A 288,358-nucleotide genomic window follows, 5' to 3' on the forward strand; every position below is an offset into this window, starting at 1 on the left:
CGGGGAAAGAAGAATTTCATTCCTACTTCTTTTTCCGATTTAAGCACATGATTTGTAAGGGTTATACATGTCAGGGAATACTTTAAAAACAAAATTCAGTATCTCCTCCTGCCAGCCGCGTGCTTTGTGTTTTCCTCTCTATGGTGATTTCTCTGCAACCGGAAAGGCAAAGTGTGACCCCAGTGATTTTGCCGTTGAAAATGAGCGCCAACTCCACCTACCCAGTGCGCCGCCGGTGGATTTGGCATTCAAAAAGAGTGCAGCCACTGTCACCATTAACTACATTGGTTTAGGTGATGTGTGTTGATAATGCAGTCCACTTTTAATACCATCTGAAACGTTCACTCTGCACAGAGTGGTGGCTGGCAGGCTGACTTGTTCCCAAACAACTACACAAATGGATGGCTAAAGCAAATAAAACCAGATAAAATAAAACAAATGAATGAGCTGAGATTTCATAACGAGTGCAGATGCTGGTGCACAAATGTGGGTTCAAATGGCATGTCAGTATCACAAAAACAATGTCAGTGCCATTACAAACACAGCTTGGAATGTAGTGAGATGTGCATACAGTTTCAGGATTAAAAATAACTTGCATGAACCACAGCATTACAACGAGCTAAGCAATTAAAACAATAAAAACAGATACTCAGATGTTTTTGTGTGTGTGTGTGTGTGTTTGTTTTCATTAGGCATTTTAAAAAATATTTTAGGTCACATCTCTTGTCTGGTACATTAAAGCCTACGGTGTGTAGGCTGAAATACCTTGCATTACCTGCAGCTCCACAGCCCTGACACCTGATTGGCTCGCTGACTCCAAGGGTGCCCTCATCCTCGCACTCTGCACATTGACTTCCACTTTTGCAATTGTTGATAGTCAGACTCCATTGTGAAAACATAGTTGGCATGACATTTGGGTAGCTGGACGGAGTGTGGGAGTGCAGCGTAGTAAACATGCAAAGCTTTTTAATACTAGGGTGTGTTGACACATCTATTGCTTCTTGGAAAACATCTAACGGTTACTGCATTATGGTTATCACTGTATCTCTGTAGCCAAATGTTTGACTAACGCAGTACACACACACACACACACACACACACACACACAGCCTCATATTCAAAAGGTACGTTAAAGCCAAGTGACCAATGGCATATTTCATAGGATGTTTAGTTTGTTGCTGTGCATCTGCCTCCATATTTTCCACTCAAAACTGTTCAGATTCAGCTTTTTAACACTTTCAAAGGCTCTTCAATGACCTTACACTAAGCACCGACTATGTAGTTCAGATGTAAGTGTGCAACAGTGCTGCACTTCCTCCTTTAGACAGTGAGAAGTAGGCAGCCCATGGATATTATGACTCAGTCTCTATGCAGGGTGAGGTCAAAGGCCTACCACATACAGTTAAAAAAAAAAAAAAGTAAATGCATGATACTTTCAAAATGTTATACAGTGTATCTTGTATGTGTGATAATGGTGGTGGTGGTGGTGTGTGTGTGTGTGTGTGTGTACTCACTAATGAACAGTTCACCATAGAAACTGAGCACTTGACCACATGTTCCCCATGTGTGGAGAGGAAAGGTCTCAACTTTGCTCCCATGGAAATATCACCCCCTGCTGTTCACAACAAATCATCCAATTGAACTGGTTTGCACATTTCATTCATTCATTCATTCATTCATTCATTCATTCATTCATCTTCTAAACCGCTTATCCTCACTAGGGTCGCGGAGGGGAGCGGAGGGCTCATAGTGCAAAGGCAAGGAAACACCCTGGACAGGTCGCCAGTCCATCACAGGGCTGGTTTGCACATTTCCTGTCAGAGATTTTGCTATCAGCACCAGTGTTACTGCCACAGTCTATTCCAGTCATCCAGCTTGCCAGCATGCAAAGCCGTGGTTTAGCTCTTTTGTGCAAGTAGCCTGTTATACCCAGTTGATCAAAATGTGGGTTTAATTTCATCATAGCTGGTGAACCTTAGTGACAAGAAATGACATGTCAAACTTCAAGGTATTACTGAATTAGACTCTGTAAAAATTATCCCAATGAGCTTTTTTTCTTCAAATGCAACCAGAGGATGGTATTAGTTGACATGATGAGCTTATTTTATTTTAGAGTCCCGAAACCTTGATTTTGCTTATAGGCAAAATCCCCCTTTTTCCAACTTACCCAGACTGAGACAAGATGCTCAATACCATTTCCCTCTCTGTACGTCCAGTGGTTCAGTTCCTTTGGGTAGCATTTCATGTTAGCTTAGCACAAAGACTTATAGTCTATAGGAGTCGTTAGCCCAGCTCTGTTGAAGTGAACAAAGAAGCCTTACAGCAACTCTGAAGCTGTCTTATTTACACAATGTATCATTAGTCAAAAGTATATTTTGCCCAAAACATTGGGGTATTTGTTTAAAGGTGCACTATGCAAAATTGAAGACTGACTGAGTTAAGGCCCAGCTGACCAAAGATCTAAATGAAGGAAATTTAATAAATTGTGCTTATGCATGTATGTTTTTGTCAGCTGAGTCTAAAAGGCCCCAACTTAAATGCAATCTTACATAGTGCTACCTAACACTTTAGGTTCATATAAACCACATTATCTACTGCATGTTAATACCACTATAGTGATGAACTATTTTCTAATGACTCCATTAATTAGCATAATGACATCAGCTTATGTGGATATGTTTGATAAATCAGTGATACTGGCAGGAGAGCAGGCAGCTCGAGTCCCTCTTTATTCAAATTGTATAGATCCAACTACCAGGCTTTTTCCCACTCATTTGAAGCAGGAACCATAGTCCAATTTTAATATGTGCCATCTCATTAAATCTCCTGGCATATCCAGGCATCATGTGGCTGCCCGGGCAGCCTCAAACTCTGCAGGAGAGTACGGATGAAGCTGTCAGTGTTTGCATAATTTCAATAAATATAGAATAAAGCTTTCATGTGAAGATGGTTAATAGATGATGATGTGAGTCTGGGACACAGCCAGTTTAGTCAAGCAGTTGCCTGGACGACCAGTAGATCAGGATGCTGGTCTCTGATCGATGGAACATTGGTGGCAAATTGGGAGGGCTTTGTTTACATATAACCCAAAGAGCATACCAATTTATCAATTTCTGTTTAACAACCATTTGATTACTTACACCAGTTGTTTGCCTACCGAAATTTGTTGTATGGTTATAACTGAACACTTTTATTGATGTGTACCCTGTACACATATGCATTACAGTGAACATCATCAAAGCTGTCATTTTGCAATTGTGGGAGTGCACCATACTCTGGTGGCCAGTCCGCTGCGTAGAGCCATTAACAAAACACAATAAAATTCATAAACCAAGACAAGCAATGTGCCTGTACAAGGAAACACTCAAGGGCGTGAATTCCCTTAGCTCTGTTTTTGTTTTTTTGTTTTTTTAATATTTTGTTGTATATATAGATGGTTCATCCATACACCAACCAAAAGCTTGAGACCTTCACGATTAAGTCCAATTGTACATGCTTCAATGAAGTATCCAATTGTACTTTCAGTGCTCACAAACACGTCCTGTACCCATACTGAACACCAAGAGCATTCTCTTTTTTCGTAAATCAAGAATGTTTCCGAGCTGGCAAGTTGTGTTGCCTATTGTTCCACACCGTAACCAAATACATGTGACAACCAGCCATTACAGGAGAAGTCGCTTGCAAAGTAACAAAGTTACAGCTGTTTTCATTTTAAATAGTCATCAGCGGTTTAAAAAATTTGCAGTCTGATACAGAAGGCTAGGAGACCTGAACAATATGAAAGTGCTAGTCATTAATTTACAGAGATCAGGCATCACATAGTGCTATGAAGTATCCAATATGCTACATATGAATACAGCTGTTGACACCTTAACAAATGCCTCTGGTTGTTTTTCAAGGCTACTTGAAAAATCAATAACCTTGGCTTGTATGTACATAACAAACATGAGAATTTGTTTATGCAGAAACTAACGTAGATATCACTACAGCCAGAGGTATAATCTTATGGCCATTTGGCCTCAACGGTGATAATGAAATATTAAGTCCCATTATCAATTTCAAATTGTTAAGCCCCCAATTTTGTTGAAGTGGGAAAAAAGAGTTGCCGTCATGGTTTCCCCTCCACATTGGACTCCAGAAGACAACGTTGTTCAGAGCTTCTTCTCTTGCATCGTGCTCAAGTTCTTGGTTTGTTTTCCCCAGCCATTGGTTGCATTTGGTTGCTTTCCCACGTCTTCTGGTGCTATTTCCAATTTGACAGATTGAAGAATGACTGAGAAGAACCAGTTCTGGAACCACTACTTAAGGGAACAACACAAGCTTTTTTTTCACTTCACTACAATCAGTCACAGAGTAATAAAAAGTAGAACAGATGACTCAATTCATTCCTGGAGCACTGCCTCCGAAGTTGAAATTAGTTGGCACCACTGGCACTGTGAACTTGTATCCGCCATGCCTCTCGATCATCTTGGATTCTGCAAGCAGATGATAAGCGGTGGTATTTCAGACAGAATCAAACATCAGTCAAACACATTTGTTTGCTTGAGCTCACAGAGCTCATTGTTCGCTCTACGACTGGGACTTACCATGTGCTGCCCGTCTCTGGTCTGCGAGTGTGCCAATGTCATGAAGCTGTTTGCCCTGCTCCTCATCAAGGGCTTGTGTGAGTGCCTGGTACCATGCTGGGTCACGGGTCTGGATATCTGGAATAGAGCAAAGCCACATCAGTTCTCTGCTTGCAGTCATAGAGACTGTGCAGCACGTTTCTAATTATTTTACTGAAAATGGCAAATCAAGCGATTTGATCCAAAAGTGAGTCACAAATTGATCAACTAGCTTTTCAGTGGATTTTACTCCTTCATTCACTAGGACAAGCTTCTGATTTCAACAGACTGTCGCCTTACTCTGTAGTATGGTTTTGAAGATCTGATACTCGTCCACCAAGTTGTCTTCATCATCCACAGCGGTAGTGTAGCCTTCTAGTGCCGTCTCCTCAGCGTCGTCCTCCTCCCAGTCTTCATCGTCTCCATCCTCTCCTGCCTGCTTTGCCAGCATCTCCAAGTACTCCTGGCCCTCCTCGTCGATGTCATCCTCATCGCTGCCCAGCTCGGCTGCAAATACAGAAAATTAAAAAGGTAGATTTCTTTTTAACACCATTTACGACACTCCAATTAAGATTTTCCCAATGTAACGCCGACTAAATCCAAATGCTACCGTCATACCATTCTCATCCTCATCTTCGCCGTCTTCATCATCATCCTCTTCCTCATTCTCATGCTCAGCTCGACAAGCGTAGGCCCTCTTGAGGCCACTGAAGAGTAGGATGGCTGCAGGGAGAAGCTGGCCTGCCACCTGGTTGACGGCCTGGGGCCTTTGATCAAGGTCAATCAGAGCACACAGACCAAGAATGCACATCTTCCTGTCGTGCAGGCTGTTTTTAAAAAAACACAAGGAGAAGGAGCTATGTTAGAAATACAGCCGGGTTGGTAATTTATACATGTTATCATTCTGGAAGTGCACAACTGAATAATACATCAATGCCCAAGTTTATTTTTAGCTTTTAAAAGGTGTAGTTGGTCAATGATGCAATCAATCATTCACAATGCTGGAGACAACTTTTGAAACAGGTCTTACCCGAGGAAGCAATCGACATCTTTGAGCCACTGGGTTATGAAGTGGTTAGTGATTGGCTCAGTGTTATTGGGAAAGCGCAGGTTCTCCAAGGTGTTGAGGAGCAGAGGGGGGCTGTAGTAAAGTGCAGCGATGGCCACCTGCAGGCACATGGTCCTCAGCTCACTCGTCTTCACCTCTCGTGTCAAACGCTCCAGTGCAGCAGCCACAAACAAGGGAACAACCTGCAATGACAGCAATTTATTTGTTTTTAAATTACAATAAATTATGATTATGATCATAATTAATCAAACAATTATGATTAAAAGGCTGCACATAGAATCCACACTCTGCTCAAGAGGAGGAAAAAAAAAAAAAGATTATGATCACTGGTGTATAGGAAGAACTTTTTTCACTGTGGAGCTCAAATATGTCAAGTGCTCCAGTAACAAGTGCTACACAAGTTTGTGTCACTACATGATAAATATCCAAGTATGAGCTATTTGTAAAACTCAAACCCTACTGAACCTGACCCTTCAATAAGTTCAGCAGCTAATATGGGAGCCAAAACTCCTAAAACAAAAATAAATAATACTGTTTTTATAATTGCACTTTTCAAAACAGCAGTTAGTGCTTTACAGCAATACAAAAAAATAGTAAAATAGTAACTATTCAACAAATAATGACACCTTTATTACAATATCAAACATTACAAGAAGCACTTAGTTTCCATAGGTACATTGTGGTGCTCTCATCAGCACCACAAAAAATTGTGATCAACAACACTGAAAGAGGGGCCTTTGGCAGCTACTGACCTGATCGATGCCCCGGCCTTTGCACTGCAGAATGATCACCTCCAGTAGCTTTGCTGCATGACACTCTGGGTCCTCACCTGGATCCCCTGTCAGGACCTGTGTGACACGAATAGCTATGTTAAACTTGCTGGTGCACGACAACTATTACACATAATAGACATAATCAAAACCGTCCCACTTTAAGACTGCACTGTTTTACCTTCTTGCACATGCTATAGATGATCTCAAGGTATTTGGTGTCAGATAAGAGGGTGTCTGTATCCACTGTGACGTAATTGTGGAGGAGAGGCATCATATCTGAAACAGAAACCCGTTCATCAATTACACAGCTTTGCAGCGAGACTGGAAACTAAACAGAGGCAAATATTAAGCAACCTTAGCATTGCATACGAGATTTGTGGAATTACTTATTCATGCATGTGTGGGTAGTGCCCTTAGCCAAGTATGTACCTGTAAAGTAGTCAAATCCATCCTGCTGGAAGACTTCGAACACCAGTGGAAGTAGCTGCCACATCTGTGGCGACACCTGCTGGCAAGTCAGGCTGTGGGCCAGTGACAGGATCTCCTCATAGAACTCTGCATAAGGCAAGGCAAGGCAATTTTAGAAGCTCAATTTTAGAAGCTCAATGTGCTTAACATTAAAAAGACTAGTGAAAAAAAAAACAAAAAAAACACCAGCAACATGCAGGCAAGAGGGTGTCACTGCTGGAGCTTATTTATCATCAACTGCCCATCAGTTACGTGGTCAAACAATGTTTTGAAACACCTAGAGCAACGCCCAGGTGGAATGTGGTGGGACAGGAAACCCTGGTGCTGCTTACCCAGAACGTGCTGCTGCAGTACGGTACCAATCACCTGCAGACAGATGCCTTCCAGCTGCTGGGTGATCTGGAAAACAAAACAAAACAATACAATCCAATCAACACAAGTGAGAACCTAAAGCTGTCATTATCAAGGCTACAAGATTGGAACATGTCACACTGCTGGTGACTGTACAATCTCATTTTATGGTGTGTCGTCAGAACCAGTTTGAGAAAATTCCAATTCCAACAAACCCAAAATAGAAAAGACAAGAAGCACCTCTTCATGATTCTGTGGTTATACAATCTCTCATCTGTGTTACATGCTCTTTACATTTTGTCATGTACCGTGTTGAACACCTGTCTTGTAATGTTTCTGTATCAAGGTCCTTGTGTACCCATTGGACATATAAACAAACAAACAAACAAAAAAACCTCCAATTCAGTTTTGCACAAGAAGTATATCAATGATAGCTGAAACTAAAACTACTGAATGCAGGGGTTGTGCAATCAAGGGCTGCCCCTGAGAAGCGGTGCTTGGTCAAATTTGCTGGCTTACTCGGCTGCAGGCATCAGCGGGCCTGTGTTTCGGCAGACGTACTGGCAGAGAGCCATGGCACTATTTCTAGCGTCTGCCTCAGCCTCTGAGGCATTCTGAACATGGTGAGAACAGAGCGTGTTCCCAGGAGTTGGTGGGAGGCTGAAGTGTGTTGGCAGGAACATTATGCCGGGCCAGAGCGGCTTCTGCAGAGGAAGTGGCGCTGAGATGAGTGATCAGCCGTGAGCCGGAGAGTGTGTTGTGTGTGTGTGGGCAGCGGGCTCAATGGCTGCACTGCCTGCTAACCTCTTTATGGTCCTCCACCACACTCAGCAATGTGTCAATGGTGTTGAGGATGCCCATGGCTGTTACAGCCTTGTCATCTCCTCCCTCTTCATCAGGCCCCGTCTGGATCACCTGGTTGAACGTCATGGCCTGTCATGGGGAGCACAGAGGGTCAGCTGTTAAGTGTGGGTTTGTAAGTGGATTTTGAATACCTTCACACCTCACCTTTGGACAGGAGGTTTGACTCATTTCCCATCTCCACATTTAACTATGTGGCAGCCGCTGATTAAATCCAACTCGACTTGAACTTAGCTGTCTTTTAAATGAGTCAGGCTCTATACTGAGTGCACTTACCAAGTGCTGTGTCATCTCCACTGCAATTGGAGTGACCTCCTCGCTGTATTCACAGATCATCTTCTGTATGACATTGGTGAGGTCATCATTCTCTGTCTCCCTGACAATGTGCAGGAGTGCCTGCATCACTGGCCGGATGAAGGGGGTGATGTATTCTTTGGCTGAAGAACAAAATCCAGATGTGATGTTAGCGAAGAAGATGACAACATTTAGTGTTTCTACAAAGAAAAATCATTTAGATCATTTCCCTCATTGCATGTGTGCTCTGTATTATTCACAGGCTAATGAGTTCTTTTTAATGATGGCCAGTGTTCCTCTGATGTAGGTGAACCCAAGTGTTGCTGCTTCCTCGTGGGTTAAAAAAAAAGTTGGCATCGATTCAATGTAAATTTATATTCCTCTAGACAAACCACTTTGATCCATCCAATCATTTGACCTTCAAACAAAAGGGTGAAATGCGTAGCTGAAGCTAATGGTGTTTTTAACTGGATCACGACAAGGTACAAACTGAGCAGTTTAGGAGAGATTAAGGCGGAGAAACACAGAAACGATCAAATGAGTTTCTCAAGTTGCTTGCCTTTCTCCTGGTTGCTGATGAGGACCTGCAGGGCGATGGCAGCCTCTACCTTGACGGGCATCTCGTTGTCGTTGATGAGGCAGAGGCGGGTCAGCTCAAGAGCTGTCTGCAGGTTCTGGTCACTCTTGAACTTCACCTCGCAGAAGTAATGCAGCACCCAGCAGGCCTACGCGAAAACAGAGTGGCGTTGACAAACTGTGGCCTGACAAATTCAAACGCCTAAACACAAGTAAGGTGCCGTAACAGTGACAGGATAACATGCTTTTCAAACCCACGATATTCAGTATTGTGCAAGTGCAACTGTTAAACATTATCACTTACTCTGGCTCTCATATAGCCCAGTTCACTGCGGAACAGGGGGAAGACATGATTCTGCAGCATGAACTCCATCTGGTCCTTATAAATCTTTTTCTGTGGAGAGGAAGGAAGTGAATAGTCAGCAACACAAGGTAGTTACCACATGACAACACTTAGAGGATTTTTTTTTTTTGGGGGGGGGTTTGGTTTTTACAAGTTATGGATAAACAAGCTGAAGCCTGTAAAACCACATATGCTGCTTTTAAATCGAAAAAGAACCGCTTGTTACTCTCTAGAAAAAGGGTTCTCATTTTTTTTCCCCAATCGGTTTTGGAAAATAAAAACATCAACAGCGCTACACTGTCGGTGCTTGACTGCATGTGATTTGCACATCATAGTGTTCCCTCGGACTAAAAGCATATGAATTATTTTCATGTTTATAAAAAGCAGATAAAGTTCCTGGACAAGGAGACATATGGTAAAATGGGACAGACTCAAGCAGAATTACAGAAATGTACTATCACAGAAGGTGGTATGAACACAGTCGGCATTTTATGATTCGGACACAGTTCAGTCATCTTCATGGTTGCTGGTCTATTGCTGTCTGTGCTATGCAAGTTTTCTAAAGCGCTACTTTTTATAAGTCTGTTTTTTCAGTGGAGTAACAGATCACCAGCTTTAATTTATTGTCACTTATTGGCACAGAGTAACACATCTTTAGTCCACACTCTGGGCATGATGTTACTCAGAAGAATCCCTGCTACAATCAATAACCCAATTAACAGAATACTGAGTTCCAGCTGACTTGCTGACAATTTTTTGTTCTCAAAAAATTACCCAAAAACCCTGTGTACAGTTGGCCAAAGTCAGAAAATAATTAACAACCATAAAGGAGGAAAATGTTCACATGTAAACCTTAACTACAGTAACCTGTTTAATATTTAAATAGGCTCGACATGTAAACCAGGTTTTCGGATATCAAAAGTTCATCGAGGTCATTCTTTAATGACCTGTCATTGAGTGAACAAAAATCCATCTTCATGTAAATGTAGCTAATATGATTATTATTGTGTTTGTCTTCCTTACAAAATGAGGAAGACAAAATGAGAAAAAGTGCCCCAGTAATGAACAAAAAATAAAAACAAACAAACAAAAAAACCCATCAAAGACACTCTTGCTTGCTGCATCAGGTCACATACACTGAAAAACTGCTTGCTCAAGGAGAAAGGAATGACAGGATTTTTTGTAGTAAGAGTGTAGAAAAGTGGGATTGTGGAGGAAGTGGCACTAGAGCTCACCTTGAGCAGTATCTCAGCCAAGGAGCCGATCATGTGAAGGGCTCCGTCCTTTTTCCTGGGGTCAGATGTGGGATCAGTGAGGATCTGGTAACAGAAGCCCATCGTCTTTTGCAGTACCTAAACAGAACGTGAACAACATATTGGATTATACCGACTTTGACAATGACGCAGGACAAACTCGGGCACACGGATTGTTCCATACAGAGTGGGTAATGACGGCCTGATTCCAGTTATCATCCTTCCATTAGTGCTACATCAAAACACTTCAAAGTTATTAACAGCAGAGGGTTTTGAAACTCACCTCTTTCCTCTTGTTGCAGGAGGTAAAGAGGAGCGTCTGTGCTGCTGTGGTGGGGGAGATGAAGTCCTCAAACACATCTAAAAAGGGAGATGAGAAATCAGCTTCAAAAAAAAAATTCATGCTCAATCATAGTTGGATCACTATTAATCATCATGTACACACAGAATTCACATTCAAAATGGCTGTCCCCGTGGATCACAGCCACCTGACTTTCTCAGCTTACCAAACTTCATGCGGATGTACTCATATGGATCCTCCTGCCATAGTTCCTCATCACTGTCCGTATAACACATGAGGGGGAAAACAACATCCTGAATGATGCCCTGGAATTAAGAATACATAAATAAATAAAAAAATAATAAAAAGTCCAATTCAGGAACACACACTAAAGTAGAAGTTGATCTGCTGCCAGTTTTGCCATAAATACAAACAGTGAATCCTGATCCCCTTCCAGTACCAGGTAATGAGCTGCATGTTTTGATTTTTTTTTTTTTTTTTGGTAAGCGTATTAGCCATTTAAAATCAAAAGGTAACCTCCCTCTGGTTGTGTACTATAATTAACAACAGGAAAAAAATGGATAGATGAAGTCTTTGTAGGTGTTTTTTTTTGTTTGTTTGTTTTTGTATTGTACATGTTTTTGCTTTTTAACAAGGATATGTTTTTATGTATTTGTAAACATGTGCATAATTTTATTAATGTTGTTGGCTTAAATAGAAGTGACTCAGAGTAACCAATCAATCCACCCATCTGTCAAAACAATGGCATATAAAAGAATGTTTGACGCCATGCTGGCACTGTATAACTAGCTCCAGCAAGTCAGGCATGTGCTATATTGTGGTCAAAGCATTCACAGACTTGTTCCATTCATACCTGAATGTGTGGTTTGAGGTTCTTCCAGGTAAGAGCATGAGCGATGCCCTGGTTGATATAGTTGAGGGTCTGCTGCAGTACTCTGGGGGCCACGTATTGCTTTTCCTTGTACTGATATAAGACTTTCAGCAGCACCTAGACAGATGCAAGAAGAATTCATTTTTTTCCCTGTGATGCTCACTTCAAAAAAGACACACAGCTCAAGCAATCTGGCCAGCCTGACTGGACAGCTGCTGCTTTACATCTTTCTGTAGTGTTTACCTGTTGTGCAGCCACTGCATATCCCTTAAGGAAAAGTTCAGCAAACTCTGCATACTCTTTGGTTGTGTTGCCAGGGCTGCCGTACCTGGTAACAGTTAAGCATTTCATGTAGTAAATGTTCCTGATAAGTGCGGCTGATGGATTTGAAAAAAAAAAAAACAACAACAACTGAGAACGACCTTTTCTGGATCTTTACCTCTCAAATAGCCGAGCCAAGATGTGAAGGGCCCACTTCTTACACTTCCACCAGGGCAGCTCAGGCCTCTCATCTTCATCCACCTGCATGGTCTCCTGTAGTGACCCAAAACAAGAGCAGCAATCAGCCTGTGGAAAACTTGACTGAGCAGACACAGAAATCACAACCATTTGAAAAACCCTGATTTGCAATATTATGTGTGTATTCTGTATCCTCACCGGAGGCACATCTCTATCCACTACGGTCTTCAGGATCTCCATCCATTCTGTCAGGTTTTGTCTGTTGATGAGCTCCAGAGGAAGGTTGTACTGTGGAGACAAAACCGCCGTGTTGTCAAACGCTACATCTCACTCTGATGGGACCATATTTATTAACAATATTTATGAGTTTTAAAATGCACATTTGCTGTACAGGGGTGTGAGAATACAGGAAAATCTATTATAAAAAAGGATATGCCAAAATGTCAACCAACAAAAAGGATCATGACTACATCACAAAAATAGATCAGTCAGCAGGCATGGGATATTGCCAACATTACTCTATGTAAATATTATTACAGGACACAAATCATGTATTGGTCTTAACTTGCAGACAAGTGGTGTTCTGCAGACAAAACAAAATCCACATTTCCTAAAAAAACACTCCCTTGGTGGTTTGCAGTCCAAAAGCCAAACAAGAGGGAGCCCAAAACAGAAACCTTCCAAGAAAACCTCAAGACAGAAACAAGAAGAGCAACTTTGCCTGAGGAAAGCAGATACATGCGACTCTGTTCTCTTTCTCCAGTAACACCAGACAAAAATAGATACGTGCCGTGCCATTACCTGGAACAAGGCGAAGAGGATTTTGAAGATCTGTTTCTGTACCAGGACAGACTCACTGGAGGGATCAGGGAGCAGCTGGATGAAGCGGTCTTTCAGCATGGGCATGAAGATATGCATGGCGGCCACCAGGGGCTGGCGCTCATCTGGTTTCTTATACCTGTTTCACACACACACACAAATACATTACCAGCTACAAAAGCAACTAAATGTTTACATGACATATGCATTTTTAACAAGTCCTGTGACAGGGGTCCAACACTGTCAAATGTAAAATTCCCTGACTTTTTGCTAACTAAAATATTGAATTTCCATGAATATGTAAATTAAATATGATGTTTTTTTTCCATGAATAAAATTTTTAACACCTTCTGCTTTATTCTGCGGGCCAAGTGCACAAAACGTGGACACAATGAAAAATAAATATGATGCTTAGCAGATAACTAGCTCTCTTGAATAGACAAAACTACATGATCTTCCATGACTTGTACAAAGAATTTATAAATTCCCAGAATAGAACACACTTTTCAAAATTTCATGAAATTATAGAAATCCCATTACCCAAAACAGGCACTCAAAACACCTTGTGTACGTCTGACAACCTTCAGCTTTAATGCCGTGTTCATGTTGTATAGAAAGAAAAGGTAGATAGGTTCCCTATCATCTATCATCTCATGATAGGTTCCCATTGATGGAACCTGCATGTGTCCATGTCAGCTGGGGAGTTGAACAGTAAAGTAAGCTGATGTTACTGTTCTTCAAGTGTAGTTCAAAAATATAGACACTATTTAAAACTGGATGTCAAAAATATCTTCAGCGTTATAACAGACATTCAGTTTGTGCTTTTAAAAAAGCACGATTACAAGTAGCATTACATTAGGATTTATTTACTTTTAATGGAGGGGTGCAACTGATATGAGAACACCCTTTCCAGATAACTGTCATTTACTGCCTTGTCTGATGCATTTTGTCGTATCTTTCAGAAAGATTACCAGTTGGACGTTAATGAAAACATGATTTTCAAGTCAAAGTGGATACATGCGAAAAATTCATGAAGTGAACACTGCATAATGCTTCAATTTAAAAAAAAAAAAAAAACAACCAACCAAACTTCTACTTAACAAAAAACAATAGGCTTGACTCACTCGTAGTTCTTAACCAGCTGGTAGAGACAGAGCAAGATGCCGAGCCACCCAGCACTGTTGTCTGACTGCAGATAGAAGCCTATCTTGTCCACAATGGTTGTCCACTTGCCAGGATAGTCATGCTTGATCATGTGGTGGATGCATGTTGTCAGCTGGACCCTGAGTTCAAAGCGAAGGGAGAGAAGAACAGCGATGAATGAGTGAGCAAAGTTGGAGGACAAATCTCCCGAGCTCGCCTCGCTCTAAGCAGCTACTGAGGCAAGTGGCATTACCTGATGCGGTCGGGTGAGTGGATGATGGCCTCCACTATGTTGTCTCGAATGAACTGCCTGTCTTCCTCCGGGATGTTATTGACGGGTGTCTCAGTGCCTGAGCCGTCCCCCTCGCTCCAGTGCTGGGTTATCATGTTCTTAAGGTAAATGACACCTAGACAGGAAAAACAAGACCCAGACGATGACATGACCCTACTGAAACAAAAATACACACAAAATGCATTTTAATGATTACTATATTAATCATGCATCATACACTTTGTTTTAACAAGTGTCTCGGGGTGATCCAATCACAAGCAAGCAGCACATGGCACAGGTGTGATAAGGGGGCTTGGAGATGCATTATGATCCCAAACTGCCTTCGAAGGCAGCCAGGGATGCACTGGTACTAGACAGCATTTGAAGTGTTAACACTAGTGCGTCCCGATGCGGCCAAACAGCATCAAAGCACTGCCTTGTCACTTTGTGTAAGGAGAGGAGGAAGAGTGTTTGAGTGAGCGATTGGTATGAAAATCAAACTTGCAGGAGGCTTGTTTTCACAGTGAGGTGGCAGCGTCTTTGTCAGGTAATCCAAAAAAATAAAGAGTGTTTGGGCACAGCTGCTCCAGAGATAAGGAACAGGATGGGTGGAGAATATTAGGAACACAGTGAAGCCATGGAATACAAGAGTGATGAGTACGATGGGATGGGAGGGATCTGTCTCAGCTGTGCACCTGTGATCGCATCAGCTGACATGGATGTTAACGTCTGAGCTGAAACTGAGCGGGACAGAAGGACCTCTAGACCAGTCAAGTGGCAAAACATCCAAAACCACTGACATGTAGGGTTGACTGTGCTTGAGACTCTACAGTCATTCTATTTAGTCAGATGGTTTAATGCATAAAATCATCTGCCATAACAGCAGGAGACCATGCCATGACCACACAGCAGTTTGTGGGCCTTTACTTGGACAGTTGAAAGGAAATACCAAGACCCCGAGAGAAGCAGTGGCAGCAGCTGCCAGGGCAGAAGAATGAGTGGCCACTTAAGGGCCTTTTTTCCAGTAGATCTGCCCTGTTCTTTAGTGCTCCTAAAAGGGCGCACTCCCACTATTCTGCTTTTTCAAACTGCCAGTGCATTTTTTTTTAAATCACTGATGTAAAATTGGTGTTTTCATAAGGCAGATTTAATGGGGTTTTTGCCAAAAAAAAAAAAAAAAAAAAAAAAAAAAAAAAAGTTCAGCAAAATCTGAACACCCAATGCCAAATTAGTTCATGCAAAAAGTGAGAAGTGGGACTTTTTGTGGGGAAAAAAGTGACATGCATAAGCAATGTGTTGGTGGGGGGATAGTTTTCAGCACAAAATTGGCTTTCTTTTCAGGCAATCCTGCTGCCATGACAATGAAATATTGAAAGAACTGGTCAAGAATTGTAGCCTTTGGAGGATTCACAAGAAAATCTATGGACATGGCAGTGGACGTGTGACAATCGCAAATCTATAGTATCCATCAGACTTGGTCCAGGGGATACAAAAAAAAAAAAAAAAAACAGAAAGTGAGCAAAACATTTCTCTCTACAATGACAATTCAGTGCTTTCTAGAAGTTGAGAAATGGTTGTTTTTTTTTAAGACGTGTAAATAATTTAGAAGGCTTTGTTTGTGTGCCAACTAATCATAAGGAAGAAGAGGCAATATTTCACAGCCAATAGTTTACATCAAACAGAATGACAGAAAAAAATCTAAATACTAACTTCTAAGCACAAATGTGTCACAATGATAGCAGTCATTCTGCTGAAGAGTGAATAGGCTTTGAAAGTATTCTCCATGTGTCTGACAGGACAGTCAGTTTGCGGATAATCAGAGCTACCACAGCTGTCCGATGGCCAAATAAAGTGCATGTTGCATGCTCTATTTTTTTAATTTCCTAACATCAACATCTAATGACCTTTTCCTACAGTCATCCAAACACATTCCTGGTTCACCAGAATCAGCCAGTGGTTATTGTTCCTGATATACAGAGGAGCATTTAAACAACTGCAGAGCCATCTGTGCTGTTTCAAATTTTCAGGTTGGGTGGTACACAACTCCCAAATGTGGCCAATGCACCCAGTGGTTCTGACGCAGACAATGCCATAATTTTGACCATGTGTACTATATTGTGTTGGTTTCTGTGTGACGCATGAACCAGGTGCAAGCTGCTGTACTTTTAAGCTGGAACTGCTGGTCCAAAAGCATCTGACTTGCAGATACAGAGGTTTGCAACAACCACTTTAAATCTGAGCAACAGAAATGGAAAACTTCTGTCTGTAGTTCAGTAGGTTTGAATGTGGCACAAGGGTGTCAACTGGGTTCACATCCACAATGGGGGGCCCCAGTCTGAGGTCTGTGGCTCACAGGGAGGGGCATCTGACGGGGCAAGGGAGGAGTGAGAGGGCTCAGAGGCAGACGTCAGACTGCTGACACATGTGTCTATGCTGCTAGCGAGGCAGTCATAATCCAGCCTATCAATGCTGACAGAGCATAAAGCCCCTACACTGCCCTGCCTGTAAGACCACCAAACTATACTACTGTCCAGCACTGCCAAGCCCATTACCTAAACGCTTTCAGACAATATATCAGAATCACAAACAGGAAAAGAAATGACTTCCTGCCAAGTTTCCAGCTGAATGAAATGGCTGCGTGGTCGACAAATTAAACAATATACCAACTCTGAGGGTCATGAATGCATTGACAGGAAGACTTAAGGTCAATGCATATAGAAAGCATTTTTAGATGCATTTTTGAAATCTTTCACTCTTGCGTCTCATGGATCCTATATGCTTCCATTTTATTAAATATATCAATCCACACTGAGGGGAGTTTCTGTGAGACCCACTGTGTGTGTGTTTTGAGCTTATTAACTGCAGCTACATCAAGATCAAGGCTTCCAGTCTGTCTGTGAGGTCCAGTGTTCCACTACACGCAGATTCCCCTCACTCGCCACAATGAGTGCTGGACAAAAATCAATACATGCAAACACTTTATTTCTTCCCATGGAACCAATAAGAGAACTTTTGCTTCTGAAAATTTCTGCTGTCGCTCAGCCTTGTGAGAGCAGGTTAGGCGGCGGCTGTCCACTCAGCTCCCCAGGAGCTGCTGCTGACAGACAGCTGAGACGGACAGAGACATCCAAACAGAACATGGAGTCAGTGTAGACTGGATGACAGAGCGTTCACATCTCGCTTCCATTGGGGATTCTCAGTAAGATACCCATTTTTGTTATGACAGCAGTGGTGCTCCTGCAACACCAAGGGCACCACAGTTTGCTATTCCTTTAATTTACCATGGGGCTGGGCAATATCAATTTTATATCAATATCAGTTTTCTGAACTTAGACTGTCCAAGCTGTGCCATTATCATAATACTAATGACTGTTATCACAAATCTTGCCTTTAAATCTTAAGAAAGCACAAATAATCATCCTCACATTGTCACATATTGAAAGATGTAATCAGTCAAAGACATCATGCTATTAGATTTTGTTCATATGGCCTAGCCCTAGTTTAATCATTAGTCTGCAGCCTTACTCAATTCTTTTTAAATGCTTCAACTTGCAGTTTATAAACTTGATTATTGAACCACATAGCGAGATCCTGCTGCAGCACATCAAGAACACACTATGCACTTGTGGAAGAGGTGAGGAGTTGGTCTCTAAGCCTCTGTTACCAAGGTATGCCAGGTATCCTGTTAACCACCACGGACCTCACTGCCATTGTTGCTGGTACTGCAGCTCAAGACCAAATGAGAATCACGATGATGTTAAAATAATCTTCCTGAGCTTCCTGCCTCCATCCTCAATTTCATCAACGAAATGTCCACTTAAAATAATATAACGAAGGGCAATAAAAGTTTGCTAATTTTGTCCCTGTAATGGATTTATATCTACAATTGTATACTTTTTTCTGCTTGCAAATGCAGAAAAAGTACAGAAAAAACCATATGTGCAAATGATAGATGTACCTTCCAGATATGTTGGTTAACCAGAAATTAATGGATTAGCAAAAGTGCATCAATATCAACTTTTCACTATATTTGATCAAAAAATGCACTGGAAATTGTGTAGCAATGCTCAAACAAACAGATCAATCGATAGGGCGGCTTCTGCACACTGGTTTGCCTGTCAGTGTCAAGCTGGAAAGAATAAAAAAAAAAAAAAAAAAGAAAGAAAGAAAAAAGAAAAATTTCATTAAAAATCTGTGATTAATTAATGAATATGTTGCCTGAAGTAATACACACAGATTGGGAAATAAGTACCTGTGACCAATGCCCAGTAAATTTACTGGGTATTGAGGCCAGGAGCATCCTGGATTTTTAATCCTCTCTCAGACCTAACAGACTTTGAACTTTAAGTATATATGCAAGGCTTTTGTGTGTTCCCTCTTATTAGGACATATGTTCTGTCATAATCAGGGTGTGTCTGTTTTTTTAAAATCTGTAACTGTATTTGTTTAGATTTGTATGTCTTTAACAACTCTGTCACTGCATACTGAACAAAGCCATTTAGCTCTAATGTATTTTCTCATTTGCAGTACACTATTATTGTACCTGTCTTTGTCCACTGTTGATGTGTGATAGTTATTCTTAGGATTATCTTGCCAGATTATGCTTAAGAGAGAAACATGCAGCAAACATCACATGTGTGCATTTTCAAACACATGCAATTGATTTCAGTGGCCACCGTGTACTCAAGGCATCCTGTGGAGCAGCAAACCAAACCTGGTTTGATTTTAGGTGTCAAAAGAGGAAAATGCATGTTCATGTCATAATGCATACTTTTTGGATTGCCATCATATTACAGGATGTTTTTGGATTTTGTTAATTAGTAGCTAAAAGACAGCTGATTAAGTCATATGGTTTGTAAAGTTTAAAAAACAGAGACGATATACCAGATTGTAGACTGTTACACTTCAGTACACTTCATCCGACTAGGCGTGTCAAATGACACCTGTCTGAAGTCTCGCCCAGTGCATTTGTCCCTTTATGGTTACCACTGAAGGTTTCCTGCACTACAAATATCACTCTTAATCAGTTAATGTGCAAATTCTCTCATAAAGATTGTTATGACCATACTTATCACGTGACAAAGGTAACTGGCGTCATCTGCGCAAGCTTATTTTTATTCCCATGACCGCTCCCAGGACCATGGTACCTGGGATGTGCCTGGGATGTGGTGGCAGGAATGTGGCTCCTCAACAACTTGTTTTGATATTAAATCTTATTAACAAAAAGTTAAATAGGGCAGGCTCACACCCACATTGGCAGTTGAGCTTGTCTACCCTGAGGGTAGGTATGACTGTCAAACTGGAAACAATATTGGGACATATTGTTGAGAGTTAAAATGCAGCAGACATAGTTAAGAGGCTGTAAGAGGAGTAATCAGGGTCAAAGAAAAAGGTAGTGACATTCCAATGACAAGAGGCCATATGAAATGCAAGACAGCTTTATCATTATTATTACTATTATAATTTTAATTTGTAAAGTAAATAAAACCTTAAAAACATCCTGTTCACACCATGTATTTTTACCCCCACCACTAAGAAACTGTGACAAATTTCTTATTTAATTATTTATTACAATTATTATTTGAAAGGCAGATCGACTCGCTGATTGCCTTTGGCTGGCTCGGGGGAACTGCTTCACCTCACCATCCACTCTCAACTCTGCCAGGCACCTTAGGTTGACACAGCTGGCACTTTGCTTTACTGAGATCAAAGAATCGCCACACTGCAGACATTTTTCTCTCCCGCTGGAAAAGTTATTTTCTGCACCAAAGCACAGCTCCTTTAAGTATACAGACAGATTCATTTACTGATCTGAGTACGACTACTTGGAGCTGGTTGGGCACCAATTCCAATGGCAGAGACAGGCTACTGTTGGGTCACCTGAAGCAAAACTGATGGTTGCCCTTTATTCCAAACATTTACTATTTATTAATTATTATTATTATAATCAAAGCCCTGATTTTTTTTTCCAGCTTTAAAGTTTGACTAAAGTAAAAGAAGATATTTCAATGGGGCAGTTTAGCTCCAAAAAAGCTAAAGGGCAGGAGAAAAAATTGCATCAGTTACTCATCATCCATTTGTTAAAATCATTACATAAGTGACCCATTTTAACATGGGATCATGGAGAATATCTAGCCAATCACTAATCTAATGGAGTCTGACAAACCCGGAGTTAGATGCAGGATAAAGAGGATGTCACCCGGCAGGAGGGTGATTCAGTAACTCCATGTGGTTTCTAGGGATACAAGCCTTGAACGAAAGCCAGTCTGACCATTTAGCAATGGTCACACGAGGCTAATCATCACTGTAGCGGTAACAGCATGAGCTACTCTCTTTAATGTACGTATCCATGAGGATTTCTGTTAGAACAATGTAGATGGCAAAAGATTATTGGGAAAGGCTGCATACGTGATGCTCATATCCACAATGCCAACACTGCAACCGCTACTACTGTAAACACTAGGCTGTTCTGTCATTTCCATTAGTCTGTCAGTGATTACCCTGATAACACTGCACATGAAAAATGACATCTCGGGTGACTGTTTACAAAAAATGGTAACGTGACTGTAATAATCCTAAACACTGATGCGTCATCAAGATGTCACTGATGGAAAACTGCAGTGACAACGAATGAACAGCCTCTCACATGTAGCAACACAGACACGTGCTGAAGACACATTGCCACAGAAAGCAGCTGCACCATCTAGTATTTTTAATGGCAGAGGTGAATGCAGGTCGCAGTCTCTTTGCAAAGAAATGCCAGGGTGTGTGTCAGAGGGTATCTAAAAATCAAGTTAGCTGAAAGGAGACTACAGAATACCAGTGGTTAAATAAGTAAATTATTGCATTTAATCATTCTGCAGTAAGAACAAGTAAACTTAACTATTCTTATTATGGAATCCAATTAAATGGCAATTATGGAAGATGTTTGACATTTAAAGGTATCAGGTTTGATTAAATGTTCATGTAGCACAGATCCAACATACTACATGGCACCAACTGAAAAAAAAAAAAATATTTCCAACGAAATCAGGCAAATTAGGGCTCACCTGCTTGCCTCACAGGCAAATCCAGCTGGTCAGACATGGTGACGCGCAGTAGAGTGGACACAAAGTTTACCTGGGTGTGACCCTGTAAACAAAACATAAAAACATAAATGTAAACCAGTTGGGCCACATATGGTTTAGACTGTAGCGATTCCGGTTACAATTCTGGTTCTGGTTATCGACTCTGGTTCTTATCGATTTCTGATTCTTTTCTTATTAGAGCACAAATGAAATCAAATTGAACTGAACACGAAACCAGTTTAGTGTTGTGGGAACAACAGTTGGATGCTAAAATACAGAATCAGTCAAACTCAAAAACGAAAAAATAAATAAAAATCAGCAGACACAGCATACATTTTCCCTACCGAAATGGAGATTCAACTGTTTAAAATGAATCTAATATCTTCACAATAAACCTTGCCAGAGTTTCAACTTTGATCCATCTTTTGATGTAATGAGCAACACTTTACTATCATCATTATAATAATGATTATTGCTATTATTAATTCATCATTGCCCAGTGCAAACGACATCAAAAGAGTGGATGGTCACATCACCAAAAAAAATTGGCAAGGATAGGAACAGTCAATTAAACGCACCCTTCCCAACAGCTGTGTATTTATGAAGTTAACTAGGGGTGTAATGATTCTCTAGATCCACAGTTTCGGTTCAGACCTTGATTTTTGGATATATCTCGGTTCCGGTCTCGGTTTCGGAGCCTTTACACCCCGAGACGTTTGGCAGCATCATGCAGACACAACAACCGCGGGTTATATATTAATGCTTGTTTAGCCTGCTGTGACCATGACTTATTTTGTCTGTTACTTTGAAGATCTCTTGCAAGAAAAGGCTGCCTGCCAAAACCCACAGCATTTGGCAGCAGACAGTAGTAAAAGGCCACCTAAGTTACCCTTAACATTAACCATCATTAGCATTAGCTCAATACAGTCACCGAGCAGCGGAGCAGCTGCGACAAAACATTTTGGAAAGGCAGCTGCGTTTTCTCCAGCACAGATTAAAAGCCCACAGGTCGGTGTCTGGGCACAAACACACTGGCACCAAGGGTAAGACATTCATAAGCAGCCTAACTTACTAACTGTTGACTTTGTTGATCTAGTAGATGTAGCCTATATTCTTGCTGGAAATGCAAGAATATGTAGTGGGTACAGTGGACTGTTGGCAGGCAGCTGATTCCCCCTGTTCCTGACACTGTGAACCTGCACTGAAGCATTTACTGCCAGAAAGTACCAGGCAGTACCAGCCTACTTTCACCTCTGATTACCTGAGTTTTAAGCACAAACAGTACTAGGTGATACTGTGACAGCTTTTGCTTTGCATGCCTACACAGTGCAAGTACATGTCCCATACACAGAAATAGTATTTATAGCAATAATAATAAATAGTATATTTTGTAAGAGTAAAAGTCACTTTTTTTTTATTTTAGTAAAAAAAAAAAAAAAGTGCACACCCCAGTTGAAATTAAGCTCTCCATCTGTTGTCCTCCACTGACCTGACAACCAGAGGAAAGTAATTGTGCATGAAAAATAAAATCAGGTTGTTACTATTTTTCTATTGTAGAGAGAAGACCACGACCCTAAAACCAAAATCTCTGGGGCATGATAGCAAACACTCCTACATTTGCTTGGTATGAGGCTGAGAGGAAAAAAACGATCTGCACTCACGAATGTATCAAAAATATTAACTAGTCAAATGTTACATAGATTCACCACCTATATAAAATCCTAATGACATCCAACCCTTGGAATAACAGCATTTATGCATATCAAACTGAATGGCTTATTAGCAGTGCTCCCTTTAAATGGCCATGGTCCAGAGTGGCCTATTTTCATTTTGCGCTATTAGGTCAGTGGCCGCAAAAATGGCAGGTCGGAGGAGTTAGAACGAAATAAAAAAACATGAATCCAATTTCTCTGCGTGTGACAGAAGTCTGGAATATGTTGAAGCGGTTGCTAAGTAACTGAGGTCAAGTTTACATCCCGTGGCATTCTGGGTAGTGATAGTGGCAACTTTGAGCCTCAGAGTGAGGACTGATGCTGCATGTGTGGTCTTCTGCCACCAAGTGAATTAATGCCAAGTCAATCCATTCTTTCACAAATGGCTTACACTCAAGTTGAACAGCTTAATTACTCACCAGCAAAAACCATGTCATTTTTCACACCTACACTTAACAGTTGCATTCTAACACCAATCTGTTGTAGGCAGTTCTGATTACAACAAATTGGTTCACAAAATCCATATGGGAGAATCCCTACTGTCTTGTGAACATAATTGTAGCATGTAGGCCTATATATTTCTATTCCTCTCTGACAATAAAAACATTAATTGTCGGGTCAAGTGTGATGTATTTACAGCTTCATAATTTACCTTAAGCTTCCTGCACAACTAAGATTTTGGGATTTTTTCTTTTTTTTGGCGGGAATTGGGCTGTATAGATCAGGATCAATTTCTCCTATGTTTATGGAAGATGCTATATGATTTAAAACACCAACATTCACTGTAAACTATGCACTCCTGACAGAAGTCCTGCTCAACCTGAATAAATCCAGCCAGCTGTGTGCAAACTGTCACTCAGTCACTGAATTGCCATTACCGGGCCTCTCATCAAGCCAACACATAGCTGATTCATCATGGCACTGTATTATGACAAAAAAGCTGATAATATGATTTGATTTGATGGTCCACAATAATTTATCTCACATAAAAGGCACATTAGGGTTCAATTTCGTATTGACCTCTGTCTGTGCAAATTTGATCCCAACAACTGGTATAGGTCCTTTAACCATGTTCACTGAGCTTCACAGCATGAGGGGAATTGTATCAGTGTGACTGCTGAAAAGCAACATTGTTTTACATGAGAGACTTTCTAATATGCTTCCTGATATAACATTTTCACACCTTGGGGAAAATTCAAACTGTTTATTTCCACTAAATATAATGAAGCATACATATTCTTATTTTTCATTCTTATTACTCAGTAATAACTCATTCTTATTTCTCTATTGTTGTAATATTTTGTAGGATTAATACACATGTTTAGACATGATGCATGGACACTTTTTTTTAGAACTACAATTAATGCACAAATGTATACATAATGCATACACTTTTTATACAGATTCCAAAGGCACATATTTTTTACATTTCATATTTCTTTTTCTATTTATTATTTATATTCATCTCTTGAGAATGTGAGCAACTTCAACTTACCCAATTTCCCCTTGGGGATCCAGGTATTTCTGATTCTGATATAGTACATATATACATACACGCACATTATAGAAAGATAAATAATTCTATGTATACCTAAAAGTTGAATTATATATTATATAAAATGTTTTCCATAAGGCTGTACCAAGTCTACATTCTCTGCCACCCAGTACCATGCATCAAGGAATTCCACATGGAAATTACACTAACAAATTATACATTGAGTATAAATCTATTTTATATCTATATTTATATATAGATATGCATACAAAAAGGTGAATGGTCTATGGATATATTTTTGTTCTTACTACTCTTGTGGGGTATGCACAGGTTTTCTGTTTTCTTATATATTTTTTTTGTACTGATCCACTGTATTATTTTTGGTGCTTGTGGTTCATTATTTCTCTAAAGATATGTAGTTCCAATAATATTTAGGTGTATTTTGTGTAGTCCACTATTGTCCTGCGCAATGCCTGGATAACCTGCTGCTGTGACTCAAGAACTTCCCAATTTGGGATCAGTCCGTCCGTCCATCCATCCATCCATCCACCCACACACATGGTGGGCAGAATATTCACTGTGATCCAACTTTTCTGCTCATTATCTTTTAATATGAATCATGCGTGCGTGGATATGACGGTGACAGAGATGCAGCTGACTCCACGGGGTTGTAACGCTAGTGAATCCAACTCAACCAGCCTGTGCTTGAGCTGTGAGCTCTGTGGCCACCCAGCCAAAATCTGGTGAACACCCTATTAATAGTGGTTAGCCAGCACCCCAAAAGGTAAAAGCAAACTGGGCAACTGGGACAATCTAAACTAACAGGACAAAAAATCTAGCATGAAAGGCACAACAGAGTCCGATTTCTGCTACTACAGTGACATTGATGCCAACTTTTTAACGCTGCTGGCTGCCTCGTCTAACATAGCGTCAACGTAAAATTGAACAATATCCTGAAATACCACGCGGTATGTGCGTCATTAAGACATTTAACTGTTGTGCCAGCCAACAACACCCAAGGTTAGCCAACGTTAGCCTTATTCCGTGGTGAAAATGAATGTCATCATTGCTAGGCTTGTCACAGTGACACGTGAGCAGCAGCTATGTAGCAGGGTTATGGCAGTTTTTCCAACAAGTAGCTAACGTTAGCCACTTTGCTATAGCCGTCATTACCCTGCTGTTATGCGCGCTAGCTCAATTACTTCGCTAACTAGCACATACCCCACACTCCACAATGTCGCCCACATTCACTCGCCGCGTAACGCCCCGGTGGTATCGTTTTGATATTGTGTCATTTCCCAAATGGGCCATGTTTTCGTAAGAGGGACCTGCACTACAACTGTGTTTAGCGAGCTAACAGTTAACCGTTAGGCGAAGCAAATAGCGGTAGCTGGTTAGCATTAGCAAGGCAGCTGGCTCAAGCTGAGGCTAACGTTGTCGTTGGTTACTGGCAACCGAGTTTGTCATCATTTTCGATAAACACTATCGGATTCACGGTGATGTATGTGTACGTGTGATGCGAGCCGCGGTGGCAGGTGAAGGAGATGAGTGTGGCCGACGGGATTTAACACTTGATCTGTCAAAGTTAACGACAGCAGATCCAGTCTGCGTGATCACACCATCTTGATGTTGTGAGCGAACGAGGCCCGATGCGAGACCGCGCCACAACTACCATCATGAGCACAAGTCAAACTTTTACCTCATTCAGCTGTCTCTCCGCGGCCTCACGCAGGTTGGGGTCCATGGTGCCCCGCAGGGCCTCGACCAAAGACTCTGGATCCATGGTGAAAACTGTGTTGTGGCTCGGATTTAATATTTCAGCAGTCTATCAATTCCCAGTCACTGCGCACATGGACGCACGGCTCTCCAGTTACCGGCGCGAAAGGAAGAAGTGAATGAAGTACCCGGATAGATCAGCGCCAAATTTGTGCAACACGAACATCCGCCTGACCGCTGCATTGTAGGATTTGTAGTTTTCCAACCCAATTTCAGAATCAGAAATACTTTATTGAAGATGGATGGATGGATGGATGGATGGATGGATGGATGGATGGATGGATGGATGATCCCCGAGGGGAAACTGAGTCAGCTGCAGTTACTAAAATTCTCAGTATAAGAATTGAAATATAAGAAGTAAAAAATAAGTAATATAAAAAAATGTGTCTTAGGAATGTGTAAAAAAGTATGTGCATTATGTCTGAGTATGTGCATTAATCCTACAAAATATTACAACAATAAATACAGAAATATGAAAATTGAGCAAGCATAAAAAAGTATACCTAAGTACATAATATATACACAGGGATATTGCACTGTTGAATTGATGTCAGGTCCTATTGGTATAAATTACTGCACAGTTAAATGGTTGAAAAAGTCATTTCATTTTTTTTTTTTTTTTGTAACAGATTTTATTTACGACCAGTTGAGGGCGACGTGATCCCTTCAAATGAGCGGCCTGGTCACTTCCAAAACCCTTAAAATGTGGTAGCCTGTCACAGCACCTGAGCATTAAGTTGCTTCAGCAAAAGGATTTCTGCAAGAGTTCATCTTGGATGGAAGTTAACATTAAAAATCAATGCCATTCAGATTCTAAAGTCACTTTTATTCACCTTTATTTATCCCATTTACCTGGCCATAATGTTTGGGCCCTTTTAATGTTTAATTTGTTCAATTTGTCTCTAAATACATGATTAACATTGTTTTTTTCTTTGTTTGTTTGTTTTTTGGCTTAATATTTAATGATTTTTCCCAATTTAATGGGATATTTTAAGTGGGTAAACTTCAAATTCAAATGATGATATGTTTTCAGTGTCCTTTACACATTTTGTATCAGTGTCTCTTTGGAGTCAATTTGACCCCAAGCCCCTTTAGCTGTACAAAATGTAAGAAATACCAATATTTTTTCACACATTAGTTTTAGTTGCTGTGGATGACACTCAGGAACTCTAACATGCCATTTATAATCTTCACAAAACTTCTCTCTGTTTTAGGGCTGTAACCTCACCAAACATAACCACACCTGCAGTAATTCTAGAACTACCGAAAGTTGGGTAACTATTTTTATTTTAATAATTTTCTGGAGGTTTAAATTACTGGAGTCAAACTGACCCCAACTGATAAAAATGATCATAAATTTGAAGGTAACAGGAGGGTTAATTTAACTGAGCTCTTTCACACCACCACCCATGCCTCACATTCACAAAGTCCCACCTGCCCACACTACAGCTGCACTCCTCTGCTCATCGGCCAGTGGGCAGCTTTGTAGCAGCAACAGGTAAATCCTTTGCTCAAGGGCACTTCAGTAGGGACGATTTACCAAAGCAATGGAAGACTGTATGGAAGAATACTGCTTTGAGGAAAAAAATGTTCATGGTAAGATTCCCACACCATTAGTTACTGTCACATAGGCAAACTTACATCACAAAATATGGAAATCATAAAATATTTATCAAACATGAAAGTCATACAATATTTGTTGTCCCTTGCAAATACTGAAGGAAGTCCTTGAGGGAATTCCCGAGGAGTCCCTTTGTGAAAGATATCAGCACAAGGTTGTTTCACTTTCACTTAGCAGAATATGAATATGTAAGCATAGCTATTTAGTACCTCTCCTCTTCCTATGACCTACCTAAGCCTACACAGTTATGTAATTATGTATCAAGTCACAACAATCCACTCAATGTAAGCTTTAAAGCAGGCCCGGACTGTACATCGGGAAAACCGGGAGATTTCCCGAAGCGCCGGCCTGTCACTGGCCCGGTGGCCTGCCCGTCTTTTTTTTTTTTTTTTTTTTTTTTTTAAACAGGTCGCCGGCCAGGCCAATCAGCTGTCGGTCCGGTCCGGCTGGCCTCACCAGTCTGATCTTTTTTTTTTTTTTTTTTAAGTCAGAGAGACAGGCCAGGCCAATCAGAGGCCAGCAACCTGTGAGGAGGTCAAGACATGATTGGTTTGTTTTGATTAACACCCGCCCCAACAGTCTGAGTCCGTTGTAAACAGGCAGCGCATGTTGAGGAGGGGGTGTCGCGACTCGTGTGTGTGTGTCTGACTGTTGAGGAGAGGAGAGGAGGCGGAAGCAGTGGCGGTTCTGCCTTTGTTGCCGCCTTAGGCAAAATTACTGGCTTGCGCCCTTCATGTTACTACTCCGTGACGCAGCACCGGCCAGCATCAGGCCGCTCACCTGTCAGATCCGGCAGATCTGACTGGGTGGACAGCAAGACACCAGCAAGACGCAGTCCTGCAGTGCCCCCCCCCCCCACCGCATTACCCCCCCCCCCCGCCCACGCTCTGGCCTGATACCTCACTGATTCGTGGCCTGAAAAAGTCTCCCAGTCCGGCCCTGCTTTAAAGTAAGGCATTTCTACACCAATACATTTGTTATAGACATAGCTAACATTCATCATTGCAAATGAAATGTAAATATGGGAATAGCATTTAGTATTATCATTTACAGTATATAGTAAACATGTACAGTACATTCCTCTTACACTCTTGTATGCATTATCTACCTCTGTATCCTCATTTACAAAATAAAAATTCTTATTTATATGTGGTATACCATAAAGTTGATTTGGATGCAGAAGCTAAGAAAAATTTCTATACAGCCAATAGAGTTGCTCTGCCCTTTCACTGTCAAGTGAAGGACCTGTATAATACCATAAATCAAGCTCGGGTCTTGGATTTATTGCTTTGGGAAATATTTGTCCATGTTATGAATGTTGAGGGTTAGGAATGAGATGACTATTATTACTCCCCTATTTTCAGAAAAATATGTGAGCTACTGCTTGCCCAAATTTGGAAGATCAAGACTGCTATGAGTTGCAAGAGTTAAAGTGAATATTTGGGAATTTAGAATTGATTCTGGTCCCAAAAGACATGCACCAATCATCCAAACCCCCTTACCTCAATGTGAAACCATACCACTGTCATGGGTCAGACCTTTACTGTTTGCTTTTCCCACCAGGGATCTCACATGTGACTGGTGTGTGTGGCCAAGTGTCTATCAGAAGAGTTCACGTGCTGCATGATGCTGCAAGTGTAAATAAACACTGCAGCAGGCCTGCACCATATTTATCTACACTTTATCTGTATTATTCCTCTACAACAGCTGTCAAACAGCTGTTTATCTATCACCTACAGATGATTCTACTTCCAATCAATATCATCCAGCCAGGTAGCAACTAACAAGAGATAACTGAAACAACAGTGTCCTTGTTGCTGACAACAGCTACACTATATTACCAAAAGTATTCGCTCACCTGCCTTTACTCATACTATGAACTGAAGTGCCATCCCATTCCTAACCCATAGAGTTCAATATGATGTCGGTCCACCTTTTGCAGCTATTACAGCTTCAACTCTTCTGGGAAGACTGTCCACAAGGTTGAGGAGAGTGTTTATAGGAATTTTTGACCATTCTTCCAAAAGCACATTGGTGAGGTCACACACTGATGTTGGTCGAGAAGGCCTGGCTCTCAGTCTCCGCTCTAATTCATCCCAAAGGTGTTCTATCGGGTTCAGGTCAGGACTCTGTGCAGGCCAGTCAAGTTCATCCACACCAGACTCTGTCATCCATGTCTTTATGGACCTTGCTTTGTGCACTGGTGCACAGTCATGTTGGAAGAGGAAGGGGCCCGCTCCAAACTGTTCCCACAAGGTTGGGAGCATGGAATTGTCCAAAATGTTTTGGTATCCTGAAGCATTCAAAGTTCCTTTCACTGGAACTAAGGGGCCAAGCCCAGCTCCTGAAAAACAACCCCACACCATAATTCCTCCTCCACCAAATTTCACAGTCGGCACAATGCAGTCTGAAATGTACCGTTCTCCTGGCAATCTCCAAACCCAGACTCGTCCATCAGATTGCCAGATGGAAAAGCGTGATTCATCACTCCAGAGAACGCGTCTCCACTGCTCTAGAGGCCAGTGGCGGCGTGCTTTACACCATTGCATCCGACGCTTTGCATTGCACTTGGTGATGTGTGGCTTGGCTGCAGCTGCTCGGCCATGGAAACCCATTCCATGAAGCTCTCTGCGTACTGTACTTGGGCTAATCTGAAGGTCACATGAAGTTTGTAGCTCTGTAGCAATTGACTGTGCAGAAAGTCGGCGACCTCTTTGCACTATGCGCTTCGGCATCCGCTGACCCCTCTCCGTCACTTTACGTGGCCTACCACTTCGTGGCTGAGTTGCTGTTGTTCCCAAACGCTTCCATTTTGTTATAATAGAGCTGACAGTTGACTGTGGAATATTTAGGAGCGAGGAAATTTCACGACTGGATTTGTTGCACAGGTGGCATCCTATGACAGTTCCACGCTGGAATTCACTGAGCTCCTGAGAGCGGCCCATTCTTTCACAAATGTCTTGTTTCACAGTCTGCATGCCTGAGTGCTTGATTTTATACACCTGTGGCCAGGCCAAGTGATTAGGACACCTGATTCTGATCATTTGAATGGGTGAGCGAATACTTTTGGTAATATAGTGTATGTTTCCAAATATATATTTTGGGTTTAGATTATGGGTTAGAAGAAGAAAATGAGACCAAGACAATTGTTACTCTTTGACACATTGCAGAAGATGAGTTGAACAAACTGGAGGAGAAATGAGATACAAGACATTTGTTATGGGCCCTCACCTTTTTTAACTGTTGGCGAGAAAGTAAGAGAACGTGGGCTAACACTGCATGTATAGGGAGGAGATGATGCGTTTGGTCTGGTGCACATATGTGTGTGTGTGTGTGTGTGTGTGTGTGTGTGTGTGTTTGTGTGGCTACTGAGACTCTACCAAATTTTGCACAGCACATAGGGTAGCCTATAGTCTGGAAGAGGGGAGATGGGCCAACGCCTGGTGGAGATGTGGACTCCACTCAGTGTTCTCTTCTAGTATGAGATGAAAATAGTAACCTGCTGTTGTTATAACACTGTAAAAGTAATAGAACACTTGAGAACTGTGTGTTATAGTGAACATCATGGCAATGATTTTATGAGCCAAAACACACAGCTTCTTCTGTTCTATTGCTTAATAAAGTTATGTTCACTTCATCACGATGTGGGTCGAACGACATTGTGGTTATCTTGTGTGTTCTTAATGAAGTCTGGTTTACCATCTGAATACCATCTGAAACGCTCACACTGTGCACAGAGTGGTTAGTTGCTCCCAGATGGGTAAAAAAAAGAAAAAAGAAAAAGAGTAAATGAGTAGGCTAGATATTGATGAGTATAGATGTTTCCATACAAGTGTACTGCATAATACAATAAAATAATAAACATCTTTTAAGCTCTGTTGCATGTATAAAAATACTGAGCAGGCTGCACTGAAGTGAATTTTGCATCAAGATGGCAAAAGATCTAGTTGACTCAGGCAGGAGCGTCAGCCACAAAGACTTCTCAGCTGGCTAAAGGAACGCTGACTAAAGTGACATCTGCAGTAAGGTCTATGGGAAAAACATGTCAATATGGTCAGAAGTTGTGGTTTCAAGTGTACATTTGATGACTGATGCTCATGCATTAGTTCCCCTCATCTAAGAATGTCAGTACAGGACAGGATGAGACTCTCGGCAAGAACAGCCCATCAACACCTGGCATATGATTAAAAAAATAACTTGCATGAGCCACAAGCCAGTGCTGCAGATAGATAGATGTTTTATAATTTATTATCCTGTGTTTTTTTATTAGCCATTTATACATTTATTTATTTTATTTCGTCATTAATATTATTTTTTTTAATTTTATTTTTATGTTTCCAATATACACTACTCACAAAAAGTTAGGGATATTCGGCTTTCGGGTTAAATTTCAGGATGAACCTAAAATGCATTATAACCTTTACAGGTGAACTTAATGTGACCTTCTGTAAACTTTTGAATGCACATGTCCAACTGTTCAATGTTTCAGTACTTTTTGCACAAGTTGCTGTTCTCTAACAAGGAGTTTAACGGCAAAATTCACATCAGGTGTTTGATGCTCCAGCTCATCGAGGTCGTATCATTAGGGAACGGCTGCTGGAGACTGGGGTACCTCAAATGGAGTGGCCTGCACTTTCTCCAGACCTGAATCCCATAGAAAACCTATGGGATCAGCTGAGTCACCGTGTAGAGGCTCGGAGCTCTGTACCCCAGAAGCTCAATGTCCTGAGGGCCGCCCTTCAAGAAGAGTGGGATGCCATGCCTCAGCAGACAATAAGTCGACTTGTGAACAGCATGAGACGTCGTTGTCAAGCTGTAATTGATGCTCAAGCGCACATGACAAGTTATTGACACTGACATTTTTTGTTGTGGTATATCCACCACTGTTGTTGGCTTTTGTTTCAAGAAACTGTTTGAGATGAGGAAATCACCAGTGTATGCTTCTACTTAAATGCCCTACTTTCATGATATAATATCACTGTAGCGTGAACATTTTACATTTTCCATAAATTTCACCCAAAAGCCAAATATCCCTAACTTTTTGTGAGTAGTGTATGTAATAGTGTGGTAATGGTGCTGTCTCCTCTGTATTTACTGCAGCTCCACAGCTGGGGAAACTGTGCGCATTTTGCCGCTGGGGGCGCTGTTGTGAAAAGGACGCACTTGACGCTTGACGTAAAGGTAAAAGGTCAGCCCGTGTCGCGTCAGTCTTCCTGCTGTGTCAAGCAGACGGTTGCCGGTGCCAGCCGAACAAACACTACAGTCAAACAGCGGTGCTCGGGCACAGCAAACTGAGAAAATGGCCAAGAAACGGAGAGACAGAAGAGAGGCGGACGGTCTGACTTCAGCCCAGGAGGAGCCGAAGGCAGGTCCCGACGACCCGCAGGTGCTGAAAGGTAAGGCTGGGTCACCTGAGCGCCGAGCACAGGCAGCCCCCATCGAGGCGGCGTAGATAACTAATAACCCCATGATAACGTCATTTCTGGTTTGAGGTCGGTGTGGCTGGCATTATAACCAGGGGGTTCATAGTACACCGGCTGGCTAAAATTAGCTGACATGGCTAGCTAAGTTAAGCCCAGTGCAGCAGGGGTTTCCGTGGGCGTTTTAGTCTCCATTAGCCAAGACAAGACGGCTGAGTTAAATCTTAAACGTGTGTGAATGATTGAAACACGGTTTAATGTGTTGCTCCCAATGACCGACGGCTTCTGTAACCAGGAGGTCATTCGCAGGAAGCTACACAGCTCGGTCTTTGTATATTAGTGGTTCACACAGCAGATGTCGAAAAGATGAAGGCTTTGTCTGGTTCCCAGTTTTCTGAGACAGTTGATAACCCCGACAGATATGTATTGAACTGGCTGATGAAACACTAAGTGAGATGTAAATTCTGTGGCAGGGTTGGGAGAACAGTCGTCCTCATTTGGTTGGAATAGTTCAAATTTCATTTATTTTCATTTCATTGTTGTCATCCAGGAAAAGGATTAACAGTAACACCACAGATGTCAAAATGGCCTTCAAAACTGCTTCAGCTTACGTGCATTATGTCTTGGGGGAAGTCTTTGAAATACCAGACATTTCCTTTTTTCTCTTGCATAGATTTTTAGGCTTCCTATTCATAATTGATCCATTATTTGAACATTTTTAATCAGCCGAACGCATAGATTGTAAAGCAGTCCAAGAAAACACACAGCAAATAGAGTCCTGATTCTTCTGTTTATCTGTAAATCAAAGTAGTTTGAATTTGTCTTGTGTAATTTCCTGTATTATGCAGCAGCTCAAAGTTTTATTTTCCTCTGTTGCATCTCTTGAGTGTCTTAACTGATCTTATTCTGGCTGTTCATGTTCAGATCAAAGCAGAACTGCCCAAAAGGGAATTTACCATTTCATATGACATCTAAACTTGTAACAGATCATTTTACATGAACAGGTTTAACAAATCATCCCTCTGTAAATAAAGTATGATTGAATGGACTGGCTCAACAACAGCATGAATGCCATGGGGCAGATTCAATTCCCTGCTGGGCTTTGAACAAGTGATGCAAAACTCATAAGCAAATTACACAAGACTTTCTCTGGCTGGCAGCCAACACATTTCGCTCTGTTCTGCCGTGAAACTATGTGCAATCTAGATAGGCAAATTACTCAGTTTATTTTCTTCACAGAAGTGCACCATACTGAAGGGGGCTCGGCACGCATGTCTCTCCTCATTCTGCTGTCCATCTTTACCTGCTCTGCCTCAGTCATGTACCTGGTCTACAGGAACTTCCCAGAGCTTAATGAGTAAGTCTCTTTGTGGATTCATGGAAACTGTCTAAATGCTATGGGTGACAATGGCCCTCATGCAAGAACATTTCCATATTTTTTAAAATCTTAACTTTGTTGTATGTTTTTTCATGAGGTGCGCTCATATGTGTCGGTCATGTCAGATTCAGCAAATGGTCTTAACTTCAGGAAACAATCCTAAATGACCCTTGTAAATATGATGAAAACCTGGTTGTAAAAGAGTTCATGTGCATTAGGCTTTTGAATCAGCATAGCAGATACTCCAAAAATGCCACATAGAAAGCAGACATCAAGCTGGAAATTTTCATTCAAAGAAATGACACTAAGAAAAGTTTCTTGTTCTGTGCACCTTTATGTTAATAAACTAATCTGTGAGTGAATCAGTCAAGTCATTTATCCCTTTGAGGAGCTGATAGGAATTGAAATTATTAACGATGATAAAAAAATATATATATTATTGTCTGAATAGGAAATATTTATTTGGACTCAAATGTCAGTGCATTACAATGAGTCATCATACACATAAATACAAGTAGCCTGACAAACGGTACAATAAACAAAACATACGTTAGCCTACATATCTCACCAGTGTGATCAATGAAAACCTCCAACAGCATATAAATCCTCATCCCAGTTTGTTTCTCCACCCTTATCCTACTGTGTTACAACCCGGCATCATAAAGCTATCAGATATCTGTAGCTTGTCATAGATTGCATATCCCTGCATTGTAGAACCACTGTTTACTACATTGTACCTGTACCATTGTAGGGGTGTGTAACGATTCATTCATTGTCTTGATGAATCGATTTTAAAGTATTGATTCAAATGAATCAATTTGCTTAAAGAAACTGATAGAGTGAATAGTGTCACTGGTTGGGGTTCGTCATTGCTGCACGACCAAGCTTTGTTCAGACCAACAGAACTTCAGTTGAAATTCTAGTAGATAAACCAAAGTTTACAAATAATCCAAGTCCCACTGAATTACAGGAAAATGTGTATGAAATGATACCACAAACGGGGACATTTAAGGGAAAACCAGAGTTTAAGGGGTTTTGTGATTTTTACTATGTTGCAGTATTAACAGCAAAATTGTGATTGTTCATTAAGATCAGCTTGATGAGATTTCCACCATTTGTCAGTTTGAAAGAACAAAGAAGATGTTTGGATTCAGGATTGATCACCACAGTTTGTAATTTCTTCCTTCTTTCAGTGATGAAATGGAAAAAATCAAGATCCCTAAAGACATGGATGATGCCAAAGCTCTGGGCACTGTGCTGTCCAAATACAAGGACACCTACTACACCCAAGTGTTGATGGCCTACTTCACAACATATGTTTTGTATCCTTTGAACAAATGTATGCACCAGTTGGAGAAGTTTTTTTTTCTTTGACAGGATATTTCCTGTTGAATATTTGTGGGCTGCTATGTGGCTGAAATGTTGAGCTGTTTGGCCACTTGGTTCATTCTGAAACTTTCTATGATGGCGATCTGTGAACACCAGCTAACATGTACACAGGTTATTGAATATGTCCTTGAAAAATCCTGGAAAATTATTTCCTTAAAAGAGTGGGAACTCTCTGTTAAACAAGAAACCCATTAGATTGGTGAACTGTCCTGAATTCATTCTGTTGTCTCCTAGCCTTCCCTCGCCTCATGGAAAGAAGTTTACATGGCAGATATTCAAGACCTGAATTAGTTAATCAGATTCCAGCCACGAGTTATCCTATGAGTCCAGCTGGCCTTTGCCTCATGGTTGACAATGTGTAGTAAAAGCCGATGGAGAACTAACTATGTCAGGGAAAGGTAACACTCATAGATTTTTTGAATTCTTTTACTTAATGTCTTCTTTACTTTGTTTGGACAGTAGTGAGGTAAATGTTCCCCAGAGGACCATGGTCAGACCAGATGTTTAACCCCTGAACACACTTTTACTGAGAAATATGCCTTTGATGTATTTCTTAAGCCTAAAATATGTGTACCTGTGTGGTATTTTGTGTGTTTTTGAACAAAGCTGTTGACCTTGACACTATTTCCAGCCTTCAGACATTTGCGATCCCTGGATCTATCTTCCTCAGCATCCTGTCTGGATATCTCTACCCTTTCCCTCTGGCACTTTTCTTAGTCTGCTTGGTAAGTCCAGCTCTATGAAAACCCATGGTATGATTATTTTATGATTGTTTTATATACAATACACTTGAGATCTCTAATGGTTCTTGCTGCTTTTACTCTTTGAGCTAAACAGAACTCCTCCATTTCATAGTTATGAAAAAAACAAAATTAGTGAGTTTTTTTAATCCATTGGAATTTTTTTCCATGTAATACTCTTAATTTCCTAATTAAACTAATTTCTTAATTAGTTTTTGTAATTACAACATAGTTTTAAAAGGGCACCACTATATAATGGGTCTTTTTCACATTAGCCATTTTGACCTTAAATTGGTTAAACCCAGGCGTTACTAAAGACATTACGACATTCCATTTAGGTCTGACAGATTCAGGGTCCTGTATTTGTTCATGTTGGCTCACTGGAAACACTCGGCCAATGCTTAAAGGGAACAGAACACTAATTTATGTTTTTTGTGTATATTGTGGTTACAAGCACTCACGGGATGCCTTGTCCTCCACCACAGTGTGTTGGTAGTGCTTTTCTCTTAATGTGAACTTTGTACTGTGGGTATGAGCTCATGGTTGAATTTTATGTTTTGTGTCTTTTGTTAGTGCTCTGGCCTCGGTGCCTCCTTCTGCTATATGCTCTCTTACCTGGTGGGGAGACCCGTGGTCTACAGATATCTCACAGAGAGAGCACAGAAATGGTCTCAGCAGGTAAAGGCTCTAATACAAAATACATAATTTGAAGCTATACTGGTAACAACAATTTTCTGTAATGTTGGAGAAATTTGTTTTGGATGGTCTTTGTTAATCTTAATACTTTTCATATAGACTACTTATCCCAGGTTATGACTTAAAACAAATCTCTATATGTCTTTTCACTGGCAGGTTGACAAACATAGAGACCATTTAATCAATTACATCATTTTCCTGAGGATAACCCCTTTTCTTCCCAACTGGTTCATCAACATCACCTCACCTGTCATCAACGTGCCTTTGGGGGTTTTCTTCCTTGGTACCTTTCTTGGTAAGGCCAAGATCTGCTTTTAGCTTAGCTGTTAGCTATTATTTGCCATTAGTTTTGTGGTCGTTTTTGCTATTTACTCACCTTTGTTCTACTTGTCTTTTTTACAGGAGTGGCCCCACCATCCTTTGTGGCAATCAACGCAGGTACAACACTATACAAACTGACCACAGCAGGCGAGGCAGTGTCCTGGAACTCTCTGGCGGTGCTCGGGGTGCTCGCCGTGCTCTCGATCTTGCCTGTCTGCTTCCAGAAAAAGCTGCAGCAGAAACTAGAATAGAACATAAAACACCTCAGCAACTCATCTACCGGCTGATCCCACATCCCCTTCCCATGGCTCAGGAACAGCACACGCAGCTGTCACTCAAGTTGCTCTGCCTCAGTCTCATACACAGCTGCTCATGCTGCAGGGGGTTGAATCCTTGACCACTGGCACGGTTAACACTCCTTGTCCACAAGATGCATGCAGTGGTGGGTTCCCTGTGACTTAATCTGGTTGTTTGGTTATTATCTGTTGTTAATTGTGGCACATCATGTGAATAGAAAAAAATATGCAGTTTAAAAAATCAGGCACCGTTAGCTGTAGGATGGTTAAAATCATGTCCCACAGTTAAAGGTGCTATTTGTAGGATTTGAAAGTGACACGAGTCTTGGATTTGCTTTTCAAAAATGGAAGTGCCAGTGGCTTCTTGGGAACATCGTATTTCTGTCTGCCAGGAAAGAGACTATGGTTTACTGTCCACTAGTGTGAAATTTACATAATTCACAGAAAACCTGATTTGAAACTTCATTGATTATTAGCAGTATCCCTTTTGAGCTGGATATATGTTATTCTTAGAATATGTTTTGCTGCTGTGGTAGCAACCTGTCAGTGTGTGAATCCTATAATTAGTATGTTGAGGTTCTCTCCCTTTTAGATATTTGTTCTAACAGGCTTGTATTAAGTCACGCCTTGAAACCACAAACCACAAAAGCAACAAGTGTCCCACCAGTATGTTGAAAGTGGATTTTATCTCTTAAAAAATGTTTTAAAAAATTGATGCTAGCCTTGGTAAATTTATGCAGTAGATAAAAACAGACTTTTTTCACAGCAGTCATTTTGACATGAAATAGCAGGTAAATACAGGTGTTACTACTGACATTAAGTAAAGTTCTGTTGCATTAAAGTGTAGCAGAGTCTTTCCAGTGAACCAATATGAACAACAGAAGGACCCAGGCCCTTTTAGACCGAAATGGACAGAACCTTACTTAATGCCAGTAGCAACACCTGTGTTTACCTGCTATTTCATGTTAAAATGGCTACTGTGAAGAAGGTCTGTTGCTGTTATAGTGGTGGAGAAAAGTGACATGATTGACCGAAATGAGTACACCTTTTTGTTGACACAATAGTTTTACATCAGCACTCCTAGACAGGTGCCTGGATCCACCATCATGCGTCAGTAATTTTTGTTTTCACAGGTTTATTTACTTGTTAACTACATACCCTTTGAATTTTGTGTCTTCTCTTAGGAGGCAGATAGCTTCAGACATTTGGCACTCTAATTGAATTTACCAGTTTACGGGCAGGGACGACATGAGCATGCTATGTTTGCATATAATCACCTGGGTAAATCATCTCTTTGCCTCTGTAACTGCTAAAAAAAAAAAAAAACAGGCCAGGCTGAGGAGTTAAACATTACTCATGCAGAGATTCATCAAACCACAGTGGGCTGGACTCCAGACATCTGAATTCAAAATGGCATCCACAGTTAACAAGTGAATATACGAGGTACAGGCAACTGAAATGGGGCAGAATCATTCTGTTAAGTGAACTTGACAAATCCAAGGCTAACCTTTTAGTAGCCTCGGCGCTCTACGTTTGATCATGTGACTGCACTTCTGGATTTGTGCTGAAATGACATGCATCCAGCTCTGGCCTTTGCTTTTGTACGCTACGCCAGTATGGACGTGCAGGTGGTGTCCATGCCACGGATGACGTGCCAGTGCCCTTGAAAAGACTGCCAATGGACTGTGAAGTATAAAAGCCTTGCCTTGCTTTTACTACTTTAGTTTTCTGAGTAATTTATGAAGATAATTATTATATGAATCTAACCAGGAGACATGATGCCTGACTTATCTTATTGAATCTTGCTTTACTGATAAATTTTGTCCTGTCTTAAAAAAGCTTGCTGTTTTTTTTTTGTTTGTTTTTTAAATGTAAGGTATTTTGTTGCTGCTGCTTAAAAAAACTTTCTGGAAGGTACCAGGGAGATTTATGCAGTGAATGTACACATAGGTAACAATTCTTACTGCTTATTGTTTCTTCGTAGTAGATGGCTGGGCTTTCTCTAATCACATAAATTTTCACCTATTTTTGAGCAATCTGTTGGGTGTATTTTCAGGTTCTCTGTTTTAGGCTGTTTGTAAAGTCAATATAATGTCTTAAAACTGAACAGATTCACTGTCCTACTGTAAAATTGTATTAACCTCTCAGAACTTGATGCAATATGATTACTCAAACATCGAGTTATTGTAAATTTGAAGTGAGCAGTAGTGAGGGTTTTCAACCTTGCACATTTTATAGTTGCAAATAATGCTCATTTGTATGGGTGTTGGATTGTTTTTATGGTTGTTACTAAGTTATAAAGCTCAGTTTGTGCACCTGTGATACAACATTTTCTGGGAAAAATGCATCTTTAGTCGCTATTTCAGTGGTAAAGGGTATCCAACAAGCTATTACTTCTCATCCCTATGAATACTTTCAATATATTTTAGTTATTAATGTTCCAGCTTCTTACAAAAAGGACTATAATATTCTAAAACTTCAGTGACATGAAGGAGGGTAGATGTTCATTGGTTTCACTGTTTCCTATTTATTCAAAGAGCAAAAATTGTGTTAAAACTAGTATTAGAATCTGAAACTCCATTTTGCTCAAATAAGATACACGTTAATGCCAAAGTGTTTTTTTTTTTCTTTTAATCTGTCCCACCCCCACTGAGGATGTTGCAAATTGCTGTGAGATAATTCTTGTTTTATTGTCTGTTGATGTTTCAAAACAGTATTAAGTTGTTCAAAGTAGTGATGTATTGCAGTATGACATGTTTACAGCTACTGTTTATTGTAATTTTCTGTCCTATCTAATCACACTTATGTTTATTTTTTATATTTATTAAATCATTAAAATAATCTCAATATGGCTGACTTGTGAGAATTATCTACAGAGGTCTGATCCACCCTCCTACTTCCCCAAATATATAGTTGGAAGTGCAGTAGCGAGCTGTCAACAAAATAAAGGTACACAATGTGAGAGCCTTTTCTAATAACCAGTAGTCTCTATGGAAACTCTCAGAGCTCATTTTAACAGACTTGGACTTATTTTCTTTCATTTTGTGAGTCTGCTGAATACAAAATACATATATATATATATATATATATATATATATTTTTTTTTTTTTTTCCAAACTTGATTTAGACAAAAATGGAATCCTATGTGGTTATTTAGTGTGCCAGAGAACACGCAGTTATCATGTTATAAATATTATGTTGTTACTACTATATCTGTAAATGTAAACATGGAAAAAAAGAGCTTCTCAGGCAGAGTTAGACATCATTATGTTTAGTTCACCAGGAACAAATGGCTGTCAAACGGGAACCCCATCCTGAGAAGTTAATGAATCCACGCCTAAGTCCACCAGCTGAGAGCCGGGGTGCAGTGCCACCTGGTGGTGATGCTGTGAAATGACTTGTACTGAGCGGTCATTTACAAGGGTAACATGACACAGGAACACACTGAACATATTGATTTGTACACTAATATGAATGCACGGCACAGTTCATTTACATTTTCATTGGCATCTTAACATTTAGCTCAAAACTCCAAATGCACTTCTGTAAAACATCTTATCAATAAAACCTGAACATGAAGTTAATGGTCCACAGTAAGATGTTGGTGACCATTTTTGGTGTATATTTATTGAAAAAAGTAACAAAATTAAAGCAGTTGTTGAATGTTGACATACTGCTAACCTTCTGCATCAGTGAGTGTGAAATGAGAGAAATTCAGTTATTACATTTACAAAAACCAGACTCCACCTTTCTGTGCGCTTTCATAGTGATCCTAATATAGTTACATGTATGTAGCAGTGAGAGCCCACCACGCAGTGAGGGAAATACAATATAAAGTAAAAACTCTTGCTCATTACTAACAAACATAATTATAATGCATGATCCACTCAAAAAGTAACAGAAAGAGCTTTTGAACCTTAACAGAAAAAAACAAGTTCAAGTTTTGATAGTGCACTCACACCTCAAGTGAAACTGTCTTGAGTGACTGGATAACCCCGACAGTTTCTGTTGGCCAGAGACTACCAGGTAATAAAAGATTACACCCATGTCATGCATGGGTCATAATGTTACTCAATATTTACAGTTCAGAATCAGAAATACTTTACTGATCCCTAAGAGGGAACTGGATCAATTGCAGTTGCTCACATTCTAAAGAGAATAATTAAGTTACAAAAAAAAATAAATAATAATAATAAAAAAAAAAAAAAATAGAAAAAGAAATAAGAAATAGAAAAATATGGTCATAGGAAATCTGTTTTAAAAAGCATGTTTATTATGTATAAAGTTGATGCCTAAACATGTGCATGAATCCACAAAATATTACAGCAGTAAATACATAAATAAGAAACTGAGCATATGTTAAGAAGTTGACACAGGGATGTCGCACTGCTGACTTGTCGTCAAGTCCTATAGGTATAAATTATAAAAAAAAATAACAGCAACAACAGCAGTCTAGACAGTGGGTCAGAAAGTGGTGAATAGAATAGAAGAGAAGAGAAGAGAAGAGAAGAGAAGAGAAGAGAAGAGAAGAGAAGAGAAGAGAAGAGAACAGTTATCCTAATTATTTTACCTGTACATCTCACAATGTGGCTCTGTAAGTAGAGAAAACAGCTGGATGGTGAAGAGTTAAGGGCATAACGTAATCTCTGTGAGCAGACTGCGCATGCTCGGTGCTGCCCTTAGCTGTGTGAGGAGAGTTCAGGCAGATGAAACAGCTGTAGTGCTCGCTTGAGGACCACAATGCATTTCGACTGCAATACTCTGATTTTTTTGTAGATGCGCCAAGCCACACATAAACACCCAGAATAAACATGGAAGTGAAAGTGGTTTTCTTTCAAAATAAAGCACACATAATTGTAAACGTTAAGTCAGGGAGAACTATCATTGCGATATACATGACAAAAAACGCACCACAGTACTTGGTGACATTATTAGAGCAACTGGCATTTGAAAATGACATTCAAGCAAGAGTGCGGCACCAAAAACACCAGCGTCTCAATAGGGTGTGTTAGGGTGTTTATTTTGAAAGTTGTAACCGGAAGTTTGTGTTTCTGGCTCGCTCGGTATCGGTGGAGATTTCCAGGCTTCGCAGTAACGTAGCATCCGTGATGGCAGAGAGAAATCACTTCTTCCAGCTCCTCTAATATGCTCCCCGTCGGGAGCGCAGGGATAAGGGTGCCACCGGTCCAGTCTCAAAATGACCACCGGCTTCAGCTCCGGTTCCTGCCGGTTCGCAGACTACTTCGTGATCTGCGGACTCGACACCGAAAGCGGACTGGAACCTGACGAACTGTCCGGTAAGCACATTAGCCTCCGAGCAATGTCGAGCTGATGCTGTAGCATGTAAGGACGAGGTATTAGCTACAGGACGGCGTTATTATTCAGTGTTTACCTCCACTTAAGGTCTCTGTCCTGTATTTATTCACATTCATACGAAATAATAAACACAACACGCCGCGAAAACAGGCCTAGCCCATGTTTTTTTTTCCCTTTCCAGCCCAGTTGTTTTAAATGCTCGGTGAGGGTCGAGGGGATTACTGCCTTGTTATGTGTCGTACCCACGGGCGAGGATTTTAAATTAACGTCGTCCATGAGTTCGCTTCATTTTCTCCAGACTACTCGCCACCAAAATGTGTCAACTTTGAAATGGCATAAAAGTAAATTTTGATAGTGTGCAGTCCTTTAACCGGTGTTATTTCAGGCCTTGGCGTGTTGACTGTTGGTGCGAGTAGCTGTAAATGTATAATATCACACTGATATCTGACATCTTTGAATAACGGTTGAAAACGTCAATCCAACACAAGTGTGATGTTGTCATGAGCTGTCAGTACGGCATTTCTTTACGAAGTAGCCTCACTGGTGTTTTTCTCCCATTTAATAATGTGCCCTATATGAATTTGTGTGATTTTTGAACGAAATAACGTGTTTTAGATGTATAGAAACTCTATTTCAGTGCCTCCGCTCTTCGGGAGTGCTGCGATGAAACAATTAAGGTGTAATTAATCTGACGTAAACAGATGGCTTTAGATCTCACAGCTATTTAAAGCAACTGTTCTCAGCTACATTTACACTGACACCCAAATTTGCCCTTGTTGAAGAAATAGCAGTCCATTGTAGGTTTGGCTGTACATGATTTTTGGCTTTTACCTCATGTGTATTACAAAAAGAGGAGATAGTGTATATATTTGTTTTGGTGGATCTCAGGATCCAAATTCACTGACCTTCCCACAGAGTACATGGACATCCTATTCCTGAAAGCATCCAGCTTTTGTAATTATAAGTGGCTGGCAATTTGTAAGAGAAAGAGACTGAGCCCAAATCCAGGCGTTAAAAATTCTTCATACACAACAAAGAGAAAATGTCCTCAAGCTTGTTCAGCCTGGTTCCTGTTTTTCCCTCTTTTATCCTTAATACACCCAGAAACAGAATGATATGGAGTTCTCAATTAAATAATTAATTTTGTGAAAAACATTTTTCCAGTCATAAATGGCTGTATTTTCTGTTTTAACCAAAAAAAGAAAAAATCTTATTATTTGACCTTCACTCTGATCACTGCAGCATAACACCCAATCAGCATAGATCTTTTTCAGTCAAATGGCTGAAATGTAGTAATGGATGGCCACCTCTGCGGAAAGCGTGTAGGTGCCTCTAACCAGCATTATTGAACACTTGCTGATTGCAAGTGATACATTAAATCGGGTATTGAACTTACGTCTAAATAGACATGGCAAGAAAAAAGAGGGTGCTGGAGTTACTGGGGTTGTCTGATCATAATAGGTTGTCCCAGGAGTCATTCCACTTTGGAAAAAAAGATGATGTAATTATTAATAGTCTTGAGTCCGCGCGACCTTAGGGAGTCAGTGAGAACACAAGATAAGAGTGGATGTGGGAGTCATGCTTTCTAAATGCTTTTAGGTGAGGTGAGAACATAGGATGAATTGTGTTGTTGAGGGTGGAGATGGAGATTGGGCCGCTGGAAGTCTCCCTCAACAAATCCTGTTCAAGACAACAAACAGGACTAACAACATATTTCTTTGTGTAAGTCAGGTGCTCCACTTGCTACTGCATTCACATTCAAATATTTATTATTTTCTCATACTGTGCCTTGGAGAAGTCATTTCACAGTTTCCTGTAGAAGTCACGGTGTTAACAAACATCACTAATGTAAAAATTGAGTGTTTCACTCAAGCAGCTCTGGATTTAATTTAGTCTGCGCAACTAATATTGCTGTTGTCAACTAGTGTATGACCATTGCAGAATGAGGATATGGTTGTATTTTTTTTTCTTTATTTCTGCCAGTGGAGTTGTACAGGATTACAGTATATTCTCACGTATAGTCTCCTTCCGTTCTTTTTTTTTTTGGCAGTGTTTCTCACAAAGTTAGGAATGAATTTGCACTGAACTTTTTGGAAAGGTTGGTCACATGGCAAGTAAGAAATTCTCAATTTTTTATACCAGTTGGCCAAATGGTGCACAGTAGACTTTTCACTGAAAGGGACATAATGCATAATCTGAGTGGGTTCACAGAGCACCGTCAAACTCTGTGTCAGCATGCATAAGAAAAGAAAAGGCAAACCTTACTTCACAAACCAAACACTGAGCAATTCTGCTTCAGACATAACTGCCTTGCCAGTGTTTTTTTCTAAAATTTGGTACAGTTGTGGAAGGTAAGCCCTAATGACCACTGAACAAATATGTTTTCTTACTGGCCATGGGATGTTGCAATAATTGTCAGAATTGCTAAATTGCCTAAATTTCAACACAATGTCATGTCACATTTCAGACACAACAATGTGTGCAGCTCCTAAAACACATTGGCAAAGCATGGAAGAGATGGTTAACTTTTGGTGAAAATTTGTTATGTGGAACTGGCAGACCGTGACAGTTGCATAGTGCTGGTGGAAGTTATTCATTCCACCGAGTGCCAGCCAGCTTTCAAAGAGCCAATCATCTATATCTGCATTTTTTTTAATTTTATTTTTTGTTTGTTTGTTTTTTAAACCACTATACTTCTGTATATGCCAGCATTGCTCTTATGTGAACCAGTACCATTTATTGAATGTACCTGATATTTGTACTGGATGGGTAGAAAAAAAAAATGTGGATGAAGCTGCTTGGATCTTGGCCATGGAAGGCAGTTCACACTGATTGGTCTTGAGATAATGTTTGCTGTCTTCTCAGGAAGATGTGTACAGAAGCCAACAGGGCAAAGATGGGCCGTCATGCACATGAAGTTATGGGGTCACCCATGCAAAGATGTTATTTTATTTATCCAGAACAGTTCACTGTAAATACAGTTACAAAATCAGTTTTTTACATCATGGCACAGAAGCTACTATTTACACTAACATTACAAATGTATTTTGAAACGAGAACATTTATGATTGAAAGTTTTTTTCAATACCTCTTTCATTTGGTTTATAATCGTCTACATACTTGTTGGCATTTAGTGAGATTTATTCCTCTAAATAAAATAGTATAGCGACGTATTAAGAGTGCCCCAAGTTGAGTTGCTAATCTTTATGACATAAAGTATTTACTTGCCCCTTGAGCTTAATTCCTATTGGCAGTTCACTCTCAGATTTCTGTCTTGGAGGATCTTGGACTGCTTCTAACCATATACGCCTGAAAAGACCGGGCTGGATGAAATCAAACATGTTAAAGAAAATCGTGTCAGGACTGCTCTGGAGTCTCCATGAGGGCCAGCGTTTTCAGTGTTGAGCCTTCTCACACTGCAGAATCGTCTTTACTGATAGGTCACCCAGTCCAGACTCTCCCTGAAGGTCAGAAAGGCCGATTTGGGCTTACACTCATCATGCAAATGTGACCCAGCCATAAGCCTGTTGCAAATAACTGTGTTAAAGTGTCTAAGCTGCTGTAGCCCTGGTGTCTGCTCCAATCTTGGTCTGGCTACCGCGCTAGCTGATTAGACAAGCCATTTTTAGACATTCTCAGTCTTGAGAAAACATTCAAGATTGTTTCTGGGTCTGCTACTCATGACATGGTGAGTCATAAAGACTTATTTCAGGGGACGCTTTCTGCTTTACTTCTATCACCTGCCTCCTCCCCCAGTGGATTGCTGTTCAGCGGTTAGATGTTTACTTGCACTCAGAGCTTGGAGCACAGGCTACTCTAGCTGACCAATTGGAGAAGACTACCTCTGTCACACTCAGCATACTTAAAACTGTAGTGTGTGTTCTGTGGCAGTGATGATATCACTCAGTGGTGTGAAAGTGCATGCAACCTTCAGGATACTTTGTAGCTTTGTAGGGTTTCATTTCCAGTTTACTGAGTCTATTAAATGCCAGCTGGCCCACATCTGTTAATTTCCTCCACCTGGCTGAGATACTGACTGTTTAAAAATAACTAAATATGTAAATGAATGAATGAATGAATGAATGGATGAATGAATGAATAAATAAATTAATGAACAAATGAATAAACTAACATTACTAATGTGGCATGGATTCACTGTCCATTTTATTGTTGAACTGAAAAACCTAATTAGATATACTGCCATTTTGTCGTGGTGTTTGTGATAGAATGTTTTTTGTTTTTGTTACCATGATGCCATAAATTTGCTATTGGTCATGTGCTAGGTTACCTTTGCTGGCATTTGCATCTTGTCTAGAAATTTGAAAGCCTGCATAGAAATACAGTCTGGGGCTCTACACATGACTTATGCTGTTCTACTTACTACAATTTGTTTCTGTTTACTGCAAGAGGTTAGGGGTTTACCGGTATTGACTGTGGTGTTTCAGTTCTTAGATGAGGAGCGGAAACAGTGCTGCAGTTCCTCCTAGCTAGACATGGTGGTATTATAATCCATGGTTAGCTTTTTTACATATTGATTTACAAAAGAAAGAATAAAGCATGTTTTTGTCTGTTGTGACAAGTAAAACCGGCAAGATAAGTGGATTAATGGATTTTTAAACTTTCCCATGTTTCTTACTATATCAGTTTTTCATCTCCTAATGGAACGAAAGTGATCTTTCTGACTCCTCACATGCAGCTCCTATCCCATTTCTACAAGAAAGCAAAATACTCCATATATCCGGCAATCTGTGATCGTTATGATATCATACTCTTGTACTTCCAGACTGGTAGCAGGGTAATTATTGCGATTTGTTTAAATCAGATTATAATTATAATAAAAGGCATGTCTAAAGACAGTGTTGCTACCTTCATTCTTTTTTCAGGTATTAACAAAAGAAAAAAATATATATATACGTGTGTGTGTGTGTGTGTGTGTGTGTGTGTGTATATATATATGGAGAGAGAGAGAGCGAGAGCGAGAGAGAGAGAGGAACACACAAGAATAGTGATGTGTGAGCCTTTCTCACATTGAAATTCATAGCTGTAAGCTTTTAGCAGGCAGATCACTCAATTAGCATGTACACACTTATATGTGTATCGACACTGACTTTAGCAGGAAGGAACAATTTTTAAGAAATGTCCAAATTAATTTAATGGGCCCTGCCTAACTATATTGCAAAACCAGTTTGTGGACTATAGATAATGTAAAATATTTGCCATTATGGAAATGAAACAAAAGAGACATCTTCAGCATTTTTCCTCATCCCGTCTTCAGCACCATATTGACATTATATTGATTTTTAATGTGTAAAACTGCTGATACAATTACAGTCAGACATGCATATCACAAAGCTAATGACCAAACCCTTCTTTAAGCACAGTATTTTGAATCAGTGTAGGAACCTGATTAGCATATGTATGACCTCCCTCTCGCCATGCTCTGTCACTGGCTGCCTCACAGGCTACACTGGAAAACAGGGAGCCCAGGGACATAAGTACACATGCACACAGGCTCCACTTATTCAGATGCTAAACATCCTTTTGAATTTCCGAGGCACCCTCTCTTCTCTAATCCCTCTCAGCAAACAAATGAGGATGAATGGCTCAATATGAAATCTGTCTATTAACACTTAGTGTGGACCTGCTCTCATATTTCCACTCATCATGGGTAATTTATGGGCCTGTTAAGGGTCTCCTGTCTGTTTCATAACCCTCTGTTAAAACATAGCAGTGAAAAATGTGATGTGTTTAGAAGATTTATGGGACATTTCATAGCTTTTTGAAGGTGCAGTGTATTGTGACTATAGCACATCACGTTGTTATGTACTGAGATGCTGACTAAGTGAGTTCAGTCCAGTTTCTGTCCCTGAGGCCATGCAAATAAGAAGCAGCACCCAATTCACTAGCACATCCCAAATCTAATTTCCCCAGTGTATTGTTGTACAGCAAAAATCTTTTGAAAAGAGTCAAAGACATTTGTTTAATATGTCCATTTTTTCCTGTTCAGAATGGTTGCTTCTTTGTGCAGGGGTACATATTTGATGGTAGGCCTAGATATAACATAATACACCTAGTGTCCGCTGACTGGTTAACTGGGTGAGCAATTTCCACGTCCTGTTGTTTGAGGAGGTGGGTGGGGCGATTGTGAGCACGTATGAGCACAGGAACAACTTTTTTACATGGACAGGTCGACTCAGTTGGCTAAGAAGTGCTGTGTAGTTTACTACAGCCTCATGCAACCCTACACATAATACCAAAAACAACAACAATAATAATAATGATAATCATTATTTTCGTAGTTTAGTATTTATTCTGAATATTCACAGAAAGAAACCAACATTGCAGAAGTCTCAGCCTGTTTGTTTGTCTTTCCCCCCTCTTTTAAAACAGAAATCTTTATCTGTAATGGTTTCCTAAACAGATTTTCACTCTCAGGTTTTCAGTCATTTGATGTTCTGGATTATATTACTTGTATATTATATTTCTAAGAAGCTGCTCTCACATGCCAGTACACTTCAAAGGACCCTTTTTCAGGCATCCACCAATTAAGACCAAATAAAACTGGTGATACTGTGAATTATAAATGGCTGCAAGCAGTAGCAGTTGTGCAGTAACACTGTTGTTAAATGCTCTGACAATATGGCCAAAAGTGCAATCCAGGCAAATTTCACTTTTTCTGTTATTGATTGGAAAGTTAAAGTTTGTCACGTCTGACTCACGCAGTCCCATTCCTCCTATGCTTTCAATTTAAAATCACTGCTGAGGAAGTTGATGTACTCTGTAGTGACCCATTGAGCAATATTAGAGACCAGCCTACTTCCTGATCTTGTGATTAGAGAGATCAGCCATATTCAAATCCCTGTTCTGTATAACTTGTGTTATGTGAGTGGTTTGAAGAAGCATATCTAATATATAGTTTTTTGAGTGGCGATAGCTTTGCCATTAATACACCCATGTTCCAAACAGACAGGTTTATAGCCAGAGGAGGGGTTTATGCCTAATCATGCTCATCTAACAGCAAAACTGAAATATAACTCATAACAATGGTTGACTATTTTTTATCTTCATGATGCCTTTCATAAAGGATTAATAGGATTTATACAAGTCTTAGTACTACTTGAGATTACGCAGAGTCAAGGTTAAATGCAATTTAAAAGGCTGTTTAATATTAGTATCATTTATAAAATGAGTAGCTATCAATCATTGATTATCCAAAAGGATCATGAAGTTGGATATTTCTGTTATATCCATCATAAACTGTAGACTCATGCTGCCTGGTTAGTGTTTCAGGCAGTGAGTTCTCTATTAACAATCCATCCAATAAAAAATACTGAAACTACCTCTGGATTTGAATTCCTCATACTAATTTATTTTTAACAAACCTTGTCTTGTTAATTTGCATCACTTTAATTATGTCTTTATGGATGATAATTGAGATCATAATGGCATTATGGCTTTGAAAGAAATACTTCAGTTTCATTATTGGGAAGGAAAAAAAAAACAGAAAATCGTTTGGCAGATAACAATGGCTCTATCGGGGGAGGAATGGCAGGTTTCTTTTGTTCTAGGTTATTTTTTACATTGCTAAAAAAAAAAAAAAAAGTTACTGTGGATCAGATGGTGCTTCCTCATCAAAACGATCATGCCCAGTATGTGATAACTCAGTTTTTATTGTTTTCTTGGGCCCAAACATAATGCTCACACTGGACACATTGGTGAGGTTAACTGATGTTGAAGCAGTCTGGTAGAAAAACCAGGCTAGCCTTACATCGCAGGCAGCAGACCTCGTGACAGGGCTGGTGGCTTGTGCAATAAGCCTCACTCTCAGCTCCCTGGGGCCCACTTTCTTCTGCTGACTGCAGCCAGCAAAGCAGTCTTTTAAAAAGGATGCAGACTTCTGCATGACAGAGAAGAAGCTCATACTTTTATGAAACCGAGGATGCAGAGGGAGTGCTCTTATTGCCGTTCAGTCCGCTTGTCCATCTCTGCCCTGCTTTGCTGAGGCAGTCTGCAGAGACAGAGGGAGCATCCCTGCTGTTTCTATTGAAAAGTAAATGGAGCATATCCATTTCCACACACAGCTGAAGTGAGTTCATTTTGGGTCACATGATTTGGCCCTCGCTGTGTCTGACAGGGAGAGTAAATGCTTCGATGGAACGTTTCCTGAGAAAAATGTTAATCCCTTAGTTTCCTCATTACAAAACTTCTAGTCGAGTCCCCTTGTTTCGGTTTTACAAAGTGATTTGGTTGCCTCATCAGCTTCATAACAGAACTTATCCATTTCTCATTTTACACACCACTGTGAAATGAAATGAACTCTCCTGAAAACAGACCATAATTAGCTGATCAGATTCGACCAATGATTAGCTTTAATTATAGTCATTAATGCACTGTGTTTTGTGTTGTGATTTTGATCACGGCTTCTTTTTACATGAAACACAAGCAGCCATAACAGGTTGAAATCTTAAGTCTGAAAGATCAATATGAAATTGAAATTGACTAGATGCTCATGAAAGCTGTGGTCGAAATCTTTTGAGAAGGAGGACAATAGATTTGTTTTCTTTCTTCTTTGCTCACAGAAATTGATTATATTCATTATTATGGAAACATATTCATCCATATTTCCATGCTTAATGTACTCAGCATGTTAAGATTAAAGGTTTTCACTGTTTAGCTAATCTATGAAATTCCTTCTTGACTTGGCACATTTAGTACGCCTTGCACTATATTTGTGTTTCTCAGAAATCCCTTGTGTATGCTTACTTGTACTATATTTCACTGTGTGAAATAGTAGCATCTGATAAATATTTGGTATGTACTGTATGTAGGGTAGAATTTGCTCAGTAGGAAGGAGGGATCTCCCATGGGGACACAGTGCTTTCCCTCCTGAACTTTGTGTCTGAGGTGAGGAGAGTAATTGCTCATTGCAGGTCCTCTGTGTTTGGATAAGAGACTCATGGCTGTCAGTCGGCAGTTCAGATTTGTTCAGCCGCTCCTGAATGGCGAGGCTTACATTCTTTCCCTTTGAGGCAGAGTAATTAAACCTGCACATTCTTGTCTGTGAGACACTATGTCTTCTCTGCCATAGGTTTCTCCTCTCTGTGGCTCAGTCCTGTGGCTGGTAACAGATGTTTTGTGAACTAAGCCCGCAACATCAGACCACAGTGAGATTCTGTACTTTGTCATGGTATGAGCTGCATGATGCAGCACAGCATCTCAGAGGTTTGCTTGGTTGTTTTTAAGCAGCTGAACGGAAACAGAGGATCCTGCACTCCTCAGCCAGTGTTGATAGCGTACTCAGCCAGCTTACACCTTACAGACAATTTAAGTAAATCTGCTTGTTTCTTTCTTCTCATTTTGGCTCTGCTCTGGTTTTAAGCGATGATTGGCAACATTTTCATATAACAGTATCATCAATTCAGAAGTTCCCACAAATTAGTCTAACAACATCAGCAGGTTTTCTGGCTGAATTGATGGCAGGCAGGTGCAGTTTGTTACAGACAATGTTACTACAGTAGCTATTAAGGGAATACCTTACCTAAAATTAAATGTGAACAATCTGAAATAATGTTTTAATCTGGGAAAAATTGACTGAACATTCATACTTTTTGCATCTCATTTTCGGCCATGGCATATTTGGGACAATTTATACTGCTCTGCACTGCCTCTTCATCATGCATGAAAGCAGTTTAGTAGACACCTCATAGTATAATCATCCTTACATAATGGATAAGTAAGATCAAGTGCATGTTGACACGGCGGGTTTAGAATCCCTGACAGATGTATGGGCCTCTGACTAGCTTTGAACTAGTCTCCTCTTTCGTTTTAGTTACTAGCTGGCTGCTTTATTTCAGACGGACTAGGAATTTTTCTTTCTTTCATGTTTTTTCTTTCATGTTTCTAAATGATGAGTACATCAGTGCTGTGTTTGGTTCCACTTACGTACGTACTTATTTTCGGTCCGTCATCTCCCCATGACAGACACCTGTCACAATGGATGAGTTTCATTTTTGCCCTATGGCAGCCAACCCCCCAACCTTAAATCCATATTGTCAGCCAACCTTAAATTCATAATGTTTTAGATTAATATACTGCTGTGTCGAAAGTATAAATTAACATGTTGGGCTGTATCTGCCCTGGTTGACAGTCCCAATAAAGTTTGTTCAAAACAGATGTTACACTAAACTGTAAACTGTATCAATCTACCACAGACTCTCAGATACACACACATACAGGTAACATTTGCAACAATATGTGTACAATTACAAAGCTTTTTTTCATCCTTTAAATGGAAGAGGAATAACACACACTGGGCTCTGTTGGGAGAACAGGCTCTGAAGGCCGTGAGTTTAAAGCAATGAGTGAGCTATCATGATTTGTCAGCACAGGGCTCTCTGGGTGTTGATGTTTTTGCTGCTGAGCTATTTTGATATGTTAGCAACGTCTTCGCCACATTCTGCTGCGGGCAATCAATGCTGCAGACAAGTTGAGCTTTCTGATGAGAGCAGTACATCCCTCTCTCGACTCCGCTGTTCCGACATCCCATTATTTCTGAGCCCAGTGGGCCGTGGTGGGTGTGTGATGGTGTAAGGGCTGAGCACGGGAGGGTGCCAGAGCTGTAGGTGGTCCCTGGCGCACAGGATGAAGGAGCACTGGTGACGCACTATTCCTGCTGCCACCCTCTTGTGCCCTCACGCCATCACAGTTTATGTCTTTTTTCTTTTTTTTTTTGCAAAAAAGACAAATAAAGATAATTCTTAATATATAGGGCAGGGACAGGCAGTAATGTTCTATGAAAGCCGAGAGTATGCAGCTTTTCATTCCAGCCAAACACTACAGGTGATTAGCTTTTTGTGTGTCTGATCTGATCTGAGTTATTCAATACTGAGTGTTGCCAATACCCAGTCCCAGTCCAATATTGTCTTTTTTAACAATTAAACAACGGCACACTACAAGCATCACTCTTGATTGATCTAAATCAGTAAAAAGAAGCCAAGTAAGGAAAGATAAGCTTAATAAATAGCCTACAGCATGGCTGAATTCTTGTAGCCTATCTGTAATAGTCTTTGTTACCATGTTCAAAACCCAAAGTATAAATAAAAACCTTTCCATTACAGTACCACTAAAAGCAGCTCCGTTGCAAAATTTTCTGTTATTTGCTGTCATATGCTCTCATAACTGCCTCATAATCTTCACATGTAAGAAACTATGTCATTGCAGAGCAGAGGCCTACTGCGGACAAGGTGTAGGTGTACTTTATGCAAATCAGATATAAACCGCAACTGCAGGCATAATTCTTACGATTTTAGAGAAACAGTTGAAGCCACAGAAATGAGAATTGGGGTATATATTCATACAGAGTACATACCAGCAGCTAGTTTGAACTTTTCTGGCTGATGTTCCACACTGACTGAACTCAAATACCGTGTACAGTATTTGGTTCCATAATGTTGCCTTTTTTACATATCGTTGTTGATACATATTCCTCCTTCTTTGGGTAAGACCTGTCTCAGCTACCCACTCACCACTGCTACACATTAATTCCCTCTGAGTTTTTAATCACATATCACTTACCATGCAGTGATATGTGATAAGCAGCAAATACAGAAAAATTAAGACAAATCTGCACATCAGTGGATGTTACTACTTCAGTATGCCTGAAATTCAATTTTCCTCAGATGTTCTTATTAATAGAAAACAATATAAGTTTTTTTCTGTCAACAAAAGTTACTTTGTTCAGATCAGGATAGATTGAAACACATTCGTTACACACAAGCCTCACCTTCACTGACCATGAACACATGAAGAAATAGAAAAAAGATATGTATGCCAGTAAAATAATTGAAAAATATAAAAATATATCAAGCATTTGAAAGCTACATGTAATTTCTATTGTGGTCATAGTTGGTGACTTATGGTAGTTTTTGTCCTTTTTGAAACTTTAAAGAAACAGCAGTGCCTGCTGACTGGCTGTGTATAATACTGACATACAAACTTCACCAGTGTTTCAGCTGGCATGAGGATGAGTAAATGGTGACAGTTGGTGATGGCAAAAATTTAAATTTTTAAGTACCATGCTTATATGTTATGCCTGTGCATTGCAGACTGGGAGCAGTCAAAGTGTTGCCCTGGTTCATAAAACTCAGAAATTTTAAGGTAAGAGGTCACAGGATGCAGCTTTCACTCTGGAATTTGTTTTCTTTATGCCATTCCCTACCACACCAAGTTTGGATTTGTTTTTAATATGGGGGTCTCTTCCCTTTATCCAAAGCTATTTTTGTTGAATTAGGGCGGTACAAATACAGACAAGTGTATATAGTCATGAATGCCACTTTTATTGTGGCTTTGGCTTGATTAAATGTTGCAGTAATAATGACTAATCTCTCTCTGTCTTTGTTTGCTGACAGTGTTCATGTAGTCTTGGTATTTGCATTCCTGGTCTAGTTTCTACTGTGTGTGTAGTTTGGATATGAGTGTATCCAGCAGATTAAGGCACTTAATCCTTAAGACTTTTATTCTCCTGCTGGGGCTCGCATCACTGTACTCTGAGTCTAGTGCACACAAGAAGACATGTATGCTGTTCCACTCCACACCAGCTGACTGACTGATGGGTTGGAGAAGGAAAAAACAGATGAAATGTAGGAGATATTGTATTACTGACATATTTGTGGTTTGAAAAAAGTTTAGTCTTACCTAAATAAACACAGAACACCTACTCATCACCGTCTAGAGCTTGAGGAGTCTCCAATGTAAATAATGTCAAAGAAACAGAATAAATGGTACGTTCAAACAAGGACAACTCGGATAATTAATTTAGTCATCAGAGAAAAGACTTGAGAGAGTCATCATCACTTGTCTCTCTGTGTGTCATTGCTGAGTCATATTACTGTAAGTGTGATGCAAATAGAAAGATAATCCTCAGCCCAAACAGCATGGTCCCTAAAAAGCCCAGCAGTAAAAGGCCTATTCTCAGATCTGACAGGCTCCACTGGCCTGGGAGCCACTGTGATTTGGAGTGGATCTAGTGTAACCAGAAAAGAGTGGATGGTGTATGTCACACACCTTGCACTCCCATGTGAGTGTGTGCGTATGATAGCAGAGCTGTCTCACTGATGCGTAGCTGATGCCGTGGATGTCGATGAAAAGAAAAGGCATAGTCTAGCAGGATTCCCTTTTTATGTAAAATGATGATTTTAACCCAGTCAAAACCCTGGAGCTAGTCAGTCTATGGTGAAAGAGCAACCATTCTCTCCAGTCAGACTCATCATTGTCTACTCAAAGCGTACACATTTCACCAATTCGCCACATCTTGAAATAATATTTCAGCTGCTTTCATAGTGTGAGATTAAATGTTTGAGACAGAAAAAGAGACACATTGCTATTAATGCCAACTTCCATCCCAAATCTTGAATAATGGATGGCTGATAGGGACAAAATGTATTATCATGGTATCTTTGGCCAGATGCCTGGATATCAATATTGTGTATCAATATTGTAGCAATTGCTATTGGTGCTGTCATAACATATTCACACACAAAAGATTTTTGGTAAACAGTGATTAATAATGTGGCTATGATGACCAAGAGGCAAATAATAGAACAGTATAATATGTTCAGAAAAATTGTGTCCTTTGACTGTAATGCAGCCTTAAAAATCATGATCATGTTAATCATGATATTAACATATCCACAATCCCAGACGATACTAGGCATATGTTACAATATTGATACAATGCTGATATATTGCTTATTTATTCCTACCTTGAATAACGTCATCCAAGTGATGATTTTATCTGTTTCTAACATACTACATTGTTCTTTTTTGGTGTGTTTGAGCTGAGACTATAATCTATACCAAAGCAATTTGGATTAACTCAACAGAAACATGGTATTCTTCTATTCTCACCCCATCAACTGGCTTGACTTTGCATATCCACCTGACAGAGACACAAAATGTCCTTCTCTGTCTGTATGCAATTTGCTCCCAGAGCGGAGCACAACTGTCAAGCTGTGTATGCACATATTGAGAAGTGATGCGCTACCCATCGAGAACCGAGCCTTTTATTAATACTTTTGTTTCATTTGTTGTGTAGCTTTATGCCAGTATATAGAGGCTACTAAATTCAGAGATGGGGCCAGAGGAAAGTTGGCGAGTGCAAATGAAGGTAACCCCCCTCCCCACACTCTCTTCTCTCCCCGTTAACCTGAGCTCAGCTTTTACCCTTCAGCCTCTAACCCAACACACCCGTTTTCTTTATTTTTTTCACAGCAAGCCCTCTTTTTGTTATTTCAAGTTCTATGTTGTCACATTTCTTTTCTGCACAGGTGTGGGGACTGCCCTTTCTGTTTTGCGCCCCTTCTGATTTTTCTCCTCCTGGTTTCTCTTGCCCCCTTCCTCCCTCTCCCTCACATCCTTCAGCAGCAACTGAACAATAAACCAATGTTTGACAATCACTGCTTCTGTTTCTCACACACGCACACCCAGTGCTGCCTGCACTGGTGTTGCTTGGTCAATGTTTACTCTTCCCCTACACTCTGAATGACTTTTCAGTACTGCCTTGGTGTGTGCATCACTTCTGCTTCACGCTGGGTTAAAATCAACTCAATTTGGCTTTTTTTGGATTGATTATTTTGTGTGTTGCTTTGTATTGCCATTAAAGCTGTCACATGAAGCATTAACATTAAGATCTGGTCTTAACTGATCTTTTCTTTGGCTTGTCTAACATTGGATGGCTCTTTTTGCTTTGACAAAATCAGCCAGGTTAAACATTTGGATTTTAGAGCTGCCATAAGTTTGATTATTTTATTGTGGTGCTTTTCCTTTATTCTTTTGACAAGGATGCAAGTTGACAGCTTTATATGATGCAATACAGTCTTTCTCTCAAGATAAATATGCTTTCTCTTCTTGAGGTGTGCCTGCCACCTCAAGCCTGCCTCTGATAAGACCTTAATATTTCCTATGCTCCTTCCCTGTTTTTGGCTGACCTTTTTCTGATTGTTTTTGCACTTTCTTTTTCTCTTGCTTTCAGGTGAGAATTTTGAGCAGAGTCCACTGCGGAGAACCTTTAAATCCAAAGTTCTAGCACACTATCCGGAGAATGTCGAGTGGAACCCATTTGACCAGGATGCAGTGGGCATGGTAAGATCTCTGGGGTAGCTTAACATTGATTTGGTTGAATTCATGTTTTGCTCTTAAGAACAAAGAAATTCCATTTGAGTTTGTGAAGTACAGTTTGAGTCAATTATTTGATTCAGTGCCAACATTTTATATCCATTAATAAACATGCAATATATCGCAGTACTATCCCTTTTTATAGATTGACTGATGGATTGACTTCACTGCATTGATACAATACATGAATCATTACTCCCAGTGTTTCCCCTATCATTCTTTTGGTGGGGAGCAGCACCTCACCAACGGAGCCTCCCACCTCGCCTAAAAGTCACACTAAATTAATTCAGTTTAATTTAACTGATTTTCAAATAAAATAAAATAAATAATTCATGTCACGTCGGCTCCAGCCGCCTGAAAAACAGGCGAAAATATCAGCGTTTTTTAAATGCACGGTACGACAGCCTGAGTCAACCACCAGCGGTGAACATGAGTGTGTTTGTACTCCTCCGGTCCCTGGACCAGGTCAAATAGACACTCACACTGGCGTTCCAAGCACTACAGCCGCGGGTACGAGTTCCGAGCAGAGCGGTATCCCCCTGGTTGAAATGGCACGCTCAAATCGACTCATCACCACGAAGATGAGTGTGTTTCCAGTCCAAGCCAAACGGACACGGGCGTTTCAAGCACTACTGCCTCTGTTACTCACGACCAAAATTTTCGCGCACGCACAGTGCACACGCAAAGCGCGCGCACATCCCCCCTCACGAAAGCCAGAATCCTAGGGGAAACACTGATTACACCCCTAATTTATACTAGCCAAATTGATTTTTACGAATGAAGTGAACACAGTCAGGTCTAGTAGCTGCTGAACAGTCTTCATTTCCAAGGATGAACAAGATTCCACTCTTTCTAAATATCACTCTCTGCTCTGTCCCGGTCTATCTCCTCTACAACCTGACACCCTTTCCCTCCATTCTCCTCTAGCTCTGTATGCCAAAGGGTCTGTCCTTCCGGACGCAGGTTGATTCCCGGGAGCCTCAGTTCCACTCCTTCATCATCACCAGAGAGGACGGCTCTCGGACCTACGGTTTCGCCTTCACCTTCTTTGAAGAGGTGACCAGCAAGCAGATCTGCAGTGCGATGCAGACCCTCTACCACATGCACAATGCAGAGCAGTATGACATCTTGCACACTCCCACTTCACCACAAGGACTTGAGGACCAGCGACACTCCCTCCCCCGCCAGCACTCCCAGCATCCCACACTCCATGCCTCCCCCGCAATCTCTCGCCTGCAGCGCTTCAACTCATACGACATCAGTCGCGATACGCTGTACGTGTCCAAGTGCATCTGCCTGATTACACCCATGGCCTTTGCCCAGGCCTGCAGGAAGGTGCTGCAGCAACTCCACCAGGCTGTCACTTCCCCCCAGCCGCCGCCCCTTCCCCTAGAGAGCTACATTTACAACATCCTATATGAAGTTCCCCTGCCGCCCTCGGGACGTTCCCTCAAGTTCTCAGGCGTCTATGGGCCGGTGGTGTGCCAGAGGCCGAGTACAGCTGAGCTGCCGCTCTTTGACTTTGCCCTCAGTGAGATGTTTGATCTGCTCGGGGTGGAGAATGTTCTTCAGCTCTTCACCTGTGCCCTCCTGGAGATCCAGATACTGCTCTATTCACAGCGTAAGTAGCTAAACATCCATAGCTGAAATCTCATTTCTGCAGTTTTCATTTCTGCAATAGGACAATGGTTGAGTTGACACAGTCCACAGTAAATATCCATGCCAACTGTGTCGACTCAGCAACACTGAGTCTGTACGAAATGAGGACAATGTTGACTCATCCATTTTGTGACCGCTGGGGCATCGCACAAATTGCAGATAGGAGCTTTGAGTGACAGGTTCTGACACATAAAAGGCACATTTTGCTCACTTTACTATCAGATTTTCAAAACCGAGTAAGGAAGTGGCCAGGCCTGCATTTCAATCGCAGCTCTATATAATCTCACAATGCTTCCATGTAGTACAATACATGACGTGTAAAGAGTTGGGGTAGAAGAATGTAAAAAAATCAGTGCATTATGCGTAACAGCTATTTCAGGTAATTTCCAGTGTAAACATAGTGAAATTAGCTCATAAAATCAGACCTTTACTGTCTGTGGGACCAGAATTCTAGGGCAAACAATATAAAATGCTTCAGATAAGATTCAGCGTAACACAGTGGAAAACCACATCTGGAGTCATGTTACAATTGTGTGGCCAACACTAATATGAATGGATGATCTGTGGCCTTGAGGTCAGCCCTGACAATGGGATACCTTTGCTGCTAAAAGATACTGAACACCACTGTTTTCTCAGCCTGTCAGGTGTCTAACCTTCAGATTGTTATGAGCTTTTCATAGGAAGGATAATCATAAAAGGTCTGTAGACTCTTTTCAGATGAAAGAGTTGCTTCTCCCTCGCATATGCTGTAATGAATCTTTGAATCTTGACTCATTTGAGTGGTTCTCAGCTGTCAAAGATGAAAAACCTGAAATGGTCATTGTTGCCCTGAGGTTGTCAGCAGTGTAACCTTGTTCATCACTGAGGAGAAGCAAACAGCTTGAATTCTTTTCAGTCATTATTGTATCTCCAATAAACTGAGACCTTGGCCCATAGTAAAAAGATGCGGATAAAGCCTTTTGTTTTCAGGGTGATACTTCATTAGTGTGAGTTCCTTATTCACTGGAGCTCAATAAAAGGTTGTTTAACCCTGGCCATAATACACAGTATGATTCAGTGTTGTGTTCAGTGTCTGTCGGACTGTGGAGCTCTTTGCAATTTTCAAGATGAATTTGACATTACATGCTGCTGAGGTGCCTTTCACCAGAACGCTAAACATAATGAATGAGTACACTGGAGGGCAAATGTTACTCCTAGTGTCTATGCTGCACCTCTGTTGTGTACTATTTCATTGTGGTCCGCTAAATAAACATGTAGATTTGAAACATTTTTGGTATAGGGCACAGAAAATGTGAGGTTGTGGCCAGCAACACAGTTGGTATGCTTAGTAGAACTATTATCCAGCAGATTATATAACGTGTTTAGTGCTTCCATTAAAGCAGTGCACTGGGAGTTCTAGCTTGTGTAAATGTTAGTCCCCTCACTCATCACAGGCCTGTGTGAGAGAGAGGGGCTCCTGTGTGAGAATTGCTATGCTTGTGCACATTTGAACTGCTGGGGTAAACAGGCTGGTTTACAGCAGGGTGCTGTGAAGGACCATTTTTGTTAGCACTGATCAGTCCCCTCTTTGTTTTCCCTGTGGTTCTTTCTAAAATAAGAAGTCTTCCAGGGGAGCCTTTGATAAAAACCACAGTAACCAAAATCCAGATCCTTTGCCAGCTCTAAACTTTAGTAGCCAGTATCCCCATTAATATTAGCTCATGAATATTAGTTGCACAATACAGATCAAATTAATTGAGACTGTTGTTTGCTGAGCATTGTGGATTTTTACAAAAGTTGGCACTCATACCATTTTGCTTTATGTAATACTGAAAACTGTATTGGACATTGGAAGAGTGCAGCAAGGAAATTATTTAAGGATGCTGGAGTTGCCGTGGTGATTGGATCCATTACAGCTGCAAGGGAAGGTAAATTGTTTACAAAACGCCAGGGGCCACAGGGAAAAGCTCTTTAGGGGCAAAGCTGTGGTGTTGCTAGGCAACCGTTAGACAAGGAGGATAGCAGTGATGCAGGATGATTATTATTGGTTGGAAGTGACATCATGCCTTTTTTTCCCCGCCACAAGGCTCATCACTGCAGAATGTGTGAAGAGCGTTGTGTAGAGTTAAGCCCTGGCGATTTTCCACTGAGAAGAGATGAGGGATTGTTAGGGGGAAAAAAGCCACACACAGAGTCTTACCCTGAGGAAAGGGATGCTCTGCAAATAAGGAGATGACTCTGTGTCGTGTGCTAAATATAATGCCGTAATTTATAACTCTGATTTTTAAAAAATGTCTCTGGCCAGTGTCTGTCCCACAAAGTCGTACATGAAATGCTGTTTAAATAAACATCTGCTGCTTTGCTTGTCCTCTCATAGAGAGCAAGGGAAGCTTGTCGTGTATCCAAGCATCACTGGTGAGCTCAGGAAACCTCCCTATTCTGTTAATGAAGGTGTAATATAGGTTGTGATAACCTCCATTTATCTTGTGAAGTAGAGTTGATGATGATAATTAGATATCCTGCTGCCTCAGATCTGATATGTGTCAATTGACAAGTGTGTTTTTGTCCAAACGATGGAAACTGTCAGGGCTAGTGCTACTTTGCCAAAGAGTGGTGATTAAATGCAAAAATCAGGGGCACAGAAAACACAATTAAAAGCTTTGGCTGTCAATGTGTGATCCACTGGAAAGAGCTTTAATTTGAATTGTGTTTCAAATGAGCTCTGAATGTAGATTTGATCAGTTTTAATGGGGGAGGCATTGCTAAGATTCAGACAAAGCACTGTTTATCTTAGCTATGCTCAGACAACCCTTGCGGCATGCTGTAATGGTTTGAGTGAAATCACTCAGTGAGAAAGAGGGGGAAGACTATCAGGTGCAATAAAGGTCTCAAACTTTGCTGCATTTGATGCAGGCAGGTAGATTCAAATGCAGACATCACAGGCAGGGCTGAGGTTAAAAGTCTTTTACTTGGAGTTTCGCAGCAAGACAAGCAAAACAGAGGTGATGGACCGACTATGTACTGATTTTGGAGAGAAGATGGCAGAGGAACTGAATAGGTGGATTATATTGATGGAGCTGAAGGAGCAAACAGGCCAGATATGCATAATGACAGGAACTGTACAAACAGAGAGACAGAAACACCGCAAGCACACTGCAGGGCTGTGACAGTCATATTTTCTTTTGCTATGGATTTTAGTGAATGGTATTAATCTGGACAACACTGAGCACACTTTTATGTCTCTACCAGATTTATTAGATCAATCCCACCACGACTTCACTCCACATCAAATTTGTACCTGGTTGAGTTGCAACCCTGCTGTCATTCTTGCCCCATCAATTTTTCACAACCTCTCCTCCAGACTAGGGCTGAATGCTAATGATATATGTATAAAAAAAAAAAATCACATTTCAGTTATTTCGATAGAGATTGCAACTGTAATGTGTTTCACAGTTTTTAGTGGGAATGATCATTTTTGGATCATAGTTTGGATCATACTGGAAAAACTGGAACAACTATTAAAATGATGATGTGTGATTTTTGCTGGGGTCTCTGCCAAACAAGCATGTTTTGTTATGCCTTGAAAACACAATTTGTAGTCCAGGGGCATCTCTGTAGCACCACAATACTTCATTTATAATCATACTGTGCTACCCATTTTGCCTTAATCAAAAACTGCTGGTCCTTCAATTTAGATATTGCACTTGGACATATTGTGATTTTGATAATATTTTGATTAATTCCTCAGCACCATTCATTTTTAAACCTCTTGTTTTATTTTTTCTTTAGGCATTATTTATTTTACCTTTATTATCTTTTAATTATTACCTTTGATCACTTGCACCGACAGAAGGTAGAATAGCAAGTTTCAGAGAGGTAGCAATAGTCAAGTACAGAAATTTGCTGGAACAAAATCGAGTAAATGAGGACTAACGGTATGCAAGATAGACAAAGTGTGACTTTTCCACTTGCTTAGGATCAAATAAAAACAATAACTCATCAAAAATAAGTAAATAATTTCTGTTTCTAATCTGCTACTCGTCTTTTCTCCACACAACAGAATGCATGTGTAATATATATTGTATATCCCTCAGGAGTTCTGTGTAGCTATGACACTGTGAGCCTGTTTTTATGATGTAGTCAGGTGAAATTGAAAATTGAATAATTATCTATCAGATTTTACACCCACTTTTTATTGATCCTTATCCATCTTGAATGCATAAACTTAGCATCACTGGATAGGAAGGAGCTAGAAATGAAGTAATCTGGTGCAGTGTTTTTATTCAACCAGAATTGCTCAGCTGTCCACATTTAATGTCCCCTGTCAAGCTGGCATGAAGTATTACTTTGAGGACGAGGGGCTCCTTTCCAAGTTTTTTGCAACTGTTTTTGACAATAGTCATGGTGATTCATAGGATTTTTTATGGGCACGTCCATGTATAAATGCAGTCATGTGTATGTATTTGTTTTACTCTGTGATGAAATGGCTTCTTGTTTTTGTAGCCTCGTATAAGACGAGTCGGGCGATGTTAGTATTCCTGTCCCCATCCTGGGAAATGTAGCCTGATGAGGGGAGTGAGGAGGGGAGGCGCAGCCAAGACAGAGCCTCGGCTGGAGGATCAGTGCAAGGCCAAATGAAGGAATAGTAGTTATTTTGGCACTGTATCAGCAGAGACAGAGCTGCTGCTGAATATAGGTCTTGATAGGATAAAGCAGGAATGCAGATGAAGAGGACAGGACGTAGGTTTACATGTATGCCAAACACTCGACTTAAGTGTGAAACGCTGCGCGTGAATGACACTAGTATGAGGTCATGACTAAAGAACTTAACCTATCGTCAGCCAGAGGTCTGGCTCTCTGTGTCATCGCAGCAGCTAAATCCTTTAAGATTAGCTGTATCCAAATCCACCTCTACTTCTAGAAGGTACTGAGAGAATAATGGAAACATCCAGACTAAAGATTTGTCATGGCACTGCAAGAGTATGGGGTGCTTTTTTGTCATGTTAGTCCTCTTAATTCCTAGAGGGTAAGGCATTTTCTAATCACTACAAAGAATTATCGTGAGTGATTATCTTTCCTCTGCTTCTTCATGAAGATGGTGGAGACTACTGTCCCCATATGCTGTTCCAGGGAATCACAGTTGTTGAATCTGTGGTTTAACTTCATCAGCTCTGCCGATCCCATCAGTTGGTTCGGCATCACAAATGTGTGTTGTGTGGCTGAGCCTTGTTCAGACCCACAGAACTTTACATTAAAATTCTAGTGGAGATCCCAAGGTTATCAAAGCTACTTAACATGACCTGCTCAATTACAAAAAATGATACACAAGACAACTAGATATTCTCTAATTGATGTAATGCTGCTGCCATAAAACAATGTCATCATGGGTTTTAATATTTCATTCAATATAAGTGTGATGTAGCTTCAGTGAAGTGCTGCAATTAGCAGATACAGAATATGTATTTGATATAGTCGCACAATATGTTTTCATTGAAGCAAGCAAAATGAGAAATGTATGAGAGAGAATCAGAGTTCAGGTGGTTAAATACATTTCTCATCATTTGGCAGGCATTTGCATCTGGATAGTGCCATGATTATGCTGTTGAAACCACTTGTGCCTTGCCAGTAGGTCACTGTCACTGTGGAGACACTGTTTCAGTCAGGAAAATTGAGGGGGATAATTCACTCATTTTTCAAAATGTGATATTATTTTTCTTACCTCCTAAGTGGTGTGCAGCACAGTAATGATGTTATGCTCCTCTCATCATTCTTGCTGTGCTGGATAATGGCTGCACGGTCCCAGTGCTAACCATTAGCCCCCTGTCATTTAGATGTCCCTCTGGTTAGCTTTCTAATAATAACCTCCTAAATTCACTTAAACAAAATTTGATAAAATTTTATCAAATGTTGTCGTCTGAAAACAAAATACACATATAATTATTGAGGGCACAAGGACGATATTTTTGCTCAGATAACTGTTTTGATTACTGTGGATAGGTTCCAGTGTATTGCGCTGGCACAAATAAATAGAAAGTAAGACAAAAGCTGTGTCCGAAATCACTCACTCACTCACTACTCCCTACTCACTATATAGGGAATTCAATGTAGTGGACTATATAGTGAACTCAATAGTGGACCGTTTCGGACACGACTTCGCCCGTTGTTCGGCGCCGTTCCGCAATGCATGACGGGATATATTGCCTGGTTAGTGACCATCGGATGTCCACTACATTTTGCGGTGGATTGTGGGATACATCTAGTGGACTATATAGTGAACATAAAAAATCACTAGACATTCGGACACCCCTACAAAATGGCGTAATCACTATATAGTGCACTATATAGTGATTAGGGAGTGATTTCGGACACAGCCAAAGGGTTTCGGTATTAAAGCAAGGACTATGCTTCTGAAATCAGCAAATTAGCAGCAGAGCTGTGAGTATAGCTGAATTACTGTAATACTACGGTGATGCAGTGTCCACCACTGGGTTGACTTCATTACCATTTATGGGCCAAAAGTCAATTTGAGATATGTGAAATCAGCATTTTATATCTTGTGAACGGTAGATCTTAGAGACATGGGACAAAGACAGTGCGTTCAGTGTCCCTGAAAACCCACAGGCGGACCTCGGTTCTACGTCACTAGGAGGTTTGGTTCATAGGCAGTTAACTACCCAACAGAGGTTATAAATTGCTTTTTCATTGCAGTAAGAAAAAATCCTTACCATCATTGCCCTAGTTAGCATGAACTATCACGTTAAAATGATTATCCTCACAGTGATTACAGTTCACCAAGCCATTGAAGGAAGAATTGAAGCCACAATAAATGTCAGTAAATGATTTCATTGGTCTCTTTATTAATTTACCTTGAGTCTCTTATTCTCCTCCTTTTACTTTGTATGTGAAACAGATTACCAGAGGCTGATGACGGTGGCAGAGAGCATCACGGCCTTAATGTTCCCGTTCCAGTGGCAGCATGTCTACGTGCCCATTCTGCCCGCCTCCCTCCTCCACTTCCTAGACGCCCCGGTGCCATACCTTATGGGCCTCCACTCCAATGGGCAGGACGACCGCACCAAGCTGGAGCTCCCGCAGGAGGTATGCGCAAACACTCGGCACAGCTTTGTCCCCCTCGGTTATGTTTAACTTCCCATTATTTCTTTCGTGTGCCCATCCCAGCACTCACCAAGGCAATACTGTTGTGAAATGCATATTAAGCCTAATTAAGATTGCAGATTAAGTGAAATGCAGATTAAGCCTAATTTCACGGCTGCATTAATGTTGCATGCTGCTAATTTCTTTGCTTTATGTGGAATTGGATCATGTGTGTTGAGAGGTGGGACTGCTAGAGCCTCCTGCCTCTTTTTGTTCCAACACTAAAATGATTGCAGAACAATCCTTGCCTCTATAGACTTTTGTCAATTTAACCAAAAAGATTAGGTGGATTTTGTTGCTGCTAATTTAGTTTAGTAACTCATTATTCCTGTCTGTGACCTCAAAAGACTGACATGGTGCTCAGTTTTATCGTGAATAAATAAATTCCCTTTTGTCCTCGTGTGGCCCTGTTGGGGATTTTTTTTCCCCTGTATTTTCATCGTTCCTTTTGTCTGAATTTTTAATGCTGCTCTGAAGCATCCAGTCACTACAGATACTACTTAAATCTTTTTTTATGCTACACATGCTGAGTGCCCCTCACTGGGTAGTGAGTGTTTCAAGGTCAATTGCTGCTAGTCCCAGCATAGTGTGCCAGTTTCAGTTATGAGCTATCAGTTAGCTTGTTAGAAAAATGGTGCTGGCTTGTGGCTTCCCACAGGGCTGTGCATTCTCCCTGTACACAGACATTAACATGCACCACCATGTACTACATGCAAGACAGCAGCTCCACCTATTTATACAGTACACAGATATACAAGTATTTGTATCACAGTGGCAAAAAGCTACGTATATAATGCCGGCTCCTGCAGGCAGGAAGGATACATGTCCCATTATGTAAACATGTCCCAATCAGATACAGACAAATCAACACTATTATCAGCACTGTCATTATTGTTGTTGTTATTCTTATTTGCAGTATTCGTAACTATTGCAATATAAGCAGGGCTTGTATTAGGGTTAGAGTTAGTTGGTTTCTCTTGCATACATTACAATGAATATTATTATGTTGTGACTACGATTACCATGGACCTGTCTTATTGCTTATTTCAGGCCAACCTGTGTTTTGTGGACATCGACAACCACTTCATTGAGCTGCCGGAGGACCTGCCCCAGTTTCCCAACAAGCTGGAGTTCATTCAGGAGATCTCAGAGGTGCTCATGTCGTTTGGCGTGTCTCCAGAGGGGTACCTTCACTCCAGCGACAGCCAGGCCAAATATAGGGGCTTCCGCTCCGTCGATGTGGCCTCTGACAAACGCAATGGCAATCTGGCCTCGCCCCTCAACTCCTACCTGCTGAGGGAGAATGAAACCATCGCCAGACTGCAGGCGCTGGTCAAGAGGACAGGCGTTAGTCTGGACAAGGTGAGAGATTGCCTCTGATGAAATCTGACTGATAAATAGTACATTAGATACCATTTGTGTGCAATCATATATTGTGATTTTAGTTTGTTTGATTAATGAACAAAAATATTAGCAAACAGTTAACACTGAAATTGTTACTTTAATTGGTGATATAAAATGAGATAAGATGATTTGCTTGGAAATAATCAAGAGCTTGATCGAAGTGCAAAAAAAAGTTTTCTTCATTATATAATCACGACAAATAATCATAAATAAGTATTCTGATCACGACATCGAGTTAGTCAGGTGAATAAAATCACTGTTTTAGCAGTTATTTTGCAGACATAGATCAGATTCAGTCGTACGTATGGAAGCAGATTGGTGCCAACAGAAATTGTATTTGAATCACATATATTTGAATATGTCATGCTCACATTGAACAGTTAAATTAAAAAAAAATCTTTGTTGAGTGAACAAAGTATTGAAGAATCATAATAATAAATTTTAGACAATCCTTACAAAATTCAACAAAACATGGCTTTCCATGTACAGTGTGTTACTATTTTGTATTAATGTTTTTTGCAGTATTAAGATGATGTACTGATTAATGTTTTGTGTAGGTTAGAATGTATGTGGTGCATACTACTGGAGAAATAGCTCTGTAAATGTCTTCCTTACTGCTTGAGTGTTATTAGTATTAGCCTGTTGGCTTTCACATTGCTACCAGCAGATGTAATTGGCTGTCATACAGCCTAATTTCCATTTGGCCTCTGCAGCTGACAGAGCTGTTGGTAACAATGGTGTGATGGAGTACTCATTTTAAAGGCTGAGGGATGGATGAATTAGCTGCAAACCAGAGGAGGTCTCTGCATGTGCGGCCTAATCAGCTTATGGACTAGTGGCTGGCATTAGCTTTCCCTGAAGGGATTGCCTGATGGTCTGCGTATAGCTTTCCAACTAGGAGGTCAGGCCTCACAGATGCTTATTTTTATTCACAGTCATTGCTGAGTTGGAATTAAGGCAGGGGAAGGCAGTGAATTATGGGGTATGTTACGAGGTTAGTGGGTCATATGGTCATTTCATTAGATTGACTTTGTTTTCTAGCTTCTCTTTCACTCAGGGCTCTAGTTTCGCAGACCAGGCGAGGCGGGGGCGTAGCGCAGATGCGCTTCGCCAACTGGGTGTGGCCAGGCGGATTTTCCAAGTTTGGCACGCCGTTCTCGGTGGCGCAAGTACTCCGCCGTCCCTCCTACCGGCGGAGGGGAGGAGAGAAGGCGTGGAGTGGGTTTGACACAGCCGATTCACATGTAACCAATCAAATGAGCCCCTGTCCTTGCCTTTAAAATGCGCTGCGCGAAGGTGTAATGAAAGTTTACACAGCTGACAAGGAGGTCTATTGCCGCAGGCGGAGCGGAGCCCAGGAGACAGGCGTTGAGCGGAGACCGGCGAGCAGTGCGGACACGTCACCAAAACCTCACAGGCAGGCTTCCGGGATGTCAGACACATGAACGATGCAATAAATACCGAAAAAAACACTATTCAATGCTACGATCACAATCAGCACATACATATATCTCCATATCAACTGTCCCGTCACAGCTGATGTCAGATCAAAGGAGATTGGCACCGTTTGTGCTGATTGTGAGGTTTTGGTGATGTGCGCCAGTCAGCCAAACTGCGACTGCGCCGGCTCCGCTCCGCCTTGCGCTGAAAGTAGACGTGGTTCTCGTCACGTGAATCTCGGCGAACCTCCGCCTGCGAAACTTGGACACTGTCCGCCTCTGCCGTTTCGCCGGTCGAAACTAGCTCTGCGCGGGGTTCGCCTCACTGCGCCACCCCGCGCTGCGCCGGGAAACTAGAGCCCTCAGTGTTATTTTGTCCCATTCATGGCATCTGCAAAGTTGAAGCAGTGACATGCTAAAAAAGGACTGCGTGTTTCAGTTCGCTTTGGTCCATAAATCAAAACAAATGTCCTTCACTTCCTTTCCCATAACCCCGCTGCTCCTTCAGCAGCCTGTGATAACAGTCAGATAAGATAACATGAAGCAAAACATTGGACTGCTCATTTTCAGCACCAAACTTTTTGTTCTCATAACTTCTTTCTCTATCTTTCTGTCTTTGTTATTTTTCCCATTTGCATTGTATTTATGTGTGTGTGAATCAGTTGGAGGTGAGGGAGGATGCCAGCAGTAATAAAGATGTGCGGGTTCAGTGTGATGAGGAGGAACTGAGGATGCATCAGCTCAACATCCAGGTGCGTGAGGTCTTCGCCAACCGGTTCACACAGATGTTTGCAGACTACGAGGTGTTTGTCATCCAGCCAAGTCAGGACAAGGAGTCCTGGTTCAGCAACCGTGACCAGATGCAGAACTTTGACAAGGTATGATCTGCTTCTTAGTTGAGTTGTTCATCTAAAGCACAATGCAGTGAATAAGCATATCTTTTAACTTAAATTATAAAGGATAGCTGTAAAATTATCACGCAGTAATATGATTGACTCATTTTTCAATTTCATTTTTTTCAGGCCTCCTTCCTCTCTGACCAGCCAGAGCCCTACCTGCCCTTCCTGTCCCGTTTCCTGGAGACTCAGATGTTTGCCTCCTTCATTGACAGTAAGATCCTCTGTCATGATGATGAGGAAAAGGAGCACACACTGAGGGTGTTTGACGCCCGTGTGGATAAAATCCGCATGCTGAACGTCCGCACGCCCACTCTGCGCACCTCTATGTACCAGAAGTGCACCAACATCGAAGAGGCGGGTAAGCAAAAAGAATACTTTAAGGTTTCCTTGGGCCGTGAAAATCCTTTAAAGTTTGTGGATTTGAGAAAATAAATAAATAAATAAATTGACCTTGTCTTTTTTTTTTTTTTTAAATGATTGATGGCTTCCAAAGCATGGATAGCTTCTATATTTTATTAAAATATAGTACCCATCCTGGCATGCATGCCTCACATCCCTGCAATAGGTGTTGGTGTTGATATACTTGCAGTGTTCACGTTAAAATTGAATGACTTGAACATGATTTCATGTCTTGACACAAGTAAAATGAGGCTTCTCTGTCTAATGTTGACCAGTGTCATGTCTTTCCCCAAAACATGGTAATTATGAGTGCTTGAATTTTGCCAAAACTCCATGAATTTGATGTCCATGTGAGTTGTTTGAACCCTGAAGCGTGCTTTTCCACAGCAGTGAGCATAAATGAGTTAGGTGCTGTAAAATTTTTACTGCCTGTGAGATGGATTCTGATAACTGAACTGACTGATAATTGCTATCTTGTTTGCAGACAGCCCACTTAAAAAGCGATATGAAAAAGCTGATTTTGTCGCCCCCGGACCTCATGCCATCGGGCTAGAGAACGATAAGGCTCACCTTAGTAATAATTTGTTCTCATTACCCCAAATATCTCTTGGTGGCAGGTTTCTTAATGTGTTTGCAATGCATAGCTGCACTCATAGGGGACTGATGGATTTCCTTTCAGCTCAGGACACACTGAAATAATGTCTCACACAGAAAACTTTCTTGTTTGTGGTGTATTTTATTTTAGCTGTTTCTGTAGATTTAGAATGATTCCTCTATGAGATGGACTGTGCATTGCAGGCATGTTTCTTTATACTAAGTTTGGTGAGCATAACCATGCTAACAGTGTTCACTGATCACACTTGATTTGGATAGTCCAGTGCTGATACTCAGTTTTCTATCAAGTGACTATGATGTATGTATAAATTTTCATAATTGTGTGAAAGGTAGTCTGGCATCATGGTTTGGCTAAGGTCAAAGTTAGATTTCCTTAAGTGTGTTGTGTTGCACCAAATAGATAAGAGTCACTTTGTTGAACATTTTGTCACGTTATCGTTAGTAGAGAATCAATACTGGAATATCCAAATGAAGTTTTATATGATCGCTGATCCTTATGGTGGTGGTGTGATAACAGAGCACGGAGGTGAGTGGGTTTGAATAAGTTCTAATCCGAGACTTTGGGCATCATATCCTTGAAACTATGAGTAACAGCTCCAGACAGCGTGGGATAAGTTTTTTCTCCCAGTCGAATCAGCATCGTCAGTTTTAGGTTTTCATCTTTTGCACACATTCCTTTCTTTTCTTGTACGTATTCCTCATGGGATCAGTGATTTTTCACCTAGCATATTTTCTAGCTAGTTGGCCAAAATATCAACAAGAGCAAATTTCACATGCGAGTTTAATTTTTTTCCTTCATGTCACTGTGGTGGCTACTCAGAGGCAACAAGGTGTTTCCCATGACAAACATTTTTGAGATGAACCAAGAAAACAAGGAGGACTGTTGTCTCTCTGGTTCTCTTGCATAGCTCTAATGCCATATGATGGTGACAGTGCAGCCTGCCTGCCTGCCTTTCTTCAGGGCTGGTAAGGTCATCTTCAAAATGTAATCCATCACATATTGCTATTGCCTTTTTAAAAATGCAAGCTAACCTAATTAATTGCAGTAATACAATGTAATTACAGATTACTTTTGGAATTACCATTTCAGTTTGAATCTTTTTTGTCCTGGCTAATTGGGTAGTTGTTACGGCCCGTGTTTAGGTCTTGGACCAGACTGAAAAAAAAAAAAAAAAAAAAAACTGTCTGAAGCTGTGCTGGTCTTTTAGCATAGTGGTTCTCACCCTTTTTAGTGTCAAGGACCCCAAAATTGATACACATCAGTCCTTGGACCTGTATTTGAAAAGATGTAGTCTCAGGGATCCCAGTCTGGTAAGATTTAGTTATTCTGTAACTGTCCGTCCTGTAGATTGGCAGATTAACAGTGACCAGTGTGAAGCCTTTGAACTGAATAGCCATTCTGATATATTCTAACTTCCCAAGGTTGAGAACCACTGCTTTAGAAGACAAAAAAAACACATCACTTCGTTTGGGGCCTTGGGGTGAAATATTTTCTTCATGTCTCACTTGTTCTCTCTCCTCTGCCACCAATGATGAGCTTTGTGGTCTCATCATTGTTTACTGCATTTCTCAAGACAGCTGTTAAGTCACAGGAATTGCTTGGGAAATGATCGCTGGCCTGGATGATTGGTTAAAAAATAAATAAATAAATAAATAAAAAAAACTGGAAAATTCCCAAGGGTAGTTTTGATACTCTAGGTTTCTATTTGGACTAGTCCTCTGAAATATTAATTTTATTCGTATAGTTTGTATAATTTGTGTTAATACCAGGTCTCGTAAAAGGATAATTTTTGTGACAGTAAAAAGTTTCTTTGACATGAGAGTAGTCTCTGGGTGAAATCAGAATGGAGGATGTGTGTCATGCAGCAAAAATTTCGTCCCTTGCTAATGCTAAACAAATGGTAGTCATTCAGGCAGGCTCAGTATTCATGACCAGATGATCTCCTATAAATATGAATCCACACTTTCTTCTATGCTAAATAATAATGATTTTGCCCAAAAGAAGACACGTCATTCATGCAACGCCGTGACAGCATTAATGGGTGGGCAATTTATTCAGCTCCGACAAGGGAGCGCTGAGAAAACAATGCACTGCATCCGGTACAATCCCACCGCCCCCTCACCCCCTCCCACGTCTGCTCTACAGAGAAGGCCATTGAGATGAGAGTGTCAAAAATCGACCACACAGCCCTGCACCCCCACCTGCTGGACATGAAGATTGGTCAGGGACGCTACGAGCAGGGCTTCTTCCCCCGCCTGCAGTCGGACGTGCTCTCCACTGGGCCCACCAGCAACAAGTGACTCTTTCACATTATTTTCACATCTACTGTGATTCCTAGTATAGATTTTTTTTAAGTAAAGTATTTTTCACTCTGCCAGATTTCATCATTTTTTTAAAGTTAGAAATTTAAAGCCACTTTATTTTATGTTGTAGATGGGCGAAGAGGAGCGCTCCGGCCCAGTGGAGGAGGAAGGACAGGCAGAAGCAGCACGCTGAGCACCTTTATTTAGACAACGACCAGAGAGAGGTGAGACGCCTCCACAACGGCTTGTCCTTCATAGATTTTCTACTGTAGATGTTAGACTTTTTTGTGTGTGTTTGTTTTGGCTTTATTTTCTGCTTCACTCTCCATGCTTTTCTTGCCTCATTAACATGCGCCTTGAATCCTTTGTCATTCTGGATTGACTGAGCTTTTGTTGTCTCTGTTCATTTTCTATGTGCATGACTCATTCTCTCTTTGCCTTGTTTTGAATTTCTTCTTATCTTGTCCTCACTCTTTGTTTTTCTCTCCCTCGCATGTATACACACACACACACACTCACACGGTTTTGGTCATTCTTTCTCTCTTTTCCTGGCCTGCCTCTCACAAACACACACACTTACACACACACACACACACACACACACACACACACACACACACTTACACACACACACACACACGCACACACACATACACACACACACACACACACACACACACCCACACACACCCACACACACACGCTCACTCTCAGCATGTGGAGTGTTTGTTTCCGGAGCTGCAGCTCCTGATGTTTCTTGACTACTACTGGCTCTCCCAGTCCTTCAAGCCCTGTCTAAAGTCGGTGACTGTGGATGTGGTATGTGTTGGTGGTCAGTTGGCCTTCACATAGTGACAACATGACCTCTTCATAACTTACCAAGATACTGTAATTGAACACTCATAACTTTTGTTACCTAGATATAGGACTGGGCGATATGGACAAAATCAAATGTCACGATATTTTTGATGAAAAACCTCAAAATCGACATTGTAGGGTGACTAGTGAGGCTTTAACAAAATATTTACACAAGGAGATTAGTGATAACCAGTCATTAGTGATGTGCATATGATGACCAATCAGTTATAGGAAAATAACAGAAAACTGTACCCCTTTACTGTTAAGTAACCATTAAAACCTGGAAGAAACAACACTTATACCATATCACGGTATTACAATATTCAAAATCCCACATGATGTTCAGTTTTGCATCATGATATCAATGCAATATTGAAATATTGCCCAGCCCTACCTAGTCCTCCCCTTTACTTCCTTTGGACTGAGACCAGCCCCTGTAGTTGACCAGCAATTCATCCAGTGTGTGTAGTGACTGTTGTAGTTGTGATGTGAGCCCACCTATGTGCTGAACCTTCAGTCACTATTTTTTTAAAATTTTCAGCTCCTTTTTTGGTCAGTTGTTTCCTAACTTCTTATCTTTGCCCCGTACCAGAAGTACATCCAGGAGGCGAGGAACCTGGGCACGACCATCAGACAGCCCAAACTGTCCAACCTCTCACCTTCCGTCATTGCTCAGACTAACTGGAAATTTGTTGAAGGATTGCTAAAGGAGTGCAGGAACAAGGTTTGTGTATCAAAGTCCTTCAGATGTCCAGTTTTGCTATGTTTGTTATGATCTCTTTGCTGTCACATCATTTTAATAGAAATGTCCTCTACACATGGGCATTTAGCTAATATTTTTTAATCAAAGTGACTTAGAAAGACTGCAGCAATAGCGTGAACTTGAAGTTGAATGCTCGCTGTTTTTTATTTGCATTTATTCATTTTAGAGCATTTTTGAAAACTAATGGTGGCAAACTAAGCCTGAAAACAACATGTTTTAGAGGGATTGTTCCCTGGCTGAGATTCAGCATTTCCTCCTGTGGGTGTCTGGTGATTGACAGTAAGCAGACTGTAATAAAATCACAAAGGATGTCAGCAACTGGATTTTGGCACTTTGAGATACAGTCAAATAACAATGAAACTCTGACAAAACCAAAGTAATGCTTCATGTTTACTGTGATGGATTATTAAGCTCAGGCAATTTTCAAGTTTTTTCATATTGCGAATCAATGGCCGCGTGTGGCTTTTTCTGAATGCAGGGAAATGAGCACTGATATCTCCAACTATGCTCATTGTGTGCAGACCAGGACTAATGTAAAAAGAGGGCAACCTACATGATTGATGCAAACTTTGTCCAAATCATCACTATTGTCATTTAAATTCCTAGATCACCAAAAGTGCAAGTAACAATGATGTATGTATGATTTGTATGTTTCCCTGCAGACCAAGCGTATGCTGGTGGAGAAGATGGGTCGGGAGGCGGTGGAGCTGGGTCACGGGGAGGTCAGCATCACCGGCGTGGAGGAGAACACACTCATTGCCAGCCTCTGTGACCTGTTAGAGAGGATCTGGAGCCACGGGCTGCAGGTTAAACAGGTCAGGAGAAAAATGAACACCACAGAAGCACAAGCATTTCAATGAGCCTCCCTCCCCGGCTTGTTTAATGGCACTAATGCATGTTTGCTTTGCTTCTTCAGGGTAAATCCGCCTTGTGGTCCCACCTGCTCCATTACCAGGAAAGTAAAGAGAAGAAGGATGCCACTCCGGGTGGTTTAGGACCTCCAGGTGAGTGCTGAAATTAGTTCTCTGCTCCAAATTTCCTATACAACAAATCAATAAGCTTTGCTGCTGTAAAGCTTAGAATCAGACCTGTGAAGTGGTGTGGTGATGATGTGAAAATCTCACAGCTTAACATTTGTTTTTATCATTTTTAAGGGTTCATCCATGACACCGAAAGACGCAAATCGGATGGTGGCTCTGCTATGCCCCCTCTCAAAGTCTCTCTTATTCAGGACATGAGGTAAGGCTTTGACCCCAGGGAGAGTAGCAGTCATCAAAAAATCAGCCAGTGGGGGTCCTAATGAAGGGAGACAAAAGAAAGAATAATGTTTCAATATTTGATCTAGTCCAATGCAGATTTGCTTTAGGAAGGTATTAGTAGTACTTTGTATTATCAGTGTGTGCTTTCAAGCTGGTTTTCACCACCAGAGGAAAACGTGTTTGACTTAGACTGCCCTCCAGTGGTAGATGATTGAATTATACCTACTTACAAATGACTGTGCAGTCTAGATCAAGGATTCTCAAACTGGGGTTCAGGGACCCATAGAAGTCCCAGAAGGGAATCTTGGAACAATGAGTAATTTTACCATAATTAAAATAATCGAAATTGAGAAATGCATAAGAATGACTTTTTTAATTATATCTTTAACTCTCACTACTCCACCACTACTTCTTCACATACAGTTCAATACTCACTATTCACTCATCAGCACCACTATTTGGCAAGATCAAGTAAAGTGAATAAGCAACTAGCAAGAGCTGAGATTCAACAGAATAGATGCAGTGCAGCAATAACCCACTATTTGGCAAAATATCTTGCCAAATAGTGGGCCTGCTTTGATGTATGAAAATTGTATATAATTTATTGACAGTTGCTTATTAATTATTTATAAAGTGATTACAACCTAATTAATAACCTAATTATAAGTCATTCATAAAGCCGTTATGATCTAATGAGTCTCATTATAAAGTGGTACCCGATCATCAACAACAAGAATTTTTTCATATTAGTCCCTAAGACAGAATCTTATCAAATTAGACATCTGGGGCCTGATGTATGTGTTTTATCAGGGATTTATGACAAAAAAATATGAACCCCTGCCATATTAACAGTAGCTTTATCATAAGTATTGAAGAAATGATGTACTGTAAGTGAATTACTCTTCCAGCTTCAGCTGCACAATACAAACATTTATTATGACTTGTGTCAGTATTCAGCTGAAATGTCAGCTTTGGGTGAAAATATTTGTCTTGCCCTTGCTTTGTATTTTTGTCCGACACACTTCTCACTGTGCCTGATTTCAGGCACACAGCTCTTTTAGATTCGAAAAATCCTTAATTTAATACAGTGTACCCATTTTAGCTTGGGTAACTGTTCAGGCTCAGAAGATTTTTTTGCTTTAAACCCAGACATCACCTCACTTTTTGCTAGTCCAATATTGATAGAGAGATATGACCTTCTTCAGCACACAAAACCCCACACGACCTATGCCTGTGTTTGTTTGTCAGTTTGCGTGCGTGTGTGATTGTGGCGTGCAACTGTTGCCATGCCATTGTCATGTCTGCCATGCCCAGCCAACAATTGGGAGTCATCACATGAAATGTCATTCCTTCTGTGCGTGAAGGAGGCGCAGAGTGAAGCCATGTAACAGCACGTTACTTCCAGCCTAATTACCAGACCCCCCGTCGATGTAGCTAAGAAGCGAGGAAGGGTTAGCTCAGGGCACTAACACACAGCTGCACCCGCACTGACAGCTAGCCCCTCCTCTGCGCTCACTCATGTCCACGTCTGCCCCCCTGCACACAAACAAACTCTCACACGAAAGCAACCGTTTCTTCAGAGAACCTTTTTCCCTCATTGCATATTTTAATAACATCATTTCAGCAGATAGTAGTTATTTGTATTTGAAATTTTGAGCACAAACTTTTTTTCATTCTGGGGAAAAACGTTGCGAGCTGGCAGTAATATTCAGCGTAGTAGATGTTTTCCTCTGTTGCTATGGCGATAACGACTTGAGGAAAGTGGATTAATTCGTGTGAGTGAGCGTGGAGGGGAGTAAAGGGTGGAGACAGGGAGGGGGATGGAAGGTAGCGATGTTGGAGGAGACATTACGAGCAGCTCTTAGAGAGCAGACAATGCGTATGGCACAGGTGGAGTGGAAGGGAATGTGTCTGGACATGGGAGGCATGATACTGGCTTGAAGCGATGACACGGGACTGGCTGCAAACATGAGGGAGTCTGAGTGCAGGTCTGCTGAGGAATCCCAGGCTGCAGCACAAATACCTCTGCAGAGAGACAATGGCATCCCTCTCTTTAGGCTTGGTAGCAACCATACTTGCCAACCTTGAGAGTCCAGAAATACAGAGATTCTCAAAAGCATTGTGGGTGCTAATTCATCAACTTTTATTTCTTGCATTCTGGTGACATTTTTATGTTCCAATATATACCGCACCTTTTGAAAATGCAGCACAAAAACTGCATCCACCTCTTTATTCTCTGTAGAAATATATTGTATTTGAAAAATACAAATTCAGAAAACAAATAATTCACTGTGTAGGCCTTTTATAACAAAATATAACAAAAGGGAAGGACTTAATATCACACATACCTACAAGTGATTTAACTTACCATATTTTCATGCATGTGGCAAATGGAAGATATAAACAAAGTTGTTTTCCACTAATAAAAAGATGCTTATATCTGTAGCTTCCCAAGACTTTAAACAAAACTTAAAACTTATTTGTTCTAAATAAAATAATAGATTGAGTAGTCAAGTCAGAAGCAGTAGTTGTGTTTTCAGTGATGCCAGTAAGTTAGCTGTATAGACTGCATTTTGGTGCAGTGTATCTGTTTTATCTGTTTTTATGCAACAGCAGTGGTAGTATAGGTTTGGGATTTTGTGTTACTGTTTGCCACTGATGTAGTAAATAGTAAATAAATAAATAAATAGTAAATAGTTTTTGTAGTTTTTGATATAGTACTGTCCTCCGGGTTGGCAAGGATGGTAGTGACTCCTTGATGTCCTTACATTGTTTCATAAAGATCCACTGATTGCTTTTCCCACACTGATAATGAAGAAGATGCGGTGTGTATCTTTGCATTTATGTGTGTCACTTCCTCTGACCTCTCTGACCTGTCAACGTATTTGCAGGCACATCCAGAACATAAGTGAGATCAAGACTGATGTGGGCAAGGCCAGGGCTTGGGTGCGCCTCTCCATGGAGAAGAAGCTGCTTTCCAGACACCTGAAGCAGCTGCTCTCAGACCACGAGCTGACAAAGTGAGCAAAACAACACTTTACTACCAGAAGATAAAAGCTTCTGTGTCATGGACAGTTTGAAGAGTGAATCTAGTTACCTTACTTTCACCTTTTGGAGAGGAAATCATGGAGTCTCTTTTTTCTTATTTTGACCTTCTGTCTATTCAAGGACTCATCTGCACTTGTGCAGGAATGTCTCTCTCATATGAAATTAACATGACGTGTCTGTTCTGCCCATTTATAATACATTAACCCTTTTGAAATTGCACAGCATCATACTATAGTCGACTGCAGCATGAATTATTCACAGGATTGTTCATAATTGATATTACTGTGGCAAACTGGGTCACACTCAGGTTGATTTCTAACTGCTTTTGCCACCTTACTTTTGCCACCTTACTCCAGTAAGAAGCTGGGTGTCAATTTCTGTGTTGTTTAGCAAACAGTATGCATATATTAATATCTGATCACCATTAATCACTGTGTCCACTATGATGTAGATGATGCTATTGAAGAATGTAAATTCATTGGACACCTTTGCCATTTTAAAATAATAGAAAGCATCTTTAATAACATTAATTTGAGCTCTAATGATTTTAAATTAAGTGATTTTTTTCAAACTGATTTTTCATAGAAAACTGTATAAGCGCTATGCTTTCTTGCGTTGTGATGATGAGAAAGAGCAATTCCTCTACCACCTGCTGTCCTTTAACGCTGTGGACTACTTCTGTTTCACCAATGTCTTCACCACCATCAGTGAGTACTACTCTGATGCCATTATCCAGAATTTAATATTGCAAACTATCACAATATTCAATATTATTGCCCCCTCAAAAATGCTTTAAAAATCTATGCATCATTGTATATGAAAGCATTCTGATTTTAGAAAAATGTTGCAATATAAAAGCGAATCTTCTAAAGTAAATTTCCCTTGCATAGAACAACTGTTTGTTTTTTCAAAGCCAATAAATAAATGCCACATATTGATGATGTCTCTCTTCATGTCAAAACAAATAGAAATGGCTTGACTTTTTTTTTTTTTTTAACCATTCTACCATAAGCAGAAAAAGTATTTGTACACATAATAAGACACATAGCCCTGACACTTGCACTGGAGCAGTGGTCCAGGGAGTAATGTTGACAATATTACATATTCCTGCAAATATTGTGATGCTCGATATTATCAGATATCTTACTTTATCATTATTACTGTAAACTGCTATTTTAATTTATTTGTTATTTTACTGTACTTGTACAACCGTGTCACATCTTCCTCCGTCTGTCTTCCAGTGATCCCCTACCATGTGCTGGTTGTCTCCAGTAAGAAGCTGGGTGGCTCCATGTTCACAGCCAACCCTTGGGTGTGTGTTTCGGGGGAGCTGGCTGAGACCGGGGTGCTGCAGGTGCCCAGGAATACCCTGGAGATCACTTTTGAGGTTGGTGTGACCCTCGGATTTAAAGATACCTCCTGATGTCTTATTTACTCAGTTTCATTTTTTGCCTTGGCCGATTATTCAAAGCTTGGCATTAAATTACACCCCCACCTTCTCAGTGCCAGAACCTGGGCAAGCTGACCACAGTGCAGATGGGACACGACAACACGGGGCTCTACGCAAAGTGGCTTGTGGAGTGTGTCATGGTCCGCAATGAGATCACAGGGCACACATACAAGTGAGTGTGTATTTTGAGAGAAATTAATCCAATGTCTCTTTGATGAGCAGGTGCTCAAAAGGCAGAAAAATCACCCTTTTTTTCCTGGTGTATGTGTATTTGCATGGCAGGTTCCCATGTGGCCGGTGGCTGGGGAAGGGAGTGGATGATGGCAGTCTAGAGAGGATCCTGGTGGGAGAGCTGATGACGCCCAGCACAGAGAATGATGACAGAATGTGCCGAACACCCCCGATGCAGCAGTCGCCAGGGATGATGAGGAGATTTGTTACCATCTCGCCAAACAGCAAACCAAGTGAGTCAACTCATCGGCTGCACATTCTCAGTTTAGCTGAGGAAAATATAATAATACTACTACTGCTGAAGACATTCTATTCAAGTGTAACACTTGTCAATGAATGGGATATTGTCTCTGTCTCAAAAAAAGCTGGTAACTTTCTGAATGATCTCCTCAGAAATCTACCTCTAATTCTTCAGTAAGAGCTTTATTGGAGAGTTATATTTTTTTAAACTGAGACTACCCCCTAAAAAGACTCTGTGTACATCAGCAGAGCTCCAAGATTGCATGTTTCTCTCCCAGGTTAAGAGGTGTCACAATCTTTGAACCCAACTGAAACACTTTCAGTCAATCAAAAACATTTTTTCCTCTAATGTTCTGCCCTGATGATCTCTCATTACAGCTACACTATGAGCATAAGCTAGAGTCCAATCCAAAGATGGTGATTTATTGGTTATTTATCATATTACATAGGCTCAGCTACACTGGGGTTAGGATTGCCCACCTAAAATGTAGAACATGTCCAATATTATCACACTTATATAGGTTGCAAATTAGCAGGTGATTTGTTTACACCTCGGCTGATTGAAGCAAAAGCTGGTGCGTCATCTCAAAAGCAGAAAATAATCCCCACTTTGCAGATGTGTGTGCTCACTGATGTCAAATGAAACACATAAGAAAGAACTATTATAAGAACAAAGACATATAGATAAGGCTTGACTGGTAATTTGGCTTCCTTCCTTCCTTTGGCTGTTATGGACTTACTGAGTCTCTCTTTTTTTCCTCCATCATGCAGAGTTAAACACAGGTCAGATCCAGGAGGGAGTGGGAGAGGCCATCAATGGCATCGTGAAGCACTTCCACAAGCCGGAGAAGGAGGTGAGAGACTGCAGTCTAGACAGGCCCCAACATGTAGTTCTATTATTCATCACAAATAAGGAAAAGCTGCGTTCTCCTCTGGTGGTCTCTGTGCCCTCAGTGACTGCTGGTTGTGTGGCAGAATTCAGATTATTAAAGTGCATTAAAGGAGAACAATGGCCATTTTTTGGAAATTGATATAATTATTGATTTTTTTATTCTGACTCAGAGCAGTGCCTCTGTGTTATTCCTGTCTTCGGGGCTGCTGGCTGACCAATATAAAAAAGTTACTTTCTAAAACAATAATATAATGCATTGCATGCATCCTGAGAGGTGTGATTTTTTATAATCAGGATATCCCCTTCTTAGAGTTGATCTTTTTTCACTCATTCTGCCCTTGAATGGCTTTAAACTAAACCTCAAGGTCACAATCAGAGTGCATAAAATAAGTCTTAAAAATAACTTAATCATTACTTTTTAGGGTGTGTGGAGTGATATTGGTTATTGAAACTAGATGCGTATTGTAGATTTTTTAACTCTGGCTGTCAGCTCAGCAGTCAGTTCTGCTGCAGTTGGGTACAAAACGTTTTTACAGGGAATTCCTCTTCGGCCTTGCTTTAGATCTCTCTATCTTACATACACAACAAGATGGCTAGCATGGGGAAGAGTTAGATGCCGGCCTGCCTTTATGCTTTCTTACATGTTGATTGGGCCACCAACTCTATTGCATGACATCATAAATTAATCTGGCACTCTCCTTAGGACCTTCACTGCTCACCACCAATTTAAATGCAGTTGCTTTGTGTCACACTGAGTTACTATTCAGGAGTTGCAGTTTTCCCCTGACAAGCCTTGCAGCCATGACTACATGAGGAGTGACAGGTGGGACAGCTGCACCCTGTGCAGTCACAATGCTGCACACCGTGCCAGCCTCCTTGCCAGTCCTTTCCTGCATGATACTGGAAAATAATTTCAGAAATTGAGTGAGGCTCCATGAAACAGTTTCCAGGCATGTTGAATATAATTGAGTATGAATTCCAAAAATTGGCCAGTGTCCCATTTTGTCATTAGTGAGACAATAACAACGTTAATTTCACACTTAAATTACACAAATTGTGTCAATTGTAACTACATTCTGTTCTTTCCTTATGTTTTCTCTCCATAGAGGGGCAGTCTGACCCTTCTATTGTGTGGAGAGTACGGCCTTGTCTGGGCACTGGAGCAAGTGTTCCAGCACGGTTTCAAATCACCCCGACTCTTTAAGAATGTCTTCATCTGGGACTTCTTAGGTACATAAGTAGAAATACTACCATCAACCCTTAAACACCTTTTCTTATTACTTTTCTTATTCCTTTTGCTAACAAATTGTTAATTAACAAATTGTGCGTTCATTAATTTGTGACTGACGATCCATGGTTTATGATTGATATGTTTTAACAGAAAAGTCACAAGTGTACTTTGAGAGTGCAGAGCAGCGAGAGGTGACTCTAGATGAGAATTGGCAAACCAGAGTGCGCCACTTCTGCCGCTTCATGCGAGCCATCAACAACACATCCAGGAACATCGGGAAGGACGGGAAGTTCCAGATGTTGGTCTGTCTTGGTGCAAGGTGGGCAGCACTCAGTAACAAAATAAGCGGGGGGCTTTTAGGCAGCAGCCTGGCACAGTGAGGAGCTAGACCAGGGGTGGGCAATCATGTGCCATGGAGGGCCGAGAGGCTGCAGGTTTTCTTTCCAACCAAAAACTCCACCAGGTGATTTCACTGATTACCTCACCTTCAAGCAGAGATCAGGGACTAATCAGTGAAATCAGCTGGTGTAGTTTTTGGTTGGAAAGAAAACCTGCAGCCTCTCAGCCCTCCATGGCACATGATTGCCCACCCCTGCCCACCCCTGAGCTAGACTGTCCAGCTCCAGGCCATGTGATCTATGGGATCCTGAGGTTGTGACCTGGAGGGGGGTTAAGTGAAATTAATTTCTCCTTTCAGAATCCACAACATATCATGTTTATTCCTTTCCTGTAGTTCTTGCCTGTTACAGTGTACCCCACCCCTCCAGTGACTTCATGACTTCAGAACTTCAAAACTCTTCCTGAAAGAGTTTGTGTCAGAAAGTGATTTATGATTATCTCCACCAATTGCCGTTCCAGGTGCCTGGACAGGTTGTGCCAGCTGTCTGTGATTAGTTGCACAGATGAGACTCATTTTGACTGAGATTTCCATTGGTAGTGATAGTCACACATCACTTTCTGGGATTGCCTGCTTTAGAAATCATTTTGAAAATGACCTACTGAAGGCGGGCTTTAACAGTGTAGTTTCCTGTGAGTGTGGGTGTGTGCGGGTGGTGCTTCTATTAATTACTCCTTTACACGGCAGTGCCCTTTGCTGTTGAGTCATTGTAGAAATGATTTATAACTACAGTCTAATGTGCTCTGCCAGTTTTAACTGCCATAGCTTAAGCTTTTTTATTGTGTTTTTATTGGCAGAATGTAGCATTGAATAACAACTGACATGACTGTAATTTTAACCATTGAGCTTCATTACCAGCTGACTGACCTGTGTCCACTTCTCTTAGGGATCATTTGCTGCACCATTGGATCGCTCTGCTCGCAGACTGTCCAATCACCGCTCAGATGTATGAGGACATTGCTCTGATTAAGGACCATTCATTGGTAAATTCTCTGATCAGAGTGCTACAAACTCTGCAGGAGTTCAACATTACCCTAGAGGCTTCGCTTGTCAAAGGTGTTGGTATCTAAACCTGCCCAACTTCTAAACAATTGGACCTGACCAGGAAAATCACTGGGGACCACTCAAAAGAACTGAACATTTTTTATGCAGGAAGAGACTTGAACAAAGGACATTTTCTGGCTTATATTAAAGCTACTGTTACATTTGCCATATATTAAGTGCAATGAGCCTTTCAAGATATGTTGTTATTTTTATCCTCAATGATGTTGCCATTAGATGTTAAAAATATGTTTTCTATTATGATCCATGATTTTCACATTATTGATGATAACCCACTTGTGCTATACTGTTTTATTGAAAGCTAAATATTTTCATTGTTATCATGAACTGCTGACAATGGCTATATTTAAGGGAAAACAAGTAACAAAAACTGTTAATATATTTTCAGAGAAGAACAGTATTATTTTGTTAAGTCTGTCAAGTTGCTTGCTCTGTTGTCTACTCAGATTCCAATGTCATAATGCAGAGCTTGAGGCAAATGATGTAGAAGTATGCTTTATAAGTATGTGTATGACAGGGGGTAGACATTTTTCTAGTGTGGGAGATGATTTCACCTGCATACATAAAACAGTTTCTTACATTTGGGCCATTCCCTGGGAAGCGTACTAGTATGCAAATCTTTTACAACGGAAGAACTTGAGCAGAGATGGGCTGCCTCTTGCATGACTGGAAGACTGTGTCGTTACTATGCCAGCGACAGACAGTGCATTCAGTCGGACGAGGAAAATACCCCGAGTCATCGCTTGACGTTGTGGACACAGCTCCTCCTCAGAGCTCAACTCATCCTCTTGTGCAGAGTGGATCATAATGAAAGCCTTCATGTAAATACCTCAAACCAGTCCTTCTCCTCTGACCGCCATCCCATTCAGACCCCTTAACACTACATTTTGCTCTGCTCTCTCAACAAAAAAACTGCTAGTGTGCTCTCTGTAGACTCCTTGTGATCTCGGATCTTCATAAGCCTGACACGGCCGTTGTAAAGAGCTGAGAGGAGCGCTCTCCCCCTCCCGAATTGTCATCATGGTTTCTGCTATGCAATATCCACATGAGAAAAGTTAACCCTTATAAACTATACTGTATATTGGGGAATCCTGAGGTCTAACTGGGCCCTCCTCCATTACCCATTAACCCTTCTGTGCAGGACAAGAGATTTGATAATAAGATGTGAAGGATGTCTTTCCTGTGCCAACAATGTCTGGATTGCTTGTGTTGTACTTGTCTATGTATGACCCTCATGAGCATCTTGGGAGATATATATTTTTGTTTTCCAATACTGTTGTACATTTATTGACATAGCTGTGTAATGTAGTGTTTACTAAGTGAGCAACAGTGTACAGTGTAAAAAATATAAAGAATAAAGCATCAATAATGCATAAAAAGGAATTTGGTTGTACTAGTGTGTTGGTTGGTCTTTAAAAAGCATAAAGGGCAGATTAAACACGTTATATTCTCTGCTGAGTATACTTTATTTGCTGAGGCGCCCACCACAGTTGTCTTGAAAGAATGTAAACAAACTCATTCGCGCCATGTCAACTGGCTGTTTTTTCTTAAAGCCTTTGCCAGATGCATTATGGGACATTGAGTTTAAAGGGGGCGGTTAAAGTAGCGCCAGCTAAGAGAGCTCCTACGTTTCCCATCATGCAGCATCCCTAAGGATGATGCCAGGACGACGCGGATTGGCTGAATCCAGGTTCAAACTAAGCGGCTGCTGTCCTTATATGGTCTTTTTACGCTCAACTGTTTCATTCCGTCTTTTTATGCAAATGATATTCTAATGGTCAGCTGTATGCAGTAGTAAGGCATGCGCAGTGCGCGAAACGAAAACGGCGAAGATTCAAAGTTTTTGTTCAGTAAGTATACTCTTAATTCCCTCCTGTAGAATTTACATTTGCAAAATTGCTTTGATTTGTTTAGTACGTGATGAGCGTGATCACGATGTGGCACGGCGGCCGGCTGACGCGCGCACTGTGGCGAGCTGGATGAGCAAGATTATTGCGCTCGACAATGGAATAACGTGGAAGTGAACGAGAGCGTGGCGTGGTAGCTAAGTTGGCTAACTAGCATGCTAGCTAACAACAATGAGCCATATTTGGCGCTCTAGCGGGCAAAAGTTTGAATTTAAAGGGAAGGATGGTTACATCGCAACCTTCCTTATTTTAACAAAGCGTAAATAAAACACTGAAATTAATTAAATAAACCAACGTGTACAGTGTAGACACGTGTGTTGCAAATAAATCAGCGAATAGCCCGGTAGCTTTTTGTGTCTTGACTTCAGAAAGCGCTGCCCGCTTTTTGTTTCGAAGTCTCACTGACAACAAATCCGCAGCTGGGCTGGTCTGCGTTTGACTCCATTATTAACCAACACTGTGGCTTTAATTTGTTGTCATTGCAACAAAGACAAAGGCAGGAGATGAGCGAGTAAAACATGTAGTCGTGTAGTGTTTGACTGCAGGTTTTAATAACGCCAGCCGCTCAGTTTGTACGGCAAGTTGGCCAGCCGCAGCGGTACTCGGCGGCGTCGCATGTGAAGTTGGCCACGGCTCTTGTTAGCCTTATAGTGCGACTATAAACTACAGCAATAATCGTCATTTTTATAATTTCCCCCTAACTTAAAGGGTATTGCATCCGTGCAGTGTTATATCGTATACAGAGTATGTTTATGGGCGTGTTGGTGTTTCCCGCGAGTAATATCACAGCATCGGCGCCCAGAGGAAAGCATCAGTGTTGTGTTATTGTGCCTTGCTCCCTCTTTCGTCGACTATAACGTTGTTAAAGACTATTTAGTGTATGGAATTTGCTCCAAATCCAGGTGCAAACAAATGGTTTGCTTGCTTGTGCGTGCAGTGAGGGACCGCCCCCTCTCAGTAATAGAAAGCATGACTGCAGCACCTCTGCACTTTGAGCCACTGCTGGTTACGGCGACTGGAACAACCGCCCATCTGTGATTTTCCCCCTTTTTCAGGGTTTTAACAAAAGAACACAGAATATGTTTGGCTTTCACAAGTCAAAGATCTACAGAAGTAACGACGGCTGTTGCATCTGCAAGACCAAGTCCTCCAGCTCCCGCTTCACAGACAGCAGCAGATATGAAGAAACTTTCAGGCTGTGCTTTGGGTAAGGACTTGATTTATTGCATTCATGCGTTTGCATGGTTATCTTGCTGTGCTTATGTGTAAAGAAAGATCGTGCATTCAGTTTGTGCTCGTGTCTCATTTATTTCATGGTGTGTGTGTGTGTGTGTGTGTGTGTGTTTTAAGGCTGTCGGAAGATCGAGTTGGAGACATCTGCAATGCCTGTGTGTTGTTGGTGAAACGATGGAAAAAGCTGCCAAATGGCTCCAAGAAGAACTGGAACCATGTAAGTCTCCTCTGACCTCAGTGGTGACAGAAAGTTTAGTATTTAATCCATAAACCTGACACAGGATTTGTATGACATGGCGCAGGTTGTGGATGCCAGAGCAGGACCAGGCTTCAAGTTGACAAAACCGAAGAAGATCAAGAACAGTGATGGCAAGAAGAAAAGCAAGCTGAAGAAGCTTCATAAGTTTAAAAGACAAAGTAGGTTATAGTTTTGCTTTGACAACTGAAGTTTGTGTGGTTTATGAGTATCTTAAGATTTTGTTTTAATTCATGCAGAGGTACTTGTTTAGAATCCTCCCCATAAAATAATAATACTACCTGTCATCATGGTCTTGCAAATACCTGTAATTTGGGTCTCTGTTGGCCTAAGGTTTTGGTGATGTTTCCTTTGTAGCCCACATTGAAGGAGCCTAGTTGAAAATTACTGTTTTGAGGCATCCTGGTGGCTCATTTGGCAAAGGCACATATCATGTAACCGCGTCATCCTAGGTTTAAATCCAGTCTAGAGCTTTTGCCCCCTATTACTCATGTGTCTTTAATTCAATATCTTTCATAGGCACAGACTGCAAAAACCTTACTGTATGTCTAATTAAAAGAAAGCATCTGTATCGCCGATTATGGCAGATTCTATTGTACTCATAGTAATAATGCAATAAATAAAGAATGAATTTGAATGTATGCATAAAATAACAATCAAATTACAAGTGACAGTTGGTTGCTAAATTGCAAATTTAATCTGATCACAGCATTAAGTTTAAAAGTTGTTTTTGATTTTTATTATTTATTTATTTATTTTTTTTCTCTCCTCCTTATGCAGACTCGGATGCTCACAGCACTACCTCCAGTATGTCTCCATCCCAGTCTCCCAGTTACAGCAACCAGTCGGATGACGGCTCAGACATCGAGTCCAAACAAAGACGCACAGCCCCCTCCGTCTTCTCCTTCCTTGACCGCTCCTACTGGAAAAGGCAAGCCACTGCTCTCCATGAGCAGCGTTGTACTTGGGGCACAAAACAGACGGTTTATTCACCTGTTTCTGCCTTATTTCTTATTTATTTATTTATTTTTCCCCCCTACAGGCAAAAGGTGTGCTGTGGGATTATCTATAAGGGACGGTTTGGGGAGGTGATCATTGACCCTCGACTTTTCAAGCCCTGCTGCAGCTCCAAGAAACAGAAGACACTGGTATCCACACAAGTGGCTACACACCATACCGACACACTTCCACCGCCACTCCCAGAAGACCTGAAAGAAACCTGGTGATTGTCTTTTGAAAACTCCCCTTAGAGTTATCCATGGCATCCACCTGGATTTGTCTCCAGTGGCAGACTTCTCATATCCATTCCCCCTGTAGATCAGTGTATTTAGATGAGTCCACCCCCACACCCCCTTGCTTACTATTCCTTTTTATATAGGTATATTTTTTCAATTTTGTATAGAATTGTTTTTGTTTGTTTTTATTTTTATTTTTTTTTTACACAAAACAAAAGAAAAAAAAAAATAAAATGGGCATTAGTGTATTATTTATAGGAGGAGGAGGCAAAATTCTGTGTAGCCACTCCAGGCCACATAGAATTTCTGATTATGAATTGTTTTTGACTTTGAAACTTTTTTTGTATTAATTGATCAGCGTTTTGTACATATTCCTTACTTTTTTCATACATATCAAGACTGTTATTTTTTTCTTAATTTTCTTATGTTTGTGCTTTTGAAAGACACCAGCTATTACTGATACCAGCTTGTTTATGTTGGAGATGCTCTTCGACATGTTGCTGCAATGTTTTGTCTTGCCTGTGTGCTCCTTAAATGTGCAAGCACGTGAATCTGTAGGATGTTAGTACATAAAGGGCTATTGGTGACAACAGGGATCATTTGTACATCTGTCCTATGAATTTTATGAGCTTTTTAAATGTGTGTGTGTGTGTATAGATGTGCATGCATAGTCTCTCCCACTCTCTTCACAATTCAACACAGACAAAACAGTACTGTAACCTCTGAACACTCCGTTTTAATTCACTCAGCTGATTGTGCTCCTCAACACTGATAGACGTGGTTAGGCCATGCATGCAGTACTTCCCTCTACCTTTTGAAATAACAAAGCAATTATTTATTTGTCATTGTACAGGCTTCCATGAAATGAAAATGCATGTTGTAAAGCAGATGTTTTAAAATGGGATTTGTAAATACACAGCAGTGTTCTTGCTTTCAGTCCAACAGAACCTTTTTAACATGAACAGGAATAGCAAACCACTAATTGTGCACAGGAAGTTTTATGCGTTTAGTTATGGTAGTTCTGAAAGGTGCACACAGGACATTTGCTTTTGTGTGAAGCCAGTTTATATGTGTATTCTCCAGGTTTTATCACATTTATAGTCTCAGGCCCGTGTCATTTTTCTAAAGCTGTGCAAAGCCCCAGCCTGTGTTCACAAGTCTGCATGAGAAACAAGTGCAAACTGCAGGGAAAGGCTTAGGCTTTGCACGGCATCCAGGTGAATGATAGTATTTCTTACCAATGCCAGTACTAATACAAAGCATAGATGAGGACTTTATATTGACTAGAAACAAGTAGTTAATTAACACATGACCAATGTTCTGCGTTTCCTCTACATTCTTGTCTCATTCTGTTACTGCACGTGTGACTGTGATTTGTTGTTGCTATATTAATCTTCAGAAGCAATTCTCAAAGCTTAGACTATGCAGACATTTTGAATGTGAGAGGTGACTTAAATGCTCTGGGGCTGTCTTCATTTTATTGTCATCACAGCCTCAGCTGATTCAACCAAATTGGCTTGCAAACCATACATTATTCAGCAATAATTAGCATGTTCTTAAATCTCAATTCATCAATGTCAAGATAAAGTTTTTTTTTTTTTTTTTTTTTAACATTGTGTATCATTAAAATTATGCTCAGATTGCACGGTTACAGCCATGGTGCATACTGTCTCTCAAATTGATGCTGTGGTGACAACGGTGACCTTGTTTTTTTTAGTGGAACCCATCTCAAACATGGTTTGAGGGACAGTGCTCTATAATGTTGCTTAATATGTAAACTTTCTGCGGCAGGGTAGATGAATGCTGAACATTTTTTATGATTCTTACTGTAAAAAGAATCGCTGCTTCCTTTTGAAATGGAAATTAAGCTTGTCTTTGTCCTTAGGGAGTTGCCATATTGTTTTGCAAGGTACATTTTGGGATGTGGTGTGCCTTAAGAATTGCCTGTCCTTTTCCTTTTGAATCTCAATCTCCTGTAATTTATATTTATTTATTACAAAACATTTTTTTTTTTAAACTGAAACTTAAAAATAACTGGTAGAGCCTTTCAGTTCGTTTTAATTTTGTGCACTTCCTTTGAACATTCGCTGTATTTTTTTTTTTTATGCTTTTTTGTATACTGTACCACAACCAGTAGTTCTGTACTGTAATAAAAACACAAAAAACATTAATCTGCCTGTGGTCTTTTTTGTCCACCGCTAGATGGCGCAAAAGGTTTACAGAGAAAAATGTTTTCAAACAGCCCAGTGGAGAGAGATTCACGTCTAGTTAAAGCCTTTTTGTTCATTTCTTTTGGGATTATTTTCTTTGATTGCTACCGTTCCCAGAAGTGAACAAGGGCATGTCTTTGTTTTTATAAGAGAATCACCTCTTTAGTTCACTGGGCTACTGACAAAATATAGCAACTTACCCACTTTACTCACTCTGGTGCTGTTTGTTTTATACAAAGTCAGATTGAGCACTGTGGTGAGACGGTTTAAGTAACTTGTAATTATTTATTACCGACCTATTTGGGGATTTTTTTTTTTTTTTTTTGGCATCAGGAGGCATCCATTATCTTTGTGCAGAGAATCATTCAGTCGTTTTCTGATTTTTTTATTCTAAGTGTATAACCTTCCAGTGTCTAATAAAATAATGATTAGACTATAAAACTGATAAGACTACGCTCTGGTCAGCCGGGTCACGTTTGAAGCCGCAGACAAGGTGATCTCAATCAAAACAGTTAACGTATCAATGCGCGAACCAACGGTCACCGCTCGTGCCGGTGTTCTTGTGTCGCCTAGCAACCACTTTTGTTTAGCTAGTCTCGGAGAGCTACAACGGTAGGCGGAAAAATATAATTATTAATCCCTGAATGAAAAATTAAACATTAAAATTATGCGTTATTTATATAACGCTACCACGATAGTGGCCCTTGTTTTATATACAAGTAGCGCACCACGCGGGGCCTTGGTTTGATTTTAGAGCAAGTAAATTAAGTCAAGTCAAGTCGAAAAGAGTTTACAATAAAGCGTCCTGCTTTAACTTTCAAAGTAAAGTCCTTAAAGAGAAGCTTGCGACCGTCACGACGTCTTTTGACTAATACAGAGTAAAAGTCAACGCGCCTTACGTCCGGTTTTAGCCGGCTGTTTGCGGCTAGCTTGATGCGACTCTGCTCGAAAAGCGCTCAATCTTTCTGTCCCGTGTACGCGCACGCACCCCCCTTCTCTCTCTCTCTCTCTCTCTCTCTCTCTCTCTCTCTCTCTCTCTCTCTCTCTCTCTCTCTCTCTCACACACACACACACACACACACACCCCTTTCTCTCCAAAACCCCCTTGTGAAGCAGATTGACAGGCTAGAATGAAAATGAGGCGGACACTCGGTCACGACTTCAGTGCGTAAGCGTCCTTTTGAGAAGACCTCTAAACTTGGATCATATCACCATGGGAGCTGTTTGGCTTGCAAGGGACTTTTGTTTGTTTTTGCTCTTGTTAAATAGCCGCCAAAGCGCAGCGCGTCCAGAGAATCGAGGTAGGACTGTGTTTTTCCAGCCCTGAGACTTTACGCACGCTTCCAGCAGTGCGTTCCCGTTTCCACTCCGCTCTCTCTTGTTTCTGTAGCCCAACACCGATTGTTTTTGTTTTTTGCCTTTCCAGAGGAATTTAATTGATTTAGGAATTTATACTATCTGCACACCTACGTTTGTAATATAAATTTTCTTTGGTATGCGAATTATAGGAATGTATAAGCTTTTGCATTACTTTTCTGTGAACTTTTGTGAAAAATTCCCTGCAGTAACAGAGTAACAACTGTTGTGATCTGAAGGGTAGCTGACCTGTTGTTTACTTTGTCCTTAAAAAATCTCATGGTGATCTTAAAAAGCACACACAGCTTTCATGTTCTAGTGAATGGCTGATAACTGGAAATTTGCTTGTGGATTTTAACGCAGCATAGTTCTCATGTACTCTGGCAATCATTGACCAAGTCTCACATGTATTTCAATAGATCCATGCGCAGAGGAGAGTGATGGCTGTCACATTGATGCTATTTGTCAGAATACCCAAGGCTCATACAAGTGCACGTGCAAGGCAGGCTTTAAAGGAGATGGGAAACACTGTGAAGGTAATTTATCTTTTTTTCTGTTGAGCTTTGTGTTTCATGGTCGTATCTGGTTACCAACCACCCTGAAGTGGCAGGCTTTGATCACAGATATTAGATGCCTGTGTTAATTAGCCTGTTGAATGATTTGTGGCTTTTTTCATAGAGCTTCCTTTTAACAAAAATTCACAATAATCTCCGATTTGAGCAAGTGTCATTGCGGTTTCCAGTGTTTGTTGATACTTTGTGGTACTTTTAAAATGTCCTATGATGATCCTTATATTATTTCTGGAATACTCATAGGACCTCAGTTTCCTCTTAATTTATTCTTCATGTAGTTCTTTGAAATATATACATATAACAGGCATGTTTTTTGTTTGTTTGTTTGTTTGTTTTTTCCATCATTATTATTTTTTGTTATTGGGGTTTAGGAATTAAACTTTTTTCTTTTTAACTTATTGCACAAACAATGAACATTCATATGCGCTCACTTGTGTTACATTTTTTTAGACATTGATGAATGCGACCTGGAGTACAATGGCGGCTGTGTACATGAATGTAACAACATACCAGGCAATTATCGCTGCACTTGTCACGATGGATTCAATTTAGCACACGATGGACACAACTGTTTAGGTAAGATAAGTTGTAAACTGCAGTGTAAACACGCTTCTTGGAAACAGAGCGTGAATTGTCAGCTTTTGTTGTGAAATGTTTACAGTTGTGGTTATACAATATGTGATATCAAGCTTCCCAGGCAGATGATACTCCTTTAGTTACAATATTTGCAACATGGTGATCCCCTTTAAAACACACTGTCAAACCATTGCTGGTTTTTTGTTTACATGCGTAATTTATTGGACTGAAGATAAGTTTTTGTAAGGATTTGTTTACATTTTTAATATTCTCAAACATTGGACAAAGTGGAGAAAACCAACAGTTATTTGACTTGTGATGACTTAAGAAATTACTTGAAAGAATTTGCAATAATAAAGTCAAGGCCACCAAGGACACTTCTGGATTTTATGTTAAATGCCCTTAATGAATTCCACGAATCCGTCTTCCTGTAGATGTAGATGAATGCAAGTTCAACAATGGAGGGTGCCAGCACACTTGTGTCAACACCATGGGCAGCTATGAGTGCCGCTGCAAAGAAGGCTTCTTCCTTAGTGATAACCAGCACACATGCATCCACCGCTCTGTGGGTGAGTGAGCATGGGAGCAGCACCTTACACCTGTGTCTTTTAGATTTGCAGTCTAAGTGATGCAGGACTCAGTAGAACCTGTCTGCAGGGAACAGTGTTTTTGAAGGAGTACAAATGAATACTTTGAGTACTTTGCCCTTTTCCTTGAGTTTTTTTTCTCTCTCTCAGGTTCATTGCATGTGTCCTCAGTATTGAGCTGGGAAAGGGAGACAGGAAAATGTAGGAAAATTTTCAAACGCTCACATACAAAGCTAAGATTGACAGCACAATGAGGGATGACAGCTTTTACGTGGGCTCCTGTCTCTGTGGCTTTATCTGGAGAAGGGCACATACTGTGTGAAAAGACACTCTGTGTCCGAGCGAACGAAATAAGTAAATAACTGCAACACTTGGCTCTTTGTAGCTTACGTCACAGATGAGCCTAACGTCCCTGTGTATTTGTAGCTTCCAGGCCAGATGTGCTTTTTGTTCAGTCTCCTTCACTAAATTGAACTAAAATACAAGTGCTTTCCACCCCATTGGCTTTTCCCTGGCAAACTTGGTAAATCCTGTGGACACAGTCACTCAGCTGTGACCGTGCTATGCAAATGATACAACATGACTCATGTTGCTGTTAGAAGTATTACTGAAAAGAAGAACAGACTGAAAAAGTATAGTTTTTGGAAGATGAACTAGCAAACAGTTCCTGTTCTGGAAACAGAATGCCTCATTTTTACAATCAAAATACATAATGAAATACTACTACTACTCGTACCACTGATAATAACATTAATAATAAAAATTATTTGTTGACATAGCTGCCCATGTATTTTGAATATGCTAAGCATGGGGGCGCTCATACTGAGAGATTACTTGGTATGAGTGCCTTTGTATAGAGCCAGTCATTCACTGTAGGAGAGTTTCATTGTGCCCCTTCTCTATCCCAGAGGGCCTCAGCTGTATGAATAAGGAGCACGGCTGCGCTCACATCTGCAAAGAGACACCCAAGGGGGGTGTGGCTTGCGAGTGCCGCCCTGGGTTCGAGCTGGCCAGGAACCAGAGAGGCTGTATCTGTATGTGCATGGAGATCACTTTACTATTCATATGTTTAGACACACACAGTCGTCTTCAAGTGCCGTGCTGATTTTCTGACCCAAGGCTATTTATCGTTGGTCTGCAGTAACTTGTAACCACGGTAACGGAGGCTGCCAGCACACCTGTGAGGACACGGAGCAGGGCCCCATATGCAAGTGTCATGTCAGGTATACCCTGCACCCTGACAGAAGGTCGTGTGTAGGTAAGCACTGACCCCACTGCTTGGAAAAATCAACCATCTAAAATATAATGGCACAGTCAAGCCATGTAGAGCCCATTCCTACATTGTCTGCTATATGTGCAACCTCTGCCTTATCCTGTGTTTTTTCTTGGAGATGTTTAAAACTCTCCTTTAGTCCTCTGGAAGACGCAGCAACCCTGTCTTAAGGTGGCATTTCATTTTCTCCTCGTTTTTGTTTTTTTCTTGGGACTCATTTTCCAGCGTGTGTCCATGAATAAGCATCATACAAAACTGACTAGTTGTCCTAAAACATATAAGAATAGAGTGTCAGTAGATAGAGATATGACTTTTTGTGTTCCTGTTAATGTTTTTTAGGAAGTCATTTTTCCAAATTACAGCTATTGATCAACATGGACCCAAAAAAGGAACATGAACACAAGGGCCAGTATATGCCGCAGTTTGTTTGTGTAGTAAAGCGGAGGTGATTTTGGTGCCAACATGAACGTGAAATATTTCTCTAAACAACTTGTCTGTGCCAGTTCTCCCGATAGGCAGCGCACATTTCTTTTTACCCTCCACACAATAGTCAGGGATGATAAGGATCAGCCATCAGATGCTGGGTAGTATCTTTCCTCGCAGTGGCAGTGTGTGTGAGGTCCAGGCGTATCACTGCGAGGTTGTCTCCAAATTCACTTTACTGATCCGCTGTGATATCTGCCACACACCGAGACACTACACACTGGATATCCCAAGTGTAAACATGCCTCTGGTTACAGAAGGGTGACTCACACAAACACCCAATAAAAAAAAAAAGCTTTCCATCAGCCAACAGTGAACATTTTTTTTAATGAACAGAAAAGCCACAGTACATGTATCAGTTAGCAACTCTGGTCATTTCTTATGCCTACTATCAACCTGTTTATGACTCATCTCACTTTATGTCTGTGTTGCAGAACGAGATGAAGCCACCACTGAGTCCTCAGACCACAATGCCACATCCTTTACCGAGGTTGATAAACGGGTCAAACGGAGGCTGCTCATGGGTAATAATTACATTCATGCAATCATGCTGCTTATTCATTGCACTTGCTTCACCTGTATCTGCAAGCTAACCAGTGGAACGTAATGTTTACAATTGCTTGACGGTGTGTGGAGCTGCCAGGATCCTGTCAGGAGTGTTCAAAAGGGGAGAGGAGTAATGCATAGTAAACCAATGCATTCCTCAGTCTTTAGAGCAAACTGTGAAATGACTCTGGACTCCCACTTTCTCACACCCGATTTCCCCCCCAGAAAAATATGCATTTGTGACAGTGTGGTACATTTCACATTTTCCTTCCATTTGGGAAAGGTAGAATGCAAACTGGGTCTGTCTGTACACCTAAAACGTTAAATCTTTAATACTGCACAAGTGCATGACTAGGTTATGAACTCAGGGGTTTTCTTCTAATGTCTGTTGTTAAGTTCAACCAAGCTGTTAACATGTGCCTCACTAACTCTTACTAAGACATTATCCATTATGAATGCATACAAATGGTGTACACATATAGCAGTCATAGATTTGAGTCTCACTAACGAGTATCCCTCTCATCTGGTGTATTGAAATTCTGGACAAATCACAAGCATATATTGTATATACTTTGCCAATTAAAATGTTGAAAATTCTTTGTGAAGCTCAAGTATGTAGAAAATAGATCACTTTTTTCCTTTTATGTCCATCCTGCTGTCAGATGGTTTCAGAGTTTGGTGTTAAGGAAATCAAGGCTCTGGGTTATTTATTTCTGGCAAATGAGGAGCAGTATAGGCCTAGCACATTCTGCGTGGATCAATGTCATTAATTCGAGTGCATTCACATTGTGTTCTAAAATTCCAGAGACCTGTGCAGTAAACAACGGAGGGTGTGACTGCACCTGCAAAGACACATCCACAGGTGTACGCTGCAGCTGCCCTGTTGGCTTCACCCTGCAGCCAGATGGAAAAACATGCAAAGGTCAGACTTCCAGTCCACTGACAGCCTCCAAAGAGAGGAGCAGTCTCCTGGTTCTCTCATTCAACTTAGTATAACTTGTTTAGTTAAGTCTCGCTAAAGGGTTGTCAGGATATCACCTATTTCCCACAGATATTGACGAGTGTGAGCTTCACAACGGCGGTTGCGATCACTTCTGCAGGAACACCATTGGCAGCTTTGAGTGCAACTGCAGGAAAGGCTTCAAGCTGCTGACGGACGAACGCTCTTGCCAAGGTAGAAATGCCTTCCTACTTGTTTGCTTTCTTGTAAATGTGGAGCGTGTGGCTCGAAGCTGCACAAAATTGATTTGTATGGTGAAGGTATGCTGATAAGACAGGGTGGGACATCTCAACAATAGCAGTAGTTCTGCCATCCAAGACAGTTGTAAAATGGTAGATACACAGTGGGTTTGTCATTACAAATACAAAACTTTTTTAAAATTCTGGTGGAGATCCCAAGGTTTCCAAAGAAAGAATGTGTTGCAGAATTACATGACAAATGTGTATAAAATGTTGCACAACACATCCAGATATTGTTGATTTGATGTAATGCTGCAACCATAAAACAATGGCATCTTGGTTTGGAATATTTCACTCAATATAAACGTGACATAGCTTCAATGAAATGCTACAACCAGCAGATACTGAATCGGACAATATTGTACAATATTGAAAATGGCTTTTTTTTCTCAATTTAAAGCCATTTAAGGTGAAATATAAGGGGAAATTAGAGTTCAAAGGGTTAAAGCTGCAATAATTGAATCACAAAAACCATATAGATTCAACTGACAAAAAATGTGTGGAATAATTATGGAATCTGTCAGTGAGACGGCAGATGATGAAAGCCATGCAGGCTCAGACATTATGTGCTTATTCCACGCTTTTTGTTAGCTCAGCCTAAACAGTCCTGAATTAAATCACCCTTGTCAATTTTGGTTATTGCAGCTTGAATGTTTTCACCACATTCTCACAAAGCAGAGGTCTCCCCTGATCTTACTCCAACTCTTAAAGCCAGAGCTACATTACCTCTACAGCTAACGTAGCATACTGCACACAGCCAATTTCATTTTCAAAAACACAAAAGTGTTTTTAAGTGGGAAACCCCTCTTAATTAAGACTGCAACTGACTGCCCTGCTGCCATGTCATCTGCCTGCTTGTGATTACAGATATAGATGAGTGTTTTTTTGAGAGGACATGTGATCACATGTGTGTGAACTCCCCTGGTGGTTTTGAGTGTGTGTGCAACAAAGGCTACACCCTGTACGGACTGGCCCACTGTGGAGGTGAGACTAAGTGTGTGTGTGTGTGTGGGTGTGTGTGTGTTAGGGTGGTGGTGGGGGGGGCTACACAAAACCACTTTGGCATCAGGCACAGTTATGTGATTTATAGCTGTATTTAATTGTTAAACATGAAGTCACAAGATTAAAAAAGTAAATATTTACTTGTTCAGCGGTGAAGCGGAACATATAATTATTATAATAATGTTTTTTCCCCTTTCCTCGCAGACATAAATGAATGCAGTGTGAACAATGGAGGTTGTGAGCAACGTTGTGAGAACACTATGGGTGGATTTGAATGCCACTGCCATCCTGGTTATAAGCTACACTGGAACAAAAAGGATTGCATTGGTAAGCCAGTGCCTCTGCCTATATATATATGAGGCATTTGCACATCTGGTATGTGTCATTCTCTTTGGAAAGTGTGAAAAGTGATAATACATGCCATCCAACATTATTATGAACTGAAACTTGGGAGGGACAAAAACAGGAGATACTTTTAGTTGTTTTCTTTTTCTCTTTAATTTTCTGTCACCAGTTTTCTTGTGCTTGAAAAACATAAAAAGTCACACAGCTGCAGTGCTTTTGGTGCGTTACAGTATTGGTCTTGTCTGTTGTTCTTTCTGTGTCTCACCCTCATGTGCCTTTTCCTCCTGTTACAATCAAGCGTGTTCTTTTATACCTTGGAGTTTGTTGTGGTTTCTATCTAGAGGCTGAGGGTTTACCACCTGCAAACCCCCCCTCTAAACCTACCTTGAACTGCAGTAAGCAGGAGGGAGGAGACCGCTGCTTCCTGACATGCCAGTCCCAAGTTCACATCAGTAGTGGTGAGTTGGTTAGCAGGCTAGTCAGCTAGTTGTTTGAATAGTCGGCAGCGTCGGCCTGCAGAGCAAAGCTTCATGTTCTTACATGCTGCCTGTTTGCTTTCACGACTTGGCTTTTGTGGCCCTAACTTTTGTCTCTGTCGGTCTGTGTGTCACGGCCCCATGTGTGTTTTCAGGGACGGAGGATTCCTACACTGTGACCTGTGGAATGCCTCTGCCCTGCTTGGCTGAAGCACAAAAGAACAACAGTGGCTTGTATTGCTTGGGCAAGTACAGAGCATCACAGATTTTCATCAGCCTCTATCTCTCCACTTTGACACACAGAACAGTAACAACTTGATAGCAACACCGGAATTCATTGTGCTCATTTGATGTATAGATAAAAGGATTTTGTACTCATATTTTGTTTCTCTTGTAGGTCCAGAGACGCCAAGTGTCCCACGCATTAAGACCACAGCCACTTTCAGGTCTGGTACCACAAAGTGCAACTTAAAACGAAGTCAAGAGAGACTGAAGGAGAGCCTTAACTCTGCACACTCAGGTACAGAGGTTCTTATACCACATGATTAACAACCCATCTGAATACAAGACTGATAGACATGGAATTAAATTACAACTCGTTCCTGTTACTGTTTGTAAAATAATTTGGGTTTGCCATGATGTGCCAACATCTCATACAGCTGTCCAGAAATGATGAAGCAGACCTGCTTCAAAGTTATGCCAAACCTATAGCCAACCACGAAGGAAATTTGTAGCGAAAACGGTGCAATGTTCAGTGTTTTGAATATCTGAATACTACACATTGTCTGGCAGTGACAGGGGAAGGTGTAATTAGCCATGGCATGCCTTTCAGTTGGGTCCGACGTAGCCATCAGTCAAATGGATTTGCGATTGTGGGATTATTTTGTTTCTCCAAAGGGTTCCGGCATGGTCTTTTACATCACTCAAATTCACTGAAAGGGCACATAATTGCTTTAAATAAAGGATGATTTCTTGGTGCCATTCTGTCATCTTCCTTTGAACTTGCCTTTCTACATACTGATAAAAGTGTGGGGGGATCTTATATGATTAACTGCTTTGACAGATTATTTAACACATATTTTTATTGCTTGTCTTTCTTTTCTGATACACTTTCAATACTTAGAGTAGATCGTCAATCAATATGTCAATCCAGTAACTGGTTGTACAGTTGTGCCATAACTTGTTCCTAGTATTAGAGGCTGTGATTTTCTTTAATGCTTGTGTGATTGCGTGTGTTTGTCTGTTTCTTTGTTTCTGTCGGGATTCCGGGTTGGTTCCGGTTGGTTGTCTCCCATGTCCACAGATAGCAGGTTTCTCTTCACTGAAAACATCCAGTTCAGCTACGTGAGCCTGCGCTGCACCTCGTCTGGACGGCGAATGCGCAGCCGCCACGGCAGGAAAGCCAGTGAGGAGGATGGCTCCTCTATCACAGCTGAGTTTGAGCTGGATGTGAACCTAGAGGAGGTAACAGGTTGGTCTCTCTGTGCTGCCTGCCTGCCTGCATGTGACCTCAGCTTCTCTTTCTTTCTTTGCTCTCTGTTTGTCACTAAACAAACCAAACTGGTAAAGTATCTCCTGTTTTGACTTGGCTGTGGTGGTGGGTCGAGACACAGGGTTGAGGTGTTTCATATTTTTTTATGAATGGTGGCCAAGACTGTTCTTTCCTTGATTTTAGTGTTTGTATGGTGAAAGGTGTTGGTGGGCATTTAGTATTTGCATTTAGGTATGAATGCACGGTGTACTGGTAGGTATGTGATATGATATTGTGCCCCAGAGACAGCTGTGGTATTGAGTGTTTCTCTCAGCAGAGAGCTGCGATCTGAACTGCGTGCGTCGTCGCTCAGAGAAGCGGCTCAGGAAAACCATCCGAACCCTGAGAAAGTCCATCAACCGGGAACAGTTCCACCTCCACTTTGCTGGATCAGACTACGAGCTGGCCAAGAGCCTGGGCCAGCCAGTAGACCTGCCAGGGCAGTGTGTGGCAGGACAGGTGCTGGTGGGCAGGAAGTGTGGTGAGTAGGCACTCTTTGCATTTACCCATGATTAGGACATTGACCATTCAGTGAGGCAGCATTTACACTGGAAATCTCAATGCTTTTCACCTCTCAAGCACTTCTGGTCCTGCTAACACACGGCAGCAATGACTTTAACTAGTTCCTACACACAGACTAGTTTCATAGTCATGTCTACTACTTCAGTCAAGTAACTGAAGTAGTCCATGCCAGTGAGATATATTTAGACAAGTTGGTTTAATGATTGGATTTGGAGCAGGTGTTGGCCAGATGAGTGCCGTATTTGGTTTTCAGACATGCTGTAATGAGCTTGCAGGGAAGAACAGAGAGACTGTTGTTGGCCCTCCAAGCTATGAGATCTTCCAGCATCTCCGCAGGATAAGAGTGTAACGTGACGGGTGATGGCAGGTTCCTGGGTAGCTGTTGCCTCTTGGTTGGGTTTTATATACAACCCATAATGGTGAAAATGTTCATGACGCATAATGGCACACTGTGCTGGTGGGCTGAAGGCTGGTATGTGTTTTCTCTGGCTGAGATGAGTGCGCGCCCCTTAGTTTTGGGCCTCAGTTCTCTGCCAGCTGCATGCTGTCTTAATATCAGTGTGAATAAAAAGGGAGGTATCACTGTTGAGATGTTGAAATGTTTGAAATTGAACGGCCTTGTGTTTTATTTACCAAGAGAATCAATTGACTAATCCTCATTCTGAACTACCATCGTGTCATGAAGGAAATCGAGTAGATAATTTGAATAGAACCAATGAAGGGTGGAAAGTGCTTTCCTTCAGTCTTTCTAGGTCTTTGAACTTCTGCTGCTGGAGAACAATAAGCTATTCTATAGCTTTCTAGGAGATTATTTCACTTTGACTTTGAGACAAAATGTCACTTAATGCAGCAATCATTTGCTCTGTCTCCAAACAGGTATATGTTCTTTTTACCCTTTGTGTCTAATTTACATGAAATACATTTCTTGTGCTGAGCTGATATGATATAAAATTCAACTGCTCCTGTTGGGTGTTTTTATGCTTCAATAACAAGGTCTTAAGTATCTTGATTTCTTAACTCAGTATTCCCCCGCTGCACTTTCAGGTCAACATTAAGCAGTCTATTGGCCGTGGCAGGGGTGCAGACATGTAATTTGGGAGGGGGCCTGAAAGGCATTCTTAACCTCCAGCTCTTTAAAGGAGCTATATTTTTCCCTCCTCCCCCACCCCACTCGGGCTTAGCTCTGAGTGCAGTTTAGTCCTTTCAGTTTGCCCACTCCATTGAAAACCTCATTGGGGCTTGTTCTCACTGCCTCAGAAGGAGAGGAGACTAAAGCTGTCCCGCCATAACAACATAGCCTGTCGCACTTGGAGAAAAGCTGTGCTTTCCTTAATCTTTTGTGCATTCTTTAAAGCATTTCTCTCTCCTTCTCTGGTATATTAGTGTTCAAGGTTGTATTAGCTTTTATACTACTCCAGCATATAATCTCTGTGTAAACACTTGGTGTGATTTTTTTTTATTATTAGTAATGAAGGCATTTTTCCTTTCCCTTGATTGTGTTTTATTATTTCAATTAATTTTAAAAGACACATAAAGACCTCAACTTGTCAGCTAGATTGCTTGATAGTATCTGTTTTGTTTTACCACATGAAAAGTAAAACACAACTTTGGTAAAGCATAGCAGGTAAATGATCAAGAGATGCTGTGAAGTGAGCTCGTCCACTTGTTCCCATCTATTTGATAGTGATAGCCAACTTGTTTGCGTGTTTGTTTTAACATTGGAGATGTTTAGGAAGTGCTGTTGATTCAAGCTGGCAGTTTGAGTGCTGCGGCCCCCCTGCCCCCAGGCAGGGCCACTTTGCATGACCCCCAGCCACTAAACTGCTAAAGAGAATTGACTTCAGCCACACCATGGGAATCAATTAGCATCAGCTGTTTGGGCCTCTGCTTGATGGGCGCAAGAAGCGATTGGGCCAAGCAGAATGGGGGGATTCAGAAACCTGACCCCTTTTATTGGGTTCAGCTCCTTACCACTGTGATACCGTAGTGTTTTCCTATGTCATCAAGTAGGCAAAGACTGAGGACTTGAATAGAGGTGAAAGGTCTTTTAAACCTCTTTGGGGCCATCAATTCGAGGACTCTATAGAACAGGTTCTTTGCATTTGAAAGGCTTCAAGTTTTTTTTTTTCTCTCACTCTCACTCTCTCTCTTCTCTCCCTCCTTCCCTCTGTCAAATAAAAGCTGTTAGAGGACAATGCAATGATGGCTCCTCATGGTCTTTCAGAATAAACAATAGGCTGCAAAAAATGAACTGCTCTTGAGAGAATTACATTTTCTTTCTTTGAAGGAAAATCTAACAATTTGCTGAGCCACATATAATGGATCTATGTTAAAGCTTTTGTGTGTCAACTTTTTAGAAATAGTGGCTCTCTGCTGAGAGGCAAATCTTTAAGGCTACTACCAAGGCACTTTTTGGACTAAAGGCCTGAGGGCCTAATTGATTCATTCTGTTGTGAGATCAGCTAGTTTTCAAGTCATGAAGTTCTGAACACCAGCAGACAGACACAGTAATTCCCAAATTAATTACAGGCATCACTCTAGATGGTAGGAACCAAAGCAAAATGGTGCTCATCCCTTTAATCAAGTCTGTTCACTCTTCTGAGATAAGTGGCAAATAAGCCCTTTGATTTGCTTGTGTGTGCTTTTGCAAGAGGTGCGGGTGCTTATGATAGCATTAAGAGCTCTTCCCCGATGCACAGTCTTGCTGTATGAAGTATTAGCACTTGTCTGATGTGGGACACAAAGGCAGCTGTGGAAAGGCTTGCTGCTTCTATATGTCTGAATTTTTTTTTTGCATACGTAGCTACAACAGGTTTAAGTGAGTTTTAACAGCTTAACACTGCATTTCCTATTGTGTGTGTATATTTGTGTCTCTTCTGTTTGTGTGTGTTCTGTCTGTATTTGCGATGCACAACTTCCTGTGTAAATGTGGGTATATGTGCAAAGGGCCAATGCTTCGTTGTTGGTGTCCCTAAAGAAAGGTTTTTGGTCCTTGTCTGATCTGTGCCATTAGTGACAGTGTTTATTGGTACCGCATTGCTTAGTAATGCTACAGTCGTAATGTTACACTAATGTTACTACTTTTCCCAGTAATGTACTAGTGGGGGGATGGAGGGTGGGGCCTTGGAGGTTCTCCAACAGGTTAGATTTTACTGAGTGAAAGCATGGCAAATCAGGCAGCAAGACTACTAGCTTATTACACTGTAGTGAATTAACAATATGGTGTTGGAAAAGATAATTAAGCTACATACAATGAGAAATTAAATGGGGCGACTATGGTCTGTGACGGTGGCTAAAATTCCACCTGCATTCAACCATTTTATTTTCTCCAAGGCTGGATTTTTTAAATGTTTGGTCGTACCACTGGCTACCATGCATTTAAATTATTCCATTCATTAATTGCTTTGAATAAACAACTACTGCAGCAGTGCCAATTTATAGATGAAAGCCACTTTTTAGAAAGACGTTGCATGTGCAACACATAACTGTCCTGCCTGATTCACAGGGTCTTAATTCTCACTTTCAAAATTAGTCCGGCATCATAAAAATGCTACCTGCGTTACACTGAAATTAATCACACCGCAATTAATTTAATCAGTGTGTCTCTCGTGATGTTTGTGACTAGTTATCTATCAGAAGCTGTGGTATCTATCAAGGTTATGATAAACATTCACAGGATGAATGTAATAATGATTTACTACGGGTTGTATGTACAAAATTTTATAAGAGATTATATAATGTGTCAGTAAAGACATGTTCTTTTATGTCAGTGCTTACAGCTAGTTATCTAGGTTGTCTCATTGATATTTAAAAGTTATCTAAATCCCTCTGATTGACCTTGAGCCTAAAGCACACAATAATCGATCAGCTGTCATAATAACTGAAATAATTTATGCTTCATCTTGTTTACTAAAATCTATTCACATTAACCTGCTGAAGTATTTAAAACTCCGTTGACGCTGCGCTGGCAAGGTTTCCAGTTGACTTGCTGCTCCAAAACAAACACAACTTGCTAAATTGGCTTCTGATTGGTCAGCAATTGATCAGGCAGATGTGTAAGGAACCCATGTGTTTCTACAGTTACGCAGAGACAGACAGAGATTTAATAAGTCTAAAGGGAAAACAGGAAAAAAAAAATCACAGTCTTCTGGCCTTTAATTGTTTGCACAAGGTCAAATCGCAATTGTAATTTTTATTTTATTAATAATAAAAACTTTTACATCATCTGTCAGCTGCCATTCCTTTTTTCTTCCCTTACATTATCAAACATGTTAAAACGCTCATGTTAAGAAACTGAGAAATTCATTTAGAAATCAGAAACTTTTGACAAGTGGGAGCATTTGCCCGTTTCCTCTTTTGAGTCCGTCCTGCAAGCACGCACAAACGCTGCTCCGCCGCACAATTACTGTTTCTGTTTGAACACACATGAGAGGCAGCAGATGAAGTCTGGGCTGCCTCTCTTGTTTGAAGACTCCGGCTTGATGATTGTTCAGGTTTAATGGTCTTGTCGTGCAACTGAGCCGCAATATTTGTAGTGTAGATCTACAGTGCGGTTAGGACTGTTTCATTATGTGTAGCTGGAGGGCCGACTTCTGTAGTTGTTCATTCATGTCTGTGTTTTACGTTGTCTGTCTCACCTGTCTTGGTTTTTGTAGTCGGTTGTTGCTACTTCAAATTGATCTGTCTAAAAAATTAACGCAAAAGCTACTTAATATTTATTTTGACCATAACACCCTTTACAGTCTTTTATTAATTTTTTCCTTCTTAAATTTCATTTATTTTTATCACTATCACATCATTTATTACTGTTTGGCTTTACTTGTCTTTATTCTTTTTATTGATTTTTCTTTTCAATTTTATCACTCTATTCTGAAGGACGTTGTTGATGTATTTTGAACAGTTCTGTAAATTAAGATAATTGTTATTATTACCAGTGCAGACACATCATTTAGTTTTAGGTTTTAGGTTGCTTACTTCATTCCTTATTTTGGTTGTACCATCCTGAGCCGAGTTGTGCTTTGTGTAGAGGCAGGGATGCACATGTGTGAATCATTTAGGTGATTCTTAATCTAATTTGGTCTCACTCCGCCACCCTCTGTTAGTGAGCTGCACCGCTGGGACGTACTATGACGGCGACCAGGGAAGGTGTGTCCTGTGCCCGGCGGGAACGTATCAAGACGAGGAGGGGCAGATGTCCTGTGAGCTCTGTCCTGGGCCTGAAGGGAGATCAAACTCCAAGGTGGTTGGGGCTCGAAACATCTCAGAGTGTGGAGGTAAGAAAACTATAGCAAGTGCCATTATAAGCTGAAGTCAACAGATGCAGGCTATGAATAATCGGAGCGATGGCACACTTTATTTGGGTTATTTTTCAGGCTTTGCGGTGCGTAGTGACGGGAATGATGGCAAAGATTAGGGGATGACGTGACAATTGTTTTGAACTGGCCTGAAAAACACTGTAATGTTGCAAGTGCTTTTTTTTTTGCACCTCAGCACTGTGAGGCACCAGGAGGCCCGAGCTGATCACGTGAAAGCTCAGTTTACACTTGAACAGAAACACAGCTTGTACAGGAAGACCTGAACAAGTCAAAACAGCAGCTGTAAGCAATAGGGATTTATCCAACCAAATATTATGAGCATTACGATTTTTAAAATAAAGCAGATAGTCTATATCAGCATAATCAGTACACAGACTTTAGTTTCCACTCCAAAAACAGTGTGGCGGGTCGGCCTTGCAAGCAGGTCCACCAGTAACCAAGAAAAAGAAGATTTGGAAACTGCTTTTTATACAGATTGAAAATATTTCTTCTTTTTATTTTTCTTAGGTATATATACCAGTGATTTTTCATGTTTAGCATAATATCTATAAAATGTATGAACTTCACATTTCTGCTAATCTTTTCCCAAAGGAAGAAGTCATATTTTAAAACTCCTGTATCATTTTCCTACCTTTTATCCAGCGATTGGTCTCTATTCATTCCACTGTGATATGAAAATGAACTTTCAGATACTTCAGTCTTTCTTCACACCAGTATGCCATCACTGTAATAAAGTCGTCCACATTCGTTTTCCTAAAAGCAGCAGCACTGTTGTGTTTTGATGACTTGTATTTTGGTGGAGTGAAACAGCTCCTCTAACAGAAAGTAGTCCCCAGAGAAACCTTTGTTTTTCACAGACAATTATCAGTTCTGTAGTTTATGAATGCTGATGACTTTGTCAGCAAAGACGCAGAACATTAGAAGATGGGTATTTCAACTAAAAATTCTAATTTGAAAATCAGGGGAATTTTGTTTATATGTTGTGAAATCTTTAGTGCCCCAGCATGATTTGCAGAATGGTTTGTTGACATGTGGGTAAATCGGCATAAATGGGCCAAACATTCAAAATCACTGGTATGGTCTTTTAATGTAGGAATGTGTTTAGAGTGCCCTATCTAGATGTTATGTGCATATAAACTGTAACACAAGTATTCAGATCAGTACATGGCTGTATGATAGCTTGTATCAAAGTCTAAGATCGTTTTCTCACAAAAAATAATTATTTAAAGTTGTTCCCTGAGCCATTCACACATATCCATTACAATTAAATGGCAACAGTGGACACCCACATTTCAAATAAAAAAACAACAATAAGTAGTTATGATGGTCCATTTGTATGCAATGCAGTGGGTGTGAGTCACCTTTGTTCACCTCTGGATAGCCAACAGATCCAGTCATAATCACAGTGCAAAGATATACAAAAAATATATATATATCCATGAAAGAGCACAGAAAGGTTCTCCTTGATGGTCTGATATGCTAAAAAGTTATCTTTAAATGAGCCTTTTAGAATTTCATCCTGTTATGAATATGAACCACACAGGAAGTAATGCTGTCCCGATAAGGATCTCCCTGGCAGATGTTCTGCTTTGTATAAAGTCAAAGAAGCCTGGGCTTAGACGTTAAAGATGTATTTGAATTCAAAAGGCATACCCCGGCCATTCCCAGTCCTGAATGAAAGGAAAACAAGCCACCATGTTTTGGTCTCCTCCACTGCTGTAATCGCAGCCGCAAAGTGACTGCAATGTCCCAGATCCCATCTCCTGCCTCGCTCAGTGACAGACTAAACAACAAGAGCTATCAGCAGACTCCCCCAGTTTGTGTAAGTCACTCAGGAGATATGTGAAAGGTGGTTCAGTTGCAGATAAAACACATTACATCACTCCATTAGCATTTAGGGGGCTTAAGGTTTGCTAATCGCTCTTATCTTAATGGTAAGGGAGTGGATTTTCTCTTACTGGGCAAGAAATGGGATGTCATGGGAAATGGTAAAGCCATGAAAAATTAATTCAAGGCAAATGGTGCATCTCCATAGGGCGCTCCAGGGACATGATACAGGCCAAAAAGTTTCCCAAAATGATGCCCTCTGTAACATCATGTAACAACATCTCTGACATTTTTACTACCTGTGTGATATCCCCTGTGGTTTTATGAGCATATCAGTTAGCCTGGCATCTGCTAGGCATGCTAGGGTTGGCACACTTGGGGTTTTCCAAGGTGCACACACACAAAGTTGTATTAGTTTCAGTAAACCAGTAGTTTCACAAAAACATGCAATGCTGCAATGTTGCTCAAATCGCTGCTTTCAAGTGTGATCAACTGCTGCTCTTTAGCTGGCACCTTTCAACTCAAAAAGTTCTCATTTCAGTTCTCATTTTGTTTCGATCCACTGATCATAGATTGGCCTTGCCTGCACCTGTTTGGAGTCTTTAAAACTCTAACTGTAGCAAATGTTTTTGTGTGCTCAGGTCAGTGCTCCCCAGGTCAATACTCTCACGATGGCTTCATCCCTTGCCTGCCCTGTGTGCTGGGAACCTACCAGCCAGAAGTGGGCCGCACCTCCTGTTTCCCTTGCGGAGGGAACCTGGTCACAAAACACACGGGTGCTGTTTCCTTCCAGCAGTGTGAGACTAAAGGTGAGGGGCTCATCTTTCATGTTGTTGTCCTAGGATTAGAGCACCGTAACTCCATTTTTTTAATGATTTAACATAAAAGGAAGAATTACATGGTCCTGCATGAACATATAAAAATGCATTGGATAAACTTAAAAATGCATGGATGTTAAAGTAAAAACAAGCCTACTTTGTGCGTGAGTTCCTCCAAAGCTGACATTCTGGAGAAATGAGGTTTTCACCTGCCAACAGCATCATGTTGTTGTACAGTTTAACATTCTCAAGGATATTAAGAGGAGCTCTCCTGCCCTCTGCAGCGGTTTCTTTGAACTTTAAACTAACTCCCTGTAATCTCTCTCTTTGACTCCTGCAGTCCAGTGCTCTCCCGGTCATTACTACAACACCAGTACACACCGCTGTATCCGCTGTCCTATGGGCACTTATCAAGTGGAGTTTGGCCAGAACTACTGCATAGCCTGCCCTGGAAATACCACCACTGACTTCGATGGCTCCACTAACATCATGCAGTGTAAAAGTATGTATGTTTGTTCGTAAAACAAGACTGTTTCTGAGTGCATGCTGCTTGTATTACATGCAGCAAATTGTGTATAGCAGCGACACAATGCACTGCAAAAAATCTCCATCTTAACAATTCATTCAGTCTCATATTCAGTCTTTTAATCTTTTTCTTTAAACAGGTGAAAAAATGTGCTTGTGGAACGAGATATTTTATACTTATTTCCAGTGCAGTTTCACTTGTTTCAGAAATTGTTGTGGAAAATATAAATATGTCGAATATAAATATGTAGTTTAGTGAAATTAAACCAGATCGTTCTGTGCCACAGTCTCTATTTCTGGTCTTTATAATTAGCATCACTGCACCAAGAATGAGTAAACTATTTGACACGGTTCTGTCACTTCACAGACCGGCAGTGTGGAGGAGAACTGGGAGATTTTACCGGCTACATTGAGTCACCCAACTACCCAGGGAACTACCCGGCTAATATCGAGTGCACCTGGACCATCAACCCCCCGCCCAAACGCAGGATCCTCATTGTCGTCCCAGAAATCTACCTCCCTATCGAGGATGAGTGTGGAGACTACCTAGTCATGAGAAAAAGCTGTGAGTCCGAAGTGCTGTTGATGTGATTTCACCACAGGTGGCCAGATTGGTGTGATAAATGTCTGTTGAAATGAAAGCTGTTGTCAGGGTTGCCAGGGAAAACTATATAATGTGTCGGAGGCTGATCCTATTGTGCCCATACCCTGATTTGACAGCTCTCTCCAACTCCGTGACCACTTATGAGACTTGTCAGACATACGAACGACCCATCGCTTTCACCTCCCGGTCCAAGAGGCTGTGGATACAGTTCAAATCCAACGAGGGAAACAGTGGGAAAGGCTTCCAGGTTCCATATGTTACATATGATGGTGAGAGAGAAATGTGACAACTTGCAGCATATAATATAATAATGTTTCTGCCCTCATTTATTTAATAAATTCCAAGGAATCTTTTGCCTTAAGGATTTTTTTGTTTGTTTGTTTCAGAGGACTACCAAGAATTAATAGAAGATATTGTCAGAGATGGAAGATTATATGCATCAGAGAATCACCAGGAAATTCTTAAGGTAATTAACTGTTGTGTTCAAAAACATTGGCATACTATCGCAAAAAAAGTTCCCTACAGTATGAAATGGTGCCCTGTACCTTTAGATTTAATGTCATATTTGCATACATATTTTCCAAATATAGACTGTTGTTGAGGGCATGCCTGCTGCAGGGTATGCCAAGGTATGTTTTCAATCAGTACAAAGTTAATTGAGTAGATCAAAACATTTAATTAGCATGTTGTTAAAAAAGTTCATCATCTAGCCCGCCCAATACAAAACCACACTTGGTAATGATAGAGGTGTCAGAATTTCCATCAATTTACCCAGGAAACTGCAAGTCCACTCATTTTCATCTTATATGAGTATAGTGCCCTCTTTTGGAGATATGTAGAAATGCAAGTTACATACAATATGGCTTTCCTTTTAATTCATGTAATGTGTTTCCCATCAGGACAAGAAGCTCATGAAGGCCTTGTTCGACGTCCTGGCCCACCCACAGAACTTCTTCAACTACACAGCACAGGAGTCAAGAGAAATGTTCCCCAAATCCTTCATCCGATTCCTGCGCTCCAAAGTCCTAAGATTCCTGCGTCCGTAGGATACACGGTGATCCTTCTCTACTTGCTTTGTGGATGTTTCATTAAAACTTAGACAAGATACCAGCATCAGTTCTCTCCACTGACCACTTGAAGAGCTCTCGATAGTTATCCTGTTCTCACATGGACCGACACCACAGTGGCCTACACAGCTGATCCTAAAGAGAAAGCAGACACGCCAAGCATGCAGACTTTTGTAAGTGGACTTTAACTGGACGTTTGAGATACAAAGAAAGATTTGTTCTAAAAATGCTCTGGAGCGCAGACATGAGTGTGCTGCCTCAGACAGCCAATAGGGTTTCTTTTTCCAGCTGTTCCATTTGTTTGGAAATATGTCTGAATGCAAGTTTGCAATGACTTCATAACCTCCTCTCCACCTCCGGATTAAAATCCAATGTGCTAGCTTGCTCTTTATTTTTATTTTTATTTTTATTTTTTTTTTTTGAAAGATTTGAAAAGTCTTTATTTTCATATTAGTAATACAGTATGCATCTATCTGAATATTGCTAAATACATATTCAAATCACAACATAATGAGAATGTTGCTAATAGCATTGTGATAAGACACAAGTATGGTAGCTAACTGAGATATATACTGAATGTCAGCAATATATAGAGTGTGTATGTAGTCATAACATAGGCTACTGTCTCACAGGTAGAGTTGAATTGTTGACAGAAATACTGCTAAATATAAGAAACAAAATATAGCACATACGTGACCTTTTCTTGGGAACATTATAGCACTGCAAAATATGTAGTGACACCACAAAAGCAATTATTCTTATGAATGTTTTGTATATGATGTAAAAAGTTGTAGGTGAAATGCTCGTGCATTGTAGCAAATAAATCCAGCCCATGTTCATTTTGTGATGTTTCGAGGTGACCAGGAAAACATTTCCCCTTCTACAAAAACCACGTGTTGGCTTTTAGGGTGTTTGTTAAACATCATCGCAGTATCAAAAGGTCACTGCCAACACTTTTCACTATGAACCAGCAGCAACCAAAGACAACTCTTCACTCTGCAGACACTCACACACTCGAACGTCATGGAGCAATGTGATTTGAGATGTGGAGTGATAAGAGGAGAGAGAAAAGAAAGACATGATCGGATATGAAATGCAGGTTTTGTTAAAAAAAAAAAGACAGAAAAAAGAAAAATTGAAATAGAATTACTCTATTCACTTGTCTTAGATAATAAATGTCTGTATATTTTTTATCATTTTGTACATCTAACATGCTGTAAATAAAGATAGTAAACTTATTTGTGCGGTTTGTTTAATTGTAAATTAGGCAAACACACACACACACAGACTTATTTGGATGCAAAATGATACAATAACATGAGGTTTCCCTGCAGAAAGCTTACTTTGCACTGTTGGTATATTCAGGTGCATCAGAAGAGTAAATAAAAGCTACAGCCCTTTTGTACATACCTAAGGTTTTTATAATAAATATCTATTTTTATGTTCATATTTGGACAGATGAGATTTACATATACATGAGGGCTCCCAAACATTTTCATGAGCCCCAAACTGATGTGCTTTAAAGTAGTGTCCCACAAAAACCTCCCTTTGAGAATACACTATATGGACAAAAGTATTGGGATACACCCTCGTCCAATATCAGTGTCTGACCTCACAAATGCTCTTCTGGATGAGTGGGCAAAAATTCCCATAGAGACACTCCAAAATCTTGCAGAAAGCCTTCCCAGAGGAGTGGAAGCTGTTCTAGCTGCAAAGGAGGGTAAAATTCCATATTAATACCTATGGATTTAGAATGGGAGGTCAGAAAAGCTCCTGTAGGTGTGATGTGGAGGTGGCACAATGCTTTTGTCCATATAGTGTATGTGCTGTTGCATATAACACAGAACAACAATGTTACATATTGTATCATAACTGGCACATTTGTTGTTATCCATCGCCCATCTCTTGTCCATGTTTTGTGCCATCCTCTACCCACTCTCTGTGGCTTTCCTGTGAGGAGATGAGGAATGCTGGTTATAATGCAGTGCATACATTTGACCACAGAATCACGCAGTGCTCAGTCTGCCATGTGGATGTGCGGAGACAGCTGTAGGGAGAGCTGTATCACCAGTTACAGGAATTCACATTTATACCATTCATAAGTTAAGTGAAATCAAGTCAGGTTTATTTATCTAGTCCCTTTCACAAAAGGCTTCACAATGCAGAGAAGTATACAGGCAAGTAAACAACCAAAATTCACACTTTCACAATTATGGGTGGATTTGCACATATGCATGCAGTAAACACAAAGCATATACCACAAGGAAAGCACAACAAAGTAAGGATAAAATGTAGTATAAACTATATAAAATATTACAATACATGTATTATCAAATTTACCTTCAGTAAAAGCAGCAATAACAAGACAATGCCAGTAATACAACATCACAAACATATCCCTACTACTGTGTACAATACAAAATACCACATGTGTAGCCTGCAGTGCAGTTGTGCAAATTGTAAGAGTTATAGTAATATCTCGGTATATGGTATAATAAATAGACTGGCTCCCTTGAAACCTCCAGTGAACATCATGGGTGTTTGGGTTCACTTCATTTGTCTTAAGATATGGGCCTAATGGAAACCCACCATACTACACCCATAGATACACCTCACACTGCATGCAGCATGTAACTCGGGGCACATAGTCTTAAGTGGGCTGTTAGTATTCCCTTCAAAAGTAATATGGGGGTTGGTAAATAATGCCTGCTGTGCATGTGAAGGTTTAGGCTCCATATTCACTGACTTTAACCCCTTCAGTGTAACTTCTAACACTGCAACACTATCTGCGAAAAGTCACAAGGAGCGCTGCTTTATCTTGAGCCACCGAACACTTGAAAACTTAGGTTATTTTCCACTGCTGTTTAACTGTTATTACTTCTGTTTAACTGTTATTACTTCTGTTGAAATTGTTCATATTCCTATCTTTTTATAATCCTTGTTCATAGTGTCTATATTGCTTACTAGTCCAGTCATTTTATGAAAAAACCTAGGACAAATTGCAAGAGAACCAAACTCAACTGATTTTGTATCCTCAGTTTGTCCTGAGTGAGGGAAAAAAAGTCCCAAGAAATCTCATTGGTGGAAAGTTTTGAAAATCACCTATTTAGGACCACATATTACCAAAAAACACTGTTTTTATCACACAGGGGAAAGGGATTCCAAATTTTACTTTCAGATATCACTATAAAAATTCACAAGTTGATTACACTCACAAAGACAAGAAAAAAAGTCAATTACAAGTTCTTTGAATTATTCTGTTTACACATGCATATCATACATTATCTGATTTGATATGCATTAATAAGGAATATAAGGAATAAATGCCAGAACAGATATTAAAACAGTGAATTAAAAGGTTACTAAATATATAATAACCTTTTAATTCACTGTGATATAGTAACCTTTTAATTCAAGGTTACTATATATATAGTAACCTTTTAATTCACTGTTTAAATGTCTCTTCTATCATTTATTCCTTATATTCCTTATTAGCGCATATCAAATCAGATAATGTGTGATATGCATGTGTAAACAGAATAATTCAAAGAACTAGTAATTGACTTTTTTTCTTGTCTTTGTGTGTGTAATCAACTTGTGAATTTTTATAGTGATATCTGAAAGTAAAATTTTGAACCCCTTTCCCCTGTGTGTTAAAAACAGTGTTTTTTGGTATTATATGGTCATATAAAGGTGATTTTCAAAACTTTCCACCAATGGGATTTCTTGGGACTTTTTTTTCCCTCACTCAGGACAAACTGAGGATACAAAATCAGTTGAGTTTACTTCTCTTGCAATTTGTCCTAGGTTGACCCCAATTTTGGCCTAAAATTACTGGACTATACTGCTATTTATCATGTGTATACTGTATATTTCTTCTAAATTTGCACATTGACCTACCTCTATGCACATTTTATACACCCATGCACACGGTTTTTTCTGTTTTTTTTTTTTTTTTTTGTTGCACATTGCTTTTTGCACACTGGGTTGTACTTAGGTTATTCTGTTGTACTCAGATCTTATTCTGTTATACTTAGATCTTATTCTTTATTTCTATTTTTTTATTTACTTAATTTGTAATCTGTGGATACTGCTGAAGAAAATGTGAATTTCCTGCGGGATGAATAAAGTATCTACCTACCTACCTACCTACCTAAAACTTGAACACTTGAAAGTAAACTCCGCCCCAGCTGCTGACACGCCACCCATCTGGGGCTCCACGGTTACAGTACCCAAACGCTCCCACAGCCCAGTGGACGGAAACTGTCTCCCCGCAGCTCCGGAAGTCGCGAGTCAGCTGATCGGAACCTGGGGTGTTTATGAAAATTAGCTTACAGGCTAACGGCACGTCAGCTAGTGGCGTTTTTTTTTATTTATTTTTACGCGGCTGACAATATTTTAGTTGCCCTGGGAGCGTCATTATTAAGAAAGCTGCCAGTCTGTGACACACTGTAAAAATGAAATCTGTATTCTTTATCGAGTTACTGTCCGTAGTTTGTTTTCTGCTGTTGACACAAGCGGGTGCGAAGGTAAGGCTGTCGCTAGCTCGGTTAGCTCCAGGTTAGCTAGCTCCTATAATAAACCGTGTAGTTAATATTGACACGCTAAATAACAGCCAGTGCTAATTAGTTTCCACTTACGTTAGCCATATAGTGTTTTAACGAGGGTGTAGCGTGTGCTGTAAACCTAGCTACGCAGCTGTAGCTTCTTGTTTTTGTCGACTAATAGTTAGCATGGCAGACAGTTTGTTGACAGTTTCCTTCTTGTGATGGATCTGCAGAACTCAGAAGACATCCGCTGTAAGTGCATCTGTCCGCCTTACAGAGACATCGAGGGACAGATCTACAAACAAAACGTCTCTCTTAAAGACTGGTATGTTGTGCTCACACCGGTGGGAATGATGTGTTTGGATTTCCAGCATGAGCTAACCCTGTCGGATTTTTTTTGTCTGCTGTTTCTCGCATTTTCCAGCAACTGTCTCCATGTGGTGGAGCCGATGCCGGTCGACGGGAAGGACGTGGAGGCTTATTGTTTACGCTGTGAGTGCAAGTATGAGGAGAGGAGCTCTGGGACCATCAAAGTAAGTCACCTACAACAAGTGCAGGGTTTTTCCTGCAAATTATTTTCTGACAAGCGTTGTGGTAGATGGATGTCATTTTAACTGCAGTTGCAGCATTGCGCCCACGTGGTGGCGCTGTATCAACAAGAGTGCACTGGAAGTGAGGAGCATGTGTCTGCAGACCCGGAGACTGCAGATTCAGGCCCGCAGTTTTGGGACCCGCAGTTCTAGGCCCCTCGCAGCGACACCTACTGGACTGGACCCGCAGTACAGGACCCGCAGTTCTACGCCCCTCGTTTTTCCGCGACAGCGCCACCTACTGGACTGGACGATTGTAAAACTGCACCGCTGTCCTGGACCTGCAGTTCTACGCCCCTCGTTTTTCCGCGACAGCGCCACCTACTGGACTGGACGATTGTAAAACTGCACCGCGGTCCTGGACCTGCAGTTCTAGGCCCCTCGTTTTAAATTAAAATTATTTTAAATCATTACTTAATCAAATATTAACCCTTTACATGCCTGTTTGTATCGTATACTACTAATTAAAATTTGTGGAAAAAAACATATAGGCCTACTGAAACTTTGTCAACATACTAACAGGTAATGAGATTATTTTACTATTATTATTACAGTGTGACATGGGTTGCCCATCACCCACAATATTAACTTTGGTGCATTTTTTATTTATTTATTTTTTTATTGCGAGAAATGAAGTGGCGACTGTGAAACAAACTCTGTGGTCTGTTCGCTGCTTTCAGAGCTGGTGTGAGGAGAAGAAAGAGACTGTTGATTTTCACCCGATCTCAGCGTCTGTGTTGCTTGGCAACCATTCTGCCCACTTTCTTGCTGGATTGCACGCTATTGCTTGGTGGAAGAGTAAATACTTCTCAATTTAAGCAATAAGCCCCGAGAAGCAGTGGGTTACAGTGATTTCACAACGGCTGAGGAGCGTTTTGCCGTTGTAAAATCACTGTAACCCACTGCTTCAAGGGACTTACTAATTTTATAAAACGGTTACCCTCCATATTGCCCATAACATAATCACACAAGAAAAAAAAAAAATCAATAATTTATTGGTAATAATGTCACAATAAAATTGAGAACTACTCATTCTTCCACCAAGCAAGATAGAGTGGACAGAACGGTTGCCAAGCAACACAGACGCTAAGATAGCTTGAAAAAGCGGCATATATACCAGCAGTTAAATTATCAACAACGAACGTCAAATTGATTTTGCCAGGCCTAGGCCTACAACATAATGTTTATCTGGTGCGTGTGCATATCTCCGAGACGGCTCTGATTCCAATGAACAAGCCAATAATGACATCCATATCCTTATTTATGCTGTTTGATTGGCATTGTAGTAAACTGTCAAGCAACTCCGTACAGTTGTATAGCAACTACAAAGCAACTGCAGAGAAAAATGTCTGGCTACGCTCATGAAAAAAAGCCGTTAGAATCACAAGATCCCTGGCCTGTTTCCCCGGCTTGTCCATGCGCATGCACGCAAGACAGTGCATGCACGCATATGTGCTTGCACGCACGGCTTTGCATGAGTGTGCCTGTACACATAAGAGCAATGAAAAAAAGTCAGGGGAATCACACAGGCTCCTGTTCCTGCTCCTGTTGTGCATATGCGTGCATGCGAAAACATATTGAGGTATAACAAACCTTTAATCAGTTGTTAGTATGTAGTATTTTGGTGTGATAAACGTTAAACCAGTGCAGTATTGGGGTACAATAAATATTTAAACTGTTAGAATTGAAGGTGTAATAAGCCTTCAAAGCTTCTCCTTTACTGATCCCCGAGGGAAATTCTTGCAGTTTTGCAGTCATCCAGTAGGTGGCGCTGTCGCGGAAAAACGAGGGGCCTAGAACTGCGGGTCCTGTACTGCGGGTCCAGTCCAGTAGGTGGCGCTCTCCTTTACTGATCCCCGAGGGAAATTCTTGCAGTTTTGCAGTCATCCAGTAGGTGGCGCTGTCGCGGAAAAACGAGGGGCCTAGAACTGCGGGTCCTGTACTGCGGGTCCAGTCCAGTAGGTGGCGCTGCGAGGGGCCTAGAACTGCGGGTCCCAAAACTGCGGGCCTGAATCTGCAGTCTCCGGGTCTGCAGACACATACTATTGCTGGAAGTCGCTGCCAAAACTGCCAAAGAGGAAGAACAGAGCCGAGAAATTCCCTTCCTGGCGGATTTTGTTTTGTGTTTCACCCTGCGTTCCAATACCCATACTACCATACTATTTAGTAGGGAGAAAAAAAAAATTAGTATGTCCCAATACATACTAAAATACATACTTTGTAAGGGCAGCTGCAGTACATACTAAAAGTAAAAAGTATAAGTATGCGATTTGGAACGCAGGGTCGGTTTCTTCGCAAGTGTGTGTGTTGAATTATGCTGAAGCATAATTCAATTCAATAATAATCGGCATCCTGGTAGCGGAAGTGAAAATGCAGCTTAGTTTGACTGCTATGTGATGACATACTACGAGCTCACACACGCTGCCGATCTGTGCAGCGTGTGTTTGCCCGCTCAAGTGTGAATTAAAGGATCTTGTCAAACCAACCGATCTCTCGAATTTCCACTTTCCCAGCCATCCTCTTAGCTAGCTGTTTGTGTTTTTAAAACACAGTTCAGTAAGTTCAGTAAGTTTAAAAAAAAAAAAAAAAACTGCCAGTGGAACAAGGAAAATGATCTTGAAACAAGCGAAAGTGGTCTAAAAACAAGTTACTTTTTAGGCGACTGTCTTATTTTACCGGGATTTCCAGGCTATAGCAGCGCACTGACATAGATTGTGAAACAAAGTGAAGAGTTCCCAGTCTGCATTATTTTCACTGGCTAACAGCAGCACACTGGCCTAGCTTGTCTATTCCGAGAAGAGGTATCACTTCGGCTTATTTTTCAATCTATGTTATCACATGCATACTACTGCTCATTCATTGGTAGCTGAATAGGGTAGGTGCACAAGCCCCATACTTCCTGAAAGAAAGACTGTATATTCATTTCCTGTCCTTTACTACTGGATAAAGTGATTAATCAGGTGTGTGAAACACCTTGGGCCTGCCCAGTGCACACCTGATTAATCACTTAATCCAATAGTAAAGGACAGGAAATGAAGATGCAGTCTTTCTTTCAGGAAGTATGGAGTTGGTGCACCTAGCCTATTGTTAGGTCTGTTTGATAAGTAATTTACATTTTTAAAATAATAATAATTTAACATATTGTTAACATAAACATACACTAACACTAAATACCGAGTGTTTGAGCAACATATCTCCTCTGTGCTACAAAGGGTCCCCCCCCATTATTCACATGACGTCACTGTCCATCATGTGCAGGGCACCATCATAATGTACCTGTCCATCTTGGGCCTGCTGCTGCTCTACATGGTGTACCTGACCCTGCTGGAGCCCATGTTGAAAAGGCGTCTGTTTGGACACTCCCAGCTTATCCAGAGCGATGATGATGTTGGGGTATGTTTTACTCTTCCTTTCATGTCATTCAGAATTGTAGTTAGAGAGCTGCTAATCCCATGCAGTTTGAGGCAAAAAGCATGCAGTCCACATGTGTTCTTCTGGCCTGCTGTAAAATGGTGTATTTGTGCAGACTGGGGCCTAAACAGTCTTGGAGTTGCATAAATTGGGTTTGACTGGAAAGCTGAGACTCTTGTGGATTCAGGGAACCCAATTATATTCATATGTGATGATCATAGCCTCCATAGTAGCGACTTCATTGTAGTGAGACCATTTTTTTTTTTTTTTTGATCTCGACATCACTGTATAAAATGACCTATTATGACCTTTAGGATAATCACTGTTTCATGAATCTTTATACTGACAAACTAGAGGATAATTAAAAATAAACACACCGCAGTTAATCATAATATTGAATTACAATATGTAAGATTAAATACTGATTAAGATGTCGTGTCGTGATAGTATTGAATCAGGAGATATAAGCATATTGTCCCAGACCTATTGCTCATAATCTTGTTTGAAACATATCATCCTGTTCCATCATTCTCCCAAAACAAACAAATAAATAAAAGAAACTAACCTTGGGAAGAGATGAATAATTTTATAGATAACAACATTTCCTCTTTTCCATAGAAACATTATATTTGGTTGTGATGTTTTTAATAACAAGGACGATTGCCAAATTCCGTGTTCACAAATGTGATGTTACATAGCAAAAACCTTAAATTCTTTGTATTTCTGAACAAAATAACAACACATGTCAATAATTTCCTCCTCACAAAAAAGCTAACGAAACAGTGAATGTATACAATATTTTCAGAGTTTTTAAGTGAGCACACTTATTTATTTAATTCATTTTTTATTACTTCTTTCTTATCTTCTGTTATATTGTTTTGTTTTTGCTGTATTTTTCTCTTTTGTACCTTTTGTTTTGATTTGGCATCTTAATGCTTCATTTGTTTTGTCTTTAATTACTTTCACCTTCACTTTCATGCCAAGTAAAAATATTTACCCTGTCAGTCAGTAACTGTTATTATGTTTCAAGGTCATTCACACCCCTTATGCATTGTGTAAATTGTTTAACAAGGGATTCAGTCTTTTTTTTATGCTAAAAAATCAACACAGTATTAGGTCTCTGTGGTAATTTTTTTTTATCCTACTGTGGGTGTAGAAATTTTGACTTAGTGAGAGGATGTTTTAGGCAGACTCAGATTGTGTTAAAACACCTTTATCAAAAAAAAAAAAAAAAAAAAAAAAACATCCCAAAGCACATTTTATCAGTAGTTTTGATATTTTCATAGTTAAGGGAAATCAACATGGAAATGTTGATTATGACAGCTTTCCCCAGGGAGTGTTAATGTGAGCAGCTGGGCAGCACTGCAGGATGACTCTGTAATCCAGGAGTAAACACAGGGTTTGATATAGCAGCTGATTGGGAAAATTAGGTTAATAGGGTGTGTCCTCGTGGCTCATTGAGGTTTGGTTAAGGTGCATGTAAAATATTCTCAATCTCATGCTTTAGTTGCATGCCAATCTCTTTCTCTTACTTATATGCTCTGTTACACTCTATTACAAACCATTTAGTGAAGAGGAAATGTCATAAAAATGCTGGAAAGTACATACAGAGAACAATAAGATGAATTGATTTCACATATTATGACAATGTCTTAGTTGCAGTAAGGCAAAAAAAAAAAAAGTGAGAGCTCCACTGTGTGGTCAGAGGCGGTACTGCAGCTGCCTCACTGAGAGCCCTGTGTTTTCACTGGCAGAAAGAGAGAATGTTGAGGTTTCTCTCTCTTCCTAAAATGTGGCTTAGCAGATTGCAGCACTGGGTTTTCTTACAGGGTCACTATGAGAATGTTCTGGTAATGCAGCTGCTACTTGCAGGCCTCACAGAGATTTGTGGAATTGCTTAGTTTGTTTGTTTGCCAGGTAATGGAAGAGTTGTAATGACTTCAGTGTTTCCTCTGCTGCGTTCAAGCAACGGAGCAGAAAAATCCCCACTGCTAGAGAAAACATGAAATTAAATAAACTAACAATGGTATAATTATTTAATTCACTTACAAAACAAAAGAACTACTGTCCTGATGTTGAGAATTGTGGGCTTTTATTACAATCAGGTGGTCAGAAAAGAATTGATAGTACAGCAGTGTGGACCTGAGCTTTAGCTGGGACCAAAATGGAGACAGATGTGTAACCAATACCTCTAAGCACCACTGCAATATAAACAACTAGTTTATATTGCAATAAAAACAATAAACACATTGTCAGACATGCCTGCGATGGCTGTGCGATTTTCCTTTTGCCCAGTCTTCCTCATTAATGTTATTGTGTCAGCCCTACATCCCTATTTCAGCCTTCACGACGTCTGACCTTTGTTTTTCACTTTGCTTTCAGGACCAGCAGCCTTTTGCCAATGCTCACAACGTTCTGTCCCGTTCACACTCCCGACCCAACATGTTAAACAAAGTGGAGCATGCTCAGCAGCGCTGGAGGAGGCAGGTCCAGGAGCAGAGGAAGTCCGTCTTCGACCGCCACGTCGTCCTCAGTTAAACCTTTCCCTTGCAAACAGCATCTCTAGGTGGAGCATAAACACTGTGACACAGCCCCCAGTTTCTATCTCTTCCTCTCTCTCCCTTCTGATTTCAAATGTACATTCCCATTTGTGATTTGTATCCCACGGCGTATGACTACAGTGTTTCAGAGGTGAACGTGGTACAGCGATCTTGTGACTTGTCATGCAGACACCCCCTGGCAGGCGTGTGTGATCAGAGCTGGGGGCCGTGCTATTTAACACTCCAAGCGGCACCAGAGAATTACAGTGCGTTTGTTTTTCCAATCCTAAATGAATTGTCTGTCATAAAAATCTCAAAATGCAAAAACCTAATCTTTGTCTGCTCTCCAATTTGTGAAAGTGCCAAGTCACCAGAAAATAAAATGAAAAATTCATAGTAGAGCCTATACTACATCAGACCAAATTACATTTTCAATCTTTTTTTAAAGTCTTCCAACACGATGGGAGAATTTCAGTTTGTCCTGGACCCAGTAGCTGGTGAAGTCCAATGTTTACTAGTCTCTCACAATCTGACCAGCTACATACACTGTTACAGTAGTAAAGATGATTCAAATGATGGCTGGTGGCTGGGAGAGTGGGCCAACACACTGACTGCAGTAATTTATTAGTACATGGCCGGTGGTAATTTTCCACCTATTGCATAACCTGGAATGACTGCTCTTATCACAAGGGATAGGAAGGAGGGTAAAATGTAAGTGTTTGTATTAGCCTAATTTGAAAATGCATGTTTTATAATAAATCTTTTATACATTCATTTCCAACCATTCATCCCTACCATAATAACACATTTTGTGTCTGAATTGGTGTGAAAACCCCTATTTCATGCACTGTAATCAGTTTGATATTTGGATTTAATTTCACTTAAAGTCATTTCAGAAACTGATGCAATTATACATTTGTATCGTCAGTAAAAGTAGCTTGTGGTATTTATCCTATCTATCAGTCAGTGCCCTGTTCAACTGCCTAGACAAATTTGATGTCTATTCCTTTTTTGGGCGCGGGGGTGGTTCTCACTAGTATGTGCTGGATCCAACCTCAGCTTCTTTATCAAGGTTCGAAATAATATTCATTGTCTTACCTGTAGGACAACGCTGGTATGTGAGATTCTGAGGTGTAAAAAGGAAATTTTGAGTAGCTGGGCTATGTACAGGGGAGGGGGGGAACACCTGTTGCGAGACTTATGAAAGTGTTCTTAACTCTTGTATATGTGATACCTTTAAATTTGAAATAAATTTGTGTAATATTTGTGATTCTGCTGTCTGGAGTGGTATGAAATTTTTAGGGGCATTTATGTCAACTTGGAAAAAAACAGACCTGTCACCAGCATGCAGAGTAGTCATACATCATCTGTTAATTAAACTGCTAAATTTAATAATCCGTAAGTCATTCATATTTTCTTAGGTGGTCTGAGATCTGTCAACTTAGACAACTCAAGACTAAAAATAATGATAGGTCAGCCGTATTAGGTAGCAGGAGACATTTGGATGAAATAAGTCATTTTTGATGTTTTATCCTTATCACTTGATACTCATATTTCACAGAATGCATACTTAGGGTTGAATGTCACTTTGCCTTTCAGTATTTTGGCTAATTATGCTCTATTTGCCAGTAAAGCTGGTATGTAAGTAAGCACCACTGGGATTCTTGGTCTAGGACGGACTGATTCACAAATAAGAGCAGAAGGAATTAAGGAATGTGGTTCACTTTGGCACGGCATTGGTGTTTAATTCCCAAGGCTTCAAAGGAAGCAAATGATTGCCCACTCTCACAGTGCAGAAGAAAAACCACTGCAGCTCCAGGAGCTAGCTTTTAATGCTGTTTATTAGTGAACCAGTCTGAGCTGGAGCATTATGATGGAGGAAATACTCAAAAATCCCAAAGGAGATCAAATGCAAGGGCCTCTGGGGAGGGGAAATCACAGCTATGGCCCCTGCTCAGTGCCTTTGTTCCCAAGAAAACTCCCTTTCCATTGCCCTTGACAAATCATAAAATAAAATAAAATAATAAATTAAATCATTACAGGAAGACTATGTTAGATGGAACTGTAACCCATTTCACTCATATATTCAAGATGCCAGTCAAAGAATATGATGCTGAATCCCTGTGGATAATGCATGCTTACCTTTCTAACCAGCAGATGGTGAGATGATGATTTTCTCTCCAGATTATAGCAAGGGAGGAAGAGGCACAATCAACAGATGAGAAGATAACCTCTTTCCCGGCTGATCTAAATCTCCCCAAGCTCAGTGGAGAACAACGAAAACACACCAAGAATCCAATTACAGAGAGTGAGATAGCAGAGGCAATTAAAGTAGCACCGTCTGGCAAGTCTCCAGGTCAGCATGAATTTACAGAAAAGTTTGTCAAGGGTTACCCTGAAGAATTTATTCCTCTCTCAACCAGGATCAACAGATTATGTCTTCCAATTTTACATCCACACATTTTGCCATGGCTATACAGAGGAGTGCAAAATAACAAGGGAATTCAGCGAACATTCACGTTCATGTTAAATGCAAGTTATGTCTTCTTGTATGTCCCAAATCCAGCTCAATCTATTGCAACACTCTACTCAACTCTTGAACCTCTCCTGTTAACCTCCCATAGGCCTTTTTCACAGCAATTCAAAGATGCTGGAACCCTCTTATGATGGCATGGATGAACTCATTGTTTCGTTCCATTCCTATTCACTAAAGTGTCTGGATCTCAGCAGCCAAACTTCGCAGCTAGGTTGGAAATCTCACCCACAACACACACGCAACAAAAATTATACCAGCTTGTCTGCAGGTGGTGCTGTAATACCATATTTACATGCACAATACATTTGGTCCAAAATAGATTTTTTGCTTCTTCTTACACATTTTGTCCAAGTAACACCAAATTTGGCTCACTTACTGTGCTGACCTTCTTGATTCAAGCTGTTAATTTAATGATATGGAGGAATAATTCACCCACAAAAGGCTTTCATGAAATGCTAGCTTTCAGAAAAGCATCTGTAACTTATCAACTGTTTGTTGACTCAGTGCAAAACTCCTCTTGTGCACAATCAGAGCTAACATCCAAAGGTACTTCCAGTTTCAACAGTAGGTGGTGCTGTAACTAAGCAAAAGTTTGGATCTCAGGATCTAGGCATTTGCATGAAATATCTTTCACATGAGATTGGGTCATGTCCGCTTCATCCTAAAATATTTGGTCATAACTGGCAAAAAGGGGTTTGGTTTACAAGCATTAACTTTTTCTTTCTTTCTTTCTTTTCTTTTTTTTTTTTTTTTTTAAATCAATATTGATTAAAATTAAAATTACACCACAGGTCCTAGAGAGCTGAAATGTTTTAGCCCATTCACTGATGTAACAAAAGTTTGCCTCACTGCAACCTATTGTCAGTTCAGAAGTCTGTCACAAAATACAGTGACAGAATACAATACAATACGACAGTATCTTCCTGTAATTTGCAGCGTATGCACACATTTTTCTGTTCACCAAAATATTTGACAATACACCTGACATCAGAGGAATGATATATGGGTTTGTTTGTTTGTTTGTTTTACAGAATTTTATCATGAACATTGCAATTGTGAATATTTGAAGTTGAGCTGCATGCCAGACTTGATGGCATTTGGCCAGTAGGAGGCGCTGTAGTGACCCTATAACTTTACACACTCAAAGACAGCTATTGTATGTCTGGCACAGACACTTTGTGCAATTCAAGCTCCCTTCCAGTTTGAAAATGTTTTGACTTATAAAACCCATTGAGGAGTGTGGACCACCAATCTCTTGCTTTGTATCCATCACTTGTCAATCATATACATGACAAACACCATTCTGACAATAACGTCCCAGCCTGTCCCATGTCATTTTGTTGACTCAAACTGAAGGAAAATTAGAGATTAGCTCAGTGGGTTAGTCAGGTGTCTCTGTGGCGCAAGGTTCATGGTCCAAATCTCACTATATCTCATTTTCAAAATGTTTCAGATATGACATCCTTGTGATTAGTGGCCTCCCCTGACCTCATTGAGGTAGTACCAATAGCAACACAAGGATTCTTTTAAATACTTGATACCATGTGTCAACTGGTGTTTTGATCCAAACTTTGCATCAACAGCAACATGAGCTCAGTGGGGAAGTTAGATGTCTCTAGAGAAGAAGGTTGATGGTTTAAACCTCACTTTGTCCCATTTTCAAACTGCATTGACCTGAGTTCCTATCTGAGTTCCTATGTATGCAATGGGCCGACGTCCTAAAATAATAATAAAAAAAGACTGTAGACACTTCACATAGACTGAGGCTTTTTTATGTTCACTTTAGTCTCTTATATTTATTCCAAAAACCAAACCGCAACATAAAAATGCTGCTATTGCCACTGACACCATAAATACATCACTTCCTGTGCAGCAGAGGACTTTTCCTGGGAAAGAGGGACACCCTCATGAGCATTCACAACATCACATGCAAAAGCTTTCATGCACTCAGTACAGGTTAAATCATTACTGTAAGACATCAATACAGAATGGAGACAATGGGCATTTAGTTTTAAAGAGGAACTGAAGCCTGAAGTACCTGCTTCATACTCTTCAAAACTGTCTCTGGAGTGGGAAACGTCCCGGGATGCGTTTCACAAGGCTGACAATCCCACATGAGAATAGGGGCTTGGCAATTCCAAAGCATTTATGCCATCAGCCTTTTGCGTGAGACAGATGGCACAATGGCCGCTATCCCCAGAGACGCTCCTTCAGCTCCTTGCTTTGAATCAGTGAGACCCTTGCTCCGCGTATTCAAATTGAACTTAACCAATGACAAATGAGATTATTTCTGCTTCCATAATTGCTCTGTCTTCAAGAGATACTTGTATAAATAATAGTCTAATCTTCTTATCTTATCTCCTGATCGAGCATCTGGTCAAATCTTAGTATTATGGATGTACAAGGCCTCCTTCCCATGAAAAGACTGGTTTAATAAAGGTGTCTTTGGGCTCGAAGATCTAGGCCTTTATAAGGGGGACACTCTGCAATCCTCTCAGACTAATCTTCCCAAACACACCCTCAGGCGCTATTTACAATTAAGATTCACAATTAAGACATTTTTATGAGTGCACCCATAACCATCTCCCCCGTAATACCATTCAGTAGGTTTCATTTGCTCTTTTATCAGCTAATCAAAATATCTAACACATAAAAAAATTGTCTTGGGGAAGAATATAATCTTTTATTCACTGAGGAAGAATGGAACCGTATTTGGCGGAATAACAAGAGTATCAAGGGATTTTAGAGTCAGAGACAATTTATTATGTGAAACTCTCTTACTAGACACCATCAAGGTTACGCAGACTGGGCCTCAAGGATAATGGAGATGTAAAGGCTCAGTAGGGGGATGTAGTTACATACAGCATCACTGCAGAGGACCACAGGCACACAAGTCCCTACAGGAGTAGCATATAGGAGTGACTGTCCTTGGACTAAAACTACATTCAAAAACTCCAACTGATCACTGGTATGCCACTGCTACTAGGCTTACTAATTTATCCCATATCCAGTAAGATTCCTTCCTCTCCTTCCCTCCTTCCCCAATCCTTTTTTTTTTTTTTTTTTTTTTTTAACTTAAAAACATCTGGAAAGTGCAAGGGAACAGCCAATAAAAACCAGCCTTGAAATATGATGCGTCAATGCGAGTAATTTGCATACCGGGCACCCCGCAACAATTTGATAATCATGAAGTAGCAATTACTGTTATTATCATTTTTAGCTTTTAAATGATTTACATACAGACGCCGTCATCATTTCCTGTGCAGTCCACTTTTCTTTTCTTTTTTTTCCCCTATTGCATGCCGTTATACAGACGAGAGCACTTTTTTGCGCAGAAAAAAGTCAGTTTTCAGGCTGCCCAGACAGAAAGCGACAGGGTCTCTGCTCAAGAATGGATTATTGACGAAACGCTGCAACAACACATCAAATCAGGTAGGTTACAGTTTCATGCAACGAATTAAAGGCCTTATAGACAGAAATTTAACATAATTTAAGTAACTTATGTGTTGCAGCCTGTCTAAAAAGAGTTATGTTCAGGGGAAATAAAAGATCTCCCTACATGTTTTACAGTCGGCTGAATAAGATGAATTGCCAAACATTATTCATATTTATTAAGTTTGATCAAGTCTTTCTGTCATATTCGCTGTTTGGGAGGATTGATGTCTGAGGAGCAGAGCAGTCCCTGTTCTGCCATAGTGCTGTATTGAGCAGGGACAGCCTACAGGGGGCGCTTCAGCCTTTGGATTTGATCTAAATAATCAGCTCCAATTGGAACTGACAAGAAATATGGCTTAGATTAAATACAGCAACTATATTCTTAAACTAAATATTCTCTCAGAATTAATACGCCACTGTACATTAAACCACTGGAGGTTTCTTTGATTATGGTCAAAGTCATATTATAGCAGGTTGGCTGATGGAATGCATCTTATCTGTCCTTGGAATAATCTTTTCCCACAGCTAAAATGTCCTGTGCTTGAAATTAGGAGAATATGTTGTGGATTCCTGTCTGTGGGAGACAAGTTTTCTGAGAATTTCTGATGACTATTTTTTTCCTGTGAACAAAGGAAGGTTCCAGTTATTAAGAAAATGAGGACACATTCCAGTTCATTTTACTAAGTTAGAAATTCCCAAGTAATGACTTCATCACAAATTAATTAAAAAGTAATATAAATGAGAAGTTATGATGCGACTTCTTGGAATATAACAGTGGAGTTATGAGTATTAACACTTTCTCCCTAGGCTACAACGTTTACACTGACTAAAACTGCATCAGGCATCTTTTTCTTATTTTTTTCCCAATTCATTCTCCATGGAGGTATACATCAACAACATAACAGATCAGAATAAACTCTTTTGCCTGTCTGTGAGAGACAGAACTTAATTGAATGATTAAGTCAGTAATTTGCTGAGTTTATAGATACTCATGGACACAGTCTGGAGTTGTTAGTGCATACAAAAGACAGCTAAATTGGTCTCAGTTGTGACTGGCTGCAATGATGAACCATCAAACAGAGAATAACATACATGCCTTTTTCCCTCTCCTAATGACAATAATGTAGCGACATCTCATGAGAATTGAGACATTTATATTCAAACATTCCCTTAAAATTAAGCGTCAGTAGGATTTTTATTATTTTTGGATAATGCAGAACAGACTTGGCTTTTTCAATTGAATGGTATGCAAGCTCTTATAGTACATATTTGTGCTGGGCAAGTTGCATCTTCTTTGTCGGTATTATGAAACTGTATTTCATGTGCATGGACAAGGGTGTTGATGAGACCCCTCAGTCTCAAACAGCCTCAAACAGTCAAATCACTGTTTCTGAAATTCACCATTGCTTTCTACCAAACACATCTTTATGATAAAATATGGCAGATGACTGTGTAATGACTCTGACCATCTACTGACATGGGGTTCACTGTTGCTTGTCCTCCCTAATTTCCATAGCTCCCTTGACCCCTTGGCCTATGGCTATTTTAAATGTCCCGATGCTGGAAAAATGATCAGAGAGGAATATTTGCAATGTAACCCAGCAGTAAAAGCACCACTGTGCTGGAAAGATCCTGTTAAATGTCTTAGGATTTTGGATTCACTAGAAAGGAATCAGTGGATGACCATAAGCAATGCATTATCAAATGTTGCCTCCATGTGGCTTTATTAGGTGTATAATAGCAAATAGAGAAAGACCTCAGTGGATTATTCTGGTTTTTAGATTTATAGATTTACAGCATCAAGGCTCTGTTGTCATAACACTGAAATTTAAGTCTTAATAGAAACTACATTACTTCTTGAGGTCTGGCATAAGGGACATATCAAAGATAAAGGGATTGGATTTGATTTGATGATTGAAGGCAGACATGGCATGGCACTAATGTTTATTTTGGTTTGGGCTTTGTTTAATGGTCCCGAGTCATGTAAGGAATGACGCAGCTTCTTATGAGAAATCCAGATGGCATCGCCGTCAATAGAAGAATGGATTCCGTGAATGTAAGCAGGGTTTAGGTTTTGGTAAAGCGTCCCACAAAACAGAGCTGGTGTCTGTCTGCTGTGTTCAGACGGCGAGGCTTCACAGTCTCTTCAGGAAGGAGATTCTTTACGAGACTTTTAAAGCTTTAGAGTCGAGCTCAGTGAAAAGCTACACAGTGGCAAGAGCTGTAGGCTTCCTGCTGACTTGATGTTACGAACTGTGATGACGGATGTCTGAGTTTTGTGACTTCCCCTGTTCCCAGGTCTGTGGGATGATAAGAAGCCCCAGGAGACAGGCTGGAACAGAGCGCAGTGTGAGTGAAGTGCAAGATTTATGGATGAGGAGCACTTTAAAAATTTGGTGTAAAGATGTCGTGTGGTGTGGCATAAAGCGGGAAGATGAAATATTAACATGAATAACAAAGGGACAATAGGTTTGGCTTGGATTTTAATGAGCCTGTTTGATATATTGTGAGTTGGATCGATACACTTGCTGCAGCGTTGCAATAGTAACAACAGAACCTAGGACGTTAATTTAGAAATTATAGTGCAACCCAGTAGGTCAAAACCCTTTGAAAAGTTCCTTTATATGGTCTATTAAGTTGTGAAGCTGCTGCAAAGCTAGAATCAACTTATGCTATCAATTTCCACCACCTACAATGCCAAGCTATTTTCTGGATGGAGTGACGAGGCTCCTATCTCATGACAAATCAGATGGAAGGCTTTAAACCATCAATTCAAAGAAGGATTATTTATGTGCTCCTGATCCCTTTGCCGGTCCAGTGTAATGATAGGTGATGGGGGAGATAAATTACACGCTGATGTGGTGTGTGTTTCAACCATATGCCACGTTTGCTTTTTTATCAGATATTACACGTGAGAACAATCAAAAGGACAGCTGGAAACCAAACACTGGTATTTGCAAGAAATTTGTGTAATTTACATTTTGCATTTAAATGCCCATATGTGTTTTAATATAGAGGAGCAATACTTTTGCATTGGGCACTGGGACTCGGGAACAGCAATTGGGCTACGTGTGGCTTTCTCATCTTTTTCGCTCTCTTGTGTAACATGCTGTTTTTAGACATTACATTGTGCAATTGCCTCCAAATTAACATGCATGGAACACTCACACAAGTATGTGGTTTACATGAGCCAACATCTCAGAAATCCAAAGATGCATTTAATGGTTCAGTGGATGCTTCACAACCACACAGAGAGTTAAAAAGACTTCTTTCCCTGAGGCTATCTTAAACTTAAGGGAATATTACATTTTGGTAGAATATTTACATTTTTGTGGCTGGCTTGAGGTAATGCCTGTGGTTAAGTTGGAAAGCACCTACCCATATGGCAAAAATACTCATATATTTCAGAATATGATTAGAGATGTCAAAATATACAATAACTGACAGAAAAAAAAGTATTTGAACAAGTACAGAGCATTAATTCAGAATACATTTGGTGGCTGGGAGTACATTTTCTTCTCATGTTTTGTTGACAGTATGTGTAAGTAACAATGTGTGCTCCTTATTCTTTCCATATGGGACGGTCCTGTCTGTAGAAACCCCTTCTGCTGTACCTGGGAGGCTTGCATTCAAATCAAACAGGCACTTTGGATTTTATGATTCAGCAGGAGTAAGCTCTGGTGTTCTGGTAACATGGTATCGCAACATAAGCAGCATTCAGCTCCTGAATATGCATATTTTTGCCCAGAGACAATAAACAAGGGAGCTTGAATGCCTGTAGAAGGGCACGAGGCCAAATCCCAAGAAAAGTGGGGGGCAAACAATTCGTTTCCATGGAAACAAGTCCTGCCCTCGACTCTTCAGCAACCTCAGGGAGGGAGGCAGCTTTTTTTTTTTTTTTTGGTTGGAAAGACATGACTCGCAGTTTATTGAGAAAAGCAGGTATCCGGCTAAAGCGGCCAAAGTTTAACAGGGTATAGATCAACGGGACTGTGCATCGCAGGGAGTGAATCTCACTGGGAAAATGGCCATGGATGTGAGGCGAAACTCAGAGGTAAAAAAAAAAAAAAAAAAAAAGAAGCCGAATGCTTGTTGAACTACTGAAGGCGACTTGTGCACTAACTTTTATGAAACATGTTGAGGAAACCGGTTAAAACACAGTCGAAAACCGAGCGAAGCGACCGTGGAGCCTTTGAGATGTTACGGCGAAAAAGGAAGGTGCGTTTAAGTGTAGTCTGGTCTCCATGTGACCATATTTGGTCAACATGTTATACGATGAATTGGACCAGGCAAGGAGTATGTTGTGTTTTTTTCAGCGGTACCTTTGAATGAGGAAAAAAACTGCGAGCGGAGAGGCAGCAGATGCCAGTGAAAGTGCTCTGTGGATTGTAATTAGGCGAACAGTCACCGTTACCGTCCCAAAAAAGTCAAAACCAGCAGATAAGAAGAAGCAGAAACGACCCCTGAACTGGACTGTCACGGTTTATCCCGCTAGGACACTGGGGAATAACTCTCTTTTTGCACTTTAAATGCCTGTTACGTCCTTTAATAATAATAATAACAACAACAATAACCGTGTTTATGTCGCAGTTTTCTTATGAATGCTACCTTCAGAGTGGTCTTTTTTTTTTTTTTTTTTTGTTTTTTCTCCAAATACACTTTCTATTGTGCAGAACTAACAATAACCTTTCCCTCTGTCTGGACAGGATAGTCCGGACAAAGCTGTGGAGGCCCCTCTCTTGTTCCCTGTTGAATGCAAGCTTAACAAGAGTGAGGTTGACCCTGTAGACATATGTTTTTAAAGCTGTCACTGTCAGAAAAATATGATTAATAACCAGGGTAGCACATGATTGATATGTGAGTCCCTGTAGCCATCATTTTCAGGAGAAAAAAAAAATCATTGAACTTTTGAACCATGCACAGGGCAAGCTCTTTCACCATGAATGAAAACTATTTTGGCCTAGCCATCCCTCTCAGTCGGTATGGAAACATGTCATTACCTCCTCTGATGACAGTGTTTTGATTGGAAGAGCTGCCCTTGTTCCCCCGGTGGTCTTACATTTGTGGGAAAGCCAGCTGATAATTTGAGCAATTCTATCGGCTTTGCAGTGTTGTGTGAGTGATGGATTGAAGCTCGGCGTTTTGTCTTCCTGTTTGCTTTGTGTTGCATTTGACGGTAGATTGCATCTTCGATTCATAGAGTGCTTCAAAATGCACGTTTTGCTATTGCATTTCACCTTAGCTATTTACATTGTAGATTTACAGCTGGATGATAGATGGTAGAATCTTTTTTTTTTTTTTTTTAATCAGTGCTTTACTTTACACTCAAACAGGAACACACATGCCTTCTGGGTACAACAGTCTGTATTGGCCATGGAACAGTTCAGTGTCTTTGCTCAAGGGGACTTTGCAGAATTAGCCGAGGGTAGGAAGAATGTCTGTTATTTCAGTCCGTCAAATTTCTCCATACTGGAACCTGAATTCTTCGAGTCACAAGCCCACCACTCTCAACTTTAGCCCCAAGCTGTACAATGGCCATCAGCCATTAAGTGAATGCTCCTTTTGAAAAGCATGAAATCTGCTTGTGTTCGCCTGCAGTGGGAGCATCCAAACTCAAACATCACCATGATTCAGTTCCCAATGGCTGATGCATTCCTACACGCTCGTTTAGTACACTGGACGTCCATCGTGACAATCTGTCATCACTATATGACATGAAATGTGTAACTTAGTCATTACTTGATGACCTTTATGACCAGTAAGGTGCATGTGCTAAATTGTTCCTCCTTGGCCCACATGACTGACATCATGACATGGCATCACTATCAGCATCAGCATGCCATTGGATGTACTGCACTTCATTATTCAGGATGCTACAGAGCCTAACCCTGCTCCAGTGTTAGCAGTGCACTATCAGCTTTGACATCTAGCGTTACACACACTGCCCCTGGTGTTTGTGAAGCTTTCGGCACTTAAACACCTGTTGAAACCTGTGAGGGCTTAAAATCCTTCAGGCTCACTTGCTTTGTAAAGCCTGTTTGTAAAGTAAACAACCAAGGGCTTGTAATAAGTTCCAGGTACTTTATCTAGCATTACCATTTTCACAGTCGCATGAATGTAAGCCTTGTCCTACAAACACATTTACCAGATCATCTAATTTAAAGAGGCGATGTTATTTCTCGGTTCGTTTTCAACTTTCAGTGAACTTGTTGTTTGCCCTTATGACATTATTCCCAATTACCATCACTACACACTGATTTTTTTTTTTTTTTTTTTTTTTTTTTTGGCATTTTTTTGCTTTATTTGATAGTAACAGTAGAGAGAGAAACAGGAAAGGCAGGGAAGAGAGAGAGGGAATGCTATACAGCAAAGGTAAAGGTGCACTGTGGCAAGGAGCTACAGGGGCGCCCACTCATTGACAAATCTTAATTATTGTTCTAATACAAGCAATAGAAAGAGATGACGACTATCTAGAGACCAAAGTAAACTCTACTCAAAACCTTTAAACCTATAATGTCCTGAAAGAGGCAGTTTGAGAAGTATGTCCACAGTGAAGAAAAGAAAAAACACGACATGCACTGTGAAGAGGTAAACAATGCATTGGTATCGGTATTGGTGTCAGTTTAATCCTGCTTATAAGACAGTGGCAAACAACACTACATTTGTCTGCTTTATTTCCTTGGAAGTTTGAGAGCCTGTGTGTCAGGAGTCAGCTCAGTGACACAGATCCTAGACCCCCTGCTGCAGCTCAGATGGACATAAGCCTGTTTTCCACATGCCGGCGTCCACAGCTGTGCATGCTCATATCTAGGTTACACAGAAAGGTTTTTCCCTCTTTTCCACAAAGAGAAAATATGCCATGATTGCCTAGAAGAAATGCTGGACTGGCTGAAAAAGAGGAGGAGATGAAAAAGGACCCTTAGAATTGGTTCCACCTGGCCAACTGTGCAAGGACTATGGTGGCAGAATCTGTGGGGATTGTATAGGCAAAGTCATGCGCAACCACCAGTAATACCAACCTCAGCGGTGTTCTTGCACATAAAGACACAGAGGTCTGCAAGAGATGGCTGCCGGAGCCTTAACTGCTCTCGAAAGGCAGATGCATCCTCTGATAAAATGTGTACTGGCTCATTTTCTTGGAGGCTGATAGCTGGCCCGAAACACAAGTCAAAAGGAGACAAAAGGTGGCCACTCATCAAGCATGTACAGCTTTGCCTTTGATTGGCTGCTAATTTTGAATGGAGCACCATACACTCAGGCTGAAGGTCTGTGATATCCAGCTTTCATGGTCAACAGAGAGTTTTATCATTTTTGCTCCTCCCAACATAGCCTGTTTGGTCTGTGATAAAAGGCTGTGTGTCTGTAGATGTCACATGCACAGTTCATATGTCTGTCTGTAAATGCTTCAGTGTGGACCATGTTAGACTGGGGCAAGCGTTTGGAGCTGGACCCCCCTCTGCCAGCATATTTATGCAGTAACTCAACTCCCACACTCACAGGCTATGTTAACATGTCCGATTCAGCCGCCTCAAACCCCTTTTTGTCCACAGTGGACAAAAAATGGTCTTTCTGGAGAGTCTGTAACAATGGCCTGGACCACTATGTGGGCTGTGTCTGCCAGTGAGTTGTGACGTTTGGAAAGAGTTGAGAATGTGCAGAGATTTTCACTCTTCCCTCTTCGCTTTGCTTTTTGGCTGCACATAAGCTCCAGGGTGGTTTTAAAAACCTTGAAGTCAGGTTGCTGATCAGCAGAAACTGAGGACATGTCTGCCAGAAAAGCTGAGGTGTAGTAGACAGAGCAGAATTAGAGCATTAGACTGTTTTTATGGAAGCCACTGTGTCTTTCTGCTTGCTTGAATCACAGAGTGTTATGGAAATTTGAGCCCAGCTCCGCACAATGTTAATGGAAACTCATCGCACAGAAGTCACAGCCAAAGTCGTTAAATACGTGAAGTACCACCACTCTCTGAAGTTAAATTGTGGTGTACTCTCTGAGTGAACAGTATGTGCCAGGTGCTGAACTCGGGGAGACTGTGTATGTAGTCTTTGTTGAATGAGAAAGACGCTCTTGGCATGAATTCCAGGTGCTTTCACCCTTTGAAAACATTCTTTAATGCGCTGAATGCAGCCAGGCTCTGATGGATAGGGCAAATATTAGTGCATTCCTGCATGTGATGTGGAGAACAGTGTGTCAGATGATCTGTCAAATCTGACAGGACCAAGGACTTGCGGATTCACTTTGCAAGATATTTTACCTTATGGACCAACACACATACACGCGCACACACACACACACACACACACACACACACACACACACACACACAGTCTTTGCCTAACATTTGCTAGGTTCACTCTCCTGATAAAAGGCTTACTTTTTAACCACGTCTCTCTCCCAAGGACGCGTTGAACACAAAGGGCTCTTTTATTCCGGCCCGGAGAGTCTCTTGGAGACACTCTTTCACTCCCATTTTATGAATATGCTCTTGTTGCTCAGATAAAAATGCGTCATTGATATGCCTCTCTTGTAATCAATTTGTACTTCTGGACATGAACATGGCCAAGCCAGCAAAATACTTAAATCAGAAATGACTACGCTACAACATTTGAATGACTGTCAGGGACATGCATTAAAGATTTTAGTTTTTTTTCCTTCTTGGTTTGGTACCTTTATATTTTGCTATACTTCCTGTGCTGAGCTGTAGTGGTGCTATCTTCCTCTAATCTTTACTGAATGCTGGATGCTGGCTGGCTGGATTCTCTAAATGCTAAGTGTTAGTCTCCTGCCATTGAGGTGCACACCCTCTGCCCCCAAACTAATGATCATAAAAATTTGATTGGATCTATCACTATGATCTGTCTCATTACAGCACTGCAGAGATTATAAAGGCGGTTATAAAGACAATTTATCAGTTTAGTGTTACAGTTAAGTATTTCATGATTAGAGGTAACAATGACACCGCTTCATTGCCTGGAGACGCTGTGCTGTATGGGATGTGGATCTACATGCTGTCATGTAAACTCTGGACTAAAGTGTGGAGGTGAGAAGAAAGTTATGAGCTCCTGTCTCTCATAACTGCACTCTGAATGTTGTTTAGTGCTGAATAAATGGGCAGTGTGGACTCAGATCTCAGTGTTAAGTCAGTATGTTAAATTCCACATAAATATGTGACCAGTGCGCTCCATCACACATGAATCTATGTAGTGCAAACACACTTGACATCTAATGGAAAATTTGTCAGGGTCTGCAAACATGACTTCTGTAAGAGACTTTGTGGAATTTCATAGAGGAGACACAACAGACATCATTTTGGAAAGGATGTTGTCTGAAAATGAAAAAAAAAAAAAAAAAAATCCTGAAAACAAACAGTTTCATATTGCAGTGTGTTAAAATTTAATGTTTGATGTGATTAATGGTTTATTTACTGGCCTCTTTTTGGCGCCATTTTCTTCATAATTTTAGAGCCTTCACCAGAAGATAAATTCGTTTTTAAATCAGAAGTTGAAGAAAGTGCTAACCATAGATTGTTGGGAACTTCCAAGTGGGAGTGCACACACTCTTTTGTGCCCTGTTTACTTAGACCTGCCTTCACCTGTAACAGTTAGCAGTATTACCACTAATCAGAGCCAAGTCTTTCATCAAGGCCCATCAGTAGTGATGTGAGGAATGCTCATGAGCGGTAAGCTGTTGACTTCTCGTGAACTCTGAGTAGAGGCTGTCTCTTACTGAGTAACAGTTGACGGTTAACTTGCCCCCGGCTCTGACGTCTCGAGAGAAAATTTGCCTTGAATCTGGTTGAATGCACTTCAAAGATACTCCAGATCTTGCTTGGAAATGGTTGTTTACAGCCGGTGATTTTGTGTAAGGAGATGGTATCAGAGCTCAGGAAGTCAGTTGGCTAACGCCTTGGTGTTTACTCTGCAAACTCCATCTTGGACCCCTTTGACCCATTTCTCTCATTGTTGAGTTTCTTGGTCAAAAGTGCTCAGAATGATGGCACTATTGTGATTTTTCAGTGAAAGAAGAAAGTATTTGTATACCTCTAAGAACAAGTCAATGAAAACATTGAATGACAGTACCAAAACCACTGAATATTTTAGCAGGCATCAGACAGAAACTGTTATGTTTTTAGACATCTGATAGTCTGCCTGAATTTTATATCGATGGAATATTTTCACATGATTTCATTTTGTAGCTGATTAAATCTGTTTGCCTCTCCCAACCCCCCAAAACGCTGCAGCAATTTTGTCTAGTTTTTGTTAGAATTCCATTGTTAAACTTTAATTCTGTGCTTCCATGTTTACTGCATCCCAGAAATTGTAAGACCCTAACGTTCATGTCTTACTTGACTTTGTCCTAATGTACCATAAAAATCGATGATCTTGTACTGTCATGTCTAGATCACCATATCTTGAGATTTCCCTGCAGAACCCCAAAGAACAGAATCAGGGCAGACCTGGAGGGCTGTCAGCAAGACAGGACCACACCAGTCTTTGTGTTTGATCAAAATAATGCATGCCCGGTCTCCTCAACCCAGTCCACTGTCACAGGAAATAGCTGACAGCAGGAATGCTGCCTCTCTCCTCATCTGTCTCTATAGGACTCAGCTCTACCACTGGTTGGCTGGCTTCTTCATACAACAACTTCCTGTAAACAAGTCACCCTGCCAAGCACCCTCCCATCCTCCACCTCTGATCTCTGGGGATCTCCATTTGACCTCCTTGTAACCCAGATCAGTCTTTTTGAGCTGAAGAATGGAAATAGACGGCATTCTTTGAAGGGTCAATGCTGCATTTGAAAAAATGATTTTCAGGGCTAATGGCCTCCGGTTTGAAGGGAGGGTGCTGGTCTAATATGAGGTTAAGTGTCCAGGAAGTGTTTATGGCAGGGAAGATGTGTTAACAGTTTTCCTGCTCCATAGTCTTTTTATGGGATTGTTGGACATTGCATCAAATGAAATTGCTCAACACTATATTTCATGATTAATTTGATACCTCATCAGTATAATACTGATTGAGGTAGGGCAATTGCTCTTTTTTCTTTGCCTTAGATAGAGACCATGAACATCTGTTTGGAGTCCTGAGAGTCTGAAGCTTCCACACAAATTAGAAACAAGCACAAAACCATGCTTACCCATGACACATACAACATATGCGTCCAACTAAATGTTTCTTTTCAAATGTCCCTGCTAAACGATCCTCGCCAAACGTCCCTCGTCAAATGTCTCTGATGCCGTCATAGCCCACGGCAGCAGTACTTAGCACTCCATAGGCCTAGGTCAACCCATTAAGTCCAAACAGTGCAGTGTCTGCTACTGTTGGTAAAACTAATGCGTAAGCACTTGAGAGGCATCTAACCACACCTTCTTTGTATAAGACTGAATGCAGTTTTTTAGAAAGCTTTTCCCAATTCCAAGAACAACAGTGTTAATCTCTCTTTGTCCATAACAGCAAGCACCATACTCACTGTATTAATTATTCCCCTCTTCATTTAAAAGCAAGTCTATCTGAGGAAGCACTGTTGCAGTGGTAACCAAAGTTTGTGGTAAAAGAAGTTTTGTTGTTAGCCAACAAGACAGTTGTGCAATGCACGATCACAATCCCCAACCAGTAGAACAATAACCACCCAATTTTGCTTTATCGATACTGCCAAATTATTACATGCTTGCAAACACAGCCCTGCACTTATACTCACTTAACGATGGATGCTATTTGCATCCACAGTCTTAGCAGCATAGAGGGTCTGGATGAGTGTGGTGCTGTCCAGAGGGTCTGCACCATGACCCAGAGGAGATTCTGCACCCTTTGCAAACACCACACTACCATAAAATGTTTTCCTTTTCCTGAGGTAACACTTTTGCCATTAACACAGTTAACACCGCACACTTTGTAGACAACTGAAACATGTCAACTTATTGTCTGCCTAGCATCTCTACATATGGATGCAGTTTGGAGCATAGATATGATTTAGTGAAGACAGCAGGGAGCTAGGTGAAAAGAGTCAAGCTGAGAAGGTAGCAAATATATGTATTTGTGGGACACCTCATGCTCAAATTATTACAATTGCCATATTGTTCTACATTAATATTGGGAAATATTCCTGAACATTAAGTGCTCTCAATTGAATGTATCTGACAGTGGACACTGTAGTGCTTCAGGGAATGAAAACTTCATTGCTTCAGTTTTTATTTGTGCTTTGCCTGCATGGAATTAATGAAAACTTGATAATGCCATCTAGTGGACTGCTGCATGTGATAGAGGTTTATTGTGCGTGTGCTTCCACATAAAGGGCTGGTTCATACTTCATGCATGGCTAGTTATGGTGGAGCCACAGACATGCTGTTGGTGTATCTTTGTGTCAGTGCTGATCACATTTCTTTTCATGGCAATGTGTCTAAAACTTCAATGTGTAGAACTGGCTTATGTATGTAATGTTAGCCTTTGATGTCTTACTGCTCATTTTGCAGCCAAGAGATTATGTTTATGGCCACTGCCATGTTTTCATTTTTTTTGAAGAACAAGGCAAAGGCTGCAGCTAAGTTGGAGAGGGTGGAACTTATAAACTGTAAATAATAGTGGACAAAATGAAACTTATTGAAGTTCTGTTGTTTAGTAAAAGGTTGGGTTGTGGTCGTGTTGACCTGTCCACAAGTACAGGTGGGAGAGGGCTCAAGTTGTTCTGGAGCTGGCCACTAGACAGCAATAAAGCAAATCTCTCTGTCACCATTTTGGCATTTGCTTTAGCACTCCCTTGTGGTTTTGTCTAGTTGGCTACAAAACAAGGTCCACAGCTAAAGCAGGAAGACTAATGCATCATACTACTTAATACTACTACAAATGCACAAAGAGGTACAGATGCTGTGTAGCCTTATGGTGGTTAGGTGTGTAGCATCAACAGGTGTATTTTAACTTGCAGTCCTGGAATAATCAGAAAACCGAAATCATTCATCCAATGTACTCTCAAGAAGAGGAGATCTAGTCTATATAGCTTTGCTCTTGTTGGTTAGTTATAGTTCATTAGACAAAAGGCATTCTCGGCAATGTCAGTAAGCCAGAGTGAAATCAGAATTCATCTCTGGGGGCGATTTTTGCTTGGGTATGCAACTGGAACCCCAGAAAACAAGCTCCTGCAGGGCGACTGTGGGTTTATTGTGGGCAGTGTAGACAAGGGCAAACCCACACAAAACCAAAAAGGGCTTGTTTGTTGGGACCCTGACTGGAACTACTCTCATATTCTCTCTATTCCCGTAATCTAGAGCAGATAGCACTTCCGTTTAAGAGAGCTGTTAGTAAGTTACAAATACAAAAGATGGAAAAAGAACGTTTCACCAGTATATTCTCTCAAATTTTATCTCTCCATAGCTTGATGAGTCAAACCCACTGAACACTACGCAGAATCCACCTCACACAGGATCTGACCATGGAAGTAGCGTATTTTGACTTTCAGTGTTATTGTTTGAGACACAGATCTTTTTCCATACTTGGGTTTTACATCTCTATGAATACATTGCGGGGAGAAAGACAAGACCCACGCATACTGTCCCACTAAGTTGAAGATTTGCCTCTGGGGACATATTTTGTAATTATCAATGTAGATGTCAGACCTGTCAGACCTTGTATTGGGGAGAGCTTATGTAGTGTTCCATAGGGCCTACTCCTCTGGCGAATCTGTGTGATGAGTTGGCGTGCCTGTTTGATTTGATTGGTTGAATCCATTAAATAACACAGTGAAGGCGGGATATCCAGTGAGGCGCTCTACAGATTGATTCTGCATGGTTGCTCTCATATTTTAATATATGATAGTAATGTTCAAGGTGCACCATGAAATATCATTGAGGGTTGATTGAAGTGTCGAATATTTAGGCTCAACTGACAAAAACCATGGAATAAACATTCATTTGTTGTCGACATGGTCTCATCATCGACCTGACTGACTGATAAATTACGAGCTTATTCCACCTTGTTTGGCAGTTGAGTCTTAAGTGTCCTCTTTTCAAGTTGTGCATAATGGACTTTCAAAATCTGACTTCTGAGAATGCACAGTTGCAAGCTTACACTGTGACATGAACTCTGGGTCCAAATCAGTCAGCATGATGTGAGAGACCACTGTTTTGGGCAAACTTAATATGTTCCTCAGCTGTTATGCAAAAAACAACCTTACACCCTCACTAGCTTTATCTAGCTGTAAAACACTACCACAAAGGGACTCAAGGGGTCGCCAAAGTCATCAGGTTTCAATTTCAATTGGTTATAGCTTTAATTACGTCCTTTACTGAGGAGATTAAACAAACATGGAACATTGTTAAGATGGTCTATTAATCCAAAAATATTTTTCCTGTTTCTGTGTTGGTGATGTAGTTCTTCTTGTTTGATGTTGGGGGGCAGATTATAGTATTTCAATTCACTGAACTGTACAGTAGCTAGTAGCTATTCCTAATGTCTCATTTTTCTATTAATATATTAACAAAAATACTCATTTCTAAGTCTTAGTTTGCAGCATCAGTTCAAGGTTTTTGTTTGTCTTCACATATTCTGAAATGCGATCATCATTGTGTTTTTCCATTAGGTGAGTGGGTGGTTTGCAGGCAAGCATGACTGCCAACAAGAGTTCGAAGGCTGCGCCTCATGCTGGAGGGGGTAAAGTTCCCCTGGACGTACCCGACAGGTCAGTGACTTGATGTTTTGGCTCTGTTGATTTAAAGAGAATGGCATTTTTGAGTGGTGTTGCCAACAGTGTGTGCTCGTTTCACCAGTTTCTTTTCATAAATGATCAGTTTGCAGTATTTTTATTTTTTGTTCAACTCATGGAAAAGTACAGTGCTTTTTTAAGGAAGAACCCGTTTTCTGGAGTAGGGCCTCATCCAACTGTAAACTGTGAGTAGTGAGCTGAGGCTTGTTTGTGTTAGCATGTTGAGAGCTGACATCCTCCTGCTGGGAAAGAAAAACAAACTTTGGTAATGATATGTGATATGTAGACAATTCATTCGTACAGCCTATCATCCTGTCCATTTTGATTGCGCCCAGACGCTTTCTTGAAGAAGAAAACCTTTTGTTGGAACAGGGAGGCTGGCATGAAAAGGTTTGTTCTCATCGCACATAGTCACAAGTCTTTGCAGCAGTGAAAGGTACTCTGTGTTCACACTGCTGACAGTTACATCACCATGTGACAGTCTGATGGCTGATTTTTAGCCAGCTGATGGTTAGGCAGTGCTGCCAATGGTGTTTCAGCAACATCTGTTCTATATAGCAATGCCACTGTGTGACAGATAGGCATTGTTGCCTAAAAAATCAGCTGCTGCCCACTTTTCTGTGCTGACAAACAAGGACATGAGGCATAAATATATGAACTTGTGGCAGCTGCTTTTTGTAATTCTTTGGACTGTGACTGTATGGCACCTCAGGGTCTTGTGATGAATTTAATCCAAGATGGATAAAACCTGATGAATTTGATAGGAAGCCAAGAAAATTTTGTGCATTGACTTCTTTTCATACCCAGATAGAAATGTGTTGTGGAGACCAGTGCATCCACAACTATGCAAAAAATATAAAAACATTTTAGGCATCAGTTGCTTGGTGAAATTACATCCGCACTGAATACATAGGCAGTGAGCACATAAACATCTTATCTCTCTACCATAAGTAAAGAGGCACTGATGTCATTGTGCGCCAGTTGGTGGAGAAACCGACCTCAGATGCACTCTATCCTCACTTTGTGACACGAGTGAACTTGTAGGGGATGTGGGAAAACTCACCAAATGCAGGTTCACCCTTTGAAAGTTCTCAGTTTACTAAACAAGTCACTTTGAAGAGGTAATTTAGGCACATGATACATCGTGCCCATGACAAAACATAGTGACATAACTCAGAGAGCGTCACGCCAGCATTTTCTGCTCACATAAAAAATGTACAGATTTGCCTAATTTACCTTGGAAAGTGGAAATTATATTTATGCTATTGCTAAAACCATTGATGTAAAATGAAGGGCTGGTCAGCGATTAGGTATGAAAGTGCATAGTTTACCAATCGATGGTGAAATCTAATACTGCACTGATCATTCTGCTCCCTCCTTGGTCGGTAAACAGGAAGTGGTTTTTCTGGTTGACATACCTTGAGAGCCTGAGTGACAGCTCTGGACCAGGTTGTCACTGGCATACAGCTCTGTGTACAGTGCTGTATGTGTGGAAAGCCCAGCTGAGGCTGTCTGCTGCCAGAGCTGGGCTTATTTTTACAAGTTTGATCCAGACCACCAGACCACCCCAAACTAAGTGTGAAGCTGTGGCTTTTTTGGAGCCCAGTCCTGCCCAGTGCCACCTGGTCAGTCCCTCCCTGACCCATAACTAACGTCCCTGCCATGTTTTCTGATGCCCGTTACCATGCCCCCTTGAGGCTGATTTGCCCCAAAAAGGTCTGCGGTTGCCCATTACCAACTTTTCCACCAAATTTCATGCAAATCTGCCCAGTATTTTTTGAGTTATGCTGCTGACAGACAAACAGATGGATGGACCGGGTTAAAACGTGACCTCCTTGCTGAAGGTTTCACCTCCTTGGCAAGGTGCTAAAGATTCGGTCAAACTGGCTGGAATGATTATCTCAGACTGAATTATACCATGCGGTGCACATGTTGAGCCATATTTCACTCCAAACAGTTGACTTCTAAACTCCACTCTCCACTCACTAAAAATAGGTCACTGATATACTGAACAAATAGATGCCGTCTCTTACTCATTTCCAAAGCACAGCCTCAGGTCAGGTTTTGTCACTGCCTCCATATTTTGCAGCCACTCTACAGACGTTTGTTCGTACCATATTGGTGGCATTATGGATATGTTAGTTGAAAGCTTGTAGTCAGTGCCTCCCAGTATGGAGGCATGGAGGTGAATTTGATTTATTTTCCCCAAATTTAAATGAGAAAATAAAACTTAAAGCCCAAACAAGGATAAAATCCCTCCTTTAATGCCAACATGTAAAAAATTAAAACTGAGATGAATAATACAAATTTACACTTTTACAGGCATTACATTTGCATTAGTTTGCGTTTCGTTTTTCTGGCTGCCACTACAACATTTCCACCAATAGCTGGCTTCAAAGACACCATCCCATTTCTGGCTTTCTGCATTAGCCATGCTATTTGTCAGAGTTTTAGTTAGTATTTCTTTTGTCAGTGAACCAATACTGCTTTAATTTAACAGACAATTTAGAATGGTTCCCTACTGGTCTGCTGCACTGCAACATGTCATTTAAATGTGTTGGACAGCTGTTTAATGTTGGAGAGTACTCAGAAGATAATTTTCTTCATAAAACCAGAAGGTGTATTTGTAGAGTTTCACAAATGGTCTTCTGTTTTTCGATTTTGAATTTGCTTACTACCATTTGTTGAACACGCCTTTGCATGCTGTGCTTTCGAAAGTCACTGCGCCCTGAGTCATTTTCAACTCTAAATCACTTCATATCCACAGTCGTAATACGAGAAAAAGGCTATGCTCACAGTAAGATGAAGTCAGTTAAAATATCTAGATTTTCTCTTGATCTTTCGATTTGTTTGGATACTTAAACACTTAGCTGGATTTTCTTTGTATTTTAAGAAACGGTTAGAAATGGTTAAAAAATGTCATTCATCATCTAAAAAATATTCAGCAGGACAAGTTGACTGGATAGTGGATACAGTGTCATTTTTTTTTTTTTTTACATGAGAATGAGTGATAGGAAAAGCAATATTAAAATGTTGTTGATGTTAACTAAAAAGTAATTAAATTAACAGTGAACAGATTTATATGTAATATCAAACAACAAAGTAGGGTGTGATCCCTCTGACCAATAATGTATCCAATTAATCAATACGAAGCAAGATGGACAAAATTATGTTATTTCAAGGGTCGTGAGGGTCTCTTAACCTCATCTTAACCTGATCAATCACAGTCATCAGAGTATTGTCTTGTTGAAAATATATTCATTGTACATCAAAATGATGCAAGTCAGCAGACATTACACAATGTAATGAGAGTCTTCAGACAGAGCCTGAATGAGCTGTTAACCAGAAGTGCTAGATTTGTATAAATGGAGAATGAGATGAGACACATCCATCATCAACAGACCAGAGCTGCTGTGTAAAGCTTGCAGGTTCCCACGTGTTGTAAGTCTCTCCACCCTGGAGGAGAGAAACCAGGGAAGGGCATAGAGGTGTGAAGAGAGATCTGTCCCAACCTGCATCGCTGGATCAGAGTCCATAGCCCTCAGCTTCCTCCTCCCAGCCCAGCGCTTGTTATTCTAACCATGGCAATGACATCAGATCTACCAACGCTTCACTTTCGCAAGAGTCAGCTAGATTCCAAGTTGTGACAAAGCCCCTGAAAGACTATGACTATTAAGGTGTCAGGGATCTGTGGGGAAAGTTTGTCTCTCTGTGGAAATCTTGAATGAGGTTAGCAGTGTGGAGCAGTGTGAGATTGTGTGTGTGGTGAGCAGTGGTGAAGTCAGCGGTGACCGTGGGTGTTTCAGTTAGCTCTGGGAAAAAACACACAGAGAGAAAGATTTGACGACCAAAGAGCAGCGGTGAGACCGTGTCAGGTAAGACAGTTGTAAGGCGGTGCTGGGTTCACGGCGCTTTGTGTGTGAGGTCTACATTGATCCCTCTCAAGTTGTTTTAATTATGTGAAAAATCCACATGGGCATTTTAATGCAGTCTGTATTTGCTTTGGCCTTAGGTTTGATCTCATGCTGCCAAGGACAGAATACTTTCCTTTGGGCTACTTTATAGAGGTGGTTCAAGTTTTCATTTAGCCTTTAATCTTGGAAATTAATTCAAAAATTTAAAGTGATTCTGGTGGTTTTCTTTCTTCTTTTTCACACCTAGTGTCTGTTATTGTACATGTAGTAGGGCTGAGTGGAATTCTTAGCAGCTGTTATGACTTGCCTATTTCAAGTTATTAATATTTATAGGGCTGAGATGTGATTTGCTTCTCAAGGAACGGATATGTTAATGTTAGTACTACCACGATGTGACAGATGCCGTACTATTCACAAGTCTCCCTGTCCTGTTTCAGGTGCCAGTCTACATCCCCGCCTCCTATTCTTTCTGCCAGTCAGGGGCGGTGCCAGCGCCCTCTGCACAGTGACAGTGAGAACTCTGGAAAGCAGAGCAGATACGTCAGGACTGACGGCAGGTTCCTTGGACATTCTGGCTGGAGTGGCAAGACCACCACCCTGTGCAGTGGGGTCCCTCTATCTGACATTGACTCCCACAGCCGCCTCACCAAATCCAAGAGCATCAGTTGCTTGGATAACAAGCTCTCCATCTTCAAGCCCTCAGCTCCAGTCCAGGTGTGTCAGGAAAGCCAAGGCAACCAGGAGCAGAAGGACACTCAGAATCAAGGAGATCTATCTTGGAATGAGGGACTTAATGGTAGACCCCTGAGCTGGAGCACGCTCTCTCTGGGACCCTCCACTAACCAAGGCCACAAGCGCACCCTTTCTCTCACTCGTCCAGTAACGGGTGTTCCCCCCACCACTATCCGCAAAAAGATCTCAGAATGGGAATGTAGGAGGGTGGCTCTACCTAGGATGAGCTTGTGTCTAGAAAAAAGGCCAGAGCGTGTAGGGGGTAGCGAGGGCTGCCCCAGCATGCTCTCTTCTCCTTGTAGTGAGAAGACTTTCGACCTAAAGGGGATTCGCAGGATGAGCACGGCATTCTCAGAGTGCTCCTACACAGAGACGGAGGAAGAGGAAGCAGTTTCAGACAAAGAGGGCCTGGGACGCTTCCAGAAAAGGATGGGCAAGACAGAGGCCTCAGGACCATTTTCACGTTCCCTGTCTGCTCGGAAGGAGACATCGGCGGTCCTCAATAGGATACAAAAGATAGAGCAGGCCCTGAAGGAGAGTCCCACCCCAACCCCCCCACGTTATCTGAATAACTGCTATGGTCCAGACAAGACAAAACAAAGGTCTTTCATGATAGGTGGGACAGACGACTTGGACAGTGCATGCACCAGTAAGCGCAGCAGTATTTGCTCAGTGGCCACCGAACCAGACACTGTTTTGGTGTCTGATAAGCTCTCTAAACTCAGACAGAGGTTTAGTGTGAGCTCCTTGAGGTCTGAGAGCCCAGAGCCAGCCAGCCCACAGAGCACTGGGGGTACACCAGTCAACCCTCTGCCTAAACCCAAACGCACTTTTGAGTATGACGCCAACCGAAGCCAGAAGGGTGTGTTGTCAGCCAATGGACTACCTCCAAACAGAGCCTCTGAATCCCCCCCGCCCCTGCCCTCTACCCCTGCACCTAGCGTGACACGGACGGCAAAGACTGAGGGAAGCACCCCCGCAAGACTCCAGGACAGGTAAGACAATAATTTACTTTCTGAGAAAATACCTCGGTGCTTCTCTGTGCAGGTACGGTGAACTGTTATGTAGGTTTTGCCTCTACATCCTCACACAGTAAAACCATTTGTGTCCGCTTCCCTTTGAGTTCTTCCGCAAAGCAAACACCATGTTGAATTGGAGATGCTGATTTATGTTGCTGCACAGCACAATGTAAAACCTGCCTTCTGCTGTAAAAACACGGGTGCTATGAATTTTGTTTAGGCCCCTGAAGGGAGTTCTGCGTGTATGACAGATTATTCATTTGTCTTGGATTTTGAAATGTTTTCAGTATGCCCTAAGAATGTTGTTAGGGTAAGGATCACAGCCGAGGTGTTTGCTTTGTGGGTGTTGTACTGTAATAAGTTACCAGCTAGTGTGTGATTGTAGCAGTGGAGCAATGTTATTTGGTTCTTAGTTTTACACTACTTAGGATTTAATAATAAACAGAAATCAATCATGAATCTGTAGTCAAATTTACCCAAATCTTCAATATTTTCCAATAATGTAGAGTAGTGTTTTTGGCGTCTTGGTAAGAGTATCATGTTATATGGCGTTTCTCATCCTATCTTTCCTTAGTAATTTGCTTTATCATGAACAATTTCATTGTAGGATTTCCATAACAAAAACAATGCTCTTATAGGGTAACAGACAGGCAGTTCACATAGCTTATTTATAAGTTTCATTACTAATTTACTCTATTATACTGTACAGACTTTTTTGTACCTCAGACTCTTGATGTGAATTCTTTATTATCCTGGAGGCCCATGAAAAAGGCTGGGTATATTTAGCACATTTAAAGCACTACCATATTCCTACATCACAACAATCTATTTTTACTTTTCCTGCTGGTGACGATAGACTTCCTTTAGTCTGGCAGCAATGAGCTTCAGAGCCAGTGAAATCCCACAGTCTGAACTATTTCGCTGCTCTGTAGCTGTGTAGGTATCAGCCTAGACCCACAGTATGCTAATCCACTAAATCGTCCTAATTCCTTATTCATAGTCCTGAGACTAAAATGTCCATTGCGTGAGGGTGGGGTCTTGGGAGATCTTCCTGATGTGCAATGGGAATGAAATCCTGAAATGACTTGGACTCTGTGTTTAACATTCCTGTGGCTCAAGCAATTTCAGACCAGGCTGAAAAACCTCAAGCTCTTGAAGAAGCGTCGTGACCATAGATCCCTCCACTAATGTAGTTAAACAAACTTCCTCTGCACCGACAGACACACACACATGCTATGGGCCAAATAAGTGCGCAAATAACACACAGAATTAGTGAAATATTTGCATGTTTACATGTGACTCATCGGGAATGACCCGATTGGACCACATGTTGTTCTCAGCATTTTGAGGTTGGCGTTTCACTGCAGCTGCAGTTCCATTTTTTCTTTTCCCTTTTCTGTATTTTATAATAAGCAGCTTCAGATTTAGGGCTCCCGAGGAATGAGACATGTTTTTGATGGGTTTTTGTTTTTGTTTTTTTTTTAAATCCACCTGTCTAACCCTTTTTTGGTGTAATTGGCCAGCTGAGAATGTTACAAGTTAGTCAGACCATGACTGCACTTTTCTCCTGTGTATCATCACCTGGTCTCTGTCTTTCTGATCTTACCCCACCTCCCTTACTGACTCTTCCTCCCTGTAATTTTGTGTGTGTAACATCTCTCCCCATCTCAGTCTGTTTTGACTTTATTCATTTCTTTCCAGGGAGTCGTGTGAGTCGGAAGATGCAAGCCTGCCCTCCTCATATCCATCCTCACCTACAGAGAATGGCACCGTATCCAGAGAGTCACGGAGTCAGCCCAATTCCAAAAGCACTTTAGAGGAGAATACCTATGAGGACATAGTAGGTAAGCACAATGGCATGCTGCTTTTCAGTCCAGTAAAGATGGCCTCCATTTGACCTTGATCACATTCTGGCCTGTGTTTGACCTGGGTCACTCACGGATACAGATTGATTCAAAGCATATTGAAAAAAATCATCAGGTGCATGCACTTGCACTTTAGAAAATGATTGCAAGTGAGTCAAAGGCAATGAATGTGGGTAGTCATCAGTGGTAGGTTTAAAATTGTTTTTCAATAGGAACTATCAAGGTTATTTGATTGAAACAAGCTTTCACTTTTCAGTAGTCAGTGTTGTGTTTACATGGGCCTTATGTGCTCAATGCTTGTTCAGGAATTTAAAAAATATAGAATCAGCCAGTTCAGTCTTTAATATTTGATATATTTATGTTTTGTTCTGCCTGTTTTCATTGTGATTATTGGATTTTAGAAGAATCTTAATGTGACAATTTTTTAGCTGTAGCCCAGATGACATATTAAAAATAATCTTAAAACGGTAAAACAAAATGAGTAAAAATAAGAGAATGGCTAGTCTGGTAGGTGCAGCAAGTTCTGTGTGGGACACAGAGCCAGGAGAAGATTATTTGATCTCTCAGCAAATCCACAATAATGAGGCGACTTTGTCATCATAGACTCTTTGATCGTTGTGCTTAATTCGACGCTTCATGATCCTTGTCCTTCCAAACTCCACCCTGCCCCAGTGTGGGCCGCAATCACATGTCAAAACACAACTTGCACTTTACGACAACCTGCTGCTAGTTGGTATTAGAGGCTTTTCCCAAACCCAGTTGAGAGAGGAGCAAACACATCCTCTTGCCTTTAAAAAGCCTTGAAGGCTGTCATTTGCTGTTTCTTTTAAAACACCAACGTCTGGAGGTCCTCCAAGATTTATGCTTTAACCGCATCCAAACACATTGGTGTACTGTTTTCTTCACTTCTCATAGGGTGGGCGAGTGGTAAAGTGAGAGGTCGCACAAAGTGAGTTGTGGGCAGAAACGTTTCAGTTATTTTTAAAGTGGCAGCCAGTCACTGTACTGCTGTTTTTGGCTCGAATATTAGCAGTCAGCAAAGGGGCAGAGCCCTAGGTGCTGATGTACATGTGCAAGCCAGTGAAGTACTCTGCAACTTTGAAGCATCGTGGCAAGCTCCAAAAGTTTGGACAGCGACACAAGTTTTGTTGTTTTGGCTCTGTACTTTCTGGATATCTAACAGAACATTTAATATGAAGTCATGTTTTGATTTAATAAGGGCGTGTAGTAGATGTTGCTCCCACTTTCAGATAACAGATATTGGGATAAATAAAAATTGTTTTAAAAGAATGCCAGTCTCACTACAATTGTGAATGACTCAAAACCAAAACTCTAAAAGAGGAAACTGCAGTTTGTTTTGAAAGTAATCTGTAGTTTAGAACCACAGGTGATGATTGCGGCGCCACTTTTACCAAGTCAGTGAAACACGTGGTTAACACAGAGGGTGTGGATTTTATTAAAAGAATGTGTTCTTCAGTTTTCACCCTGCTTTTGGTTACAGTAAACATCACGGTTATGTTCAGGCTAACAGATGCCTAACAGTAAAGTAATCAGATGGTTCTTTGATAGGTCTAGCACCTGTGCAGCTTTTCTTGATACAATTTGATTGTCAGGGCAGATGCTGTGGGCTAGCAGTCAATATGATAGCATGTAGTCACTGAAAACTCAGCCCAAGCCTGAGATTCAAGGAGAGAAGGGAGTTCATCCATCTGGCTTTGCTGGCGATTATGAGTCTAAGAAGACTGGATTTTCCCACAAAAATTGGCTGTTGACAAATTCCAGATAGCTGTCCAGGACCATTGACCAGTAATTGTTGAGAGAGAATAACCTCCACAGTCTACATCCAGAGAGGGCCACCTGTCTGCTCTTTTTCTGGCCACAATTTGATATTGAAACAACACTACCCTTTGTGATCTTCTGTGGTTTCATCAGATTGTTTCATCAAGTGTATGTCAAGTGTTTGTATTTAACAATTTAAATTAGTTTTCTGTATCTGTATACCTAATGCTGACAGAGTTGATTACAGAGGTCAGCCTGTCTAATGTTTTGTCAGATTCTTCAGTTGCTGCTAGCAATTGTTAGGAGTTTGCTTGAGAGTAGATTAGGGGTAAAGGAGCTCACTGTGCATTCCCTACATTTTGATGTCCAAAATTATCTTCTCACATTGTACTTGTTTTAGGGTCAAGTCGCAAATTTCAGTATAAACAGGATCAACTCAGAGCTCACTGAATGCAAAGAGACAAAGTGTGTATGAGGTGCTAGACATGTTTAAGAGCCAAATTCCTTTCCACTAGCAAATGACCGGAGGGCAGCTGCCCACTGCCATTGCCAGTTCTGCTGGTGCATAGCTCACATGGTGGAAATATGTGTCAGTATGAGTACAGTCTGGCCTGAACATCATGAATTCTGTTTTTGATGATGAGCCTTGGATGTGATGCACAATAAAAAAGTCAGCATTCACATGTTGAAACATTTTTCATGATAGATGCACAATGATCAGCAAATAAGTGCCTCTTTTCCTTTGTTATACAAGTATTATATTACTCCATGGCATTTCTACAAGGAAATGTCCTGTGAGCCTAGACTGAAATGTTTATTTCTTTGGCGAACATAGTTGAAATTATCAGTGTCTGGCTCAGGATCTTTTTGCTCAAACCGAGGATGTGCAGTAGTCTGGGCGATTTTTATACGAACCCCAACAAAGCCTCCATTGTTCGCCCAGCACAGTGAGTGTGGAATTCACAGTTCAGTCAGGCACTTTTGTGAATGTTGATTAGTTCCAAAAAAAGACATTGTCTTTGTGGGAAAGTTACGTGAGTGTGTCTCCAGTGACAATACTTCAGTTTGCAATAGCCGGCGCTAATGGAGGCACAGAATGGTGGTTTCTACCATCGCTAAGGTCAGATGTTCTAGAAGAGAAGCAGCCACAGCAGTGGGAAATGAGTCATGTTTCAGTCCCTGTGTGCCCCTGTTTCAACATGCAGCTCTTACATTGGACCACAAGTCCCCACACATTCCTTGAACTCAGTGAAGAAATGATGGTTGCCTAAAGAGTGCTGTGAAAAATTAAGAATACAGAGCAGGACATTTACCTATACTATCTTGGTTTTCTGGCTTTGTGATTGATTGTTGTCAGACAATAAAAAAAAAAGAAAAAAAAAAGAAAAAGCTAATTATCTGTGATTTGTGTGTGACAGGTCTCCAGGTTGACAAATAATGTCTTGTGCACCGACAGTGCTGTGATTCAGCTGTCTGTGTCATTAAACCCTGGCCTTACTCAGCCTCACAGCATTATGTCAGCTTTACTGAACTCGTTTTGGTCATATTTTGTCTGCTCTTACATGCCTGAATAAATCTGGCAGAAGAAAGACTATTATTTGAAATAACTAATGTGAAATTTAATCTGCTTATGACTGTAAACTGTTACAGACATGACTGGACCAGTGTTTTTGTTATTCTTTGGTGGTAAAGAATTTGGAAAATACTGTGCATTCTCCTGCATAATTTCTCCAATGTGGGTACAAGCAGACTGTCCTTGGGGTGGATGCACTCTATGGTTTGTGGTGCCGCCAAATGTTTATGCAAAACTGTAGCCCGTTTTTCATCCAGTGCACATTTCTCTTTGCCACATGAATGGGTGGGCAGTGCCACTGTAGTTTTTCCAAGGAGAGGAACGCTTTGTCCGTGTTCGTTTTATTGGGTGAGCTGATATTGTTGGTATAGTTTGTTCTCTGTCTCGCCCTTCACAGTGAGTCTATTGTGTAAATAGTTAGGTACAATCACAGTGTGCAGTCGAGGTGTGTCCGCTCTTTCCTGATATGTGTGTGTGTGGTAGTGTGTGAGTGAGATTTGGATGTGTGTAATCAGAGGAGCTGATTAGTACCCTCCGGTACATCAGCAGCCATAGAGACATATCATTTTCCCAGCAGGCTTTCATTACAGCACTGCCTCAGTTTAATGGAGTTGTGACACAACGACTAAGCCCTCTTATTCTGCTCCTCAGCTTTAACGATGCACAGAAAATCGCCCAGTAATCTAATTTACTGTATGACACAACGGAATTCTCTAAATATCCCTTGTTATATGGTGTGTGTGTGTTTGTGTGCGGCCATGTATGCATGGGTGTGTGTTTACCTCAAACAGGTTGAAAAATTACCACAACAAAGTATTTTTAACACAGCCCTTCATTGTGTGAAGCACTGAGTTCGCTGGGTTTTCCCCTAAAATGGTCAGAATAGAACCAAACTACCAAACTGATTTTGGTTTCTTACTTTCTGTTGACAGATAATACTACTTTTCTTCCTTTTAAAAGTTCCCCTCATGCATTTCGACGCCATCTGGCTCTGTTTTTATTCTTCACTGTGGTTCCTTCACTTTCTCACAACCTTTTTCAGACCCTGCCAAGAAACTATTCTCAGAGCACATGTCTGAATGGACATGGACTGTGGTGTTACACAAGTTTTCTTTTTATTGAAGTTGGCCCTGTGCCAGGTGACATCAGTGAGAGCTGTGCAGTGGTCTGTAACGTTCCTCTTCTTTCTTTCTCTGCTATCAGTTGTTGGAACTACATCTATAAACTGTGCAATAGGAAAGTCCACAATTACTCTAACTTGTTGAGACGAAAGTGTTGTCGTATGCATGCCCATTTCCTTGAAATTACATGAGACTTTAGTGTGATAGCTATAAACAGTGGTTCTCAGTTTTAGCTCATGGCTTATTTACAGTGCCACAGCATGGGTAAACAGATGTCAGGACCTCAAAATTATTTTTTATTTTCTTCTTTCAAGCTATTTTAAATGTTGGTGAGAACTCAGAGACTAGAAATATCCATTATCTCAAAAGAAAGAAAATGTTTATTACAAAAATTACAGTTGTCATAATAAAATAAGTGTATTCATAACATAATGTTGTCCACATTATTTGATCAGCTTCACTGCCTGAATCATCATATGATTCCAATGTTTAGAAGCTCTATCTAAGTGGATGACTCTTTTCATCTGTTTGCAGACAGTTTGCATACTTGGACGGTGACTCACCAGCAGAGAAATGTCCAGGAGTTTCAGCTGGGCTCAGAGAATACCCATTGGGGCCTACAGGGCCCAGGGCCAACAGTAACTATTTTGAAAAGAGGCAGTTCACTTTAGCCAGCTGCAAGTGACCTTTAACCTACCTTGCATGACTCATCTCTTTCAGTCAAACCGTAGCGAGGTCCTTTCATGCCCCTGACACCCTTCATTGCCCCATATTTGCCCTCTCTGGCTCCACAGTTACCTCTGTCTTCTGTCAAAGACAGTCTCTGTTATTGGATATTTGGTAGCTTTACAGCTGGCATGATGATTGACCTGAGCTGATGTATGTATCCCCACAGAGAAGGAGAACCCATATGAGGATGTTGACCCAAGGGGAAGGAGTTTGGGTCGGAAGTCTTGTCTATTACCAGAGAGCAGCAGATCCTGGGCTTCCATGGACAGGAAACTGAGCTCTCCACCCCAGGTAAACCTGCTGAGATTGAAAAAAACTGCACTGATATGTTTTCTTGGGGTTAACTGAACCTCCTAAATGGGTTTAAACTCTGAATCCCAGGCAAAATCCTCTTCTTGTCTCACAGCAAGATTTCTCATTTGTTGCACCACAGGAAACTGTTTGATGTGTTTACACCTGGTGATGTTCCACAGAAAGGCCACTCTGCAAATTTGGCTCTCACTTGAGTGCATAAGTACTTTGTCTCACTAAAGAAAGAAGAATCAGTTTCCACCTTTTTTTTATAAACAGAGAACCTTTTCTGTGTGGAGTAGGAAAGTATCTTGGGTCGATTGGGATGACTATTTCAAAAACAGATTTCTATATCCTCAGAAACCTTTTTTTCCTCGTGTTCCCTGTCATAGCTGCCTTCCAAACCCAGTAGCCAGTCGCTACGCCTCTCTGGTCCCAGTGACAGGAAGAGCCACCGGACATTACAGCTGTCCAAACGCCACAGTCACGATGACATGCTGCTTCTACCCCAGGTCGGTGTATCTCCCTCACCTTGTGGCCTCCTTGATGATAACCTGGGCCGCACCAGTGATACTCTGACATCACATAGGCACTGGCGAATCCCTAAGGTACAAACTACGAGATCCTTAACAAAACTGAGCTGCTGGAATGGAGAACCACCACAGTTTTAGACAGAGCTATAAATGGCTTTGAAGCAGGAAAATTGTTTAGAACAGGCACAGATCCTTACTCTAACCTTAACCTAACCAAACTGATGCCTAAACTTCGCATCTGTAACCAGCTAAAGAGCATTGGTCTAAGACCGTGGTTGGTCATGAACTGTTGGTCTAAAACTGTGGATGTGGCAGTCTCCAAGCCTGCAGCTCGATGGTAGTGAAAGAAGCTCTTGATTCTGGGGAGACCCAGTCATAGTCTGAGAGAGTGAGATGCTTTGTGTGACTAACAAGTATGTAGTTTGGAAGAGACATTTTTGGAATGCAGTGCACCAGTCACGTAATTGTTGCTCAAGTCTCAGTTCTCATGGTACTTGTACTCAAGAACTGTACTGGAAAGGAGCCTTTCAATTTTGCATTTTTTGCACCCCTTAGGCTGTGGCCACACTGATCCGTCACCGTTCAGATAGAATTTTGAGATAGAAACTGTTGATAGAAATTTGAGAGTCCTTCTGTCTATTGGTTTGTTGTGGAATTCTTTTGATATAGTGTCAGAGTGTGAATGCACCACCATGGATAGTTAAAAAAATAAACAACAACATTTCAACTGGCTAAATGGACCATAACATCTCTGCCAGTTCCAAAATGTTCAGCCTCTCTGTACATTTTGGCCCATCAAAGTGGACATGAATCCAATGGAGATGAGTGCATCATCAACAAATGGACACTCCTCGTTGAAAAAAAATTAAAACAGGCATGCACACGCATAGTCACAATGGATCAGTGTTGCCGCAGCCTTAGAGCACATGTGTTCTTCGCTTATTTTTGAAAAGGTACAAATTCTTATTCACCACCTCTTAGGATCAAGAAGCCCTCTACCTGAGATTGCCCAAACACAGTATTTCCTTTTTTTTTTTTTGTTTACAGCTGGTCCAGAGAATCAACTCCATTTACTGCACTAAACGTGGGAAGAAGAGACTGAAGAAGCTGTCCATGTCCAACATTGAGACTCCTTCTCTGAGAGGTAAAGGCTCCTTCTTCCTCTCATCCACTGGTTGGATTAGTGAGTAAATATTTGTGTTTCAGCCACCCACATAGAGCTCCGGCTATGTCCTCCTGATACAAACATGTTTGCAGAATTGCCCTTTGACCCATAGAAAACGTTTTCTCCTGTCTCTTGTCTCTCCTGTCTGCCTCTAGATGACAACAGTGAGAGTGAAAGTGATTCTGATGACCGGTTCAAAGGTGAGTGATCCCGGTATCCGTGAAACTCAATTTTCTCAGTGTGAGGTACTTGTGCCTCAGCTCTCTCTGTCAGCTCGTCAACTCATCTCTCTAGTGTGCTATTTTCTCACCACACATGCAAGAATCTCTCACCTCCATTTTCGTTATGACAAGTGCCGTGGCCCAAACAGATTGCAGAAATTCTAACTGGAAAGGACTGCCATATGGATGGATAACCAGTAGACATCTATCACTTGTCTAGATGAGAGGAATGTATTCTGATGAGATTAACTAATATTTTCTCTCTGTTTTGAACACAAGCTATCACTGATGTCTGTAAAAAAGTGAACTATAAGGTGTGTATTGACTGTGTATCAGTAATATCAAGAATATGTTCCCTGACTGTTTGTCTTGTCGAAGGGTGATATCCATGAGTCTTGCATGTGGATACTGTACTATGAAGCTGGATTTGAGTATGAATTTTATTAAGATTATGTGTTGCATCTATCAATGCTTCCTCAGCTCACACCCAGAGGTTGTTGAAACTGCAGTCCATCCTTCGACGAGCGCCTAGCTACCGCACACTGGAGCTGCAGCTCATCGAGTGGCAGGAGAGAGAGCTCTTTGAGTATTTTGTGGTGGTGTCCTTAAAAAAGAAGCCTGGCAAAAACTCATACTCTCCAGAGGTCACCTATCAGTTCCCCAAGGTAAAAGCAAAACAACCTTAATTGGATCCAGTTGGTTCTTTTTGGCCCCATTGACACATGACATTAATAGCCATCCTCCGTGACTGGATTGTTTTGAGATAAAAATGCATAAAATCCAGGTGTAAATGCACCCAAAATGCATCCCCCAAGCCTCCTCTGAGTCAGAGTTTTAATACAGAGCGCAGAGTGCCTTGGGAGCCTGTTGACAGTAAGTATGACTAGGGATCCGTTTCTTTGGCAGGCAAGTGTTTAGTTATTCAAAGATATATTTTAAAGGTACTTAAGAATTTGCTCAGCAGTAGTGTCCCCAGGGAGAGGTATGGCTGTGCCAAGGGAAAGCCTGACTCAGTGACGTCAGGTTTTAGAGGGTTGCTGGATGGGAGCTGATTAAAACTGGAGGAGGGGTGAGTGTGTAACCTTGTATGGGAGAAAGTTTGGTCTGGTCATTCATCGGGCACATTGAAGAGGCCCAGTGGGATTTTTAAAAAGAAGGACAGAGTCATATGAATGAGTTTGAGATGATTGAAACTTCTCTTCTCTTCTCTTCTCTTCTCTTCTCTTCTCTTCTCTTCTCTTCTCTTCTCTTCTCTTCTCTTCTCTTCTCTCCTCTCCTCTCCTCTCCTCTCCTCTCCTCTCCTTTCACAGCTAGAGAGGCCCACCAAGCAGATGAGAGAGGCAGAGCAGAGGCTCAAAGCCATTCCTCAGTTTTGTTACCCAGATGCAAAGGACTGGAACCCTGTGTCTGAGTACACCAGGTATGCCTGAGGATCAACAATCACGGTGTCAAATAAGTTACTACTAACTGGTCTATTTATTCTGTCAGGACATCATGTCCATTAGTGGTAAATGTGTAATTGGGGGCTTGTAAGAAATATCAATTTACTGTCCTGGATAAAAAAAATATCTAATGCCAACACAAGATTGTGAAGTTTTACGAGGCGGATGCTGTTATCTTGTAAACACCCTGCAGCCACGATACTGGCATATGGAGTAAAGTCTTTATGTGTGTAGTACAGCTGATTCACCAACACAAAAACTGAACATGAAGTGAATCAGATGCAATAAAAAGCTGCCTTTGATCAGTGTTTTGCAGTCTTTACTTAAGCCTCCAGTTCATGGCTGGTTTATCAGTAATGTGGGTTTCTGCGGTCTGCCGCTCTGTCTCAGTCTCTCTTTGTCTCTTGTTTTGCCTTTCTTTGTGTGTCTCCCTCGTTTTGTCCCTCTGCCTTTGTTGTTGATCTCTCTGTTGTTGATCCTCATACGTGTACATTTGTTCTTTGCCACAGTGAGACCTTCTCCTTCATGTTGACTGGAGAGGATGGCAGCAGGAGGTTTGGGTACTGCAGGCGCCTGCTGGTAAGCCACTGTTGAGCTCACTGTTCACCGCTCCCTGCTCACACCCTGCTGAGCCCTGTTTGTTGTGACAGACCCTTTTTATTTGAACAACTGATTCGGTTTTCCTGTGGGGCCACTGACACATTGCGTCACCAACCAAAGTGGCAGCAGGGGAGAAAGGGTATACATGAAAAAAAAATCCCACTCTGATCAAGACTGAATATAGAATGAAAATCTATGAAAAATAAGCGCCTGACATTTGCTTTTATGATTGAAGAATTTTTAATTGATTATGTATGTACATATACATACATACATATAAACACACACACACTCACACATATATATTTAAATAGTATAATTCTAAATACATCAGAGCTTTCTATGTATTTTCAGTATATTACAAAGATAAACATACAACAGACAGAGAAATGCATAAAACATGCTGTGAAGTCTGTCTGGGTTTGACGCCGCAAATGTCAGGTCATAAATTAAACAGAGTATAAAAAAGTTAAATGCTGAACCGAAATAAAGTGGAGTTTTTTCGTGGTTTACTACCAGTGTGATGAATCCCAGTTAAAATCGACTCATTCCGTTTAATGAGAGTTTCTCAAGAGAGGAGAGATGGAGAGAAACCATGAAAAATCTTTACTTTGTCATTGTGGAGCATTTCCTCTATAATGAGGCCTGAGAGCCCTTTGAAGTGTTTTTTTGTTGCTGAGCCTCACATTTGGCTTGCGGACAGAAAGCATGGCTGCGTGGGATTCTGTGTATGTGGTGGTGATTTTGTTTGCCGTTTGGTATGCTGAAGTATGTTTACAGCGCTACAGTGCGTATGTCCTCAGAGGTTTAGTGCGGATATTCTCTCCCATTGTATTTGCATGTGCTGTGTAATGCTTGGAGATTGTCGAATTTTTCGACCCAACTAGAATCCTTCAAACTTTGCCCAAGGTCATTCTTTAGCTGCTTTGTCGAGCTGAGTCTGTGTTGACAGCTGAGGCTCTTTATTAGCCTGGTTTTGATGAAGGTAGAGTAAGAAGTGAGCTTCTTTCCTCCAGTAAGTTAGTTTCCTCCCTGCTGGCAAAAACCAAGCATTCCTTAGGCCTTGAATCAAGCTCCACATAGTTGATTTAATCATCCATTTGGAAAAGCGGAGGAGAAACTAGAGGAGAAAATTGCATACCTAATATGGACAAGTGGATTGGTTTTTCTTGAGTGTTTGTGTTCATTTCTGTGTGTGTATGTGTGTGTGTGTATGTGTGCCAAGGTTGGCCCGGAGGATACAATGGCCTAAGAGTTTACTGAGGAAGGTAGATCAGATCAGCAGAGCAGATAGTGCACCTGTGCACAGGCAGCCGCTATCCACATGAAAGACTTTCACTTCAGATGACAGCCTAGATTTAAAGACTATGATTTATTTTCATGTTTTGGTTTGATGCAGTGTATTTTTTTTTTTTTTTTTTTTTTTTTGGTCTTTTTCAGATAAATTTCACAGCTTAGGCCACATTACAAGAATTTAAAGCTGTTCTTGTGTGCTGCTCACAGTGGCACAGTCAGTGTCTGTGGCTGGTTTGTCACAAAGCCTGTGTGGTTTGTTTCAGACCAGGTGGGTCTGTCATCAGCGCTGTCTAATTAGGCTCTGTTGCTTTTTCTTCCAGCCGAGTGGGAAAGGACCTCGACTTCCAGAGGTGTACTGTGTCATCAGCCGGCTAGGTTGTTTCGACTTGTTCTCCACGGTGAGCTCAGCCTTGCCCTTTCATGACACACACACACACACCCCTAGACAGTTAAAGCTAGCAGTGTAGTAAAGTAGCGTCTCACAGCTGAAGCCGGTGACTTGCAGCAGACGTTCTGCTGAACGCCTGCTCATTCACCAGTAAACCTTACGTCAAATGTTATTTTTCCTTTTTTCCCCCCCGTCTCATTTCCCAGAGTAATTGTTTCCTTCACTTTTGTCCCTGTGGTGCTAACACAAAGCAGAGCAGTCACTGTGTTTCTCCAGCCTTATCTAATTTCTTATATTTATCTGTTTTGACTATGAAAGGATTATTCAATATGAGTCAGTCCAGACTGTTGAGACAAAGAGTCTGCTATGTGGAAGAAAAATTAGATCAACTGCTTTATTTCAAGGATACATTTTAGACAGCGAAATATCATGTTTAGTTTTCCTTTACTGTTATAATTGTGATTAAAGGCTATACAAATAAACTTGACAAACTTGCTCATCACCCAACAGTTCATGTGTGAACAAACGATTTACAATGGCTCCGTTTTGATGATGGTGGAGGCGAACACCTGAAAGGAAAATGTTAGAGGTGCTTTTATAGTGACTGAGAGGATGGCAGTGTTTGATTCCAGTGAGGAGTGTGTGTGTATGAGGGAAAGGAAGAGACAGACAGAAAGGTGATATCATATGACTTTGAAAATGAATGATTCTCCGATCAACTTGCCAGACAGGAGGCGGCTTGAACCAAAACAGGCAGACAGGCATATTGGATGGAATTTTCCACACAAATCAGACAGGCATGGAAAGAAATTCATTTGCTGTTTTTCAAAATGAAAAAGGAATACTCAGTTCCAGACAGTTGCCAGTGCTCAAATGCATAACAGCACACTATATTTCCATTCACTACTAATACTGTATACAGATTTCCGCTGCTTGGTCATGGTCAGTAACCTTGATGACCAAGCATTTTCCTCTTGATGGACTATAGACTTGACCTCAAAACAAACCCTAGACACAATTCATATTGATTGAATTCATTTTAGCAGATTTGCAGTGACAGTGCATGTTTAGCTTAATATCTACAAAATATGTATTCATAATATCTATTGGTTTCTGCTCTTTTCCCAAAGAAAGCGGCTGTTTTTTCCTCCCTTTTATCCAGCCATTGGTTTCCATTCATTCCACTGTGATATGAAAAAGAATGAGTATTCCTTCACTGTAATAAAGTTGTCCACATTAGTTTTCCTAAAAGCAGCAGCACTGTTGTGTTTTAGTAACTTGATTAGGTGGAGTGAAATGGTCCCTGTGCCAGGGAAAATAATCCCCAGGGTAATATTTGCTTTACATAGTCCGTTGTCAGTTCTGTGGTTTATGAATGGTGAGGCCTTTGTTAGCCACAGCAGCAGAATATTATAAGGTGGGTGTTTCAAGCAAAAATTCAAATGTGAAAATCAAAGGATTTTGATTATATGTTGAGAAATCACCACATGATTTGCAAAGTCATTTGTTGAATGTAAAATGTGGGTAAATTGTGGTAAATGGGCCAAACATTCAAAATCACTGGTATTATCCGTTTAAGTTAAAGCTGCTTGACATCTGTTGAGGTTCTTTGTGCATCTTGAGTGAGGTCTTAACTCTTTGTCCTATCATATCTAGATCCTGGATGAAGTGGAGAGGCGGAGAGGCATCTCAGCAGCCCTGGTTTATCCCTTCATGAGGAGTCTCATGGAGTCGCCCTTCCCTGCACCAGGGAAGACCATCAAAGTGAAGACTTTCCTGCCTGGAGCAGGAAATGAGGTCAGAGCTACTGCCAGATTAATTCTGTTCCTTTTTCCCGCTACGATTATCATTATGCTCATTAGATAGTGTTAGTTGCTTTCATCTGACTTGTATTCAAAGAACAGCTCACCCAAAATACAGAAGAATTTTTCTGTGTGTTTTTGTAGTTTCTGTGTGACTGAGGGCCTACTCACATTAGGCCCAGTTGCTCTGTATCGTTGTGAAGCATGAATGCCCCCCCTCCCCAGTCCCCTGCTGGCCTGCACTCACATTACCCAAAGCCCAACTGCGCTTAAGCGTGATTGCCTCCGGTATGCACGTCATCATGTTGAAATACGACACACGCATGGCCCGACACTATTATAAATCGACTTTTGTTTATATGCGGTTGCAGCAACGCAACAGACAACGACACAGACAACATGGTTGATTATTGATTGCGCGAAGCGGCGATTCGCAGTTAATCGCGCTGCGCGCATAAAACAATTTTGCAGAGGCGGGAGAAAACGGGGAGGGACAGTCGCATGATTTACGTCATATCCACGTTCGGGCGCTGCATGCATGACCGTGCATGTGCTTGTGCATGAACACCTGTACCGTGCTGAAGCACACCTCCTCCAACCGTGCCAGAGCGGAGGACGTGTACTGTACTGAAGCACGGAACGGAGCGATCACACTAGTCAAATAATCCGGATTTTGGGGTCCAACGTGCTCGGGCGCAGCACGAATAGGGTAATGTGAGTAGCCTCTGAGTGAGATTTCCAGTCTGCCGGAGTACTCCCTGTCTCCTGGTACTCCAATACAATGGGGCTGGATGGATATTTGTTTGTGGAGCTAAAACTGTCAAAAATTTACATGGGAAAAAACTCAGCAGCAACAGCTCTTTCCAAAAACAATGAGACGGATACCTAATATAATCCACAGCCCTCCAGGGCGAAGAGTTTTGTTGGGAACCATTTACTGCCGAAGAACACTAATAAAACTACATCTATCAGCCCAACAGGAGTATGAACCCACTCAGATAGATACAGTTTGCCGTGTGTTTTGTCAGAAAATAATTCCCAACAAAATTATTCCCCATAAAGAAACACACAGTCATCCAGCTTCATTGTAATGGGCTGAAGGGAGGCAGGGAGGATTACGGCAGATTGGAAACTATCTGGATGGACAGACCACTTTAAGTTTAAGTGGAAGATCATATCTTTTTTGTATTCAGGGTGAACTTTCCCTGCATAATATCAAATCCTAAATGAGTTCTTTCTCAGTGACCGGTCTGAAAATTCATGCCTTGATGAGTTGAATTTACAGACTGTAGTGGCTTCAGTTCTTGTTTTTGTTGCTGTTGTCTGAGCAGGTCATAGAGCTGAGGCGGCCCATGGACTCCAGGTTGGAGCACGTCGACTTTGACAGTCTGTTCAGTTGCCTGAGTGTGCGGCAAGTGATCCGTGTGTTTGCCTCACTGCTGCTGGAGCGCAGGGTGATCTTTGTGGCTGATAAGCTCAGGTGAGGCTCCTACACTCCCATTCCACAGAATCATGAGTCCCCTCCTCTGCTGTGAAATACTACGAGTCAGAGTGAGGTATTAATCTTCTCTAGAACAAGTAGTAAAAATAAAAGAAATGATAAATAGATTTATCGTAACCTCTCCCAAATATCATGAATGCTAGTAACATTTCCTGACTTGCCCCATCACTGATTTGATTTTTGTCATAACTGGTTCATCTTGTTCTGGCTGTGCAAGAGATTTGGCCCACTGCCTTCTATTTTCTTTGACCTTTTGTACAAATTGTTTCATTATTTTGTTGAAACACATGTCATGTTTGATTTAACAAAGCGTGAAAGCGTGGATCGTTTCTTATCTTTTTTTTTTATGGTTTCCCCGCTCGTAGGGGAAGTTAGACACTCGTCTGGTTTTGCCTCTGCCAACCACACACCATAGCTCAGCTCAAATAAATAAGTGTGTGCAGATAACTGTGTCTGTTAATAGGCAGAGGGTATTCATTTGCTTTTTCACTGATGAGCTGGCTCTCAATGGAAGTCAAGTGAGCTCTTGAGAGTTTCAGGAGATGCTAGAGATTATTTTTTAAATCATTATTCAGAATGGAGAGGGAAAAAAAAGGCAGAAGAAAATTCAATCAACCAAGTTTGGGTGTAACACAAAATTAACACATGTAATACAGAAATTACTGGCCAGAATGTTAAGTATTCCCTATGAAAAGAAAAATCAGTGGAAATCTCTGAGGATATCACAGTTGGTTTCAGCAGATGGTGAATATTGAGATTTGGTATGTCCTGAATAGTTCATGGCTGACAGTGAGATAAAGGTGCATATTGACAGTAATATTCTCAGTTATTGTGCAAATCTGCTTTCTACTTTTTTTTTTGCAGATAAATATCTTACTGTAACCCTGCTGCAATCGCATCATCTCAAAGAAGTAAAATTTGTTGAGCACATGGCTATGGATAGTCATAATACTGCCTGGTGTCTGTATTTTAGTTTATGTTTCACCTGCGCTGGGTTAAACTTTCCAAGCATCTCGGTTATTTAAAACTGAGAAAAATCTCTTCCATAAACATGCCGCAGACTACTAACTTGTTGTAATATTTACAGTTTTAGTCAGTGTTGTCCTTCTGCCACTCAGCCTGTGCATTTGGACTCATCCTAATTGATGAAGACAGATTTAATTTATGACTTATTAAGTTGCTGGCTTGTTTCCAGAGACGGCTACACACACACACACACATAAATACATATACTCACATCCGCATCCACGCAGCGCTAATAGTAGCCTTATACAGTGGTTTATATGCTGTGGTTTTGGCAACTGGGGCTTAACAGCTTTAGCATGTGTGGAGCTGTTAACTAGGATCGCACCCACTCCCATGCTGCTGCTGCTGCTGCTGCTGCTGCTGCTGTGTCTGCTATCAGCAAGTCAGTCAGTCAGGCCAGTTGTGATAGGAGAACTAAAGTGGGTCAATCTGCGAGTGAGTCACCGTCAAACAATAGGGTGGGGCTGATAATATGGAAATGGAGGTTGAAGAGGCTCTCCAAGGACTCAGTGTCCCAATCTTTCCTCTTGCTCCAGAATACCCCATGGAGCGAGCTACTTTCAGAGCATTGGAGGCGAGGGTGGAGTGGGAGGAGGTTTCATCGGAGAAGTAATCTCTCCATGTATCAGAGCACAGTTTAAACAAACATCAGTGGGGGCAGTGACTGCGAGGGGAAGGAATGCACTTCCTGTGTGCGCGACTCTGCCCTCTGTGATCTGTGGCTCAACTGTCACCATTTGACTTATGGCGCCATGTTCACTCCCCACGTAGAACTGCGCCCTCTGTTCCACGAGAGAATTGGTCTAAGCTGCTCCTCACTGGAGGTGATAACTTTTGGGCCTCCCTGCCACGGTGACCCAGAGATTACTGATCTGTCTCCAATTTCAAATAGCTGCTGACTGAGAATTGAAAGTTGCACAGATTCTCTCCTTGATTGTGACTGGTTTAATTTATGGGCTGCAGTTGTTGCTTTTTTAGTAGCACGATGTGTCAGCATATCACTCTTTCCAGCCTATTCTGCTCAATGCTGTGACCTCATTGTGAGCCACAAATCTATTATATCTTTGAAAACCTGTTCCTTCCATCACAAAAGTTGGTTTGTATCAACATAAGCAGAGGTGAGGAGGTAGTAGATATTCGTAGAAACCTGTTTGTGGCTTAGACTCAGAAAGCAGCCTTTTCATTGTTAGTATCCTCGTTTGATGCTTTTACCGTATGATGTTAAAGCTCCTGCACCCAGGACCACAATGGATGTGTATGTGAGACACACAAAGGCATGAAAGCCTACATGCCGAGCTGTGTTTTGATTTCCGTTGAAAACAGTGACGTGGCCTTGCTGCACTATTAATTACTTGTTTGATAAAAGGGCTGGTCCCTCTGGAGCCCCAGGACACAGTCCATTCCCAAAATGCCTAGCCAGCGGCGCATGCATGATGTATAAAGTGTGTTTCCGTCCCTTGAAATGTATATGCAGTACAAGCAGGAACTGAGGAGAAAAGCCATGGAAAAGTTATGGACTTGTAGTGCACAGATTTGATTTTTCTTTGCCGGGTTAATTGGATTTGTGTTTGTTTACTTAAACCTTAGTGATATTATGCTGACACATGTAAAATGGTTTAGCGGGAATAGTGGTATTTATGTTCTGCATTAAAAGCAGAACAGTATCTGTGTTTAAAGGATGATTTACCATCTGTCGTAACAACTTTGACACCTAATCAGATAAATTTATCATCAACCATGTCATCATGTAATTGCTTATGTCAGTTTACCTGCAGACTCTGAGCTGTTTTTTTTCCAGCACTGCAGTCTTATGTAAATAGCCCTAAGGCTAGGGTTGAGAAAGTTACTGTGTGTGCAAGTTCATTTACATCTCTTTGTGTGGCAGCAAAATTCCTAATAGTGTTTATGCCTTTGTTTTTTTTTTTTTTTTTTCTTAGTCTTAGTGTGGTTCTGTTGTCAAGGCTGCACATAATTGGAATTCCACCACTCTCCATGTTGATTTTATTTAAATTTCGCCACATTTTTTTTTGTCAGTCCTGTGAAATAATGTTTAATAACAGAGCGGCCTTGATAAGTGAACGTTCTGAATGTGCGGAGAAACGGCGAAGAGTAAGGAGTCCGATGAAAGACGAGAGGGAAATGTATGTTTGAAAGAGCGAAGGGAGGGACTGTGGAGGGAAACTAAACAATGGCCTCTGAAAGCCTTTCTCATGGCCATGGTGAATTAATCAGGCTCACTTTTCTGTGCCGCAGAAGGCTGCTTGGATTTCTGCATAGCCACTATCTGGTTTCCCCTCACGTGGTTCATTCATTCACTTTGGTCGCCATCTGTGTGAACAGTGAATTCAAAACTGGTTATTAAAGTGAGTGATAAAAACTCCAAGTACTTGTAAAGCACTCTTTGACGTCCTAATAACCCTACTCCCCCGCTTTTGAAGGCTGGGTGGATGTAGAGCAGCACCGCTCATTTGCTGCTGCAGTTGTGTGATCTATGATGTTTGTCATCTTCACACAGGTAGCATTTGCCACGGTAGTTTGTGTTGCTCTAATCTAAGGAGCAGGATTCTCCCTCGCTTGTTCATTCCTCTTGAACACTTTCGGTAACACAATCTGCAACACCAGCACAATTCAAAAACAACCTTTAACAATTCTGCAAGTTTTCCATGTGGCATGTAACGTTCGGAGGCAGAATGAAACTTACATGCTGTAAACAGGGACATGTTTCTGTTTTTAACAACAATAGAGAAACCCCCGGAAATCGCCCGCTCAGCTGATTTTTACATTACTGTCGTCAAGGATGTTTACGCATATGTGCGTGCATGCACAGACACACACGCACACTTGCACATGCACACATACAGATGCAAAAAACACTTATACATACACTCATAATAGGAAAATGTATAGTTTCCCACAGGGAGGCTATTTCTCACCGTTCAACAGCTTCTGCTGTAGTCAGAGAGCCGAGGCCACGCTGGTGACTGCAGAGCCTTATAGGCAGGAAGTGAGGGAAAACCATTTGGGGACTAAGGGAGCACATAACTGGGCTGCTAGAGGATAAAAATATGCAGTGTGTAGCTTATCATAGAAATCCTGTACCTCTATATGCACTCCCCTGTCTCTTCATATGATTGTTGCTATTTTGAGCCGTGGAAGAGCTCTTACATTGAACCATGGTTTTGTGCAGCTTTGCGGCGGAGCTGGTATCTGACAGCTGTGGCTCAGCTCGCCCTGACAGCTCTTGGCCTTGTCTCGTTCGTCCTCTGCTTATTGAATCAGACATAGCTCTGCCACAGTTGACAGACAGTACAGAACTTTAGTAGAGCTGTGAACCATGTGGTGATACAGGCAATGGTCCCCCCCCACCCATCCACACCCCCCCTCCTCTCGGACGTTGAGATCCCTCCCTCCCTTGGGCTTGACAGACTAAGCCTCTTGATCCCACGTTTCCTGGAGAATCTGCCAGTTCGCCTCACACACACACACACACACTGAGGCAGGCCAGGTCAGCGTATGAGAGCTAATATGTCAGGATTAGCTCCCCAGCCTCAGCGGCTCTGTTCAGATCTCAACTCTGCGTTGTTTGTTTTTAATGTTTTGCGAGCTTGGAATTATGTTCGTGTTCTATCTGTCTTCTGTCTCTAAACTACATATCATCACATGTAATGTGGCACCAAAAGGCTCAATTTCCCTCTCAGTCACAAACTTGAATGTCTCAGTGAGGAGAGGACCAATAAAAAAATCTGCCTCTCAGCCACATCCTGTCAGAGAGGGAGTTATAATGGCGCAAACCACAAAATACTGCAGGAACATTTGTAAAGGTAGTGAAGGCATCATTTAACGGCCCTTATACATATACATATACCTATACCTACACACACCCAAAAGCAAAACAAAAAAGCAGGGATGAGGGGAGAAGGGAAAAAAATTAAACTGCCCACAAAATATTCCTTACCGCCTTCAAGATTGTGTCTCCAGTTACCTCAGCCTTTATGCCCGCAGACTTGATTTAAGTTAAGATCTTTCAAATAGTTTGGTTTAGTGTTTATTTATTGCAGCCCCCCCGACGGCTCAGCTGACACCGAGGCGAGAAGGTGGTCTTCATAGCACGGCTTTTATTTTGACCCGTGCTCTGAGAGTCTGAAGGTTTGGTCCAGATCTCAAAGTCTTTTCCCCTCTTGTTTTCCGGGGGTTTTCCAGGATTGAGTGGCAACCCCTGCAAGTTCCTCCTTTCCCAGGAGTGTGTGGTTGGGGAACGAGTGTAATTGATCCTCTTGGTACCGGTGGTGTGCGGGGCTGTGCGTAGCCTGTGGCGAAGGCTCTGAGCTCCGTGCCCCATCGCTCCCTGTTGGAACACGTCAAACCTAGAAGACAGGATCTGTTAGGAATTATCAAGCCTCTCCGCGGGCAGATGGAAATCAGACAGGCCAAAGCAGACTTGCGAGCCACTTTATGTTCTGAGTGAATATGAAAAGGCCTGAAAAAGAGTTAGGGCTATGATTATTATAGCCTGTGGGTTTTTGCTAGTGTAATTCTATTTAGCCCTGTCAAGAAAACAGTTCATCTTGGCAATTTGACTAACAGGAAGTTGCTTGCAAATGCCTATAGCATTATAGTCGAGATAAATGAGTGAGAAAATATTCAACAGGGGTTGTCGTTTATCTCAAGATGTTATCGGTAATGATTCCTGGATCTTCCCTGCAGTCATTCTCTAAAAAAAAAAAGTGTCTCAGGGCTCCAGCTGTAACTCAGGGTGAATACAATCATATACAAGGGAGTAACTTCTGTGTACTCGGATGTGCCGTCTTCTGTTGACGAGAGCAACCCTCGAACACATTCCTCATTAAAAGCGTATATATCTCAAGTGGAGAGCGCTTGCATACCACGTTTGATCCCTGGTCTTGGTCTTGATCCATACTGATTCACTGCTCCTTTATCTGTGTGTGTCTGATCAGACCCGAGGTTTATTTTCTCTCTCTCTGTGTACATGGGCTGGACAGTATGTAGAGGACAGAGGGGAGGCGGGTCAGCCACTGTCAACAAGCGAGGGACCGTGAGAAAGACGGGCTGGTATTTGTGATCTCCATGTTATACCGCAGCTGTTGAAATTAAATGGAATTGGTACTTTAAAAAAAAAAAAAAAATTGCATCAACATGTTTCAAATTCAACAGTGGCAACACGTCAGAGTCTCGCCGCCCCTGCAGGCACGGCAGGGTTGTTTTGTGTTGTCACAGCAGTGATTCGAGCCGCAGTCACTTAATTGCCTGCGTTCTTTGAAGTCAGCGTTCAGCGGTGGAGCTCGTAGTGAATGGAGGTGCCCTCTTTAGGTGGAAGTGCGGGAGATTAAGTATTTGAATGGCCGCCATAGGTGAGCTTGTTCTCCCGCTGCTCTGGTATTGAGTTTTTAAGAGAAATCTTTAAGGCGGAGAGCACCGAGGCTTCTGTTCCCTTCCTGTTCTTTATTGTATTAGTCAAAGTGGAAGAACAGCGTGTTGGATCTGGCTGTTCATGCCGGAAGAACAAAGTGTCAAAGCCGGGGTGTGGAGCTGTGCTGTTTCGCCTCATGTATATACACAAAAGAAAATAGTTTCAAGGCAAAGATGATCAAATTATTTTGCCTGGGGTAACAGAAGATGCTCGGCAGTGGCAGTACGCTCTGTCTGTGCTCCTGTTGATCTCATGTAGCTGAGAATTTAAGCGCTCGACAATGCCAGCATTAACATTGTTTTAAGTTTACATCCCTTTGTGATTGTGGACTGCTATAGGCTGTAGCTTTTGTTTTAACAGGATGTTGTTTCACCACAGCCCACCACTCCCCGTCCAGCCAGGCGGGGGAAAAATGTTTTTTTTATTATCTAGTTGAACATCTGTGCTGTTTTTTTTTTTTTCCGTGGTTGTGTCCAGTTTTATCTGGTGTGGCCTCTGTGGGGCTCGAGTGTGAAGGTGATTGATGGTGTGTGTCCCTCTGTCCCCTGTGATCAGCACCCTGTCCAGCTGCATCCATGCAGTGGTGGCGCTGCTCTACCCCTTCTCCTGGCAGCACACCTTCATCCCCGTGTTACCAGGCTCCATGGTGGACATCGTCTGCTGTCCCACACCCTTCCTGGTGGGGCTGCTGTCCAGCTCGTTGCCCAAGCTCAAAGAGTTGCCTGTAGAAGAGGTGAGTGCACTGTCTCTGGTTTATCACGGTCACTGGGTATTTTTCTCCATTTACCGGTAACCATGTTTTAATCATTTGGATGCGGTTTTTCTGGCCTTTTCTTCTGCTACACTCACAGTCTGAATGCCCGAGAGGCATGAATGTTTCTGTTGTTACTCAGAAAGTGAAATATAAAAGTGCCACTCTCTTTCTTCTCATCCCTGTCTGATTGGGGGTTTATATCTTAGTGAATGTTGCTTTTTTGGCTTCTAAATTACAGTAAAACAGATCTAGAGGACTTCCAGCTCTTCTATTCCTCTTCTCGGAACCGACCAGGCAACAACCAGCTGTAGCCAAGATTGTTGCCTTTACCGTTACACAAGCTGTTGTTGTGACAATCTAAGCCCAAATTAGTCAGAACGAGTTCAAAATTGTACTAAAATGGTAAAGGGATTCATTTGCGAGTCACTCATTTCACAATAAAATTGAGCGTTTTGTTTTGGATATAAAGCATAAAGGATTGGTCTCAGAATTTCAGCCCAAGCTCTTTTCTTTGGGTTTCCCTGTGGAGGAAATTCAGAGTTTCTTCTTCCTTAGAGCATTCATTTTTGCTGAGTTGACACTGTGACCACTGTAGGGGAGACTGGGGTAAGATGAGCCATTTTTCATATTTAGGATCACTACATCAAGGCAATCATAGTTTTGTCGCTAACTAATATATCTGCATATATAACTGTTTCCATAATATAGCATGTCCAAAAAAAGTGGTCTCGTGGCACAACTTACCCCGTGTATGGGGTAAGTTGAGCATAGGAGCGGGGTAAGTTGAGCCGTAGGGTTAGGGTTATATAAATGTCTAACAACTTTACCCATGTGGTTCTTACCTTCACAGACTCCATGAAATGATGCCTTCCTCCTAAATATTTGGTCAAATGATCAATGTTTTTTACCGTTTCCTAATGAGCTTTGGCTCAACTTACCCCAGTCTCCCCTATTGTGGCAAGTCAGAAACCTATCAGACAAAAACTCCCTGGTCCGAGGTGAAGTGAAGCAGAACAGTGCAGATGTATGTAGTGTAGATGGTTGCAACCATTTCTCTGAGTAGACAGTTTCAGAATCTATTTTGCTGTGCTGTGAGATTCCCCATTTTCAAAGGGGATATTTATAATTGATTTAATGTGGTACTATTTATTTTTATTTTTTCTGAAGCCAAAAACGACTTCACTGTTGGACGGTGTTGAAGGTCATTAAGAAGCTGCATCAGAGTTTCTTGCCACTAAAGCTAGCTGCAAAGTGTATATATATAGTTATAAATGGTGGGTATCAGCATTTTAAAGTGAGCTCTGATGAAAAATATCAAACCTATCCTTTACAGTACATTGTGCAGAGAAAGCACAGTGTAGCATGACCCATTCCCTCTGTTCATCAACACAGATCAAGATCCACAGCAGAAGTCAAGCCCTGACTTTTTCATTGTTGAACTTGAGGTGAACCTGCCTCTGCAGCTCAGCCCAGCACTACAAGCTCGTGTGGTGTTACTCACCTCAAGAAAATCCTTTATATGTACATACATATAAGTGCATGCATGCTCACACACTTGACGTGCACACACAGATACACAGAGAGCAGCCTGGAGTAACTGTAGCTGGGGCGGCTGGTGCAGAGCCAGTGCCATGGCTGCACCAGTCACAGTTTCTTGGCCGTGTCCTCACTCGGGATGTTGGCTCTTACTCAACAGCTTTGGCTGGAGGAGCCAGCGGGGCTATTGAAGTTCAGTCCCTGGTTATTCATGCAGTAATGTCGGCACCTGATTTGCCCGTGGGAGTAATTCAAGTTTAACCTCACCTTATTTTATCTTTGCATCGGCTTCATGAACACAGACTCAAAAGAGATAAGCATGAAAGGATCTTTTCGCTCCGTCATGGTTAACATTGTTCTGTTAATAGGCTGTTAGTAACATCTGTTGTCTGTTTACATCCCTCTTCATGTTGCTGATTAACTCACTTAACATTCCTAAACAATCTCTTTCAAGTAATGTCGTCGGCAGTTTTTTAAGATCTGAATTTCTGAGCTGTAGTTTTTCTGTTGTGTTTTGCAGAGAGCAATTCCACATTTGCACTGCAGGTGGAAGGTGTAGCTCTCTATCTAAAGAAACCGATGAAGGAGAAGTTGTTGTTTACATGAGGTCATCAGTATGATACACTCCTCTCTCCCTCCTCTCAGGTTTTAATGGTGGACCTGGGAACAGACCGCTTCATCCGCCAGGTTGGTCTGTTATGTTATGAAACAAGAAAAGACCACAAATATGTAACATGAAGTTCTGTTATAAGTTTGAGCCTTTGAATTCATTTTCCAAATGTTGTTTATCACTGCCGATGGAAATGTTTTCAACTGTTTATAGATGGAGGATGAGGCCTCGCTGTTGCCGCGGAAACTTCAGTCAGCTCTTGAACAAGCGCTGGAGCAGAGGAATGACATCATCAATCAGGATTCTGACAGCGAGTCAGACGAAGGTGAATAAGGGACAGATCATCTTTCCCTGTCAAAACAGATGTTGTCTCTGTTAATTAGCGCAGCGGTTCCTTCCCTCGCTGTAATGCAGTGCTCACAGTACATGTCTGCACAGTGCACGGTGCTGGAGTCGTCTGCGGAAGCCGCTGACAGTGAGTCACGCTCGACTAAGAAACAAGACCTAAACGTTTTCACAGTGTGGTGCTTTTCTCATGACGTGTCTGTGCTGAAAGGTGGTGAAATTACTTTTCATGTGATATTCATGTGGTTCTTTGTTCCGAGAGTAATAGAAGAATAAAGAGTAATGGAAAAAATTAGTGAAACTTCACACATGGTTTGTTTCTGCGGTCATCTTCTTACCACAAGAAACCATGTCCCGCACACAAAGAAACACATAAAACTCACTCCATTTTTTTTTTTTTTTTTTTTTTTTTTGCAGTGTATGCTTTTACTAATTTTCAGTGCATAAATTGTATGCAAAGATGTTTTGGACTTCTGGCCTTCCAGAGGTCTGAAACATCTGTGTGCAGACAAACTCTCTTAAAGAACACTAACAGCTTGATAGGAGCTTTTGCTCATTTTTATGCTTTTTGATGTTAAAGAGGCATGCCTGAGATTTTGCGTGTTCAGCCTAATATCTACAAAATGTACATACTTCATGTTTCTGCTAATGTTTACCAAACCAAGCAGTCATATTTTAGAACTCTGATATCACCTTTCCTACCTTTCATCCAGCCACTGCTTTCCATTCATTCCACGACGATATGAAAAAGAACTTTCAGAGGCTTCAAACTTTCCTCACACCAGTATTCCATCACTGTAATAAAGTCTTTTGCTCTACACAGAGAATTATCAGCTCCATTCCAGGGATTTTAATTGTATCTTGTGAAAACTTTACTACTTCTGCATGATTTACAGAATGGTTTGTTGCAATGTAAAATGTGGCTAAATTGCTGTAAACGGGCCAAACATTCAAACCCACTAGTACGGTCCTTTAATTCTCACTGTTAAACATGCGTGTGAGAGTTTCAATTCTATGTTTACATTTTGCCATGCCGCTTGGGCTCCATGACTCCCATTCAAATCCATAGAAAGGAAACCCAGACACATATAATTTAGGCAATAAAGTTAATCCATCACTGCAAATAAGAAGTCAGCACTCCCGTTGCATCAGAACACGAATACCAGGCTATCAGCTATTACATTTTGAAAACAGGTTCCCCTCATAGTCTCATATTTAATGTATGCCTTGAGGAACACTGCAACAGCTAACGCTCTCTGTGGATGCATTCAGACCCACCCTCTGACAACCACAGTTGTCACAAGCATGACACTTTCACCAGCTTTCGTTTGTAAAATCTAAGAGGCATTAAAGTTAGATCTCCACGCTTATAGCACTACATTTCCATCCCGCCCTTTACTGGTAGTTAACTTGTGATGTTTAGAGAGTGCTTGTTTGAAAATATTTACTTTGGAAAACAACTAAGAGGAAGGAAGAATGGCAGATATCTCATAACGTGATAAAAGCACTTGAAAACAACCTACAGTAATGCAAAACAGCAAGGGAATGCAGGAAATGAGCAAAAAACTCCAATTGTGATGGAATTGTCCTTTAATGATCCTTGGCACGGCCCAGCTGCTGCCAATTCTGGAGGCGCGGGCTGTGTGCAATCCCGTTGTTCCTGTAATATCCACTGAGTGTCTTGGCACCAAGTTCTAGACAAATTTGTCTTTCGTAAGACTTTCTTCAGCCTCAGTTTAGACTCTTCCCATGCATGGTTTATTTATTAGGAGCTGCAGGTTTGGTAACATTCCCAGGTGTGAAAAACTTCTCCACATCTGCAGTGAATGTGAAAGTCCGGTCCCAGTGAGCTCGCGGCTCGCCTCGTGACACGCTTCCCGGGTAATCGCCATGCAAACAGCAACAAAAGTTTTCCACCGCTCATGTAAAAGGAATGGCGGTCATAAAGGCGCAGCCACATTTTTTTTTTTTTTTTTAATTTTGTTGTTAATTTAAGTGGAGTCAAGCTGAGCTTATCGAGAATTATGAGACATGTCCTTAAGTCACCACATCACATCAGCAGTGGGTAAATTTTTATTGATTGTGTGGTAAAGAGTGGAGAGCCAAACCATGCATTCCACTTAAACCTGTTTTTTTTCTGCTTTCATTAACCATCTGACTATCATATCAAAAGTAACTGTTTTGGAACGTGCTGTTGTGTCCACTTGTTATTACTGTGGAAACAGCAACACTCTCCTCTGGATAAGACTGTGACCAATCCTTTCTCCCCTGTGTCCTTAGAGTACAACACGTTGAACAGCCTGGTGTCAGAAGCCTTTATCCGCTTCTTCCTGGAGACCATCGGCCATTACTCCCTGTTCCTCACTCAGAACGACCGTGGCGAGCGCGTTTTCCAGCGGGACGCCTTCCGCAAGTCCGTCGCCTCTAAAAGCATCCGTCGCTTCTTGGGTGTCTTCATGGAGTCTCAGATGTTCACGGGGTTCATTCAAGACCGTGAGCTCAGGAAGTGCAGAGCTAAAGGTACACTGTCATTTGCTTAGAAAGAAAGTAGGAAAGTCAGACAACTAAATGTGGTGTGAAAGGTCTTGATTTGGATGAAAACACTGTAGATTTTCTCCACTGTTCCACCTAAGGCCTGCAGCAGAATCTTCACCAGTGCTGACCTCTAGTGGGGAAAGTTATATGGTGTATTTTGCATGTTTTCCCACATCACTGTGCTCCTTGACAGACTAAATTACTCCGTCTTGGCATACCATGATTTCATTTTTTTTTTTTTTTTTTTTAAATCGCTTCTCTTGTGTTTCTGGCAGGGCTCTTTGAGCAGAGGGTAGAACAGTATCTGGAGGAGCTGCCAGACACAGAACAGAGCGGGGTCAACAAGTTCCTCAAAGGCCTTGGTGAGTTCCTCTTTTAGTTCATCCTGCATCCTAATTTGACCTGCCACACGTTACCAGTCCCGTTATTGTAATCACCTTTTATGTGCTTTGTGTCTTAATGGATTTCCCTTTTCAGGAAATAAAATGAAGTTTCTCCACAAAAAGAGCTGAGGGACATTTGCTACTGTACTCAATCATATACCAGCATGTCACGTCTTGTTTGACAGCGTACTGCAAACCGAAGACCTGATGTCTCAAGTCTCCGTATCATGATGACTTTCACTCTTTTGTCTGACAATTTTCTTTTTTTTTTGGTTTAAATGTGTACATATTTCAGTGTAAGCTGGCTGTGATACTCTGCGATGTGGATTAATTGTTAAGTGCATATAGTACCTTACGAGGCTAGTGACAGTAGGACGGTACAGAGTGAGTGAGCCATAGAGTAACCACTGATGTCCAGGTATGCTTGAATCCAGAATGTGTGAGTGAATGTGACTCGATATGGGCATAGATGTACAGTTCGTATGTTTGATTTTGCATTGTTTCACATCGGTGATGTCCTCTGTTTAAGGAGTGTAAAGCCTGTTTGACCGACTGGCAGGAATTGTACATGCGTCAAGAGAATGAAGAAAATGATTGTAAATGTTAAAACGTACAGTCTTTTGCAATCTTTTTGTTAAAAAAACAAACAGTAATTAAAGATGCTTCAAATGCCTAAATGAGTTGGGTTTAATTGTTGCAGCTCCTTAAATAGGAATGTTGTTTTAAAGCCTAATGATGACTTAAATTTGTTTTACTTCCTGACTGTGCTTATTAGGGAATTTACTTCTTTCGGTCTTTTGTGGCTGACACTCCTGCCATTCCTGCCCCAATAACAAACCTCTGTCAAATTCACGTAGATGTTTTCCTCTTGCCAAAATTCAGGTCAACTGCGCCTGCTCAGCATTCTCATACATGCAACAGAGCCTGATAGGATGTTAATTGCTTTATTGCATCATGCAGCACACTTGTGTGGAAGCATGTGCACTCACTATGAAATTCATCATCAGTACACAGTGAAACCATAACATTGTCACATGGAAAAACTGAATAACCAAAAAGTCTTAATGAGTTATGTAGCCATACTGAGCTGATGTAAAGTGTGTGGGCAAGCCCCTCACATCCTAATCACAAAGGCACATTTCCATTAACTAGAACGCATACACATGTTTGGTGCAGTTTTTATAAATCTGACCTGTGTTTTATCATCTTCCCCCCCAAAAAATCGACCCAAAGCGTACAAGCAATTTCACTTGTTTCCTTTGGAGGTTCAAATATTTCCACTCATGTTGGATGCATGCTTTGCCAAGCGATACAGAATCACCTCTTTTCACATCTGACATCTCAATGACAGCTTTCCCCAAAGCTCTGCATTACGAGAGGCTGGTGGGATCTCAAAAGGCGCAGTTAGTCTAGCACCAGCTACCACATGCTGCTGGTAACCTAATTATGTCCCGGCACATCACTCTGGTGGCTGTCACTGCCATGCTGTTATTAGCTCCTCTAACTGGGAGGCTTACTGTTCATTCCATTCCTGTTACTTTTCCTGTGCTTGAGTCCTTGACAGCACTAATAGATGACATAAGTGACTACAGGTTTGGTGTTTAAGGAGGAATCAGCGGCATACCTCAATTGATAATCACTAATATCCCTGGAACATTCTTATAGGCCCTTCTAGCCTGTTCATAACACTTTTTTTTTTTTTTTTTTTTTTTTTTTTTTTTGCAGACCTTCTCATATTTAATTTCTGTGTCTACAACATTCCCATACTTTTAGGCTTTGATGTCATGTTTGTTTATGGGTTTCCAAAGTTTTTCATTGTCCATTTTGAAATGATTTTGCTCCAGGGACCCTGAAATTAAAATATGTATTTTCTCATGTTAAAGACAAACTATGCCGTTTCAAAGGGCCTTATGCCTTGTTATGATGTGGCAAAAAGTAAAAATATGAATGCCACTCAGTTCACAAAAGAATATAATGTATACATGCCCCAGGAGTTCAGGTCAACTCTTTTACCCATCATAACCAAAAAACACAAGACCATTTCCCTCCATTTTTCTTATGTTTTTGTGGACATTTGACATCCAAACATTATATTCAAGACAGACATTTAAAAGTGTTGTCTTAATTCTATGAGTTATTAGTCTTGGCATGAGCCTGGGGTTTTTTGTATCTTCCTCAGCCTCATCTGTAACACTAGTAAACAAAGTGGTGCGCCCTCCCATTTCAAACTGCACAGTCTGCTTTTCACTATTAAAATGTTTAGATGTCATACTTGAACAAGGATCATGGGATTCAGTGGTGAGATTAAAACAGTGTTGAAATAATCAAGCATGCATTTTGTTGTATGATAATTTCAAGTGCATTACATTATCCTGACATATTCTTCAGTTTGAAACCCACTGCCTGAGAGGATTTGTTGCAGGGGGAAAGATCTTAAGCCTTTCATAATTCAGATGAGACGTCAGATTTGATTTTCATGCTCACTGGCAGCTGTAGAAAACCACTCTGATGAACCTGACATGACTTCAGTGGTGTTGTCAACAAAGTGGCACGCACACGCACACGCACGCACACACACATACACTGCTTTGAGAACGTCAGAAGTACTGCGTGAGAACGACTAAAGTCTCACGATTAACTGCGAGACTTGGCATCTCCAAAATTTGGCCGGGCCAAAGAGCGACATCCGATGGGGGGGAGCCGACAGTGATGCACGGGTCAAGGTAAAGAGCTTGAGCTTTGGACATACACGCACACACTCACTCACACACAAACACACACACACACACATGCACACACTGTACCGCGCTGGACGTGACTGACAGCCCGACAGAAGTTGCGCGGCGCAGCGACACTGTCCTCTCCTCACCGGACCGGAGCGCAGCGCAGCGCGCTCCCATCCTCCCGCACGCACAGAGTCATGTCTACCTAGCGGGCTGTTTTGCTCCGCGGTGCCGGCGGGATCCAGCCGGGCTCCTGCGCCAGTGCGGAGACACTGTGTTGACGCTCTGGACGCGATTGTGAAGCCAACTTGTCCGTCCGCCTGCTTTGTGTTATTTGTGGCTCGTGTGCTCTTGTTGTGTTGTGTTATGTTATGGATCGCTGCGTGGTGCCATGCATCTTTATGGGCGTATAATCTCATGCGCACATCCTAAAAAAAGACTGGCCTTTTCACGCTCGGTGATGAAGCGGATGATGGGTTAGGCGACTTAACCGGAGCAAGTGATTGTTACTATGGGGACACATACTGTACATTTTGACTGACATCCCTGTGAGCACGCGAGCATAAAGTGCAGTAATCCTGACAAATTCATGATCAGATGGAACAGGTAGCCCTGACAAGGAAACTAACATAACAAAACAATCACTATCATATTCATACAGTGCACGACTTAAAGCGTGACTTGAGTGTCTGTGATAATCTTAAATTGAATTTATTGTGATCCTGTCATATTTTATGGTACCTTTTTAAAAACCTATCTCCTATACAAACAGGCATAGATCTTAGATCTGGGCTATATTATTTAGGGATTTGGGGCAGGGACACTCTCAATGGGTCTAGGATAGATAAAGCGCTCCATATTAGGCTGTGATTTCAAAATACATAGAGAACATTAGTAAACAACAAGATTTGTGACCATTTTTTGTGGTGTGGGTGGCCTAAACCGTATTAAAGTTTGTGTCGTGCTGCAAATGAACTGTTTTTGAAGACTAAAACTTAAATAATGGCACGTTTTGCACCCACAGCATGTGCCAAATAACAAAAATATTAACATGTTAGATCTTTTAATTCATGTAATGCTTTTCTAATTAATTATTTCCTCACATCCTAACAAGTTATATAGAGTTAGGCTCCCTGGACTTCAGTTACAGATTTTGGCCATTGCAGGCAGGAGACCCACAGCTTCACATAGGTTGTGTTGAAGAATCCTGCAAGAGGCACAATATCACAATTGCACCTCAACTGTGCACAGTAATAAGTTACAGTAGTTGGGAGGTCACAATATGTATGGTTTAAGCAATATTATTAGTAACAGACATGGATCTTGTTTAACCCTTTAACAGGAGGCTTAGTGAGGTCCCATCAACTCAAACATCTCTATCACTGCATGGAAATAGAAACAATCAGAAAAAAAAAAAAAAAAAAAAAAAAAAAAAACTCAATAAAACAGCTGTCTCCCTGCAAACATCCAGGAACACTCCCTCTGTGTGAGTGCTCAAATATTTTACGCACAGCTTTTATTATTTCTGATATGCTATTATCATTAAGCAAGGGTTGTTTGTGTCCTCGAGTGATACCTCAGACAATGTCCCCCTGTTGATGCATATCTGGGAACAGCACAGAGTAAGTTGTAAATAGAGAGAACAAAATGCCCATGGCAAATGGTAACAATCATAATGACAGCGAATTTGACTCTGGTTGAGGATATTCCTGCTTTTGCTGCGATCTCCTCACCCCGATGTTAATGGATGTTACATAGGTGTGCTTTCAAGGGAGCGATCACTCTGCAGGTTTCTATTATTGTGACATCTCTTGAGATGGCATGTGCTCAGGCTGCATGTCTAGTGCCAGCTTCACTTGGCAGGGCAGGGAGGCTGGGGGCTTTTTTTTCTGTTTGAAAGATAAATGGGTGGAAGGTGCAGTGAAAGCGAAAGGCACGGTTTTAAAACGCCACAGAGCTGAGTGAACAAGGAGCAGGATGCACCACGATTGACTAATTGTGTTTTAAACTGGGTCTTTGAGCACACAATGGGGGTGGGATTGCTCTGAGCTCCCCAGTGAAGCACCCAAGGATGAGAAAGTTGTCAGATTTGTAGGTCAGGCTGCAGGGGTTGTTGTTAGGCAGACTTGCTCACAGCTCCAGATGTCATAGTGGTTTGATTTGGGCTCTACTTATTCCGGGATCCGGCCTGGCTATTATATGCTTTTTTCACTTTTTGGTTGAAGGGCAACAGTGGGTCTACTCTTTTCCCACAAGTTCCTTTTGCAAGTTTCACATCACCCCCTAACTGTAACCCATTTTTGGTGATATCATGTAGCTTGAGAGTATGGTGATGTAATCCTATCTGTGTCCAAATTTCCCTTCCAGGTCCAAAGTTAGGTCCTTTCCTTTTTTTTTTTTTCCTTTGACAATGTGCTCTGTTCATTCCCTCTGACGTGCTGTGTTAAAATCTTAATTGATTTCACAGTGTTAGAGGGAATGGCAAGAGTGTATCCTGGTCCCATCTGGAGCTTATCAGAGCCTGACCCGGTTTTGGTGTGCTACGTTAGTGTGTGGCTCCACAGGGACCTGTCCCCTCCTTGTGCTGACAAAGGGATGTGGGAAGAAGGGCACAGCCAGCCCATCATAGAACAGCCCATCTCATCCCATCGCAGCATAGCCCAACATAACCCAGCCCTAACGTAACCTAGTCCTGCCTTACTCTGGCTGCTCCTGCGATTTTAGCAGTACTTACAGTATAATCACCCCCTCCTTCAATATTGTAGGTCACTTGGCCTTCCTTCCTCCATTTTGGAAAGGGCTTCCGGGGATATTTTGCCCTAGAAAAAAAATAATTATCTTATCTCCCTAATTCCCAATTATTATGCACAGGCTTATTTAAGAAAAAGGATTAGATTTTCTCCTTTTTAGCGGCGGTACCAGCGAGCAGAGGATGAATTTGAATGTGACACTCCTTCCTCCAGCAGTGAGGAGTCCTACACATGGATGAACTGGGGGAGGAGAGAGCACAGCGAGGCTGTCATGTAAGCCATCTCCTCTGGGGCCACCTCTCGGCGCGTGCTGCTTCCTGCTGCAGGTAGAAGCCTCAGTGTTTCTGCGTAGCTGGTGCCGCTGGTGAGGCGTCAGGCTGTGTGCTCTCCTCTCCCTCCTGCTGAGAGAGCAACTCCACTCCACACTCTCCAGCTCCACTCTCCCAGGCACTGAAATGGAGAAGGTAAGCTATTTCTTTAAGCCTCGCTTCCTGTCATGTTTTCAACACTTGTTCCTTTCAGCTCGAGACAGGCTGACACGTATTTCATCACAAGATTGTTTCTTTTTCTCATGTCTTCTGCAGCAGTCAGACTGAGATAATTAAGTGCAAATAGCTCTATTGTATCTGCGTCATCTTACTAGATTTCTTAGAAACAGGCTGTTGACAGCTTCTCTTGTCTTTCATGTGCCACAGCAAATTTGCAACAAAAGCAGATTTGCAGGTGCTGTTTGCATATCAATAAGGGGATTTTATCCACCTTGTTTTGATGATAAAATGGCCAAACCTTTACTCTTAAAATGAAATATGTGCAGCACTATGCTTTGACATGTCTTTCACCATCACTTATCTTGACAGATGCTTCAGTTTATCTTGTTGTTTATTGATGGGTTTTGATAGCACAAGTGCACAAAGGATGTTTTAGCATAGGTTGAGAAACTTGGTCAGATGCCTCTGAGCTCTATGGCATTCTGTGAGAAATAATAGCTCTGAAGAGTGTGATGTAGCCCAGAGTTACGAATTGACAAATATTTCTGGCATATGTCGCCTCATTTTTTTATCTCATCACTCTGTGTAAGTGAATATGCCTCTGTGTGTATTTATAATCTAATTCAAACCCAAGGGGCTTTCTCTGTGTGTCTCCTCCAGAGCTGCTCAGAGTGTTCAGAGCCAAGGCTCGCTCAGAGCCTCTGTACCTTCTGCAACAAGTGGTTGTGTTACCAGTGCACAGATATGCATCAGCATCAGAGAGCCCCCACCGCCTCCCAGTACACAGACCTGCACCAGCAACCCAGGCCCACCACCACCACCACCACCACCACCGCCTCCGCCCAGTGTCCTGACCTGCACCAGAGGGGACCCAGCTCGCTGCCTGCAGCGGGACAAGGCAAGCAGCCTATCCAGTTGCTAGTCTCACTTCTCTTTTTCCTCCGCTTTCTAGGCCGCCGTGCACATTTGGGTGGGGCTGCATGGGTTTGTTTCTCTCAGCTTCATCTGCAAGCCTATTTGGTTTCTTTGTTTTCCTCCTCTTGCTCTGTTTGTTAATCATGTCTCAGTAGGAACCACTGCATTAAATTATGCATGATGGTGACGATGGTTGATAATGGATCCTGGAGATTCCTGCGTTTTACTTCCCTTCAACATGTGGCCCAGATTCTAAAGTGCTTGGATGATTTCAGTTTCTCTCAGTAACAGTAACATTGCTATTTAAAGCTGCTTCAAGTATGCACACTGGTTTTCTGCTGTTTTTGCTTACCTGCACTTATATTTATTACCAAATCATAGTCAGCTGATCATGAAAGACATTTCATGATCAGCTTATTGTGATACGTGAGTGTTGGTGTTCAGCCTGTGCGCTTGTGAGAACAGCGGTGTAAAATTAGCGGCGTGACTGAGCTGAAAGGCAGGATGTGGTCACTTTGCTAGGGCTGATGCGCTGGTGCTGATTCTCAGTTCTCGACCACAGAGATCTGTGAAGAGCAGCCACATGCAGACGGGCCAGGGGTTGGCTGGGGTGAGCTGGCCAGCAGAGAGCAGCACGGCTGTGTTCATTAGGTGGCTTTTTCATCCAGCAGCGGTTAGACAAATGTTCTGTAGCGCCAGCTCTGTAATCGTCTCTACAGTGACCTATTTTCAGATGCGTTAAAGTTATTTTTGAGTGTGTTAATTTGTGTGTGTGAATGAGAGATTGCACAGCAGAGTGTTAAAGGGGAAAATTGCTTAGTTAAATCTTGGTGTCTTAATCCTTTACCTTGCCTCATTGCAACATCAGCCTGATGCCTGTTCTTTCCTGCTATTATACTGTGTGTGTGTGTGTGTGTGTGTGTGTGTGTGTGTGTGTGTGTGTGTGTGTGTGTGTGTGTGTGTGTAGAGCTAGGCCAAAATTGATCATTTTGCAAACCCATATCCACAGAGTTCCCTGCTTAATGGCCATTGAAGAAACCTGGACCCACATTCACACTGCCAAAGTTAATCCAGATTAAACAGATACTGCACAATAACATTATAATTGAGTTTATTTGTTGCTTTAAATTTGTCTGTAGTTTTTGTGAAGTGCAGTATTGTCTTATGGTACATCTCTCTCTTTTATGTACAAATCATTTGCACAAAGAAGAAATTTTAATTGCATGGGAAACAGTGCCAATAGTGGCTTTTATTTTTAAACACTTGAATTAATTTGTTACATAGCCGCATTTTCATGCATCCACTGAACTACAGTTGACATTGTTTTTTTTTTTTTTTTTTTTTTTTTTTTTTTTGGCATCTTCAAAACCAAATAAATCTCAGTAGGTCACCCAGCCAAACATTTGCCTTGCTCTGCTCCTTATCAAAGGCCATTTTTGCTCCACTTCTGTTTGTACCACGCTGCAAATCGGAAAAGACATGCAAGTGCGTAACTGCAAATAGATTCTAGCGCCGATGAATGTGAATGAGTCATCAGCGAGGCCAGCATCAGATGGGGCGTGCTTTCAGATATGTAAAACAGGATTAAAATACAATTTGATGTCCAAATAGATTATCCCATTTATCAAAGCATGTTTAATTGAGCGTGCCAAATAAGCTTTAAAAAAAAAGAGTTTCTTGCCTGTTCATGTTCTGATTTTTTTTTTTTTTTTGAGTATTTGATTTTGGTTTGGCAGGTTGCACTGTCTCAGCACAAGCTTTTGTTTTCTCTAAATACTTGTTCATCTTTGGCGTGGGTGCACATTAATGTCACACCTTTAAGCTGTGGGTGTGATGTGCTTGTTTAGTGTCTTCCTGTGGTAACGCGCCATGCCCTCCCCCCTCCCCTTCCCCTCCTTCTGTCTTTTAGGCCCAGGGTCGTATCCTTGCTCCCTCCTCATGTGCCACTCTCACAGACAGGAGCCCTTGGAGCTGTTCTGCGAGTCATGTGACCTTCTGTGCTGTAGCAGCTGTCACCTGTCCTCCCACAAAAACCACAGGTTGGTCCTGAGAGCACAAGGGCACTGCAGAGAAGGGCTAACGGCAGGTTAAAAACTTCCTCTGAACAACAACTCCCTCTAAATGCCCTGTCACTTTTATCATCTGTATCTGCATACACTATCCTTGGCCTGCCTGATGCTCATTAAGTATTCATATGCTGTTGTTTTCTATGATGTTACAGTACAGTGGTTGCCTCTAAGGTCACCTGCATAATGTCTTGTCCCAAGGGAAACAAATTTAATTATGGTGTTCTTTATGCCTGGAGAATAAATTAATGAACTTTTTTTTTTTTTTTTTTTTTTTTTATCTAGCTGATGCTGTGATCTTAATGCCTCTCCTCTGTTCAGGTTAGTGCAGATTGGGAAGGCCCTACAGGACCAGCAGTGGCTGTTTGAGAGCCTGATGGTGCAGGTGGAAGAAAGGAGGTCTGCGGTGGAAAACACTGCCAAACAGATAGAGGACAGGTCAGTTTATCTTCCAGGACACGCACATGCATCATCTGCTAAGCAAACATTTTCTGGCACAAGTGGGCAAGAATTTGACAGCTAATGCACAAATTCATCTTGATGCTCGATCAATTCCTCCCCTGCTTTCTGGCATTTCAAAATAACTCCCCGCTATGGTGAAGGATCCAAATGAAATAAAACATCTGTAAATCCAAACCTGTGTTAGGATTTTTCTGCCAGCAATCACACTGTCATCTCTCTCCTCTCCTCTCAGGCTTCACGGAGTGAAGATCATGCACAGGAAGGCTGAGAACCAGATTAAAATGGCAAAGATGATTATGATGAACGAGCTTAACAAACGAGCAAACCTATTAATAGAGCAACTGGAGGTAATTACTTTTTCTCTTTCTTTGCCTGTGATCGCCCAGCTGACCAGGAGTCTACATGCAGAGAATCAGTAACCAGCGTGATGTAATCAGCTCTGAAAGCAAGCGAAAGAGAGCCAATAATAATCTGTCAAAGCTGCTTAAGCCAGCATCCCAGGAACTACATCTGGCAAAAGAAAAATGAGCCATTGATTAGCCCGCAGTCCAACCATGACTTTCGGTGCCAGTAATTACCCATAACCGTGCGCATGTCTCTGTGTTTCTTTGTAGAAGATCTCCGAGGACTTCCAGCAGCGGCTGGAAGACCAGCTGCAGGGGGTCATAGAGATATGCGGCCAGCTGGACCACGTGCAGAAGTTCATCACCTGGGCAACAACGCACCATGGCAGGAGCCCGGTGCTCTTCAGCAGGGCGCTGGTAGGCTGAGAGGAGGCACCCACAGAGGGCCACAGGCTCAGCAGCGGCTCAACACAACTCACTGTAACATTACACACACAATGCCAGAAAAAAGCACTATCCTTTTTAAAGCTTTCAGATTTAGATAGTGTAAGAGAAAATGGTTGGTGCATATTTGATTTTTACTTTTTTTGTGGGGGCTAAAAATAATCAACCATGTAATTCTCAAGTGTAAAAAAAAGAAACTGCCCCCTAGTTACCTCAGCCCAATTAAAGGGATAATTAAAGCCAGCTGTTTGAACACTGGTTAACAGTCGGGTCTGATTTAGGTTTGTGATTAGGAAAGATGTTTTCAGCTTCACTCTACCTTTTGTGGCACCTCTTGCTAGAAGGTCTCATACCATCGACAGTACATCTTAATGAGATTTTAGAGTGTAGAGCATAATGTGCTGGAACGTATGGGTGTTATTTGATTTCAGCTCCCGGGGTTTCAAAGAAGAAAAAAAAAGATCACCTTTTTTATCGTTGCCTGTGAAAACACACAAAGTTCACTTTCAGTTCATTTTCTTTTCTGTAATTTTACTTAGTGCAGTTGGGAGGTTGAGTGGAAAAATACTGAAAACCACAATGTTCCTCCTTCTTCCTCTTCTTTTTCTTCTTCTCCTTCATGTATAGTTCACATTCACATCACATGTACTAGTTTAATAATAATGTCATGACTTAGCCACTCAGCTGCCTGACTGTGCTAAGCAAAGCTTTGTTTTATATGGTCCTAACTGAACCTACATGCAAGCTTACTTTACCAGCAAACTATGACTGTATGTTTTTCTCTCAGATTTCACTGCAGATGCAGCAGCTGCCTGAGCCAACGTTCCATTCAGACTCTTGGGTTCCTGTCAAAATCAAATTCAACTGGGATGCTAGTTACTGGACTAAGCAAATTTCCTCTTTAGGTAAACTGAACAGTACTGAAGCAAACAGGCAGTAATTTTGCATGTTGAATATATTAAATGTAATCACAATGTTTGGAAATGAGCCCTCAGGTTTCCTCTACCTGGAAGATTTGTTCCAAAATGAGGCTACTACTGTCTCGAAAGGATTTTCTAGTATAGTGTTAAAACACGTTATTTGTCCTTTTAATGTATAGAGTTATCAACTCTCTAAATTTCCTTTTTTTAGAGACAACTTCTGGTGATTGTTATTCTTTTTTGTTTATTAAAATGAACATGCATATTATGTTCTGCAGGCCAGCTGAGTGTCGAGGGAGGAAACTGCCCGTATCCTCAGGGCCTGGCCTGCCCCAGTATCCTGAGGCCGCAGCCTGTCACCTGCTTGGCCGTCCCCGCCGTGTGCCACAGAGGACGAGAGCAGGGCTGTGGCTACCAGGCCTGCTGCGAGCCCCAGATGTGCTGCCTGCATGGCATTCCCTCTCAGCCAGATCTCTCCAGTCTGGAGAAGAACCAGCTGGAAGCCACCCTCTACGAGTCCAGCTGTGTGCAGCCTCCCCTTATCTCTGCCTCTCTGCACCAGAACCAGCAGCTGGCGAGGTGTTGGGACCCAGAGAGCCCCGCCGCCATGCAGCCATCCCTGCAGTGTCCTCCACCTCCATCGCCTGCCCCGACCATGGGGCCCATCCAAATCAGCTGCAGCCATGGATCCACATCCCAGCTGCAGCCTGCCGCACCCCAGCCCGAATCCCAACCTAAATCTCATCTGCATCACCAAAGCCACGGGGAGCACATTCTTGAAAGCCAGACACAGCCAAGTGCAGAGCGTACCAAGCCAGGCCAGGGCCAGTGTCCGGGAAAGCTGGTGTCCAGCACGGCTCTACAGCAGCATGTTGGGCAGACAGCTGTGGACAGAGACATAGTGACCGAGGAGAACTGGGAGGAGAGGCGGAGAGGGAAGCAGGCCCTTGGACAAACAGCAGCGGACGGCAGAGAGCTGTTGAGTTGGGAGCTGCAGCAGGAAAGGAGGGAGCAGACTCCTGTCCAACAGCAACAGCAACTCCAGGTTTCTGCAGCAGCCGAGATGAGAAAGGAGCAGCAGGGGACCCGGCCTCCGCTGGAGCTCAGAGACTGCAGAGATGGCAGGGTGAGACAATCGGTTGACATGCCTAGCAAGAGCCAAAACCTCACTTCTGCACATCAACGTCATCGTCGCGTAGTTGACGAATGTAGTTGTTATGATAGTTTTAAAATGTTTCCTGCCATTTTTGTTGGGATTAGCAGGTACTGTGAGATCAGAGTGCCTATGTTTGTCATTTTCTGCATCTCTGGCATTTTCTTGTGTCCTTTCTACACTTGTTCCTGCTCATATGCCGTGAATGTAAGATGTGAGTATTTCTTATTCCAGCACGACCCAGTGCTGATTGTACTTAAACATCTCAAAATGATGATATTGGTTTCAGAGCTACCTCCTATAGAGCACCCACACAGACATCCATGCATTCAATCAAACAAACAAACCACAGGTAATCCAGTAGGCAACAAAGCCTAATTCAGAAAATCTAGCAAAGTCAAATCATGGTGTGTAGGAAAAGGCTTTGCTTGTGTAAAGTTGTTATTGCATATTTGCAAAGCACGTAATGATAGGCAGGCGGAGTGATGGAGTGTTGAATCCAAGACAGAAAAAAAAAGTGTTTACTGTTTAATTATTAATCTATACACGGCAGATATTAAAGGAATGCCAACTGTTTATTTTTATGCCAGAATGATCAGTTACCACAGTTGTCAGCTAGCCTGGAAACAGATGGCGCAAGAGAAACCTGCTTCTCCCTTTATGAAGAAAGGATGATGGGAAAACAAAGAGCCGCTCTGACAATTAAAACTGAAGCGCACATAATGATGCATCCTAGAATCCAGGGCAGCGCTGTTTATCATTAGCACACCTGATGTCAGAGGTTTGAGCAGCCACATAATCACCTATCCAAAAATTCTCCAGATGCGTGATTACAAACACAGAGGCGTATTATTTCTGCGTTTTCATGTCACAGCATCTGAAAAAAAATGACAAAACCACTTGGGTGCAGTCACATATGTACTTAACCTGTCATTAATGAGTCACTAAGGGAATAGTGGAAGCTGGCAGTTTGATTTCAGCTCTGGGTACCACTCTTAGATAAATCCCTACACCCTCGTCGTTCCAGAGAGAGGGATTATAGTCTATTTTCTTCCACAGTCAGAATCCTGCATACCTCTCCTTAGGGGCATGGATCAAGTAAGTGTTTTAATCGCATGATAATTATGAGCACATGCTCAGTGTCAGCTGGCCTAAATATGTATGATGGCACACTAGAAAAAGAGGAGCGGAGAGAGGAGGAGCTCTTAAAGAACCTGAAGTCAACTGATTTGTCAAACCTGCTGCATGCATTAGCTGGGGACACAGTTGAATTTTTTTTTCAGCAAAAAACTTGCATAAGTTAAATTACAGTTTGAGAGAGAGAGGGACAGAGAGGGGAGGTAAGCAGTGATTTGCCTCCTGCTTAATCAAAGGATCCCACTGCACCCTTGATGGTGAATTTACATATGATAATTGGTGTTGTAACCAATCCTTTCATTATCTGTAGAATAACAGTAATCTATGCAGCAGTGCGGGCCAATCTCCAGGTTTGTAGGGATTGAGTTGTTTTGAATTAGTCCCAGAATATGCTTGGAGTGATGTTTTTCCACATTTTGCGTGTGCATGTGAGGATGTGTGACACTCCAGGTAGTTTCCGTCGCACACGCCCCGCTCCTTTCATTGTTGTTAAGACATGAATAGGTGCATCTGTGCGTGTAATAGGGATTGGTGCTGTTGAAAAAACCCCTCTCGGTTTTGTGTGTTTGTGTTTCTGACAGAGATCCACTTCCCTGGAGATGTCTGTGACAGCCTACGACTGTGGATCTGACATACAGAACAGCAGGCTCGGCTCGAGCACAGTGTGTGCGAGGAGGAAGAGACGCTCCCAGAGCATCCCAGCAGAACTGGCAGCCCCATCCACCAGCCTCTGCACTGAAAGGCCCTCAGGATGCGCTCACAGCGTAGAAACAGCAGCTGCAGATCAGGTAACCCCAGCATCAGAGTATAATCTCACGCTGGAGCTCTGCTGTCCAGTGGAATTGAGTTCGTCCCAGTTAAACTAATAATTAAATTGGCATTCTTTTTCCCTTTAATGCAACAATTCGCTGATTGTGGACTTGAAACTCTGTGACCTTTTTACCTACGAGTGTAAGGTGTAAAGTCACCTAATGTAACTGTAAAAACTGCAACATAGTAAAACTAAAAAAGAACAACAAAAAACACTTATGACATCTTAAGGCCTGCTTAAAAAGCTTGAGTCTGTTTTGCACTACATTTATGTTACAGTTCTCACAAAAATGCTGATCAGTATGTAGGCAAGTCCAATCAATTTTATTTGTATAGTCCAAGATTGCAGATTTTCACATTACAAATTTGCCTCAAGGAGCTTTACAGCAATACAGGGTCCTATGTCCTTAGACCCTTGCACCGGATAAGGAAAAACTCCCTTAAAGAAAAAAATAGGAGGAAAACCTCAGGGAGAGCGACTGAGGAGGGATCCCTCCCCCTGGACGAGACATATCGGTTCCTTGTCTATTGTTGTACACAATTCCATGCAAAAATGATGTGAAATTAGATTACTCTAAAGTAATTTTTGACCAGTATGGTGGTTTCAAAATATTTTTGATCATATGCTCAGAAATTTTAAATGTTAAATCGAATTGCATGTACTGTATTGCTGCTGGAATATGAAAACCTCAAAACTTTCCTATTTTAACTTTTGTCGCAGGGTTACATGCTACAGGCTGAGGTATAACCCTCTGGCTAATGGAGTCCTTTCAAAACCCATCCAGTGAATCAAAAATGCATGGTGGTCAAGCGAGAAGGCTGTTTTTAATAGTCCATGCAAAGTAACTTGGGGTTTGAGCGGTAGACAGAAGAACAAGAGGAGTTCTGGAAAAAGCTACACTACCTGCCAAAGCTCATATAACAAAAAAACTTTGGAGAGAGTAAATCTGTTTACCAAATACAGAGTGGATTTGGCAACAGCAGGTGTCCTTTTGGTTTTATACATCACTAACCCAACCCAGCTGCTGCCACCGAATTATGGCTGATTCATACCAGCTTCTCCCTTGGAAGCATTACGAGAAGGATTACTTTATATGTGCTTTTCTAATGCACTTTCTTTTTCTTCTTAAATCAGTATTAAATGTATTTGCTTTGTTCTCAGTATGCCAATGTGGATCCAAGGCAAAGGAGGGCTTCAGATGGGGTGATCCAGTGTGTTGCCAAGGAAACCTCGTCAGCCATGCCCCGTTCCAGAGGCCAGTCCAGCCTGCACCTGTCACCTTTATTGTCCTACAAGACAGAGCCAGGTGCTGAACAAACTGTTAAACTATTTCATTGCCTCTTAGGTCCTTGTATAAATGAAATGCAAAGATTTGTAAATATACCTATAATCTTCCTCTTTATCAGATCATTCTTATGGTTTTGTAAACGAAGAGACTCTTTATGACACCAGAGACAAATGCTGGAAGTCAAGAACGGGCCAAAATGACAGGTATGTGTACCATCAATGCAAACATTTTCCAACACGGAAGTCGTGAAAATAAAGTAAAACATGCATCATCTGTTCCCTCCTCCCCAGCAAAAGGGATGTTCAAAAAACTCCAGGAACTCCCAAGGTTCCTGTGGTGTGCTTAGAGCGGCTCAAAATCCTCGTGTCTCGCCTCCCACCACACGGGCGACGGCAGAGTGACCCTCTGCCGGCCAGCGGGATGGAGAAGAGTGAAGCTCCATCACAGCAGAGAGTCTGGGGTGATGGGGTGCCTGAGGTAAGTCTGATCTGTTTGTACACAGTAGAGGGCACGGCCATGTTTGCAGCCAGTGCAGTGGTAGTGGTGGTTGTGACAGCTGACTTTTTGTGATAACATTTAACATTGTCAAATTTACTATCAAAGGTCTGGGGACCCACAGGCTAGTACAGTATCGTATTTTCCATAATGTATGCTCTGTTCTGTCCCGTTCTGTTCTGTGGTGTACTGTGTAGGGGACACCTGGAGGCCCTGAGACCAAGAGGACCACCCTCTCACTTGTAACACCACCATACACAGAGCATCACAGCCCTAGTCGCACACCCCCAACCATCAGTGAGTTCCACAACCACGGGAGACTCATATCTCATCTCAAAGGGGTTTCTCTGCCAGCTTCGTCCACTGACCCTAAATACATGTCTCAGAGGTACTCTGCTCTTGACCTGGACTCTGACTCCGATCCCAGGTCGACCTCAGAAGTAGAAATTGTTTCTGAGGCTGATCCAGACTCTGACCCGCACTTGGACTCAGATGTGTCGCCAGACTCTGACCCGCAGCCTGAATCTTCATCCGATGTTGAACTTGATTCTCCGGCTAAGGGAAAATCCGCTGTTGGAGAGATGGGGCCCTGTGAGGAAATTGACATTGCAGCGGAGTCAGAGCCAAGTATTGAATATGAAGCAGATCCGGAATTGTACGATGCGGGCGCAGGATCAGAGAATGGAGACGAGCTGGATGCCGATGTGGAATCTGGTGACGCTGAAGCAGATTCAGATGTCCAGCCCGACTACGATCCTCGTTTTCAGACTGAGTCTGATTCTGACATTTTATCTGATCAGCCTGCAGATTCTCAGGGATCTGTGGAGTCCGAGGCAGATATTGAATCAGAACCTGATCCGACAACTGACGACCCGCAGCCTCTTCGTTCTGACCAGGAAGAGGAGTCCCCCATTGGTCCTGGTCAGAGGCCGCTTCTGATTGCAAACCCAGCCCCACCAAGGGGGTGTGAGGAGACAGAGGAGGTTCAGCCTGAACAGGACAGTGCAGAGATGGAGAGTGAGGACTTCTGTGCTGTGTGTCTGATTGGAGGGGACCTGCTGTGCTGCGACCGCTGCCCCAAAGTCTTCCACCTGTCTTGCCATATTCCGCCTCTATTAAGTTTCCCTACGTAAGTTTCTCATACTCAACCCTAACCTGAAAGACTGAATTGACAAGGACACAGATAACTGACATTTGGGACCAATATTCTTGTGTAGTAATTTAGAAAATTGCCCCATCAAAATGTACAGTATTAAGATACGCCATCACAAGCCTTGTTCAATTAACAATATTAGAAAAAAAAGAATAAAATTGGGAGAAAAATTTGAAACCCAGAAAATTTTGAAAACGAAAATTAATGGAAACGGAGCAGATTTCTTGTATTTAAATGGTCACAAGAGCATTCAGATGCCTTTCACAAGCATTTAAATCCAGCCAAAGTGAAACAAAAATTTCAGCCCCTCTATCCTTAAAGCAGGTAAGTAAAGGCAACACGCTACAACTCAGTGTTTTTGTCAATCTGTAAAACTAAATTCAGACACCATGTAAATCAAAATTGCAATACTGATTCACAGAACAGTTTCTGAACATGAATGGGAGTAAATTGTGGCAAGTTAGCCTTGACTTCTAAGCACTGATTTATGATGGACAGATACAATCAACTCAATACAGGACCGGTGGGGTCCTTCACTGCCATCTTCTCACCTTTTATGAAACAGTTCGTTTGAAATGATTTCTGTTAACAAGCTCTGTCCTGTCCTGTCTAGAGGTGACTGGGTGTGCAGCCTGTGCCGGGACGTCATGCAGCCAGAGGTTGAGTATGACTGCGAGAATGAGAGAACATCTGGGGAGCGCACATCTGCACATGGACTGTCTGCGTATGACCAGCGAGTAAGGCATTTCTAAAACCAGTCAAACCCATTGAAGTTGCAATAATATTCATATTCAACACTATTAACAGTGATTACTACAGAAGGACTGGAGGTCTTCAACATTTGAAATGAATGTACTCTCTCTTTCCTGCATTTTTATTCATTGGATGTTCCTTCCATGTCTGCTCCACTCTACAGAAATGTGAGCGACTGACTCTTTTGATCTTGAGTAACATCCTAAGTGCTCCCTTCCATGAGCCTGTCAGCCCACTTGTGAGTGAACACATTTTTTTTCTTACTGTCCAGTTAAAAGCCAGCTCCACTCTTCAATCCTATTGATCTGTCTTCATATTTACTTTAATTCCTTAAATAAAAATGTGGGTCATGCATACCTCGCAGCTCCCACTGAGTCCAGTGCAGTTCAGATTTGTAATTGAAGTGCATCAAAGACACTTTACAGACTTTGCAGTTTGTGTTCGCGGTGCTGCCTCATCATTGCAAAGCTTGACACATTGTTTTCAAGGAATCTTTTAGAATGGGAAGAAACTGCAATTGGTGTATTTAGGATAAGCTTTCGCTAGCATGCATCACCAAAATTAGAAGGTTCCAAAATCATCAGAAAATAGTGATTAATGGCCTAATCACTATTTTCTAAATGTTGCAGAGGTGTGTTTAATGCCTCTGTACTATGTCTAAGTAAATTCACTGCACACACTGTAGGTGATGGCTTATTTGTTGCAGTGGCAGATAACTCAATACTGACAGCTTAATTAGATGCATTTTGGATGGAATGGGAGCTCTGAGCTAAGTAAAATGATCAAGAGCAAGAAATTAGGAAAATCATTGCAGACCACTGGAGATGGGAATGTTTTTTTGACAAATGCCAGTAAGACCTTTCAATCTCTGACATGATACTGCTTTTGCATGCAGGCTCGCCATTACTACCAGATCATCAAGAGGCCCATGGACCTGTCTGTGATCAGGGTCAAACTCAACAAGCGGAATGCAAACCATTACTCCTCCCCTGACGAATTTGTAGCCGATGTCTATCTTATGTTCCGTAATTGTGCAAAGTTCAATTATGTAAGTGACACAGTGTTATTCACTGTGTGCTCCTTCTATAATTTGATAATTTCAGTATAATGAATAATTAACAGCAGTGATGCAGTATATATGTAGTTTTACTGATTCACATCATCAGGTAAATGTAATACTTGTCTCTGTGACCACAGCCTGACTCTGAGGTGGCCCAGGCAGGCTGCAGCTTGGAGGCTTTCTTCAGCTCCAAGCTGAAAGAGGTGTTCCCTGACAGAGTTTTCCCCCTGGCTGAGGCAGACTCCGACAGTGACGAGTATGATGAAGCCTACAGGACCGCTGAGGGTGGTTTTGCCTGGCCGGAGAGGAGGGAGCAGTGCCACAGGAAGAGGAAGAGGAGGCACTCTCTCAACTCCAGGAGACATCACTTCTAATCCACGGTGAATGGAGATGTGAATATGGGAAGAAGCTGTATTTCTGTCTAATTCCACTCTTTTCTTCACCAGCCTATAGGGCCATAACAGTATTTTCATACAACAATCAGAGTGTCCTAGTGTCATGGTTTGCATTAATACTGCAGTACTGCCATCCAATGGCAGCAAACATAATGAAACAACCCCCCTTATTTAAAACACACCTGATGAACTGCACCATCTTTTTCTACCTACGAGTGCAGAGAGAAGCAAACAGTGGGAGAACAGATAACAAAACAGCTTTTAGGTTACATGCTATAGGCAACGCATTTGCAACTACAATGGTTGTGGTTGTTGGAAGAAAACTTAAAAGTTTGTTGGGCTGCATTGTCAGCCCCCAAACTGCCTATTACCATGTAAGTAAGGTGGTGCTGTAATTGTTACAGTCTTCCCAGCCTTTCAATTGATGGTTTGCGCCAGACACATTTGGAGTTATCTGCTGTAGTTTACCTACAGACCTCCTATAACCATGTACCTAAAACAATATGTGATACATAAATTATGCTGTAGTTGGATTGTTGTCTAGAAAACTTGCTTTTGCCTTTTTTAAGTGGATCTCTCAACTTTATTTTTAGGTGAACTTAAATGGTCAAAACCCTGAATATATACAGCACTTTGAAATTTGATATTGATAAATATTTACCAAATCTTGGTGAATGTTTGACATATTTCTATATGTGAAACTATATAGATCTTTATTTTATTATATTTGTCTTTTTCATTTTAGTAACAAAACGATTGCAGGCAATTGTCATGGGTTTAATTATCTGATATAGTTATTTCTGTCTGTTGTTCAGTACATTTTTAGAAAAGCTACGGTGAATCCTGTTTGTTCTAGGTGCCGTTTTTTTCAACAGAGTGACACATGGGGTGTGAATGATGGAGGGCACTCTAGACAGAGTCTACAGAGAGCTCATTATGACATATTGATTTTTCATGTTTTTTTTTTTGTTTTTTTTTAAGCGTCATTGGCTGTAAATGACTTTAATTACATAGACATAATCACTCACTGTATTTTATTCAATAATATCATAAGTGTCTTTAATTTTACACTTAATCATGGAATAGGTCTGCACATAACATTGTTATTTCACCAGTGCTTAAGCAAAATGTTTCCCTATAATCTAAATATCTCAGGCTTAATAAGAGTGTAAAATACTGATATTCAGCACTGATATTAAAAAATGTCTTTGTTATTTGTAGAGCTACAAAGTAGGGAATTTTTTATATTCTCTGGAATTATAAGCAATTTCAGTATTTGAGTTTATTAAATTGCTTTCTGCAACCTAAGATAGATTTTGCCAGACTTTTAGATTAATTGCACAAATTATTGTCTTTCCACTCTTTGATCAATGTCAACAGTGGTAGGTAAATGTAATGTTATTTCCTTTGCAGTCAATGGATGTGATGTTATTTCCTATTATAGGAGGGAAGAATAATTCCTGTTTAATGTATAGTTATTGTAACTTTCAAAAGAACAGCCTGATACTTTTTTCCTTTTTATTTCTTTTTTTACTGTAACAGTCAGCCATAAATACTCTCTTCTATACCAATATCAATAAAAAAATCAATTTAAGAGAAAACAATATTGTCTAGGTTCCTTAATTCCTCATCCCATTTTACTGGAGGCTATGTGATTGTTGTTTACAAAGTATTTCAACCATTTATGGAGTTGAATGTATGGTTTTGAAGGAGGGAGGTTGTGATTCCAGCTGAGTGCCAGCCTTCTGCTTGTGCCAGGTGGGTGGGACACCATGCAAAGAAGCCTAAATGTGTAACCTGAGGAGCATTGACATGTATGTAACCTTCTTCCCTAGCATAAAGCTACACTGGTTTTGTGTTAATGTTTGAATTTTATTTGCAGACATGAAAGCATTTTTTATGATCAGAAATACCATAAATTGTTAAATTAAATTAAGAATTACCATAAATAAATTCTCTCTGTGTACAGGTATTTGAAGCTGATTTGTTGATTAAGCTGGATTTTCTGATGTGAACAGACTCACAGAGATGAACTGCTTCTCTGCTGAGGAAACGGACAGGAGGAGAAGCTGCTCTGCCTTCACCGTGCACAGAAACTTGCAGTGCAACTCACAGCTTGATTTCACTGTGGCACTGTGGTTCCCCTCCGAATTATCTCATCAGAAATTCTTGGCATTGGTGGCAAGATGTCCTGCAGTGTTTCTGAAATGTGGGGTCCCACAAGGATCCATTCTTGGACCAATTTTATTTTCATTATATATGCTCCCTCTGGGATATATCACCCAGCAATTTGATTGTGTCTCTTATATCTTGCTACACTGATGATATCCAGTTGTATGCGTCTGTAAACTGTAACTATATGACCACTCAAATTTAGAAATGCTTCATTAATGTGTTTGGGATATTGGCAATTTGATGACCCCAAACTTGCAGCAGTTAGATTGCAGCAAAACCGAAACACTTGTACTTGGCTCTGATCAAACCTTACCATATTTCTCAACTTTTAGGTCCCCTGGCTCCCTACACCAAATCTTATGCTGAAAACCTAGGGTGACTCGCACTTAGGTTCTAATGAACATTGCAAACAGATATTCAATCATGTTAAGAAAAATTGCTAAAATATTTCCTTTCCTATCCTTTTAGCATTAAGAGTTTCTTCTTGTATTGACTATTGCCATTCACTATTTTCAAACCTAAGCCAAGCTCAGTTACAAGTGGTTCAAAATTCTGCAGTTAGATTACTAAACCTCTACACCGACCCCCCAGCCCTGGCCTGTCTGCATTCGCTTCCTCTCACGTTTAGCTGCATATATGTCGTGGCACCACAGTTATGGAATCCCCCTTTGGAGATGGTCAGCTGACTCTGTTGAGTGTTTTAAATCATAGCTTAAGGTCCATTTTTACTCAGGTTTTTAATCAATGCTTTTATTTTACTAGTGTTTATTTCATGGCATTTCATTTTTGTTTATCTCTATTTTTCACATTATCAGCCCTTGTCAGCCCTAATATAACGATAGAATGTTGTATATTTTTCTGGGGGGTCAACATGTCTTGATGCATTTGAACATTTTAAGTTGTCTTTGAATCACAAGATTTTAGTGTAAATTTTCATTACAAATAATTCAGTTGTAATGAATGAGTATATGTGTTTTGGGGTGGTGACTAGTACATTAATTTTCTTTGAAAATGTATTGTGAAGTCAAAGATGGTTGAAATCTTCCATGCTGAAATCCTTCACTGAGGCTCAGGGATAACAGATCCAGCATGTTTGTGTTGGAGAGGAGGAGAAGCTGCTCTGCCTTCACCGTGCGAGTGGCGAGGGCTAAAGAAACTGAATTAGTGAGCTGAAGGCTCACTAATTCAGGCTCTGCTGGAGTTTATTAATGGATGGAGGAGCAAAGGATGAATGGAAGGTGCTTCAGATGTCAGTCCAGCTGTCAGAGCCAACTGTCCAAACCACTGTGTGAATAGCAGTCATAATTTCTTTAAGTGAATAAATACAATACAATAAATAATAATATGTTTCTTAACCAAAATTCATTGCATAGCAACAGTTAGACTTACAGTCAATGTAGTGAAGCCTGCGTGAACATCATGTGACTGTGCCAGCTAAAGTTAGTTTGTTAGCTGCTTTAGTGACTTTCGTTTGCTTCATTAGTTATGTTATCCACCAAAACTACTTGGTTAAGGTTAGGAAAAGGACATGGTTGGGTGTTTTACCCAAAACAGCCACCCTATTTTTGAGTGTTTGTTTTGAAAACTTTACCCAGCATAATTTTCAAAATGTCTGTTGCAATTCAAAATGTGGGTAGATTTTATTAAATGGACCAGACATTCAAACTCCTTAAATTTACAGTGGAGGAAGTCTTATAGGTGCCTTGTGATTGCAAAGGATCCAATCATTGTGCAAAGAAAACATCTTTATGTAACTTTACATCATCAGTACCTGCTGGATATGTTGCAGTTTGTATAGAACAGTGAACTCATTGTTTGCCCAGCTTAAATGATAATGCTAATACCTACAACCTAAATTTTGCTGAGCAAAGCACAGACTGTGAAACCTCTGTGATGTATTTCAGGAAACAATAGCATATTCATATTTCAAGTCTTGGTAGCATCATGTTAATAAAACATAGGACAGGGCATTTTAAGTCTAACTTTTGAAACTTAGTGTTATATAGGCCTGCTGCTGAGGGGAGGATTCAGATTCAGACAGCTATCTGACTTCTCACCATCCATTCAGTCGATCCCAAAGTGCCTGCCCCAGTCTATTTGTGCAGTGAAGTATTAGGGGGGAATTTATTACTGGTGCTTGTGAAGTCATCACATCCAAAGTCATGTCATAGAAAAATCTCATGTAGTACCTTCCATATGTGCAGTATCTCCCTTTGGTCTGTTGATGTAATCCCGTACTTTCTAGGTGTTAACATTTAGCTCCCAGACGGAGCTGGAAGACAAATTTATCAGGCCAGCAGTAGCATTTTACTGCCCTGTATCCTCCTCTTGCTTAATTTTTTTCAGCCTGGTTCTTCTTTCCTCGGGGAAGCTGAAACCTTCTTGATTAGTCTTCCATGCACTGCCAAAGTTTAGGCAACATGCACAACATTTTTTTGGTCATTTTGCTCCACTTACACCATTAAAAAGAAGATGGTAAAAAAAAAAAAAAAAAACAGCTGGTAAAGAGCATATGGACGCTATAAGGCTGCAGAAAAAGTTGTTTCTCTTGCATCACTTGAATCTCCCTCAGGAGAAATTAAGTTCAGTCAGAGTTTAAACATATCTTCAAGTAAATCAGATCACACTTCGGTCTCGGAGACTTCCATCAGGGGGCCTACGTGTGATGATCAGATTGTCTGGGGGTGTGGGAGAGGGAGACCAAGCTCTCAGGAGGCTGTCCTCAACTCAGACATGATGTCAGAGCTCTGCCTCAGACATCCTTACCTCCTCTTACATAGGAGATGCTGCTGGCTCCTGTCTCACATCACACAGACACACATGAAAATGGTGAGGACTGGCAGAGTTAATATTTGCTTCACTTTCAACAAATTTAAAAAGAGATTTTATGGCTCAGTTTGAGGGGGTATAGGTCATACTTATCCAAAATAACACAAAACTCCACAGATTTTGGTGTCTGAAAGTTTTTTAAGTTAGTCATACAATATATTTATGGCTGTATCTTAATAGGTAAACGAATTACAAGGAGACAGTACACTAGCTTTTACGTAAGGACAAGCCCTTGTGAATAAAAGGTAACTGCTTTATATGATCTATTCATACCAAGTTATTGAATTAAATTCACCGTTCAATGCAGATGCTGTCCTTGACATCAGTTCAAATGTGATCCAGTAATGAATAGCTCATTGATTGCTGCACTTTACTCCATGTATGATTTTTTTGTGCTCTACTGTTACATACATTTTAAGAAATACTTGGTAGAGCACTTGGATCAATCAAAAGTCAAAAGAGCTATTTGTACATTTTTTTGGTCAGGGGGCATCTCGTAGTAATTCATTCTTGAAAAAGGTCCATGACTTTTCGGCTGGCAGACCTGGAAAGAAACATAACAGGATAATAATGAGACACTTCTGTGACCTTTAGTGAACAATGAAAAGGTTAGAAAGAAAAGGACAGGAAAGACTGAATGTGTGGAGAGGGAAAAATGAAACCTGGCTGGTGAAGTAGTCCGTGAAACTGAGGTTTGGATTCTTTTTGTTCCGTGTGGGAAGAGGGAAAGTTGAGTTTTGTGCCTCTCTTTCAAGCACACTTCACCATGCAGTCAAACCATGGCTTACACTTTCAACATATGTGCTTGCATTTAATACTCTGTAGTTGTTATTTTACTCAGGTTGGAACATATCTGTGGTATTATTCATTTCCGTGCACTCTAAGGACTTGTCCAACTCTGCATTAGTGCAAATTCCCAGGAGCATAAAGTGATGATTGATTTTAAGAGTCTTTGCATGAAGTGCTAATAACTCTAGAAGGACATGCATGACCCACCAAAACTGCTCTGTAGACCCATAACCAACCATTTTCTCACGTTTGTCTCAAAAGCTTTGTCCTAAAATAATTTTTAACACATTAAAAAACAAGCAAAACCTGCCCCAAGTAAATTATCTAAATGTGTGTCTATGAGCCAACATTGCAAGAAGCAAATTTGACAGTGTATCCTGAAGGCAACTAACAGAACTTCTATGCATGTGTGTGCGCTAAAATATACCTTTTCAACCAGTTATTACTTTAAACTTAGCTTGTGGCGTACAATTTATGTACAGTATTTTTTTTTCAACCATTAGTGAACAAAACTTTTAAACCTCTCCCTTATTAAAATGCTAATTTTGTTTAGAGGTTTTCCAAAAAAAAAAAAAAAAAAAAAAAATTCCAGGGCTGTTTCCTGCCATGACTCCCAAAAGCAAGTCTGTTTTATGTTGGCTGACCTTTTTACAACTCTACTTGGATATCTTGTCATTGTCTGAAAGGGCACAGAGACATTGTGCATGCTTTCATTTTTCACAGGGCAATGCATAGTGGTGAAGCAGCTTTTACAAACACTTGTCTGTGCAGTTCATGTACTGGTCTACAGTGAGAGATACTGTGTGTGTATGTGTGTGTGTGTGTGTGTGTGTGTGTGTGTGTGTGCGAGAGAGAGAGAGAGAGAGAGAGACAGAGAGATAGAAAGAGAGAGAGAGAGAGGCAGAGAGGCTAAATAGCAGGGATCATAGCTCCAAGTTGTGTCTTTAGCAGCTCCCCTCCAACCCACCGCTATGAATGACATAAAGGTTGCTCTGATGGGCAGCGAAGGAGCTGGAAAAACAGGTGAGTAAAATCAACACTGATAACTGATTGTGTTTTTAGTAATTATCAATTAATTATTAGTTATTTAAGTTATATAATATGCACTGTTTCACTGATCTTACAGTGTCTGTAACTTATGAATGGCAGAGAATACACTGTAGGGAATATATTTACGTGTATCTAGAGAGAGCATGTAAGAAATGACATCATTGTCTCTTTCTGTAGAATAAACTGCCTCCGTATGTATATGATTAAGTGCACACTACAACAAATCTAATGTAATCTTTGAGTTAAACCAATTGTGATCTGAACTACAGAACTATGATACTGATCGAATAATGTAGCTCCCAGTGACAGAAAATGAAGACTGATAGCTGTGACTTGCGACTGATTGATGACTGATTGTGTTTCCAGTGAAAGGACATTTTGAAACTAATGTGCTCCCTGAGAGTAACCAGGGGGTTTCGGCACTTCAGCCAGTCATCCTTTTCCACACATAGGGAAGAGGAAAAGAGTATTTGTTACACAAGAGACTGCATGACAAAGCAGAACTGCTTTGGTCTGCCAAATGTGACTTGGAAATGGACATAAGCATTACAATATATGTTAACTACTGGAGGTCACTACTGGGGGCTTAATAAGTAACAGTCATGCATTGTTCAGAAAGCATTTATATATATATATATATATATATATATATATATATATGTATGTATGGAAACTAAATCGTGCACCACAGTTTCATTGTAAAACTATTTAAAACTATGTAAAAGTATTTAATAATGAATCTGAGTGCATCCCAAGGATACCTTTGCAATGTGTTTGTTCAAGTTTCCAGACCAGGCTGATTTTCTGTGCTAGGTTTGTGTTATGCAACAATTCTATGACCAAACTAAATTAACTAAACTCCCTCTTTTTTTTTTCTTCCAAGCTGTTCTGGTGAGGTTCTTCACAAAACGCTTTATTGGAGAATATGCTTCCAATGCCAGTAAGTAAACAGACTCCTCACAATGTCAGTCATGTTTTTATAGTATACAATTTCAGAACTTTCCATTCCTGGCTAATTCCCTTAAATGAATTAGCTCGCTCGCCCTTATGAACAAGCACGTACTGGATTTTTTTTTAGGCTTAAAGTAATCATTGTTCCATAGTATAACTTCACTGGCATCACACTGGGTTCATGGCCTCTCAATAAGAAAAGTATGTCCATTGTCATTTACTGTATTAAAATCTCTCCTGATGTTAGTGTTAATGGCATGACATTTGATTCATAACATATGCAACTTTTTATAATAAACATCTTTTTGAACTTGCTTTGTTGCAGATTCCTTATATCATAAAAGGCTATCAGTTGATGGAAGACAGATAAACTTAGAGGTCTTTGATCCATGTTCACAGGTATTTCTGTTTAATATCTTTATATTTAAATAATTTACTTTGGTTCACCACACAATGTAACATAGCAAGTGCCAAAATTTTACATTTTGGTTTGAAATGTGTAATGTTCCCCTGTAGCTCAGAACAATCTTAGCCTTTAGTGAAGGTTGCAGCAGTAAAATATCCTCAGTATTTTCAGTGAGTGCTTTTACCACCAAAGATTTTGCTTTTCTTCACTGCAAAACCCAAACTCCATTACAGGTTAAAGTTCAGCCAAGTAGGACGGGACACTGGAATTTAAAAAAGCCGACTGGGGAGTAATACTTAGAGAAATACTTGCTGTTAAATTTATAACTCACTGGGCATTAGTGAAAAAGTGTAAAAAGGGACCAGTGCAGAAGTGAAAACATTTCAGTCCATGTGGACTGTTCTCGGTGTAAAGGAAAGCAATGTGGCTCAGAGCTTCCTATTTACAGGTTTCGTGCTCTTCTTTCACCAATGCCTTTTAAATTCAACCGTGCTGAACTTGGCCTTATAATGTCTCCTATTAGTTTTCATAGTGCTCTGCAATGGGTTACAAGTGAAAATCCTGGTTAAACAATTTTTTGTTAGTTTTTATGCTCAAGTCAGACTTTTGATGATGTGCCGTGACTGACCGTCTGCCCACCACACACACTCCTTTACTGTGTCAGAGTGGAAGCAGCAGATGTATCCTGGACGAGCCCGTGGCGTGGGCAGATGGGTTTGTGGTGGTGTACAACATCAGCGACCGAATGTCCTTCCTCTATGCCAAAAGCATCCTCCGGCAGATCAAAGAGGCCCGTGAGGAGAGCTGTAAGGGGTGAGTGGCCGTAGCCTGCTGGGAATGAGGCTGAGATGAGGGATTTGCTTTGATGAACTAATGAGCCCCATTCCTAAGATAGCTGTTAAGACCTATCAAGGTGAGGATCAGTGCATGCTGCAGTTTAAGTGATAGATTTCAACATACCTTAGTATGATGAGCAAAAGTTGCTTGGTATGAATTAAAAAATGAGAAACAAGCCTGGACTCAAAAGCCAGTGGGGTGCGCTATCTGTCGATAATGGAAATAAAGATTTTTTTCCTTTTTGATCAACATAGCCTCTGGGATTTGAACCCCAGCTCTTGTCCAAGTTAATTATCTGGGCAAATTGATTCATATGCTCAGCTAATTAAATCCCATAATGCTCTATATCCAGTTTCCTCATTGATGTTTTTTGAAATGGGATAAAAAAAAAAAGTTGAGAAAACTGGGGATTTTTAGTGAAAATTTATAATGAGAGCTTTTTGTGGCTGGGTGGAAGACTAGTGCCAGCTAAAGAAGTTGAAAACTGTTCAACACATGGCGCTGTTGAGGTTCTCTGTGACGTGCCTCTTTTTGACAGACTCAAAGAGATGTTAAGCAGACACAACCTCAGTGGTCCTCTGGTGCAGTGAGGCGTTCCTGCACTACATCAATGCTCCTTTATTCCCTGGAACCATTTTATGATTTACTTGACTTATCCATTAATTGATACCAAGTGATGGCCAATAATAAACATCTCATAGATTCCACCAGTTTAAGTTGTCACAATCAGAGAAGGTGACACTGCTGAGAAGGCCTGGATTTTAGCAGACAGTGAAACATGCACCTAGCATTTTGAACAGTTTGACCATGGTGAGATCTGAAGTTTATTTTTCATCACTTTGAATTTGGGAATGGGTAATGTCATCAGCCTGAGCTGCCATTGGCACCTCTGGCAGCTGGTTAACTGATACCCCTTTTCCACCAACAAAAAGCTGGTTCTGTTCTGTGTGGTGCACCAAATTTTGAACTGCTCTTTGTATTTCCAAGCTGGTTATTAGCTGGAACCAGAGGACAGTGGGAACCGAGTAGGTGTGTATTATTCTACAAGGAAAAATGAAGATAACTGCCAAAAAAACTTTGTGATGTAGTCAAAAATGTTTTCCCAACACTAAACAGAGATTTCCTTAAACAGTTTAAAGTTTACAATTTCCAATCTGAATCCTATCATACTCAGATTATGCAGGCTAATTATTCCAACAGGTATGAGGGGTCGGGCTCTGTGCTGCAGGTGACAGCAGGCAAGTGGGCTCACCATGACACCATGGTCATGCACTGCTGCATTGTTTACTTCTGTTGTGCATGCCCGCTATCGTTGATTCAGTGGTTCCACTCCAAAAACTGGTGGAAATGCGGTCCAGTTCCTTGGTTCCAAGACTCTTGAACCAAACCAGTTCAGGAACCGGTAAGTTTTTGGTGCAAAAGGCATATAAGACAGGCTGCTGTGTGACCCTGTGGTACTTTTCCTTTGCTCTGACAGACTGGCGGACATCCCGATCTTTGTGGTGGGGAACAAGCAGGACCTGTGCCACGCTCGACAGGTACGTGAGGAGGAGGGCAGATCCTTGGCTCTGGAAAACCACTGCCACTTCCAGGAGGTGTCTGCAGCCGAGGACTACTTGGAGATATCCAACCTCTTCACAAAGCTCATCCGCCATGTGATGGGGAACCCCAAGTACCGTGCAGACCGCAGACGATACAGTGGCTCCAAGTCCATGGCCAAGCTCATCAATAACGTCTTTGGCAAAAGGCGGAAGTCCGTCTGAGGGAGGAAGCTGGTCATTACTTCAGTCGAGGATGTATTTGAACATCATTTATGACAGACTGAGCAATTTTGTGTTGGTAAACACATTTATACACATATACATCTGAGCAATTCAAAATACCAGTTTTACTGAGTTTGAATGACATCTCACATTTTGCAGATGACTTTGATGACTGTATATATAACAATAATATGTATCAATAATCGCTTTTCCACTAAATATTTTTCATATCCTTCATGCATAAGTAAATCCAAATAATCAAATAAAAAAATTGCCATGAACAGTCGTCATAAAGAAAAATGTATTTTAGCCTTTATCAATTTAATGTATTAACCTTTTCAGTTAGACTGGTGTGAAGACAAGTCAGTCTCTCACCATAAAAGAACTCCTACAACTTCTGGTGGGGTCAAATTCACAAGATTTTTTTCAAACTAAATATCATGGAATTCTGTAAATGTATTGTTTTTAAAAAAGTTATATTTTTTCATTAGGAGTGGTTTGATATGGTCCTGGGCCAAGATTATTGAACACTTTCCACAACTCTTTGAAAAAGGCTGAGAGTACAAGTATCCTGCAGGACACTGATGATATGTACTGACAGGATTCCACTGTGGCACTGAGGCAGGCTACACAAATGACAACATTAAAAAAAGCAAGTGCCTTGGCTATTCTTGAATATTTATCTATATATGTATACACACAGTAGCTAAGTTACTTTTGTAGCACATTTTTGAAAATGTAGCAAAATTAGGGAATCTGCATTAAATAGTATTATTCCGGTAGTTCTACTTATAATATATGATATACTAGAATGCAGATAAAGATATATCCATTCTATGGTTATTGTTTACTCCAATTAAAGGGACGGTTATACCTTTAATTCAGATACTGATCACTCAGAATCACTGCAATCACATGGAAGCTTAGCCATCACATATGATGCTGTAGTCACATTAATCGAAATACTGTAATAAGGCGGTTTGAAGGATGTTGTTTACTTGCTGGCAACCAAAAAGAACCTATAGATGAAGTTGGGGCCAATCTCTCAGGGAAAAAAAAAACAAAAAACGCAGACATGATAATTTCTGAACATCCTAAGAGGAGGTTTCATTAGTGATTAATGGGATAGACTTCTTTAAATTCTCAACCTTCCCTGTAGTGTCATTCAATTCCCCACATAACAGTATTAATTGGGTTATTTTTAATCCTATTACCTGTAGAGATGTAGAGCAGGGCTACGTTTAGTTTAGAAGAAAAAGTGCTTCATCTTAAGACATGCACTGTAGCGCTGCTGTCGAAATGGGGTATACAAAAGCATTTACTTACAAATAATATCTATCTGCTCTACTGTGCAATCTGCACATGGACACTGCGAATAAAGACTGGACTAAATAACATCTTATTTGAAACTCTTATTTAATGTTTTCTACTTGCCATATTTTATTGTTTTTATTTTATTTTACATATGAGCTTTTTAAATATTCTTTTTATGTTTATCTTCGTTATTTCCTGTTAATATTCCTTGTTTTGCACCAACATACCATATCAGTTCCTTGTATGTTATTGACCCACTGGAAAATAAACCTAATTCTGATAGTGGGACAAAAAGGTGTAAACTGTAGGCTATTCACAGTCATGAATTCAAAATAATGTCACAATATTGGCCTAACCTTGTTTCAAGACTGAATGGAAAACTTAATAAATGAATAAATGCATTACATTTCAGTTTCTCCACTAGATGGAGACTAATGACCACATCACGTCTCAAGGCGCACTGGGAGCAATGTGCTTCCTCATGTCTTCTACATGACTAATTTCTGAGAATGTATAATGATGGTCTTGTCTCCGCAGTGGGATACTGGATTCTCTCTGCTTGTCAGTGCTCTTGAGAGTTTTTGTTTACTTGGCAAATATCTCACTACTCAGGCTGAGGTGTTTGAAAATCCACATCATATCTGAAGTGAAATGCAATGCTTCACCTCTGCATCGAGGATCCCAACTAACAAGGAAGCCGTGACTGCCTCTAATTTAATGAAATGTAATCTTAAAACTGATAACTGAATCTGTGATAACGTTATTGACATACAACTGCCTAATTAAACTGTATTGGTCTCCCGCTACATTTTTGATTACCTGAGGTGTGTTACAATATATAATGTTTTAGATCGTCTTGACTAATGTATTTTATTTTATTTTATATTTTCATTTCAAATGGTGTCTATTTTTCATTGTTGTTTTGGGTTCTTTTTGTCTTCTCTCTCTCTCTCTCTCTCTCTCTCTCTCTCTCTCTCTCTCTCTCTCTCTCTCTCTCTCTCTCTCTCTCTCTTTTTTTTTTTTTGGTGAAATTAGGAGGGAGGTGAACCGCATCAACCGCTGCCGGACCAGCCAGCGTCCTCTGAGGGAGGAAGGTGATGATGAGGACGTCAAATGAGAGTTTCCCTCCAGAGACAGTCAGAATGATGTGCCAACAGGCTGCCGAGCTGCCGATGTGCTTACGGTAAATAAATCAGAGTATGGCAGTGCCAGGCTGCAGGGCACTGCTAGGGTAACTTTCAATTTATTGCCCAAACGGGGGCGCTGCACACCATAGGCTGTAGTAGCACAATGGAAACGACGAAGCCAGAGCACTTTTGTCCCTCGTCCGTTTCCGTAGTCACTCTCTTCAAAAGTTTCTGAAAGCCGCTGTTTAAGAATGGTGTTTTCTATAGGGCATGCAACAGGTGTCGATGTAAAGAAGAGCAGCTGTGACCTTGCACACACGGTAAATTCATATGTATGTTTATGTTTATTAATGCCGTCTCACAAGTAACACCACATGCTAGAAACAAACGTTTGTACAGCTTCAGTTTTTGTTGCCATGGCAACATGCGCTAAAGGGAATGTTAATTTATGTTAGCTAGTAACCCATCCATTTAACACTATCCCCATGATTTATCCTCATTCTCTGTCATTTAGCCTTCCAGTTTATTTACCAGAGTGGCTTCATTTCAAGTAACACCTTATCGACACTCAATTCATCCTGTCTCGTAGTCTTGTTTTAAAACGAATTATGCCTGTTGAAGTTTTTTTTTTTTTTTGTCTCTGTCATTTAATTTAACATTGAGTTAACTGCTAAATTAACCTGTTTGTTAGGTTGTGGCTCGTTTATTTCTGCTTACGGAGTTCTTTGAGTAAAGTACAGTGTTGTGTGATATTAGTCGACTGCTAAACTGTCTGGGACATGACGGAACATGATAGCTACTTCAGGTGCCACGCATAATAATTGAGCCAGTCATGTCAATGTCAGCAGAGTAATGTTCGGCCAAGGTTAATGGCGTCATTGATATCGAAAAGGCACCTACATGTCACCTCTTGGTCACCGTCTTGATATAACCTAATAATGATAAGCTTACAATCAAATCGCTAACCTTAGACTGAATTTAGACTGTTGCAGACTGTTGGGGTATAACTACTGAGTCCCCCTGCATCATTTTTTAGCTGAGTAATTTTTTTTTATTGGTAAAAGGGTTTGTAAGCTTATAAGTTTGAATGAACTCAAACTTCGGTGTAGACAGCCATGTTTTATGATATGAAAATGCTGACTTCCCTCTGAGTTGTTATTGAAAGGATATTTGGTTTGTTCTTGTTTTGGCAATGGCCTACATTTTTCTAGATCTCTGCCCTAGGTTCCCAAGCCTGAGCCCAGCAAGGATAGAGATTAGCTTTAACCAGGATTAAACCAATGAGAAAATTTGAATTTGTTGGCCCTTATCTCCGAGCAACATGTGGAGCACTCTGAGCAAATGGCACAGTTTGATCTTTTGCTTCCTTTAAGCAAAACATGTTCTCCTGCCCATAGACATTATCGAACATGACCGATGAAAACAAAGAGAATCTTTTGGTGGGTCCCCTAAATGTTTTTTTTTTTTCCCCCCTTTGGACAGTAATAGTTGGTGGAAGCACCCTCTGTTTTGTAGTTGTCCAGTTGTCCCTCAGCTGTTAGATGTAAGTGTATTTTCTGAAGGTTTTAATCAAGTGCAATGTATGCCTTAATGACTTAATTTTTGTGTATTCTTGATATTGCATGTGGACCACTAACTTTGATAATCTCTCTGCATGATATTAGGATTCACCCCATAACTTAGTGAAGTAGACTGGCTCAATATTTGCATTCTAAACATGCAATTTCTTGCCTCATCAGGTAATGTAATTCCATGCTTCATTAGGACTGTGAAGTTTATCATTTGTCATCAAAGCCAAGCTGTCAATAAATGATTAAGTTTCATATGAGGAAAATGAAATATTTAGGCTCAAGCAAGACGGATTGCAGTCTACATTTTAATTGCGGTTGGTATGACTTGGTTTTGTTTCATTTTTTGGTGATACTTTAGTGGCTGCTTATTACAGAGAAGCATGGTCATTAGACATCGGCATGAGGCTAATTTAGCCTACCATTTGTGCCACTCAGTGAACAAACCTATGTAGGCCTTGCAGAATAATTTGAATGTTTAATATCTTGATGGTCCATCAGTGTGGGTGGATATCAGGCAAATGACTGAGTTAGTAATTATGTGTATGGTTTGGGGGAATGGCAGTGTAGTTCAGACACTTGCTTTCCAGGTGGGAAAAAATGTCGAAGAGCCAAATCTCTGTTGTAGGAAAACCTGGCTCATTGTCTTTGTTTTTGGTAGTCATTATGTGACTAAAAGGCCATATTTTACTGACAGCACAGGCTTAGTCCAGCTGAGAAGGTAGTATTCTCAGTTAAAACTTGAGTAAGCCTCCACATATTTCTTTGGCAGTTTAAACACAACTTTAGGGCTACATTGCTCAGTTGACATTTTTGAGAGGGAGCAAAAGGGGGAAAAAACATTGAGAGCAGAGAGAAAAAGAGACACACCTTTAGGAGAAGAAAAGTTATGTCAGCCCACATTGTGCTTCTGTTTGTCTAAGCAGTCTTTGGTCATATGTGACCACAAATTTGTGCTCTTAGGTTAAACATTGTATCCCCCACACTCTTACCAGCAGTCATCGGACACAATGTTTGCACATCAGTAGGGTAAATAAAATTAGTCTCTGACAGTATGATGGAGAAAGGAGAAGAGTTAGGACTTGATTGATGACATTCCACTGGCTCTAATTACTTACTATTGAAATCTGATATGATGCGAACTCTATGCAGAGAGAGGCCTGCAGTCTGGGCCTTGTGAGGGACCGGATGGGTTAGTTTATCTTTCATTACCTCTGTGTGTGAACAAAGCCTTGGCATTGTTAATTTGTCCTGTCTAATATACATTCATGATTAGACCCATGTAATAGTCATGCATTTGAACGAGGGTTGGTCCTGCATCCATGTGCAATTACCATAGACAAGAAAAAAGTAATGTGATCCACACAAAGAATGCTGTAATGATGTAGTTCTGATTTGATCAAATCAGTGAAAGGGGATTAAACACAGTCCAGGCTTGGTTGTGTACTGCAGGTAGGTCTTGAGATTTCAGAAGTGTTATCAGCACTGCTATGATGTAGCTTTCTATAGCCCTCAGGGTCAGGTGCACAAAGTAGTAGCCTTCGAGCGACACTTGGTTGGTTTTTTAGGTGTTTCTCCTGTAGCTGCAGATTTGCAGAGAAACTACCTAAACTGTATAATGTCTCATACACAGATGCAACAGTTCCAGTATGGGGAGATTTCCATGGCTGCTGTTGGTGCATTGAGTCAGGGGTTACCAAGGGCAGGACCTGACTGTCAGACAGATGTGGCTTATCTAACAGTTTTCTTTCTGCAAAATGCTTACGCTAGTACAACGCACTGTAGATTTACTATGCTTCCTCTTCCTATACCATTTGTCAGTTATTCTCATTTACTAAGCTCTTTCAACCTTTTTTGGTGAAAACCACATGCATAGGCTTAATTGTTATAAAGCAATACTGAGGATTAAAATGCAGTCTTTTGCATGAAAATATATGTCATTAATGTTATATAATTTATTTTGCAAAGCTTTTAAACTGTGCATAAGGGTTTATGCTGGCCATCTTTGCATCTAGAAAAATAGCTTTGCACCAGTCTCAAACTCATTAGAACATATAGGACTAATAATATATTAATGTGCAGCTGTCATGTAGAAATGTTGTAGTCTTCAGATGCAGCCATTGTGTCAAGAAATGAATCCAGCCTGGGCCCTACTTTGTCCTGAACTCAGTTACTCAATATTTGCAGCATGAAACACGATCACTCCACAGTATCTCTTTATTTAACAGGTTGAAGAAGTGTTTCCATTCTGAAGCTGGGGACTTTGACCATATTCTGAAGCTGTGAAACTTTTGTTTTCATTGTTTATGTTTGTTAATTGTGAGATCGCAGAGACCTGTGTTGAGTTATAAAGGATTATCAGAGTGGCAGAGTGTATTTCTAAGCTCACCACAAAGTAGAGAGCAGCAATACTGGGTCAGTGTTCACTGACTTCTATTGAATATGAATGCTCATTAAGTTTCGTTCACTTACTGTTGTTATTATTGTTTTTGACAGGTGACCATCATGCATATGTTATATGATCAGGCTCTAATAACTATATTGAAATGGAGGGTTCAACATTTTATTGTTTCTCAGCTTACAGAGAGAGATATGACCATTGGCTTGTGGCGAGTAGAAGAGATCAGTGGCTACTCAATCAAATGTTTCAGCTTTACAGCCGGCATTTAGCTAAGAAAGGAGTGCCTCAGAAATGAAGAGGACTAGCTGATACAGTGTGACAAATACTGATCCCTGGCTGTGTTGGTTAGCTTCCCCACCCAGCAAGCAGGAACAACTTCAGGTAGAAATGCATTTACATTTCATTGTAGGGTCTATTATTTCTCCTGAAGGCATGCCGTTGATTGATCTGTCTCTTGGCTGATCAGGCGTAACAGCTCTTTATGTGAAAAATAGTCACAAGCTTTTTTTTCCAAAACAGGAATAACTTTTAATCGTAGTCTTAGCTGAATAATAATCATTTCTTTTTCCAACTAACTTTTTACTACAAAAAGAGAGCAGATGATAAATTTTGCACCACAATTCCAAATTCATTTTGGTGCATTAGTGGATGATTTCCTCACTTAAAAACTCTAAATAGTCAGTTATAAATAGAACTCTGATTAACATTTCTGTCTTGTTGGCTGAGCCACTTTTCCACTTGCTTTTCAAATCGAAAAGTGGAGCACAGTTGTCAGTGGGTCTATGTACCTACAGTTATGTTCAATATGAAAATAGGTCTGAATGAAAGATGATCCCATCTCTCTCTCTCTCTCTCTCTCTCTCTCTCTCTCTGCTGGCTTGTCTTTTGACAGCAGCGCCACCTAACTGTCTGGGTTGACAAATGCATGGTTGAGTATGCCCCTTGGGATGTGGAACTGGGCTTGTTGTGTGTGTACGAATGCTACGCACTTCAGGATGCATCCCCTCCATCAGTCATAGGCCTGAGCAGGTTGCCTGAAGTCTTAATGAACTTTATTATGTCTAATGTTGTCATCAGTTTAGCATGGGAATTGCCTGAAATTGTCAATGTACAATTGATACACTAGCTTCTCACGCTTTAACCCTTTGAAACTTGAATTGATGTCAGATTTCTTGTTTTGAAATGTTTGTGAAAGGCGCCTTAATGCTGGTGTGGCCTACCAGTAGGAGGCCTGCGTTCAGCCTTTGCAAATCGTTGAAGCCTCAGCAAATTCACTTGATTTCATATAAACACACGAGGACAAAGATAGTGACCAACATAGCAAGAAAATAAATTTTGCACAAAAAAATATCTTGCAAATTTTCAGGTCATTTCTTACTAATTTGCTGTCACTTTTTGTCATGTTTTTGAGAGAGATCAAGTGTATTTGGTTTCAAAGGGTTAATTTGAAGTGGGCAACTGTTTGAATTAAGCTAATTTTCTTGATACATTTGGCCTGATGTTTGTATTTGTTTCCAGAAAATCCTGGAACAAGTGAACTGCATTAGAAATAAGTGGGATTAGCTAATTCTACTGGGAATTTTTTTTTTCACTTGTTTTAGGAAAAACAAGATTTTAACAGTGAAAATGAGACTCCATGACTTGTTATGGTGGTGATTTTTTGCAGTGAAGATTGGTTGTTTGGCCGCTAATTTGCCGCTGTGCTTCATTTGGGTTTTGCTTGCTGTGCCTTAGTATCTGTGTGTGCCTGGTGTCTGTGGATGGATCTATCCCGGTTGTAGTGATTATCTGGATCGTTTGGGCACAGGGTTAATGATTTTTTGGCTACCTTTGGTGTGGGTTTGTATCTTTAGACTGAGCAGACATTACTGAGACAAACCCACTTGAAAAATCCCCACCTATTGTGTGTGAAAGACCAGATTAGATTGTAGGTAGAAAACTCCTGTCTTGAAGCAATTCAAGACCTGCTTCTCTGCGATGACCCAGTTTATGGTCCGACATCTCTCCCTGACTTGACTCTGATATCCTGTGTCCTTACATCAAGGCTGAAGACTAGATGCAGCCATCTTATAGGCACCTGAGATGAGCAGGGACCCCCTCCTCCTGCTGTTTAAGCCCCTAGTGATACACTCATCACATGCCTCTGTCTCCCACAAATGAGGTGTGATTGAGGTGATTGGGATTTCCAGAGGCTGTCACAATCGTTTTGATTAGGAAATAGACAGGAGATAATGGGAGAGACAGGCCTGTTATGAGAGCCCTGTCAGGGCTAAGATAATGCACCAGAGTGAAGAGGTTAAAGACACCGCTTCCTTGTTAATAATTAATTGCTGTCCGTGTGGTGGCTCCACTTCACCGCTCCCAGTCATCACTTGATAATTGCTTTACATTTAATTTGGCTTTAGAGAGTGTTTTTTAAGCTGGGTAAATTGTGCTTAAAGTTAATATGGGCCCAGACAGAGACAGCAGCTTGGTCATAAACCAATGATAAGATGACAAGGTAGACTAGGGAACTAAAGACTGACTCTACGTCATAATTTTTTGATTAGTCTCAGGTAACTCAAAGAGTCTATCTTCAGTAGTGTATGTGGTTTAAATTACATTTTAATGAAATATTCTGTTCATCTCTTTGTGCTTTGTTGTAAACTAACTGCTTATTTATACTAGAGCACATTTCTTTCTAGTTCTTGTTGGTAATACTGTATTTTGAAATTTTGTCCATTGAAAATAAAACAGAGCTCATTTGGAAGAGCTCTATTTAATTCCTCTCAGTAGAGATTCATTTAGCCGGGTTTTTGCTGAAAACACTTTAACTTGGTTACTGGTAAGACAGGCAAGGCATGTAGATTATGGCTTTGTTATGTATTGCTGGAAATGTGTGATGCCGCTTTGTTTTACTTTGTGAATAGACACTTGATGATGTATTCTCAATAATGTAAAGCACATTTAGGTGTCTATGATGCTGCTATTGGCATGTTCAAATCATGATCCTTTGCTGCTGGAATTCTCTGGCAAAACGTTTTCAATGTGATGCATGGATACAAGTTGTGTTTAATAGCAGGCCTATTGCAGTGACAATAGTGCAGGGTCCCCTAGTGAGATACACTTTGTCTGAGGTCATTTGAGTTAAACCGGTATTTATCCTTTCAGGTGAAAAGAACACAACTTCACTCAAAATACAGCCTGTAAGAAGGACTTAATGAACAAACCTAAAGGGTCCTAAAAAAAAACTTAGTAGGTTATTATGGAGGACTAAAAGGGACAGAATGAAATAAATAAATACATCTTTAAATAAATACTTAAAAGTGTCATTAATTAATTAAAATGGGAATTAAATAAATAAATGTGTCATTAAATAAATAAATATGTCATTAAATAAATAAATGTGTCATTAAATAAATAAATGTGTCATTAAATGTGTCATTAATTCATTAAAATACCAGTTCATTTAATGTAAAAACATATATATAATTATTTCATTATTTATTTAATTATTTCATGGACCGGTGTTGCAGTGCTTCATGAATTAATTTTATCTGTCAAAGTCACCCATCAAAGTCAGTGGGCGGATCCTAACACCTGATTGGTTACCCAGCACAGCAAGCCAAGACAGATCGACTTCAGATAATCAATTGATGCAGAGCAAGTAAACATATTCTAGAGTGAAAGTTTTTAACTGTTTTGCTTAACCCAGACGCTCAGGTTGCATAACCTACAGCCGAGAGACTTTACTAAACATCAGGTAAAGCATGCTGCAAGAACTGAGGCTCTCTGCTTTGATGTGGACACACTACGCCAGCACGGGATTTTACCTGCGTCTACACCGGCTGTCACCAGGGAGAAGAGGGAGCGCAAGCGGTGCAAACGTAAACAAATGAGGGGGAAGAGAGCCGGGATCCACGCTAGGCTACAGGCTAAAGGCTACAGGCTACAGGCTAAAGGCTACAGGCTACAGGCTACAGGCTACAGGCTATAGGCTAACCCCTCCAGACCAGCAGGACCGTGGCTCTTGCTCTCTAATGTTCGCTCCCTCGACAACAAGCTGGACGAGCTCCGCTTGCTAAGAGACACCCGCAGGAGAGAGACTGCTGTGTGCTTGCTTTTGCGGAGACATGGCTCCATGGAAACATCCCATCCCTGCAGGAGTAGAGCACTGAACATTGCCAGAGACCCCTCTCCCCCGCCCCACAAATACTTTGAGCTGCTTCCATCAGGCAAACGGTGAAAAGCAAAACCGCTAGAATGAGCAACAGCTTCCTCCAGAAAGCTGTTAGACTTTTAAACTGCTGACTTTACCATCAGTCGGGGATCCTAAGTGAAAAACTCTATCTCATTTTGTGTGCACTACTGCTGTATGTGTAGCTTAATGACAATAAAGCTTGATTTGATTTGATTTGATTTGATATTTTGACACACTTGGTGGCGCAACCTTTACTCGGTTCAAGCAAATGGGGGATTTGCAGGAGCAAATGTTACTGCGGTGCGCGATGCGTGCTAGATAGGTGCAGCCACAAAATGTCGAGAAGTTGCCCAGAACTACTCAGAGAAGCAGTAACTTTAACTGGAGAGGCTCTCAGCAAAACTCCTCCGGCTCCGGCAGACTTCCAGGCTTCAGACCTAAGCAATCGATTGGGCTAGATTCACGTTAGTCCCGCCCACTGACTTTGATGGGTGACTTTGACAGATAAAATTAATTCATGAAGCACTGCAACACCGGTCCATGAAATAATTAAATAAATAATGAAATAATTATATATATGTTTTTACATTAAATGAACTGGTATTTTAATGAATTAATGACACATTTATTTATTTAATGACACATTTATTTATTTAATTCCCATTTTAATTAATTAATGACACTTTTAAGTATTTATTTAAAGATGTATTTATTTATTTCATTCTGTCCCTTTTAGTCCTCCATAGGTTATAACCACAGCAGATATTTCTGGAAAGCTGTTTTATGGTGAGCCAAAGAATTTCAGAGCAGCAATGATGCCACACTGCAAAAACTCAAAATCTTACCAAGATTATTTGTCTTATTTCAAGTCAAAAATGTCTTATTCCTAGTCAAAATATCTCATTACACTTAAAATAAGACATGATCACCTCAGAAGTAACTTGTTTTTAGACAATTTTCACTTGTTTCAAGTGAAAATTTGCTTGAAACAAGTGAAAATTTGCTTGTTTCATTGGCAAAATTTGTTTCTTGTTTCTAGCTAATTTTCACTTATTTCAAGTGAATTTTCACTTTTTCCACTGGCAAATTTTGCCAATGAAACAAGCAAATTTTCACTTGTTTCAAGTGAATTTTCACTTGAAACAAGTGAAAATTGTCTAAAAACAAGTTACTTCTGAGGTGATCATGTCTTATTTTAAGTGTAATGAGATATTTTGACTAGAAATAAGACATTTTTGACTTGAAATAAGACAAATAATCTTGGTAAGATTTTGCGTTTTTGCAGTGCAGACTGTATTGTAGGTTGTACGATAAACTGTTCTTCCTTGTATCAAAAGCTTCTAGCTGAGCGACCCTCGTTCCATATCGATGGCCTGTACCAACCGATGGACACGAAGGTGCAGCCTGGAGAGGCAGGTGCCTCACACCCGCTTGGAGGACGATGCTGACCTCAAGGTTTGGGGAACTTCTATGTGTCATTTTGCCCCACAGTACTGAAGAAACCACACTCACTCACTGATGACCTTTGTAGTGTATGCCATCTGCACCAGAGGCGGATCAGACTCCACTTTGCTCCTGAATACGCCCCCTTCTCGAGGGAATTTGACTGCTCTCTTTGCTAAATCCAAAGCAGTCAGTGCTCAGCCTTGCATGCGCACAGATAATGATCAAGTTAATTAGACCTGAGATTGAATGAACTGCGGCAGCAACTTAATCATTTGTAACTTGATTAGAAATACTATATTCTGCAGCTCCAGAGACTGGAAAACTTCCCCTTTTTCAGAGTGCTTGAAAATTAGGATCTACTTGAAAATTCAGGTCTCGAGTTAATAGGTAACGTATTTGTAATCCAAAACAGTGAAATGATCACAAACTCCTAAACTCAAATATCCATATAGATTCAAACAAAATCCTGTGGTGTGTTTTACTGTTTGACAGAGTTCACAGAGCAGATTAGAAATCTATTAATGGTTTCTTTTATTATCTCCACAGAAAATATATGCAGTTGGGAGGAAATTGGGCCAAGGTAGCTTTGGGGTCGTACGTGAAGTCACCCATATAGAGACAAATGAGAAATGGGCTATTAAGAAGGTTAACAAAGAAAAGGTGAGTTCATTTGTGCTTCCTTGGAGAAACTTACTGATTACTAGAGACACGTTTCAAAGCAAGGTTAAAGTCTGGAGAGAAACAAACATCATTTTGATACCTAAGTAGAAATTCCCTGACTCCCTACCATTGCAGGCAGGGGATGCAAAAGTTGAACTGCTCGAACGAGAAGTAAGCATTCTGAAACAAGTGAAACATGCTCATATAATACATCTCAAGGAAGTCTTCGAAACACCAAAGGTGAGTCGTCCTGTTTTTTAAGCACCAAATCCAAGGAAAGCTTATTAAGACACCAGGTTTAGTGTAATGGATGTTGAACATATCTTAATCCTCTTGTACCACGTGTGCATGAGACTATGCATAAACAACAGCGATAAGCACACACAGATTGGCCGTATGGTGAGATGCATTGTCTCTGTGCTCTGCTGTAGAGGATGTATTTGGTCACTGAGCTGTGTGATGGAGGTGAACTGAGGGAGCTGGTGGAGAGGAACAAGTGCCTCACAGAGGAGCAGACGAGGCATATCATCAGAAGCTTAGCTGAGGCCATCGTGTACCTGCACAAGAAGGGTAATGACATCCCACAGGTTGATTTTCTCACAGCGTTTAAAGGTGACTTCACGTTTTTACCTCAACCAGTTACCATCAACGGTGGCACTAGTGACAGTGGATTATTGTAGAAAGAATCACATTATATGCACTTAACTACACCTACATTACATTTAAAGGTATAAGTAATTTGGGGTTCAGTTAATTGGTATTATTATAGAGCCATCACTGTATTCAAACTGTGATGCACTCGTTGACGGGATAATCAGTGAGATTCCTCGCCATTATAGCTCTCAGTCATCATAAAAGCCCGGCTTATTTTAATAATGAGGTCATAATGAACAACTGGCAGGGAAAAAAAGTTGTACACATTTTAATTGAATCTGAGAGGTTTATTTGGAGATGCTGTTTCCCCTTCCAATGGTGAAATCTGTAGTTAGAGGTAATTTAGGACATTGCTAGGCAATGAGACACCATTACATGTGGCTAATGACTCATTCACAATGAGCTGGGGAGGAATACTGATTAATAGGTGTGCTGGTTTGCCTTGCCTCTGTAGCGACTAATGATACTAGTGAGAATATGATAGCTTTAAATTAGGTGGCTAGAACCCCTAATGCTATATGACAGATTGTGATCAACAAAGTTCATCCGTACAGCTTGATTGGACTGTTGTCGTATCAACAATCCTGAAAACAAGTAACCAGCCATTGACACACATTTTCAGGGAAATATTCCTGCAATAACTTATTAAAAAACAAACAAACAAACAAACAAACAAAAAGAGATTTCTAGTAACTTCAACTTACTGACTAACAGGAAAGGGATTTTATTACATCTTAACTTTATAGTGAATTATAATTATAGAAATAGAATTGGGCCAAAGCTTGCTATCTTCAGTAAAGCTTGTTTTGCTGCAGTGAAACTGTTTATTTATAATGTTAGTGAGTTGGTTCCCATATGCATTGCCAATTCTACTCATACCATTTTTGTGGTCATTCTAACAGATTTTTGGGCATTTTATAGAAATAGTTTACTTTTGTCAGTGGCTTTTCAGTCATGGCCTCATACTAATTTAGTCCATGGTATCCACTTCTATATATGGCATGTATCTCACAATGAAGTTTAAATTTTTAAATTTCATATGGAGTGGACTGTGAAGGGATATAATTTAAAAGATTTTCAGAAAATATCCAAATGCAGAAGTAGGGCCATAATGAGATGTCTATCATTTGGTCATTGGGTCTGAAGACATTTTATTGACAGTGTAGATTTGATGTTCCATCAAATGGCGTGCTTAGTCCATGAGTTATTAAAAGCTTGTGAAAATATAACCAAAATGTGATGCACAAAAAAATCACATAACCTTCCACTGGTATTTCACAAAGAAGAATAGAAGAAATGCATGAGTTCTGAGTGTATTTAAAAATAGCCCATTATTATGTATGTAAAGGCTAATGCTTGAATAAAAAACATTCATTAATACAACTTGCAGCAAAGTGAGAGAGGAGAGGTAGTTATCTTCAAACGTTCTTGAATTTAGAGTTAAGCCACCAGGAGGCAGGGGAAGACCAGAAGTAATGAAAGAAAAACAAATGTCGGAATTATTGGAGGAAATAGGAAAAAACATTTTCGGGTCTTTGTTTTGCTCACAACAATTGGTCCAACTTACCTTGCACACAGCAGCATTGTGTAATTGGCTGCTTCAAGCAGTGCACAGAAAAAGACTGCCCCAGGCAAACTGTGTTTTCCCCCCACCTTCACTCACTCCACTGAGTTTTGTTAACCAGGACCCTCAGTCTGGGTCTAGTATAATCAAGGTAAATAGAGCGCTCTGCTTGTGTGTGGAGTGATTATGTGAACTTGACAAGAAGGATGTTTCTTGAAAATAGTTTTTCTAAGATGGGTCTCTAAATGAGTCACTTGTTGGACATTTGGCAGGCAGATGGCACTGTTGGAAGGCATTAAGACCTTCTGTGAATGAATTTGACAAGATCTTTCTATGCCAGTTGTTCCCTTGATACCTTAGTTACTTGTCTTTGTCATGGCTTTGTCATCACAGGCTATAGTTAACAATCTACACACAGGCCCCAAACAGTTTTATTTCAAAAGATCTTGATTTTCTTTGACCTCCTCCACATTAAGCCTTAGATGGATAAGTGACAGAAACTTCTGTGACTGCGCCAAAAAATTCCTGTATTAGATTCAATGTAGATTCAGTCATTTAAGCTGATTATTCTCATCCCTTTTGATAAACTGTATTAAAGAAACATAATTGTTGTACACAAGAATAATTTATCATTTCAAATATGGTTATTTGGTCAACACATTTTAAAGTGAAGCTGACTGCTAGATAACGGGTGCATATCCCATCAAATCAAACTAGCAACCTCCCTGGTTAGTTACCATGCAAAAGCCTAAAACAAAATGTCATAGAAGTCTAAACATCTGTCTCTCTCGTTGCTTTATTATGCCTACAAAACACTGATGAAACCTATAATAATGTTAGCCAGCTGTGTTAAAAATGCCATAAATAAAGTTACCACTTACTAAGGTACTAACTTACCTTGCTACATGGTAAGAAAGGCTAATTTGATGCTGATGAAACACTGCAATCTGTGTGCAATGATAAGCAGTTGTTATCAATTTAGTGTCATGAAAGAGTTCCAGTGTTTACAAAGTGGATATAATATTGATAATATAGATATTATATAATAATTCTGTGTAACATAGACTTGATAAGTAGTTATAGTACTGACATTTAAAGTGTGCTACACTTAGCCCTGACCTTAAGTGTCTTTTCACACTTGCAACTTAGAATGTGGGATATCCCCACTCAGGCCAGGGCTAACTAAACCCCGCTCCAGAGCAGGATATCCCCTAAAAAATCAGGTCTGTAGTGCAAATCCATGTTAGAATCAAGGTAAGAAGAACAGCAGTTGAATACTTTTTAAAAGCAACAGAATGTTTGTTGTCCAATCAAAACAGTGCCACAAGTGTTGTGAGGACATAAACCCTTGGCTCTGATTTTCAAGTGTGAATCCAAACTAGTATGAATCAAGCCTAAATCTAAATTCTGGGCTAACTGTAGCCCAGGGCTTAATTAGCCAAGGGCTCAGGAACCCAAGTGTGATAAGGGCTAAAAAGGATAAAATATTTCATAAGATTCAACAGGAAATGAACATGAGCCCTTTCATGTGGGAAAACTTGGGGTAGTACAGCAAAATATGTAACTGCTTAAAAAGAAGGTACACCTGGAACATGAAAACGCCCACTTTCTGTCTACATCTACCACATCTACTGTAAGGGTTAACATAACAGCAGGGGAACCAAAACTGAAGAGCATTCTTTACACAGTACTTCTCACAATAATTATGACTACTAAAGTACGTTGTGAGTGTTTTCAGTCTTTACTTTTTCACATGTCTCAAATCCTGTCTCTCTTTTTTGATTGAAAACTGTCTAACTTTGAAGTCGTCATGGCCCACACTCATTTTAAGGGTGTTACCTCAACAATTTTCATAGACCTTCTAATTCAGCATGGCTCATGATGTTTTTCAAATATTTACTCTGGCTGTTTGTGACTGTCTCGGGCACAGGAACATTGGTAATCTTGCGTCTCAGGGAATCAACTCCATTTCCAGAGGAATCTTATGTGCTAGGCCCAATACGTGCTGTTTTGGCTTTCTCTCTATATATGGGGGGAAATGTTACTTCAAACTTCCTGCTGAAATTCGGCACTTTAACGTTTCCTTTCGTCTCCAACAAGAATACCTACCTTGTAGAACATGACATAAGACATTCTCTGGATCATTAGGGCCTACTCCTCAATTTCAACATACATCCAGTTGACAAAACAGTATTTCTTTCTGCCTTCTACAGCCTCCTACTGTGTCTTTTGGTCAAAGAAGACAACGAATAACTGTTTTGCTTTTTTTTTGTTTTATTTTATTTCATGTCTTGATACATGACATTCTTTGTTTTTGTTTTTTGTATGTGGGGAGTTTCTGTTCTTTATGGGTCTTTAAAGGAATTTACAGGATATCCCTTATGTTTATATATATATATATATATATATATATATATATATATATATACACACAACAAAATAGTATGACCAAATTGCAAAATGTTACTTAAAAAAAAAATGAGTGCATGCAAAGTGACCTGTCTCACTAGTGCAGTGGGACAGGGTTATAATGCCATTGGTGGTATCACTCCCTAAAAGTCATAATTAACAAAATGAGAGAGCATTATGAACTACCTCTAAGGTCAAAAAGTCATTTTAGGAGAGGCTGATATGGAGAGTATAAAGTGAGTTTGCCAGCTATTTTCACATTTCATCAATTTGATGGCTTATTTGAAATTTGTGTTGCAGTACAGTTTCTTGCCACATCATTGATAATAGCTATATTATGGCAAGGGAAGTAAAATTTTATGGAAAATAAGTGATTAGATCGCTCAAATGTTTGATATGAACCTTGAAATGAGGTAAAACTAAAATGAGGCTGTGTGCCATTTTGAGGAAAATGTTTTAAGTCAAATTGGCCCTGATGTTACTGTCATTTTTTATTAAACAATGATTACATTGCTATGATATTTAGTCATTACTTATATATCAGTTGCTGTTGGTATTCAGCTCAGTGGTGATATAGCAACTTCAGTTAGAAATCATTAAAACTCAAGACATTATCGAATGTTAATTTTCTAAACGTTTACTTTGTCAGTGTGCATATTACTTTACACATTAAACCCATTTCATTTTGGTTTCTCAATGTTATGATGGAAATTGAAAATGGTGACAGAAGAGAGCATAAGGAATATAAGACTGAGAAATATGAATTAATGCCTATATACATTTAAATAGATATTTTGCTTATATTTGACAACAGATTATTATGTGCTGTTTTGTTCAGAGGAACAAACTGCCCATCAGTTTAATCTTACAGACTAGGAGAGTGCACTCAGTAGAGTGCAGTTCTCCACCAGGGATATCTCCCCTTTTCTGGACTACAGGCTTCTCTATATGCTGACCAAAAGTTAGGGTTAGCGTTAGAGGGTTAGAGACTCAGCAGCCAACTAACACGTTTTAAAATACAAATTAAATTACTGTATGATTCAGGTATAATACAGTACAGAATAGAATATATACCATAAAACTCCTCAAACAACTTGAGTTTAGCTATTTGTTTTTCTCTCTGTATGTGTTTTACATTATTAATTATACCAGTGGTCAGGAACCTATGGTTCACATGCCTTTTCAGGCCAAAAGTCATATGGCTTTCAACAGAAACCATGGTTCAAAAAAAAAAAAAAAAAAGCAAAATTACTACTAAAGACTTCTCTCTCTCTCTCTCTCTCTCTCTCTCTCTCTCTCTCTCTCTTTCTATCACTCATGTCTCTCTCTATCTCACACACACTCACACACACAAATAGTCTGCTTACATATGTAACAGCGACGGCTATTTTACCTGTTATTTTTCACAGTTATGAAACATCAGGATATATAACCTATTTTAACCGCTGCTCTGATCCTTTTTACAATGCCTACCTCCTGTGTGTCCGTCTCGTGTTCCGATGATTTTCTTGTCAGCAGGGTGTTACATAAACTCGGCCAAAAAATGCAATGCATGTCCTGGGTGGGCTTCACCCACAATTGGAGTGAACATGGCCACAATAGATTAAAAAATGAGCAAGCTAGACAGTGAATGGAGTGAGGGACTAGTATATAGCAACCCTGTAGTTGAGAGAGATTGATGCCTGGGTAGATTGTTAAGGGGACTTTGTGTTATTTATTGTTAAATAGCGTTGTGGTACTTGGAAAACCAGGAACTTACATTTGGGTTTGTGAAAACGGCCTCTATTTAAAATGATTGATTGTGTGGGCGCAGTCTTTAACCCATTATGTCTCAGTAAAGGTATCTTTCCCCTCATCTTTCAGACATAGTGCATCGGGACTTGAAATTGGAGAACATTTTGGTGAAAAGTTCTCTACATGGGGTCGATGATGATATGATCAATATCAAGGTGAGATGTGACAGAAACTGGGAAACTTTCCATTGCTGCTTCTCATTCTCTGCAGGGCTCTAGCACCAGCCTCTGATGGGCATTTTTCCCCCTTCCACCATCTCCCCTATATTTAGTTAAAGGCTTTAAATACTACCTCATTATGACAGACCCCCGTCTGGTCTGCCTTTATAGTGCTTCTTTACAAAGAGAGAATCAACCGTATCTTTAAACAAATTACCACCTGAGCACAGCATGTTGTGTGCATTGACAGTGAGCCAGCCAAAGCAAATTCCTGGTGTGCAAGCTAAAACAAGACTGGGCCACAGCATAAATCTCCCTCTCTTGCTCCCTCTTTTTCTCATGTACACAAACACACACATGCGCGCACACACTGTGTTGGAAAACGTGTTGTCCTGGCACAGTATTAAAGGCTTTTATCTCACAGGAGTTGGTCATCTCTTCTGGATATTTTTGGCTTTTATATTAACGTGGTATCCCTTTGCAATTCTGTGGACCCGTACAGCCTCAACAGCTCATAATTTGTTATTCATCTAAATGGTCGAAGGCCAGTGTTTGTTCTCAAGCTCTGCAAATAAGCATTGTTTTTCTGACAAAAGCACTGTAAACAAAGGATTTAACATTAGTTCTGTTGTTACATCTGAATCATCTTTATGCATATCGCCTTTCTCTGAGTGCTGTTTTCCATCCAGGTGACAGACTTTGGATTGTCAGTGAAGAACGGTGGTGTTGGGATTGAGAACATGATGACGGCCACCTGTGGGACGCCTCTCTCTATGGGTATGACCCCTGTGCCTTCTGCAGAACCAGTCAGGTCGAGGCTACTTTATTATCTCCCATGAGAGAAAATTGTTTGCAGATAAAAGGAAATTACTGCAAAACAAACAGACATGACCCACATCCACATTTACAACTGGATTGACTTAATCAATCCTGTGTCTCTCAGAAGTGTACTTTTTCACAGTGGGTATCACAATTACAAGCATTGCTAGTCACAGTGTACATTAATGATATTAATTAAGGTTCCCTTTCTGTTTAATTGTACCAGAGACTTTCCGGTGAGCCAGCATGAACAATAGCAGGGTCCTGGCTTTGGTTAGACCTAAATGGAACAGAACCTTAATTAATGTTATTAGTAATACTTGTGTTTACCCTGCTATTTCATGTCAAAATGGCTAGGGTGGAATGTGTCTATTAAGATCTTTTCAGGATCAGTTAATTTTTATTGCTGCCTAAGTGGAATGTATTTTTACCTTGCGTTGGTTTTTATGGAATTATTAATAGGGTTTATTTTCAACATGCTGCCACCTAAGCCTCTATATGTGTAAATGTAAGCCAAGGAGAAGTCTACATGTGTATCTGTGTTTGCTTGCATGTGTTTGCGTCAGCCCCTGAGGTGATAAAAGGTCATGCGTACAGTCAACAGTGTGATGTGTGGAGCATCGGAGTGATCATGTATATGCTGTAAGTAACCCTACATACTAACATACACAGACATACAGAAACACACACGTACATACATTGAATGGCTAAACATGTCTGGGCTGTGTGTCCCTGTAGGCTATGTGGAGAGGCTCCATTCATGTCCAATTCAAAGGAAAAACTGTTTGAGAAGATTAAGAAAGGAGAACTCAAATTTACTGGGCCCATCTGGGACACAATCAGTGATGCAGGTGACATTTCAACTCTGTTCTCATTCTTAAAACAGTAGCCCTGCATCAAAGAAGAGATAGAAGGCTTATAACACAGAGTGAAGGAATATGCAGTGCAGGACTGTCTGTAGATGTGGTTTTGTTGTTGACTTCAGTTGCTGCTAATAGACCCACTGATTGGCTTGAGTCTGTCTCAACAGCAAAACAAGTATTGCGTTGCCTTCTGAAGGTAGACCCTGCCCACCGTATCACAGCTAATGAGCTGCTAAATAACGCTTGGATCACAGTAAGCCACTGATTCCTCCAGCTGCATTCATCAGCTTTACTAAATGAGACACAGGAGAAGCTCACTTGGGGTTGGCGCTTTGTCCTGCAGGGTGACACCAACAACACTGCCACACCGACCAATGTGCTGGAGATGATGCGCCACTTCCGGGAAGACCCAGATGTGACCAACAGCCTGGAGCAGGACGAGAGTGAGGCGATCGCACAGACTCTGGAGGAGCTCTCCCTCACTTCCTCCGAGGACATTGTGGTGGCAGAACAGAGGGCGGCCTCAGCTCCCAGTGACTGCAGGAGCCACGCAGAGCTCAACCACGAGGGAGACTCAGACAGCAGCAGCAAAACCCTAACCCCTACCAAACAGGTACAGACCTGTTTAGTCCTGTTGCTGTTGTCCTGCCTTTATGCTTTTCCTTTTGGGGCTCATATTACCCCTGCTGTAGTACACACTGTGAAAAAATGTCCAATGGGAAGTTACACTGTTTCAAATTTTATTCATCACAATAACCATTTTCAATTAGTCAGCATTAAACAGTCAAGTTTCCTTAACACCATGCATGTGCAGCACACAGTCTGTGTTTGCTTGCCGTGACAGCAGCTAGTGTAGATAATTTGTGATTTTCAAAACAAAACATGGTGAATTAATTTCAGTGTATTATTATCATTTAATATTTTCTGCACCTTTTATCAGTATCACATTAATACCGAAAACCATGATCAATTTGGTCCCGATAATCGTGATCTCTTAATTGCTGCCCAACATTTCAAAGCTCTGAAGTCTCCATCAATGTACCAATTCAAGTTTAGGATATCATCCATCCTTTACACCTGCTTACGTGTCACTTAGCTGCTTGTGGTGATGATATTGTCTGACCGTCATGGAATCTCACTTGAGTCTTAGATGACTTAAAGTTCAATATCACCCTAAGCTTCAGCCCTTATCCATTATTTAGGGTCACTGAAGCCAGGTATAGGTCTCTCATGTTTCCCTTTATGGTTATCTCTGTGATGCTGGAGTAAAGAAAGAAGAAGCTGGTGGACGCCTCCAGCAGGATGGCAGCAAAAGCCAGTCACCCCCCCAACCCTCCACCTCACAGGTCAGTCATTTAATCATTTATCGAACCGCTTACAGCTCAGCCTTTTGTTTAATTTGACAGACAGTAATTTTATAGGTAAATGTCCATAAAATAACTGCCATTTTTATATGTTTTAGGCTTATGTTTTGATACCATCTTTTTTTTCATTGTAAACCCCTCCGTACTGCCATGCTTGTTCCCTTTGATATTCACTCACCACTAGATGGTGCCAGATTTACCTGCTAGAGGAGATGATGCTGATGGTATAGCTATGAACTGTTGTTTTGAGAGGAATTGGGTAGTTAATGTTCTTATGTAAGATGAATGTGAGATTTTATCCCTGCAGTCCCATGCAGGTGTTGAACCCTCCAGGCGGCCAAGTGCAAAGCAGTGCAGCACGAAAGACAAGAGGGATGCCAGGTCTTCTGCCTCGTCAGGGGTGTTTGCCCTTAAACCAACCTCTGGCCCAAGGAAGGCAGAAGCCCAGAGACCCTCCAACGCCGGGAGGAGCCAGAAACCATCTGCCTGCCCAGGACTAAGAAGAGGTAGGCCCCTGCAGCAGAGAGCGCAGGCTCAGCGAGGCCGTATGCCAAAGGAAAGGGCCCCGATCTGAGGAGTTCGCCCAGGTGGGGCAACGCTGCTGGACACATGATTACTGCTACAGCCAACTGTTCAACAACTTCTCTGAAAACAGCTAAGATTTTTTTTATTATAATGGCCAGTACTGAGAGAGGTAGGAATTATGAGATGAATTTGCCTGTTATAGCAGGTTGCATCTGCTTGAATGTGTTTTTTTTTTTTACAAAGCAGTATGCTGTAGAGTCATTCAAGTAAAAGATTGACTCAGGAGATATGATAATTCTGCATCTCATTTTGTAATAAAACTGTTGTTCAGTGCTTACCTCGCCTCTACCTAGCAGCACATCTAGTGTCATTATTCTTACCACTATTTATGAACACCATGAATGTATGCCGTTTAACAAATAAATTGATTGAGTCATTTAAAAAAATATTGTAATTAAAACTCATTTGAAGACATTGTAATTAAAACTCTTATGATAAAAAGGGAATGTTATTTATTACACTGGGCAGAATTAATTATTTGCTAGTGGCATACAGGGATTTAATAATATTGTCAATTTACTGTGAGAGAATATTTTCCGCATCCTAACAGACATTTGCAAAAAGAGAGTTTACAAATAAATTTTAACAGAATTTGCTTTTGTCAAAAAATAATAGCTTATTGCTACTTGAAGATGTTTTCAAATCAGTAGTTTTTGGTGGTATTTCAAGTATGTATGTAGCTTAAAGTCCTATTTTGTTGTTTCAAGACTAAGACCTTTAAAACTATGTGCCAAATATCAAACAAAGAACTGATGTACAAAACCTTCTACTCATTTTGTGTCCAATAAACAGACCAAATATATGTATACATTTTGTTTTGTAATTATGTGTGCTGATTGAGAACACTCAAACTGCAGTTTACAATGTAATATTTCACCACTGCATTGAGAAATAGGGATTTACTGTATAATAGCTTATTCTTTTTTCTGTTCTGACCTCTCAATTCCAAAACGCTCTATATGCACTGACTGCACCCACTCGGTGTCAAAACAGAAAAACTGTCACACAGGCTGGTTACGCTCCATCTGAATGCAGGGGATTGGGACTGGGGGCAGCCACGGGTCTAATCTCGTTTGGGAGGCCATTGAAAGCAGTAGGAGCTACTTTGAGGGCACTGCCATTCAAGCACAGGTTTTTCTGCTGTAGAGAGAATAATCCCCAGCATAGATACAACATTAAAGTAGTCAAGCATAACACACAGAAGCTGAATTTCAAATCCACCCATTTGCATCTCGAAGTGAATGTGTGTGCCAACAATGAGGCCTGGTGTTCATGCACAGGCTGTGTGTGTTTGTGTGCATATGTGTAAATATGTGTCTGGTGGTTGGTCTTTGAAGCTAAGGAAATATTGCGCATCTCCTTTCAGGGGAACAAGTCATGGCATTGTGAGCGTCTAAATGTTATCCTTTATCAAATACTCCACCCAGGTAGACCTGCTGTACTCGTACGGTACACAAAATATTCGTTCACCGTCTTTGGTTAGATTCAGTTTGGATGAGACAAACAGCTGGTGTTGAGAAAAAGGAAACGTCACCAAAAAAATCTTTAAATTGAATGAAATTACAGTTTATTGTTGATTCAGGCTGTACACAAGTTTGACAGAAAGATGCTATACTGTATCATTATCAGCATATGACATGACTTGTATTTTCTCGATTCAGTCTGTACACAAGTTTACAAAAAGATGCTTTACTGTGTCATTATCAACATATGCCATGACTTGTATTTTCTCAGACTGGTTTAAACAGCAGATGGAGCTGTAGTGGGTTGCCGAGTTCATTTTCCAGGACTTGAACTGACAGGAGAATGCCATCCCCAAAGCCTCCTATCTAGGTGTCTGTAAGTTGTTGATATCGATTGAGCCATTGCTCATTGAAAATTGCCATATTCATGTAATAGGTCGCCGACTATTATACTGTATGTGCAAGTCTTGATTCATTCAAAGAGAATCACTGGTTAAGAAATGCTGCATTTCAGCTGCAGTTGTATTCAGAGAATACAAATGCACTTTGGTTGGTAGAAAGCTACAGAAACGAAGAGGGGGAAAAATAGAAAACAATGATTCCTTCAGTTTGTAAAACCTCTTCTCCCTTTAGACCAGTGTGCTGGATTTGCATAAAGTCTGTTTAGACAACCTCCTGTATAGCTAATGTGTTGTCAGAAGAGGAGATGGGATTTCAACATATGGTCCTCATTTTCTTGTGCCAGACTTTTAATTAATTATAGGAAAAGAGGGGGAAAAAATCTCCAAATTGAATTGTGCAAGTAGAATGTGACCTACAGCAAATTATAGGAGTGCCTTGTACATGCCGCAGGGTGGAGGACTGGAAAACATGAAGAAAAAATGAAGGATCTGATGTCTTCATATGTAGTGACAGTAGACTTGTGAGGCTGACGAACTATTGTTGCTAAAGCCAACAAAATCCTCTAGTGTTACTGCTATTACTTCGGCCAAAACTACAGAGAGGGGAGGCAAGACAGGAGGGAGGACAGAACGAGCAAGGCTGTATGGTGGCTAGGTTGGGGGCGTGAGTTTGGGACAAAGCATGGAGGCAAAGGAAATTAGAAAATTCGTTGGGATGGAACCAGGGATGCGGCCTCTTCCGCCTCCCCCTCTCCTCTTTTCAGTGGCGCTCCTGACAGATGGAAGTGAGGGTGGGTGGGTTTGACGGGCTGGGGGTGGTGGTGGTGGGGGATTAAACCTCTGCTGCAGCCGTTTTTTGGCGCCTGGAGAGAGCGTCACTGCTGCAAGGTGGGGCGCAGAGATGGCACTTGTGGCGAGAATCACCGGGTGTGTGAAGTGGGTGCACGTCGGCTAATGTCAAAAGAGGCAAGGATGCATCCCCTCCCTCGGCCCCCCCTCTGCTCCATCCACCTTTATCCACAGAGGAGCGTGGAGGGGGCTGCTGGGAGAGGAGGAGGAGGAGGGGAGGGGTGCATCTCAATAACCTTAATAGAGCTGCCTTTAATTAATCAGCTCATCTGCAGACGCCCGATACCTGCAGCTGAGCCCCCCTCCCTCCCAATCCTCTCCCCAAACACAACATCCTCACACTGCTGCTGTGACATTGTGGTAATGAGGTAACACAGCTACAATGTCATGGAAACGTTGTGGAGACGTTATCTGTGGGAGCTCATCACACATGCTGATGTTCCTGATCCCCTTCAATGTTTACGTTACCTTGTGTGCGTGGATGCATGCGTGTGTGTTTGTGTGTACGAGTTCATGTATGCTCCCCTCCGCAACCAAAAGACAGACACACGGGGTAAATGGGGGAGGAAAGCACAATGCTTCTTTCTCCACAGAAGAAGAAAGGCGGAAAAACCCCGCCTCAAGTAAACATTCGAAACAGATGGCAATTTCAAAGCAGGCCTCATCAATCTTTGTTGACACTACCTCTTTTTAAAACTACACTTATTTGGGATATTTGCAATTATAATACATACTGTAAGCTCATTTGAATATCAAATTAATTACTGAACACACTAGAGTAAATACCTTTTTTATAAGTCCTTGTTAAAAGTGAAAAGTTCTTGACTACGGTTGGATGGCGTGTTAATTTACAGTGATATCTAATCCCAAGTTACTTCACATAAAAGGCATTACTATACATATTTTAATGGGGAGGTGGTTGTTTTCCAAGCAATTTTCTGCTAGAGTACATTTTTAATTTATTCATATTTAATTTATTGGTCTCTGCATACCCACTCAGTAAAACTAATCAACACCACGTATGGGCCTCTTAAAGTCACATCTCTCCTTGGCTGGCAGACAGGCAGCCTCTGCTTGAGGATAAGCTCTCCTCACTTCTGCACAGAGCTGGGGTAAAATGCCCTGCATTCAGTCAAGCAGGAGGATACCACCTCCAAGGAGACTGTGTTCAATTCTCACAAACAACCTTTTAATCATGGGGAAAAAGGCAAGAAAATGAAAAATGTGCCCAGCCTTGAATGATCCACAACATTTCAATTTCTGTGGATAGTGACCATCGTCGCCGCTGTCAGAATATCATCCGCTAGGGACAATGTCTTTCCCCCCTCTCTGTTACTCCCTGCCCTCAAACTCCTCTGCCCTTGAATTGGTTTTTATGGAGCTTTGGCAGTCATTTAGCACAGTATGACTGGAGTTCTTATCACCTGACTCAACTATACACTCCAAATACCTATCGACCCATTGACACACCTTGAGGAGGGATCTACACAACCTTACACATGGAAATGATTTCAATTAATTACCATTCCCCTTTGACAAGGCAGTGGGGAGGGGGAAACAAAAGAGCCCAGACAACAGGAGCATTTCTCTGGCGTAATGTGCACCATGTGTAATGAGCAGCGGAAAGGTCATTTGACACATTTCTGCCAGTATGAATTCATTTATTTCAAGCACTTAATTCTGTAGTCACCTCAGCGGTGCATGGCTTGGCAGTGCACTCAGAGGGTGCATTACCACAAGTGGAGGTTTAGTTTCCTCCCAATAGCTGCAGCTGACCATAGGTCTATGGGAATGTCTGAAGAGCGGGGAGATAGTGAAATGGAGTGTGGGAGATCCAATCGCCTCCTCTATCATAGGAAAATCGCCTCCATCACCTTCAGCGTAATTGGAGCATTCATTACAGTTCAGTAAAAATGCAGGTTGCCATTAGATGGGCGATTTAAAAGTAGGGCCTCTGCAGAGTGAGAGACTTGAGGGGGGGGTCACGATACGGGGTCACAGTCAAGTAAATAATGGGAATTGGTCCCGTGAGGCTTGGAAAACCACAAAGCCAGTGGTCACGCACCAACATACAACTTGGCGCAGAGACGGGCAAGAAATTCAATCATCGGACAGAAAATAAAATGCCCTGTGCCCCCTAAACACTACAACAATTACAATCAGAGAGCAGAAAATCAATTTACAGTCTAATATTTACTCTAACCTATTAGATGCACAAAGCATTGCACAGTGTATGTGTTAACAGCTGCAAAACTATTTTAATGTTTATCATGAAGTTTACATTAAATAAAGCAGGCCAATGAGATGATTGTTTGCATTAAGGTTTTCTCATGCACAGAGATACTGTGTTTTGTATCTTAGGCAATGGAAATATATTACCAAATTCAACAATTAATCCTTAAACTCATAATTGATGGCTTCTGGCAGACACCATATGTATTTAAAAGTGGTCCTATATGGAAAAGCTGTTCAGAGGATGTTGCATTCAGCTGCCACTAGAGGCCTCAGCCTGGCTGCCACAGATATTCACTCTGCTTCTGGATGCGTTGTTTTGCTGCTGCTTGGTTTATATTTCTGTTAATGTTTTCAAACTTTTGTAGAGGCAAACTTATCACTGCAAACCACGCCGAAACCAAACCAAAAACATTTGGGTGATCAAAGGAGGCATATTTAATATGTTTAGGTTTGGAAATGGAGTTGTTATTTATGTTCCGAGGATTGTTTTCATAAAACTTTGTTGTAAACAACGGAGGCAGAACAATAGCGCATAAGAGTACAGTACAGGAGTGCTTCGCTAATTGTAAACACGCCTGAAGTCACTACAGATAACATGATTTTGGATTCTCTTTGAGAGGTTTAAACACCCTTACAACAAATTTACACATTTATTTCTATGCAAAGCTCCCACTAATGACTATGGTTTTGGAAAAGAAAACACATCTACATTAAATATGAATAAATACACCATGATGAAACGATTAGGCAATAGTCTTATACAGTACATAGCTGGTTCATACACTCGGATGGGTCTGTAACACTTAAATAAAAAAACAAAACAACGCTGCAGTGTTAGTACATGAATACTGTCTACAAATTAGCATCCTCGCTCCTCAGTGGAGCTGAATGCAATTATGTGGCTGTGTGCTGAGGAAGCCCAGGCCGGTCCTCTCTTGTCAAAGTGGAGTCGCACGATTTATGGAATAACGTAACAATCAATCAAAGGTTTGTACCTACACTCTGCTGGAAGTAATGCCTATTTGTTTCATCATGGGATAATACAGGGCCCGGGAGTCAGGAGCTCTCACACAGCATATGGGGTGCGCTCTACCCCGGCCCTCTCACCACTCAGGAGGCAGATTGGACTTCTCACTCTCAGCTACTCTGCATTATTGTCCATTATCACACTGTGGTCCATGTGTAAGGTGACACTGGTGCTCTGATGGAGAGGCGACAGGGAGACCTAGACTGCAATAACATATTATTAGCTTTTTTCACAGCTCCACTGGGCTGGATTTACACTGGATATCCAGAGACCTCGGAGGGCAGCCCACTGTCACAACAGCAGTGTCCAGCAGCACAGCAATTGCCAGAAACACACAGGTGTGTGGACGGAATAGCCATGCACCCACACAGGGCAGCAAATAAACCACACACACACACACACACACACACACACACACACACACACGCAGTGAGTGCATCAGCATGTCTATAATCAGTGACAGGCCTTTTCCAATTAGCTCCAGTGTGCTGTCATTCTTCGTGGTGGTATTCATGTTCTCCTTTTGTTTTGTAAATTGTAAACACATCTCCTGCCATCAACGTGCTGTTTCTGAGTCACTCCTCAAGCAAACTCATGAACAGATGACCAGAGATACATAGATAGATAGATAGAAAGAGAGAGAGATAGATAGAGTGGCGTCCACTGCGAACAACACTGTACACTATCAAAATGCATCCCCATTCCATATGAGAGACAATGCGGTGCACATCTGCAGCGCCTGTTTAGTGTGTGATGCTCCTGTCCTTGGTAATGTTAACAGTCTCCCCTGTGACTGATGCCTCTTGTCCCAGCCCTGTTTATAAAACAGTCAGAACTTCGTTAAGGGACAATAACATCAGCCAAGCTCAATTATGGTGACATTTTGCTGACATGCAGATTGCCTCTCCTCAATCTTTTTATGTAAAACACTGATGTGCCAGTCACATATGGATGGATGAACTTTGGGAGAATCAATGGTATTGATGAATCATAGATCATACAAGTCAACAAGACTGACACCAGCAGAATGAATTCATTGCAGAGGGAAAGCCAATATTAAACTGTAATCATAATCAGACAAAGTGAGTTATGTATAATCAATAGCACAATTATGATAATAGAACTTGTCCTTGCAATACAGACAATAGGCGCATTCACACAGGCTGCATTGTGTTTAGTGTGTGTGTGTGTGTGTGCGTGCGTGCGTGCGTGCGTGCGCGTGCATGTGCAATTTAGTTTTGTATATTTTCAGCCACTTACCATACAATGTGACACAACACGTAGCAGCACACACTGATTCTGGCTGCCTATTTAATGATAAGACTGATTGGTTGATCACCATGAAAGGGCAGTCAATATCTCAAGAAATCCCACTGATTATTCTCGTAATTCTTCGACCAGAATGAATGTAGCCTTCACCAGGTTAAAGGGCAGTTTTGAGCTGCGAGGAAGACACTTTAGATTCCCGTGGTTGCATATCATGGAATGTCACGCGAGATGTAAAAGGCCCCCTCACACCATTGTAAACACCCGTAAAACCTCTATGTCTGAGAGAGAAAAAAAAAAAACAGTTTTCCATGATAATATTGAAACTATAGCTGTTTGTCATTTTGGAGTGAAACATATTGGAAGGAGACTGTCAGGAGGGGAGGACAATATAGCTATGAAATCCAGTGAGACGATGGCATGTCCTTTGGTGCAACCTGAAATATTGGATGGATTGCTGGGGGTTTCAGAGGAGTGACGTTAGGCTCCCTGCTTCAGCTGATGGTGGTGGGCTAATGGCAGAAATGGCAAAAGTACCAAAAATAATTAGAGAATTAGAGACGTTTTCAAGCAGAATTGTTATTATGTTTATGGAAAATAAAAAATAAAAATGTCTTTTCCCTTGAATCCTTGAAATGAGTGCAAGTATGCCTAATATCTATCTATCAATCTATCATTGGACACTGACAAACGGGTGCATAATTCAAAGTGATATAAATCTATTTTTTATTGTCATCAAAACACACTCCTTCACTCTCTCTCTCTCTCTTTCTTGCGTGCGACTGTCACAATGAAAAGCATTACACATGACTCACATGATGTGAGTGCTCTTTTTCTAATAAATTCCCCTGAGAGACAGTCTTTGTCATCTTCATTAAAACCCATTCTCCATCAAAAGGATGTGTAAGCGACCTGAGTCAGACGCTGTAATTTCTGACCAATGAAAACACTCGCAAACTCTTCATTTAGGCCTCCCTGTGTGTAGACTGGGCAGTGCCAAAGGGTTAATACAATAACTTCACAATAACTATTTTTCTTTTTTTTTTTTTTTTTTTTTTTTTTTTTACACTTGCCTATGATTGTTTAGAGGCCATTAATTTTCCATTTCTCTTTGAATGCTCATGGACGGCCCAGTAACTCAAACTTCAGCTCAGATTCCTCGGTCAAATGTGGGCACAAATGAGGAGCTGCACCTTGGCTTTGTCCACTGGACATCTCCTTGCCCTTCACTCTGTTGTCTTTCATTCAATGGCTTTGTTGATTACACATAATGAGGCAACTTAGACCCAAGGCCAGCCCTTTCCTCCGGTGAGGTGGCGCAGAGAAAAAAAAAAGTCCATGCATGCAGCCATCATAGGGGGTCAGCACAAATCAGATGGTAGGGCTTTCTTGTGTCTGGCAGCCGACACTTTCAAATGTTAATGGATGGGGGCGAACAAAGTTGAAGTGGGTCTGAAAATGCTAATTGTCCCTAATTCATGTAAATAGGTTTTTTAATGGAGGAATTAAGCATTTTAAATATGCAATTGGAGGCAATCAGTCCTTTCATTTGGTGGGGTGGCACAGGTGTAGTAGATTGAAATTCATCTTTCACACAGGGTGGCTCATTTGTCATTTGGCTGTGTTCAGCCATGGATGACGGGGACTGGGAGTGGGCTCCTTCTGCACTGACATGTACAGATATTGGGGAAAGAATAACCTCTAATTGTGTTCATGTTGTTGACCATATCAAGGCGGAGGGAAAAGCGATCAATGGAGAGTCTAATCAACACCGGTAAACACTGTCAGTGCACAGCTAGAATCTGGACTCTTACTTGGGGAAAAAAGGCAATTTGTGCAATAAGGGATTCCTTTAAGCCACAGCTCCACCACTTTACTGTTTATTAAACTTAGATAACTGTGTGGTAATGCATTATAGTCTCATAGTGCCTTTATGAATCCATCTCAAACTCTGCACCGATATGACCATTAGAGCTAGATTCTCACTATGCAGCATCATGGGGTTATGTTTGGGCTAAAAAGAAACAATAGGGCACACAAAGAAAGAAGGCAGCCTACCTACTTACCACAGACGGAAGAATAGCAGAGGTGACAGCTCTGACTTATTATTCTGATCATCTCAAACAGACAATAGAGCAGAGGTCATGTTACAGCATGTAATAACATGTTGTAGCAGCAAGACCAGAGACAGAGGGAGACTCACAGACGGGGTGTATGGGGTATGAATCAAATGGGCAACACAGTGTCTCGGAAAATGACTTATTAGTCAATATGAGGCGGATACTGTGTCTTTGATGGTGTAAATAGCCATGGCTCTGCAGAGAGGAGGAGACAGCCCTGGCTAATGAACGAGACAAGAAAAACCTTGTTTAAAAGGACAAATCAGATCACAAGATTTCAAACCCATTAGCTGCTACTCACGGGGAATGATAATAATGATAAAGGATGGTAGGGCCTTTTGATTTCTGAGTAGCAAACTGTGTTGTCTTGGGAAAAAATCTTTTCCTGGAGGAGAATCAAAGAGCAGTTCATTTTCACACTGACCTTCAGGGCTCAAGGCGGCCAGACAAGGGCACAAACAGATTGAGAATTAATTGGTGCAATTAACATTTTGTGATTATAAGGACTCCAGATCAATACCCTATGCAAATAGCAGTATTGATGTGCAGCAGAAACCTTGTTAATTGTGTTTGGCGAACAAACAGGCCCCTGTGTTACTATTCCATAATGGAACAGGAGGCACGGACAGGTTCAAACTGCTGACCACTTTAGATGTATGAGGGCGTGCGGCAGTTTCTCTCTCCTCTGTTGCTACCAGTCCACCCCTTCACCCTCCACTCTACTCGAGCCACTTAAGAAAAGTTGTAGAGTTTGATGATCTCAGTTGCTTTTAAGTTGGCCTTTTAGTGTCTATCTGAAGAGGCTCTTAAAGGCTGAGTGTGGATGACGATTCTTCACTGTTTCTGTGATCTTCTAACCACGCTGCACTCATGTCAGGCTGCAGCAGATTACTCAAATGGCCTCCTGCCTCCTTTTCTTACAGTTTCTAACCGAGGGAATGGGCATGCGAGGAAGAATAGAAACACTCTGCGCCGACAGCCATTTAAATGAATTAGTTTCAGCTTTATTGCTACGGACTGGATTTTCCACTCTCGTTATTAAACTGCGTTAAAAATGCACTTTCATTTCAGATAAGTACCAGTAATCCTGTTTGCGGACCACAGTAGATGAAGTTAAATATAATTTAAGCAGAAACGGAAACGGGTGGAACAATGTAATCACTGAAAGTGAGATTGAAGTGATGCTATTATTATCATTATTATTATTTTCATTACTGTTGGTGTGGAAAGACAGCAGTGATGACGGCGATGGCAGCAGCACCGGCAAGCAGAAGGTGAGAAGTGAAAAAAAAAACAAACCACTCCACCCAATAACGATCAGAGCCACTAAATCCCAGCTCACTATTGCCCATCTCACTGTTTCTTTGTGTGACAATGGTTTGCAAATTGTTCTAGGGCTTACATCCTGTGGCCTTGAGGACACACGCCGAGCTGGCAACTGGGCCATAGGAATAGCACGGTGAAGCCACTGTTAATTAGTTGGGTTTACAGGCCGAAGGAGCAGTTAGCAAGGTCTTTTATGTGTCGTATTGCCTGCTGTGGCCATGGTGCTGGTGTAATAATGCTCTGCTTTATTCCTCTTGGCTGTAACCTCTCTGTAGCAGGGCTGTCCTACATTTGCTAAAGGGTCTAGAGTAAAAAAAAAATAAAGACCCTGTTGAGAATATAGCAGAGCTGTGATGGAACGATGCAGACTTTCAACTCGCATTTATTTTATCCAAACCGAAATTACCAATAGTAAAATAACTCTTTAGCCCAGTTCATTATAAGGGAGAATGAGGCTCTCAAGAGTAAGATTACAGGTAATATAATAAAAATAGAACAATTGCCATGTTATTAGACATTTGTTAGCATGCTAATTGCTGTTAATTCTTTTCAATTTTGGGCTGTGCTCCTTTAGGCATTAGCCTTAATCTCCCCAGTGATGAAGTTGCTGTATTAAATAGAAAGCACCAAGGGGGAGGGGAGAGTGGACATGGAATTAAACCATCATATTTATAACCATGTTCATCAAACACCACCAGTAAACCCACCTATTTGAAATCCCACATATTAAAACGGGCCTACTGACCTATTTGAATCAAAATATCTTTCTGAGTGACATCAAGCTTTGTTTCTGCAGCTGGTCCTTATGAATTCTAATATAATAAATGTATGTACTATTAATCCGTTTAAATAGATGGCTCCCGACATGTGGATTCGAAGAAAGCTGCCTCGGTCTTTTATGTTATTCAGATGTTGCAAGGTTTCTTGGAACTGGAAATCATAATACAGTTACGCACAGCCGACTCACCAGTTGGGTCATATGTGACCTTTTGTCCATGTGCGTCATACAGAATCCATTCATATATTGGTGCAGGAGCTGCCTGATAAACTTCCTGCTCAATTAATGGCAATGCTCAAAAATGTAAATATCAAGACTTAATAGAACAGTGAGTACATGGACACAAAGGCCAACCTGCACGTAAACATATGCGGGTGGCTTAACAGTCAAGCAAAGTATGCTGGGAAACAGGTATCAAGACAGTAATGGGAATGATGAACCTGATGATGATGAGAATAATATTGGTTGTGTTTCTGCTGTACAAGAATTCAACACGCTCTCTTCCACCTCTGCGATCAACTCATAAAAAATGAACAATGATGACATTTGACCATTTCCCCGACGCTGTTATAGACTGCGACAATGATAATGCAGATAGCAAATCAGGAAAACAGCAGAAGAAATACCCATCTACTGTCAGGCCGTAGAGAGCAGGTGAAAAATACACAACGGGATTGCATTTTTAGACATGGTTCAAAAAGACCTTGTCAAGACTGATGTCTCCGCTGTAGCTATGGTTAATAGTAGGGAAAGACTCCTGAAATTAGAATCCACTTCTTTCTAAATGCGCCACCTGTGAATCGAGGACATAAGAGAGAGAGAGAAAAAAATGGAAAGGTACATGTCATTTCTATAGGTTGGCAAGACACAGGGAAAGGAGAATAGCCAATCTGTGAGGTGTAATGGATATGTCAAGAATTGCTAAATCATAGGTGTCCAAGGCAGAAAGACAACCAAACCAAACATAATGTCATTCAGGAGAAGGAACCAAATGCAGGAAAGAAGGGAAGAGGAAACAACATGGGTGGATAAAGTGCTACATTTAGACGTGGCTGCTTGAAAATGGGAAAATATTAACTGTTTATTTTCTTGTGTACCGTTCATTATTATTACCTATTTGGCATCGCCATCATGCATTATGGAAATGAAGTAATGCTACTTTGCTTAACAATAACACACTGACTTTGAATCCTCTTACTTAAGGTTTGATTGCTTCTTGACGGTGGTTTTAAATGAATTGTGTTGAGGAGTGATAAAGAGCTTATTGCCAGGAATAAAAGCCCAGAGCAATGAAGAAAAGCTACACATGGAGTGGCTAGGCGATACAGGCTATTACGGTGAGGGAATGGTGTCCTTGACTGCCAGGACGGCTTAGAATTTTATTTCATCTTGTTTTGCTGGCTGCTGACAATGATGCGTGACTCTGGCACTGGAGGAAGAGGGCAAGCATGAGAGCCATTTTAGATCTCATTTACATATAGTGTGTCTATAACAGCATATGAATAACCGCGTCGGTGCTTGTGTGTGCGTGCATGCATGCGCGCTTGTGAACATACAATTATGTGTGCGTGTCGGGAAGCGTGCATACAGTATGTGCGCATTCAACAGTGCATTTGGGTGCTCAAGCATTTTGAGAGTTTGTTTTTGAATGCCCTACAGAGTTGAATTTTAGGGAACATTATTCTGCTTATCATTCTCCTTGTGTTGCGTGAGGGTATGTGTCTGTGAATACACACTCACGCTGACCTCTAGCACTCACATGAGCTGAAGCCACAAACTTAATGTAAATTAGGACCATGGAGGACTAGTGGACTCTGGGAATTGTTGTTTATCTGCCCAGCGAAACGGACGGCTGAGCTGTAATGGCCCTCCAGTGGATTCAGTGTGCATACTTATCTGTTCCTCAGCAGTTTGGGGCCATCCCTCTGAGCTGCCCATCACCGTGTTAGTTTGGTTGGCTGCTTGATTTGGGTGGGAACAGTTCATTTAGAGGTTATCATTGGTTTTGTCAAGGTGAGTCAGTGGCTTGGTTGCATACACTGGCTCAAATGAGGCAGCAAGATCTCCAGAGAAAAACTCACCTTTGTTCTGTCTCTCTGCAGGCCCTCCTCCGGGTACAGTCACGCACGGCAGTTTGTCATAACTATTAAAAGATGTCCAAGATTCATATGTAAGATTTATTTCAGAAAATTCAAGAGTGGGATACGTTACAATGAAATGTTACCATGATTACGATGAGCTGCTTTTTACCGGCGGATGTGGAGGCCTTGACCTTCTTGAGCTTGCTGCAATTTAATTCTAACACACTGATGTTACCTAAAATGATTCCAAATAAAGATATGTAGCAGGTCACTGCAAATGTAGACCCATTGACAGTAAAGCTAGAATACTGTCTTTTCTGCAAACATTAGGTTGTGTCCTCACCACTGACTTGAAAGTCACATTTTGGAAAGAAAAAAAAAATAGTAGGTTGAAGACATTAAGACTTCGATATAGAACTGAATTGGTCCTCTTAAAACTGAAAAATGGAAAAAATATTTGGGAGATAAATCAAACCTCATAGCAGAGCACAGTTTGTTATGAGCAGCATCCCGGTAAAATATGCAGAGCTCCAAAACAACAAAACCCAAGCTCTGACTTAGATTCTGAGTCAGGCATGCCAAGAGCTATTACCCTTTAAGTAAAGTATATGTCTAATAATTATCTCACATGATGCTGCGTGTTTTCAAGCATACACAAAATAATGAGTGTGTGCCACAAAGTACTTGAAAAAATCGCAGGAGTAAAACCTTTTCCTTTGATAGGTTTGGGCATTTTAGACATCCTTTTCCAAAGAGATTTGGCCAGAGCCTTCTCTGCACTTAAACACAGAAACATTGAAGATCAATTTGTGGGATTAGTGGACATTGCTGAGATGAAGTTGGTGCTGAAGAGGCCCACATGACTAGCATCCCCCAGTGTCCCGCTAAAGTCCTCTTAGCTCCATTCCTGGCCACAGACTAAGCCAATCCAAACCCCCAACAGCAATCACAACCCCAGCTCAGAGCAGCCCCTCAGAATCATCCTCCTCAACAACACCAGCCTAAATTGCCAGTCTGTCCCCAGTCTGCAGCCCTCCCTGCCTCGTCTCCTCCCAGAACTTTATTTAATGAGTGAAGTTTTGTGGTGGGTGTGCGGGGGTCTCATGCCAGGCCTGGAGCAACAGAGGAGGAGCTTTCATAAACCATGGGCGAACAAATGGGATTTAACACACAAGAGGCTCTGATGGCCTATTAATTCTGCTTTGGCTGGCATCCAGAATGAGCCCAGCCTCTCTCCTAATTCATGGCTAATTTCTATCAGAGGTATCAGGAGACTTTTTTTTCACTGGGCAGGATGCATCCACATAACTTTAATGGATTCATTCAAGGGCTACGGCACGCAGACATTGATTAGATTGCCTCAGAGGCCCTGCTGTTGGTCGCTTGACATAGGCAGCAAATGAAATGTGACCTCCGGTAAAAGGCCTGAACCAGCCAGCCTCAGTCTAATCCATTAGCTCAGAACCTTTCCCAATCCCATTTAATTAATGAAGTGATTTGAAAAGGGGTGCACATTTACCAATCCCTGGAACTGGAAAATAGTGGGAATATAAAGTAACCAAAACAAGAAGAGCAACAAGAACAGCAGCAGCAGCTGCGGCGGCAGCCACAAGAAGCCCTGCACAAAGTAAGGCATGGAGGTAAGTAGTATGGTAGTGAGGGAGTTGTTTGCAGTGATATATGATATTATTCCAGCACTGACACAAGATGATCCAGCCACAAAACACGTACAGATGTGAGGTAACGAGGTGGGTTAAGGAAAATTGCCCCTTTTTGGCTCGGATTGCTTAATGTTTTCAGTGAGAGAAAAAGTCAATTTATTCATAATTTGCCAAAGCCAAACAGTGACAGCAGGGGAGAGGGAGTTAATCAGTGAAATGAAAAGCAGAGGAGAGGAAAATGTTTTCCACTTTTGTCTGCTGGAGGAATGTACCACTATACTCAATTCGGCCATGTAGCTCTGATCTGCTCTCATCAGCACCACCTGGAATCTGGTCTTTAGATTTCACATATTGTGCAGCCGTACCCTTTTAACAAGGATCCTCATCTCCTGCAAGGTGCTTTATTCAGCCAACTGGACATCACGGTCTGAGGAGAGAAGTGACACCGTGTTTGCTCCACGGCAAAAACCTCAATGTCAAAAGAAAGACAAACACAGCATCTCTGTAGGTGCATATGTTACATTACTTATTTTTCTAATTGCATTCATTTATTTATTTTCAATTAATAATTTATGATGCAACACACAGTGATATGCAAATGAACAATTTAATTTTAATGGGTTTTTAATGACCAAACAAATAATTAGTAGAACCCAGTGTGGTGTGCATGTAATTTGAGAAGGAATGAATTTTAGAGCTTTGTTTAATGTCTGAGTACAGAAACTGTCAGGCTAATTTACTGAGACCAGCTTCTGCAGGAAAAGAAGTGCGTTGTACATACAAAAGCATTTGAAAGTCATTACCTCAGGGTCATTAAAAACTCTCCAAAAGGCCAACCGTGGACATGGTATGCTAAAGGAATAATGTTTGCCATTATATCCCACAAAATCATAGCAAACAGCAAAGTAGAGGCCCTTGCTCTGAACATATTGCATAGCCTGGCATTGAAAAACTCCAATATGGATATCCTAAATATTCTAACTATTCCCACTGGTCTGGGAGAAAAAGGCAGAGGGCTAGATGCCACCAGAACCAAATGACATTTGATAATGGCTTTTTTCAGCAAACCCAAAAGACATTGTTAAGATTTACATTTTCAAATATATGCTGACCTTTTTTCCCTCCTCTCCTCTGTTCGCTTGTCATCAGCTCAGTAATTGAATCAATATATTTCCTGATCAGCCCAGAGATTGAATAAGGTCACAGGAAGCCATGTGTGGACATTAAAAATCATTATTCTACTCAAATTGAGCAGAGATGGCATAGACCATTCAGGGTTCAAAATGAAATTCTATTAGAGTCTATTACACTTTTACAATTATAGAGACGTTCCAATATTACAACGGGAAATGAAGTCATAATAAAAAGCCCAGGGGTGTATTACAAAGAAATGACCCAACTATTTTTTTCACTTTCACACTGTTATTGAATTGATGAAGAGAACCTGGTGACATTACATTCACTGATAAGTGACCTTATTCATGAAAAATAGGAGAGCCTGATTCACTGGCTCCATTTTCCTACATCAAGTTTGCTATAAAGCTGGTCTCCACCTGCAAGACCAGTGCCTCAACCTGACAAAGTGGCAGAATAACGTGGGCAAATTTAAGTTTCCTTACAGACACTTTTCAGGATGACTCTTACTCATGTAGCAGCTGAAGCAATTACTGCTTTAATTGCTTTTAATCATACATTTATTTTAATTATTCATTTATTTTCTGGGATATGGGATATTGCTTTATGCACCTCTCTTAGGAGCAAAAATGGCTAATTAAATAGCCCAACAGCATCATGCAATTGGAGGACAAGTTTAAATCCTGTTAATCCAATATTCCAGAAAAAAAGTGGAAAATTAAATATACCACACTATTAACTGAGAATTTTCAGTTTAAACTCTTGCAAATTGTGCCTAACTATCAAATTAGATAAAACTCAGTTTTTAATTGGCTTACTCATTGAAATGAATAACACTTATCAGCAATCAATTTATCAACTCTGCATGCAATGAGTGAAATAAGTGAAAAAAGGAGAATGAGCAGGACAAGAAAAAATACTCTGGCTTCACAGTCATTAAAATCAGTCCACTCTCATTAAGTTTACAGATTTAGAGTTCAAGCTTAGTCTATTTGAAATTGGAAAATAAAAAACTGACTTTTAAAGTGGCGACCTGTGCTTTGTCTGAACTGTCACATCCATCTGGTAATGCGGAGGAAGAGTTTCATTTCTTTGGTTGTTAAACTTCTGTTTCATTTAAAGCCTAGCTCTCTGGTCAATTAGGTGTGATGGTCACAATGTCTGCAGCGCTCTAACAGTGTGCTTCAGCCTGGCAAATGACAGCGAACAGGAAACCCCGGTCGCCTGGAAACGACGCCTGCTCCCACAGCCATCATCATCATCGCCGGATGTAAATAGCCTTTCATCTCGGGTGGAACAGTCATTGAGTGAGCACATCTACCTTGCCCTGTTAAACTCTGCATAAAGAGGGAGGAACGGTAATGAAAGGACCATTTCTACCTTCCGTTCCACCCCCACCTCTCCAGATTTTTTTAATATAAAACCTTAGAGTGGAACGTTTATGAAACACATAATGACAATCTAAATCAGTGGGCGGCTTCAGTCTACAAGGATTAGTGGGCTTGATGTAGTTCAACACGTGAAGGCATACTTGTCGCCTTATTACTGTAAGAGCTTTAGAAGTCCTCCCTGAAGGAGTGAGTGAGGGAGGGGGAACACTCAACTCTGCCACAGATCTCTGGCAGCAAATTAGGCACTGTGATATCTATTCAAGATGAAAAAAAAAAGAAAGAAAGAGCCTGCAAGATACTTGGCCTGTCAGATTTTGCAGGTAGAAGAAAAGGCGGTTGTAACTCTATGGTGGATTTTTACTTTAATGATACCCCCAGTACACTAGTGCCTCAGCATGGCCAAGCAACCTCCAACAGCCAGTGATATGATAACTGCCTCCACTGTTAATCCTGAAAACAGACACCTCCTTTCATTATTGATCTGCTGTTTCTAGGTTATGATAAATTGATACATTATATGCTAACACAGCGGTGACAAAACACTATCTAAAGGCATCGCAAGTTCACAGCAGAAGCCTGGTTCATGGACTGCACTCAGCAGTCACTGAAACTCTTTGAAAAGATAAGTAAAAAAAAAAACAAAAAAACAAGGCCACAGAAGATAAGCACCATAAATAATCAGCTTCAAAAAAATCACCTTTTTGTGAGGTAACTGTGAAAAGAAAATGGTTTATTTTCAAGCTGTGAAAAAATACATTTTTCTCAAAATGGTGCAGATGTTTACACCGTTGGTTTCATACCTTAAGTCCTCCAGTGTTTGCTGATTTGCTTCATGTATGGTCCATCGCCTCCTGAAGCTATAAAATAAAGTAGAAAATGACAAAGCCAAAGCCTGTCAATGCTCAATGACTGATCAATGATCTTTATTTATTTATTTATTTTTTCAGTTGATTTCTTGTGGAAAACTGTGAAACAGCAGCAGATAGATCATAATTTGCTACTTCAGTATCCAAGGAGTTTGAGATTGCATTCTTCAGCTATGCTCAATACACTTTTCAGATTAAAGATTAAAGGACTTTTTAAAAGTTTGAACTATTTGTCACCTTACCCAATGTTGGATGAGACCACTGGCACTGGAATAACTTGTATGAGTATGTTAGTATGGTAGATAGCTCTGCCTGGTATGTGCATGCTAACACTGTAGCATAGAGTATGTGGAGTAAGTAATGTGCCTTTTTACAAGAAGTGCAATATTGGGGCAAATTTGCATTTTTTGTAGACTTATAGCTTCTGAAAATACAGTCTCAGTCTTCACTGATACTGAAGTCCGCGTTGAATGCAGGGGGTGAAAACATGACATTACTGGGTGGCTCTGCTGCTTGCTGACCAGTCAGTCGTCATGGCAATGGTGACAGGACCCCCAACCACCAGAGCAACCCAAGTCCATACCAAAGACCATATTTGGATTTTTTTAGATTAAAAATGATTCTTATTGTTTTATATGTTCATTGTCCTCACCACAAACCAGCATGACATCTGCATACAAGAATTCACCATCAAACCAAAGAAAGCAAGTTGAGGCGAGGTGTAACTTACAGCTAGTTACAGTACAGGCCAAAAGTTTGGACACACCTTCTCATTCAATGCGTTTTCTTTATTTTCATGACTATTTACATTGTAGATTCTAACTGAAGGCATCAAAACTATGAATGAACACATGTGGAGTTATGTACTTAACAAAAAAAGGTGAAATAACTAACATGTTTTATATTCTAGTTTCTTCAAAATAGCCACCCTTTGCTCTGATTACTGCTTTGCACACTCTTGGCATTCTCTCGATGAGCTTCAAGAGGTAGTCACCTGAAATGGTTTTCACTTCACAGGTGTGCCTTATCAGGGTTAATTAGTGGAATTTCTTGCTTTATCAATGGGGTTGGGACCATCAGTTGTGTTGTGCAGAAGTCAGGTTACTACACAGCCGACAGCCCTATTGGACAACTGTTAAAATTCATATTATTGCAAGAACCAATCAGCTAACTAAAGAAAAACGAGTGGCCATCATTACTTTAAGAAATGAAGGTCAGTCAGTCCGGAAAATTGCAAAAACTTTAAATGTGTCCCCAAGTGGAATCGCAAAAACCATCAAGCGCTACAACGAAACTGGCACACATGAGGACCGACCCAGGAAAGGAAGACCAAGAGTCACCTCTGCTTCTGAGGACAAGTTCATCCGAGTCACCAGCCTCAGAAATCGCAAGTTAACAGCAGCTCAGGTCAGAGACCAGATAAATGCCACACAGAGTTCTAGCAGCAGACCCATCTCTAGAACAACTGTTAAGAGGAGACTGCGCCAATCAGGCCTTCATGGTCAAATAGCTGCTAGGAAACCACTGCTAAGGAGAGGCAACAAGCAGAAGAGATTTGTTTGGGCCAAGAAACACAAGGAATGGACATTAGACCAGTGGAAATCTGTGCTTTGGTCTGATGAGTCCAAATTTGAGATCTTTGGTTCCAACCGCCGTGTCTTTGTGAGACGCAGAAAAGGTGAACGGATGGATTCCACATGCCTGGTTCCCACTGTGAAGCATGGAGGAGGAGGTGTGATGGTGTGGGGGGGGGTTTGCTGATGACACTGTTGGGGATTTATTCAAAATTGAAGGCACACTGAGGCAAAGGAGCCAACAAGTGCTAAACACCTCTGGGAACTCCTTCAAGACTGTTGGAAAACCATTTCAGGTGACTACCTCTTGAAGCTCATCGAGAGAATGCCAAGAGTGTGCAAAGCAGTAATCAGAGCAAAGGGTGGCTATTTTGAAGAAACTAGAATATAAAACATGTTAGTTATTTCACCTTTTTTTGTTAAGTACATAACTCCACATGTGTTCATTCATAGTTTTGATTCCTTCAGTGAGAATCTACAATGTAAATAGTCATGAAAATAAAGAAAACGCATTGAATGAGAAGGTGTGTCCAAACTTTTGGCCTGTACTGTACATGATGTTTGTCAGCTAAACTATCTGCAGTAGATTACACAATAATGCCTTTCTTGCATTAGTCAGCCATGTTTTACTATGATAAGTTAAGTTTCCACCTGCCTACTTATAACATGGCTATGTGATTTTGATAATTTTGACTATTTGTACTCTCTAGATATCAGTTACTCAACTTTACATCACTGTCTACTGGGTGAATGCTATTTTCTGATTGGCCAGCAGGTGTGTGTAAAACTGTATGTTGGACACGTAGTTTGGCTCAAGTTTAATCACTGTTCTAAATTAAGCTGCTACCCGACATGTAACCATAGCAACATTAAAAAGCAGCACCTGTCAAAGCTTACTTGCTATCAACTGTGGTGAGCACAGCTGAGTCATTGACTTGATAAACTACTGACTGCGAAGGAAAACACACCATTACTTTATAATGAGTTATAACATAAACATAACCTTTGCTTACCTCATCCTGTTGGAATTTGTACTGCGACTAACCCTAACCCTTTTACGGTTGGAAAAGGGACCAGCACTATTCCTTGTCATGACACAGGTAAGCTCTTGCTTCATAACCTTTCGATATTTCGCTAAAAATTTCTGAATGCTTTTTTTATATTGTAGGCAAATGACCATGATTTAAGTGGGATAATCAACCCATCAACTCGTAGGTGTGTGTTTAACAGTTTTAAGGCACAATGTGGTGGCAAAGAACCTGTTCATCTTCTACTTGTTGACACGCAACTTTCTACACACACACACACACACACACACACACACACACACACACACACAATCAGACAGAAAATACATTTTCTAATATTTTTTGTAGCAGCAGTGAGAATACACAAATCAAAAGAGCTTTAATGAATTTTGAGATTTTTTTTTTTTATCAAACTCAATGCAAGTCACTGCCAAACAGCTGAGGAGATGTTGTCTCACAGTTTTTTAAACCAGATGATAGCCTTCAGCCAAGTTATATTTTTCAGTATGCTTAATTTATTGTTCAGTTCCTAATATTGTCGCTATTCTATTTGGCTAAAGGCATGTGTTGTCTTTTACAGAGAAAGCATGGCAGTTGCCTCAAGAAGGTTTTACAACTGTGTTCAATAAATTCATTGTAAAAACCCAGAAATGTGCTGACATTAGAGAGGAAATGTACTTTTGCATACTTAAGCATGTAAAAAAGCATATACTTTGACTCTAGTAGAAACCGGAATAAACAACTTTCACTTGTATTTGAGTAATATTTAACCAGAGCTATCCATTATATTGAATTGAGTAATGGGATTGTGGTCTTTGTTTACCACTGGAAGTTCCAAAGAGTATATTCTTTGCTCTTCTATCTATTTTAACAAACTCCTAAACAAGCCTAGCAGGTTAAATATGACCTCACAGTGGCAGCACACCTGCAGCCAGGTCAACCGCAGCTCCTGACTGAAATAAAAGTTGCCCTGCTCTGAAAACTTTCCTGAATCTCTTCCAACTTAATGCAAGGGATTTTAGGCAAAGTTAAGAGGAGTGTCAGGATGTGGAGTTTGGTTGGACTGTAAACTTGCATACTCTTGGCACATGATTGCCTATCTGCAATCCAGACAGTATGACTACACTCATACTGTCTACACTCAAGTCCACGGTATATTAAATGTCAGGATGAACAACCAGACACACACACACATACAATCAGCCACCTCTAGCTGCAGTGCTCTGCAGTCTGAAGAGCCTCCTGCCTCAGCCAAACCGGCTGGCTGGCTCTGTCACCCTGGTTTGTCTGAGGCCCGATGGTGATGAATGTCTTTTCCGTTTTGTGAAGCCCCCTGTACTGCAACAGCATGCCAGACAGAATGAAAAACAGATTAAAGAGGCAGGAAACCGACACAGAGAGGATGTTTGGCTGTTGGCTATTGAGTTATCAGCCCTTTTCACACCTAATGAAACAACTTTTAGCACTGCAGCTTATTAAATATCCCCCAGTCACTGGGCAGAGCTGCAGTTGCCAGGCCCCGAGAAAGCTACATTAGATTTTAATTAAAAACAAACAAACAAATCACCCAAAGCCCATGCAGGAGAGTTTAACTCCATCCAAACAGGGTAGAACTTTTAACTCTGGAATCATTCCTGTGGGGAGGTCTACAGGTACTGCAACGATGGGCTGAAAAAAAAAAACAAAAAAAACAAAAAAAAAAACCTTTGAATATCTATCAGAGTGTTGAGAGAATGTGAATTAGTACATCAAAAGATTCGTAGATCAAAAAACAGGCAAACTGCAAATCAGAAGACAGCAAAGAGACAGTATATCAGAATCAAAAACAGAGTCTACATCAACAAATGCCCTGTGAGCCCAGCAAATAAGAAATCATCTCCGGCTGATTTATTATTTGATAACCAATCTAATCTCTTTAACCTTCATCACGGCCACTTATCTTTGGCACATCCGAAATGCTTATGAAAATCATACTGAAAGGGGGCAACAAATAATTTCCACTTCCTTTTGTTCCTGCCGAATTTGAATGGATTTTTTTTTTTTTTTTTACTTCCAAGGCTTAACATGCCCTTTTAGGTGTAAATTGTTCTGTAAGATGTCCTATCATTTGCTGTTTTCTCAGGAGATCCAGGTCTTTAAATAGAAATATAATCAGCCACACAGCTCATTATGCCTGTCTCTGTTTATAATGATGTTTTAAGAAATCTATCCATCGTTCCTCTTTGTAATTAAACTTTCCCAGAATCGCTTGGTTCAACAGTTTCTCCTTGCGCAGACCAAGTCCTTATCATTACTTTGATTTTCTCTCTGCCTCTGGCCTTAACAAAGTGAGGCTCACACACTCGGCTTTGAAGGCCTTGCCTTTTCCTCATATCGGGACGGCGTTGGTGTGACGCAGGACACTGATTCGATCGTCCGTATGAACCCTTACGTAGAAACGTTTGCAGCTCATTGTTGAAAATATAAATACATTGTATGAAAGTACATTACCATTTCTTCTGTGCTATCATTGTGTAATTGGAGACAAATGAAGACAAAGTGGGAGTTGAGAAACAGCTGCGAGGCTGAAGGGCATCTGTCCCAGGCAACTAAACCAATGTGGACTATTTCTTGTGCAGGCCTTTCCTCCCAACGTCCCTCTTTTTCTCCCTCTGGATTTCCGCTGTCCTCCAACCACACACAGCCACCAGCCTCCCACAGCCTGCCTTGTTCGTTTCATTTAGGTTTGACCCCTGCTTTCCTTACTTCCGAGTGGGCTTCATTAAATGCCTTTCTGGCTCTTTCAGGACCCTCTCTCCCTCTCTCTCACACACACTCGCTAAGTGGGAGAATTGTTACAAAAGGAAAGCCTCCAATGTGCAATTCTCAGTGGAGAGGGTGACCCCAACTTTAGGGAGAAAAAGAACCTGAGGATAATAGCAAATGAAGCCAAGGGCTGCATTAATGGGCAGGCATAGCACACCAAGTTCCTAGCACTGCTTAAACTGACAGACATGTATATTAATACTCAGCACTTTTTTATTGAAGTGGAAAAAATATGAATATTCATCCTCATTTATATTTCAAGGCATTTCCATTCCTGCAGGGGCCCGGGTAGGTTTTGACCAATTTACATCCCCATTACAGAAATGACAGCTCTCACTCTTGGGCCCTGACAGAGGTCTGCCCAATGCACAGGAGGTCCTACGAGGAGGGAGCCTGTGCCCGTTCCCAGCTGTCCACAAACACTCATTAACAGAGGAAAATATCCAATGGAATCTCTGTGAGAATTTTTAATCACACAAAGGCCCTGCTAATTAGGCAGCTGATGGGGCATGGAGAGCACAAGGACGAATTCTTTAAACAAAGGACTAGAAACTTTAGGAGCCTTAATTACTCGGGCAAAGAGTTCATTCCAGAACGGGAGAGCACATCATTCCACTAATGAGACCAAGTGGCAGCACATATTAGTGAGAAATAATGTGGAAAGTTCAATTATATTGTGCTTTTGGAGCCTTTTCCCTCTTCCCCTCCCTGCTTCTTATGCACACATATAAGACAGCGCCTGGGCCAGTGGAGGAAGGAGGCAGGGGCGGAGGACACGTAATCACTGGCACTAGGACTCCGTTCTTCACGTGTAGCTTGGCAGGCTTGATCATCTTAATTGCCCATTAGAATGTTCTCCTGTTTGAAAATGAATATCATTATGGCGCCCAGTTTTGGGCTCCGGTGGAGAAAGCCTTATTGCAATTTCGCCATTCGATATCGTGCACGTCTGGAATTGTAAACACACAATTGACTACCAATTTGCAGTAACCAAACGCAAGAAAAAGAATGAATTAAAACAGCAAAGCGGACTTAATTACGTGGAGGTGAAATCATCTCTTTCTTTGCTCAAACCATGAATACACATCCTTTATTAAACTATATACTGTATGTGGCCTTGTGTGTCACTGAAAGTAATAGAAAAGGAAGTAATATAAAAGCAAATTTCCAAATTCTGTTATGAATTCAGGCCAGTGTTAACACATGGTGGATGGAAACTTCAGAGAGAGAGAACAAAGTCACTCTCCATGAGACATTTTTTCTGGGCTAACAGAGTTTGCTGGTTTTCATTACGGGTCTGCTCATGCTTATATTTTGGAAGCACTGACCGTTCAGTAAATTAAAGAAAGCCTCAAATTAGTGTAACCATCCTGCAAGTGGTTGGTTCCCGTGTCCTGGGGAAGCTGTTGCTGGAAAACGTGATGGCAAAGTTTCGAAGTCTTCAGATGATGTTATTATCATCATTGTGCAGTTAGGGTGTGGAAACAAAGCTACGCCCTCTGGTAGAAAGCTAATAACATTAGCCACAACGTTTAACTTTGTTTTACACAGTGTATTGGTAAATAATTGAGAATGACAATCAAATAAAGTGCTACTGAAAGGGTAATATATGCACATTCTCACCTGCGTAAAAGATTGTATTAAAAATCCTAATGCCCACATCAGGAGGTGCCTATATACCAATTACAGCAAGCAGGAAGCAAATTTCCCGTGAAATAAAACAGCTAATGGGAAATGGAGGGCAGCAGCCAGCATTCCTCATTGCCTGCTAAGCTGGAACAAGGAGGAGAGGCAGGCAGAGAGTCCACAACAGGCCGGGCCTTAAACACACCACCACCAAATACATCATAAGACACATCTGAAAAGAGACAGGTAAACATATTTGCCCCAGTGCTGATTATAATATTTTATTTTTGTGTATTTAAATAAGTACGATCTTTTGAACTGACAAAGGGAGCTGCACTGTAGGCATTTAATGGTGCTTGTATTCACTGTTTATTTATTTATTTATTTTGGTAACACTTTACAATGGGAGTACAACAATTAACATTAGTTAATGCCATAATGGTTAATTAACTGTTAGTTAATGATTATTATGGCATTTACTAATGTTAATATCTACAATAACCCTTAAGTAACATATAAATTAATACCTTAGCATGAACAGCATTAGTACATGATTCTTAGACACATTAGTGTCTGTTAGTTAACTGTTACTTAATGTTTATTACCTGTTAATGTTTATTATGGCAAGAATTTATTATGGCAATTAACTAACGTTAATTCTTATACTCTTATTGTAAAGTGTTACCTTTTTTTTTTTTTTTTTAAATATTTGCTTTGGTTTTGGGCATTTTTTGACAGCTGATGGTAGGTGGCATGTCGCAATAATATGTTTACCACATATGATGCAAAGTTAATATTTTTTTCTAAAGCATGCTATTTCATAAAGAATTAAGCCTCCTTCTTGATTTACAGATCCTACATTTTAGATAATGTATTGGTTCTCTCTTGGCTCTCCAAATGAATGTGGAGTCGCTTGAATCTGTAAATAAACACAGCTGCATTAAAAAGTTTTGAACCTCTGCTTCAAAACCCTGCAGCTGGCACATCTGTCCTACTGAGGAACAATGTAAAATTTTTTTTTTTTTTTGGCTGAGAGCTATCGGACATTTGTAATGCCAGCCCTTCCTTCGCTCGTTTAGCTGTGTGAGTTAAATGCATATGAGCCTGATTCACAGTTGGACCCTATTATAAAACATATTTGGAAATCAAGAGCAGATTGACCATGTTACTGCTTTCCGTCTGCAGACAGCCTAACCCGGAGAGAATAGTCTGACCAGAGAAGACCTGCCAGTGGGGAACATATTGATTTTCTTCCCCAGGTTCTGTCTATCCAGTGCTGTTTGTTTCTTTTTGCCCATTGCCCTTGTTTTATTTACAGGCAGTGGGATCAATAGAGACACTTCTTTACTTGCTTGTTTCCAGCTTTATGAAAACACATCTTTCGCCCTCTTAAGCACACTGGCAGATCTACATCATTTCTCCAGTGGTTCAGATAATTTGAGTTCAAATGATTGACAAGTGTAATTGTGCAAGAGGGTGGCTATATAGAGTGAGATGAAATGCTGCAGCACTGAGGTAAACTCTTGATATGTATATTTGTACATTCAACACTCCTCTGTGCTGTCATGAACTAAAAGAAAAATCTCTTGATTATCGACTTTTCCAGCTGTCAGCAGTAGGTGATTTGTTATTTTTTAACAGGGGGGATGGCGTAATGGGAGCACTCCCTGCTCCCACACCACCAACCAACACACACACCCATAATTTTGATGTAACAGAACTACTATCAGGCTAAATACATATTTTGTGTGAGCTTGTTCTTTTACAGGATATGGACATTAAGCATTTTAATCATGCTTATTATTATTATTATTTTAATTAATCATGCTTTTTTGAACTGTGTAGCTGTAGCAGCAGAGTGTGTTGTGGTCAGTGCAGGTTCATTTCCTCAGTCACAGTACCTGCTGCACTGTAGCAGGTACTGTAGTCAAGTCTGTAGTCAAGTCTTCCCTAAAATATTTTGCTATACATCCGGGGTGTATTTTCAGCAGCACAGATGCTACTGAATGATCATAGAAATATTAAGGGAATATTATAAGAATAGGGTGCCTCCCTGTGGAGGTGTTTCAGGCATGACCAACTGGGAGGAGTCCTCGGGGCAGACTGGGGGGATTATATCCCAGTTGGCCCGGGGACACCTTGGGATCCTTCAAGAGGAGCTGGCAGATGTGGCCAGGGACAGGACCGTCTGGGCTGACCTCAGCCTGCTGCAACAGCGACCCAGTCCTGGATAAATAACAGAAAATGAATGAATGAATGAGTATTATAGACAGCAGTGTGTCTCTATGATCCTACTGAACTACACATTGATACTTGTCACTTTTTTTTTTGAAAGTGATGCTTCTCTTTATAGTATATAGGCTCCAATATGGTATACAAATTGAGAATTCATAGTATATAATTCAGAGAATATTATAGAAACTGACAGAAGGGCAGGAATCAGAGAAAAAGGTGTAATGTCTGCCACTTCAGCACCATGGACAGCACCATGGATTTATCAACACACAGCACAGTTGGACTGCTCAAATCTCAGAGCCGTGCTCGGGGCCATAGACTCTACCTTGCACAAATCTCAGTCAGATAAAGGATCAGTGAGTCAGGCAGACTAGACTAACATATTCAACTAAGCAGCCCCTCACCCGCTGCACTCTCTCTGCTACTAGGAGACGGAGAGGGGAGGGGGGCTGGTTAGCAAGGGGGGGATGCATTCTGGTGATTTTGCTAACAAGGGGGATGGCATCCCCCCCTAAAATGACCTACTGACTGTCAGTTGTTAAAACGCACTAGAGAAGCGTGCCTTGAAGACTTTCATAGTTAATACTGGGGGACTTTAAGCTAATTTTGTGAGATTTTATTTCAGCACTTATTAATAAGGTGACAGATCATCAAAAGAGGCGAATCTGCTTGACTTAATAGTATAGCAATGACTCGGTCTGTATTAATGAGACTGGATTTGGATTCTATCATGTACAGAATAAATTCTTGTGGCCCTGCTGTTTCAGAAAACCGGCTTTGATGATTGCAGTGATAATGGATGGCAGTGGGAAATGTGAGAAAGATACATGGCGACTTGGTTAGAAATATTGTTGAGGCCTTTGAGTGGAGTCAAATGGCTAAGATGTAGTATAAAACAGACCTCCATCTTTACTGCTCATTACAAAATAATAATGATAATAATAATAATAATAATAAATAAAATAAAATCTTACTACAGGTTATTTCAATAATCTGTGTTTCCTTTTGTAAAGTTACTTAGAATGAAAGGACCATACCAGTGATTTTGAATGTTTTAATGGCACATTTACAGTTCACCCACATTTCCCACTGCGAACCATTTTGCAAATCATATGGGGTGAAGAGTTCACAACATATAATCAAAGTTTCTCAGTTTTCAAATATAATGTTCTGTTTCTGCAGCAGACAAAGTCGTCACCCTTCATAAACCAAGGAGCCAATAATTCTCTGAGAGACCATTCCACTCTGCCCAATTTCAAGTCATCAAAACACAACAGTGCTGCTGCTTTTAGGAAAACTAATGTGGACGACTTCATTATGGTGATGGAGTACTGGTGTGAAGAAAGTTTAAAGTCTCTGAAAGTTCATTTTCAAACCATAGTGGAATGAATGGAAACCAATGAAACCAAAAGGTAGGAAAAATGAAATCAGAGTTCTAAAATACGACTGCTTGCTTTTCGATAAGATTAGCAGAAATGTGAATTATATACATTTTGTAGATATTAGGTTAAACATGCAGAATCACGGATATGGTACTTTTTAAAAGGTTGTTAACTCTTAGAAAGCATTCTCATTTTAATGCACTGACCTTGTTTATTTTTAACTTTATTGGCCAAGCGACACATACAAGGAATAAACCAAAGTAATAAACAGGAACAACAAATAGAATAATGGTGATACGTATGTATGCACAACAAGGTATGTCACAGCTACACAAAAGAGTTTTGTCTCACTTCAGTGTACACATATGAAGAGATGGCACCCACAGGTTCAACAGCAACCGCTGTCCAAAGCCTCACTAACTGCGATAACAAGTCCTCAGAGAGGCCAAGTTTTGTTTTCAGAGATGGCCCCTCCTCTCCTACCTTCCTCCCCACCTCTTGACTGGCAGTCTGTCCCCTGCGCGATACACAATGCTTAGACACTCATTTTGGTGCAGAGGGTGCTACACTTTGAATTAAAAGGGTTCTGATTGATAAGGTAGTTGAAGGCAAATCTGCTCCCACTAATTGTCTTTCAAATGCCCTCATTAATCAAAGCCGCGCTGGCCCGGTGACGGGCGGCCCTGTCAGCCGCTCTGCTACCGACTCTCCTCCGGCCACTCACCTCCCAGCGTGAAGCCTGCTTCCCCTCTGTCAGGCGCCGCTGTCCGAGGAGTGCAGGAGCACAGGCCATCCGTCCGTCCGCTGCACACCTGCCTTCTGCCAGACAGGATTTGACCGCCCCCTGCCACTAGGACGGCCCCAGAGACCAATTTAGCAGCCACTTAATGATTCATGACTTCAAGTGGTGGAAATGAGGGCAGCATATGATAACAGGAATAAACACATTTAATTAGCTCCTCATATACATTATTTATTTATTTACCTGCACCCTGATTAATTTATATATTTTATGTTTGTGTTACGGGGATTTTTGGTATTCACAGCATCTGGCAGTGAGCCTTTGTTGTGCGGTTGAGAGAGCGCTTTCTCCCACATCTCTCTTTCGCGGGGCTAGCTGCATACCTCCCGCCTTATCTAGAGACCCATCGAAAGGGTGAGGTGGGGTATCAGCAGGGATTTGGCAAGCCCCCACGATGAAATGAAATGAAATGGCAGGGAATATTAGACTTTAAAATATACAGTTCCCTCTGCACTAAGTAGCCTTGTTTGTGAATTTCCTGACAGGTAGTTACTCCCCCAGTTTTCTTTGAGCATAGGGCATACATTTTCATGGAGCCACTAATCAAAGCTGTGCTGTGGCAAACGGCACAGCCACAGCAGGCTCAATCAAAGCCATGTACCTGGCTCTCTTCCATAAGGCTCCAGGAACGCTGATGACAACTCTTACCCTAGCATCTGCCATCACAACCATCACAGGTTGACTTCGCTCTCTCTCTCTCTCTCTCTCTCTCTCTCTCTCTCTCGCTCTCTCTCTCTCTCACACACACACACACACACACACACACACACACACTCAGCACAGACTCTCACAGACTCAAATACACTCACTCAGAGATCTCACTCAGCTCCATGAACTAAATGTTCCACTCTAGGACTGGAGCGAGCAGAGTAGAATAAGTTACATCCTTTGGTTAAGGCATTAAATGAGTCTGGCAAAAAAACGTCATTAGGCAAAATTACCCTGTAAGTGTCATTTTCATATGCAAACTATTCTGTAAGTGTCATATTCTTGTAATTTCTCTGATTTGTGCCGAGATTGTCTCCCTCACTCTGAATCTCACACTGATTACAGAGGGTAAAAAGGGAGGAGGAGGAGGAGGCACAGAGAGAGAAAGAGAGAAAATGCTTAAGACATTGTCACTGATATCCTCTTAATTAGCTATTGTCGAGGAGATAAACAATAATTGTCTGCAAGGCACCAAATTAAAATGTCAGGTGTTAAACAAACGCAAAAACACAGAGGGCTCCGCAGACACAATGCAGGAGTGGCCCACAGTTTTGTCTCCAGTCCGTGTCACTTATGTGAGGGGGAAATCAGCGAGGGGTGCGGGAGAGTGATGATGAGAGGGAGTTGAGGATGTGAGAAAGGCCTCGGTCCAAAGCGGTGAGACACAGCGAACCCCCTCACTCGCTCTCCTCCACTTCTCTATTCGTTCTCTTCGTCCCCCTCTCCTCCTCTAATCCCTGGCCGCTGAAGACCTCCAGACGCCCTCCTCTCATAATGACACGGCTATCAAACCCAATTGCTGTGGCTCAGACCCAAGGCAGTGCATTAAACCCCTTAGAGTCTGATTGCTTCTCCAGAGTCAAGTGGTTGTGTCCTCCCTGTCATTCCCCTGGCCACCGCCGTCGCCACCCCGGCTACTTAGAGCTGCTGAGATGAGAGCCCTCACACGGACCTGGGTGACCCACTCACTCCATTCACACTGACATCATACATACAACACAGGTAACGCTCGGCACATTAGGATACAGTTATGCTGTTACACAAATAGTTGCCCTGAGAAGTTTGTTACAGAATATAATTAAATGCAAATTATACTCAGCATAAAAGACTTTTTGTTAATCTTAAGCAAATGACCAAGCACAGCCCTTACAGTTATAGTTCAGATCCTCACCCATATGTGAGGGCAATACATCCACCAAGTTTGGTTCATTAACCCTGTAAAGCCATTTGTATCATATATGATACACATTTTCAATTCCGTTTTTCATTTTCAGTTTCATCAATAATTGACCAAAATACTGTTGTATACCTTTCAACACTTCCCCTGTTCACCCTGGACCATACCATTGGCACTTCAAGTACATATCATATATCATACACCAGAAAGGTCGTGTAATAACATATTTTTTGAATTTCTTATATATATATATATATATATATATATATATATATATATATATATATATATATATTGTTATAGATAAAGGGTTCAATTTAAAAAAAATTGGAATTTTCTGCCAATTCTTTCATTGTTCAGGCTTTATAGGGTTAAGTCTTTTCCTGTCACAACAATACAGGTTCACCAGGAGTGTACTGCTCCCAAATGAATGAAGTAGATACAGAACGAAAAACAACACGATTTTGTGCATCGACATAAAACTGAAAATTTGATTTGAAGAATGCAGAACAAGACATGTTTGTTTGGGTTTCACTTTCAGCGCTCTTTGCAGACAGCTGGTTTGCAAAATGGTGGAACTATTTTCTGCTGTAGCACTGCCACCACTCTATCACTCTGAAAGCTGAACATAGGCCCGGAGCAGCACGGCGTGGTGACACAGTGCCGGTGTTATGGCAGAGGTGCCATTTTGGAAACCAGTTGGTCAAAAAGAGCATTCAAAGTGAAACTACAAAACAATTTGTGCTGCTGTTGCTGTTCAGAATTGTATTGTCTGTATCTATTTCATTAATGTTGGAGCAAAACACACCTGGTGAAGCTCTTGCTTGCATGGAGCAACCAATATGAGTATATTGGTGAGAATCAGAACTATCACTTTAACTATTGCAATACAGTTTTTCAAGCAGAGCAGCATATTTGAAAGCTTACACAATCTGAAGATTTTGATGAAACAATTCTCTGTAGATTTTAAGTCTCCATGAAATAATTTCACATTACACCATTTACACCATGTCCCACCCCATCCTGCTATAACAGGAAATGCATAAAATCAAGCAAGTAAGAGTGCCCTTTCAGGAGGTCTTCAAACTATCCATAATTAGAAAACGTCCTCATGTATCTCATTGTAAAACTGTAATAGACACAGCTAAAGGGGTGTCATAACACCACTCAGTCATCTACGCCAGGAGTTGCACATTAAAATCTCATTGTAAAGGTGCTCAGTGCAATCACAGATGATCTTTAACAGGTCACATTTAAACTGCTTAAACAAATAAACAAACAAACAAAAGATAGAATTCACAACGCTGCAGTGCAAAAGCAGGTCACTGATACTGATACTGTCATCAAGTGCCTCAGTGATGTATTTGGAGGTCAGCAGTAGAGTTCTCATATTCTGCCCGAACCCGACCCGACCCGACCCGACCCGACATTTTCGGGTCGGGTCGGGCCTAAAATTTACGTGAATTGGGCGGGTCGGGTCGGGCTTCGGGTTCTGTGGGGGATTTTTTTTTTTTTTTTTTTTTTTAAATAAAAAAATTGAATTATGTGTTCTGTTATTGATTATGACGTTTCATTTTTATGTGACTGGTGGAGAGTGAGAGACTGGATTGGATTTGGAGGCTAAACTTTCAGTGACAGACAGACAACCAGCTGTGCGTGCGCAGCGCAAACAAGTGAGAGAGAGAGTTGCAGCAGTATCCCGCTGTGCTGGCAGACTGCAGCAGGGACGGTTTTTGCTATGGGCAGTGCAACTGCCCAGGGCGCAATCTGGGGGCGCACGAGAAAAAAAAAAAAAATCTCCAGTTTTCTAGACTACCGTATTGACCCGCACATGCCGCGGCACCATCAGTCGGCATCAGGCGGGCCGGACGCGGCACCGTCCGATACCGCGCCCACCCGTCAGGTCTGCCGGATCTGACAGCTGAGCTGCCTCATGCTGGCCGGTGCCACGGCCGGCCCGCCTGATACCGACTGATGGTGCCCCGATGCCGCGGCCGACCGGCTCTGCTAAATAATGGCGAATTTGGCGATTTTTTTTTCGGGCTTTATCGGGCTGTCGGGCCTAAAGTTCGGCTAATTAGTCGGGTCGGGTCGGGCCTCGGGCTGGCCCAGTCAGGCCCGGGTCGGGTCGGGTCTTAATTTTCAGGCCCGATGAGAACTCTAGTCAGCAGTAGACAACAGATAGGCAGTGTGAGTTTGAGGTTACTTGCAACTAATGTCAAGAGACTATTTCAACATTGTGTGCACATAATATGTACCAAGGCTCAAATAATGACCTATTATGCATATTGCAAATACAAATAACATTTGATCTTTTTTTTTTTTTTTTTTTTTTTTTTTTTACAGGGAAGTTTTGATTCAAAATCAGCCACTAAGACCATCAGTGGAAACTAAAACATTTCCAGAATCAGAATAAGAAACACTTAATTGATCCCCAAGGGGAAATTTCAGTGTTGAGGGTCAGCATTAAGAATTAAAGATTGTAATATGACAATCTTCTTGATTAATCAGGGGTTATGTTAATGACTTCGCACATGCTTACAGTTTTTCCACACCTTAAAAGCTTAAGTAAATCAGGGCCTAGTGCTACCAAAAATTATAATTATAACAAATACAATGCTTTGAGTAAAGCATGTTCAATAGTAATATAAATATGTTTTGCTTTAAGAGAGAAGTGGCTGCTCAATCACGACTACAATAAGATAGCTTATGGGTTATTGGGAAACATTTGAAACACAAAAGCACAAGGTTTTAGACACACTGTCAACACAGAAGGACAATCAAATCAAACACGAAAGTTAATTTATGAAACATTCAGCGCAGTTGTGGCTTAAAGACACAACATATCAGCTTAGTTTAAAAGAGCTGCACAATGTGTCTCCCCCTTTTTGGTGCGTTGGTCATCACACAGTGTTACAGGAAAAAACATGTCCATGAAACACACTGGCAGATGCATGAAAAAAGTGTTTGGTCGTGCCCAAAAAAACAAGTGTTTTTCAGTGTTGTACATAACTGATTATGCTTTTTAAGCGCGGTGAAGCGGACCTACAGTAAAGTAATGATTTAAAAGTGTGAGCTATTTTTCCATCAAACCATGGCAGTGTACTTTTCAGTGAGGGAGCCCTCGGCAAAGAGATTGCTGTAGGGATGTTTTTTACAGTAATGATTTTGAGCATAGTGCAAATGGCACAGTAACATCCATGCACCCCGCTAACTCATGGCTGCAGTGCTTTTACAGGAAGTGGAAAAAAAATAATGGGCACAGAAGAGCAAATATCTGTAAGTTTTTGTTTGTCAGTTTGAGTGTGTGTGTGTGCGTGCGTGTGTGCTTATGTATGGATGTGTGTACATGCGCGTGAATGGTATAGGTGTGCGTGCCTCTGTGCCAGTGTGTAAGATGGAGTGCGGTGTCGGAGTTTGGGCAGAAGGTGAATAACTACAGTGCTTACAGTGTAATCATGGTTCCTGTCAGCCCTACTGCAGGAGAGGGGGGGCCCAGCAGACTGAGCTCCTTGGTGATGAAGTACAGGCACCGAGGAGCGCTCTACACCTGGATATTTATTAACACAGGCCTGACAGTAATGAGGCCTGAACAGGTGGGCTGGGACACACATATCAGAGTGAGGAGCATCCGCCAGGAGGCAGTCGGGAAGATGGTGAAGACAAGTGGGAGAAGTTCACCCCGCAGGTACACAGCCCTACAGAGAGCTGAGGCTGCACACCCACTCATCCCTACCTACACATCCGACTAAAAAAAAAAAAAAACTTAAAACAAAAACAACAAAATGTTTATTCCTTCTATCCTACAGTATGTGTGCATCTGGCAACATTTCTGGAAACCCACAAACTTCCATTGGATTTAATAAATCACCTAAGAAGAGACAACCCTGTCACTCGGGACGAGATGTCAGAACAGCCAATTGGTAATGTATTAAGAAATGTATTACATTGCTACATTTATTTATTTTTTCCCACTGGCTATTTTCCGTGCATAAGCTGCCTCTCACTCCAAACTAGCTCTCCAAATGAAGCAGAATGTAAATACTGTAAAAGATGTGATTTGGAACACAACAGACTCAACGGAGACTCTGAATATCTTGAGGATTTTTGTGTATGGTTTACCCCGAAACTCAAAAGACCACTGTTGCATTTTTGTTATTTGTGGCACCACAGGAACGCTGGCTCTGTCCCATTTACAAATATAGTTCCTATCACCTTGTTAGGACCTATTTTATCCAAAAGCTTACATTTTACAATTTAGACAGCATAACCAAGAAACATATAAAGAAGGAAGAGATATGCCATTGAGCAGCACTCAGGCCCAGGTTGGTGTGGTTGTCATTGTTCTGAATGGGTTTGCCAGCCCTCCATTTATGCCTTATTTAACAGGATAGCGGCCCAATCCTGTGCCAAAATTACGAGTAATTCTGTAATGAGTAATCTATTTTTTTTTTAACTAGCATGTGGCTAACAATAGCATTGTGTGGCTGGAGCTGGGCCTCGCACCAGGCTTTATGCATCGGCTGGACAGACAAAACTAATGCGCACACTGGACAAAAAACACCAGTCTGCATCATGTAAAATGTGTTGACTTTGGCTGATTTTGGCCAAATTATGTTACAGTAAGTATTTTTGGCTTATCTTACGCATATCAAATAAGGACCCTCTTGATGTTTCGTTTGCTTCCTGTTACAGTCCTAAGCATGCTAAGTCCTAAAAATGCCCCCTAAAAACATTGCCAGATGGAAATTATTATCATATCGTGTTATTATCGGAAATTATTGTACGGGAGGACAGAAGAGAAAACATAGGAGTAAGCGTGTAATGTCACAAAAAACATATTTATTGTGACAAACAACCTTATACTCTTCAATTGGAATAGCCAAAAGCAAGGAGAGAACATTTAATTTGCTCACAATCTGTGCTCTCGCTCTCATGAATGTTCACACGTCATGGCGCAACAAGGATGAATGATTGGCTGGATGCTTGGAGATATGTTTTTTAAATGTTTTTCTCTGTAGACCCAGATCTGGGAATGTATATTTGTGAATGTTACAAAGAAAAACTGATCCTGAATAGGCAGTCAGGGAACAGAGTTAATTTATGCATGCATGAAATGGCTCAATTATTGTACATTTGGCCACTTTTTGGCATTATTGATCACACATTGTACAGATGGAAAAATTACAAATACAGTATCATATATCTGGCAACCCTGCTCCTACTCTAGGAAGCTTGGACTATGAATGTGACAGACCCAGTGTCCTCAGTTTGAGGCTGCTGTGTGACAAAGCTATCCTTTTCAGAGTCTTTCTAAAGTATATTGTCAACAGTTCAGACAAAAACACCATAGCAAACAAAGGATGACGCCATTCAAAGCACTCTGATTTTAAGCGGTGAATTCATCCTCCAGTACAATTGGGCACCACGCAGAGCTTGACATTAAGGGGGGAAGTTGCAGAGGCAGTAACGGAAATTATAATAAATGCTTTCAGCCGATACAGTGTGACTTGATGCTGAGACTGGGGATGCTGGAGTGTGCGGTTCTGCCTCTCCTCAGGATAGAAATATACTTAGATTAAGGTTAGGGGGTTAGGGTTAGAGGTAAAGCTAGGCATGCAGTGAAGAGAATTGGGGAAAGGGTTTGGGTTTAGGATGTCAAGCGAATCTATTTGAAGTTTATAACATGTCCTCATAGGTATAATCAGTGTGTGTGTGTGTGTCTGTGTTTGCTTTGTGCTGCCGTGCTGTACTCTGGTTGTCTTATTAAGACCCTGAGTGAGGCTAATCAGCACTGTCGTCTGACGCTGAGCAGATGCACAGAACAAAGAAGAGGAGGAGACCATGGCTGGCCCAAGGTGCATCTGCGGGGGAGGAGAAAGCTGTACTGCCTGAGCTGATGCTAGCTGATGGCACTCCCTGTCAAGTACCCCTCTCCGAGCCTAATGGGTGGAGAAAAGGTAGAGGGTGACTACGTCCAGCATCTCACGTCAAAACCACCTTAACAATTCGTCATTGCCAGCTGTGACTGACACAAACTGTAGGCGAGATGGCTCCTTGTGCCCACCCAAAATGGCACATGAGGAAATTCACTTAACTAACGCAGTCGACTCCGGATCCAGTCCGGCAGCACTGTAGGTAATTTGAATTTGTGGTATGTGGATGTAGAGTGAAACTTGTGCTCTGCAGAGGGGACATGATTTTGAGAATGATTAGGAGAAAAGGATGGAGAGCAGCGCCACATCAACATCTTTCTTTGTCTCCGTCGCTATTACTCCCTTTCACTATCAATATCAGTATCCGTCTCTTCTTCTTTTTGTCCTTCTGGCCTTGTCTCTCTTTCTCAAACAGTCTCACTCTCTGCGCCACTCAGGGACAGATGAAGGATTTGAACTGGGGCTTCAGTTGGACTCTAACCAGAGAGCGATGACTATTAACTCATCTCTCTGGGCTTCCTTCTGAGCCTGCTGGGAGGCTGCTCTCATGTTCTATGCAGACGCTCCTAACAGATGACCTTGGTCTTGAGGTGGCAGGTCTAGAAACCAAAACAGGCAAGTCTTACTATCAAAAATGCTGGGGAAAAGACAGCTATTAACGCCTAACCGTATTCCTATTTAGACCCCATGCATGCTCTCTGTACGGTCGTGGTAACGAGAAGTCGGCGATCTCCGCCGCATCTCCAACAGAACTGTTAGAAAAGTCAGATTTCAACATGTGGTTAATCTACACAGATGCGTATCTACACTTCATCTACAGGAACATAAGCTTCTTCTGTAAATGCACATTCCGCAAGAAAGTCCATTAATCACAGTATAGAGCCGAGTGAAACTGGAGAGGCATGTACATGGATTAAAATGATATCACGCATGTCCTGCTTTACACATCAGTAGAAAAAGGTTTTTCTTTTGTGGAAAGGGCTCCATTTATAGACCACCAGTCAAACCTGTCACATAAGCAGACAATAGGGCTTTATTAGTCTATCCCCCACGCTGCTGCACACTGAGGGCAGATTTCCAATCTGAAGAGAACAAGCAGTTTCTTTTAAAGATCCTGTGTCTGGGGCTAATCTGGTAAACTCCCATAAATGCTCCTCAACGCCCCAGATGGAAGGAATTAGCAGCTCAAGACAGTGCAGAAAGGCCTTAAGCCTGTGATATACCTCCGAGATTAATTAGCTTCCAACTTTAGATATTATTATAGAATCCTGCGTTACTACAGGAATTACCATGTGTTCTACCCCATTAGACAGTTTTGTGCCATGGACCAGGCGGAGAGCAGAGACGCTTAGCAAAGGCGCTGTATTCCATAATGCATGTTGGCCTCATCCTTACTCTGACAGCACTTAAGAAACCTACAGCCATTTGAGTGACAAAGATCTCATCTATTTTTCAGTTTTGACTCGCGCTGTATGAGAGGGAGATCTAGGTGGGTGCCGTGGTGTGAGTGTGTGTATGTCTGAGTGTCTGCAAGAGTCTGCGCATGTGTGTGTGTGTGTATCTGTGTGTTTTGTAGGGGCAATTAGAAATATGTTGTTGGACAACAGCCCTGGATTTATCTCACAAATTATCTCAGCCCTGTGCAAGCTGGAGAGTCTCAGCGTGTGAGTCAGAGTTTTAATGAGTTCTTTTCATGCAGTCCTCCTCAGCCTCGCTCGCTGGCGCTGCAGATTCACTATTTTGCTCTTACAAATCCGTGTTCAAGTATATGTGTAGGGTAAAGCTGCCAATTGAAGGGAGATGAGGGATACATACCAAGAGAGGAACTACAGCACATTCGAGAGGAAGAAAACAGACAATCTCCTGCCAGTAAGAAATCTATATCAAATTGTTTTGTGGAAATGACCTGCAGTGGGCAGCTCAGACCTCCATCTCTCTCCGTGTCAGAAAGCTTAGATTCTGAGTCCTCCAATCATCCCCTCTGCTCTCTTTCCGAGATGAATTTTATTTGATGTGGTTTTTAAAATCTACTAGTAAAACTATCTCCAACACACCACCATCAATCAGCCAGCATGCAGAGTATAATCCAGGCAAGTTATAGAGGTATGCAGTTAATGTGATACAAATTTGCATAATGCTACCCCGAGGTAACTTCCAGTTTGCAAACTGTTTGTCAACATATCTTTGTTGAATCGTATTGAGCTGTATCTTAGATTTGAATTCGGGCATTGCACGTTGTTTGTGTGTAAAATATCTTTTGACTGCTGCTCTGCATAATAGGTTCCCCTTTCAAATGGAGCCGGAGCTATATAATCCATTAATACAGCATTAGACCAAACTTTTAAGCCATTTCAGCCCGTTTCCAGCATTTGGCAACGTTTGAGGGGAGCTGCTTCCTATTGCACTTAAAGTCCAATCAGACACAGGGGCAGAACATATGGTGAGTGAGTGCATTAGGAGACAGACTGTCGAAGATATGTGCTCTCTCATGGATGCCACTTGTATTGATTTATATAGCCTTTCAATTTAAGGCACTTTCACTTAAAGCCGAGACGAGTGTGCAAAAAGGCGGGCTGCATATTCGGCTGTTAATGGTACAATCATGTTCAATTAAAAATGCATGGGGCTACGAATTTGAAGATAGGGCCCTCGAATGAGCCCGTGTTGTGTTGGTTATTACATAATTAGGACCGATAAAAATTAAAGGGCACAACGTTAAAAATGCCTCTATCGATTAGGAGGCACTTTAATAATGAAAGTGCAGGCCCCACAAGAGAAAAGTCACGGGTCATTTTGACAAAAGATCACGAATGAGACAGAGTCGGGATGATTAATCCCTCCGAGACTCTGACTGACAAACCAAGTAGATGCAGCTTACTGCTGAGTGTGTGACCTTGCTGAACGGCCTTGAGAGCACAGGTGACCACCCTGCCACCTGATAAGTTTTCCCTTGCTGTGTGTGCCAAGGGAAATTGCTGTTTTCAGCTGTAGAGATGTTAGGTTGCTTGGTTGAAGGCATGGGGAGAGGAAAAAGGGAGGGGGTGCGAGGTAACCCTGTCTGTTAAGTAGGCCAAGGGCGCCCGGAGTCAAGCTCATTAACCTCGGCAAGAGAAATGTTACAATGAGACGTAAGATATGCATGGCACCGGGTCACATCCTAAAGTGCTGCTCCTTGTAAAACCTGAACTCTCACCAGCTCATACAGCAGCACCGGCATTTCATATATCAAAGCCCTGTTTCGCTGAAGTAGTGTTATAGTTTGTGAGAGGGGAATGGGGAATTCGGTACTGCAGGTAGATTTACTTATTCAGAGTCTATTCTCTGAGTCCCCCTACCCGCCGTACCCCCACCCCGAAGAGGTATAACCTAGCCGTGGGTTTTATGGAGATGAGTGGATGTTATTATGCTGTTACCGGGGCCTCTCAGCATATCTTCATTTAAAATGGATCTCAATCAATCATCTAGAATCCTGACCTGCTCAAACAAAGCCTGTGGCCCTGACATACACAATCAGAGTGGTAAGTAAATACATATGTCTATCTTGCCTATTAATCTGGGCACCCAGCTGTGAGTGAGGCTTTGCTGCCCTATCTCCCCTGGTCCACTCAGGAATCAAACAGTGGTCCGGTGGTATCGTTGCCCGTGTTTGGATTTCATCGAGAGCTCTGGATTGTTTCAGCACAATTCAGATTGTAGGTGAACAGAGCGTGGCTGTCTCGGGGAGTATTTTGAGGCTGCACTTTAGGACTGCAACACATGGAGCAACTTGCCTCTAAATTTAGGCTCTGTCATAATTTGACAACTAATAATAATCACATGCAGGGTGATGGAGAGGTGCACACAGAGGGTGCTAACCAGCAGCAAGTTAGAGGCAATGATTCTAGTTGTAAATTTCTTGGGTCAAGCTGGTCACCACAGCCAGCTACGTACTCAGTGTTCAATTTTTGTCAGCAAAATCATTAAATAGAAAGCAGAAACCTTACGTACTGTATTTTCCCTATAGAGAAAATGCATTGGATCCAGAATTCCATATATGGGCAAAAGCTTAAAGTCAATGTGATGTCAGACTACATATCAAGGTGCCCATTAAAATGTAAAAGACTATGCACATTCTCAAGAAGGGTATAAATTGTCCAAACATCATGCTTTTAATCTTGATTAATAAAAAAATGTATATATTCATATCTATATCTATATCTATATATGTGTGTTTGTGTATGTGTGTATATGTATGACACATTAACATAAAAGCTTTATATATATATGTGTGTGTGTGTGTGTGTGTGTGTGTGTGTGTGTGTGTGTGTGCTTGTGTGTGTGTGTATATGTATGACACATTAACATAAAAGCTTTATATATATATATATATATATATATATATATATATATATATACACATATATATATGTGTGTGTGTGTGTGTGTGTGTGTGTGTGTGTATGTAATTTTTTTTCTCTTTGATCTTCTGTTTGCTCTGAGCAACAGTCGCTCTGTGCCCATTAATAACTCTGCCAAAATTGCCAGTCCACATTTTGGGCAGGGAGAGCTGTCACTTGCAGGATATGTATGATTGACAAATACAATATAAATGCAGGAGACTACTTCATGGGCCATCATTTCAACATCATTTCATCCTTTTAGCTGGACCAAACCACTTTAGAGGGGGCCGCTCCACAATGACCGGTAATGACGGAAGCCCCTGCGAGGTGGGAAGTGACAAAGGGTAAGCTGTCAAAATTCAAGCTTTGGTGTCTATGGAAGTAGGCTTATAAAACACATGGCCCGTGTGTGTGATTACCATCATTTGCTCAAATAGCTTCTTAAAAACCCACTGTGTCACCCTGTACTATTGAATATTTTGTATGTACAAATATCTTTTATTCCATTGTGACTTGGTGTCTACTGTCGCCCAATTTAATTACTTTTAGAAAATCATGAAATCATTTAACTTTGGTTGAAGGCAAAATAGAGCACTGAAAATGAGTGAAGACTGAATAGAACTCAATGCAAGTAAGTAGTAGTAGTAGTAAGTATTCCATGTCACTTGATCGACTGTGGCAGTGGTGGTGGGGTTGGGAGCTGGGGGGCTCTGGGCATGCCGATATGGGGCTGGTTGAGGCATGAAATTTGATGTCCAGTATTTTCTACCGGTTTAGCTCTGCTACAGTGCTAAATAACACAAATGTGACAATAATGGTGACAATGATAACAACCTTAATATCCTCACGAGAAGAGATTTTAGTCCAATTTCGCAGTAAAAGGTTTGAGTGTTAAGGCTGCTGGAATAAAGGACTCCACATTACCAGCCCATTTAAAAAAGCTGAACGCAAAGTGCTATAGAATCTGACAAAAGGCATTTCTATTTTCATCATGGCCATTATGGCATACTGAAAACCATCACCTCAATTCATTTTAGACAGCTCAATTCATCGAAAATATAGGTGTATTAAATAGAATATAACAGAAATCCTATTACTCTTTTGAATCTCAGTGTGAAATGCATAAATTGCGACTGGGGTGCTGTGTGGAACGTGGAGAAGACCTGCTAATGAAGGGCTCTGATTAGCATTTGTTAAAACTCAGTGAAGTTCTTACATGCTAAAGGTCAGACTGCTGTTCTGACATGGCGAGATGAAAACGTTCTACTTTTTTGGGGGAATGTCATGATTTGAATTAAGATTGTCAGATTGGCTGTAAGCTCGTATCACAGTGCAGGCGTCTTGTATGACCTTTTCAAGGAATTGTCATTTTCCGCCCCTGTGATGCCACCATGGCTCAGCGGTGGAGAGGCCCCTCTTCTGTCGCCATGTAATTTGTCCTGGGTGTTACCATTCACACTGCACTACTCCCAGCCAGTCGCCCAAATGCCTATGTATCTACAGACCAGCAGGCTGCGACTGGAGAATAACGAGAAAGCAGCTGCTCGGGGTTCTACTCCATGCTCCGTGTGAAGCAGGAGAGGCCTCTGCTCTGTGCTGCTGTTTACTACAAGAGCTGGCCGGAGCATCGCACACTCACAGGCCTGCTCCTATGCTGGGGCAGCCACTGGGCTGCAGCAAATATGATCGCGCTTAACGATATTAACGACACTCACCTGACTGGCCAAGCACACCGGGCAGCTGCAGAAAGTTGCTGTGCACTTTGCAGGAAACTATTTCACGTTGCTCATAGCGACGCATGTTCACAGCAGGCAGCGCATCGAACACAGGTGTGGAAATACATCATGTTGAACGTGTGCAGTTTTTCTGTGAAAACCATTTCCTTTTTAACCCTTTTAACTGTCAAACAAATAAAACAAAAGTAAACAACAACAATACTACTACGACTACTACTACTATTACTACTACTACTACTACTACTACTAATAACAACATACTATTACTACTACTACTACTACTACTAATAACAACATACTACTACTACTACTACTACTACTACCATAATAATAATAATAATAATAATAATAATAATAATAATAATGATGAACATACCTGCCAGGCTATATTAATTAGAGGTCGACTGATGTGGGTTTTTCAATGGCTCATTGCTGGTATTTAGACAGCAGGCCAACTCAAGGTCAGTATATAATGCCTATCATGTTTTTTTTTTTTTTTTTTCATCTAATAAAATGCAACAATTTAATAATGATAAATAAATGATACAAAATTGCTGAACTTAAATGAATATTTATTGAATGTTGTTACAGTCTTATCTCTGTTTGCTTAAGTAGAACTGCACTGTCTGCAGTGCACTTGTTCCTAGTAAAAAAAAAAAAAAATCAACTAAATATATGTCATTGGCAGATTATTATTTGTTATAATCTGTACTCATGAGTTATTGGCCTCATGAGTACAGATGTCAGCTGATGACGATCATCTCAAAATGTCAGATATCAGCATTATTGGCTATCTCTAATGTAAATGAAGTGCTGAAAAAAAAAAGATTTCATGCTCATATAGCAATGCAAATCATTATAATAGTTACAATGTTATTTTATATATATAGATCTACTGATTGGTTTATTATTAACATCAGCACAGCTGCACTTCAGAAACACAACTGCACAATCCTGATACAGTGTCATAGCATAAGATAGTGTGAAGCTTTTACTGTATGATCCACATGGAGAAATGAAGCCACACTGTCAGACAGGGGTGCTGGCAGGATCCTGTCTCACAGTGCGCACAAGAACGACCCGGTTCACTGTTCAGACCACTCTCCAGCACACCACACGCCCACACTATTATAATTTGAAAACTGTAATGATACAGTATCACCTATATTTCATGCATAAACCTGCATTTCAGAGATCAGCCAACAGAGAACCAACTAGCTACATAAAGCAGAAACATGGCATGTATAAGAAAACTAAGACATTAAAAAAAAAAAAGAGAAATGTTGGCCTTATGTACATGTTGTGGGTACTGGTGGCGCACCATGACTGAAAGGCTGGACTTGGACCTGTTACTTGCACTTTGGGGATACTTAGGCCTGTTTACAGACCAGAGTTCACCCATTTAACTGCTGTGGCTTAACTTTAACCTTCTGAACTTGGATTTTCCCTTAAATCTCCCCTGATGTAGCTTCATAGTTCCCAACAATGTCACAAATATATTCTGTATCTGTTGGTCGCAGTGCTTCATTGAAGCTACATCACAATTGCATATTAAACCCAAAATGCCATTGCTTATAGCTACACCATTACATCAAATAGAAAATATCAAATGTGCTGTACATCATTTCATACACATTTTCCTGTAATTTTGTGGGTTTGAACAAAGCTCGGCCGTGATGGACCCACCTGTGGGAGCAGCGGGGTTGAAGAGGTTAAACTCCTCTCAAGTTTGCCCTCCCAGTTGTGCGCCCACAGCGAGGATCGTGTGGCATGGCATTACTATAGCTGCTGTGGCACAGCTGCCCTTTCACAGCTAATTGGTTGCTCTGCGCTCATCATCTGGTTATCAGTGGTGATTGGCTGATGGTAAGCCGAAACTGGTCATTCGAGTGTCACTAGCCTGTGTTCCTGTAATTAAAATCTGTCATCCAGAACCGCATCCCTCTTCTCCACTAAACCCTTTCGTCAGATGGCAGAACTCAGATAAACTGCCCTCCAGCTTCTATTTCTCTGTTCGCGGGGAAAGAATGGCGAGTGTGTATGTGCAAAGTATGGGAAACAGAGAAAAGCAGAGAAAACACTTACGACATCCTCTCTAAACTGCCTGAAGTTGGCTTGGCGATTAGAAGTAAATAAGAAGACAAACCAGTAGATTAAGTGTCCCTAGATTATTGTCAAGTGCTGTTAGATTAATCAACAAATAGAATCAAACTTGAGTAACGACAGCATTTAAAAACAACCATGGGGGAAAAAAACATATGGAAAGAGAGGAGTTTTCTTATTCATATTTATGTAGTCCATCAATAAACAGATTACAGGTTCAACAGAATCATTTTCTGTACAACTTTGAGTTTATAGTGAAACACTCCCCGTAATTTAAAAATGATAGAAACAGTAGAACTACATAGTGAGGAAGGAGTGAAAGATACTTGATATTCTTAATGATGTTGAACATTTGCTCAGGGCTTTAGCTATTGGAGCGCACTCCTATGTTGCGTTCCCACCAGGCTGGCATTCAGAACATGGACGCCAGAAATCTTTGGAAATTAATTAGAGGCAAATCCCTTCTTGCTGCTGAAGTGTGGCATTTAAGGCATTGTCCTTAGTCCTCGTATAACGCCACCTTTCAGTGTCGACCCCTCTCCTCTCCACCAGCTGGATAATGCTGCCTAATCCACATTAGCAATCACTCCAGTCCCTGTTTTCTAGCTGCAGTTCCTCCTAATTGCTTGGCATTATTAGGTACTTTACTTGTAAATTTGCAAAGGAGGAACATCACTCTACTGCATCCAAGCAGTAAATGATCCAATTTTGCTTAATTTCCAACAAACGTCACTCTTCTGTTTTTCTCACTGCTCCCTCCTCCTACTGTTTCTTGACTTGGTGGAATGATATGTGTTTAAGTTTTGTATTCGGAGATGGGCTGATCATTTATTGAAAAAGGGAATCAAAGGAATCAATACAGACAGGCTGACGGTACATATTCAGTGACAACAAAAGTATTGCTTTTAACTTCTCAAAAGAGCTCTCTGGCGAAGAAAAGTCATTAATAATGCAAAGTTGTGGGATCTGTTGCATTCAGTGTCCATTATTAGATACGCTTTAAATACAACAACAGCCCAGACTGAGTACAGCAGGAGTTTGTGCTGCAACTCCGGCTATAAAATAGATAAAAGATTACAAGACTCAAATAGCAATGCTGGCAAAACTTTGTGCTGTAGGCCTGGTTTGAAAGCGCACACCACGGCTCACTTGTTTACCACATTCTTAAAGACAGATGAACTTGAGATAGTTTTCATCTTCGGTTTTAAATTCAAACAGAGCATAACAATAACAAAGTGGAAGCCTCAGTGTGAGAAATTTTCTCTCTTCCCTGCTGGAGCTCCTCTCCCAACAAACACTGTTTGGATATCAGCGCAATAGAAAAATAAAAAGACAACAAAAGAAAGCAGGGAAAACAAAACGCCAGGCATTATCATCACCATCATCGCCAATAACAACGGCAGTAATAACAACAACAACAAAGGGCATCCTAAGATATCAAGTCACATTTATTTCCCCCCTTTTGCTGTATGAAATGTACAGTAATAAGGCTGCATTTCAACTGTGATGTGTTTCATTTGGAGTGCCAGGGTTGTCAGCGGGCCATGGACAGGAGGGTTTCATCAGCTCGCTTTTTACCCAGCCAGCTTCGCTCTCAACCTAACTAGGCCAGCAGCCCTGACACTTTGCGTTGGAGTATCAAGTCCAAGATAAATGAAATGCAGATGATTGGTAAAATGATATGATATACAAAAGCAAGTGTCATCAGGCTGTCATGTCTGCCTTGTTCCCCCTTGGTGTCTAGTGGTATGCCTTGGGCCACGTCGACTGCTCCTACACCCTTCACCATCCTGCTCCCCACATGTGATCCAGGGACGCCGGCCGTCTAGCTGAGTGACAGGCAAGGGGGAAAGCGTGAGGTGGCTCGGGCTGCATACGGCCCTTAATGCGGCCAGAAGAGTGAAGTCAAGCCAACAGTCACTGACTCGCATGAGAAAATCTCCACAACAAGAGCGAAAGTAAGACAAAGTGAAACGAAGACGGTGACTCGATCAAAACATTCGAGAGAGAGGCTAGGAGGTAGGAGGAGGCCACACAAACCTCTGCATGAGTGTGCGTGCATGTGTGTGTGTGTGTGTGAGTGTGAAAAAAAAAAGAGAGAGAGAGATAAAGAAAGAGTGGGTTAGAAAATATGAGACTACTTTCCCTCCCCCGCCCCTCAGGCCAGTGTCTGAGTTCCAGATTAGGTCACTTAGATATTTACATTTTAGGGATTTAAAGCTGAGATCCTTCACCAATAGTGAAGCAGCAGTGTGTGGGCCTGAGGGGCTAATTTCTGCCTTGATCCTAATGCACAGCCATCATATGCCTTGCTCCATTTATAAATAAATGTTATTTGGTAATTAAGTAAACATCTCTGCAGCACTGAGGCATAGGCATCATATTAGATCAAAGGTATTCCTCTACCGTCTCCTTTAGAAATTCTAAATGACGGTACCAATTCATTTGAATACAAGCTGACTCCAGTGAGGCTTCTGCATTTGATCGAGGCCAGCAAAGGAGTCAAACAAATCTGATGAAATTATTACTGCATATTACTCTCTGTCTGTGGATATAGCTTTTTATGAATATATATTCAGTTCTTCCACTTTATCTCTGAAGGCCTTTGCAGATAACCGATCATTTTCCTGAGTGAGAACAAGACCGCATCTTGAGACTTGCGACTCGTACAAGTGCAGGCTGTGTAGTTACCAGGGGCAGCGTTCACGTCAGATCCAAACAAAAATCACTCTAATGCTTTTGATTTGGAATCGTCTCTGGCGCTCTATCAAGACACCAGTTTCCTGAAACCATACATAAAATTGTTTTTGCTGAGATAAAGAGCTCATTTGGAGGGAAAATGTTATATCCATCTATATATATGCATATGTCTTTTTTTTTCCAATCATCTCTTCACCTCTTACAGGCTTGTCCCCATACTTAAGTCTAGAGCAAATTAGCAATTAGGCCCTCTGCCACTCTTTGTTGGCACTATAGTGACAGCTCTCCATGGAGACACAAACAGTGGGATAGAAACATGTAAAAGCTCTTCATGTAAAACAGTAGGAGAACTCTGTCTGAAAATGTCTAAATAAAGAAATGAATAAATAAATACAATGAAGTGCAGGCACGGTTCTCATTTTGCAGCTTGGATGCAGCCTTGTCATACGGCACTTAAAAGCGAGGGAGTCGGTCTAGGGGGAGGTTGAGATGTTTATTCTAATGGATGCCATAATGAATGCTTATAGAGTCAGGCCTTGGCTCCGATAGGGGGCTCCGTGCCAGCATGGTTTTAAAGGAGTGCAGTCGCTGCAGCAGCCCTGGGCGCTTGGCACGGCCGAGTCCTCCACAATCTCCCAGCACACACAGAAACAGCAGCAAGGACCTGGAGATAACCACCCGTGAAATCTCTCATCACATGCCTTTGATTACTTGTCCACAATTTACTGTTTTTAAACCCTGAACTTCAAACGCAGTAAATAAAACACAATTCCTATGACATCCCCTTCCTCACAGGACCTGGTTTATTGAAGATGTCTGTCTTAAAAGTTGTCCTGATGTTCTGTTCTTTGGAAGTACACAGAATTAAAATCAAGTGCTGGATCGTTACCAGATATCTAATTGTTAAGCTATTTCACGGAGTAATTCAAAACATTGCACCTCATTCTTGAAAACGGGAGCCGTTTTCTGTAGATTCCATGTGTGTGTGAGTGTCTTTTCTTCTCTCGATTGAATACTGTGTGTCTAGTGTTACTATTTGTATGTGTATATGCCTATGTGTGTGCGTGTGTGCCTGTTGGGGGTGAAGACTGAAGCACTTTATTAAAATGATGAGAGCAAGTTCAATTTGAATCATGCAGTGCCTGTCAGTGGCTTCTCAAATTGCAGGGCTGATGAAATTGCTCTTGCGGTTATTTAAAAGCAGTTGTAATCCATCTGAAAAGGCTGTGATATAATCCATTTAATTTCTTATTCCTTGCAGCAATAACATTGAGTAACAAAAATCTATTAAAGCAATGTAGCCTGGTGATTTAGTAATTATCTTTATTTTACATTACTGCAATTCAGTCTGGATTAATTGGAGTCTTATCTGAACAGAGCGGCAGGTCACTTACCTCAATACACCACAATGTGTTTTATCTTAATCATCACCCTCCACAAACTCAGTTTGTGACCCGCTGTGCCAAGAAAAGATTATTTTCTGATGCATAAAATCAACAATATAAACAGACAGGCATACTGAAACCACCAATTATTAAAGTGCCTTTAATTGGTTCCTCAAGATAAAACTTTAAAGTGGTGAGGTAAAGCCAGAAAATGTGTTCAATTCTCTGCTCACTGCTCCACTACCTACTGTGACCTTATTAGAAGAGGTTACTGGTGAATAACAAACAACAAGAAAACAATGAGAGGAGTGTCAGTGTTTTTTAACGTGTTAAAGGATGGGTTTGGTATTTTTCAACTCAGGCTGTATTAAAATGTTGATACCCATCATTTATAACTGCGCATAACTCAACGTCAGTGCTAGATTTAGTGATGAGAAACCACTGTGCTGCAGCTTTGTGCTAGCCTTCAGCACAATCCAGCCGGGAGCTTCTCTCCGGCCTCAAAAACCATTATAAATGTCCTTTTTCAAAAAGGGAACCTCACAGTAAAGTCAAACATGTCTTGCAATTTTCCATCCAAACAATTGGTTGCAAACCATGCATTATCAGCAGTTATCGTAACACATTAGTATGTTTACATCTACACCATTCTGCACTGCTAATGCTGCGTTCGTGGGAACCCAGGCTTTGGTATTTATGACTTACAAATTTCTACAATACGGCATTCATGTTGTCCAGCCAGGAGAAATGGATCTATTCTTATGTATTTCCCTTGGTGGAAAAGTCGGAGTATCATCTTCATGCGGGCATGTGTTTGACAGGAGTTGACACCATGAGCATTTACAGCATGGTCTCATGGTGGTTTGTGATATAGTCACACAAAAAAAAATCAATCTACGGATTTATTAAAAATTGGCAATTTTTTGTGACAGTGAGCACAAACTGTTATAGTGTGTTATATATTATGGTGACAATTAATTTCGACCCTCAAATTACTGTTTGAAGAGCACCACAAACAACAACAACAACAACAACAACAACAAAAAGCAAAAATACCAATTACGCAAGCAAACATTTGGCAGTCTAGTACATATAAGCCCCTTATTCATAATTAAAGTACATGTAAAGTACATAAATAAAGTACATTGATACTAGATGAAGTGTAGCTTGCAGCATTCAGCATGTTGACAGCTGAAGGTGACTGAAGTATGAACAAATCTATTAGGAAAAAATGTTTTATGTAGACTTAAAGATGCTGAAAAGTCTATCAATACTGTATTGTGAAAATTCTGCAAGACAGACTCCTAACAGAAAAATACATGCACACCTACGATATTAATGTTTTTATGAAGCACCTAATATAAGGTTAATGTCTTCCTGCTAGACACTGAAATGTTGCTCAGGGCTGGTAGGCTCTCCTTGTTCTTATCCCTCCCGACCGTCAGATGTGACAGGACCACACAACTTACCACTCAGGAGTAAGTTCTAATTGGCTGAAATAAGTCTAAGTTGGATCAATATGACTGTAGCCTAGGGTTATGTGTTGAGCCTACACGTGTGAAATTAGAAAATAATAACACGGAGGGTCCATAGGCAGCAGCAAGACTGCAACCTTTACTGGATTCAACATTACAGCTCCACTACCTCAATTTTTCCTTTCACAATAAGAGCTCTAGACACATACACATTCACTAAAAGGCAACCAACCCAGGCGGCAGAATAAAATTTTGCCATTTTATGTTTCTGCAAACCAACAAATACGTTGAAATGTCAACGTTTCTGAACCAAAAATATCTTGCATATCAACATTTAGGGCTCTAGTTTCGCAGACCAGGCGAGGCGGGGGCGTAGCGCAGATGCGCTTCGCCAACTGGTTGTGGCCAGGCGGATTTTCCAAGTTTGGCACGCCGTTCTCGGTGGCGCAAGTACTCCGCCGTCCCTCCTACCGGCGGAGGGGAGGAGAGAAGGCATGGAGTGGGTTTGACACAGCCGATTCACATGTAACCAATCAAATGAGCCCCTGTCCTTGCCTTTAAAATGCGCTGCGTGAAGGCGTAATGAAAGTTTACACAGCTGACATGGAGGTCTATTGCCGCGGGCGGAGCGGAGCTCAGGAGACAGGCGCGGAGCGGAGACCGGCGAGCAGTGCGGACGCGTCACCAAAACCTCACAGGCAGGCTTCCGGAATGTCAGACACATGAACAAGGCAATAAATACCAAAAAAAACACGATCACAATCAGCACATACATATATCTCCATATCAACTGTCCCGTCACAGCTGATGTCAGATCAAAGGAGATTGGCACCGTTTGTGCTGATTGTGAGGTTTTGGTGATGTGCGCCAGTCAGCCAAACTTCCACTGCGCCAGCTCCGCTCCGCCTTGCGCTGAAAGTAGACGTGGTTTCAGACGGCGAGCTTTTGGCGCACCTCGGCGAAGCCTTTTGGCACGAAACTGTCACTGCGCCAAGCCGAATCTGTCGGCACCCTCCCCCCGCTGCGCCGCCACACCCATCTCGGCGAACCTCTGCCTGCGAAACTTGGAGACTGTCCGCCTCTGCCGTTTCGCCGGTCGAAACTAGCTCTGCGCGGGGTTCGCCTCTCTGCGCCACCCCGCGCTGCGCCGGGAAACTAGAGCCCCTAGACTTGCAGCCGATGTGGTCACACACAAGCACTTAGTTAAGGTTAGGAAAAGGTTTATCATCATGGCTAATGTTAGGAAAAGATCATGGTTAATGCCAATGATGGTTAGCTAACGTTAGCTGAAAACTAACATGGCATTGTTTGCTTGCCTCATGTCACAAAACTTGAAAATGTGGCATTTCTTCCACACGGTAGGTATGGACATAAGTTTCCTGTCACTAAAACTAAGGGTGGGGTTTTTAATACAGCCTGGGTTGAAAAATACCAAACCTTTCCCTATAAGAAGTCATTAAGTGATATCCTATATGGCATCATACACTATAAAGTGATTAAGAGAACCCACCAAATACGTGGCACTGATAAAAGCAGCACCTTTCCTCCAGCTGTTTAAGGTGAGTTAATTTATAGAAGGTGCTTAGTGTATTCCCTAATGGGTAAGCTGGCTATAGGCAGTACCCTGGTAATAATACCATGGACAGCCACATAACTCAGCCTGTCTGTGGGAGCACTCTCTTCCTCCTCTACCTGGACTATCTGACATCTGACATTAGATAAATCACAAGCACACGGGAACAAGGAAGTAGAGAGACAGACGAAGAGCGAGGAGGAAACCCTGCTCGGCCTAAGAAAGCCATGCTGGGCGAGGGCTTAAAAATTAGAGCTTTATTCACCATGAAGGCACCAAACTGCTTTTGTCTGTATCACTGTCAACTTGTCTAGTGTACAGATTGGTAGATTAGCTTGTGTGTGTGTGTGTGTGTGTGTGTGTGCGCACGCACTAGTGGTGTTGAGGACAGCACCAGCAGTGTGTTTGCTGCCTGCCCGGTGGTGGATAAAACACATAAAGGACTGTCCTCACCAAGATTAATTGATTCCTTCACATTTGGATTCAGTTCAGAGACCCAGAGAAATTACTTGTTTTGACACAGCGTGGCACTCACTCGCTCACTCACTCAGTCAGTCAGTCACTCATGGCCACAAACACACAGAAGACTTAACAATGGTATGTACATGTGTGGGCTATATGGTCAAAATAAAGGGAGATGCCAGCCTTAAACCCCATCATGGTGGTGTGGCATGCTTTCTTCAGTGGTTTTGGACCATTAGGACAGTGCTAATCACCATGAACATGCAGATAATGAGGAATTATGAATGCTCCCATCCATCCAGAAGCCCTTCCTGGATCTCATAAAAATACTTCTCAAACATCAGCTGTGCACCTCAAACCACCGGGCGACTCATTCCACCATGCTCACAGCACTGTTTTCAATCGGGGAGCTAAATGCATTGCAGGATTGCTCAGAATCATTATTTGTGATATGAATTGGTTTTGCCGTTGGGTATGACTATCGATGCCGTAGCAGAACATGGACATGGAACCCACTGACTGTGGCAGAACTTCATGACAACATTTTCAGAGTTTTTTTTTTTTTTTTTTTTTGGCCATGCCCCGTGCACTCCAGGAAAGCCTCGCACACGTTCTGTGGCATTAATGCTCATGTCTAATGCCCTCAGAGGACGTTTTGGTTGGTCTCTATGAGTCTAATTTACGGATATCTGCATGAATTGGGAGGGCCCGGGGCCAACCATCTCATGTCATTTTGGGGGATGGGGTGGATTGTTGCGTTAGCAGGCCCTTTCGGGACAGGAGTAGCATTTCAGATAAGATCGGCGGTGGGAAGTGGTGAGCCGGGCCGTTTGTTCTCGTTGGCCATCTCTCATGTTGCACCACTGATTGGGAGGAAAGCTAAAATTGCTTTCACCGGGGCCGCGGCTCACTCCAGCAGTAGGCAATGATAACTAACAATGCCCCCGGGACCTAGTTAAAGCTGCATCACACGCGCTGGAAAAGCACTTTAATGTGGCAGCATTAGGAAGCTGTCAGTTGGGTTGGTGGGGAAAACAGTCTCCAACTCATCGCGGATTTTGAAAACATTTGTTATCGTCACTTCAAAAATGCATATAATCAAGCAGGGATTTTTAATTTCATTTCACACAGCTTACCGTGAAGCAAAAAAGGTTTAAAGATAATAAAAGCAAGGATATAGAACACACAAATTCCCATGCTCCCGCTCCTCTCTCACGCTCTGTGTTTCCTCTCGCTATCTGGGAGATTGTGAAGTTCATGTCAAGAAGAAATACAGCAGGTTGTGTATGACAGGGCTTCTCATGTTTACTCTGCTTGCAAGTCAGATGCTGTTCAGTGGATCTATTTTGCAGAACTCTGACACTATTGACCCGTCTGCGCAATTTCTGCAAAGTGCTACTTAAAATTAGTGCTACATATGGCTACTGCTAATTACACTAAGGCTTTTTTGTCAACAGTAAAGCGTAAAAACAAGATACACAGGCCTCCTTTTGAAGCCTGATGTGATGACTTTCCTTAAAACAGTAGCCTACATTTTTTTTTTTTCCCCAAATGAAATATAGTGTTTGAGTAAAATTTAGGAAACGATCTAAAATAGACCATTAGGACAGACAAAACGTTGTCTTACCTGAT

At 41.1% G+C, this 288,358-nt stretch overlaps 10 protein-coding genes across 21 annotated transcripts; 9 read left to right on the top strand and 1 right to left on the bottom strand.

Moving 5' to 3' along the window:
* Nucleotides 1–3,377: 3,377 nt before the first annotated feature.
* ipo7 (importin 7) lies at nucleotides 3,378–26,634 on the bottom strand. The gene is made up of 25 exons (XM_030080803.1): nucleotides 26,430–26,634; nucleotides 21,506–21,587; nucleotides 14,439–14,592; nucleotides 14,167–14,325; nucleotides 13,025–13,181; nucleotides 12,422–12,511; nucleotides 12,204–12,298; nucleotides 12,008–12,092; nucleotides 11,747–11,881; nucleotides 11,099–11,198; nucleotides 10,876–10,952; nucleotides 10,575–10,691; nucleotides 9,301–9,390; nucleotides 8,980–9,145; nucleotides 8,403–8,563; nucleotides 8,070–8,198; nucleotides 7,247–7,313; nucleotides 6,876–7,001; nucleotides 6,625–6,722; nucleotides 6,426–6,521; nucleotides 5,635–5,855; nucleotides 5,223–5,431; nucleotides 4,905–5,111; nucleotides 4,587–4,703; nucleotides 3,378–4,475 (listed from the first exon to the last, which is right to left on the bottom strand). Exons 1-25 carry the CDS (start codon nucleotides 26,511–26,513, stop codon nucleotides 4,378–4,380), a joined length of 3,120 nt encoding a protein of 1,039 aa, XP_029936663.1. The 5' UTR covers nucleotides 26,514–26,634; the 3' UTR covers nucleotides 3,378–4,377.
* Nucleotides 26,635–33,320: 6,686 nt separating this feature from the next.
* On the top strand, nucleotides 33,321–41,208 carry tmem41b (transmembrane protein 41B). The gene is made up of 7 exons (XM_030048413.1): nucleotides 33,321–33,523; nucleotides 34,787–34,904; nucleotides 36,119–36,247; nucleotides 36,946–37,039; nucleotides 37,628–37,732; nucleotides 37,907–38,045; nucleotides 38,153–41,208. Exons 1-7 carry the CDS (start codon nucleotides 33,427–33,429, stop codon nucleotides 38,320–38,322), a joined length of 852 nt encoding a protein of 283 aa, XP_029904273.1. The 5' UTR covers nucleotides 33,321–33,426; the 3' UTR covers nucleotides 38,323–41,208.
* Nucleotides 41,209–43,443: 2,235 nt separating this feature from the next.
* Nucleotides 43,444–87,521, top strand: dennd5a (DENN/MADD domain containing 5A). 6 transcript variants are annotated; one of them, XM_030077854.1, is made up of 25 exons: nucleotides 43,444–43,664; nucleotides 57,776–57,847; nucleotides 58,712–58,821; nucleotides 59,782–60,475; nucleotides 67,403–67,590; nucleotides 68,698–69,009; nucleotides 71,153–71,368; nucleotides 71,513–71,747; nucleotides 72,273–72,362; nucleotides 74,550–74,700; nucleotides 74,838–74,931; nucleotides 75,422–75,526; nucleotides 76,158–76,289; nucleotides 76,991–77,143; nucleotides 77,245–77,332; nucleotides 77,483–77,567; nucleotides 80,479–80,607; nucleotides 81,221–81,342; nucleotides 81,877–82,022; nucleotides 82,139–82,257; nucleotides 82,368–82,549; nucleotides 83,328–83,410; nucleotides 84,555–84,678; nucleotides 84,830–84,998; nucleotides 85,963–87,521. In XM_030077854.1, the coding sequence occupies exons 1-25, from the start codon at nucleotides 43,565–43,567 to the stop codon at nucleotides 86,144–86,146; spliced, it is 4,083 nt and encodes a 1,360-aa protein (XP_029933714.1). In that variant the 5' UTR covers nucleotides 43,444–43,564; the 3' UTR covers nucleotides 86,147–87,521. The 6 variants fall into 6 exon arrangements, with proteins under 6 accessions (XP_029933714.1, XP_029933732.1, XP_029933738.1 ...); XM_030077872.1 differs by lacking the exon at nucleotides 75,422–75,526 and having other exon boundaries at nucleotides 85,963–86,146; XM_030077863.1 differs by lacking the exon at nucleotides 72,273–72,362 and having other exon boundaries at nucleotides 43,565–43,664; nucleotides 85,963–86,146.
* Nucleotides 87,522–87,840: 319 nt separating this feature from the next.
* Nucleotides 87,841–91,687, top strand: sinhcafl (SIN3-HDAC complex associated factor, like). 2 transcript variants are annotated; one of them, XM_030048373.1, is made up of 6 exons: nucleotides 87,841–87,988; nucleotides 89,101–89,252; nucleotides 89,396–89,495; nucleotides 89,581–89,695; nucleotides 90,312–90,465; nucleotides 90,577–91,687. In XM_030048373.1, exons 2-6 carry the CDS (start codon nucleotides 89,125–89,127, stop codon nucleotides 90,758–90,760), a joined length of 681 nt encoding a protein of 226 aa, XP_029904233.1. In that variant the 5' UTR covers nucleotides 87,841–87,988; nucleotides 89,101–89,124; the 3' UTR covers nucleotides 90,761–91,687. The 2 variants fall into 2 exon arrangements, with proteins under 2 accessions (XP_029904233.1, XP_029904235.1); XM_030048375.1 differs by having other exon boundaries at nucleotides 90,315–90,465.
* Nucleotides 91,688–94,134: 2,447 nt separating this feature from the next.
* scube2 (signal peptide, CUB domain, EGF-like 2) lies at nucleotides 94,135–114,861 on the top strand. Of its 4 annotated transcripts, none has more exons than XM_030048532.1 (23): nucleotides 94,135–94,280; nucleotides 94,755–94,871; nucleotides 95,358–95,483; nucleotides 95,918–96,052; nucleotides 96,979–97,104; nucleotides 97,212–97,328; nucleotides 98,261–98,350; nucleotides 99,178–99,294; nucleotides 99,424–99,546; nucleotides 100,479–100,595; nucleotides 100,818–100,940; nucleotides 101,300–101,416; nucleotides 101,590–101,679; nucleotides 101,832–101,954; nucleotides 102,738–102,905; nucleotides 103,240–103,446; nucleotides 108,590–108,760; nucleotides 111,271–111,438; nucleotides 111,788–111,949; nucleotides 112,340–112,537; nucleotides 112,693–112,845; nucleotides 112,963–113,042; nucleotides 113,476–114,861. In XM_030048532.1, the coding sequence occupies exons 1-23, from the start codon at nucleotides 94,193–94,195 to the stop codon at nucleotides 113,620–113,622; spliced, it is 3,063 nt and encodes a 1,020-aa protein (XP_029904392.1). In that variant the 5' UTR covers nucleotides 94,135–94,192; the 3' UTR covers nucleotides 113,623–114,861. The 4 variants fall into 4 exon arrangements, with proteins under 4 accessions (XP_029904392.1, XP_029904393.1, XP_029904394.1 ...); XM_030048533.1 differs by having other exon boundaries at nucleotides 103,243–103,446; XM_030048534.1 differs by lacking the exons at nucleotides 101,300–101,416; nucleotides 101,590–101,679; nucleotides 101,832–101,954; nucleotides 102,738–102,905.
* A 3,063-nt stretch (nucleotides 114,862–117,924) lies between these two features.
* tmem9b (TMEM9 domain family, member B) lies at nucleotides 117,925–126,001 on the top strand. The gene is made up of 5 exons (XM_030048379.1): nucleotides 117,925–118,172; nucleotides 118,424–118,515; nucleotides 118,615–118,723; nucleotides 122,039–122,173; nucleotides 124,574–126,001. The coding sequence occupies exons 1-5, from the start codon at nucleotides 118,101–118,103 to the stop codon at nucleotides 124,727–124,729; spliced, it is 564 nt and encodes a 187-aa protein (XP_029904239.1). The 5' UTR covers nucleotides 117,925–118,100; the 3' UTR covers nucleotides 124,730–126,001.
* Nucleotides 126,002–130,598: 4,597 nt separating this feature from the next.
* On the top strand, nucleotides 130,599–180,646 carry dennd2b (DENN domain containing 2B). Of its 3 annotated transcripts, none has more exons than XM_030044319.1 (20): nucleotides 130,599–130,699; nucleotides 145,269–145,367; nucleotides 149,743–151,032; nucleotides 152,758–152,900; nucleotides 158,290–158,414; nucleotides 158,807–159,022; nucleotides 159,995–160,091; nucleotides 160,268–160,312; nucleotides 160,814–160,998; nucleotides 161,644–161,753; nucleotides 162,285–162,354; nucleotides 163,992–164,069; nucleotides 165,716–165,856; nucleotides 167,193–167,341; nucleotides 174,372–174,549; nucleotides 176,752–176,793; nucleotides 176,930–177,041; nucleotides 179,342–179,581; nucleotides 179,872–179,958; nucleotides 180,074–180,646. In XM_030044319.1, exons 2-20 carry the CDS (start codon nucleotides 145,294–145,296, stop codon nucleotides 180,106–180,108), a joined length of 3,417 nt encoding a protein of 1,138 aa, XP_029900179.1. In that variant the 5' UTR covers nucleotides 130,599–130,699; nucleotides 145,269–145,293; the 3' UTR covers nucleotides 180,109–180,646. The 3 variants fall into 3 exon arrangements, with proteins under 3 accessions (XP_029900179.1, XP_029900170.1, XP_029900181.1); XM_030044310.1 differs by lacking the exon at nucleotides 130,599–130,699 and adding an exon at nucleotides 134,626–134,756; XM_030044321.1 differs by lacking the exon at nucleotides 130,599–130,699 and adding an exon at nucleotides 134,902–134,920.
* A 2,006-nt stretch (nucleotides 180,647–182,652) lies between these two features.
* trim66 (tripartite motif containing 66) lies at nucleotides 182,653–200,893 on the top strand. Its single transcript, XM_030044340.1, has 18 exons — nucleotides 182,653–182,702; nucleotides 185,666–185,916; nucleotides 186,601–186,838; nucleotides 188,765–188,894; nucleotides 189,243–189,359; nucleotides 189,616–189,730; nucleotides 189,998–190,144; nucleotides 190,959–191,076; nucleotides 191,370–192,217; nucleotides 193,963–194,169; nucleotides 195,354–195,498; nucleotides 195,599–195,683; nucleotides 195,771–195,957; nucleotides 196,173–197,104; nucleotides 197,742–197,865; nucleotides 198,045–198,119; nucleotides 198,777–198,929; nucleotides 199,079–200,893. The coding sequence occupies exons 2-18, from the start codon at nucleotides 185,908–185,910 to the stop codon at nucleotides 199,313–199,315; spliced, it is 3,867 nt and encodes a 1,288-aa protein (XP_029900200.1). The 5' UTR covers nucleotides 182,653–182,702; nucleotides 185,666–185,907; the 3' UTR covers nucleotides 199,316–200,893.
* Nucleotides 200,894–206,100: 5,207 nt separating this feature from the next.
* rerglb (RERG/RAS-like b) lies at nucleotides 206,101–210,136 on the top strand. The gene is made up of 5 exons (XM_030044327.1): nucleotides 206,101–206,152; nucleotides 207,063–207,119; nucleotides 207,456–207,529; nucleotides 208,201–208,349; nucleotides 209,851–210,136. The coding sequence occupies exons 1-5, from the start codon at nucleotides 206,101–206,103 to the stop codon at nucleotides 210,134–210,136; spliced, it is 618 nt and encodes a 205-aa protein (XP_029900187.1).
* Nucleotides 210,137–222,082: 11,946 nt separating this feature from the next.
* Nucleotides 222,083–232,957, top strand: stk33 (serine/threonine kinase 33). The gene is made up of 12 exons (XM_030081940.1): nucleotides 222,083–222,181; nucleotides 222,719–222,832; nucleotides 222,968–223,072; nucleotides 223,264–223,402; nucleotides 229,323–229,408; nucleotides 230,101–230,188; nucleotides 230,797–230,872; nucleotides 230,969–231,081; nucleotides 231,261–231,346; nucleotides 231,437–231,706; nucleotides 232,365–232,439; nucleotides 232,775–232,957. Exons 1-12 carry the CDS (start codon nucleotides 222,095–222,097, stop codon nucleotides 232,955–232,957), a joined length of 1,422 nt encoding a protein of 473 aa, XP_029937800.1. The 5' UTR covers nucleotides 222,083–222,094.
* The last annotated feature ends 55,401 nt before the right edge of the window (nucleotides 232,958–288,358 follow it).

The sequence above is a fragment of the Myripristis murdjan genome, chromosome 3 (assembly GCF_902150065.1).
Source record: "Myripristis murdjan chromosome 3, fMyrMur1.1, whole genome shotgun sequence".
In the NCBI taxonomy this organism is placed as follows: domain Eukaryota; kingdom Metazoa; phylum Chordata; class Actinopteri; order Holocentriformes; family Holocentridae; genus Myripristis; species Myripristis murdjan.

Coding starts and splice junctions, on each gene's coding strand:
- ipo7 (XM_030080803.1), bottom strand. CDS start 26,513: ATGGATCCAGAGTCTTTGGTCGAGGCCCTGCGGGGCACCATGGACCCC. Junction 12,512..13,024: donor TCCTCTTCGCCTTGTTCCAG/GTAATGGCACGG, acceptor TTGTCTCCACAG/TACAACCTTCCTCTGGAGCT. Junction 11,199..11,746: donor ACCTCAAACCACACATTCAG/GTATGAATGGAA, acceptor TCTTAATTCCAG/GGCATCATTCAGGATGTTGT.
- tmem41b (XM_030048413.1), top strand. CDS start 33,427: ATGGCCAAGAAACGGAGAGACAGAAGAGAGGCGGACGGTCTGACTTCA. Junction 36,248..36,945: donor TACTTCACAACATATGTTTT/GTATCCTTTGAA, acceptor CACTATTTCCAG/CCTTCAGACATTTGCGATCC. Junction 37,733..37,906: donor CACAGAAATGGTCTCAGCAG/GTAAAGGCTCTA, acceptor TTTCACTGGCAG/GTTGACAAACATAGAGACCA.
- dennd5a (XM_030077854.1), top strand. CDS start 43,565: ATGACCACCGGCTTCAGCTCCGGTTCCTGCCGGTTCGCAGACTACTTC. Junction 57,848..58,711: donor GTTGGCGAGTGCAAATGAAG/GTAACCCCCCTC, acceptor TCTTGCTTTCAG/GTGAGAATTTTGAGCAGAGT. Junction 81,343..81,876: donor CAATGTCTTCACCACCATCA/GTGAGTACTACT, acceptor TCTGTCTTCCAG/TGATCCCCTACCATGTGCTG.
- sinhcafl (XM_030048373.1), top strand. CDS start 89,125: ATGTTTGGCTTTCACAAGTCAAAGATCTACAGAAGTAACGACGGCTGT. Junction 89,253..89,395: donor ACTTTCAGGCTGTGCTTTGG/GTAAGGACTTGA, acceptor GTGTGTTTTAAG/GCTGTCGGAAGATCGAGTTG. Junction 90,466..90,576: donor GACCGCTCCTACTGGAAAAG/GCAAGCCACTGC, acceptor TCCCCCCTACAG/GCAAAAGGTGTGCTGTGGGA.
- scube2 (XM_030048532.1), top strand. CDS start 94,193: ATGGGAGCTGTTTGGCTTGCAAGGGACTTTTGTTTGTTTTTGCTCTTG. Junction 94,872..95,357: donor AGATGGGAAACACTGTGAAG/GTAATTTATCTT, acceptor ACATTTTTTTAG/ACATTGATGAATGCGACCTG. Junction 96,053..96,978: donor ATGCATCCACCGCTCTGTGG/GTGAGTGAGCAT, acceptor TCTCTATCCCAG/AGGGCCTCAGCTGTATGAAT.
- tmem9b (XM_030048379.1), top strand. CDS start 118,101: ATGAAATCTGTATTCTTTATCGAGTTACTGTCCGTAGTTTGTTTTCTG. Junction 118,724..122,038: donor GGAGCTCTGGGACCATCAAA/GTAAGTCACCTA, acceptor CATCATGTGCAG/GGCACCATCATAATGTACCT. Junction 122,174..124,573: donor AGAGCGATGATGATGTTGGG/GTATGTTTTACT, acceptor CTTTGCTTTCAG/GACCAGCAGCCTTTTGCCAA.
- dennd2b (XM_030044319.1), top strand. CDS start 145,294: ATGACTGCCAACAAGAGTTCGAAGGCTGCGCCTCATGCTGGAGGGGGT. Junction 158,415..158,806: donor AACTGAGCTCTCCACCCCAG/GTAAACCTGCTG, acceptor TCCCTGTCATAG/CTGCCTTCCAAACCCAGTAG. Junction 176,794..176,929: donor CAGACCGCTTCATCCGCCAG/GTTGGTCTGTTA, acceptor AACTGTTTATAG/ATGGAGGATGAGGCCTCGCT.
- trim66 (XM_030044340.1), top strand. Junction 188,895..189,242: donor TCCTCCCACAAAAACCACAG/GTTGGTCCTGAG, acceptor TCCTCTGTTCAG/GTTAGTGCAGATTGGGAAGG. Junction 190,145..190,958: donor TGCTCTTCAGCAGGGCGCTG/GTAGGCTGAGAG, acceptor TTTTTCTCTCAG/ATTTCACTGCAGATGCAGCA.
- rerglb (XM_030044327.1), top strand. CDS start 206,101: ATGAATGACATAAAGGTTGCTCTGATGGGCAGCGAAGGAGCTGGAAAA. Junction 206,153..207,062: donor CGAAGGAGCTGGAAAAACAG/GTGAGTAAAATC, acceptor TTTTCTTCCAAG/CTGTTCTGGTGAGGTTCTTC. Junction 207,120..207,455: donor AGAATATGCTTCCAATGCCA/GTAAGTAAACAG, acceptor GCTTTGTTGCAG/ATTCCTTATATCATAAAAGG.
- stk33 (XM_030081940.1), top strand. CDS start 222,095: ATGGCCTGTACCAACCGATGGACACGAAGGTGCAGCCTGGAGAGGCAG. Junction 231,082..231,260: donor GGACACAATCAGTGATGCAG/GTGACATTTCAA, acceptor CTGTCTCAACAG/CAAAACAAGTATTGCGTTGC. Junction 231,347..231,436: donor TAAATAACGCTTGGATCACA/GTAAGCCACTGA, acceptor TTTGTCCTGCAG/GGTGACACCAACAACACTGC.